The 288,358-nt window shown below is 36.9% G+C and overlaps 1 protein-coding gene and 2 long non-coding RNA genes across 4 annotated transcripts in view; all 3 read left to right on the top strand.

The window, feature by feature from the left end:
• LOC110476341 (uncharacterized) overlaps positions 1–90,538 on the top strand; it is a 108,094-nt gene extending 17,556 nt beyond the window's left edge. The window contains exons 2-5 of one of the 2 annotated variants that reach the window (XR_013342126.1): positions 2,095–2,194; positions 83,930–84,135; positions 86,489–86,570; positions 87,022–90,538. This is a non-coding gene — a long non-coding RNA (uncharacterized LOC110476341). Of the gene's footprint in view, positions 1–2,094; positions 2,195–36,708; positions 36,834–83,929; positions 84,136–86,488; positions 86,571–87,021 lie in introns of those variants that run through there. The other variant, XR_002466394.3, reaches the window with a different exon arrangement.
• Positions 90,539–95,148: 4,610 nt separating this feature from the next.
• Positions 95,149–97,346, top strand: LOC116184082 (uncharacterized). Its single transcript, XR_004148817.2, has 3 exons — positions 95,149–95,500; positions 95,873–95,957; positions 97,113–97,346. It is a non-coding gene; the product is annotated as an uncharacterized LOC116184082 (long non-coding RNA).
• Positions 97,347–116,305: 18,959 nt separating this feature from the next.
• Positions 116,306–254,711, top strand: GBE1 (1,4-alpha-glucan branching enzyme 1). Its single transcript, XM_031505937.2, has 16 exons — positions 116,306–116,430; positions 148,918–149,087; positions 156,619–156,731; positions 172,850–172,975; positions 174,625–174,760; positions 177,363–177,453; positions 178,583–178,792; positions 200,323–200,438; positions 201,181–201,308; positions 205,687–205,785; positions 208,394–208,504; positions 211,379–211,550; positions 235,416–235,600; positions 236,712–236,842; positions 243,229–243,346; positions 252,988–254,711. Exons 1-16 carry the CDS (start codon positions 116,339–116,341, stop codon positions 253,042–253,044), a joined length of 2,055 nt encoding a protein of 684 aa, XP_031361797.1. The 5' UTR covers positions 116,306–116,338; the 3' UTR covers positions 253,045–254,711.
• The last annotated feature ends 33,647 nt before the right edge of the window (positions 254,712–288,358 follow it).

Below are 288,358 nucleotides of genomic sequence, written 5' to 3'. Positions count from 1 at the left end.
TGTAACTCCTTTGCATTGCTTCTTTTCTCTTCCTTTTTGTTCCTTCTTGTCTGTCAGTCTCTGCAGTCACCATTATATCATTCAGTGAGTGGGGAACGATATTGTTTATTTCTTCTTTGCAAAAGTTTCTGGAAAACTTTGCTTGCTCTTCTTCTTTGTCACATATTTTTTCTTTATAACATTTTTTCTTGTTACCTGAGAGCTGTTATAGAGAATAGGTATTTTAATTTGCATTCCTGACACATAAGTTATTCCTCTAAAAGTGTTTGTGCTGCAGAGCATCATAGAATTCCCTGTGATGAGTCTCCCTTCTGGCAGGATCCAAGCTTCCAAATACTCTCACAAAACCAGAAGGCTGCAAGCTGGTCTCTTGGCTGCCATATATCTCAGGATCTTGAAGCCAAGCCTTCAGGTCTTTTTCTGGTGAAGTTACAAGGAGAGACAGAACCATTTTTCTTCTAAAGGTCCTGCTCAGGCTGCGTGCAATGAGTTTCATGCAGTGAGATCCCTGTGTGTGCAGTGAGTGACTGAATTTGGTGAGTTCCTGATAAAACCCAAAGGAGTTAGCCTGGAGAGTTCTTTTTGTGAAGAAATGGCCAGAGACACTTCTCAGTGTAGCATTTTAGCTATGATGGCAATTTATTTAGAAACAGAAGACATCTTAATAATCACTATTTGCCTAGATATTGTAGAAAGAGGCAGGCGATGCTGGTGACTCACAATTTGTTGTAGTTTCTGATTTCTCCAAGTTTCACAAAGGCCACAAAGGCCTCTCTTACCGTTCTTCGTTACCAATCTAAACAAAGTGACAAAAATATAAATTGTATGGTAAAATAAACGGTGGCCTAAAACTTACTAGGATATACATGCCTACTTAATTTTATATGCACCAAGGGTCATTGTAATGATTACTTACAGCATATTAACTTTATCATGTGCATAATTGTTCCCAGGATCAGTGGAGAACAGGTCATCTTTCAGTATACAGGAAGCTTAATGGGAGACAAAAAGTTAAAGTCTTAGATCTGAATTGCTCTAAAATATGGGATTTCAGAATATGTATCTAAGGGTTTGCAGATTACCAATACTATTTTTTCTCTGTAAACTTCAGCAGAAAATTCTAGCTAACCATTTTAATACATTGGCTTACTCAGTGTTACTTTATGCAACAATCTGCTCTACCTAAGCATATTTTACATTAGAGAAGGGAATGACTTTTATAAGGAGAAAAAGTTATTTGGGGACATAAAGTTATCAATTAAACAAGGTTCAGATTCTTGAGTGGGAAGATAGTAGGGAATTAATAGATCTTTATGAAAAGAATATCCTCTGGTTTTCATCTTACATAATTTTTTGTTATTTTTACATCTCAACCCATTTTGAAGGAAAATAAAAGCAAAGACCTAGAAGAACAGCATCAACTTTCTGTCATTTCATGAAAGAAACACCACTTTTCTGTTCATTTCTTTTATAAATTTGACCGAGTATTATTCTTATTCTTTTCAAATCCTGCATTCTATTTCATTTGAAAGAAACTTTTAACAGCATCTGAAAAATCATAGTGAGAAATACCTCTTTACAGAGAACTTTGTAAACACTTTATTTATACCTCTAAGGGGCAAACTGAGCTGATAGTTTCCATGCCTGACATGCCTGTGATGAGATGACTGGCAGCAGCTGTTGAAGTGGGAAAGGGTTTTATCAGAGGCTGCTTCCCTCGGAGCTGCCAGGCTTCATCTGCTTCCTGGCATGCAGGAGGGTCCCGCAGCTCTGGGTGTTCAGAGTGGATTGGCAGCGGGATGGGCCAGGAAACTTGCAAGTGGAAGAAAGGTTGTCTTGGTTTGTTTTCTGGACTTATGCGTAAATGAACTATCCTTTTTTTTTCTTTCCTGATGAATGTATAGGCAATAACTTTGATTTTTTTTTTAAAGGCTTATTAATATAATTCCTATGGAAAATGAGAGTTTGAGGCTTTTCCTTGAATTTTCATGCCTGTGTTTGTTTTTTGTTTTTTTTTTTTTAATTTTTGGTGGTTTTTTGCTTCAAAGGTAAATTACCTGCTCAACTGTTTCCTTTTGACTTTTGTTTTGACAGACTGTTACATCTCTCACTGTTACACCCATTCACTTTTCTCCTGCATTTTGATGGCATATGAGATTTGGAGATTTTGGAGAAGGGGCAGAAGAAGAAAGAGGTGAGAGAGGTCACACCATCATTTTCTAGAAACAAGGTATTTCCATGATAAGGGAATGCTTTAAAACACCTAATTATTTCAGTACAAAAATGGAGTAATAGTCTCATAAAGAAATAAATGGGTAAAATTACTTCTCTAGGGCTTTAGAGAGGTAACTATTGGAACCTGCATTTGAATTCATGAGCACTGAACCAGAAACTATTCCAGCTCTACCTGCCTCTAAAAATGAAGTTTACCTTGCTGAAAGTCAGTGTCCCCCATTGTCCATTGACAAAGGCTATAGTGTTAATTAGTGATTCCATGCAGCTGAGTATGACTCTAGGAAATTCAGAGTTCTCTGAAACCTAGTGGAGGCCTCTGTGCTTATATTTTGATGCAGAGCCATAATATCTGAGGTATGGACATAGCCTACTTTCCCAAAAGAAGTCTCCAGGATTTTAATGCATATGTGCTTAAATATTTTGAACTGAATGCAAATGAATGTAAAAATGCATGTACCAGTACCAAGGCACAACTTTTGACAGAGCTTTAACTAAAGTTAATCATCTGGAGGTTACTGTAACTGGAAAAAAAAAAGAAATAGGAATAAAGAAGCTGCAAAGATGGTGGCAAAGGGGAAAACACTGATAAGGGATTCATTTAGTCAGAAGAAAGTATGGGAGCAAGGAGACTACTTGAGGCAACTATGCTATAAGAGCAAATTGGCAAAGGAACCTCATGTTAGGCAGCTGAATGAGCAAATATGAGAAAGGAGATTATGGTCTTTCCATTTGATTACAAGGTCAGAAGTACCTATGGGAAGGAGTGGCTGGGTTACCGAAAGGATTTAGAAGGAAACTGTCCACAAGGTTGTCCAGGCAAAGAGTGCAGTGGACAACAGGGATATAGCTGGAAGGTTATAATGTATGGTTTTTATTATCATCCTATTATTGATCATGATAGAATATTTCATGGAGATAATTAAACAAACTAAGAAGCATGGGACAGGAATTACTTAAATCTGGGTTTATTTTGTATGGAAAGTGGGTACAGGGGGACATATGTCAATAGCAAAAGTGAGTAAAATGAGGATTAGTGGCAACATGTTTCACAATGATGCTATTGCCAAGTCTCATCAGGGAACTGTTGATGAAATCCATATTCCCAGAAGGATCTAGATCAGTCAAAAATAGGTGAGGCAACTGTAAAAGCAAGGCAGGACTTCATTGTGTCGGGAATACAACCTGAGGTAGCTCTGGGTGGGAGCCTGAGACAAGAGGCTGTGAACTGCACAGCAAAGGGCACAGGGACCTGTGGCACAGCCAGGTGAGGGACACTGAGACATGGCAGGACCTGATGCCTCCAGAGGAAGAGACTTTGGTGCTCTTGGACTGTGAGGGGATAAGAGCCCAGGGGTTCCTTAGCTCAGGGTCCCTCCTTGGAGGCACCAGCTCAGACTGTCTGTGTGTTACTGCACTGTGGATAAATGGCTTTATGGAATGAAACATCTGAGATTCTGCTATGGAAACCCTGGGACTGAGCTGGTGAGGAAACCTGGTCTGACTGTGAGAGGTGTGCAGGGAGTCAGGCAGGGACCTGTCAGGTCACTGGAGCCACCCCTGTGAAGGGATGACAGCCCCAGCAGTGACAGTCTGTGACATTGGGGGTGTGGCTGGTGGAGAGTCTGGTGAATGATCTCTCTGGGAAATTTCCTTAACAATAGGAAAGAGATACCTGGTACTGAGAAACTCTTAGAAAATCCCTGCAGACAATCTAACTGAGATGTTAATTTTCCTTCCAAGAGCCCCAGGCTTGTCATTGCCATTAGGGGAGTGCTGGAGTGCAACGTTCAGGCAGGTTGCTGAGATTATCTGCTTTGCTAGCCAAAATACAAAGAAGCAGAACAACAATTTTGTGTGTGTGTTATCACTACTCATAAGGTTATTACAAAGAAACAAAGGAATGATAGAGAATAGAATGCACACTGTTGCTTAGGAAAAAAAAAATCACATTAATTAAATGTGTGTAAGGAATATGAAACCCGAACTGATATGGCAACTCTTTTAGCTGGGACCTGAAACATGAAACGTGAATATGAAGCTTTCTAAGTGATCACAAATATAAGAGGGGAGGTTTAATTTCTGTGCACTGCAGATATTGACAGACAGCACAGGAGTTCAAATCTCAGGCTTAAAAAGTCACTTTCTCCTAGATGGATGTTACTTGAATTCTGACAGTGCTGGCAATGTTCTCTCTCCTCTTACACACTTATAAGCTCTGTATGGCTTGTCAAGCCAATAAAGTCTCACTGAACTGAGACTGCTTTCTAATTATGGTATATGACAATACCTGTGGAAACTCATTGCCTTCAATAAAATTGCAGAGGTGGAACTGATTGGAAGTTAGTGAGAGATCTGGTAAACAATGCTCAAGAAGGAATAGGATTCAGTGTTCTCACTCTTAGTTCAGTTGTTTGCACAGAGCTAATGAGAACAAAATCTAGTAAAACACTCTGTGTGATATGAATGGCGATGCAATCCTGCTGAATATAAAGATGCCATTGCCACAAAGAGAGCTTTCAGCATAGAAGTACACATTTATACAATCAAGAGAGCCTCAGTGCTTCTCTAAGAATGTTTGTCTTTCTCTCTTCTTTTCAATCTAGCTTTTAATGCTGTCACATCCTCACAACAGGTGAGTCTTCAATCCATGCAATGTGGAAGTCATTACTTATTGCCTCTTTTGCATTTTCATTTGAGTTTGTTTGGGTTTTTTTAAATGTCTTTTGTACTTTTGATTTTACTTTTCTTTTGCTGTGAAGAAGGAGCTTCTCCACATTCATATATCGTTAGTCCCTGATGAACACTTTGCATTTTTTTACTAAAAATGCAGAGTGTTTAATGGCAGATTTTCTGTAAAGAATAACATGTCAGGGTATTGTATAGAGCAATAGATAACAGTGTATCAACAGATTTATTGAGTTTATCTGAATGCATATTTAAAAATGCCAAATGTGCTTTCAACTCACTTCTGGCGTGTCTTTTGAATCTAATTACAATGCAACCTGGAGGGAGTTTGGAATCTGAAGCAGAAGTAATTAGTTCTTTCTTTAAAGGAAATTTGCCCTTGCTAACAAAATATGAGCCAAGGCCATTATGATTCTTGCAGTATTTAGTACATAGAAACTACTGCAATTCTACGTGAAGGTCTCCTGTGTTTGAAAAGGTTCACAATTAATGAGGATTTGCTCCTGATATAACCCTGATACCACAATGAAAACCAAATACTTCTCATTACAAATAAAATAACAGGTACAGTGACTCTTAAGGATTTCCATCCCAAATGTGGCTGGGATGGACTGCTATGATCATGATATGGGCGGTGGAATTAACATAACTCAGAACATATATGATAGCCAAGGATGGAAATTGACAGGTGTTTTCCAAGTTTTTCCCTTATTTCTCTTTTGCTGGTGCAAAACTAATATGTCATTCTTGAGACTTAATATTCATATCAGTTTTGCATACTCATCTGGGGAGCTGGACTTCTTTGTTCATGGTAGCCAACCCCCTTTTTCTTGAGATTCTCATCTAAAAAGATGGTGAACTAACATCTGAAAATAATATGGGATATACTGAGGGCTCCATTCTAAATGGTCATTGCCAAGCAGAAATAAACTAGAAGAAAAGCATCTGTTCCCAAGGACTTTGTGAAACTCTCCAGATCTGCATTTTTGATGGCTCAAGAGAAGTAGCAATTTCTCAGCCCAGCAGTATTAAACAGGATGTCACATAACAGGTGTCAAATGATCCTGGATCTATGGTTTTAAAGCTGGGGAGGGTTTGGCACAACCTGATCTGGTTGTTAATTTAATATTTTACTTGTATCCATTAAAAGAAAGAAAAAAAAATTGGGTTTTTTTTACTGATTTAGCATTCTTCATTGCTATTCTCCCCTCATTTGCTTTAATAGAAGTGCTGTTAATGTTTCCAATTCTTAAATAGGGATGTTTGATCAAACTTGGTGTCTTGTTTTTTTTTAGAAACCTTTTAGAATCATGGGTGTGCATGCCAGGTGAAATGTTTAATATTGACTAAAAGTTCATAAGGCAACATCTGGTGACAAAATAAAGCCAGTTCTGGACCAGTTGAAAATAAACATTCAGATTTTTTTGTTTTGCCCTGCCAGTCTCAGAGTGATGCAATTGATATCTATTTTTCTTTCCCCATGGTTAGTAAGGTTTCTAATGCTTCAGTGAGGTGCATTGTGAAGTCCATGTGAATAAAGCTATTTTACTTTGTTTATACATATAAAAAATTCCCCTTTTTCTTGACTGTTAGTGTACTCTTTTACTATCAGCCTGACATTTCAACTTTTCCCTTTTGAAAAACAGTCTTCTAAATTATAAAGTTTTAAAATTCTAATAAATGCTTAAAAGAGATTTTAAAGTGCTGAATGCAATGGCAATATGCATTTATTATTATTAATGCACACCAGAGGGGAAAAAGTAGTTTCTGCAGTTCTCTGGTTGAACTTTTGCACATCCATCTTGATGGTTGTCCTCATGACACTTTACTGTCACATCCACCAAAACTGCTGCTGTCATTGGAACAGTGAGTAAAGTGATTCTATCAGTGAGTGGTCACAATGGAGCAAGCAGATTATGCAGCTGTAAGACAATCATAGAATCACAGAATGGTTTGGGTTGGAAGGCACATTAAAGATCATCTCGTTTCAATGGGCAGGGACACCTTCTACTAGACCAGGTTGCTCAAAACTCAATCCAGCCTGAACTTGAAAATTTCCAGGAATGGATAATCTACAGTTTCTCTTGGCAGTCTGTTCTAGTGCCTCCTGTTTTACAAATACCTCCATACATCTCATGTCTTACTCTCTTCATTCAGATTGCTTCTTTTTTTCTTCCTTCTGCTCTAACTGCAGTTGTTATTTCCTGCTGGACATTCCTTTTGTAAAAGTCTCGCTCTGAGTAATGTTACTAGAAACCCTTTATCATTCATTGTTGTTGATCTCATAACTTTGTAAATCTAGGATGACTTAAGTGGCATTGTTTGTCTCTCTAAGGTGAATCCTTGTTGGTTAAAGAAATGTTGATATCAACACAATTAACAACATTTCATTCAAGGGAATGTGAGTCACATGCCACTTACAAGTTTTGGGGATTTTTTTCTGGTCAGTCTTTTCCAAAAAGAAACAGTGCCTTCATTCATAATATTTTTATTTATACTAGTGAAATATCATGCTGTCTGATATTTTGCTATGATTGAATTTCATTTAAAAAGTTAAAGGTTAACACCTTGAGATATCATGTTTTTTATGAAGCAGTTTATAGTGGTTTTACAGTGTGTACTAAAGAACTAAAGCAGTCTTGGGCTAGTTCCAAGGGTTTGGAATGTGTGTCCAGAACACACAGAGGAATGTGTGTCAATACCTGCTCTAGCCCAGGAAGTGTAATAACCATGCTAGAATGGCATTTCACCTGACTCAACTCTACTTCTGAGCAGGGCTCAGAATTCCTCTTTCAATTCCAAGAGCTTCTTGGCCATGGAAAATTTCATTTCTGGACTGTGACCTCTCAGATGCGCAGCCTGTGCACTAAGGAGTGGCTGAGCCTTTGGACTGTTGGAGAAAGCTGTTGGAAATGTGCTGCACTGAGGAAGAACATGAGGGTGTGCTGGCAGTCACCACATTATCAGATAAGCTGGTGACAGGAAATTCAGGGAGTGTGATCCTCTTCTGGCAAATCCTGCACAGGCAAATTTCACAGGCAAGTGCAAGGTTCTTTTTGAGATTGTCCTAGCAGGGAGGAAAGAAGTGTGACCCTCCTTTTAGAAGCCCATTTGCCTCCAAATTGTTATCATTCCTGCACAAAGTCATGAGGAAAAATTGCGTTGATAGAAACAAGAGCAGTTGTATAAGCAATGGGAATCTCAGACATCCCATAATCATTGAGTCATGAATGCAAAGCCCATTGAAATTGTCACTGTCCATCTCATTAAGGAGTGCTGTTTCCATATTTTTTTTTGGTATCAGAAACTCTCAGGATTTAAGCATTTTGAAGACTTCTTTTTTCAAATTGTCTGTCAAAACTTTGTGCTACAGTTCCTGCTTTACTGCATTTTGAGTTTTAGATGGGGAATTAGGAAGCTTGTGAAAAAATTCTCAAGGCTGACCTTAATCTTTAAAGCAGTATGAGGAGCAAATGTAGCAGACTCAGTTCAGATATGGCACAGGAAAAGGGAGCAGGTCTGATTCTCTGTTTGCAATGTTGAATGAGGAATAAATGGGTGATACATAGACTAATTAAGTCTAGATGGGAAGGATCTTTGGAGTTGTTCTGGACCACTCCCACACTCAAGCAGACATGGTTTAGATAAATGGTTGACCATGATATATATAATATATCCATTGCAATATATTAATTTTATCCATTATAATTTCTCAGACTGATTGAATCTTCAAGGGGATGGAACAGTACTTAAAATGGATTTATCTCATTGCATTTTGCACCTCCTTTATTGCATTTCAATAAATGGTGTCTTGGGGATTGTGTGCTCGGTGTTGGTTTCTCTGATGAGGATATCTCATCAGATTGGGCTTTTCAAGTCTTGCTATTTAAATATTGGCATAGGGATTTGGGAACAATGGTCTTGAGATGCTGCCTCTACTACTGAATAGGTCTCCTAGTTTGCATTGGCAAACAGATGGTGGGATCTTTCTAGAACTCTAGAACTCTGCTTTTGGTTTCTTAAATTAATTGCACTCTAATTTCTGATTCCCGATTGCTTCCATCTATGCATACAGAGTGCAGGAAACTAATGCTAGCACCAGTCCTCTAATTTCTTAGAACAGGAAAAACATGATAGATAGCAGCCCTTTCTTTCTCATCTCCACTGACTGTGTTGGAGCTACATCTTGTCAAAATGTGACTTTATTTCTGCATACTTTACATGGATAATGTGGTGATTAGCAACAATATTAAACACCTCTGACCTTTATTGAGTCTCTTAAACAAACGTCTCATTCTTTACACTTTTTTTTCTATTATATAGCTTTAAAGTGGCATTGTGTGTTTTAGATATTAAAGCATTACATTAGTATGAAATGTCTCAAATACAGAAATATCAGCTATATAAAACCTGGTTTGCTCTGACTTCTTAGGGAGGTCGTTCTATCTATTAAGTCTAACTTTTGTAGTGTGAAGTACAATTTACTGGAGCAGCTGTTTAAATCCTCTAATGGTATAGTGCATTTAACTTGATATGTTATTTGTCTTGCTCTTAATGAATCTTTGATCAATTTGTACCTAGTTCACTTTTTTTCTGTGCTTTACTGTCCACAGGATAAAAAGAATAGCAGGGGCTTAATTTAGAAAGGTCAAAATGGTAAACAAATTTAAAAGGGTCAATGTACTTCAGAGTGTAAAACCATGTCAGGTTGTGGAAGGATCATTTTGGTCCTAATTCTCTACATCACATAAAGGTGTCGTTCCTTCTTAGAGTTCCCTGATGCTAACAAAGGCAGACAAGAGCTGGCTGGTGAGACTGGACTTTGCTGTTGTTTTAGACTTCTACTTTTTCAGCAGAGTATTTCAGTGTGTCACAGTACACAAATAGCCCTCACAGAGCAGTAGTAGAGTTGCATTACTTGCTACATGCACAGCAGAGCCAATTAATAGTGATGAGTCTATTTGGTGGATTTTATTTGGTAAAATGTGGGGTTTTTTTTGTTTTGTTTCTCACTTCCACACCTGTGGCAGGCACATGTACTCTCCACATGGATGATATAATTCTTAATATTGGAAAAGTACTGTGTGCACTATGAAGTAAACAGTTTGCTTTTAGCAACAATTCTGGGGACCCAAATATATTTTTCAAAGAACTTGATCATGGAAGATGGAAGATAGAAGATAGGAATTTGCTTTTTAAAATAAAAGTTGTTTCTGTGGAGAAAAAGCTCTCAGATCCATGTTTTCAGCTAGCTTTGTAATCAGACGTATTGTTAAAATGTTTTTGGCCAACAAACAAATCCTATGATGATTTCAAGGCAGGGTCAATTAAAATAAACAAATGTTTTTGCTTTCTAGGGAAGCTTTTGTGTCAGTAATGAAACAAATTATGAAGTACTACAAAACAAAAATAAACACAGACTACCAAGAGTTTTCATTTGGGAACAAGTAGCTAATAGAATGGCAGGGAAATGTATGGCTTATGTGCAAATCTTGTATTGCTACTGCTCTAATACCAGCACTAGTAGTCCCATTAGATTAATTACTCTTGAATTCAGAGAATCTGCTTATTTGTAAAAGTCCCCATTAGTGTGAAGCAGGCCTGTAGCAATGAACTCAAACAAGCATTAAGAGCCATAAAAGAGTAGATTGTGGTTGTTTTTTATACTTTTTTTGCAATGGGTACTTTACAGACTGTCTACCAAGTAAGTGACAGATTTTGCAGTGTGATCTTTTTCTGCAATGTGACCGTGTGGTTTAAGCTGGAATCTATTGCTTTATTGGCACAATGGTAAAGAAAGAGTGTTTCTCTTGCAATTCTCTATAGTCATTAATAAAACCACTCAAAACTAGATAAATAAATTTGTTAAACTGTACCTGTCAAGGACATGTATTTGGGGAATCATTGCAGTGATGTGACTTTAAAAAGACAGAAGCCTCCCCATCTGGAGCAGCCTGAAAGACTAAGACCCAGCAGTCATCTCCAGACAATGAACTGTCATTTTTTTTTTTCTTCTATTCCCTTTGTGTGTGTAACCACTGTTATATTTTATGGAACTGTGTCCTTGTCCATGTAGTGGCCCTACATACTGATGTTGCATGTCAGGGATAGCAGTGAATTAAGGGTATTATTTCTGCCTCTTTAACTCATAGCCAGCTTACTAACAGCACTATACCTGATATATATATATATCTATATCTATATCTATATATATAAATATATATATATATATATATCTCAGGAATAACTGCTATCAAAGTGTGCCGGTAAAAGAAAGAGGAGATTGGAGAATGTCTGCTCAGCATCTGGTGGGATAAAGAGGTGGCAACATTGTCAGAATAAATAGAAGGCAACCTTACTGGTAATTACCAGTAGAGCAAAGATGGCAGTGGTAAGAGTGGTATAGGAATAAACACAGGCATAGTGAAAGTTAGTCATTAATGTATGTATACAAAATAGTTCTATCACTTTGTTTTGCAGATATTCTGCAAAAACTGGGTGGGGAGCGGAGTGGCATAGTATTTACAGTTCTTTTTTCTTATTTACAAAGTCTGAGTATAAAATATACCATGACTGTGTGGTTTTTGCCATGTGCTGATACTTTCAAGGCTGTGAGGAGAAAGTTGCTGTTAATCCTGTCTGTGGGTTTTCTTTGTTGTGTTTTTTATTTCCTGAACTGTCTCCATCTCCTGTTTTCCTGACTTTCCTTTGTAACTTCAGTTCTGCAGATTTGTGCCCCTTAGTGTGACCTAATCTAAGGAACAGAAGAGCTCACATGAAGCTCCCAAGCTCCCAGCCCCAGAAGCACAAAGCTTTGCTTGGGTGAAGTCTTGTTTGACAAAAAAAAAATGTTACTAATGTAAAAGGAGAGGAACTGTTCATGTTACCTATGGAATGTAAACTGGAACTGGAGTTCAGAAACATTTGCAAGATTATAACACTATCTTTAACTCAGCCTTTAGAAACATCAGATATATCCAATTGTTTGAAAAATGAAGTTTAGACAGCAGCCCAGCTTGCAATAGCTCAGCTTTGTTTTTTGAGACTAGGATGAGGACCATGAGCACATGATGTGATATGTCACAGGTGTAAAACACACTGAGAAAATTTCTTCAGTTCTCATAGGACAAACTATATTAGATACTGGTTTGTGTACATTTTCTGGTTACTCTGTGGTCCATGTGGACTTTTTACCTGCAGAAGCAAACTAGAATACCAGTTTAGCTGTCTGCATCCACAGCCTTCTGCAAGTTATTCTTGGCTTATAAGCAACTTCAGTGAAAGGTTTGTAAAATATCTAAGCAGGATAGCAGATTATAATATTTCAGTTGTCATAGGTAGTCCTTAGTATGTTACCCTGCCTTGTCTGGTGACAGAATGATACATTCAGCTGATTGTGTATCTGCTCTTGCAGCAGACTTGTCAAATGTAAACTGGTAATTGTCAGGGGAAAGGAAGGGCAGAATTGGTCTGACAAGAATGGATGCTTACTGCAATATTTTTTTACTCTTCTTGCAATATTCACTGCTAGTTTGAATTTCTAGAAAAATTGAATTGGCAGGCTTCCTACCAAATCTACAACTGGCTTTAGAGAACACTGTATTCAAGTGTGAAATGAAATTACTTTATAAAAGAAAACTGAAGATGTCATTTAGAGAGGGGGGGGAAAGAAAATTTAGTTTCATCTATAATTTCTATGCAGGAAAAATTCTATATTTAAAAGAATTGCAGTAAACTCATGATTCTTTGAGAGGTAACTCATAAAGAAGGAAACATTTTGCTGTGCTTTGAAGAGCCCCACAGCAAAGATCCTTGTAATGGTCCATCTCATGTACCAGCTGAACAGAGACCAAATCAGCCAAAGGCAAGAGAAACTTTGGAGGGAGAATAAGACACTAGTTTTCCATGGCATCATCAGTATAATTACATGGATTATGTGGAATGCAGCAGATGTTTAAACATCATGCCTTGCTGTTGCTACTTTTCTCTCAAAAGAGAAGAGGTCATTTAAGGACTTGACCTATGAAGATGTTTCAACCAGCTGTGTACAGGGCTGGTAATTTTGGGACACCCTTTAAAAATAAAATATTCTTGATCCACAAAATATTTTTTGTTGTTAAAATATAATAACTTGTTTATTTATTTACTTAGGAGCAGTGTCTCAGTCAGCAGAATCATTGTACTCAAGTGACTGCTCACTTTGCAGGGCTCTGGAGCAATGCACCATTTTTACATTTTCTTTATGCCAGAGCTCCTCTGGGCATGACATTTAAGTCTCTGGTGCCCCTAGAGTCACTGAGGAAAATGAGGCTTCAGATTAGAAGTGCTTAACTCAAATGCACAAATATTCCCTTCTTTTGCTGTTGCTCTCCTAATACTGTGAGGAACCTGTGTATTTGCTTTTCCTGTTCCTCCTTCTCCTTCTCATCCTGACTGCTATTTGCTTCTTCCTCTTTTCCAGCTGCCATCAGTCTTTTGTTCCCTCTTATCCCTCAGATCTTTTCTTCCTGCCTTTGGCATTTTCCTCATTTTTTTCTTGTCTCAGCAAAATAATTTATCGTCCAACTTGACAGTCTTTTCTTTAGTCAGTAAATGCTTGCAGAGTACTTAGAAAAAGTTTCTTGCCCATAATAGTTGTGCATAACTAATCAATGTAAATGCATAATACGGAATTCAAATTAGTGTTATAATCTGAAAGCAAACAGTGAGGTCTCTATTCCAGCTCAGGTTTTCTGTTACCAGTCAGCATGTTGCTGACTTGGAAATTGCTGGTGTTTTCCAGAGCAGCAAAAACTAAGTTGTGCTAGGTGTTCCAATGCTTTGTGTCTTGCTATTTCTTACAGAAATGTTAACAATATACCATTCTCTTTTGAAAATGCTTTAGAGCTGTTTTGTATAAGATTATCTGGGTAGACAAGGTCAGTAAGAATTGTTGCATTTATTCTTGAAACACCAGACACAGCTATGGCAATGTATGTAAATAGTTAATTGGGCAAGACACATGAATTGTAGAATGATGGTCAGATTATGAACGTTGCTGTATGTGTACAGGTGATGTAATGGAAAGTTTTGTACTTAACAGTTTTCATGTCAGTATGAAAACTCTGATGCTGTTCTGTAATGGATGTTTTTAATAGCACAAGACAAGAAGGTAATCAGATTGAACAGTTCCCATTCTCGCTCATGGATCAGGTTGGTAACCTTATCCTATCCTGAGTGTAAGTGATATACACAACAAGGCTTCAACAGCACACCTTGCTGCCTGAGAATTTAAATCTGGTTTGGTTTGTTTTGTAGAGCCTTTGTTTACACTAGAAATTGTCATGAGTGCCTTTTCCGAAAGTGGTGGCTGAAAAGGAGACAGTGTACCACAATGCCATTTCTGTTTCTATTTCTGCAATTACTGCAGTCACTTGATTCTCATGGACTTCTGCACACCTAACAGAGTATTCAGGTTTCATTGCAGTGTTTGAAGCAAAACTCTAGACAGTTAAGCAGCGAAGGAAAGAAAGCCTGTGGATGCCTTTCTGAAAAATGTCAAGCAAGTTTTCTATCAGGAATTTATATACCAATCTAATGTAAGCTCAGGACATAAATGCATGATGTGCTTTCTCTGAGACTTATCCAGATCACCCAGAAGCTGTGGGTGTCCTCAGATTATATATGAGGATATCAGTAGTGAAAATATTTTCTGAGCCCTCTTACATCAAAAGACCAAAGCAGCAGTGACATTGACTTTCTGTCCTGTGCTAGAAAAGATGAAGGATTCATAAGGTGGGTAAGAGCAATACCTGTCTCCAGATGCAGAAATCCAGAGTGCTGCAATAGAGAAGGTTAGTGATTGCATCTTTGAGTTTTGTTATGCTGAATTTACAGATCTTTCAGCCCGTGGGATATTATATTAGTGCAAAATGAGCAATTGAAACCAATGGTGCCAAGCAGAGCACAAATGCAAAATCAGTGTCTGATCTGATCCCATGGAGTTTCAAGTTAGGTGCCAGAGGAGCAATTAAGAGGCAGGGTGTGTAGGAGCAAAGTAAGCAATGACTTTCATATCTTGATGGTATTTTATGGTTAGATGTTTCTGTGCTTTTTCTGTGTTAGGAAAAGAGGCATTTATTTAAAAGACAAAGGGAGTGTGTGTTAAAATAGAATGCTAAAGTAAAAGATTGACATTTCCATTCTGACTGAAGTAAGGACTTGAGTAATTTTGTATTCTAGAGATACATGGAAAAAACCACCAGACACCATTTTGGGAAATATGTTTATTCCAAAGAGTACCTAAGGCATGGTTTCAGTCTAAGATGCAGGTTATTTATGACTCGGGTGAAGGAGTAAATGTCAAATCAGGACTTCTTTGTTTCTCCATTTAAAACAAAATTGGAGGAAAAAAAAGGTGGTGTTTTTTTTGTTTTATCCCTTGATGTTCAATCTATCCTATAATTTATCTGACATTTTTACTTAAAAATTGCAGTGTAGTATTTAATCCCAGTGTAGTATTTAGCCTTCCTCTAATTCCCTGATGGCTGCAACCATTGCTTCTTGCTCAGTCTTGCTATGCAGCATCTGCTGAAACTGTTATAGGTTCCAGTTCACTGGATGCACTACCAGAGTGCAAAGTAGTTGAAGAGCTGTAGGGACAAAAATGACATCCTTCAGAGACCAAAGCTCTTTAGTGCACTGTTCTGATCATGGCAGAAGGAGCAGACTTTGGGACAGTCTAAGACTCTCTCATGTTGAATTGGGAACGTGAAAACCACAACCTCAGTTACACGTTGTAGATGAATCTCAAAAATCTGTTTTGCTTAGCAGGAAGTAGATTTGGCATCCACATCCATTTCTTTGTCTTCTCTTTTTAAGGATCAGATGCTTGCATTCAAAAGCATAAACTCCTTTAGTTCACCACTTCACTGCATCAAAGCCTTTTGGTAAAAGAAGACAAAAATCTCCAGGCACACCTGTCCCTTCAGTGTGCATCTCCTGAGTGCTACAACACTGCACTTCAGCAGCATTGCCCTCAGGCTTTCCTAAATGGTGCTGGCAGGGTCTGGGTGGGGGATGTTTTAATTAGACACCAATGATGTCTTCTAGCTTGAGCCCTAAATCAGAAAACTTTGTGGGAGACACAAAGGGCTGAAATGTAATGGCTGCAACATGGCAGGTATTTCAGTACATTGAGTCTTCCCAGCTTTTGCTTCAGATGTGCCCTCAAGAATATATTGACTCCTTTTAATAAACAGGAATAATAGAGATTAGGATTCATTAACTGAAGAACAAGCTGCAATTAAGTAAAGTGGTACTTTTTGATGTGATATCTGAAAATTCCCCTACAAATTATGGACTAATGATTTTCTATGTGTAGAAAATACACGTTTGTCTTGACAAGAAAAGGTAGTACACAAATTTATTTTATGTATGCTAAATTTTATGAGAACATTCTGTGAGATCAGTTTAAATTCTGAATTTAGAAAATATGTCCTGGAGTTTATTGCAAGGCTCAAGTAATGCTGTAAAAAATTTGTAGTGAAGAACAGCTTGTTTAAGAAATTGAAAATTATGGCTTAACTATATCAGATGACTTGGATGTCCATCTGGAATTCAAGTGTGGAATTCTCTGTGCATTTTACATAAGAAGACACTGAAATATAAGAACAACTCAAAATTTGATAGGTTTGTGGAATAAGTTACTACCAGGAAAGAGTATTGTGTATCAGAGCATTGTTTTCTCATCAAGTACACACACATACAGCTGTTTCGTGGGGTTCTGTATTCTTTATACTTATCTGGAAGTGCAGCATTCATTACTTTCCTTTAAGCATTATAGCAATGTGGGTATAGAACACAGATTTATGTCTGAACCTGACCCGAGCTGAGGACTTGACTAGAAAATGATGTTTGGAAGCTATGGGCAAATAAACAGTTATGTGAGAGTAAAAGAAGCATCAGCTCAACGCTCACGTAGATGGGAAATTAAATCTTTCCTCTGGAGTTACTCAGCAACTTTTTCTTGTTATTGTTGTTTGAGTTTGTTTGGTTTTGTTTGTGTTTTTTATTTGTTTTCCATCTGTACTTCTTAAATGTTGGACTGCATTCTATATGTTAAGATGTTTGGACTGGTAAGAGAGTAGTTTTTTTTTTCTCTTTGCACTCTGCCTATGAAAAAGATAATGGACAGCTTTGGAGAGAATCATGGAATCATTTAGGTTGGAAAAAGTCTCTAAGATCATCAACCTAACCATGCCCCCAAGAAACACATCTTCACATCTTTCAAACACTGGGCAGCCTGTTCCAAAATCTGACCACCTTTTGGTGAATAGTTTTCTTCTACTGTCCAATCTAACCTTCCCTTGCTGCAATTTGAGGCCATTTCCTCTTGTCCTGTCAGTTGTTACCTGTGAGAAGAACCGATCCTGCCTCACTACAACCTGCTGACAGGGAGTTTAGAGAATTATAAGGTCCCCCCTGAGCTTCCTTTTCTTCAGGCTAAACACCCTCAGCTACTCATCATCAGATGTGTGCTCCAGAACCTTCCCCAGATTCCCCAGATTGCACAAATTATGCTTGTCCCCATCTTCTGGTTGGATTAGAAAAGGCCCTAAAGTATGTTGGAGATTAATTCTGTTTGCTAAAAAGTTGTTTTGTTTTGCTTTGGGGTTTTTTTGGTTTTTTGATTGTTTGTTTGCTTTTGCAATGTGGGTTACACACAAAACTTCTGCTCTTCTACTGTCATACAAAGCATGAAAAAATTAATAGGTGATCCCTGGTACCAAATTGGCTATGCCAATATGACTAAACTGGCTTCTATATCATTCCATATACTTACAGAAATATGTGTTTATTTGTACAAAACACGTGTAGTATCTTCCTTCCTTCTGGATGGAGATAAATTCCTCCATCCTGAAGATGCCCTTCAGTTTTCTAACTTGGAAAAGTTAATTTTGGGCTGGATTTTTCCTTCTTTTCTCCCTACTTGTACTCCTGTGTGCCTATATTTGAAAATACAGTGTAGATATATGGTGCATGACAGGAATCTGAGGCTGGTGGAATGGAGAGTGTTGGGACTGTGTCATTGGCTCACAGTTTCTATCTTGCCATGACCTTATTTTTTTCTCATGAGTTAAGACTTGGAACTGCATGGGATCTTGGATGGGTTTGAACCCTGGCCTAGTCACAGGTGTCCCTGTCCACGGCAGGGAGGTTGGAACAGGGTGAGCTTTAAGGTCCCTTCCAACCCAAGACATTCTATGATATTTAGATTCCAAAATAACACTTGTAACTCCCACAGTTTGAGGCACAAGGTATATATGTGAATATTAGTTGCTTTAAGAACAGCATTTTCCTGGAACGTGTGTTTTTAGCTTAAATGATCCTTAGAGATATATGCCTATATGTGTGTATAATACATATGCATAGATATATTTACAGGTAAAAAATGATAGTAACATAAAAAGCCTGGGATCTGAATCAGATGAATTTGATATTTCCTTCTTTGCAAAGTCTTCTGCAAACCAATTAATCAAATAATTTTTCCCTCATCTGTGAAATGGTGTTCATACTCATCTTTAAGCAATTTTAATCTGTGTTTAAGCATCACTATCTGGAAGCAGTGATATTAATTAGATCAGTGCAAGCTCTTCCTGGGCATAATGACAGCTATATAGGAATAAATGGTTTATCAGGTATTTTTGGCTACATGGAAAATAGAAAACCTTACAGCTTCTTTGAGTTTTGGCAGTGACTTCACAGTCTCAGTAACACTGCAGAACACTCAGGCTTTTCAAACAGTAATCCAAATGGGAAAGCAAACAAAGTGTTTCATCCTCAAATTTAATGCATGAGACAAATGACTGCATCTTGGGACTCACAGTATTGGTAGAGAGAAACTAACTTTTAGGAAGTGTTGGTTATATGTATTTTTAAAAATACTGAAAGACAAAGAGGAACATATAGAAAAGCTTACTTAGAATAATGAATAGTAAAGCTGCTAGTAATATTGTGATAATTGAACAGAAATGGTATCTGGAATTAGACTGAATGAGCAGTTAATACCTGTAGAAGAGCTCTAGAATTAATAGTAAATATTTTGGGATATGTAGGATATTGCTACTGGTTTGATGATAATGCTTTTATCATTATGATAATAAATGTGGCTTTAAATTGTTGGTTTGTTTTTTTTTTTCTGTAAAACTGCCCAGCACTGCTAACATTGATCATGGTGATTACTCATGTCCAGGTGCTTGAAAGTAGATTTAAATGCCAATAATGAACAACTTTAGAGGTTCCACCCACATCTCACCAGATATATGTGGGTTTTTTTTTGTTTGTTTTTTTTTATCTATTATGGGCTCAAACTCAGACTTTTTGGGGTTTTTTTTTTGATCAAGGAATGTAATTTCCTTTGTCTAATATTACTTCCTTTCCCCATGTTTTTGTGGGTCTTTTTTGTGAAATCTTTGGGCTCTTTGTTGAAAAAAAGAGGGGCTTTTTTTTCTACATTATGTCATCTTAGGTAAAATCAGTGCACCTCAGAAGCTTTTATCCTCATTATGCTATAGAGGAAAAGCCTGGGAAATAATAAAACCCTTATTCAGGTGGACAGGAAGATTTTCATCTCATCTTGAGATGTGCCAGAGTACCTCATAATCGGCAAACAGCAGCATTGTCATTTCCTTTAGGTGCAATTTTGTCCTGAGCACTGAGGAGGAGGCTGTGAGAGCATCTCCTTGGGGCTGAGGGCTTGGGTACCTAAAGCAGCAGGGGCAAGGTTTCTTTCAAATGGCAAAACTATATTCTGACCTTCTGATATGCTTGGAATATTGACTTGTTTGGGTTTTAGGACATTAATTTGAAATGAATTTTTTCGAGTCAGAAATATTATAGTGCTTTGTTGTACAAAGAGAATTATTATTTTTCCTTCATCTGATGTTTGCTAACAAATGTGTCAATTGAGGCTATTATTTTGAGATTAAGCAATGTATAATGTGCATAGCACATAATCAGCTATAGATTGGTAAATAAGAGCAGATTAGGGTTCCAAATAGGGAGTATTCTATTTTCTTCCTAAAAACCCTTTTTTTTTTTTCCTGTAATATCAGTTTTGTTTTTGAAGTTAAAACTGCCATTGGTTTACAGGAATTTTGCTAAGTGTACTTCACTTAGGAGTTTTATGAAGTGTGCATCACTTATGGAAATTGGAAAATTTGGAAACAGATCTTCCAATTCAACTTCCAGACTTAAAAAACCAAACTAACCACTCTATCCCTTACAAAAGTGTTGTAATTCTTGTGTTAGGTTAAAACATTCTGAAGTATGGACTGTAGAAAAGTTTCTATGAGAAAGACAGGTATTAGAAAGAAAAAACAACATGCCATTCCAGAGAAAACTTTTATAAAATAATTTGCTTAGCTGTGGTTTCTTCCTTTTTGTATTCACTTTTTGCACATAATCTGCCTTTCAGTTCTTAATATTTGCATGGAGAAAATATTATTACAAAAAAAAAGTTTGCAAAAGAAGATAGATTCTCAATGCTGGGACTGTAGTTTTTGTTTAACTTTAAGCAACAAAAAGTTATATTTGTTTAATCTAACTGCACCTTGTATTGCATTCCTATCTGTGAGAGCAATGATGGTGGAGTGTGGTGGTACTGAGTGTAACTGTTGAGGCCGGGTGGGAATGAGAAGACTCTGACTTAGAAGGTTGTGAGAGTAAAACTCTGGTTTATTCAAAATACACCGCTCTTTTATACAGAGCTTTGTGAGGACCAGCTCCATTGGTCCTGAAGTGAAAACAACTCAAACCATTGGTGCAAAAGTGCTTGATGCACAGTGATAGAACTTAACTATAAACAATGTGAACAACAAGAGAGGTAAAGAATTATTTGCATTCTTCTCCAGCTCTTTCCCAGGCTTCTGCCTGGCTAGAAGCTCTCGGTTTCTCACTTTGACTGAATCTGAGACCCACAACTGAGGTAGAGGCAGTGGCTTTGCACACAATAATGGGGAAGTTGCCCCCTATAGGAATGAGTTTGCCCACATCAATTCCACCTGCATGAAGGCAGAGGCTCCCTGGAGGAGCTGGCATGCACTGAGTCCTCCAAGATGGATAGGATCTTCTTGGGACAGGCAGCATCATGGAAATGCCAGTGGGAGGAAGACCTGGAAACAAAATTGGTACCAATGCCCTTCATTTCAGAGAAGAACAGTGATGGCAACTAGGACTGATCTTTCTGAAACTCTTTAAAGGCTTACTGGTAATACATCATAGAAAAATATGAGCTCAGGTGGCCCAGGGGACAACTGCATCAACAGAAATGGAAAAATTAAGCCACACAATGTCCTCAGCCACCTATTGTAAAACCCCAAGCCTGCTTTCCATCTTCAAGGTAATTTTTCACTTCTGCTTTATCTCTACTTGAAAGTACCTCAATCCTTGCACAAATTCGGCAGCTGTAAAATAAATGCACCCACAGCATTAATTAAGGATAGAGTGTTCCTCATAATGCATTCCTTGCAGATGATACCAATAGACTCTCTGAATGCCTCAACTTAAATCCACTCCAGCTCCAAGGAGGCCTTCACAAGCTGACTCACACAGATGTACCTCTTGTTATTCTCTGGGAGTCAGCAGAGCCACTGAAGAGCTGAGGAGCTCAGAAAGGCAATCAACTTTCTTTTTGTTTGAAGATGGTGGGAAGGCTTTGTCCACAACTGCAGCTGCACCTGGGCTCCAAATTGCCTCTCAGCCAGAGCTCTTTGACAAGGCCAGGCACACCTCACTCCGGTGTGACAGCATCTCCTGTGAGCCACATTTACACAAACAGGACAAGCCTGGTGTCCTCATCCAGAATAAGGTCCTGATCAGCTGGTTTTTTTTCTCTAATTAGCCAGACAAATGTCCACTAACTTTTAAAGTGATTTAAGTAATGAAGTATGTCATTTGGGATTTATACTTATTTTATGAAGCATTTAAGTATTCTTCAGAAGGACACATATATCAGCTACATATAGGACAGCTTGATTCAACAATGAAAAAATAAACAGGGCAATTTTATTCTTTATTGCTCAGTTTTCCCCCTTCATTTTCACTTTGCTGTCTGAAATAAAATTAATAATAATACTATTTCTAGCATGTCTAAATGTCTATTGAAATAATAAATCAAGCTTCCAAGGCACAAGTGTGGCTTTAAAATACATAAACATTAATGATCTTCATTTTTCTCAGCTTTGTCTTTTTGTTTCTTGCTTTGATAGCATATCAAGCTATGCTTAATAAACCAGATACCCGAGTTAAATTGTGTACTGCATGTAGGACAGTTTTTACCATGCAGACACGTAAATGGGCTTGGCAACCACTTTGAAATATAAAGAGATTCATAAGAAAAATATTCACCCCCAAAATCTACAGTTCAAAAAATATCCAATTAGAATTCAGAAAGCAGATGAGTTTTTAAATGCAATCTTAAGCTTGGAAGGAGAATCTATCAGGAGATAATTGATTCCACCAAACAGAAACAATTGTTGAAAGTGTTCTGCCACCAGAGGATCCTAAGGGCTATAGAAATGGTAATAACTCTATACTTTTCCTTATGATATTTCTGACAGATTTCTACAAGTCTTTGTCCCAGCTCACTGAGCAGGCACCCCTTCTTCGTCACGCTACATTGCCCTGCTTTTGTCCTGTTTCTTTCCTGGATGATGAAGGCAGCTGGGTTTTCACCTCCCTTTCTCCTCCAGCAGAGCCAGAGGCGAGCTTCACATCCAGAGGCTTGCAGGGCTGTCCCCCTGCCTCAGCAAAGGTGTCACAGGCCAGAGCAGCATCACCCTGGGCTTCTGGCACTGCTGGCATCGACAAAAGCACGGGGCTGAGGAAAGGAGAGACGGGGCCATCACTCCTCCTAGCCCTTTGCAGCTCCAGTGGTGGAAGGAGCAAATATCCTGACACTTTGAAAGCTTTCTCCCATGTTCTGGCCACCCCCTGCTCTTTCCTTCTAAACCTCCCTTGTTGCAGCATTTCTGAGAGACAGAGGGCATGATTTATGTTTGGAATGAGATTTGAGCTACTCCAGTCTAAGCCTCAGATCTGGGCCTTGCGAGGCATTCCAGCCTCTGACGCAGTTAGAAATTAAGAGTTTGTGGCACAATTAGAAATTAAGAGCTTGTGGCACAGTTAGAAATTGTGTTAAGGTGTGATGGGGAGCACTGGGCTGCCTGGGCGTGAAGTAGTAGAGGTTTATAGTGTAAGGTTTAGGCCACCTTAAGACAAAGACAAACAATGTTAGCTTGCCAGAGTGCCTTTGTAAACTGTAAACTATATAGAAGTGTATACAAACTGCCATCTTCTCTTGAATAAATGGAGAACGTTGCATTAATCATATTGGTTGGATGTGTGTTCTGCCCTGTCCAGCCTTCCCGATTTATGAGGTCCCTGGCTTTGCTCCCTTTCTTCTAGGGAAAAAGCCCTATCCCAAGCCTGGGCTGTGTGCCCTGGCTGTGCTACAATAAAAAATATTTTTTCCTGCCCAAATTAAAAGCCCTGGAGGAGGGACCATTGGTGTATTTATTCCAAACAAATAATTTTGAAGGAAGTTATTCAAAATAAGTTAAAGTATTCAGACTTTGTGCCTTTTCCTTCCTCTCAGAAACAAATTGAGGGGATCTCTGGCTGCTTTAGGTTTGCAGTTTCTAGCCTTCATTATTTCCAAAACTGCAGTGAAAGACAAATATTTTTCCTGATGTATTCAACTTTTGCTAGGTTTATCCAGTGGACAATCTGCCCCTAAACAGGAGTATGATATGTGCTTTGATTTAATATTCTATTTGCCTTTCTGTCTATCTGTACAAAGAATGTGCTTAGGCAAGCCTAAGAGGAGTCTGTGGAATAATTGTTCTGGCCCATATGTAAACAAGTCATATTTTACCTCCTGTTGACACTTGGCAATTTTACTGCTTTTTAGTTTTGCTCTGTCCTCTTTTTCATCAATGATTTAATTCATTTAGAGCATTTTTAATAAAAAAAATGCTTTGTGGGAGAAGATTATTTATTGTTGGGGGCTATGTGCATATGAGTGTGGATATATCAAACTTCTGTTTCTCTTTTAGCAAGATTTTTGTTAATCTAGAGTTGTGCTGACTGCCAGTCTTTCCTGGGAGAATGAGTTCTTGGAGCCATTGTGGTCAGCTCTAGTTAACAGGGTTTAGACTCAGCCTGAGCATGTGAACACACATGCAGATTCTTAGAGTCCTTTAATGACTTTTTGCTTAGAGAGTGACAAATATTGCCATGATTTAGGCATATGGGCTGTGGTCCTAGTCTCACAGACATGAAAGACTGTGATGTTTCAGAGTAAAGGAGCCAACCCAGCAGGGTGGGTGGGTAGGGAGACAGAATTTACAAAAGCAAGAGCAATAGGAGTTGCTGCTAATTTAAGCACCAGAGACCCTCCTGCTTTGAGGTGTAGTAAAGAAAAAAATGCATTTTTCTCTCTTTCTAGTGGGATATATTTGAAACACAACAGTTATTAACTTCCTGTGTGTTGTCTCTCTGTTCTGTTTGCTTTTATCAGTTCTTCTGAGCCCCACAGTTGGGCTAATTTCAATACTAATAATTAAACTCTTTCTGCATTACTCTTCCCCAAAACAAAGCCAAAATATTGATTCCAAATAATCTGGCTCAGTTAAGAGATTCTGGATGATGTATTACATCTTTTTTAAGAGTTAAAAAGCTAAAGTAATAGTAATAAATAGATGTATAAAATCATGACACTGAATCTCGGAAGCACTGCACTCAAGGACAGCAATACAATTGACAAGCAATTTAAGCTGGAGTGTGAAAGGATGAAGAAATAACAAGATTTGCATGAAAAATATTGAGATCATGAGAACATCAAATTTAAACAAAAAACTCGTGTGCCTCATGACTAAATCATGAGAACTGGCATTGCTGTTATAGCATTCAATATGCTTGGCTTTTGAAAATAGTTTTATAATGAGGGTGGAGTGTATCTATCTGTACAGAAAATGAGCATTGTTTGTATCTAGCTAGCTCATTACTATGAGAATCAGGAATGCAAGACTCTCAAATCTTAATACAGGTCAGAAGATCTCAGATGCTTCCAGCTATGGTTGAGTCCACATTGTCAGGAAGATAACCCAGAGCAAAGACAGAAACTGACCCTGCTTTCAAATCAGTCAATCAATCAGTGATTAAACAGTGCCACCAAAGAAGAAAGAAAAAAAAAAAAAAGAAAAAAAAAAAAAAAAAAAAAAAAAAGAGGGGATTTCAATCAGGTAGCTGATTGTCTATTTATTTCATCTTATCAGTGACAATCATTTATCTTGGGACAGAATACAGTTACATCAGTGATGGTGGCAGAAGGGTCATTGCAAAGAGACTCACTCACATCCATCTGGCTTTACTCTTGCATGACTTACAACCACCAAGACAGATTTCTTTTGCTGCTGTTGTGCTTTCTGACACACTGCATGCTCAAGAAAAAGGTAATAGATACTTGTTGTCTAAGGGAAAGTACAGACTTTCTAAATCAGTTTATGCTTTAATTGTATACTCTATCAGTGTAAATGGGAGTGGTACTTCCAGGGATTCTTTGCTTACTTCCATGAGGAGTTGTCATAAATTAAGGTGCTTTAGGGGCATTCATATTTTTTAAATTATTTGCCAAAACTGAAGGGTCAAAAAAAATAATCCTACAAAACCACTTAGCTCTGGAACTTGATGTTCCTTTTTTAATTTTAGAGGTGCTCACTGAGATTTCTTTTAATACCTTACATTTTTAATATTTTAAATAGGCATGTAAGATGCCCACATGGGGATTTTTCCATTTGTTTTTAAAATAGCTATCATCCTCATGATAATGAGGAGCAGCATTTATATAGGCAATCACTTTTTTTTTAAACTGAATATAGAGGAGAGTAATTTCTGCTGTCTGTAAGTTGCTAGGCTCAGCTGCTTCATAGCATTGTACTGAATATGAAATACACCCTGGAAAAGATTCAGACTGCTTCCCTAAAGAAGCAACTGATTTTTTTTTTTTTCATTTTGACTTTACATGTTATGAATTCATGCACACTTCACACCACTTTATTTCTAATTAAAAGCAGTTAAGTCAAACAGGACACTTGGCTCTCTGTTGTAATTCCTAGCAAAATTTTGCCATGTCACTTTTCTCATATATTTCATAGCTGACACTTCGTAACAGGAATACTTTTGTCTTGAAAAATCAAAAATACAATCACGTGTTCCAAAGGTTGCAGAATTTGGATCCACTTAGTCTAGATAAGAACTTCATCCTTGTTATTGGTACAGCAAAACAGAATCATGGGTCCTGCCTCAAAAATATATGATTATTTTATTGGGTTTTGTCTTTCTGAGTCTTCTGAGCTTAAATTAATGGCTGGATTGCATTTGGCATCAACAGGTCTTCAGTGTGGTTTTTAACACAGGCTAGAAATGCTGTGACAGTAATGTGCCCAGTATTACAAGAATTGTGCTAATAAAACTGCAGCGCACTAGCAGTAAAATAAACCATGAGGGAGGAAAGCTGGGTATTGATGGGCAATTTCACACTGTTCACCATGACTCTGGCAATTAGCAGTAAAAATTAGATTATTTTACCTGGAAAAGGAGTCTCTGTCCAAACAGTGCATTTTATTATTCTTGTCTGCATTGCAAGTACTCATGTGTTACCCCAGTAAGAGCAGAGCTTTCTTCTTGCCAGAAATAATTTCTTCCTGTTGGCCATGAGGAAGGGGAGGGAGAAGGAAATTTCTCTTGCATTGTAACCTCCTGCCTCTGCCTGCCTTCCCCTAAAATGTATATTCAATGGAACCTCTTGTCTTTTGGGAAAGAATCCTCTTCCCTGGGCTGCAGAGCACAGCCAGGGCAAGGGAAGGATGGTCTTTAATGAATCTACCCTTGCAAAAAATCTCACCTGGCCAAAATCCCTTTCTGCTGCCTTGGTCAGATCAGTCTCAGATAAGGCAATGCCACTTATCTTCTAGGAATCTGCCTAGTCCAGAAGAGATTGAGTCTGGAATGCTTAAGCCCTGAAAGAGTGAAAATTTGAGCAGTTTTGGGCTCTTTTAAAGAATCAGAAGTGACTAATCTTTGACATGACCTATGCAGCCAGAAGACAGAATTGTTCCACACTAGGGCTGAGCTGGGGAGGACAGCCTTGGAAGGGAAGTTTGGGATGTATCTTTGTGCCCCACAGTGAATTTGTATGTTTCCTGAGGAAGAGATGGACCAGAATACATTCAAATGTAGGTTAAAAGTGAGCTTTGTTGGAAGGCTTCAGCATTAATTATTTTTTATTGACAGGGAAATAATTCTACCCCCATAATACAAATTCCAGGAAAAAAAAAAAAAAGCCTGAAGCTCTACTGGGTACTTTGCCAAACTTTAGTGTAGACCTCAGTGATCATTTTCTGTTTCCATGTTTGTACATTATTTGGAATAGTACATTATAGTAATAGTACTTATTATTTGGAATAAGTACTGTACTTAATATTGTATAGATTTTATTTTTATAATTTTTTATTTATTTATTTATTTATTATTATAATATATTTTTTACACTGTCTGTAACTGTCCAGGATTGAAAAAGGAATGTAAAAATAGTTCTTAGCAAAGATTGATTTATCTCTGGTCTTGTGTCCACTTACAGTGCTGATTATAATTAACAAACTGTAATCTGGGGGAAAATCCTGTTGTGGAGAAAAAACATCTTACCTCAACTTTTCTTCTCCAGAAGAAAAGCAAAAAGGCAATAGAGAAAGACTTGTAAAAGATTTATAGCCTTTTAGTGCTGAAGTTTGTTTAAGGACTAGTAATTTTGGAAATAAACAGGAGAGGTTGTTTTGGTTTTGTAGGTGTTTCTTTAGCTTTTACAGTGTCTTGTGTTAGAATGTCCACTAAAAAAAGCATAACATTTTCAAAGTTATATAATCATTTGTTCGTTGTTAACTGAAGGTTAAAATGCATCATTATTCTTTATTTTTCTTAGAAAATCTATAATTTTACAAACCTTTTCATTTCCACTAGATTTCCATTTTAGAGAAACAGCTGGAAATATCTACCTTGCTCTTTTTACACCACCTCTATTCCTGTACTTTTCTATTGCTGGACTTTACACATCATGTAGTGTGACTATCTGTCAGGTGCTGTCTGTTATCTCATTGTCTCCACAGAAGAAGAAATATGGGCAGTGAAGTGTTATGTTTTGATTGGGACTTAGGTTTTTTTAATTTGCACACGTTGGTCTGTATTTCTTTTAGGATGTTCAAGGTCATAAAAATGTACTTTGTGCTTCAAGGGAAAAATAGTCCTTTCTTCATCCAGGATTTCTTGTCTCAGGGCCTAAGAAAACTGTGTTCACCTCAGCAAGCAAAGCCTGTCAGCCATTGATTTGCACTCTGGAATTGGGGGAGGGCAATTTTTCACACCTTAGGTCATTAAATGTTCAGAGCAATTATACTTTTCATCTCAATTATTTCTTATGCAGAGAGTGGAAGAGAGATTTTACTATGTGTCTTCATTAGCTAGTGGTACTGGGGAGATGAACTGCAGTTCAACAGCAGCAGTCAGAGCTTCCCAGGAGATGATTTTTTTAATAACTAACTAAATAAATAAACAAACCTACCAGCATATTGCTGTAATGTAACCAAAAATTTGCAATGAAACAAAATGGAGGTCAAATATCCATTTTGTTTTGTAGAGTAGCTAATATAGATGACACAGAGAAGTCAGAGAAATCAGAATTCATTCCTGAAGTATGGATAAAACTGAATAAATGTGGCATAGCATTCATAATGTAGGCATATATCCTGCTGAAAGATTTCCATCTGCCAAAAAGTCCTGTTTGTCTTCTGAGACACTTTTAAGCTTAGAACAAGTTTCAACCACTCTGCTGACTTGGTAGAAGGTAAGAGGCTGGAAGTAGAAGATGTTAAAATCTCTTCTAACTCTAAGCATTTTATGGTTCTATGTGTCAGGGAGAATATACCAACCTTTAGATGTTGTGAGCCGTTGTATTGCTGCTGACTGTTTCACTGAGTGGTGTTGAAAATCGATGTTAAATTAGGAATAACCATTAATTTTTAAGTGACAAAGAAAAACTCTTCTTTTTCCAGCAGATTCAATTTATCAGTCAGCACATTTAGCCTGCATTCTCTTAAGAAGGACTCAAAACAGATATTAATCTCAATATTTTAAGGTTTTTTTGCAGTAGAGGCTTGAGGCTTCTTATGCCTGTTTCCAGGCAAGAGAAGTTGAGAAATGTTTGAATGTCTGCCCAAACTGCGACTGATACAACTACTGAATTGAAAAGGCTGTACTCCCAGGACTCAGTGAAGTCACTTTCTTTTGAATTGCTTGAAATATATCAGTTAATTCTGTTAGCTAGTTGCCTTGATTGCCTATTTGGGTGCTAGAGAGAAGCAGACTGTGATTAGTCTGATTTATTTTAGATGCCTGCCCTAAGTCAAGGTCAATCACATACCTTGATCTTGCAATTTCCTTTAAGGAAATTCCAGATGAAGAGCTCAAATGCACATCCCAAAAGGCTAGGGGAAAAGTGAACATTTTATTCATCTGTAGAAAATGATTTTATGTGTTTTTCATTTGCCATAGGCTGTCATTACATTTGTATTAGTCATAATAGAACATATTGTCACTTGATTTAGATTTCTACTGTTCAGAAGATTTCTGCCAGTGTGTAGCTGTAAAGAAACCTGCCTGGTCTGAGAGGCTACCATTGATTTTAAGAAAATGTCAAAGCATCTGTCTGAATTCCTACCTGTGCCCTTAAAAAGAAAAATACTTTTTCTAGCAGCAGTTCTTATTTCTTTGAAAAGCCTTATATCAATTTGAGGTGCAACGAGAACAGGCCTAAACCTTGGGAACTCAATCTTATTCCAGGACTTTTTTGTACTGCATTGATAGACAATTTGATGCTTTTCATTTATATTCTTGCCTAATCTCAGTGCACAAGTTAAAATGCACCATTTCTTTAAGTTTAAGGTCAGGGAATTGTGTCTCCACTGCTCCATGAAATAAGGGCATGGTGGTTCTACTGGTGAATGCACAACTGTTCACCTACAATGGAAACAACCACCAACAGAAAGGCTGAATTATCAAAGTCAGGGAAATGGACCTCTCATAAACTATAGGCATTATAAAGTGGATATTTTTACAACTACAATTAAACCTATTTTTCCTTTCAAAATGAGAAACAGCAATACAGAAGAACAACCCTAGTTTTTTATGAGTATAATTTATAAGCATTTCTATTGGGAATCCTGCCTCTACTGATATTGTTTAAATATGTGACATTGATCTAAATAGAGAATAGATAAAGTAGTAGTAGGTATTATGGAAATTTAATAATGCACATTTCATTGTAGGCATATCTTTGTGATGTCATGCCATAAGATATATATAGTGGGCATTTTATCTTGCAAGGGGTTATCACAGAGACCTCGCTGTCACAAATAGTTATCATCCCTGTTAATGATAAGTAGGGGAAAATCAGGTTTATCATGAAAATGACTTTGAAGATTCCCTAACAGCCCAGCAGAGAGAAGGAAATTTCACAAACCTCTTAGCAGCTATAATGGTGTCAGGTTTTTGTTACAATAAGCCTCGCTATAAGGGACGAAGTTGGAGAAATGAGAATGAAAAGGACAAGTAGCAAACCAAAGACCTCAACTAAATGAATTTCTTGGTTAAGTTGGTATAAACTTACATTCCCACTCTCATTTGAAACAGCAGGGTTTCTATCAGGACAGTTCATGCCCTTACACGTGCCTGTGGGTAGGAAAAGGGCAGCTGTGACAGCTATTTGAGACGACCTTATGTTACACCCTTGTTAAAGCTGATGGCAGTGATTTCAGCAGAGCTGGCATTTTGCTCTCCCTCCGGTGTCCCCTGCTGGTGACACATCACAGGCAGGTGGCATCTGGAAAGGGTCTCAGCCCAAAGTTAGAAAAGAAGGTAATTAAAAAATGCTTGTAGTAAATGTTACATGGTAAAGCAATGTGCAAAAACTATTAGTGATTATTTTTCCAACAGCTCTCATGTTTAATGAGAGAGCCTAGCAACCCAAAAAAATCAGAAGTTCAAAGTCTTTATTTTGAAATAGTTGTTCTTTCTGAAAATGGAAATATGATGTTGGTACAGGAGTTCTGTTCAGGCAGGAGGAAATGGAATCATCAGCTATGCCTGCAGTGAATAAAGTATGATAAATCTGTCATGCTTTCCTAAGCTTGCTTAAAATGGAAAAAAGAAAAGGAAAGGATTGAAGAATATGTTTCCAAAGTTATCCATACAAAAATACCAAGTTCACCATTTAGAATCCCATGGTTATTTTTACACTAGTGAAGCATTTTTGAGTTGCTGATTTCTCTTTTGTTAAGAAAACTATGTTACAGCGTGTCAAGCTACACCTGATGCACCTAAAATGTTTAAGATACTCTGAATTATCCATTGCAAAAAAGTCAGACATGCACTCTCATGCATTCACTGTTCTCCCACTTATCGTATTGACAAGTAGAAAAGACATTAAATAGAGTATAAATGATACAGAGCCTTGTGAAACTTGATGCTCTGCTTAGCTGACAGAAAACCAAATACTTGACAGCAGTCACAGCAGCAAACATGGCTGTTAAAAGTTTTAAAGGATTGCCTAGTAGAAGTAGAAATACACTTTCAAATCTGCTCTGAGGTACACATACAGTGTATGTGAAATATACACCACAATCTGAAAAAGAGCCCTTTAATCTGCCCAAAACTAAATGCTCTCTTTCAGTTCAGTTGTTTTCTGATGTATACAGGAGATGTTGCAAGTCTCAGACTTGTTTGGAAGCAATTTCTCTGTGGCTGTTGAGAAACAAATCCTAAATCATATACTAAAGAGCTGAATGTGCTTCTCAGTGATTATTTTCCCATTTGTGTTACTTTCATGCTTCAAAAAGCATCTTAGAATTCAATGATAATGTTAAATGAATTGATGTCTGGGTGATAGGTTATCACTTATCAAGATATTCTAAAGTAATTATTGCAGATTAATTAGGAAGGAAAAATTTCAGTAGGGAAGACAAGATTACAAACTGCAAGGATTTCCTGAATTTCTACAGAAAGTCAAAGTATTTTTAAAAGAATTAAAATTCATAGATGAATCATGAAGTAAACGTATACTGCCTCAGAGAATACTATGTAGATATTCTCTGTGTTCTGTCTTAAGATTTTTTAATATTTTCTTTTTTTTTAATTTTTTTTTTTTTGCTTACTTCATTTCCTAATGCTATCCTGAGTTGATTTGAGTAATTATGAGGGGTAACTCTACTACTGAGATTATTTTCCTTTTCAGAATTTTTCAGATAATATACCTTGGTTTACCCTTGCTTCTTTCTTTGAATCCACCACAAGGATATTTCCAAAATACCTCTGACTCTTCTCTTATATGGAAGAGGAGTGAATTGAAAAACTGATGGCACAGAGCAAATTGGAGAGGAATGAAAGCTGCTCTTTGATCCCTAATTTTGTAGTGCATTCTTGTTCAGGAAAGACATCCCTAGAGAAGGTTGGTGCATGTGTGGTTTAGCAAAGGAGTAGGGCTGGGTCTCTTCCCAGTCTATACATCCCCAATATAATTTCAAGTCTATAGTATTGTGATTTGAGCAGATGTAGCCTGCTCAGACAGAGCTGTGTGGTGTGCTGTTAGTAGCATCTGAGATCTCTTGTCAAATCTAAAAATACTTCTAGTGGGTTTTTTTATTTTGGTTTTTTTTTTTTTTTTAACTCACTTGTCAGTTCCAGAGACTGCAAGAGAAGCACTCATGAGCTTTAGAGATTGAATCATTTAAGTTTGGTTGTTTTTTTTTTCTGAACCTCTGAAATGATCCAAGGGAGGGTTCTAAAGTCCCAATGCAGAATTGATCCCATCTTTATTTTTTTTAAATTTCTTTTAATCTTGTCAGTCTAACTGATTCTTGAAGGACAGTGATATAAAGATGGGGAAGTTGATGCTAACCTGTGATCTTTAAAAACTTATATAGGGGGAAATTCTGTTCATACTCTATTCCATATTTATTTACTGAGATAATTCCTACCACAAGTGTATTGTTTGTGTTGTAAAGAGTGTAAAGCTCTTAAAGCTCTGTACTGTTTCATATACATTTCTGTGAAAGATGTAGAGTATCAATATGGCAGATCTGGTAGCTCCACACTTCACTGCCCATGAAACAAACTGAGGAAAAAAGAGCCCAAGATTACCTACACATATGCAACACATTGGAAATGTGTTTAATCTCCCAAAATGGGGTATAAGAGATAACACATTCATGTATTTAGACTCATGCAAGGTGAATAATTCTTAGCTAGCAATGAAGTGTGTAGCAGTTGTCATTCCACGTTCAGAGGTTGGGTCATATTATTGAAGGTTCCTTGGTTTTTATCCAGGGCTTTTGCAAAATCATTTGCAACAGCCAAACATGAACTTCCTGCTCTTCTGTTCATTTATTCACACAACTATTTATATTTTAATACTATTTATTTACTGGGCTTTTAATGCTTGTATTGCACTTTGATATCAAAGTTTCAAGTGAAATTTGCTGCATCTTTACATGATACTGATTTGTTTGCATGAACTGACCCTGGAGCACCTGAGTACAACCAAAGAGATGTATCACAAGGGTGAGCAGAATCTAGTCTGAGAGCACTGGTTACTATCTTAATAGAACCAGTGATCTGTAGAAAGCATGAATTAGTCTCATTCTCTACTCAGTTCACAATAACTGGTTTTGATGACACATGGTTATTAAAGTTTTCTGGGATTCAATTGTTCTTGTGGCTCTAAAAATCAGACAAGAGAGTATTTAGTAGTAGCAGGTGTTAGCAAACTATCATTACTAAGCTCCCTCAGAAACAATTTATGGTCTATTTTATAGATCCTACCATGCTCATGAATCTAAGCTTCATTCCTGATGCAATTGATCAAACTAAGCCCTGTAAAGGCAGTAACAAGGCAGAGGGAGGGGATGGTTTTTGAAAGATTCTTTAAGCAAGTGACAAAATGAGAAGAAAGGAACAGGATAACACTATGCTGGTTAGTAAACACAGCTGATCAATAACCTTATTATTAGCAAAGGCTAAAATGTCCCACTCAGGGAGCCTTTTGTACAAACACCATTTTAAGTGGACGAGTATGAAAATGGGAGTTTGTGGGGATGCATAGGGGAAACATACACAGTGTTTGGGATTTCAGGTCATTCATTATTTACAAAATGCTTGTGGCTGGCGGCGTTAATTACTTCACTTCTAAAGAAAGTGGAGGGCTTGTTCTGCTTTTCAGTTGAGAAGAAGCTCTTTACTATGCAGCATTATTTATGTGTTTGCAAGGAAGCAATCTTGTCAGTTGATTTCCTTATTTTATTTTAAAGCTGAAATCATTACAAACTGGTGAAACAACAGTTGAAGTGAATCATGGCTGTTGGGGAGCTGCAGGAAAAAAAAACATTCAAAGCCCCTGCCACAGCCATACTTGCCATTGGAAGGAGCTGAAGGTCCTGCTGATCCCAAGGGAATTCACACCACGGGGCAAGGAGCTGGCTGGGATCAGCCCAATTGCCTCTGCCAGAGCAAGACAAAGAGGGAAGGAGAAAGAACGTGTTGCAGTTGTTTGACAGCCTCTGGTAAATTATGCCTCTTACCTGTAAAGCCTCTAAATCCCCTTTCAGCATCTCACAAAGAACAATAATTGTTTATTGATCAAAACGTTAACAATGTATCGCTTGTTCTTCAATAAGGTCTAAAAATGTAACTCAAGGGCAATAACTGCTTTGGATAAACAACAGACTTGATGGATGTGTGAGGGTTTTTTTTCTTTTTTCTAAACTCTGAGCATACTGCTGAAGCGTTCTGTTGTTATCTTGATGTAATCCTTGTACACACCTGTACCTGTATGGGCTTCAGTCTGTCTTTCAAAGAGGCATTTTTCTTAGCAGTGTTTAATACTTCCCTATAAATGGCTGTTTTAAAGCTCATAAAAATGCAGAATTCTGTTTCAAATAGTTCTTTTTACCTTCCTGCAGCATCTGTGCTTTGTCAGCCGCTCAGATGTTATATAGAAAAATAAAAAGAAAAGTGATATGAGATAAAACACTTGGCAGCATAAACATCAGTGGAGGAATTTTCCACACACTTACCAGCATTGTGTATGCACTAGGTGGGCATACAGGAACTGAATGTATTTCTCAGATAACAACCAGCCAAACTTCTAGAAGAATGTAATAAGATGGAAGTTTGTACTCATGTATATTTAGTGGATTTTTAAATGAGTCTATTCTGCTTCATTTCAAGATAGTGGTTATGTTTAAAATGAAGGTGATTTTATGGCTGCCTAGCAGAACACCTCCTAGCAGGCAGGAGTTCTTCCTGGCCTTTGATAATGACACCGACAGCAGGAGGCTCTAACCAAGTTATCATAGAAAACCCTGTCTCATGCAGAATGAGTACAGAATTTTCAGACGTAGGGCTTTCTCCAACCTGCTAGATCTGGACAGCTGATAAACCCTAGGGTATCTCAGCAACAATTAGATATTTATCTTCAAATCTTGAAAATGGAGGTTTAAAGTTAAGTAGCCACATAAAGCTAAACACATCTGGAACAGGTCTTGGGTCCAAGCTAGGTAGAAATGACAGAAAATCATTGAGAATTGAAAACGCTAAAAGGTCAGAAATAAATTGTGATCCAGCCCTGTTTGACCAGTTTATCAGTTGGTATTTTGGTCTCCTTTTAAGAATAAAACAACATTTTCCCTCCTCTGAAGCTGTTTGTGTTGACATTAAGGATTTACCTACCATCTAAATATGTCATCTTATTTAAATGTGTTTCATACTCAAGAAGGGTCATGCTTTTAGAGGAAACTTTGATTCAGGAAAACTTTTAGTGGAAATATCAGTGATAATGTAAGAAATGAGTGGCAGAGGACTGGGAAGATGTGGCTGCCTGATTTAGTTACATTACAATACATTCTGGAATTTCCTTCTTGCAACCTGATTAGTGAGTGAAATTCTGGCCACATAAGCCAAAAGTGAAACTGTTCTTGATTTCTTTGATATCTCAGATCTTTAGCCTATATAACTTCTTTGCAACTTGGCAGATAAAGTAGATTTCTTCTAGCAAAGACCGTAAATTAAAATATAACTATATTTTATGTCTATACCTTTTAAATCATTCATATGCACACCTTTTAGATTTTGATCTTTCTGGGGAATGTCAAGCACTAAAATATCTCCTCCACCCTTATCTACTATATTTAAAATTTCTCAGAGGCCAATTCTGGAAATGTGGGCTTTTCCTAGAAATTTTGGACCATTCCTATGAATTTGGAAATATGAATTCCCTTTGCTGCTATAGTCCATGAGGTTCTTGGAGCTGCAGTAGTTTTTTGCTAAGTCTTTGGGACCTTGGAATGAGTGCCTAGATATAACAATATTTGTTTTGATATCCACAACGTGGTCTGTGATCTGTGGTTTCCCTTAGCTCCCATTTTCAGATCCCAACAAGGAATTAGTCCCTATGCTTGTTCTGCTTGTTCAGTCATGTTGGTAGCTCAGCATGATGCTCTTCAAGGGCCTCAATAGTCTCTTACAAGATCTTTTCTTTCCTTGTGCCAACATACTCACTGTAGAGAAGCCAAAACTCAGACTTTAGCTGAGATCGAAGTTTTCTCTGCTGCTTGAACTGAAGATAAGTTATTGCTGTCCATTATTTGAAAGGTTCTTACCAGAAAAGCTCAGTCTCCCTTCTCAGGCAAAGCTTTTTTTTCCAGATGCTTCAGTTGCATTAGGTATCTAGGTGGATTTATATGGAGACAGCTTCTAGATATAAAGTAAGGGTAAGATGGATTTTTTTCATCACTATTTCTTCTATTCCAACTATGTGCTGCATTTCATTGTTTATTGTGCCTTTTTTTTTTTTTTTTTTTTTCCTGAGGCTGAAAACTGCTTTTGGCTTCATATCTTGACTCAATTGAGATGGTGTTTCATTCTTCACAACTATAGTAGTTTGAAAAGGGTTCTGACAAGAAACTTCTTTCTATGTGATTTTATTAAATTTCAAGATTATGTTGCCCTGGAAATTCTTGAACTGAAAATGATGTAAAAGAAATGAAAGAAAAGAAAACACAAGGAATGGCTTCATTAAATGTAGTGGAAGTGTCACTGGAAATCCTATGAATGTGTTTCACAGGATACCACCCTTTCTTCTAGGTGAATAATTTCCTAATCTATGCCAGAGAGAATGAAACATTGTGTTTTACTGGCAAAACAATTATTAGGAAAACTAAACTGAAGATGAAAAGAATTGCAAAATAGATAAGAAGATTCAATTGCCTGATTATTTTGTTCTGATTGATTTTAATTACTCTATTCCTGTTTCTTTAAAAATCTTAACCCTGCTTTTTGAATATATGGCTCCTTCCCTAGCGAATTACATTTTATACCTGATGAATTTGGGGGTTGCTTTGGTTGATAGGGAAATGGTTCACATTAAGACATGTGCCATTGTTTCTCCAGATGCTCTGAGCCACCAACAGCCTAAATATTTAATACAGAGCATTACAGAGTTCAGAGGGAAATGCAGGGAGGGAGTTTAGAGGGAAATACTGTTTGGAGCACCCTAAATCTGTTCTCTTTGGTTTTGTGCCATCTGAACTACATGCTGCAGTCTCTATTAAATAATCTCCAGGAAATGTATTGAGACATATTGGCCATGCCACTGTGTGTTGGGTAGAACTGGGAGTGATTTAGAGAGCCAGTTCTACTTTTTGGGTTGAAGCTTGTAATTTAAACTCACCTACAGACAGTTGTGGTAACAGGCACTTTAACTACATTAAAGTTGCTACTTGCTTTTCCTTCAGTCATATGCATTAGAACTTCAGCATGAATCCTGTGGAATATTTGTGCTCAGTATTCTTGTTTTTAAGTCAGCTGGCACTAAAAGTGCAAACTCTTAAACATCCAGCTATAATTCTATCTCATCTCTTTTATTGCCTTCTAATCACAAAGGAAATTAGTGAAATTGTCTTAAAGGGCACAAATACTGCATTTGCTGTGGTTCTTTGTCTCCTTACAGCTTGCCAGTGGGATTGGCTGCCATAATGGAATTCTTTACTAGCTTAGATCCATTAAGAAACTCAGCGCTTGCTGGAACCCAGCGTGGGCCAAAATCTTTGAGTATTTAGGACTGAAAGTTTCTGAAGGGTAATTGTTTTGTAGGTATTCAGAAGAGAATCTGCAAATGCTTTATTAATATTGCTTTTAGGTTTGATTTGGGTTTTTTTTTTTTTGCTACACTTGTTTGTAATCCCTGTATGTTTCTGTGTAGGTAAGTTTCATGTTGACCTGGCAATGCTTGGCAGTTCTATATTTACTGTCTGGATAACTGTCTTACAAACCAGTTGTTGGTGATTCTGCTTTTGTACCTGAAGTCAATATGGGATTCTTTGTTTCCTGTAATGGACCTTACTCTGTAGAGCTTGGTGTGAACTGGCATTCATTCTGATTATCCCAGAATACACTTAAATGCTCAAAGGTGTGAAGTGACTACAGCAAATGGGCAAAAATACCTCTTTAATAACTACAGGTCATTAAAGGACTTTTATCTGCTTACTTCTGGTATAAAAACAGGAAGGAGGACTCTTTTTAAGTTTGCATAATTTTTTTAAGGGATGATGTCTGGGATAAAATGTTTTTCTTTGTTATACTCCAGAAAATGGTTTTATCCTCTCTTCTGTGTTGCCATCATCCCTGTTTTCTCTTCTGAGAGTCTGTAGCAAAGGAGTCATCATATCTAAGAGGATTAATTTCAGGGAATATCTTTGAGCAGTATCTAATGCTGGAGATTATCCAAATTCTAACACAGTGCTACTGTACACATGTGAACTGTGATTCTTGAAGCTGGAAACTTAGCAGAACAGGAGGATATTCTTTCAGAAAACAATTTGAATACTCTCATATCAGGATGAAACATTTGTCAAAATCAGTTTATTTCTTGGAAGAAGCAGAAATATGTTAAGTGACATAGGAAAGAGAAATAAAATAACTGAAAAAAAAAGTTGAGCCTTGGGGCTAAAAAGTCTTCTAACTAGAGTCAGCTAAAGAGAGAGTCCTGTTACAGGAAGTGACTCACAGATTCTACTTCTAGCTGCTGTTGTCAGCTCTGCTTACAATACATGTGATATATGAATGAACATTTAGTTGGTGAAATGAACATTTTATAAGCATCCTTTTTTTTTTTTTTAATCTAAGCATACTTCAAGGATGAAGTGTGCAAAGTAAAAGGAATACTGCAGGCCTGTGTCCTGCAATTCCATTGGCACATGCTTAATTTTATGATAGAAGGTTACAAGCTGAATGAAGTGTATTCTGTCACTGGTTTTGAGTAGTATTAACACGTTCTTGGCTGTAATTTTGGAAAGCTATTCCAAAATTTCTGTCTTTTTCCTCCTGCATTGCTGTGATACTGTTTCTTACATTCAGCTCATCATTTGTGCACAGGAGTTTGTGGTAAAAATAAATTTAATAGTTTGCTACATGTGAAGGAAGTGGAGGAAAAATTAAAGCCAAAGGAAATTCAGAGTACCACACCTGGACAAAAGTAAGCTGAAACACAAATAAGAGGGCTGGCTGGATGAAAATCAGATGGTCAGAAGAGGACCTGGGGTCACTGGTGAACACCAAGCTGACCGTGTCCTGACAGGGCTCTCTTGTAGAAAAGGCCAGCAGGTCCCTGGGCTGCATGAGGCAGAGCATTGCCAGCAGATCAGGAGAGGTGATGCTTTCCCCATGGGGAGCAAATCCCACAAACCATGGGGTAGATGCAGACACCCAGGTCTTTAGCAAAATACCAACAGGTGGCTTTGCAGCACTGCTCACCATAGCTGGATGGATCTGTTGCTCATATTGTTCACCTTGCATAGGTCTGTGTTTGGCTGGAGTCTGTTCTCAAGCAGATGGTAGGCCAAGTTCTCATCATCAAGCACAACAAACTCACTCTAGCATACTTTTGCCAAAGACAGAAGAGTGGAGTCCCACAATCTTTTTATTAACAGAAGGCTTTTATTTCTTATTTTTTCACCTTGTTGGTATGGCAACCGGCTAGTCCCAACCACAGAGAGTAGAGGCATTTTGTTTTGTGCCTCAGTTATGACACCTAACAGTCTTTCTTACAGCAGAAGGTTTTTTTTCAGATGAACTTTTTCTTAGCTGGGAGTGATAAAAAGCATCAGCATTAAATTCATTGAACTTAAGGTATTCAAATAACTAAGCTGAGATTCCAGAAATAAGACAGATGGTTCTTGCCCATCTGACATTCAAGAAGCTGAAATGCAATTCATCAAGCTGTGATGGTCAAGTGATGTAAATCTGTGAAAAGCAGAAAAGCCAAAAGATGTGGGACTGGGGCTGTCTGCATATATTTGGACATGCACCCTAGGGCTGTGAAGCCACAGAGTTTAAAGACATCCTTCCTTTTTACGTCACTTTGTGCTTATGACCAGGCAGCAAGGAGTGCACAGAATGTGAGACTGTGTCCAAAGGTAGAAGTAGGAATAACTTGTATAACTGTATCCACATACAGAGAGACAAGGTTGTTTTTGGGGTTTTTAAAAAGTTTGTATCTTATTCTAATGAATTATGTAGGGTTGGAGAGGTTTTTTTCAATTTTCATAAAAACTACCTATGATATCCTTGCTGATGGTTCTGTTGACGAAAACGTAAGGAAAGAGGAAAGGCAAAACTATGCTGCCAATTATACAGCACTGCTATTTTTTAATTCCACTGCTTTGCTGTGAGATAGCTGTAGAGTTTCTGGCTCACAGATGAAAGTATCGGTTTTTTTGTGTCATCTTTTCATAATAATTCACTCTCCAAATAGTTTTACTTGCACATAACATGTACTTAGAGAGATAATTGCAATGGCAAAAATGGCTTAAGAACATGAAGAATAAATAGAGATTTCACCTGAGATATAATGTTAAAATGGACAAGAAAGCAATGGATTATTGAAGAACAGAGGAAGTAAAAGAGCTGGCCTTATTCCTACTCTTATTTAAGAAGTAGAAGAAACTTGCCAATTTTTATATAAAGGCTGTTAAATATGACACAGATTTGCTGTAGTAAAGATGACAAAATATTTTAGACACCTTTTTCCTCCTGTCTCTGATATATCTTTGCCTAAATAATGAAGAAAGAATTGAGATTGAAGAAATGATTGAGATGGAGATACAGAAACACAGGGCCAAATTCAAGCAAATATTAATCCCCATCTTGAATAATTTATTCCATCTTTCAATAAATTTGAAATTCTGATCAACTAGATCTCTGGTCAAAGTTTTGAAAATAAATTTTTAATTTATATTTTAATGTCAGCTGTGTCTAAAGGTTTGTTAGCTTGCAATTTATTGTTCATCCACTGGCTATCCTTGTAACTTTTCAGATGGTGGTTAATACTAAACAAGGGGAGATTAAGTTGGACTGCACAGGGTGGAGTCTTGATTCTTGGTGGTTTTTGGACCAATTTCTTCTGCCTAAAATAAGCTGTATTCAAAACACCATAACTCTGTACTTGTTCTACAATTTTATTTATTTTTTAATATTTAAAAAAGGACTATTGCAAATGACCAGTCTTTACCTGTGTGGCTGTGTATGTACCTGTATGTAGAGATAGATGTAATAAACAGTATTAATTATAAAGCTATACGGAATATATATTATTTATATATATATTATTATATATTATTATATATATTATTATATCATTATTATATTTTCAATTTTCCTCATGTCATCTTCTTTCTTGCCCTTTCTGGCCGTGACCATATCTGTGAGGTAGCTGCATAAGCAGCACTCGTTATTTGTTTATTCAAGTATTGCAGGATATTTAATTTCAGATTTGTGAACTAAGGAGAGGCAAGATGCCTCCCAGTTCTCCAGGTGATGCTTAAAAGAGCCAGAATTTTATAGTTCACTAGTTGAGATACCTTTCAGAGGTTAAGCTAATGACATTTTTTATACCTTATTAGCTATCTGATGGTGCACTAACAAAAATATATTAAACTTTATTTAAAATAAAAAGATAACTAATGCAATCACATGAAACATCAGTTAATACTGAAAGCCCCAAGCAGTATCACAGAGCTGCACTTTAAGTTTGAATGTAATAGATTACAAAAAAAATAGAATGTTTATGATCCAGTGTTCCTGTAATTTTCTTTATCTCAAAATGATTTTTTTCATTGTCTTTTTCATCTGTTGTATCATGAATGGGTTTAAAAACAGAATATGTATTCCCAGCCATGATTCCTTGTCCTCAGTAAGTAAATCAAATATACATAGGAGGAAAAAATAAAAACCCTCAAAGAATTACATCAGTTAAAAACCAACAGCTATTCTGGGGTTTCTGGAACACCAGGGAGCAACAGGATAAATAATCCAAAATTTTATATTGTGGGATCCATCTCTGTTGAACTGCTTTATTCTGACTGCATCAGTTCCTTTGCACAAGTCCTAAGTGATGCAAATATCCCTTTTCTCTTGGTTAGACATGTCTATTTATCTTGTGTTAGCACCTAAGGGTTCAAGCTTTACTGCTGTGTCATGTTCTATACGATTTTCCTACAAAAACATAAAGCATAAAAGCATTTCTGTTCTGCAGAGCTTCCAATTTAGATATCATGTGAAGTAATTGATATTTCAAAGTAAGGAAGGAAGAGTAAGCTGGGAGTTAATTCTGGAAAAAAAAGGAATTTTAATCTGGGGCAATAGCATGTCATCTGCTTTATATCTTTGAGGTGTTCACAGGTCTAAAAAGGGTGAAAAGGGTGAGAAGCAACACCTGCAGCTCCCTCTTGAATCTGAGAAAATCAGAAGCAGGAACAGTGAAAATGGTTCTATGCATTAAAAAATGGTGCTGCTGTTCCCCTTCATATTATTCAGATAGTCACTTTTACCATCCAGCCTTCAGCACTGATACTGCTGACGATAGTAGCTATAAAATGGCAAACCCATAAAATATCTTAGAAAGGAGATTGCTGAGATAAATGAGGGAGTTGATGCCAGAAATCTATGAGCCAAAACAGTTATTTTGGCAGAAAATTTTGAACTGATAGAAGTGAAGACATATGGCCTTTAAGCCACAGGGGTGGAAACTACAGCAGCTGAGACACACAAGAATGAAGACTTGGATGAGCACTCATTTTTCTTCTCATTCCAGGCAGGTCAAGTGCCTGAAGAACCTTCAAGATCTAGATTATATTGCATGAGATTATATGGATGGATAGCTAAAAAAAGGTGACAAATTGTATAACTCAGTTGGAGAAATTTAAGGTTTTCCTGAATCTGAGCCTAGACAGAAAGACAGATCAGAAAGATATGTGGGGAAGGAAAAGTGAGAGGGCTCTGTTTGAATTGTGCTGAGGTTGGAGGAGAACTGGGCTCTCCAAGAGAGCAAGAAAATATTAGAAAATAAGGCCAAGTTAGGTATAGAGAAAAGAAAGAATTCACCTGAACTTTCCTTTAGAAAATATTGCATTAATAAAATATAAAGTGTGTGTCTACTCCATAGTTTCAAGATTTTCCCAAATGTCCCTGGTTGCCATGGAGATGAGAGCCTAAGGACTGAAAAACAGTTTGTTGAAATTTAAAATTCTACTCTGTAATACTAAACGTGGGTTTTGCCTGAAGTGTGGAGACTCTTTGGGTCAGAAGAAGAGCAGCTTTTGCTTTCAGAAAGAGTTTGACAGTGTCAGGAGAAGTATTGTCACTGCTAGTTACAAACAGCTAAATTCAGTGAATATCTTCTTTCTTCCTGAGAGGAGAAATTCTAAGAAATTAGAGTGGAGTTGGTGCGGTTCACCTCCTTTTCTCAAAATGAAATGCTCTCACATACGGAGCAGTGTCAACTAGGCAGGACAAAACACACTTCAAGCTAATAACTGCAGCAAAAAGCTCCCTCATCCGTGTGGGATCTGTTCCCGCTGCGTGCAAATTACATAATCCCGCGCGTCGCGGGGCTGCGAGCGGCGGAGAAAGAAAGCGGATTGCTGAGTGAGGATAAAACCCTGCCCTCACATTTGTATGACCAGCACAAAGCCAGGAAACCTGTCTCTGAAGCTATGACTATGCATCTTCTGGTATTTTCTAAAAATATGCCCAGAAAGCTGGCTGCTTTGAAAGAAAAGTGCAGTTCAGGAAATTTCAAAAGGGGAAAAATAATACTGTTGCATTTGCTGTTACTCTTCTCTGTTTCCTTCATTTTCTCAATATATTACTGAAAATTGAAAACAAGCTTATGATATGTACATCAAAAGAAAACTTCCCCTGTGATGGATGATAGCAGGACAAGGTCAATAGCAGAAGCAATTTAATGCATTTACTAAGATCTGTTGCATTATTCCACTGCAAAATCTGCAAGGCAAAAATACACTAATAAATATTGAGCTACATTATTATTCTGCTTATGCCTCTCTGTTTGTAAGAAGAAATCTTTCTGGAAATTCCAAATTTGACATTCTTTCCACCACTTCTGTTAGTATGATTTCATGTTTGCGTGAAAGATGTTTAAGAAGTGCTTACAGGTATTTAGGAGTAACCAAACTATTCTGTGAGCTTTGAAAGAGAATAGAATGTAGATTATTAAAGCTCAGAAAAAATTTAAATCATTTGGATTGTATTACCTTAATACTTGTATAAGAAAAATAGTATACATTTTTTCATTGTTTAAAAAAAAATTACTCCCAAGTTGAAGAAAAAGAGTTTACATAAAACAATTGACTGAGCATATTGATAGTAACAATAACAAACACTAGCTAAGCATTCTCCCTTTGGGACAGGATCACTGTCATGAGGAGATACAAAAACATGTAAGAAAGGAAGGGGAAGTGGAAGGAACAAAGAGAAAGATGTAAAATAAAAGCACATTTACACATTGCATAACTATAGCTACCTCTTCAAGTGAAGCAGAGAGAGAGGTGGTACAAACAATATTTTCCTGATGAAATATTATTGCCAGGAAGAGAGTCTTGATGTAGCACAAGCTCCCTATAGTGTACATTTTTTATTCTACAGCCTGTTTACTATAGCACAGTGCTCATCATAATTGCACTAATAGGTTTTGGTTTCCTGGAGTGACCCAACACTTCTTGGCAGGAATCCCACGGGCAAGTGGGTCCAGGCAGCATCATCTGTGACCCTTCCATGTTCCCAGAGCACAGCCCTCCCCTGGTCAGGAGTGGCCATGGGGCATAAATTGTTTGGGTCCATAGGTCTGGACCTATAAGAGTTTATAGGAACCCCTTAAAACTGTTAATTCCCTAGAAATCAAATCTGCCAAGTTAGGAGTTCTTTGCCCTATTGTTTCAGCAATTCAAAAATTATTGCACCACTGTGAAATTCCTTTAATAAAGATTTCATAAATATTTAATGCATATTAGGCCTTAAATAGAAAATATTTATAAGGAATAAATGGTGTTCAATTAAGACACGTAATTTCCAGTAACTCCTCTTTTTTATTAATATTTAGGGAGTTTCTTGTTAGCAGACCATTCTGTTGGGGCTGCTGCTTCAGTGGTGCTTCATTCTTTGCCTTGTCATTTAAGTTCCTCATTTAATTTAAATGTAAAAAATTCTATCAGTTTAATGTTCTAGTTTCTCATTGTTTTAAATTAAAATGAAAAAATCTACCCCTTTGTATACCACTGAATATTTGAGACATTTAAGCAGCTCTGAAGAAATCTTATTACGAAACTTTCTTTTTCTGTGTGCTTCCATCTCATAAAGGGGAAAAGACAAGTAAGATGATAAACTTTCTTGAACTGAATCTTGAATCTCTAAGAAATAGGATGAACAATAATAAAATTTTGCTTTGCCAAGGCATCTCTAGGTTTTGCTTTCCTGTAAATTAACCCAGCCCACCAATTTCAGTAGGTTTTTTTAAACATATCTCTGCTTTCACTATTTATGCCACAGATTGCTCTTGTGAGAAGTTACAGGGTTTAAAAGACCTTTGCTTTTTCACAGTTGTGGCTACTGCTGTTGGGTTATATGAAACTCTCCATGTCTGGCAGTAGGAGCTTTGTATCTCAGCAGTGCCTGCTGCCTCCAAGTGGGAAGCCTTGGTTTAAGTCCAGAAAAAGCAAAGAAAGAGTGGTGTTAAATTCCTGGACACTCAGGTCAGACCCTGTGGAAACACCAAATCTGTTTGACACAGAGTGCTCAGAAAGTCCTGTCAGAGAAGCTGGTTACAGGTTTTAACCTATATCCATTCAGAGCTTTAACAAATCAAGTCTGAAAGGCAGAAACCACCTCCTGTTCAAAGAAGTACTGAAATGATCAACTTCAGTCAAGTAATCTTGTACTAGATCAGAATCCTTCAGGGAAATATTTACATTTTGCCAGTTTACTCAAAGGAACAGCTCTGGGGATCTGGAGATATCCTCTGCATATATATTTTAATTTTGGGGTTTTTTTAACTGCAGGAAACAGTGCTGCCAGAGCTGAAGCTAGTGATTTAATCATAGGATTGCTAGCGGCTGCAGTACCCTATCTGCTCAGAAATCAATATCTGTACTCTCAGTTATATTAGAGAAATGTTTACTTCTTTACCTGACCAAGATATTAATTTCTATATGCTTTGTTTCTGACTTTTTTTTTTTTTTTTTTTTTTGAGTTAATGATTTGTGGGGAAAGTAGCCTAATTTATTTTGAAATCCTTTAATACTGCACAATTTTCCCATTATTGATTGGTTATTTTGTGTGTATATATAGCACCATTCATAAGCACCAAGATGCTCTGCAAAGGATTTGGAATGCTCTGGATGTAGGAAGCGATGCTCTCTGCTAAAACACAGCCAGCAGCAGGGCAGGGTGTAGTAGCAACCTTTGTGTTGCTGGTGCTACTGATTTCAGCTCAGGAGGTGAATAGGAGAACTCAGCTGGTGCATCAGGAGAATTTAAGCAGGTGAAAGGCAATTAGCTGTGTTGGAATATGATCAGGACAGCGGTGCTAAAGCCCAGCCTGATGAAAAGCACTGTGGGATTCTTAATGGCCACGAGTCAGAGAACGTTTTATTTCTCATCCTGAGGACAAAACCTCTATTAGCAGAGTGCCTCCTGCCACTCACTGCAATGTTGGTTTAATATGGGCCCATAGGGAACAGCGTCACCTCCTGTGGCAAGTCCCCATTGCCAATGGGGAGAAGAAAGTGCACAGGTTTGCTGGCTGTCGCTCAGGACACGGGGCTGAGGGGGATGGCAGGGGCTGCCCCGCTGTGATTTTGGTAATGGCTGAACATATTTCCTGGTGGGAGCTGTCCCCAGAGGATTCCCATCCACAGGCTTCGTTTGCTTAATGAGAACAGATGAGATCGCGGCTCAAAGTGCTTGGTTACAAAAAGCACATTAAACATGTCAGGACAGGTGATTCTCCCACTATAAAAATTGACAGTGTGGGATTAGCTGGTGCTGCGTTGGAAATCTATTAACATTTGAAGCAGTTTGAATTAGAAGTCTTGATGGAATTACAATTACTTTCCTTCTCCTCTGTGAATTTTGCTGCTATCTTTGTGTACCTTGTAATGAGAATACTTAGAAACCAAGGAAGATGTTTTCCAAAGTCTCACATGGAGCCATATTTCTCTGTCAGATTTACAAGCCTGACTGGATAAGGGTGTAGGAGAAAATGGACAGAGGGAAGTAAAGCCAGTGGGTTTCTGCTTACCAAGTCTGACAGCACACACCAAAGCATGGAAGCGGGTGAGTGGGGAGGCATAAAGGTCACAGCCCTGGGAACAGGCGGTGGTGGTCAGAATTACCCAGGACATGGGTGAGAGTATCCTGCTTTCTGTACTCTCATTGCAGGGTGATCCAGGTAGAATAATAAGAGAGGGCACCATCTCAGGGAGTTGGATTCATGTAACTTTTTCTGACTGGGATTCTGTTTCCTTTTGTGCTCAGGCTGACAGGAATTAACAATGTGTGCTAGAGCCAGGCTATTGAGGATGTGCAATGATTTCCTCATAACTGCATCTAAAAAGTGAGGAACCTGCAATCTTCTTTGCTCCTCTAGTGACTCCTAGACAGTCTTATAGCAGCAAAGTAAAAAAAAAAAAAAATAAAATTACTAGTGATGATTTTAACTTAATGTGAGTGGAGTGGTGCCAAAATTAGTGCAGCGTGAGAGGAGGTGAAGCCAAGTGAAACCACCTGACTGAGGAGTTTAGGATGGAAACCTGGATAGAGTTTTGAAATACACATTGGCCTGCTGGGCAGCCACAGAAACAAAAAAGAGAGAAAATAATGAGTAACAATGTGGGGGAAAAGAGAGTGGCCTATCAAGAACATAACCCCTGAGAGAAGGAGTTGTCAAAGGAGGTCACGTGGTGATCTGTAGATAAATTGTGAGCAGGAAGAAAACCAGAAGGACCTGAGAACTGATCTCAGGATTTTAATATGGAAACAGTGAAATAAAACGCACATCATGGAAAAATGTTGCCTATTGTATGGACACAGATGTGTTATTGCATATTTTTCCCTGGACCAGTGTTTGCTTTAAATTAATGGGGACAAAAGAGAGGTGACCATCACACATGAGCTGCAGGAAAGAGAAACACTATTAGATGATTATGCATTATTTATAAAAAAAGCATTTGTTTCTCATACTATATTTTGGATCTCTTATAGAAACTCAGAGACATCTTAGATTTCATTATCATCAGTCCTACTGTTTATTATTTTAACTTCAGAATATTTTAGTTCAAAATGTAAAGCTATTGTTTTTGGAACTTGACCTTCATGTGTCTCAGATAACTCACCTTTGGGTTTAATTTATATCTTACACGGGTACAGTACCTATATACTGAAGTACATCTCTCTTTTGAATAATCTCTGTCTTCTGCTGATGGAACATTTCAAAATATTCCAAATTATTTTTGTCTTCTATGTCTCGATCTTCATCTATGGATGTGAAAATATCACTTCACATTATCTACTCACCATAATGTATTTCAGTCCTTCACCTGGCACAGCCATCTTTGAGTCATGCCAGCAAAATAATCATTTTTTTATCTCAGTATACAAACTCATCAGCAGACCTATTTCCATTAGGACTCTTTGTGGCCTCTGGTCAGCTTGTAGACCTTATCTCTGGCAGGCAGCATGACATTTCATTCACTTTTCACCCCTTCTCCAGCAATGTCCAGGTTGCCTGTATTTCCTCTTCTGCTAGATTCTCAAGGTAAACATTTCTGTAAAAAAAGTTCTATCAGGTGCTTCTTTGAGGGTGACCACTGTATATATATCACATCTGAATAAAGTTATTTTGGTTCATATATGCAAAAAATATCTTAATCCCTTTATCTAAGTACCAGTTCATCTGCTGATAATGTCTGCAGTTTTAAAGCTCTTGAAGTTCATTGCTTAAGGGTTATATTTCCTTTAGTTGATTAAGAAGAAAATAATCTATGAGATCAAAATATAGGATTAACTTTTCCTGAATATAGCACAGGTATGACAGAGGAGAACTTTTAAATTTTGGAAGCTAAAATGTATCCTAATTACGAGGGGGAAAAAATCTAATATCATTGTTGATAGTCTATCCAAAGTGCTTAGGGAACGAATATTTACTAATCACTAACAATCTGGGTTTCCAAATATCACAGGTTTTGATTTTTTACATCCATCAATAACTTCACTTTGATATTAGTAAAAATATAGATGGTAATATAGTTCTTTATTTCATTAAAAGCAGTAATTTCATTGTATCACATGGAATTATTAAATTTATGTTGATCTTTTAATATACTTTGGAATTTCTACAAGGAATAAAAAGATTTTTTTATTCATTTAGGCAGTGTATCATTAGAAAATTTTAAAAATGCTGTAGCCCGCCAAAGGTCATATTGTCAAATATCCTGTATTGTGCCTTCTAAAACAAGTAATTAAAAGAGTTCATGAAACAGGAGCAAATCAGATAGAGTCACTTCTTAAAATCTGTAATGGTAGTAAATCCACTGTTAACTCCAATACAGAACATTTGAGGAAAAATGGAAAAGAATTATGCTTTAGTTTATAATAAAATCCAGAGCAGAAAGGAAATGTCAGACAGGTATCACATTTTAAGTAACAACTGAACAAGTCAATATTTGCACTACATAATCAAAATTGACTTAACTACCTTCTATGTACAGGTCTGGGAAAATAAATATCTCAAAATTTGGATCAAAGAAAATATTCCTCCTTCATTTTAATCATGAATGAGCTTGGAAACTGGCTGTACTTACTTAAAGAGATGTTCCTTTCAATGAAACTTTTTTGGTATTAAATTATTTCTAGGATTTTTTTAAATAATTCTTTTAACAGCATAAATAAAAAATAATTACTTAATATTGGGTAAACTAAATAGGTAGAATTTTGAGACACCTCTGTCTCCACTAGAGGTTATAAATAGATTGAATGTTTCCAAGCATGGATGAATGGAGCAAATGATTATCAACTAGATCAATATCACTTGCTGTATGTAAAACCTGCAACATGTGAAAGGAGAACAATATTTTCAGGCAATGGGTTTTTTTTTTCCCTAAGCATTTTTTTTCCCCTGCAGTGCACCTTGCAGGCCTGCAATACTGATATATACCGAAAAGATCCTCTACTTATTCACCTGAGCATCTGTCAGGCAATTTGCAAGCCATTTTCTATTCCTGGATTATCTTGATGCCTGCAATAGAGGGACCCCTGATGATGATGTGGCCCATAGACTCTGCCTTGTGCAGCTCTGTCCATACAGACTGGAAGATGCACCTGGTAAACTCACTTGTAAAAACTGGATAACTCTGGTAAAAATAGAAGAATCAGGGTGCTGAAAATGAATGCACAGGTGATGTTTTGGAGGGTGTGTGGTCACTGCTTTGTTACCTTTTTTGTCTCTTTTGAACTCTTTCATAATGGAATGACTGAGGGTAGTCCAGAGCATCTTACAACTGCTCTTGCTTTTCTCCAATGGCTGAGTCATTTTGTCACCTTTTGGTACCTCTCTGACCTTTATGTTCCTTGATCAGTAAAAAAATCATTCTCCTGGCCAGTCTTCATGTGAGATGGATTGTCAGGAGGCAAAAAGCCCCTTTTTACATTAATGAGGCTGACAAAGACCAAGCAACACAGTCAGAAGAAAAGGAATTTATTTGCTTCCATCCATTGCCTTTACAGCATGACAGCAGGTGTCTGCTGTTTCAGGCTATTGAGACCTTCTCAGTGCAGCTCTTTGGTCAAGTGTCAGGGGGTACTTAAGGAGTATGTGGCTCAAACTTTGACTTCTGTTGCAGTCACTGATTCTGGCCACAGGGAAATTTCATTTGCTAGTTCCTTCCCAGACAACATGAAGACATTTTGACTTTCTTGCCCTGGGAATGTAATCATTTTCACTACATATCATAGTGAGTGAATCCATTTCCCCCAACAATAAGATGGGCTAAGGACACCCTGTGTTACAAAGACTTATACCAGCTTCATCCCATAAGAGGTTTGAGCTGAAGGAACTAAAATTATTTCCCCCTCCCTCCAAAATCTTAAAGAAGGAGACAGAATTCCAGATGGCTGAGGACTTACCTTGTATATAGAGTTTAGGAAGGAGTGGGAAAATAATGAACAGAACTGGCAGAAACTTAATATATAAGAAATACTTTCTTATCCTTGTAGGCTGTGATTGCAGTCTACATATATACATACATACATACATACATATATATATATATATATATACACAGCATGTATAATCTAAGTACATGCACATATAAATATATGATACATATAAAGTAATATACATCTATGTAGATAAGTTGTATGATATGTTGTATAAATATATACTTATGATTACATTAAGAAATAAAGGATAGATGCTTTATAATTAATAACTTGTGCTTATTACTTTTCATGCCAAATATCTTACACAATATCTAAACACAGACAAAGGGTCAAATTCATTTCCTGGCAATTGCATATTCTAGACCAATTGTATATTCTAGCCTAGAGCTAGGGAAATTCTCTTCTTTGCTCCTGTCAATGGCAAAATTCCCACTCCAGTGGGATCAGAGCTTACACCAAAATATTATGTGGTACATGTCACCTACCTGGTGAGACTAAGGAAGGATCTGTAGCACTTCATTCCCTCCCCTGTTTTCATGCAATACAAAAATAACCTCGTGGCATGTCACCTTCAGGCTGAGGGCTTTGCAAGCAAGGAAACATGAAGATTTCAGCCTTTTTTGAGCATGAGGTTGGAGAGTATGTCATGTTCTTTTCCCTCACTTTAAAGCTTGCTAAAGTGAATAACCTCCATGCTTCAAGATCTGCTACCATTGCTGGCAAGGGGAATGTGATGTCTGATAGCTGATGTGCAGTGTGGATATAGCATGATTGCATACCTGGATGTAGGTGAAGAAAATAACCGTGCTCACAAGCCACTTGACATTTTGTTTTGCCTTTTTCTTTATCCTTGTTGAACAAATGTTTGTGTGTTCTTGCTTACCTCCCACCACCTGCTGTTCCTCTTTTAGAGATTAAAATGAGGAATTTTTTGTTCTGGAAATATACTGGTTTTTGAAAGGAAGGTTGTGTATGGAGGGAATTATGTATTCCAGTGTCATTTATGTGGATAATTTGGAACATGTATTGTGAAAAGGTTTGTATTTGCAGGACTTGCATTCTGAAGCTATTGAGAGGTGCCAGGGAGATGCACTTCTCTTCCTCCTGCTCTTACAGAGTCCTTGTGTGATGCTAATCAGAGCAGATTTATAGAGTGCATAGTAAATAAAGCCTGAACAAAGGGATGTATCCTTAGAAGAAGTAAAGAAAGTATTGACTGGTTGTTACTAAGAGTAAAGTGTCTATTGTGTGTTCTGAATGGCACTAGTACTGTAGGGAAAAGGAAAATCACAGGATTAAAGCCAGCCTGTAAGCACAGCCACAGTATACCTTAAAGTTTCCATTTATAGTTCCCAAGCCAATTTCAAAAGGCATTTTTCTAGGTTGGTTTTGGTTTGGTGGGGCTTTTTGCTTTGGAGTTATCTTTTTGGTCTTTTTTTGGGGGTTTTTTTTTGTGTTTGTTTTTTTTGTTGTTGTTGTTGGTTTTGAATTGCTTGTTTTAAATTTTTGATTTTGAAACATTTATAGTCTTTAAAAGGAGAAGTTTTGCTTTTACTCAGTATAATTGTGTCTGTGCTGATTCATAAGTACAATTTCTGACAATAACAGCTAGCCTTACAGATCTTTGAAGAAAACTTTGCAAAGAGACCTAAGGTTAATGCCTAGTATGAAGCTGTTATTCCCAGCCTCACAGTACACACAAAATTACTGACCTGCCTGAATAAGAAAATTGCTATTTTATCATGGGTTGATTTGCTGTCTGGATAGATCTCTTTAGCTTAAGAACTTTCTGTTTAAGTAATCCTGGAGCAATTTGTTTTGTTTCTAGCTAAGCCTGAGCAGTAAATGTGTAGGATAAAAAATTTATGCAGAGAATCAAAACATTTGAAAGTCATAGTGGATCAAAAATGGCTACCTTACTAAATTACCAGAGACTGGGGGTTACTTTGCAAGGTTGCAAAGAGTAAGCAAGAGATACCAAAAAAATGTTTAATTATATATGTTGAAATACTGTATAAATGAAAATTGCACAATGAAGTCGTTTACTACAGCAGTTCAGATTGGTTCACAGCTGGTGTGTAAATGCAATAAAAATGTTTATGCTATTTGGCTATATATATATATATATTAACAAAGAATATAATTGTTTCTCCCTCAATTTATTAGAAGATAAATAATTAAAAAGTGACCTGGGATAGGCAATGTAATCACAAAGGCTGTGGAGACACACTCTGCCTCCTTTGGTTCACTCTTTACTGTGGCAAGGTTGGCTTTCGTGCCCCTGACACGTCCTGTGTCCAGAGTCAGTCCCTGGAAATGTAGGCTAATCATGGTAGAGGAGGACCAGCGAAGGGATAGCTTAAGGAAATGGGAGAAGCATAAACCTATGGGACTGGAAATGGCCAAGGATGATGAGGGAACAATCTGAAGTCATTGCAAGGCTTCTTTCTGACATCTTGGAGAGGCTGTGGCCATTTGAGAATGTCACAAATTATCAGAAAATGGCAAATCAATCTAACTCATTTAAAGCAAGGGTAAATATTCATATAATTACAGGCCAGTCAGTCCACTTTTGGCCTTGAATAAGGCTATGGAGCAAATTCTACTGAATTGCTGTTTGTAGGGATACAAAATACCCACAACATGTTGACTTATTATCTACTTTGCCTTCTCTAAGGGAAAGTTTTGTCTTACAAACCTTTGATTGCCTTTGGAGATGACACGAATGGCTTGGTGGATGAGGAGAGAGCACAGGATGTTGTTTATTCTGATGGCAGCAGAGCTTTGGGCATGGTCTCTCATAGTAGTATTTCTGCAGCCAAAGTGGTAAAAATAGGCTGGACAGATGGAAAACTTGCTAGGCTGCCAAATGTGGTCAGTGGTGTGGAGTCCAACTGGCATGTGATTATTAGTGGCATTCCTCAGCAGCTGATACAGGGGCAAATACTGATTAATGTCTCTATTAATGAGCAGAATGGTGGGAATGATGATAAATCCTCATCAAGTTTACAGATGACACCAGTGCTGGGACCAACAAATAAGTTGGAGAGAAGGACTGTCTTTCAGAGATAATTCAATAACCCCAAGAAATGGGCTGACAGAAATGTCATGGAGCTCAATAGTGGCAGACTGAAGAACATAAGGCTAGAGGAAGATCTAAATGTCACTTTCAACTTCTTTAAAAGGATTTATAGAGAAGATGGAGCTAGACTTCTGTCAGAGTTTCTCAGCAAAAGGGCAAGAGGCAGTGAAGAGAGGCTGCAGGAAGGAAAAATGTAATTTGATCTAAGATAAAAAGAATTCCTTGCTGTGAGGATGGTTGAACACCAGACCTGGTTGTCCAGAGAGTTTTGGATTCTCCATTTCCAGAGATAGCTAAATTTAAATTATCCCTACACTGAGATGGGAGCTGGATACAGACAATTCCCAAAGTCTTTTTAACTTGACTCATTTCATGACAACAGGAGAACTGGTGATCACAGAATTCCAGGACTCAAGTTTATAATCTTAGAAAAGGCCTGTTAGATGGTCACATCTATTATTTCCTAAGGGGAAAAAAGAGATAATTGTTTGATACAGGTAGAAAGAAGATTTTGGACACACTTTCCTGTTTGTGTCAGTGTAGGACAGGAACCACCACAATTACTGCCCTCTACAAAACCTTGTAGAAAGTCTTTAGGTCTCTGAAAGACAAATTGTAGCAAAGCAGCACAGCACACATACAGCTGAGGCTTGTTTACAGTGCAACTGAGAATGGAGCTCAGCCTAATTTGTGTCCTGCTGATATTATGGAGTCTAGTCTTTTGGAAGGACTTGGGTAGGAAGCATTAGCCACTCATTTACTGAAAACTACACAAGTTTATCTGTGACTCCTGTGGTAGAAACTTTTCAAATTTTCCATCCTGGAACACTACCAAGCGTTTCCAAATACTTTCTTTTGAGGGTTGCAGTTATCCCTAGAGATAAAATGGAGAAACTCCTGTTCTGTATAGTAATTAACCAATATGTAGTCCTACTGACTTAGATCAGATAAAACCAGTTTCTTACATTTGACTAACTCTATTTTAGTTTTGACCTTTTCATGCACATTAATCTTCTGGCCAGCTTAATGCTGATCTCCTACATGCTACTCACATCATTAATGCAGGTTTTCTTGTTGCAGACTGGTATAAGAAATTCAGAATTTTAAAATGTGTTTCAGTTGTTAGCAAAACTACAGGCATCCTAAGAGGAAATACTTAATAATTTCAAAGAATTTAGGATGTATTTATAAGTCTTCTGATAATTTTGTTTCATGCTGTGACATACTCCCCGAGGATCATTGTAATTTTGGTTATGGTCATTTGTCCCTCATCATCACTCTTTAAGGTATGTCACAAGACATGAACACCAATGTGCCCTTGCAAAATAAGTTAATTTAAAAGACATTAAATTAATAATTTCTTGTTTATGTCAATAAACAAGAATTATAAGTTAATTTGCATAAAATCATTGGCTGTACATAGCTTGTGCTATAAAATGAAGTTAGATTTAAATATTCCTTTTTTAAAAATCCTTTTTAATTTATTTTCTTCAAGAAGGAAAAATCTATTTCTTTGAATAAGTTTTGAGAAACTCAGCACAAGGTACAAATATCTGCGTCCATTTTCTTGTGACAGTGCAGCCTTAAGCCTAAGGAATTCACAAATTACTTTTTTTGACCTTGATTCCTCTCACTTTGCAGAGATGAAAAAATCATTGGTCTAAAATTTGGGGCTGTTTTTAATTTTGGTTTTGTTCTAAAGGTATGTTTTAGCTGTGATAATCACAAAAATTACCGAAGAAGGAGAATTTATGTTGAAAGTCTCTCTTTAAAAGTCAAGCATGACTGCAGAAATCTTAATTGATCCTTTAGTCTGTGCACGTTAGATGGACATTGAAAAGAGAATCTTAATTTTCTAACATTTTGTTAGGAACATTGAGATCTATTCTTTCCAAGATGGATGCAGGACACTACATGGCTCAGGAAACTGGTGATGCAACATCAAATCCATTATTACCCAATTCACAGCCTCAGATTCAGACATGGTGATGACTGAAAGTCATTACCATCTGACAACTGCTCCATAAATTTACATCAAAGGCAATGATGATTCCAGTCTGGTTTGCTAAGGGCATCTGTCCCCTTAATAAAATCATCTCTTGTATTGGTTTGGACTTCAAAGACTAAACAGGCATAGAAAACAACCATTCAGACAAAAAACCCAGGAGTGCAAAGGGGTTGTGCAGATAAATACACACAGCCTGCACCCCTCCCAGGAGCTTTCTGGAATCCTTAATTGATTCCTAGACCTCAGCCACTCTGGAATGATAAGCAAACTAAAGGCAGTTTGCCTGGCTGTTTTCCTTGAGACAGTCCATGGTATTTCCTCACAAATATAAAGATGTTGCATTCAATCACTGAGGTTGCAATTGGGGATCTGCCTCTCCCAAAAGCAATAATTTTCTGATATAGAATTAAACATTTTCTGAAGCTCATGAAAAAGTTTTTCAGCCCCACGTTCCCACTGTTGCAGTTTAATGTTTATAGGATTGCATCTTTAGTGTGAGGCAGTGATTAGCTGCCTGTTTCAGAGGAATGCAAGACATCTGGCAAGCTGTCAAAGCCATATCTTTTAGTACATGTCCTATGTTCTTTTGTTCTCAAAATAAGCAGCATAAATGTGATGAATGTATGGATGTGAGCATATAAATAACTAGTTCAAGCCTTCTTCCATGCAGCCTTGTTAAAGGTATGAAATTCAGGAATTTGGGCCAGTTTATTTCCATAGTTGGAAAATTATCTTTTTTATTTAGTTTTCTATAAACATCAACAAAAAATAAGCTTTTTTCCTCCTATTTCTCATTGAGTATAGAAATTCATGGGTATTTCATAAAGTAAACTTATTTTTTGCAAAAGACAGGAAGGGGTCTTATTGTAAATATGGGGTTGATTTTTTTTCCTTTTGCACTGCATTTCCAAGGGAGATTAAACCTCTTATAAACTGATTCTATTAAAAAGTAATTTCATGTAGCAGCTACAGGCCAGTGGCTATTCAGCATTTCTTTGAACAGGCCTGACAGGTGTGCAGGTGGTGGTTGCCCTGTTCAGTTTCATCTCCTTAAGTTAGTTTCCCTGCTGGTGTAAATCAGTGTCACTCCATGAAATTCAAAGGATATGTTTTAATTTAGTTACAGCTGCATTATATTGAGTAGCACATTCTGAGTATGTGTTCTGGGTGTATTCAGACCATGTCATCAAATGCTGAGGCAAGACTTAAATAAGAAATCTGGAGTCCAGCATCTTTAGTGGGGAAGAAAAATGGTAAATGTAGAGTTCAAAAACATGTATTATGGGTTTGAGATGTCTGAGTGTAGGAAAAGTAGAATTTTAGATTTCATTTTCCTCGCCCTTCTCCCCTCACATCCCCATTTTCCTGTTGCCATGCAGACAAACATCCTCAGCTATGTCAGGATGTCTGTTTATAGCGCTTGCTTTCAACCCAATCAGGAAATTGATTTGGGCTAATAAAAAAGGCAGTCAGGGAAGGGTTTTTTTTTTATTTTTAAGAGAGAATCCTAATCAGAGCTGTAACACAGAGTAGTAAATGATTGTGTCAGCATAAGAGAAAGCAAAGTGCACCATGAGACGGGGAAGGAATAGTTTAATGTGCCCTTGCCACCAAACACTTTGCGTTTGAAATGATATCTTTAGAGGAGTTCCTACAAACATGTAAGGTGCTAACAGCTGCCCACCAAAAACTCCAACAAGTGTAAAAGGGTTTGCTTATCAGAGATTCAAATTAAGTGGGGAAAACTGAGTTGATAGCAGCTGTATGTCTTTACTTAGAAACTGGCTACATGGTATTTTAGAGATGCTGTTTCTAAGCTTCAGGGTACGAGTCAAGAAATTTGACTCATAACCTGACATGAAATAAAAGGCAAAGCATGTGAGAAAGCAGCAGACCAGAGGGATCAGATTTGCTGGCTGTTACCTTGATACTTTTTTTGGTGGATGATAAAGGTTAAAGGATAAAAGATTTTAAGCAGCCAAGAGGGTGCACAAGAGAAGCGGGGTCAATATCACAGGAGGAAATAAAAGACATGCTCTGCCCCAAAGTCTAACACATAAAATTGAATAAGCTGTCAGCTTTATGTAATATTTACTCTAGGGTGGAAATTAGTAGTTACCTTAGCAACACTAGTATCACCAGAGACATAGCCATGCTGACTCTGATTTACAGAGATGCATTTACTTTGACAATGTATTAAGTAACCTTTCTGAATGTTTGACTGTGCTTTTATGACGAGCATTGCAACCAAGAAAAACGGTTTCTCCAGATTTCAAAACACTACATGCTGGTCAGACCCTTACCTGGCATAAATCTAAGGCTCCATTTGCTAAGGAAATAATGTTGATTTATTGCAGTGGAAGAACCAGCTCATCATTTTGAGCAGCACCATGGTTTATTGCCATTCACTCTTTTAACTTGTCAGCTGTGAGGGAGTTTGATTTTGTAATATCATGGTCATGAAAATGAGAATGGTTAACAACTTTCAGTACTGCCAGATCTACCAGGGCAACTGAAGTGTGACTTTACCTCTAAATTCATGATTGGCTTAGATTTTCTTCTGCCACAGAATACTTAAAATATTAAGAACACAACAAAGAAGTCATTACTGAAAGCACAGCTTTTTATCAGGGAAGTTCTGAATTTGGTCCTATGATACTGCATGGTTCATATTACATGCCAGTTGAATTATTTAATCCAATAAAGTTGCCAGCAGTCTGAGCTTCCTTATACACATACCACACAGCCATCTTCAAAAGATACATTAAAGCATACTGAATCTTATTTTAAGTACTCCAAGCAAGAGCGAGTCTGCTGTCTTCCAGGCTAAATTATTAGCTCTCAATACTTGGAAACTGTTCCTTATTTGGATGCTGAATTTACTAAATTTTTAGTTTCTTCAGCTCATGTATTGTGAATTCTGATACTGCAGATTTTGAGGTTACTTTAAAGTCTAAGTATACTGCATACTCTGGAAAGTTTTATCATTATTTTCTCCATAGTAAACAAACCAGATTGCATTTATGGCATGACTCTCTGAGTTATTTTGGGGAGCTTCTTAGAGCTCTACTAAAATCTGTCCCTGAAGCATGAGCACCAAGTGGTGGTACATGTTATCCTTCTGCCACCTGTAGACACCTTGTCCCCAGAGGCAAAACCACATTCCTAATTTTGTTTCACTTTTTTATACCTCCCAGGTCTACAGCTTATTGGGTGCAAGGAAGCTAGGTATTGATTTTCATTTTGTTTCTCCCGTTATATATTCTCTTTCTACCTGGACATCTTGTCCTGTCAATTTGGAGAACTTGTTCTTTTGGCCAGGTTTTCCAGGCATGTGTCAGCCAATTCTAAATGGAGGGTTCCAGCCTTCATATGGAAGTGGGTCATAAGATGAATGTAGGAAGCCACAACAGCTACCACATGTACAGAAATATGAGGCATTTTCCAGTGGAACACACTGAGCATAATAAAAAAAAAAGATACAGAGGAATCTCATGGCTAAAATCTGAAATCTGTCTGTAGACTACAAATATAAAAGCCCCATTTATAAAACGTGGTGTATAGGCTGTGAGATTTCCAAACATGCATGCACTAGGCAATTCCCAAACAATACATATGTGCTCCAGTTTTCTAGCAAATTCCAAGTTAACCAATAACTATTCCATTTACCTCCATCACTGACACTAGAGCTCAAATTGCTCCCTGCAAAAACTCAGTAGCCTTTCTTTGCTTGATGTTTTCTGGAGCAAACTCTTCTGCCCTGCAAGGTAAAATCTTCAATCCTTATTCAAAGTAAATTTTCTTGTATTTTGCCATATTTATACACAATGTTGCTTCAACAACATCCCCATCAGTAAATTTATACTTTGTGTAGAAGGTCTTTTTATTTTTATTATTGTTACTTACTATTCTGTAACCTTCACACTACCTACAGACATCGCCAGGCGTCACACAGACTGCTGATAAAATGACTAAATAATTTTGGATTATAGATTTATCCTTACTGGATGTTGCTATTCATGTATTTACACTCTATAACCAATTATGGTTTTTAGAGATCTGCTAGTTATTCAACTCTTATTCCATCTATTGTGCCATGTTAATTTTTTGTTAAAAAATCTTGCAAAGATGAAAGTAAAACAAGGTAAACACTTTTAAGGAATGTTGGTATATTCTATTGCCATACAGAATATACCAATATAGGCATCTGGTCATGTCCAGAAAGAGGTAACAGTCCTGTATTTTTTAATAAGACCACATGTCACAGCTACCATTAAATTTTTGGTTTTGATATCACAGAATCTTGAGTGAATTGCTTTTTATTTGTGTGTGAAGTCTGAATCAAAGTAGTATTTGCTTAGTACTCTGAGAAATATCTTTATCAGAAACTTTTTCTAATATCAAAATTTGATTTTGACTTTTAAAATCCTTTAACACTTTCTCAGATTAATTCAGATCCTTGATCCAAGTCAATGTGATAAACTGGGATAGCTGGGATGAACTCTCCAGCTATTTTTTGAATAAAACCATTTCAGCCAGGTTAAAAAATATTTTTAAAAGGTTGTAGATTCTGATATTGAATCACATTCCCTCATTATGTTATTTTTTTTTATTTTTTCCCATGCCTGTATTAAACTTACTGTTCTTGCTATAACATTTTATTTCATGTGGAAATATCCTCTTACATTTTATCAAGTATGATTGCAATTGTCAGTTGTATATTTATTTACCACTGCTTCTGATTTTTCTGTCTATGGTTGATAACAGCCTATTTCATCATCAAATATTTTTTTCTTTTCCTACTATACAACATATATATATTTTTTTCTTTATTTATTTTTGGTTATAAATTTTGTTTCTGATTAGTTTTGGTTCTTTGACCTAGGGTTCTAAACTTTCTTATTGTCTTCTAAAATAAAACACTTAAAATTAACTTTATGTTACCCTGAAAAAAAAAAAAAAAAAAAGTGAAATATATCTTCAAACTAATGGATTAATTTGTAGCCAGCACTTATCAAACAAATTTATTAAATATTAAGTATCTCTATTTTCAGTGGGAATTAGAGAGAGGCTTTAAATAATTAATATTTCAATGGCAATAATCTGCCAAATCTGGGGTGAGAAGTGTGTTAGTAATTTACAAGATTTGGGTATTTTTGGTTTCTACCTGCCTATTATTTTTGATCATAATCTTATCAGTTTATTTTGCATATGGTGCTATCATTTGTGATGAAATCGGTGTTAGCTTAGCTTTTATTTTTTCTTTACATTTCTAATAATTAAGAATAACTGAGTGAGATTCCTGGTCCTGTATGAAATTTCTGTGATTTGTGGATTTTTAATTGGTGCTCAAAAGATTACCAATGGTGCAGCATAACCCCGGAGAAATTGTGAGAACATGTGAGTATCCATTCCCTTGTTTTGCTAAAAAAAAAACAGAAGAAAAGATTATTTAAATGTGCCTGCTTGCTCCTGGAATTAGAGATCTGTCTTGTATTCCTTCCACCATGAGCTATTTGAAGCCTCTGTGTAATGAACAGAGCAGATTGTTTCCTGTACCACTGTGAGATGTGTGTTTGTGGCTCTACTTTAGGTCACTTTTTCTCTTCTGGGTGAGTGTAATAATTCTCCTCACTGCTAATTTCCAGTTCAAATTCATCCTGGCTGGCATTAGTCTTGTACTCTTTGTGCTTTCTACTGCACTCATTTCATCCCCCAAATGAGCAATGCAAGACTTGGTATACTATTGCTTAAACCAGATCTTAATGAAGGCCACCTATTTACTTTCATTTCATTAAATTTAATGTGCAGAAGTCTAAACAGCTGTGCATAGAGCAGTAACTTCCCTTAAGTGAAATGTTTGGGCTGTAGAATCAGTTTTCAAGGTGCACAGCTGAATGCAGTGCTCCTGAGCCATGTGTCCTGGTTTGAAAAGACAGGTGTCTGCTAAGGAAGGCAGGAGCCTCCCTGAAATGGAAAATAAAAACCCCATCCCTCCAAATTATTATAATTTTGAAATTAAGGGGGCTCTCACAGAAAGAGATGGGAGTAGGAATAACAGCTCTTTATTAGGAAAAAAATATGCAGTAATACAAAACAACACCATCAGAGTCAGAATATGACCTGACACCGTGTTGTTCAGGGTGGTGGCAGCAGTCCCATGAAATGGTGGCTGCAGCCCTCCTGCAGTAGCAGCTGTGGTTCTGTGGGAGCAGTGATCCTGTAGAAGGGTGGAGTTTTCCTCTGAAGGTCCAGCGGTGGTGTAGATGGGCCTGGTCTTCCTCTGGGAGTAGAGTGAGGAAGACAGCTGCTCCTCTGGGAATCCAGTGGGAAAAGGCTGCTGTGGTGTTCCAGACCTCAGAGCATATCCAGGTAGGAATGCTTGGCTCCTCCTCCTGGGTGGAGCATTTCCCAATGGGATGATGGAATGATATCAGTGACACTCAAGGGCCTATGAACAGAAAATATCTCCTGGAGGGAGGATTGGCTGTGGAAGCAATAAAGAAAAACTGCCCAATTAACAGAAGGTAACTGTCCCACCTCTAACAAATGGCAACAGAATACACAGCCCCAGCTACATCTTACATTTGCAGCTTTAGACCATGGTTCAGCCTCTTGCAGAACCAAACCTCGCTGCAGAACAGGTGAGTGCAAGACTGGACACTTGGACTGAGGTTTGCGTTTCTTGAGTTACTGAAATATTCTCTTTGCTAGCAAGCTACACTACAAAACAGCACAGGTGTCAGGAGTTAAGAAATCACTTTCTAAATCCACAATGAATATGTAAGTTAAGGGGGGAGAAAAGGGTTCAGTTTAAGTGACAGAATAAATATGTTTTGAATTGCTTTGAGAGCTGCAGAAGTGTCTGGAGAACGGATGGTCCTGTGAATCCTAGTGCATCTAGTCCTGCAGTGTTGCAAGGCACAATACAAGTCCATGAAATAAGGCAGATCATGGGTAAAACAGATGTATAACAGTTCTAGGGAAAAAAAAAAAAATAGAAATATGTTTTCTGACTTGTAAACAAATGGATAACAGTAACAGTGCCACTTCTGAAAATAAAGGTTAAAATCAACTCCTTAGGTGCAAAGAAACAAAAGCAAACATTTTTTGCATGCTCTTCTGGATCCTGTGGATTTCTCCCATAACAGTTCCCTTGGAATTACCTCTTACTTGATAGGGGGAACTAATTTTTATGTATAGGAGCAGTGCCTGAAGAAATCATTAGGGCAATGAATATTTCAGAAAGAGCATGGGGAGCACTTCGGGGAGAAAGGCATATCAGCAGGAAACCTGTTCTGAGGAAGTTTATGGCATTTTAAATCATTTCCTGGCCTCTTTTTTGCACGTTAGAAGATCATTATATTGGCAACATATTCATCACAATTTTGAAAGCTGGGTTTTTATCTGCTACAAGGGGAGAGGGTCAACAATAGCTGTGTAAGAAATGTATTATATTTGTTAACTTATTTGCTGCAGTAGTGTTTGGATTCTGATTTTATTATTTGTTGGCTTTTTTTTTAATAGGAGTTATGAATGACCAAAGATCATAAAAAGTTTGATCATGTCAGTCACAGGTGTGTGGGGTGAGAATATGATATTGAGCACAGCAAGAGGTAGAAGTTTATCTCTTGCTGCTGATCCTGTGCCTGATCCCTTTGCTTTTGGGAAAAAAAAACACACCAACTCCTCCTCTGCCTGAGTTCCCATAGAAGTGAAATGAGCTGCTGTCACCAGAACAAATGTTTTTGTTGTCTCTGTGAAAGGTAGGGGCTCACAGTTCCTGCTGCTCATTCCTTTTGTCCTTGGGAGCAAGCCCAGTTTTTGAAGGTAACCGTGGGATATTATTTTTTCCTTCTGCAAGCCAGCACACCCCAATGACAAGAAGAAATTGTGGCCACAGTGTCCTTTGGAGGCCTTCCCCACCCAGCCTAACACCCAGGCCCATGTAAGCACATTCACCTGCAGCTTCAGGAACTAGTGCTTCTGCGTCCTCCACACTTTTAAGGCTTTTAAGATGGTTAAAGAAAGGAGGAAATAACCAAACTTATTCTAAACTTACTGGAATATCTTGGAGGATTGTGTGTGGAGAAACCATTGTGACTCATGTCTTGTAAAAAGTCATCCCTGGATTTAGCCATTTGGGGAAGAATTGGTGAACCTTCCTCATGCTCAAATGTCTTCACAAGGGGTGATTTGATCTTGGTTGGCTGCCTGGCATACATCAAACTTCTCTCTCACTGTCCCTGCTTAGAAGAACAAGGAGAGAAAACAGAAAGAGAAAAGCTCATACACTTATGTAAAGACAGGGAGATCTCTTGCTAATTACTGATACAGGAAGAACAGTTGTGGCATTACTTAATTAATGAGATTAGTTAATTGTAAAAATTAATTTCTTTCTAATTGAATTAGAATTAAATAGTGAGAAACAAACACAAAAACTAAAGCAACTTTTCTTCACCCCATCCCTTTCTCCCAGGCTCAACCTCACTCCTTCATTCCCCACTCTATCTCTTCCCCCTTCCTAGCATTGTAGGAGGTTGGAGGGTTGTGGTCAATCCATAACAGCTCCTTTCTGCTTTTTCTTTCTCTCAACATCACCTATCCCCTGGTCCAGCATGGACCCTTCCCGTGGGCTGCAGTCTTTAAGGATAAACCTGCTCCAGTGTGAGTTCTTCATGGGCAACAATTTCTTTGGGAACTATCCATCAATCTAGCATGTGGCTGCAGGGTGTATATCTATCTATTCCAGTATGATTTCTCCAAGGGCTGCAAAGGAAGCCCTGCTAAAGCATCTGAAGCACTTCCTCCACCTCTTCTCACATAATTTTTGTTCCCTTTGTCTACTGTGTTCCACCTTTCCTTAACCAAGTTTTCCTTGAGACACCACCAGCTTTCCTGTATCCTGTGGTAAGTCAATTTTGGAGCCACACAGGGCAGTCTCTGACTTGTTCTGCACCTGAGGGTTGCTGTTTTTTACAAAACTGAAACTTGGCTGGATGGGATGGAGTTAATTTTCTCCACAACAGCCACTGTGGTATTTTACTCACAAAACTCTCTTTATCTCAACCTATGGGTTTTTCTTCTTTGATTCTTTCCCCCATCCCACTGGAGGTGTGGGAACAAGTGAGTGAGTGGTTGCAGGCTTAGCTGCTGGCCAGGATCAATGCACCACAAAGTCAGGATTTTGCCCAACAGGTAGCCTCAGGAAGACAGCAGCTCCCAGCTTCTGCTGAGCTGGAAACCTCTGCTTCATGTATAGATAATATACTTGTCACAGCTCAAGGCAACCTGTGTCACAGATCAGGAGCTCCACAGCAGAAGAAACCTCTCATTACAGAGGAAGGGGACAGGAACTGTCTCGAGATGAAACCTCACTAAAAAGGTTTTAAAACAAATTTTAAAAATGAATAGGAATAAATTGCCAGGGCCAGATGTCATTCACCCATGAATATGAAGCTGGTGAACTGCTAACTGTGGTTTGCAATATATTCATTGTATCATCCTTAGTACCTAAGGAAATAAAGTGCTAAGTATGACAGAAACTTCTAAGAAGAACTCCAGAGCTATCCTAGTTAATATAAACAAGTAAATCAGATTTCCATGAGAATAAAATTGTTAGGAGCCGTAAATTAAAGAGAATTAATTAGCAGACCCATGAATAAATATGATGCAGCAAACGAAAGTCAATAGGGTTTTTTGTAAGGGGAAATGATTTCTCCCTCTATGTGACAGACACAGGTGATACAGTCAGTGTCATTTACCTAGTTATGTAAATTAGCCCTGAAACACAGGACTTCCTGAGAAACAGGAAATTATCATTAGGAGGTGTCTTTGTTGGATGATAAATCATTAGGAGGCTAGGCTTTATAATGGAAATTCATTATCGATGAGGCCCCAGGTCCTCTGTTTGGGATTTAGAGCGCTTAATATGCAGGCATATTTTCACCTTGGAGAAAGGGATGAATTGTAAAATTAAACATGGTGATGCCAAGCAGGCTGCAAAGATGTGTGCTGAACAATTAGATAACACGGGGCCAGGCAGTAGATAGTCCCAGTTTTGTGTAGGTCTTTTTAAATAGATGCATAAGTATATGCATTTGCAGCCCTGATGAACTGTAAATAAACTGTCACCATGAGTGACCTGTGCTGCTGTGAAGCTCTCAGTTCTCTGAGGAATCAAAAATCCTCAATTTACTCCAATCTGGGTGTTTCTAGTACAACAAGAGTTGAATGCTGTGATATTGCACTTACCCCACCTCAGAAAAGGAGTGTTGGAGCTCAAAACAGCATGTGGAGAACATGTGGCTTCATATGACAAAAGATTAAAAATACCAGGATTATTTTTCATGGAAAAAAAGTGGCTGAATTAGAGATACGGCATAAAAATTAATTAATGAGGGGAAAGGGTTTAGGTATCAATATCTAATTGATATACAGGAAGAAGGGAACGTCCCTTGAAATTATTGGAAAATAAGATTAAAGCAAGTGAATTTTTTTTTTTTTTTACTAAGCATAAATTGAGGTGAACATTGTCATACATTTCCATGGGCTTTTGCATACAAATGAGTTCAAAAAGGACAAGGACACTGACAAGTGTTAAACTTTGGAGATCTGCATGTATGTGCTATCTTAGTAAATTTGTATGTTTTAGTTTACCAAATCTGACTAAGTAATTCAGCATAAAGATCATAAGGGTAAATCTAATGCTATTTTCCCTAAACATTTCTTCCTAGTCTATAATTTTACAGTCCCTAGCATAATGAAGAAATGTAGCCTTTTCACATTAATTATTTCTTTTCCTTTAACTTCTATTTGTATTATTTTAATGCAAACACACATTTCCAATGTGTGTTTGCATTAAAACGTGAAAATTCATGACCAGCTTTGTGGAGAGTCATAGACAAAGGGAAGCAAATTCCCAGATTAACTAAAAGATCACTTTCCAATGAAACAATACTTCACTTTGAAAACAGGAAAAAAAATCAGTAGTGCAAAAAATTTGGTATTTATGTTAGATCAGCAAGTATTTGTTAATCAGCACCAGGAGAGGTGTTCACAGAGGCTTAATTTGTCCTATTTGTATGTGTTTCCAGATTACTGGTTGGGAAGACTGGGATATGGGCAAGAATATTTTGCAATTTCCTTAAACTGTAAAAATCTCTATGAGAAAAGGAAAGTTTGCCTTGAAACATTCTGCTGCAGTGTGCATGTAATCCTAATGATACCTAATATTAATATTATATATGTGCCATATATTATTTTGCTTTAGCATATGTACGTATTTTAAAAAAGACAATTTGCACCTGTATGTATTTATCTTGGAAGGAAAAGTGGGAAGAGAAAGGATTAATGTTTCCAAGCTAATGTAGAGAAGGACAAGATTTCTCACCTGCAGGAAGGGATAAAGACCAAGGCTTGCTAAAGATGTAACCTAAAGAGGAGGGCCCTAGGCTGTAATTAGTCATCTGTCTGCTTTGCTGTGGTGCAAGGTACCTGCAACAAATCATGTGGAGAAGCTGGTAGCTCATTACACTTCAAGGAAAAAAATTGCCTAAAAATTACTTTTGGTAACCCAGCTTAAAGAATTAATATTCAAGATTCTTAAATGATGCAGCACCCTTTTTATGAATTTTCTATAAATGTTTGTTTATGGTGGTATGTCTCATGATTTTCACTGGGGGAAAATGTTATGGTTTGAATATCTGAAAATTACAAGTGTACTGAAAAATCTCATCTATAAAATTTTTGTGTTATCTTAGAATCACATCTCAACCTTTAAAGGACAAGTGTCGCTGCCTTCTGAAAGTGTACTCCACCCTTGCTCTTCAAAGTTCAGATCAAGTCATGCTGCCAAGACTTGTGCATCTGTGGCAAATAATTCACAGATGCCAACTCATTGGAGAATCCGAGAGCTTTGTCTTATGCCAGGGTAACTTCAGCAGTATTTTCCAGAGCTGTGGATTAAGTTTGCTGAAGCAAAAAAATGACGACGTGTCTGGCGCTGCCAGACGTAAAGATGATTCATCAGTGTTCCCTCTCTAATGGTAACTATCTCCAGCATGCAGTAAAGAATGACCAAACTGACTATCAGATGGCAAGGAGCAGAAGTTGGAACAGCATTTGCCTTGCTCACTTTGTACTTGATTGTGTATCCAGGCGTTCCCATCTAGACTTGCAGGGGTTGCTCGAGCATTTAATTACTTGAATCCCAATGAGCTGAAACTGCTTGGTTCAGGAGATAGCATAATAAAGGCATTCTCCTGAGGTGGCTAGATCATTTCTTTAAGCTTTACTGACAAGCTAGAAATAGTCACAGATTTTAAATGTTGCCAATGATTATATTCAAAAAGCATGGGAAATATGAGCCTACATTTTCTGCTATGCCCATGTTCCTTCAGGAGCAGCAAAAGAAGGGAATGTGGGCTTCATGTGGAACTACCTAATTCTCTGTCTGACTACACACCAGCTTTGGCCACTGTTATGAATTACACCATGTAATGGTCCCAAAAGGGGACAGTCTGGTGCTAAACCCTCTCACTCCTGCATCACTGCGTAACCACATCAAGGAATGGGAGAGCTGACTTCATTTTAGCTCAAGTTTTTCAGTGCTCAAGTTTTTCAGTGCTCAGACTAGAGGTGTCTTACCAATATCAAGGTGGCAAGATGGATCAGACTAGCTAAGAGACTCAGGGAAGAGGGAAGTGTAAAATGTTGCAAACTTGGGATTCTGCATTTTACATATATTTGAGGAAATATGGATGTCTTTCAGGATTGTGTATGAATGGTGTTACTGGAGTATCTGGTATCTAAGCATGCAGCTACCTTGTGTCAGTAATTATAAATGAGACAATTGTCTCAAATTTCTACTCTCAATCTTTGTATTGGGTTTTTCTGTTTTTTTTTTTTTTTTTTTGTTAGTCTTTTTTTTTCTAGTAGCTTTTCCCATAAAGTTTGCACGAGAGAGTGAAGGTTTCCTATGCAGTAGTAGAACAAGTGCATGGACTTGGGATACAATTCCAACTGGAGAAAAACATTACCAAAGAAATCCAGATAGTTAGTGACTCATGGAAAATATAACTTGACATTTGAGCATGCAAGATGATTTGTGGCATGTGGCTTATACAACTCCCAATTTTTTATATCTCTTTATGGGCAACACTGCCAAATCTGGAATAGAATATATGATTTATTTTTATTTCAGGGTAGAAATTGTCTTTTTGATTTTCAGTCTGCAAAAGATGAGCACTTGCCAGTGCACATTTATACACAGCCAAAAAAAAAAGAGAGAGCATGCTTGAGCCAAGCAGGAACAGAATTAGTTACAGACTCTTTTTTTTCTCCACAGCATGACTTATATTGATACATTCATCATGTTAAATGGCATAACTTTGTATTTTTCAGTACTTTAAGGAATAAAAGTTCATACTGTTTTAATCCTTATGGTTCTGACTTAGGTAAGTAAAATAGAAATAAGATGAGTATTCTATTCAGGGTTTCAGTTAATTTTGCTCTATGGACTATATAATTACAGCCTTTTTGCTACCTGGGAGATCACCTGAGCTCCAGTTTAACAAGCTTATATATAGCATGGGGTTTTTTCACTTTAAATGCTGGGTAATGTTTGTTCTTAAAACAAAGCATCTTCTGAACAGGTTTGCATCTGGGAAAGAGGTAATGATAATCAATGCTAGATTTGAAGAATGGCAAAAAAAATAACAACATAAGATCTAAACTTCTCTCAGAATCAGAATGCTTTCATTTCTCCTGGGGGGGTAGGAGAGGGCATTATAGGCTCTTGAAGTAGCAGAGAGAAATAGAGAAAAATTTGTGATAAACCTCATATTCTTGTTATTATTGCCTCTTAGAGTCACTTGGCTGCGATAAAGCTTGTGTGCTGCTTCTTCCTCCAAGCTCTATTTAAATTCCTAGTTTAACCATACGTGCCTTCCCTCTGGTTAACAGTGATTTGACTGTGCCTGTAGCATTATTTTACTATCATAGAAGGATACTTGGAGGTGATAATACTATTCAGTGCAACTTTGCTTTTCGTACTAACCTGTTTCTTTAAAATATTCACTTTCACTTGTAATTCTAATTTGGAAAGACAAATGCCATAATCCATGGATAATTAAGAGTCTAGACTAATTCTGTCATGTCAGTGCTTTCTTAATCTGCCCCTAATCAGATTAAACACCTTAATTCAGACGTTATTGACATTGCAGATTGCAGAATTCCAGGGAAGCTGCTACAGTGTATCATGCAGCTGGAGTTGTTGTAAATGGAATTTACTGGCCATTTATAACCTTTAATATCTTGCAAAGAGTAAAACATGGATTAAGAAATCCAAAAGTTTTTTCTAACAGAAGGAAAAATGAAAGAATGCATCTGTTAAGATTTTAACTCTATTGTCTCACTTATCTTTGCAAAAGAAAGGTCACTAAAAGAAAGTAAAGATGAGGGAATTATTTTCTCAAGAACTTTTTGCAGCTAAGAGCTGCACAGTGAGTTTCACTGTATATATTAGTGTATCAACACAAAATCAGTGTGTTAATTAGAGAAACCATGAGCTGTTTATTATTTCAAAATCAACTGCAATCACAAATATTTTGGTGCAATTGTTTGCAATAGCCAACATGCAGGAAGACTGGTTTAAATCTGGAATTTCTGTTTTGTAGCCAACCCTGACTCACTAACATGGTTTGCACCTATAAAGGATGTACTGTGATCTGTGTTGATTGTGTGTTGCTAATGGGATTTCACTGACTAAAACCACAGATGATACTTCAAGATATATCAGGAAGAGTCTTGTAGTGAAGATGAAGAACTTGTAATTACAAAATTGCATCAGCAATTGTGACCAAGTTTTATTTTTATCTCTGTCTCAAAATATATTTGAATAATTATCATTAGCTTTAAAAGACATTCTTCTTCCATGGTTTTGTTAATTCCCTTCTAACTACTTTTTCTCTTGATCAGAACAATATCTTTTTAAAGCACTTGATTTGAGAGTGTGTACTTGTGATGGTGCCAGTCAGTTCTGAACACAAATTAAATTGTGACCTTGGCTCTGGAAGGTTATGACTGCTTTGTACTTAGTCTTTGCTTACAGCATCAGCAGTTGGCACATCACAGGTAGTGCCCACGTCTTTTGAGTCTGCTTTGGCAAAAGAGGTCATCACAAAGCATCTGTATTCTCACCCAGAATATCCTGTCAAGAGCTGTATTTAATTTTTAAGTTAAAATAATTCTTGTTCTGATCTTAAAACAGAAGGCCAAATTTATCCTGAGTGAAATGCCTACTAAATTTGTTTTACTGTGGGTAAGTTTATTTCCCTGTGTCAGATTTCAGCCTAAAGCAATTGCTTCTGAAAGTTTATTTTGTGATGTCTTATATGTGTTTGCAGAAATGTTTCTCTCTGTAAATAATGCCCAAAAGCTGTTGTACAACACAGTACAATACCATTAAAATGTTGACTCTGTGAATTTGAAATATCAGTGGACAATTTATGATAGAACAATGGAAGTTATTAATTTATCTTAAACAATATTATGCTGTTCTTCATGTCTCTCAGACCCACACAAAGTACTGAATCAGATTTTTTCCATTATTAGTGCTATAAAATTTAACTGATACCTGCACAAAACGTACTTGTATAATATGCATCAATCACTGATGCTGTGATCTGAGAAATAATAGTGCTCACTTGGCTTGGAGAAAAAGGCTGCCATTTGGTAAGTTGTGTTCTTTTATGTTATTTATGTACTCAGGATGTTTTTACCCTTCAGGTTTTGTTCCTAAGCTGCAAATGGGGAAAGGAATGAAAGGGATGGGAGGAAGAAAATATAGAAATTATTGTGCTCATATCAAATGCTAGGCTAAGAAAATCTCTCAGCTAATTGTTTTTAAGATGGACTAGCTACAGGGTTGCAAACTAATTAGGATATAATTAACACCATTTGACAGGATAGTTGCTACAAAAAATTGCATCTAACCTTCATTGCCTAATGCATTCTGCACTACAGATCAAAATTAACATTTAATTTCAGCCTGCTGACTCCCCTGCCAAAAGCCCAATTCGGTTTCCAGAACTTTGCGTATTCTTATTAAAATGAGATTTTTTAATGCTGTAATTTTTCTATTTTTCTTTGTTGCACTTGTGTAATTCTCAGAACTGTTTCTCTTTGCTTTGTGTACCAATTACAGTTCCCCTGCTGGTTTAGATGGGGCACAGATAGAGCCCTGGTATAAATCATCCACTGGTTCTTTACAAATGGCTTTTAACTTGCATGTTGTCCATTCTGGTCTTGTGGGGTTTTTTGTGGTTTTTTTTTGTTTTGGTTTTTTTTTCAAGTTGTGCATTCCTCTTATAGTTTATATATAAGGTAATGAAAGTTGTCCCCCATGCACCTAAGGTCTGAGGATCTTACCCTTATTCACTAGAAGCTGAAACCTGGACCAAGCAAGTGCTGCATATGCTTGTTAGAGCAGGTGACATCCTCAGCAGAGTTGGGACACTGAAAGAAGGTAAGTCAGGAAACCCTTAAAGAAGGCATGAAGCAAGAAGTTTATGATCTTGAGCTAGGAATACTTTCTAGAGTGCTTTCAGGTAGTGCTGTAGTTGAAAATGTGAACCAGGAAAAATAACTTTTAGATTGAAATATGGAGATAATCAAAGGTATTATCCTGGCTCTAACTCTAGTAACAAGGACAGTGATGTTAAGACTGTTAAAGATGTATCTTGACCCAGAGAAGGACCCTAAGCTGCCCAGAAAAGCTGTGGATGCCTCGTTGCTGGCAGTGTTCAAGGCCAGGTTGGATTGGACTCCGAGCAGCCTGGTCTAGTGGAAGGTGTCCCTGCCTATGGCAAGGGAGTTGGAACTGAATTATTTTTCAAGTCTCTTCTAACATAAACCATTCTATGATTCTGTGGTATAGAAGATGAGATGAACCTTCAAAAGGGCCAGAATGGCCTCAGTCTCACTCACACCTTGTGAGTTGCTGTGAGCATGCCTTGAAACCTCTCACAAGATCGGGGTATTCCAAAGGACCAAAAACTTCATTGTCAATGGTCTAGAACTGTGGCATCACTGCCACGTCCAACTCAATTCTGACTCTTCAACCCAAAGATTAGGTAAGCATTAGAATTTGGGTTTGTAGAAATACACCCTAGCAAGATGGCACCTTTAATTGCATAAAATATTAAGAGAATTAATGCTTTCAGTTCTTGTTTTGAGGTCTTTTTGAGAGAGGCCAAAATAGTGAAGAGACTTTTAAATTAAATGAGAATTAAAAAATCCACTTAAAGAGTATACAAATTACCACATCTGTAAAATTATAGTTGCCATGGTAATGTTTGGTTTCCTATTGACTACTTGAGTAAACAGTTTCCCAAATCCTGTTGACAATTGCAGACTGGAAAACAACCATTTTATTCTGCAGTTCTTATTGCATGCATTTAGTAAATATCACCCTTTATTTGTGGTATTAGAAGTGGTTTTTTTTTTTTAAATCTCTGTTCTTATTCATATTATAAGGAGAGATCAACCAAGAGTCAGAAGTAAAAATGTAATTCACACAGCGGTGACCTCTTTTTATCCTGTTGAAAACAAAGCCATGCAGTGCTTCCAAAATGTCTGGTGCTTGCACCTTGTGCTCAGTCAAAACTATACACCACGTGTCACTGCATATTCTGGGCTTGGACTTTTTGATCTTCCTGGTGATGATGAAGGCCTTTTCCTTACTCTTCTGTCTGATTTCAGTCAGTCCCCCTATTAGTTTCCTTTTGGGCTCAAGCTGTTATGGAAGTTGCCATATGACTGTGTTCATGTTTCACCTCTGATGTATTCAGCTTGTCTGCACTCCTTAGACTTCTAGAAAACAGTGTCAATTCTTTTCAATTTACTAGAAGGACCTTTCTGACAAGAGCAGTGCATTCTAGAAAAGTTCCTCACTGTTGTGGTGTTTCAGATTATCTGTAGAGGAGAGAGGACATTGGAAAATGCCACTATTGTGTCAGTGTTGATCATGCTTCTGCAGCCAAAAGTATTTCAAGTTTTTGAAGGACATTTCTTAAGATCACCTTGTGCCTGATGTTGCTAGTACAGCACCTATGATTTTCTAGATAAGTAAAAATATTTGAAGTTTATAAAAAAATATATAGCTGGAATATTTACAGGTGTGAATTATTTTTGCCTTTTTTTTTTTACAAAATCATGTATTTCTGTTACTGATTAATGTCATCAGCAAAATGAAGGTCACTCAGAATGGGTTTTGCCCATTTATGATTACTTTCTCTTGATTCCAACAATAAATAATGCGAAAGTAGCAGAACATAAGAAGTCTTTGTTTTACTCTTTAGCTTCCTCTGCTAATTTTTGGATGCTTGCATTCCCTCTGTTCAATCAGTATGATCACAAAGGACTAGGAGTATTTTGATTACACTGTACTATCACTTCCTAATATTTTTCTTCACAAAACTACTCCTCAAAAGGTGCTTTGGCTAGAAATACCTTCTGTCATAAAGATTCTATTTTAAGGTGCAGTTTATAAAGATTTAATATTTTTCCATTTGGGGGGGTTATTTCTTGAGCTGCAAAACTCAAACTTTTTAGTTGTACTGAACAAAAGTGTATAAATAAATAATTCACATTTATGTGTCAGATAGTTGGTAAGAAAAAATATGGAAACATATAATTATGATATATTTGTAAAATGAAGAAGAGAGACCTCTACAGTAAGTTGAATTATCACCTTGTTAAGTGAATACTGCTTAAAATTTTCCCCAAAAAAATGCACATACACATCTATAATATCTGTTCTCCAGTCTGCTATCACTGCAGTTGTCAGAGTCACAAAATGTGCACGATATCTGCAGCAATGTCATATCTCTGGCCTACATGTGGTACAGTGTTTGACTTTGTTCTCTTCAGGATACCTGTCATCTACAAAGCAGACAGCCTGCAGCTTCCACAATCTGGCCATTTTTAGATCTTGGCAGTGCTCTGAGAGAGCTACTTATTCGCAGGACGTACTTGTCATCATCACCAATTCTTCATTTCTTGTATTTTCAGAGCATCACAGGTAACAACAGAGTGGAGTACCTGATAATCTGAAATAGACCATAAGATACATTTGTTTGGAGGTTTTTCACACGGCTCCTTTAATATTTGTTTGTATCTGGAAAAAAAGGATTCAACTTGCTTCTATCTCTACTTTCCTCTTCATCTCTGCTAGAGTTCCTCTCTTTAAACCTTAGCATCAATTTTTTGCAGCTAGCAGAAAAGATGATACTTTCAAACCCTAAGCGAGTCAAGTCCAATCCAAAAATGCAGGACAATTCTTCAAAGAGCAGGATTTACTAATAAGATTCATAGAAGCCAAGGCTAGTGTCATTTGAACTAAATCCTGCAAACATAGAAATACTGGGGTTTTTGCAGTTTCACAATTAATTTCTACTGTAAGTCTGGTATGATACTATAAAGTATATATGTCTAATGCATGTATTGTAATAATATTATAATACCATTACGTGTAAAGTCAAACAGCTCCAATTATTTTCCCTGTGTGAAACTCATCATGATATCATAATATTACAAAACAACAGGCCAGAATTTGGTTGACTGATCTGGAATGAAAACTATACTTTTCATTATATAAGGTGTATAAATTTATATAGGATGTATAATTTTTTATATAAGGTGTATTTTATATACACACATGTATATGCGATGCACAGGAAAAAAATCATTCTAGTTTTCTGAATATTTATTAAAAAACCAAGATTTTGACTATGGCTTCAGTAATACATATGAGAAATGCTTAGTGGAATGAATATGCCTAATATCAATGTAGGGTTATTTACCTGCCAATGGAAAAATGAGTTTCACTAGTACAAGCTTTGCAATAATTTCACAAGAAAGTCAAGGAGCTTATTAAAAATGCAGGGGATTTGAAAGGCAGAGCTATGGCCAAGTGTGGCTATGAAAACAACTTTATACAGAAACTGCACTGAAACTATTCCGACACATCAAATCAGTGATAGATGTTTGTAGAAATAATTATTCAGATCCCTTTAGGAATTTAAGCATCTAATGATTTTGAGGAACACCAACTGAGATTTTCAAGGATCTTTAGCAATTTAGATAGTTTGCTCCCTTTTACTTAATCTATTTAGTCAGTTTTGGAAGGAAAAAAAAGGAATCTTTTAAAGACTTAACAAAATAAATCTATATACTAGCTATTAATGACTACATTAATGCAGTATTTTTCTAGAAAAGTTTTTTTTCCAGAGTAGGGGTAATCTAAACTGCAACTCATAAAAGATTGAAATATAAGGTTTAAGGACTTAAACCATATATGCACTTTTGTAAACATGCATGTGTTGGATTATTTTAGTAATAAAATATGCAATTTAAAAAAAAGCAATAGAAGAGATCATAAGAGCTGAAGGTGAGTCTGGAATTTGGACTAAATTTTTCTATACGACTGAACAAAGCAAACTGGCCTGAATGTAGTACTTTTATCTATAGCACAGAGGCTTTGAAAGCTAAACTAGTTTATTTCACACAGCAATTTAACTCAGTTCAAAGACATATATTATTTTTTTGCAGAACTCTGGTGCAACTAGGTACTTGCAGATGAAACAAGTCTTTTAACTTTTGTTTTACTACCTGCCGTAGTAGTCAATTATACCTGATCATATAAAAATATATCGTAGTTTTTATCAAAGACCATAATTTAATGTCAAGATGTTAACCTTTCCCCAGTTTATTTTCTTCCTACAGTTTTCTGAGCATATGGCTCTTAAGTCTTCCAGCTAAACTCCTCAAGGTTTAACTGCAGACACCCAGAATAAGCATTTCTCACAAAGATGACATTCATTCTGCCTTTTTGAAAAGCTTCTTGAACTTTAGAACTGCCCTCGGCTTTCTTCAATAGATCATTTTTTTTCACTTATTTTTCTACTTTCCATTTCTAATTTTCAAGGCTGCAATTAAAAATCAGTTTGACATTTTAGCAGTCAGAAGCAAACAGGTAACTCAAAAAAGACATGGAGTCTAATATGTTTAGAAACTGTGCAAAAACCCTGGTATTTTCATTTTGTAGAGGAAACACAGACTTTAATAGACTAGAAGAAAGAATTACCAATACTCTTTTTGTTGTTAAGTTTCACTAGAGAGCTATGAATGTTAAACAGTGTCAAACAGAAGGTGGAAATTTGAGACCAGTTTTCAGCAGGTTTTGTTTAAATTTGTCAAAAATAAGTTCTGCAGAAGGTATTTGGCTTGCATTTGGCAGAGTGAGAATTCAGGCACTACTTTCAGATCATATGGAGGCAATAAAGCTAAAAATGAAGGCAAAATTACATATTATATTAAGATCCAATTTGTAAATATCAAACTATCCATATGGGTTCCTTACTTGTCAGTCCTTTCATCTGTAATTTACTCCTCATTCATACTTCTGGACTATTCTGTAGTTAACACTGTCAATTAGGAAAGCTTTTCAGATTAGCAACTTAAATTAAACTGTTGATTTAACAGTTACTGCAAAGATTTTTGTCAGATCTAAGAAAGCAATTTATTTGACCAAAAGACTCCAACAGTTAACAAAATGCGAACCTGAAAATATTTTACTACTCAGGATACAATTCAATAGTTACCAATATAAAATATAGTCTAGCCTGTTACATAACACTTTTTATATTTTTCTTATACATGTAATCATGAATACTATCAGTGCATAGGCCTCACTGGTGGTGATAATCTAAACAAGGCAAGGTCATTTTTTAAAATCCAAAAAGAATTGTATTTAATATTTTATCTTCCCAAGGCTATTCCTGGAACAGAAATCAGTACATGATCTCAGACAAATTGCATTAAAGCAAATGGGATCTTGAATAAAAAATAATATTATTTAAGTTATAAAATGTTCTACTTGAAAATATTTAATCCAAATGACTTCTTTTTAGTACTGCCAAGAGCAATACACAGATATTTGCAATTTTATTATTGCATTTCTGCTTAAAGCTGAATAAAGGCAAATGTTCTACTGCTTTTATAGAGATTACATTTATATCCATATGTATGCATATACATATCTTTATGGTGTTGTCATTCTGGTGCACAGGAGTCTGTGTAGGGAGGAAGGGTAAGTGGGACTTAGATCAGTATTTAAGAAGGTCAGAATATGCCAGTTGTTTCCAGCAGAAGGTAATAGACTAGCATGGGAATTGGGATTGATCCAGTGATCCATAGGATCTGCAGTACACAGAGCAGCAAATATGCCAGGCACGTATGAAACCCAGAAAGTTTAGTTCTTTAGACTCTGTCATGTAGCAAAACTTATAAGGGCTCCTTTTGATGGGTTAAAATATACATTTATGAATAGCAAAATTTTGCTTAACTGATATATCCTTTAAAATTGGGTAGCCTGCTAAGAAAATGCCAAATTATACACCCCAAATATATACAGAAAATGACTCTTCTTTCTTAGTGTGTGCAGGAAACTTGTTAGAAACCAACAGATTGATCTTAATTTCTTTATGCTGTGACCCTTCAACAATCTGTTAAAGGGAGAGAATATGCATATACATATACATATACATATTCTGTGCTATGTTTTTATGTTTAGCAATAGCTTAGAAAAAAACTTCTTAATTTTTTGTACAGTAAATGTGAACACTCAGCAAACTACCTAATTATGGTATTTTTAATCTGGGAATCCCCCTCTCCCCAATCTGATGTCCATGGGGCTGCCAGCTGTTGTGTGCTCTTGTGTGGCTACTCTCTTTTCTCAGGCTAGAAGAGCCTTGCTTCTCAAGAAGCCCAAGAGTTACTCAAAGCATGAAAACCCACATGAAATTTCTTCCATTTAGCCACTGTGGTAGATTCTATATGGCCTCAGTGCATGCAAGGTATAGAAGAGTTTTGAAGTCAGCTTAAGCCCTTTTCTAAGGGCTAAAATAAATTACAAATAACATCAACTGCAGCAACATATTTTTTCCCTTTAGAAAAAAAAAAGAGAGGGTTCATTTTCCCCTCATATTACTCATGGGATTTTTTTTTTCCAAGATTGTATATAATTTTTTCACTGAGAAAAAACATTTTAGCAATTTAAAGGATTTCCACTACCCAGTAATAAAAGCAAGAGAAATAGCCTAGGTACAGAGAATTTGACAGCTTCTTTATTTGGGTGTTTTTGTTGTTTGATTTTTGATATGTTTGTGTTTTAGTTTTGTTTGGAGGGGTTTTTTTTGGTAGTAAGGCATGTAAAGCAAAAGCACTAAAGCTCTGCTTTTGCCTTGTTGACAGAGATAGACTTTCACTAATGCAAAAGTAGATAGGATTAGGCCAAAGCTGACTATGCAATGAACAGAAGCAGGGCCAGTTCAAGGTTGAAATAGTGTTACCTTACAAGTTTTATCCAAAACCATTTCAAATTGGTGGAATGGTTTTAATGACGTTGTATAAATTAAATATTATTTCAAAAGTGGTCATTATTGAAGATCGGTATAAAAGGAAAGAATAAAATGCAAGAAACTTACAATAGGTTTCTTTAGTATATTGCATATACATATTCTGTGCTCTGTTTTTCTTATATAATCTACTGAAAGTGAATCTGTGCGAAATGTGGCTGTGGCTGTCTTTCCTGGGATTTGGGTCCCCATTTATGTCAAGTTATGTACATCAACATTTTTGCAGCATGTGGCCTTCTAATCTGACAGAATCCTAGTTTACACTTAGTAAATGACTACCCAAATATCTTTTCCTGACCTGCTTCACAGAAAAATTTCAGCATTATTTTTAACTAAATTTTATTTATTTAGCCCAAAATAATTCTGGAAATATATGTTGAGCACTTGAGAGAAGTGGTTTTTAACTGCTAACAATACTAAGGCAATTTCAATAGCTGAAGTGCATCATACATTCACTTCTACATAATTAATTTTAATTTCTTAGCATCAGTCATCTCAGTTTTTTTCAAAAAAGTAATTATTTAGACTACAGAGAATAATAAACTGAGATTACTAAATTTAGATTGTTTAAAGCTTTGTAAAGAATCACAGGAAATGTCTGTAACCTAAATATCTTAATGGTCATAGGTGTTATAATTAAATCACTGTTTTGTTGTTCAGGCATGCTGAAATATCTTTAGGAAATTAAATTTCTTGTATTGGTTCATGATGTGTTGCCTCAGTGCTCCTTTCAATTCTATCACTGAATTTGAGACAAGATTAAAAACAGGTGAGGGGAAAGTGTCTATACATACATTGGTCACTTTGCAATCTGAAATCTACCTCCTTGAAAGAATTATGAGAACAGATATACAAACTTTTCATATTGTTTTCCAGTTCAGAAATTTTATTCAGCACTTAAATTGTCTTGTTTCTACAGGTTGTAGCTTGTTCTAGTAGAGTTTTAATTGATTTACTGCACAAAATGTCCAGGGGTGGTCAAGATTTTTCACTTTAAGCAAGTTAGATGTCACAACACAAGAACAAATTGAGAAACTTTTATATTCCAACCAATTATTTAGGCAGCACAGATTGCTTGTCTGATTATTAATTATTCTCTGACAGGTCAGAGGTCAAAATGGGTATAGTAAAAAAGGGCACCCCAACTCAGGGAAGAAATGATGATGTCTGGCTCTGGATCAGAAGGCTAAAGGATAGATTTATTAAAACTATACTATATAACTTTAATATATTATTTAAAGAGAGATTATCCTATTCTACCTACATACTTCTTACTTACTTAACAACTAACTATTAACTAACAACTCATGACTCTGCTGAGAATCTGAGACACAGCTGGATCCAAACTGGTCATTGAGCTCAAACAACCATCACCAGAATCCAACCCAGCCATCACTTCAGGTAAACAATCTCCATACCACATTTCACATGGAGAAAACAAAGGAGCAGAGACAAAGATTGTTTTCTCTTCCTCTCTCTGTGCTTCTCCTGAGAGACAGAATTATGTCTCTCTGTCCAGAGAATGTGAATGCCACAAATGGGAACAATTTCAGGTGAGGATCTGGATTGTTTATTCAAGACAAATTCAGCAACAACTTTGATATTTTCCTTAAAATTCTGCAAACATGCATTTTTTTAAGCAAAATTCTGAGGAATGTGGCAAGGCTAAGTAAAAATTTTATATGGAAAATAATCATTGTGACTGGCTTGCATTATGTAAACTCATGAAAACACTTGTCAGAAAATTTTATGAGTTTACCTTTCTTTTGCTTTATCAGGTGGCCAATATTTGATGCCTTTGCATTTCCATTAGGAAAATGCAGTATGGATTAGTTGTCTTCTGATATAAATGAGTGTAAATTATAATAATGCAGAGGAAGCTGAACAAAACTCAGCTTTTCTGTTGAATTGCCTGTTTAACTTTGCTGAAGTTATGTTGGTTGTTCATTTCTGCTCTCCTCTGTATTTCTGGTTGCTTCTTACAGTCATTAATGCACTTCCAGCTATCAGGATGCTGCCTTTGGTACTGCAGACTATCCCAAACTAATTCTTTGCTCCCGATTCTTATTTTCTAACAAACCATGCAGCCTCACACAGTAGCCTTCTGTTCCTAAAGTTATTTTCACAACTGTAATTACCTAAGCATACTTAAGCTTTAATGATAGGCCACAGCATTGAATTTAAGTAGATCTGTGATGGAAAAAATATGTACACAGAAGGAAAATCAAGGAGAAAAATCTCAATAGCATGGAAACATTCTTGGAATGAAGTTGTAACTTAGTTTTGTTTCAAAATTTCAGCATTTCAAGCTATTTTAGTAGCTTGTTTTCCATTTCTCAAAATAAATGGTATAATGGTTAAACAACAGAATCCATCATTTGCGAAGTAATGGCAAAATTTAAACTGAATAATAAAACAACTTGCTTTATTGAGTAATTTTGAACATAAAGCAGCAATTAAAAAATTATGCCAAATGCCATATTGTCACTACTTCTGCCTTTTCTACAGTTCCACCAATATCTTTCTCTCAAGAACATCTCCTTTGTCATGTTTTATTATCTCTTTCTCTTGGCAATGAAACTTTGAAACAATTAATGTCTTAGAATCACTTAATTGCCAAAGAGGGATCTTGCCAAATACATTTTGAAAATGCTGAATAGAGAGAAGGCTAATTAAATTACATTTATAATGACTCTAAGAAGTCCTGCCTTTTTTCATGAGCTCCGTTACCTGATCCTATAGATGTCACTCTTTGGATGAATGCTGTATCTGTGCATTTTTCACACTTAGAATTTATGTAGATTTTCCAAGGTTGCGGGATTGGGAATGGAGGTTGTGGCCCCTCCATAATCACTCCTCTCTGCCACTCCTCACAGTTTTCCCCAGGTCCTTCCCACAGGCCCCAGTCCCTGGGGATAAACCTCAAGGAAAAATCCACTTTCTTCAGGTCACAATTGCTCCAAGTCACATCTCTCTGCTCCACCACAGGTCCCTTCATGGCTGCACTGGGATTTTCTGCTCCACAGGCTGCTTCAGCATCTGGAGCAGCTCCTCTTCCTCCTCCTCTTACCTCGGTGCTTACAGGGCTGTTTCTCACACTGGTTTTGGTCCCTTTTCTCCCTGACCAGCATTTTCTCCCTTTCCTGAACTATGTTTTCCCAGCAGTGACACCCGTTTTGTTGATGTCCTGTGGCACATCTATTGTGGCTTTGGCTGTGTTCAGGACAGGGCAGCTCCTGGACCTCTCTCACAGGTGTCACCCCTGCTGACCTCTTGTTGCCAACACCTTGTCACAGACACCCCACACTTCAATACATCCCTCTTTTCTTGAAGCACTTTCAGGATTTCAGCGCTGGCTTCCCCACTTCAAATCTCATATTTACTTGCAATCCATCAATAACCTAATTTAACATTGAATCTTAGTGATTAAGCTGAAATTTTCCTCTTTGAAGCTCGTACTTGTGGGAGGTGTGGGATTTGCTTCATATTTGACAAGTTGTATGAGATGCATAATATCATTTACTATCCCTCACTGGTAGAGGTAATTCCTTATTCTCCTTACTCTGGGGAAAAAAGAAATCTAGGAGCTTATAAGCTTTATTATGTCCTGCAATCATCAATATTATTTTAAGAGCAATGAGGCTTTTTTTAAGTTTGTTTTTTGTTATAAACCAGCAACCTCTGATGAACTCTTATGCTAGACATAAAGGAATCATATTGTCTTTGCAGATGCTGGATGCCATGCCCTGCTTACAGGCTCCCAGAGCAGTGGTCACAGCCCCAAGCCTGCCAGAGCTCAAAAATGTTTGGACAAAGCTCTCGGGCACAAGTTGTGACTCTTGGGGATGGTTCTGAGCAGGGCCAGGAGTTGGACTCAATGATCCTTGTGGGTCCTTTCCAACTCAGCATGTTCTGTGATGCTGTGCTACTATTTAGTAAGTATCTCTTGCTAATAAATATTATTTAGTTCTCCATCCTAATCCATCAGATATTTATCAAACTGGACTGTGTGCTGTGAGACTTAGCTCAGTGATCTTATCTCATTTATTGGAGTAATTCTGCAGTGATGGAGAGTTAACTCTGTGCATCCCTGCTGTAGCTCCTCAGTGAATGCGCAGCTGGGCAGGAGGGAGACACACTAGTATTAAATATATAGAATAGTATAAAATAGTATTCCACTACTGTGCCCCTGGAAATAAAGATCAATGGGAGTTCCAGCAGAGTAATGTCTCACACAGGCTTTGGAGGAAGAACTTTGCCTCAACCGGGGTGAAAGTAGGAGGATTCAGAGGATGCCCCCTCTCTATTAAACATGAGGGAAATGGTGCCTCAGCTTTATGCAGCATATCTATTTTGTATGGAAATGCATAATGAAAACTTCCAGCTCACATGTGGGATTTTGAGTCACAGAGTAAATTATTTGTCCAAAGCCATGTAGCTGAAACAAGGAATTGCAGTTGGAATTTCGAAAATGTGAGCCAAAATCTCTTTCTATGTACTATTTTTCAAAAAATAACCAAATCAAACCAAGAACAAAAATGCCATTGATATTGCAACAGAGTATGAATATTACAAACCCACCAGTTATTGGAATTAACTTCAATGGTTATTAAACTGCACACAGATTTAGACAGTCATTCAAATGTATATTTTTCTCTGTATTCGCGTTTAAGTAGGAAAAAGCTCAATAGTGCTTGTTCCCTGAGGTTTGACCTGGACTTGCTTCTGATTTATGAACCCTAATATTTAGCAATTTAAAGGCTAATGTTGTTTATAGATTTTGAATGCTAATAATTCTTTTATATTGTATAAATATGTATTTACATTGGAAAATCCTTATGAAGCTGAATTAAAGGCAAATGTAAATATCTGGGTTTAATTTTTTGCACATTTTCAAGCACATTCCAGAAGGGAAGAGCAAAATTGGTCATTATGAGTACATAGTGATGAAAAATGGCTAGACACAATAAAGGATAATTTCTTTGGTTTCCACAGCATAATAAAGTATGAATCATATTTAAAATTAATGACTGAGAAGACAGATCATGATTTGAATGTCATCAGTAGCTATTTTACTCCTCCCTAGAGCTGCAACAAGCCTTTTATGAGAGATGAGTTCCTGCAAACAAGACCTTCTAAGCTGTCTGGAAGCTCCTAATTTATAACAGAGCTTTAGAAAATGTTTTATTCTTACTTTTTTCCATGCTTGGGGTAAGAGTAGCAGACTGTGAACATCACCTTACTGTCCAACAAGTAACGTGCTGTTGTTTCTTTGCAAGTAATTTTCTCAAACATAACTTTTTTGAGGGGTGATGTTGGCAGTACATATCCATGCTATTGTTTCCATTTAAGTTAACATTTGAATTCTATTACTGTGTATGTGCGGTAGACATTTAGCAGAGATAATGAGTCAGCAATGAATCTTTTTCAGGAAAAAAGCATCCTGATGATTTTGATAGTGCAAGATATTGAGCAGCAATAAAAGGGGAAAACTGGGATGCTTTTTTTACTTCTACATGTATGTAAAGTGGGGGTATTTTCAGCATCAGCAACAGTCCTGTATTGAAAGTTGAAGTCTGCTATTGGAGATCAAACTTTTACTAGAAGAACACCTGTTTCAAAGGACTGCAGGTTAGACCTCTCCTGACATTCAAACTTTGTGTTTACTGGAGCTGGTGTGTACTTTCAGTTCACAGGTTGTTCTTAAGCTGCTGGAGTTATTACAGTGGTGTATTACCTTACCCACCAAATCTCTCATGGCTCATTTGGCCTGCACAATGATGTTCTGCGAGATTGTTTTCATTTTTCAGTAACTTATATCACAGAGTATCTCAGATTTAGCAATAACTCTATTTTCACTGACAGGTTTCTCTCTCCTCTTCCTTTTGCAGCTGGCTCTTGAGGAGAGCACTCATAAAGTATGGACACTTAGGATCTCAATTTAAAGAACCTGCCAAATTATGCCTTCAAATAGGCATGAAGGCAGGATCACACGTTGAAAGCAGGCAGTAGAATGGTTTATTTTTACAAACAGAGATAGTCCAGGAGGGTTACTTTCATGTATAATACCTAAAATAATAGTAGGACTTCTGGTTTAGTGCATCATTCTTAAATGCTGCACTGTCCTCTTTACAGCCTTGTAATGTCAGAAAAACACTTTCCATTGTATTTAGGTTCTCTTATTTTATGGCAACATGTAGAAAGATACAGAAGCAATTCTGCTAAAGGTAGCTGAAATGTTGTTGAAAAATGTTCCCCTTCACATCATTACAGTATATTGTTTTGCAGGAGCTGGAATGGGTACAGTGAAAGTTGAGAACTCTGGTGATCTGTAGCTTGGCAACTGCAACAGTAGCCTGAGATCTGGAAGGTACAGATATGCTCAATTTATTGCTCTGGTGAAAAAAAAAAATCTGGGTATATATATATATATGTATCTATATATATATACACACACATACATGTGCATGCATACATGAATGTATGTGTTTTATATATGTGTGTTATAAATAATATACATACAGCAATAACAACAACAAAGTAAAATAATCTCCCTGTATGCTACTTTTGTACATATCAGGGCACAGTATCCTGAGTACTACATGGCAGGATTCTGTCATTTTAATAAATACATCCTTAAAAGAAAAAAACAAAGTATTTGAATATACCTCACTCACAATATTTTGTATAATTTTCTTTATAGGCTTGCTTCTTATTTAATTGTGATGAAAAGCTAGGTGTCAAAAATTAGAATTTAAAAAAGAAAAGTGATTGCTGTCTCTTCATAAATTATGACATAATTTTCCATTTTCACTACCAAGGAGGCTCATGAACTCATGGAATAATGCCCTCTGCTCCTGGTGGCTCCTCAGTTAACAAGACACAAGGATTAAAGGAAAGTACTCATCTTTTTCTCATCTTGTAAGGTTTTCTAATGTTGGTAAGTTCATGGGAACATGATTAAATGGAAGTCATCCTCTGCTGTACAAAGACAACCAATGGAAGTTTATAAAACTGCTATTTCTAAAGGTATTTGGAAGTTATAAAGCTTTTACTTCTCCAGGCATTTCTCTGTTGCACTTTTTATTTTGCATGAGCCACACTTGATACCGTATTGTGCCGTGTAGGAGTGATTCTGATGGCTTAGAAAGGCAACCCAAATTATGTATGAGTTCCAATGCTCATAGAAACACATTAGAAAAACATTACACAGGAGCAATAACTTGAGATCCCAAACACGTTTTTTCCCCATTAATGATACTCTAAAATGCAGAAAGCACTTCTGTGAAGCATGAAGGATGGTCAGGGTTAGCTAATGAGGCTGATAGGTACAATTGCTGCACGCTTGATCTGTCTTGGACCCTAATGCTTATTTGGATATGTCTTATTATTGTGTGGGTGTTAAGTCTGTCCAAGCTCATAATCAATAGATATATGGTCATTCACAGTGTTTATGTCTCTGTCTTGGATAGCTGGAACAAAGTGATGAGAATTTAGTTTGCTAGGTTCATACAGAAAATTTCTCATGGACAATCTGAGCAAACTAATTGCTGGCATTAACATGGGAGTCATATGAGCTGTGGTAATGATACAGGTAATGAACCCCCCACCTTTGGCTATCACTTTATTACCTCCAGGGTCAGTAAATAATTTATTCAACCTTCAGTTGCATTATAATTGGCTATTTGTACCTGGGAAGGTTTTGGTATTGTACAGTATCTTCAGATATCCTTTGACTGTAAAAATGCTTTAGGTACATCAGAAAAAAGAATGGTGGGGACCCACTGTCAAAGTCTGTTGGGAAATGGAGAGTTAAAAACCCTGTAATTTTCAGTCACAGATCTTTGATCGTTAAAGGAAACAGTCAGAACTGACAGCTTAGCAATAGCTTAGTAGATCTATAAAAACTGTATATCAACAAAATGGTGATAGCTTGATGTTGCATGAACATCCTGAACCAAGCAGGGCAGTTCTTTGCTAAGTGTAGCTCTGTTTTGTTCATATGACAACTCAATCTCACAGAGAGACAGCAACATTTCTTTGTAAGCTGTACGGAAAGCCTGGGGAGAGAACGATTTTAATTTAAGCTGGTTTTGCAAAGGCTATCGACTTTAGGCATTCTGAGTTCATTATCCCAGGCAAAGAGGCACAGGTGTCTGTCAGTGTCAGGAAGTTAAAACGATGCCCACAGCAAAGAATTCTGGCAGCAGCTCCAGTGTGAGCTGGGACTTGGTGCTTAGGCAGACCCAGGCCCTTTTCCAAGAAGGGCTCCTGTGCGGTGGGCAGGTGCCTCTGAGCTGACAAGGGGTGCTCTTTCCTGCCATTTCACACCCACAGAGGTGCTAGTTCTGTTTTAAAAAGCACCTGTAAAAGGTGGAAAAATGATACCCATAGCCACAAGGTGGCCAGGAACATTTTCCTAAAGTATCTCTTATATTTCACTACTCATTTAAACATGGAGCTGCTAAACAGGACTGGTTCTCATCTGGCAATCAGCCCAAGGAGTTACTGAATTTCCTTTAAGGCATTTCAGTAGTTTTGGTTAGATGTGTTATCTGTAGAAAAATTACTTAGAATTAACCTAAGTCTAAAATGTGATCCCAAATCTCCTGCTTGCTGGCTGCCTACAGTGCTATGGCTTTTATTTGCATATATTTAGGGATCATGGGACTGCTCCTGTTTGAAACAGCTCTGCCAGTAGCTGCAGCTAAAATCAGATCACACGTCCACTAGGGTTAAAAATTCTGGACACTCAGCACACACCCTCAAGATTATGTAGCTGTATCTACCACACTCACAATTTCTCCTGGACAAATGAGAACAAAGACATTTTTATCTTTGGAGAAAGGTTCATAACAAAAGTACACATCAGTTTAGCTAAATAAGAAGTAAATCAAATCATGCTAAGTTATTCCAAGTGTTTTTCTTAACTAAAAAAAAAGAAGAAATCAGATGGAAACCAATTACAAAAAACTAAAAAAAAAGAAGAAATGAGATGGAAACCAATTACAAAAAACCTCAAATTGTCAACAATAGTAAAGAAACTTACAAAGAAATAATGAATTAAAAATTATCTTCATTTAAATTTTACCTTTCTAATTATTTATGGCTCCAAAATTACTCCATGAGTAACATTTAGTGAAGTAGATTCAAGTTTTTCATTTAACTAGTAGAATGAAGTTGTAATATTTTTCCCCCAGGCTTCTTAAACCAGAAATTTTCAATCACTTTTTAGACTTAATAATTGGAAAAACATTCACTTACTCTTTTATTAATCTAGGTAGTAATGAGTTCACTCAAACTACACATTGATTTTATTGTGAAATTCTCAAATCAACTGGAAGTTTTTAAATCAGTCTAAGAATTTGGTATTGTAAGAGTATGATTCTAAAAAATCAAAATGGAATAACTCTACAACTTTTTAGAATTTAGTATCATTTCAAAATATGATATTTGGCAGCAAAGCTTCAAGGCACAAATTGCTGCCACAGCATGGCATAGTAGAGGGATGTCTCTGCTTAGATGAATCTCATCCAAAGTTCTCTACAAACTCTCCTCATTTGGTGGATCTGGGCCATAACTTTGCTAGGACCTTGTCAAACCATACATACTGTGCTTTTTATATTCCTACAGGACATCCCATACACACTGGGGTTTTTCTGGTTTCCCCAGGAGGAGCTGTGCCACTCCACTGTGGTTCTCCTAGGAAAACAGCATCCAGCACCTGGCTGTCCTTGGCAGAGAGCTGCTCCTGCTCACTGCCTCCTCCTGGGCAGATTTTAGGGCAAGGACACAGCATTGCTGTGTTGAAGGATTTGCTGTAAGGTGGAATTGATAATCCCAGGGGCTGGAACAGAAATGTAAACTCAGTGATCAGATGATGTGGAAGAAAAGGAGAAAAAAAAGTTGCTTCACGTCTGCCCTACTGCCTACTTACTGTTGGACCTTGTGGGAGTTTTGGATTAAGTTTGCTGCTTTAATTTTTTGCTAGTAACAGGAGGATACAGTACCAGGCAATTTTACAAGTGTGGCTGCTGCACTGAAATATTAAAAATAATTTTTTTCCTTGTACTTTTGACCTGTGAGACAGGAAACTCCCTGTTCTGAGAATTAAAGCAGCAATGCAGTTTAGGCTTCAGCTGTGAGAAATGGAGAATTCTTGATATGACAATTGGTGGATTAAGTATTTGTTTAAAACCAAAACCAGCATAGGCAGCTAAATTGCACCATCTGGAGCAAGAGGCAGATGTAAGCATTTTTATTTAAGAATCAATTTCTTATTATTTATAAAAGATGCATAGTATTAATTCACTCCTTTTTTTTTTTTTTTTTTTTTTCCCCAGGGAGCATCATTCATAGAAAATAGCTTTGTGTAGACATCTGGAATAGAAATTTCTTAATAATTTTATATAATAAATCTAGAATAAATACTAATTATTAATAGTCAAGATTGCTTAAAGATTTCAGAGTAGCTGACAGCCTGAACAAAGCACAGGCAGATGCTTTAGGCAGACTGTAAGGAAGACTGATAATTATAAGCAAAGCCAGGGAAGTGACCTTTTATTGTGGCAGGAACTGCAAGCATCACCACACTCCCCAGCACCACACTGCACAAATTAGACCCATCCATTGACTACATCTAGAGAACTTTGTTTTCCAGCTGGTGTTCTGCACCTTTCATCTTTAAGCTGGGCATTCAGAAACTAAGGCACGTAAAATCATCTGTCATCTTCCAAATTTTATAGAGAAAGTGATATTTTCATAAGAGTGCAGTCATTTTGTCTTCACAATACTAATTTGTTGTCAATGATTAATGAAATGGTAATCAGTTTTTACAGGGTTTGTCTGGAAAAATGACTTTATTCATTCAGTGTTTACAAAAAAGGAGCATATGAGAAATAATTTATATGGGATCCTCAAAAACTTTTTAAGCTTCATCCAAGTTTGTTCAAAGTGAATAGATAAATATAAAGATAAAATAAGGCAGTAATCTATGTATATTCAGCCAGAAACAGGCTATGATTTAGAGCCTCTTAGGATAAAAAATAATGAATGAAAAAGACTGCTTAATTAAAACTTAACATTAAGTTGTGCTCTTTTATAAAGGTCCATCTAATTCTGTTTTTTCCAGACAGAAGGCATGAAAAAGATAGATTATACTAACAACAAGAAAGAAAAAACTTCAGTGAGACCAAGGCAACCATTAATAAAGCAACTATTAGCACATTTATAGAGCTTTGACAGAAGAAGATGTAGGAAAATGAAGTGTTTAAAAGAAACTGCCACCAAAGAAACATATAAAAGTTTAATTTTGAATATGTGGCTATTTTTTAATCTTAAGGACTCTGATTCAGCTCCAAACATAATTTGTAGTATGTACAATTAAAATGTCAGCCTAAATATAAATGTACATTATATTGCCTATCCAAAGAAAGCTACCAGCTCAATTCTTGTGGTGTAACCTAACATACCAAGAAAGGTCAAAATTATTTGTTCTTCAGTGGATTTTTGTCTTTAGTGAACATGTAGTCAGCATCAGGAAACTGGATTTATCACAGTCGAAAAATTAGGCCCTGGCAATCTGCTTTGTAAAATTTAATTTAGATTTAATTAGTGGTGCACTGTAATCAAGATACATGGTTTCAAGGAGATGTTTTTAATACTGAAGGGGTAAAAGTTGCCTTTGTTTAATTGGAACTCCCACTGACAGTGACCTGAAAAGATTTGCCTTTTGGGTTGGGTGGCTGTAGCCAGCACAGGATCAAACCAGTTCCTGGGGCAGGTGAGTGCTCCTGACAGCAAAGTGACAGACATTTACATTGTCAGCAGTCATTCTGAGTAGCCTGTCCTTCTGCTCTTGTCTCTAAACTTGGTTTGTTACCTAATCCAGTTGCTTTTCACATTAATTTGTCATAATTATCTTCACATGTCTGAGGACAGAACCTGATTAATCTCTATCACCACTAGCTCTTTCATTTATGGTTTATGACTAGTTAAAATTTATGACTAAATAAACTTCCAATTACTAATATATTAGTCCCTTAAAAATATCTATTTTTAAAAACTATCTCTGTGCTTACCCATTGTCAGAAGAGCAACTAAAATTGTTATTGTCACTTGAAAGCAAAAAAATGCAGAAGGAAAACCTATTAACATGTCTAAAAAGTGACTTAATTGTCTCAAACTGCTTTCAGAATATCTTAACTTTAATTTGTGTTTTTGGAAACAGAGATATTCCACATGGTATAACTTTCTTCTGTTGAAAAAAAAAAAAAAAAAAACAAACAAAGTTATAAATTGATCTTCGCCCTACACATTGACACAGGTCTGTCTGGTGGTCTGAGAATCCTGTAATGACACTGGAATGACTGAGGAGCATCTCTAAGCCCAATACTTTTTTCCTGTAAGGCAATGATGTTAGAGGTTTGCTCTTGCAATACTGTTGCTTTCAGTGGTGTGGTAGAATTGGGATATCTGTAGGGTGCTGGTCAACAGTTCATTTCTCAATTGCAATTATACCTTTTTCATTGCATTTAAGAACTTTGCTACAGATGAGTAGCATATGGTATTGGCTAAGGAGATGAGACTTTAATGAGATATAGACTATGCCAACAAAATGCATGTTAAATTGCAATGACATGCTTGTGTTGATAGCATGTCATGTTGTGAAATTAAATTCCTGACAAGACAATGCAAACAAATGCACTTTAGCAAGCCCATAGCCACCCAGCTTGTCCTCAAGTTGGTCCAGGAGACAAGGCAAGGGGGAGGCTGCTGGGAGAGATTGGTTCCTTTCTGCTGTACAATTTCATAAAATAATTTCAACCTTTTGCTCTGATTTTGCCCAAGGATGTAATGAGGCTCAGTATTACTCCCATGAAGTTGTAAGTCTGACTGGTGTTGCAAAAGGATCTTCCAAAAGGTGTTGTATCTGTCTTGGTCACGCAGATTTGAGCAGCTAAACAATAAAAACAATCAGCAATAGACTGTGAGTGATATATGACTTGACATAACCTGGAGCCATGAACACTATTTAATTAGCACAACTGAAATTTTTCCATCTGGGAATACAAAAACCAGTCTTCTCTTCAGCTCAAGCAGTGGCTGTAGAGCCTACAGAAGGAAACAGCAGCACCCCTGAGCATCTCTGACACTTTGGCTTTCGTGCCTGGACTCCCAAATCACCCATTTTTTGTAAGGAAGAGTAAAAGTAATAACAGTAACAATATTGTTGTGAGTAGCTCGCAAGGTTTGGAAGGGTTTGGTAACATCATTACTCTGCCTTGGGAGAGATTAAAGAAATTAGATATTAGATTCCTAGCCAAGGAATACAGATCCAACAGACATAACCTAGGCTAGCATCACTTTATGGGTAAAATTAAGCTATAAGTGTTCCATTAAGATTGCTCCTCTTGGGTCTTTCTAGCACTCTCCAAGCTTCCTCTTGCCCTCCCTCAAATGCAGAGAAATATATGTTAGAAAAGAAAAGCATGTTAGCATCTTGTTTTCCTACCTTGCCTTGGTAAACCAGCCAGTTAATTAAAAATTGCAGCGTTCATCCTCTCAGCCTTCCCAAAGCATCCTGAGTCTCATGGTGCAAATGCATTTGTTAGGAAAAAGAAAATACATTTTATCTCTTTATGAAGAGATAAACATTCATGTTTGTTTCACCTTGACAGAATTTGGAAAGCAAATGTAAGGAAAAATTGTAGTCCTAGTTACTGTCAGGTAGAAGAATTTTCTAGGAAATACCCCTAGATTTGAACTAGAAATAATCTCAAAAACATTCAATCATTTGTGATTTTAAGGAAATCCAGATCTCTTTGAGAACTTCATGGGTTTTTTTATATCTATTGTAGAACTTAAACTAAAATTTTTGATGTAAGCTTACCTTTTAGAACATATCTGAACCACAGAAAACCATTACAATTCCAGTTGTAGTATACTTGAGGACAAAAAAAATCAAAATCTGAAGACACCATCCATAACATACCTCTATGATATGTGACCTGCAGGTGAGTGCAGATGTTTTTAAAATACCTTTAAAGTAGATTACTCTGGCAATTCAGCTTCAGGAGCTGATCATTAGCTAGCTCTGGTTATCACACCAGAGGCCAAAGTGAGTTTTGCACCATACTGACCTTCAGGATGCCTTCAGCTGTCAGACAGCTTCACTCAGCCCATGGTGGCTCTGTACACACTTTTGTGTCTTTTTACTAGTGATGCACTCTGTTAGCTGCTTCTTGAAAGGCAGGAATCTCTATCTTCATGCTACTAGCAGGAAAATCTTCCTTCTGCTTGGCAGAGCAAAAGGACAATGGCAATATCTTCTTACAGCAGTGATGGAGCAAAAGGGAAAATCAGTTTATGTGTGAGTGGAGGATTTCCAGGGTACAGTTTGGTTTGTATGACTCTGCTGAGCTGTGCAGGCTGGATTAACCCACGCTGGGCACCCTCGTCTCCTGAGCCGTGGGCACGTGCTGAGCTGTCTGAGCACCTTTCCCTGCCATGGGAAGGCCAGCTAGGAGCCAAGGCAGGCAATCTGAGCCCCAGGGGCTGTTGAATTGAGATTATCCCCAACCTAGCTGACGTTATCTCCTCATGGAGTGGTGAGGCCCAGAGAACTCCCTTGTTATTTCCTACGTGTAATTCGTTTTTAGAACTCCTTTCAACTGGTGGTGCCTACGGTTTGTGCATTTGCTTTTGGCAGGGAGCTGTTAGGATCAATAAAGATTTGCGGAGACTTGCTGTATCTATGCCAGCTACTTCCTCCAAAATATTATTTTCCCATCTTAGGGCAAAAAAAAAAGTGTCTTTGAAATCATTCAGAGACCAAGGATCTGAGCAGAAGCCTGTGTGGATCTGACAGTGTGGGAAGATGATTGGAGAGGGAGCTGAAATATCCAGCTTGGCAATTTTATCCTTGTACTCCCTATTCACACTTCTCCCTGCTGGCACACCCTTATTTATCTCTTACCTTGAGCCAAAGATATTGTGCTATTCTGAGAGAAATTTTCCAAAGGAGCTGCAGCGTCTCCTTGAGATGATGGATCCTGGTAAAAAGATTCCTTTGTTCACTTGGTTATGCACAAAGCATCATCCGTTTCCTCCTAATAGGTTTTTCTTCTAAGTAAATGTCTTTTAACAATGAGAATTAGAAACAAATTATATTCAGCTATTCAGACCTTGCAAGGAAAGCACAAGGACTGTCAGCCTTATGCCTTTGCCTTTTTCCTGTTTTGATAGGCAAGCTACAGGACAAATGCTGCACTGTGCCCTCTGCTCCCAAGTACATGAATGGTAATTTCATATATATGTGTTAGATGTATTTTTAAAAATAGCTACTGTAATCTGCATAATACATATATTTTGTTTGTAGATGTTCCAGTGATATCAAGACAGTAAAGTATATGGTAACAGGCTTTTTCAGTTCCTTTAGCCATTGCATTGCACGAAAGGAAAGGAAAGATTGTATATCTGGGTGATTTTTTTTTCCCACAGTGAACAGTAGCTCTTTGATTATTTTCTCCCTGTCTTTACTGGGGCTATTTTTATCCTCACAGGTTTTTGCAGGATGGGGATTGTGTATCTATACTATGGGAACATGATAATCCATGACTGTGGTACCTGGACAGCTATGTGCTCAGAAATTAATTCTGCTTTTTATTACAGGGAAGGACAAAGAAGAACAAAACTTTGGGAAAGAGTTTCTTTCCATCATTAAATATTTACCATTTCAGCTCCAGATTCAGGAAAGGTAAGCTCTGAGTCATTACTTTTTATTTTTAGTATCCAATCTACTTGGAAATGAATGGAAGGCAATAACCTTCAAATCTCTTCCGAAGTTGTGAGTTACATGAAATCATTTATTTGAAAAGCACCACGAGATAATGGAGGGTGCATTGGGTTGGCCAGGTTCTGATAGCAGGGAGGGCTACAGGGGTGGCTGCTGTGAGAAGCTGCTGGAAGCTTCCTCGTGTCCAGCAGAGCCAATTCCAGGTGGCTCCAGGATGGACCCACCACTGACCAATGACAGTGATTGTGCCTTGGGGATAACATATTTAAGAAGGGGGAAAAAATGTGTACAGCAACAGCTAGAGAGGAGAGAGAATATGTGAGAGAAGAAACTCTGTAAGCACCGAGGTCAGTGAGGAAGGAGGGGCAGGAGCTGCTCCAGGCACCGGAGCTGAGACCCCCCTGCAGCCCCTGCTGAGCCCAAGGTGAGGCTGCCGTGCCCCTGCAGCCCAGGGAGGGCACAGGGGAGCAGAGATCCACCCACAGCCTGGGGAGGATCCACTCTGGAGCAGGAAGATGCCAGGAGGAAGCTGCAAGCTCCATGGGAGGCCCAAACTGGAGCAGGCTCCTGTCAGGGACCTGTGATGCTGCGGAGAGAGAAGCCCATGCTGGAGTTGGTTTTTTGGCAGGACTCGTGACTCTACAGGGGCCTCATGTTGGGGCAGCAGGTTCCTGAAGGACTGTAGCCCATGGGAAGGACCCACACTGGAACAGTTTGTGAAGAACTGCAGCCCATGGAAAGGACTCACATTGGAGAAGACTATGGAGGACTGTCTCCAATGGAAGGGACCCCACGCTGGAACAGGGAGTGTGAGGATTCCTCCCTCTGAGGAGGATGGTATGGCAGAGATGACATAAACTGATTTCAGACTCCATTTCTTGTCCCCCTGCATTGCTGGAGTGAAGGTGAGCCTGGAAACAAGGAAGGGGTGTGTGGAACATATTTTAAGATTTAGGTTTTCTTTCTCATTATCCTACTTTGCTTTGATTTGCAATAAATCAAACTTGTTTCCCCAAGTCGACTCTGTTTTGCCCATGAGAGTAATCAATTTGTGATTTTTCCCTGTCCTTACCCCAATCCATCAACTTTTAGTTATATTTCCTTTCCCCTGTCCAGGTGAGGAGTGACTTTAGTGTGAAGGAGTGTCCTGGTCTCCAGGCATGGTCAACCCACAACAGAGTTGTTGTCTGGGAAATGTAATGCAACATATTCCTGCACAGACCCATTTTCTGACTCCACTTTCCCCATATTTAAAATTAAAACTCTGGAGAGAAGAATATGAATTGATTTTGTGAAATTGTTTTGTGTTATGTTAATTTAAAATGATCAGCTAGCACAGCAGTAATGATCACAGAGGATTGGTCTTTTGAAACAAAGATAACATATCATTGATCTGATGCTTCAAAATTCATCAGAGACTTTTAAGGCCACCAGGGAGTGTTTTGATCAGCTAGGCCTGACTTCTCACACATGAGGAGCAAAGATAATTTCACTAACAATTCCTGCACAAGTTGTGCTTCTGGACAAACACAATTATTTTGTTTGCAGGGGCTCCTTAAAGTGAAAATAAAGCTTTCTGCCCTAGACTTTATGTTCACCAGATAATTTTAATTCTGCTTTTTATTTTCTGAAAATATATTTTTCTTTTCAAAGCACAGGTGAGTAATTAATTTTATCTCTGACTTGAGGTATTTGTTAAAATAATGAATGGTCTTCTGGAAGTGACTGAAAGACACAAGTTATCTGTGAACCTATGAGTAAGGAAACTGAGCTAAAAAACATAATAAAATGCTGAAGTATCATCAACCCACTGGAGAGGTAAAAAAACTATGCCACAGAAATAAATGCAAAGAAAGAAAAATGGCTAAAGTTGTGCCTGTGACTAAATAATATGAGAAGTTTCACCAAAGGCAATGGAAGTGTTAAAAGTTTCAGAAGACATAGGTATGCCTCTAAGTGCTTTGGTAGATTGAATTTGAAGTGCCTAGTCAAATCATTAATTTCTTTTAGCAAGGAGGTACAACAGAGTTTGAAAGATGCTCAGAAAGAACTATAAAGAAAAGTTGCTTTTCAACAGTCATGTTCATGGTATTAGCTAAGGATCAACTTCCAGTGAGGTTCCCACTTCAGGAATGCACTTCAGGAAGCACTCAGTGCTACTGGCTCTGCAGAACATTCCAGCTGAAGAGACTGCCCATTTTCAAGAAACCTCTCTCTTCTGTTATTTTACTGTTTGCCATCTTATTTCCTCTTGTTATAGTCTTGATTGTATTTTCAATTACGCTGTTTTTCTCCCAATGCTAAAGGCTTAGGTTTGCATTTCTCAGCACCCAGAACCACCCCTGAAGAAAATAGGGGCAGCAGCCCTGCAGGCGAGATGTACCATAATATTTTTTCAAAGACTGAAGTGCTTTATTTTTGAAGAAGCCAAAGTACTTAATTGAACAGAGTTGCCATGATTAAAATGTAATTAAGGTTGTGAAGCCCTTGAGCATCTTAAATTGTGGCATGATACAATATTTATCAGACTTCAGAACACATAATCACATCTTTGGCCATCCAGACATGCTTTGCTTTTTCCCTATGCAAGATTAACCCTCTATCAGATGATGCAGCTAAACTTATCATTTGTGCATATGACACCTTAATAATTCTGAGGTGGAAAAGTAAGGACTAGAATTGCACAGAAAAGCCAGTGAAGTGACAAGAAAACACCCATGTTTAAGCATTCATTTAAAATGATGCGCTTTTTTTTTATTGTTAGTGAATAATGGAGGTAATATAAAATTCTGACAGGCATAAACCTATTGAATAATTCTGATAGTGCAATCCACAGGTGACTCTCAAGCAATAAATTGAATTATGTTAGTTTTATGCAAGAAATAATCTTTTAAAATTCACAAAAAGGCATATGTATAATTCATATGGTTAATATTTGAGGTATTTTGAAGGTAAGTTCACACATTTCTTGTGTCTAGATGCGCATGGTTTAAAATCAAAAAATAAAAGGAAGAAATGCCCTTCAGTTAAAAACTTGGCAACTAGTTCAAATTCTACTTCTAAATTTGACTTGTCATGTCTGCTTATTAAGAATATAATTCATCACCTGGGAGTCTGCTCTGAAATACCAGAATCTATCATAAATGCTCAATAGTTTTTCAGTGTATCAGCTTTCAGACCTTGTCACAGGATCAGCTTCAATGACTGGGTCAAATTCAGGTGTTGGCAGATGACACGGTAGGCTCTAATGTTAGCTCTGTGAATCTGCTGAGGAAATAACTACTGTGGTTCAAAAGATTTACTGTTCATTTCATTTTTTTGTCATGTTTAGAAGCTGATTCAAGAAGATCTTGTGACCTGTACCTAAATCACAACAAAAGATTGCCACCTTTAGACACAGACAGCCTTAATTAGCTGTTAAAAGTGCTGTCCTGTGTGTTTCCCTGTTTTGTTTGTTTTTCCAGGTAGGAAAAAACTTGTTCTGGAGGGGAAACAAATAGACCCACCATATATTTTTCCTTAGAAATAACTGCCTGTAAGGAGAGCAGGTTTTTACGTTTAGACACTTAGTAATGTTTAACAGATTTTTGCATGTTGTGATATTTCTTGATATAGTTTCATGCAGGCAGTAAGGTCTGTACTCATTAGTTAGGTGTGGAACAGACACAGTCTGTTGGTCTAAACCAGACAGCAGAGATCAAATCCAAAACTCCTTCTAAATTCCAAAAAATGGGTTTTAAAATAGAGCAATTTTCCCAATACCTCAGACTGAGGACTAGAGATGCTACTGTGTTTTAGAGCTGAAGACACAGCTTCCAGAGTTACCAGTGTAATTGCCACGATTTCCAAAAGCAACAGCAGTACAAAAGAGAATGGCACCTGTTGTACACAGCCTTAAAATTGAAAATTTGCTTTGTAGGTGAGGTAAAAAATCTCTTAAAATGAGACTGTAAAAGATCATCCTAATTTCTATCTAATCCTGCTCCTGCTGCTTCCTGCTACCATTAGTCATCATCACATTGCCTTTTGGAGAGCAGCATGGGCCCCTTCCCTTCCCTTCCCTTCCCTTCCCTTCCCTTCCCTTCCCTTCCCTTCCCTTCCCTTCCCTTCCCTTCCCTTCCCTTCCCTTCCCTTCCCTTCCCTTCCCTTCCCTTCCCTTCCCTTCCCTTCCCTTCCCTTCCCTTCCCTTCCCTTCCCTTCCCTTCCCTTCCCTTCCCTTCCCTTCCCTTCCCTTCCCTTCCCTTCCCTTCCCTTCCCTTCCCTTCCCTTCCCTTCCCTTCCCTTCCCTTCCCTTCCCTTCCCTTCCCTTCCCTTCCCTTCCCTTCCCTTCCCTTCCCTTCCCGCCTTTGTCAGGGAGCAGCTTGAGGTGGACAAAACCTCATATGGGGTTGTGAGGAGGGTAAATGCTATTTGACTATACAGCTGAAAAATGATTGTTTCTGAAGGGGGGTGGGCTTGATAATACCTATCACTTTTTTCTGTGTCTGCAATGCAGAAGTTTCTCTGTGCTAATCTTGGCACTGACATTGAAATTGATGTGTGGCCTTTAGGTAAGTCACTTAATCAATGTGTTTGTAAAATGAGGATAATAACATGTATTTGCCTGCCTGAAATGGATGTAGTAAGGACAGACTGGTTAGTGCTGTGAAATCCTATTTACTAGTAATTGCAAGTATTATTATGCTGCGGACTTAAACCCCTCCTTGACTGGTAATTGAAATAGCTGAAGAACCAAATAAAGGTCTGAAATGTAAAGGTGACAGTGGTTTCAGCTAAGGTGGGGCTGGTTAACCTGCTTCCTTTTCATGAAGCTAATTATGCTTTAGCTGAGGCAATATACATCATAAATGCTTTGAACATGTACCTGCTCTTACTCGGAAATAGAACAAGAGGAAATATTGTGAGATTCATATTTGAGTCACTGGGTAATGTACCCCTGATAATGAGCCAAGGGACAAGCTGGGTGTAACACAGAAAAATATGTATTCAAGCCTCTGTTCTGGGATGCAGGAGCACTCAGGTGTCCTGAGAGCAGGATGAGCAGTGTAGATAAGACAGAATTAGATGCATCATTACCATTTTCAACCCAATTAACATCTCTGCTCTTCAGGATTAAATAAGGTCTGTAATTTGCCTTTTGGTATGGCAGGCTGAAAAAAAAAAAAAGTCCTAAGGGTAAGAAGAATGAATAATGCTGTAGGAGCAGTATGAAGTAGATTAGGAAATGAATTACAATAAACTGTCTTATCTGTGAGCTGGGCTTTGAGAACTCTCTTGAGACCTCAGATGGGCCCCTTCCTCCCACAGATGTTTCTTTGAGAAGAGAGGAACATAAGATGGCTGCCTGGGGTGGCTAAAGAGCCATGTCCTACAAAAAATTATTTATGCCATCTATAATACTACTAAGAATCATCCTGTTACAAACAATCATGTTTAGTTGATGAAGCAATTAAACCTAGGCTAAGGTTTCTCTAAAAACTTATAAAGGAGTTATTTGATCCTTCCTTATGCTGAGCGAAAGCTAACCAGCAGGGTAAGTGCCTCTGACTTGACTAGAACTTGGAGGAATAATTGCTTCAGGAACGTTACACATATCTCACTTCATCTGCTTAGTATTTTCATGGTGAATTTGCTTGAAATTTATTAAGGAAGCAGGGATTCAGACTGTGATTGGCAATATTTCCAAGAATACATCAAGAGTTATGAAAAAAGTGGTGAAATTGTTAACTGAGGAATGATTTGCTTTGCCTTTCTCCCGTTTACAGCCTTGCTTTCCAGTTTGAAGTTATACAGTCCAAACTCAGGGCAAATTCAGCCATGTGGCTGCATCTCCAGAGCAGCAGTGAAAATCACTGTGGTTGCTGAGTGGGGCACCCGTGGCTCTTGGCAGTGCTGCTTGGCATACTGCTGGCAGGATGGCTTCCTGCATGAACTGGAGTGGATAAACTTTCCACCAAGCTACAGAAGGAGAAACATTTTGCTTTCTTCTCTGTCGGACTCTGTGGTATTGATGATTCCAAGATTGTAGAAAGCCTCTGTCTTTCTGCCCCGCTGCCAAAGCAGAAGCCATAATTGGTCTGTGCTGTTCCAAGGTTGTTTATTCTGTTTATCTCTCACATGTTCTGCTGCCCTGCCCAGCTCTGTCCTGCAGGGCAGCGTGTGGGGCTCTGCCCTCAGTGGGATGTTACAAACATTAAATACCAGAAACTCCCTGGGCTGGATTTACAATAACGTGCCAATATCTGTCACCTATGTTGGACAGTGTGTCCCCAGCCTAAACCAACAGAAAAATGCCAACACTACAGTGAAACATGGAGGGCATGAAGAAGGAGAAAAAGGACAAGGCACACCCAATTTCCTCCATCTTGTGCCCTTTGGACCCCTAATCTAGAATCCTAAAATTTTACTTTTGCACCCGTGCCACACTTATTACTTATATCAAGCACTCAGAGCTTGTAATTCATCCTGTAAGATTGAAAACTCTTTTCCATGGACAGAGATCACAGACAGTGTCTCTGGGGGCTCTGTCCAGGGGGGTTCCTGACCCCTGCCAGGGCAGCCAGAGGGAAACTCTGGATTCCCACACTTCTGTAAAACAGTTCTTGGAGAGATCACAAGTCTCTGCACAGTGGTGTGCTACCCAGAGTGAATTGTCACACAGAGGCAAATCATCCTGTGTTAATAAGGTTAGAAACAGAGAGATGCCTCTTTGGGGCTCATCAAAACTTGCTAGCTGTAGGACACTCAAAGTAGGAAGAATCAGATGTACTGAAAGCCAGACATTAAAGGGATGCACTCATGAGAAGGAGATTTATATTCAGAAATAAAAAATCTGGGATGCTGTAGGCTCCTCAGGTTCAAAGGAGGGTGTCTCAGGGGAGTTCTACTACAGTGGGCAGTGCCCTGTCACTCAGAAAGACTGCAATGAAGAGATTAGGCAGAGGCAAGGTCCAGCAACTGCTCTGATCCCATGGGAGACAGTGCTACTGGATATAAAGGCATTGCTGTCTGACAGCCAGTGAATGCTTAGAAACATTTTTGTTTTAGTCATTTTTTAGTCAAATTGGTAGAAGAACAAGCTCAGTAATTTAATGTTCCTTTTGGGTCTTGATAATCATAGCCTTACAGAAAAATCACTCAAAATGGCATTTGAATAGCCATATCAAAATGTCTAGCAGAGGCAGTGTGCTAAATATCCACAGGTAACAGGAATATCATGCAAATTCAGTTGAAACAAGATAAAGGTACTCAATTTTCCAGATATAAACTCTAGTCCCAGATTATCATGGTCCTATGTTCAATTCAAATCCTCTCTAAAAAGAAACTATATATTTATACATATATTTATATGTATATTTTAGAAAAAAATCTTGCTTCATTTCCCAGGTTTTTATTTCATTGGACCTAGTTTTAACCAACAAGAAACTCAGTTTTCACTGTTACAGCAGCAAGGTATGTCATTCTGCCAGCGAAGACACATTCACTGAGTGTTATGGTAATTAATATGTACACGAGGAGACATTCCACCCACCTTTAATCAGCTATTCTTAACACCAGAAGTATTTCCCAACCCCTGACAGACGGAAATTTAACCTTACCCTGTCAAACTTAAGAGATAGATCAGAAGTGCTACAAGAGGGGGAATTCTAAGTCATCTCAATTATGTGGCACCACATGAAATAATTATATTTGGTTACCCTTCAGAACGGTATGTTCTTGAGGGGTAGCTTTTATGTACTGCTCCTTCAAACATGGCTACACTCCGAGTGTGCTACTTTTGATTTTTAAATAGCTTGCACAGCTATAACCCCTATGTGTTATCTCTAATGATGAATGACAGTATTATATTTACAAGCAGATACCACATTCCGGAAAGTTTTTTTTCCCTTAACTATCCTGGTTTATAATGTAAGACAAAAGAAATTAAAGGCTTTGTTGAATCTTCTCTAATATAATAGAAAGTCATCAAAGATTTTATACTTTTTACTAAGAGATAATACACAATGCAAAAGACTTTTTATAAAAAAAATAAAGTAATAAAAATAACCAAATCTCCTTCAGTTTATATGCAAAGCACTGTGTAAAATATATAAACCTTAAAGGCATAATGCACCTGATTTAAACTCAGAGAAAAACTTGTTTTCATGTTTTAGAGTATTGAATAGGTTATAGAATTAATTTAATTTAGTACAGGAACACAACAGAACCCACCGCAGTTTCTCAGTATTGAAAAAGGTCTTGCTGTTTGTGAAAAACTGAACCCTGACAGAAAAATGAAATCATGTGAACAAGCAGGGCAGACACCAAAAGCTGAAACACTTCAGTTTATTCTAAAAATGAAAAAAACAGGGCAAGCCATTTGACTGTTTTAAATTAAGTTTTCAAAACATTTCTAGATTTAAGAAAAACAGTGACAAGAGGTGACAGTTTGCCTTTTTTTTTAATTAATAGGAATATCTATACTTCATGGAATAGAAAGAAAATTAAGAAAATGGGAAACATATGGCAGTTATTTTTCAATTTTTGTTTTAATCAAGCTTTCCTTTTGCAGAAAAGGAATGGTTCCTTGTGCAGCTCCTTTGAAAACTAAGGAAGTATTTTGATGACATCTACATCTCATATTTCATAATGCTGTCCCTTCATCAGCATGCAATGACATTGTGGGGAAACCATCATGCCTATGTCATCCATCGATATGCTGTTTAATTTTCTTCCGTGTTAATTTTAAATTTCTTAGGGATGCCAATGCCACATGACTTACTGTAAAACAAAGGGAAAAAAATCTGTGTTAAATAAAAAAAGAACTAGACAAAAGAGAGGGAGAAGATAAACATGCTAGCACATAAATCAAGAAAATAAACCTAAAGGAAAAAGTATTACTTTGGGATATTACAAATTTAATAAAGGCAGTTACTAAATTTAATAAAGGCATTTACAAAAACAGCACTAGCATGAAAATTCCTAAAACACAAAAAGAATTATATTGAAGAAGTCAATTGAAAAACTTTATTTTGAGCAATGTAATATAACACATATACAGAGCTCTTCACAAGTCTTCATGCAAATCTTACTCAGAGCTGCAAATAACCCAGCAACTTGGACATAAACATGAAAAAATTCCTAGTATTAATCACTTGTAGTAGTGCTAGAGTGGTTTCAATCTATCAGAACACACATTCCTGGCATGCACAGAGACAAGATGGATGTAAGTCCTTCCATTTAAAGATGCAAAGAATGAGTATGATGTCTTATAATGCTAAGAAAATAATAAGACATAAACAGTTGATCTTGCTTTTTCCTCACTTTTAGGGTGTCTAATACATGTCCTCATTCATCAGCCCTTTTAAATGTTAGGTATGTCACATGACTGAAGTCAGATTTATATTCACAGTGAACATCTTTTAGTGTTCTGACTGGAATAACAATTTGATTGTAGAGGAGGTTATGTTCCTTGAGACTCAAGGGTTCCCAAATGACAGTAAAGTAGGCACAGTTCACAGAAATTACATGTGTGTACTAAAAACAATCCAGTGAAGATGTAAGTCTATTTTGAAATGACAATTAATAAAAGAAAAGGAACTAGAACACAGAAGTAAGAAGATAAATAAGTATTAGGCACTATGCAACACAAATGATAAAAAAAATTTTGGTGGATAAAGCTAAATTATGTGCTTTTCAGTTAGACACACTAGTAATTTAAAGTAAGAGAAGCTAAAAAGCCCATGCAAAATAACACAGTTAATACTTGCCCTTAAGTCCTGCAGAGGAAGGTTTTGTGTTCGGACGTTGTTCCCGATTTAGAGAATGACTCAGCTCCCTTTGCAATGTTCCTTGTGCACGTGTTGAATCAGATGGCAACACAGGAGATGCTGAGGAGACAGCTGCAGGAGTGCTTAGGTCAAGAAGCAACAGATAATTAATTTATTTTAGGAGTAATTCAGTATTTTAACTGTGTGCAGCTGAAACAGCAGGAGGAGGAAATAGAACAAATAATTCTAACTGTGTGGACAATTATCTTATGGATGAAGAAACCTCCTTATTGGCACAAGTTAATTACTTAACCATAGACAGTAAAAGAACCAGAGAATGATAACCAGAAACATGTCAGGAGAGGACTCAGTGTGGTTCATGAGACTAAGCTTTAATGAGGGTAAAGCATGAAACACTTTTGTAAATATTCCTACTTTATAGTCGACTATTCTTAACAGAGAGTACTATTATGGCTACTACTTCACTATTATCAGCCTGACTGACCAAAGGCAGTGAACTGTATCACCAATTAAAAAAATGTTAAATCTATAGAAGGTTGTTATTAAAGCAAAAATACATATCTATAACAAAATACAAATATAATTATCTGTAAAAATGCAAATATATTATCTGTAATGATAATTTTGCCTGGAACACTGTTATGAGTTTCTGTGATAGCACAAAGCAAATGGTGGATGGGTTCCAGAGACTCAGAATAACTACAGGTCCATGTGTTCTCATTTATCCCAACAAAATTACTCATATTTCAAATTCTTTGAGAAAAAAGAACTGGAATAATTTTTTAACAGGACATAGCATTTTGAATACTTATGTATTTCTATAGCATATTTATCAACAGTTGGCTAATGTAAGACTAGTGCACAATAAGCTGATTTACTCGTGGCCCCAAAAGTGATAGATATATAGTTTTTCAAGAGCTGTTGGGATTTTAACATAAATTTGGTAAATACTACAAAAGCAGAATAAATTGGAAGAGATATTTGGCTTAAGATTTTTTATATTTTATATTGAAAAATTACTGAATTGCTGATAGGATGTAAAACAGGCCTTTGAACAGTATGAACAGTCATGATGTCTTCCATTTATAGATGCTTTTCTTGAGAAGCTCAATGACAAATCTGAATTTAACAATACAATGACCTCCAGTTTTATAGAGCTCTGCTGACTGTGCACTTCAGCAAAACTACTGTGATTTTGAAAAATCAACCTGTCTCTAACCTGTCTCCTGGATTCTCCACTAAGGAATTACAGTTTTATATTGCTGAAACTACTGATTTTGGTAAAGTAAATGGTTGAGTGATAGAGGAATAAAATTGCAGAGGATGGTAGAAATCTGAGAGCCCAGGAGTAAAGATATTGTGCAATATCAAACTGGCTGGTAATAGGTAAAAGGGAAGCAGATGTTTCAAGGTTTAAAAATAAAAGCAAACTTAGGCAAAGCTGAGAAATTAGAATCCCCCAACGTAAACATCGCTGTTTTTATTGTGAAGGTCTCAGGAGCTAATGATTTATAAAGCAGATCCCATTTCTTGTCTCCATGAGGAAGACAGCCAAGCTCAAGACTGAAAAGGTCACCTGAAAAGGTGACCAGAACATCAGATAAATGAGGCTTTTCTGCATTAATCAGATAAATCATATTTACTGGGATAACAGTAAATTATTAGCAGTATGTACATGGTGTAGTAAAGAAAATTTTCAGTGTAACAAAGCAGTGGAAAACATGGGCACACCTGTCTGTGAATCCTTGTAGCTGGGTTGCTGAACAACAAAGTCTCTGAAGAAACTTTTGTAGGAGGAAGCCTACAGCCATCACAGATGACTGGGAACAAATGCAGCAGGTGTGCAGTCCTGTTTTCTGGCAATTATCTCATTTAATATAAAATAAAATAATTTTGGGCAACCCAGGTGCTTCAGGATAACTAACAATCCAAGGAAAGCAGAGACACAGTAGTTACATCAATTTATGACCTGGCTGTGACTCACTCCAGCCAAACTTTACTGTGGTAAGTGGCAGGTTTTATGAGGGACAGGGTAGCTTTGTTGAAAATCGGAGAGAAAGAGGAGAAAACAGATGGCAGTCAGGGCAAGCTGAGGATAGGTGGATACTGAATGGAAGCACCAAGTCTGCTTATACTTGCTTTAAAGGCCTCTGATCATAGTCCTGTGTGATCAGAGATCTCTGTCTCTGTCCCTTTGTCATGACCCAGCTGAGCACAGACTGTTTATATTACAGCTTTACCTGTGAAGGACAAAATCATGTACACTGATAGGGGAATCAAGGAAGGAGAAAACCAAATCCAACCTGTTACTACACGTGTCCACTCTGCTCCTAGACATACCTGTCTTCCTCTCCTTTTGTAGAAGAAGGGCTGGGCTGAGGGAATGGCACATTCAGCAGGAACTAAGCCTTGGAGATGCAGGCTGTTGAAATCCAGCTGTTCCTGCAGTAGCAACTGCCTGCTGTGAGTGGATGTGTAACACGGTAGGAGCCTGAAAAAGAGACACAGAATTTGAAAGATTGTATCATCTGGGGATGGATCACAAGCCGAAAGAAAGAACCAGAAAAAGCTGTCAGTCTCTGAAGTTTAAGTGGTAGAGACAGGCACGCCTTGAATTATGACCAAGGTGTATTTAAAGACCTGTAGTGGATGTCCTGGACACAGAAATGTATTTACTTTTAGGGCCTGTACACACTGGAACAGTACAGAAAGAGATGGCAATCTATATGAGGGAAGAAGTGATCTAGGGAAACACTAAATAATAGCAAGCAAGAATAACAAATGAAAAGTCCATCAGACTGCATGACTGAGATGTTATAAAAACTGCTCTTTTTTTTGTCAGCATTCACTCTCTGGTAAAAGTGGCAGAAAAGTAGTCCATGTACATATGCAATGGTAGAAAATAGCATAGTAATGAAATAGTCAGACCTAGAACAAACACACATGGAAACAACATAAGAAAACTGGGGAAGTGATCCTAGAACTAGCAGATCACTAACTGAAGACTGGCATAAAGAAAAAGTCAACTAATTGCTTATGTCCCACCTTTACACACAGCAAGGTGAACCTCCCCAGCTGGGGATGGCCTGTCTTCCTGGTGAAAGTACCGGACAAGCGGAAAACAAAGAGCCTGGGTGCTGCCTGAGAAGACAATATAATGCAGAAAGAAACAAAGAAGCTGCAAATTCAGGCAGGAGAAATCAGAACTGCTGTGAGCAGGGTGACTGCTGGTTGTGATGATGCCCTATTGCAGGGGCTGATGGTACAAGCATAAGGAAATCTGTACCCGGTGGCTGCTTAAACTAAAATGAGACTGGGCACCAATATTAACCCTCTGAGTAGGATTAGGTAATGGAATACAACATCCAGAGAGAATTCTGAGAGATAAACAGAAGGCTCAGAGACATCAGAAAGGAAGGGTGTTTGAAACTGAGGAAAACTGACTGAGGGCCATCAGCACTTCAACTATTCTAATGAAACTGGGACTGCATTAACTTGGAAAACCAAAATTTACCAATATAATACATGACTGTAAATAATATATTCCCAGTGAGGATTGCTATTTGGATTAAAATATAAATATTTAGATGCTTGTTGCAAAAAACTGTTATCTAAAAAAGTTATCTAATAATATGAAAGTAAATTTTCATACTAAGTAGTATTGAAGTAGTTGTTTTATTAGTATGTACTTCAACATAAAGTATTCAGGAAACAGAAATGCAGCTAATAAACCTGTATATCCTCAGAAACTCATACTGAAGGAGGTGCTGGGTGCCTGGTAAGAAACTAAGATAACTATTAATTATATTTGGTCCTTTTATTTCCCACAAGTAACACAGTTTAAGCAATCCCTTCCAAATCTATTCATACTGGAAGCTGTGTATCACTTTGTTTTCTTTACTGCATAATTTTGTTAAGCTGCATACATATATAAAAAGTGAAAGTCATACCACTTTTCTTTTAACTGAAATTTCATGGCTGATTTTAAAAATGAGCATGATATAAACCTTTCCAATAAGAGAAAAAGGATCCAATCTAAAGGATTTATCTCTAAGCAAGGGAAAAAAAACCAAAACTATGTGAAGACAGATTAGTTCTTCATAATCCATGAATATTGGTGTTCTCAGAAATTATATATATTTGTCTTGGATGAAGATTTCTATATTTGTAGAAATGTAGAGTTTTAAAATGTAGAGTCTTTGTTCCAAGAAGAAAAGGTGAATCACCAAGTCATGCAAAATTTCCAACAGAAAATTGTATTGCATAGAGTACAATCACTTATAGCAATGGATTACACACCTGTAAGTGTAGCTCTGTATCATTGGGATTGTGAAGGCTGAAACTTAATTTTTGTACTGTGGATATTCTAAGACAAAAATTACATAATTATACTCTCAGACCCTTCTGTGTGCTAAAGCATTTTCTGTATAACAAGTATGCATTGCATATATGGATGTGTAGATAATTTTTAATGAGGGTGTTTGGTTTAGTTTTTTTCCAAATTTATCCAATATTTTGAAAAATGACAGTGTTAAAATATTCATTGGACTAACAAGGAATTCTTAGCTCCATATTTGGTATTTTCATCTAACTACTGCAAAATTTTGAGTCTATCACTAAGGATCTGCTCCCTGCCCTATCTTTCTCTTCACTCAACACACTGTTGGTCGCACCTGAGAATCAACTGGGTCAAATGCCACCAACTGCCATTAAAAAGTAAACCAGAACTAATGCTGACAAGATCTAAAAGGCTGTCTGTGGAAAACATTTTGGACTTCCAAAAGTTCTGCATTTCACACACAGCTTGCACCAGATCCATCTGCTTTTCCTTCAGTGAACTCGGGAGAGACTTTAATTCATTAATACAACAATACTATTCTGCTTTTTGAAAACTAAAATACTTCTATACATACCAATGAATTTATATTGACAGAGCTGTCAGAACATTGGCAGTATGCATCTCCTCTCTTCTCACCTCACCTGAACTCCTGAAAGATTAGATGTGTTACCCTCTGAACGATTATCTGGCAACCTCACTTTCTTTTCTGATTAAAAGGCCAGGCAGCCTAAATGCTTGTAGTGTTTCAGGACTATGCAACCCCAAGGTAAGATCATTCCTCAGGGGCTTTAGGAAAGACCTGACAATGAACAGCAAGAGAGCAAAATTGGTGCTGATGCTATGGGGGTTCATTCTCAGTTCTAAGTGTATTGGAGATAACCAATACAATATTTGGCAAGCGTTAATAAGTTGTTTGTTTAATAGTAATATATTGCTACAGGAGCTGCTGCAACAACAGCAAGAATGTTCCTCTGGGGCATATATACTAGATACCATACCATATATATACCATATATATACCAGAGAGCTCAAGCTACTTATTTTCTAAGCGTTAGAGATAAACACACATTGGTAAAACAGAGATGACAGCTACAAAGTATTGTGGTATGGCATTAAGGAGAGAGTTCAGAATGTTTTATGTTCTTCCTCTTTCTTCTTTGTATGCATAAACACATATGCAAACACCAGGAAATTGCAGTAAGTTGTAGAAAGTTCTTACTATTGGCAGTAATTACTTTTGAGAAATATAGAAGGCATACAACAGACAAAGTATCTAAAACATCCAAAAATATTATGAAATTCCTGAAGGTTTTATTTGTGTTTTGTTTCTGTGAGCTGTTCTACAAATTCTTACTTGATTTTTTAGCAAGACTCATAGACATTTGCACAACAAATATTGTTCTACATCTGTTCTACATCTGGATGTTTTAAAATTGGTATCACACTTTGAAGTGTCTTGATTAATATGTAAACAACTTAGAAAGATATTTACATTTTTTATAATCAATTATACAAAATAAGGACACCAAAGCATAATCATACTGCAATATTGTGAAAACAAGAAGCTGTCATTATTTAGGACTTTCAGGTTGTTGGAATGTCTTTTTATTTTGCTTTGAATGGCAAGTGAAAATGGCATTCCCATCAACTGTACTTATTGGAATCTTACAACACTGAAACTGGCTCGTTAGTGTTTCAGATTGTGTATTTGTTTTGATCTTTGAAGCTGTGTTGTTATGTAACGCTCCTGAAACCATGACAGGGCAAAGGTGATACCTTAAAAGACAGTTTCAATACCCTACATTTCTAATAAACCCCAAACTTAAAATTCTGAAACCTCTAAATTAATAGACATACCAACAGATACTTGTTTCAATGTGCTTGTTTGCTGCAATTTTCAAGGATATATTCTTTGTTCCTCATATGTGATCAAACAGTTGACTCCTTGCTGTAGCACAGTTCTAAATATGGAACAGTGATGTGTTGTTTGGCAGCAGCTGTGCAACACTGACCATTTCCTTTCTCCTATGTGTCTCACCTTGGTGAACCCAAAGATAGGGATACGTGTCATGGGATCACAGAATAGCTTGTGTTGGAAGGGACCTTTAAAGGTCACCTACAGCAACCACTCTGCAGTGAGTTACAGCTCCATGCCCAGTGTCTGACCTCTCTGGGAAGACTACTGAGATAAAAGATAATTATTTTTTTAAGGGGGGCATTTGCTTTGGATCTGGATGACAACTGTGCCATTAATTTCTTACAGATCCTTGAACAAATAACATGGGGAAGCTTGGCTGGCCAGTGTGGCAAAATAAGCTAATTTTCCTTCAAATTTCGAACTCCACTTTGCATTAGTCACTGAATGTGAAGAAACCAGTCCAAAAGTGGGAGGTTGCAATGGGTTGGTACCAATAACATGCTCAGATATCTGAAATGTCTTTAAAGGATAGGGGAGCCTTCAAGAATCAATTATTTTGGAATACTGAAGCACAAATCTTTTTGAACAGCTGTCTCTGTCCACAGGATACCTTTTCTTGATAAGTTTGTATTATGAGATTCAGTACAGGCACAAGCCACAGGTTGTCAGTTCTTACTCATGGACCACTTCACATCTACAAGTCATGGGTAGGTGCAACGGCAATAAAAGATACATCTCCCCACATGCAACCATACCTAGATGTAAAAAGACTTTCAGGAAAAGGAGTTGGAAGGAGTTCTGCCCAAGCTAAAATGACAAGTCTTTACATAGCCTTTAAGTATTGAACTGAACTGCACAAAGGACATGCCTTGTGACTTCTCACTTTGAGAGATCAGCAAGTCTTCAATGTTCTCAACACAGAGTTAAAAAATATCCTGCTGGCTTTGGTACCTGCCATCTCTTCTCAGGTTAAACTGTGGGATTGGGTCAGCCTCTACATTAGCTGCAGAGCAGACGCCTGTACCCCAGAGACAATTCAGACAGGCCTGGAAGCATCTTGCAGAGCCAGGCCAGGACCAGGGCCCAGGACTGCTCTAAGCCACTTGATTTAGAAGAACCTGGAGCTCCAGAATTTGCTCTGTAAGAGCCAGTCGAGGTCAGAGACCTCACAGATCCATTCTGGCTGAAATATAAAAAGAAAATATTGATAAGGGAGAATCTGAACCAGTGCCTTACTGAAGAAATATTTTTTTCCTGACTTTGTTCCTACAGTTTATCACCTCTGGCATGTTTTACAAAGCAAGTGCAATGTATTAGCGAATCAAAATGGAGGTGTTGCATGACAGGAGTAGACATGTTTCTCTTCAAAATTTAGGTTTATCTTTGAACTTTGCATATTAAAAAAAACATCTAAATCGATTTTATAAATTTAACTATACACTTACTGCTCAGAACCACTCTGCAAAAGTTTAAAGTATATTTAACTTAAGCATGAACATCATTTGAAAGACTACTTTGGAGTAATTTATATACTCCAGCCTCACTGGTAACTGGGTGCCAGACACATGCCTTAGACACCATTCTTATATGATCCACTGCTGTCCCCATAAAAGAGCAGTTATTCCCAACAGTCCTCCTCTTTATGTTTCTACTGGCAGCAGCAGCTGGCAGCTTTGTATCCATCCCTGACAAATGCACAAAGACACATTCAGCTGTTAGGACAATATTCATTGTCTGAACTGCTGGTTTTGCCTCCAGGTAGAGGATTAAATGGTACTGTCCTGAGAGCCAACCTCAGCTCATGGTGGGAACACCAGGATCATGGTGTAATCAGTGATCAAAATAACATATGCCTCAGTATCTTGCAGTTACTTGTGACAAAGCAAGCAGATAAAATCATGCCCAAGTTGTAAAATGAAACATGAGTAGATACAAATGGTATGCTTATCCATATTCTGGTTCACAGAGTGTTAAATATATCACTAGGGCTCTGTTATAAGGACAGGGGCTATCTGCAGAATTTAACTTCCTGAAGTTCAAGGTTGCTTGTATATGAGGCTGCATACTGTGTCCTTTCTACTTAAAATGAATGTTATGAAGGGGTCCCTGTCTCCAGGGAGGTGCAAGTCACAGCTACATTCCTACACAAATTGCTAATGCTCATTTATAGATGTCTCTCTTGTGTTTATGATGAAAAGCTAGTAACAATGCTGGGAATTTGCTTGGGGGGTTCCTGACAATGAATAACACCAAAGAAATGATGCTAAGCCTGAAGCTCCTGTTTCTAATGCCCATGCATTTAGAGGCTGCAGAATTGCTTTTCCCCCTCCACTTCAACCAGCAGTGAAGTGCCCTCTCCAGTACCAAACACCTGGAAGCTCCAAAATAGCAGCACATGTAACATGCAACTATTGTAAAAAACACAATTTCCTGGCTCTTGATAATAAGCTGGAATTTCTCTTCTCCTTTTAGTTGGCCAAGCTATTTGAGTGTGAGAATTTGAGGAGAATTTGCTGAACAATATGATGCACACAGTATGAGGAAAGAAGAAAAAGAAGATGGTAAGAGCTGTTAAACGTTTTAGCAGAGGCACTGAACTCACTGCCACACAGCAAGCTTTGAGAATCCTGGGTAATTTTAAAAACAGTTTTTCAGTCTCCAGTGACTGAAGGAATTGTGGCCATTGTGAAAAAAAAATAAATTGATCTTTCAGAGCAGGATATGATGAGCAGTTCTGCTATAGCATAGATGCTGCTTCTTTCAATAACTCAAACCAAAACTCCTTGTGCTTCCTGTTAGGGCAACTGCTCCAGCAAACAGTATGACTACTGCCCCACAGTCTTAGGACAGAATACTTGTTGCATTCCATAAGGAGAAAAAGAACAAAGGTACCTGAACTTTTGCCTGTGTAGTTAGAAACTGCTACAAGGAAGGAAATAAAGTGTAGTTAAGTGTACATGCATTGTTGATGAAACAAATCAATATAGAAACTTTCACTGGAGCCAGTTTTGGGAGAAGTAATAAATGAACTGTCAGTGTTCATCAGACACGATGCTGTTAAGTCATTTGGCAGACAGGAAGGAGAAACAGCACTTAAATCCATAGGAAGCCAAGATAGGGGGATGAGTCTCAAACTGAGGACAATTTTGGTGATGGCTGTGGGAACGAGTTAAGGTATCTAGAGGCTGAAAAGTTTCTAAACTGTGTCTGAAAGCATTCAAAAGAGGCCTCTAAATAAACTTTCTCACTACATATCAAAACAAAGCAAACTTGCTGGACTGAAATAAAAGTGTTCAATGCTGGCCTGGAGGCATGGTCAGGCTGGTGATTAGTTGCCTTGGATATTTGGTGGCCTATCCAAAAACAAGACATGTTGCTATTAGGTCAAAAACTTCCACAGCAACCTACTTGTGCTATTCAGCATTTCGAGCTGTACTAGATCAGTTGAACCAATTTTACCACGTTTGGAGTTTATGTGTCTGATAAAGCAACATTTTGCAGTGTTCATAAGAACTCGGGGATATCTCCAGTCTTGTTTTGCTGAGCTGTCTATGAGCACATCAGCACCCTATCAAACAGTCCAGAAATTTATTCCAGCACTCACGATGATGCCAAATCTGCTTTGGGGGGGTGTTGATTTTGGCTGGGGTGTGCGGTGGGCTTTATGTGTGTGGGAACACAGAGTTCACGCGGCAGCTGACACGCTGAAAAAGACATCAAAGAGCCACTAAGAAAACAAACCGGGGGGCTGCCGAGCCACGGCAGGCAGACATCCCCATCCTGCCGGGAATGTTTGGTTGTTTTTTAATTGGCGACAATATTTTTTATTTACCCTGCTGTCGCCGCACGCCGTTCGGAGACCGGCGCTTCTCGCACACCGCCCGCGGCAGCGAGCCGGGGCTGCCGGACCGAGCCCATCGCTGAGGGGAGCCGGGCCGGGCACCCCCGGCAGCAGCGGAGCCCCGGGCTGGGCCGAGCCGGGCCGGGCACCCCCGGCAGCAGCGGAGCCCCGGGCCGGGCCGAGCCGGGCCGGGCACCCCCGGCAGCAGCGGAGCCCCGGGCCGGGCCGGGCCGGGCCGGGCACCCCCGGCAGCAGCGGAGCCCCGGGCCGGGCCGGGCCGGGCACCCCCGGCAGCAGCGGAGCCCCGGGCCGGGCCGGGCACCCCCGGCACCCCCCGGCAGCAGCGGAGCCCGGCCCCGGCGCAGCGCGGGCGGGGCGAGGCGGCCGCGGGCGGTGGGCGGGGACAGGCAGGGCACCCGCCCCCCCGGCGGTATTTAGCGGCGCCGCGGATCCCGCGGGGCCCGCGGCGGCGACATGGCCGCCGCCAGCGCGGAGCCGCCGAGGCTGGAGCAGCTGCTGGAGCGGGACCCTTACCTGGCGCCCTTCCGCACGGACTTCCAGCGCAGGTACCGCCGCGCGGGCCGGGCCGTGTCCCCTCCCCTCGGCCGGGGCGGCCCCGCTTCCCTTCCGGCGGAGGCGCCGCCGCGGGCGGAGCCGGGGCTGGCGGGGCCCGGCGGGCCGGGGCGATGCGGGAGGCCGGGAGCCGGGCCCGTGGGGCGCAGCCGGGACAGCTCCACGGAATCACAGAGGGGCTGGGCTTGGAGGGGACCGTAAAGATCATCTGCCCTGGGCAGGGGCACCTTCCGCTTGTTCAGGTGGCTTAGAGCTGCATCCAACCTGGCTCTGAACTCTCCCAGGGATGGGACAACCACAACTTCACTGGCTAGCTTGTTCCAGTTCCTCACCACCCTTACAATAATAAAAAGTTTTTCCTAATATCTAATATGAACCTACTCCTAGCATGAACCTGTTTCCCCTTGATCTGTCACTACCTGTAAGTAGTCTAGCCCCATTTTTCCTGTAAGCTCCCTCCAGGTACTCTAAGGCTGCCATTAGGTCACCCCTAAGCCTTTTCTTTTCACTAGCTGCACAATCCCAGTTCTCTCAGCCTTTCCTCATGGGAGAAATGCTTCATCAGCTTGGTGGCCTCCTCTGGACTTGTTCCAAAAGGTCAGTGCCCCTCTTGGGTTGGGGATCCCAGAGCTGGATGGTGTCAGGATGTGGGGGTGATGCACTGAGCTACTATCGCTAACAAAAGAGTTTAGCTGCAATAATCTGGAAATAAACTGCTCCTGAATCTCGTCTTTCCAGAGAATTTTCCTGCAGGCGCATGTTTTGAGGTGTCCCTGAACCGCCAGCTCAGCTGTTTGGCAGACCTGCAATGCATGAAGTAGCAGAGTGTGCATTAGGTTGGTGCCAGGTTGCTGGTCTGAGCATCCCTTTTTTTGTGCCTCTCGCTGGGAGCTGTGACACCGACCCTCGATTCAGGGCCTGGGTGAGAGCTTGCTAGTAGCAGCCTGGGCAAGAGGAGGCCTGCACCCTGCAGAGCCAGGCTGCTGGCCTGGAAAAGCTGCTGAAACCTCACCCGCTGATTGAACACAGTCATTGGGAGCTTTAATGTTGCGCATTTATGTTGTGTTTCACTTGTGCTCCTCTGGCAATCAAAATAATTGTAGTACTGACCAATACCCTGTGTCCCAGAAGTCTGGAAAAGTCTCTTGTGTGAGGGATGTAAGAAGGAATATAATTTTTTTTTTATTCAGTCTTTGGCTTTTTTTTTTTTTTTTCTTGTTTCCATGTTCTACATGGTTTAACATTACAGGTGTCCTGTTGGATTCTGGTATTGAATAGTGGTAAGTCTAGATCTTGTAAAATAGGATTAAGGATTGAGTAAACTATTAGGCTGACTTGCAGAGCATTTTCTCAAAGTAATCTTTTAATGACAGAACAACTGAGAGCTTTATACAGTGGTTCCTGACAAGCTCCTGGCTATACATGTAGTGCTGTAAAACACCTAATTTTTTTCAGTGGGAAGCCAGGGTGTAGGAATTATAAATGGGCAGATCTGGTTCTTAATAAAAGTATTTGTGAAAACATTTGGGCTCCCCGAATGTGCCTGCCATCAAATCAGTCATATTGTGGATAGTCATGTTTATATTTCTGAGGATAATATGGCTGTACTGAGTACATTGAGTTTGCAAAACTTTTCTGTCCTCTCAGGTTTGTGCATCTGTAGCATAGACTTCAGATGGTCCTGTCTCTATCTTGTCACTTTCTGGTTCCTGAGCCTCCAGTTGGTGACTTGACATAGAATTATTGTGAAAGCATGTATCCTGTTAATTAAATTAGAAGAATAAAGCAAAACTTTTGTAGCCGTCTGTGATGAACGGGATGATTTATTCTGAGCCCAAAGAAGCAGCACACCTGTGGATGGTGGAGAGTGCCAGGGAGGGGAAGTTGTAAGTACAGGGAAATGCCTGTTAGTGTCTGCATGCAATGCTCATTGTGGGTTCTATGAATTGTGATTCAGTCTGTAATGGCTTTGGGTGTGTTTTGTCAAGAGTGCCCAGGAGAAAGGAGTTTTACGCCTAATTGCTGTTTGTGTGAAGAGCCAGTTCTTTGGGGCCTGCAGTATATGGGATTTGCTTACTTTATGTCCAGTTCCTTTTCTGGGGGAGGTGGTGAACAGCCCTGTGCAACTCTGTGTGCTGTGTCAGAAATCCTTAGCAGTGTTGGACTATGTGATCTTTGTTCCAGGCTGAAGGGTCCTGTTGCATTTAACTGGTGGTTGTATGACCCATGACTGTGGTATGGGATTTGTTAAATAACGTGTGTGATGAAGCTGCCAGGAATATGTGCTGTTAAGCAAATCTGTGTGTTAAGAGTTGGTTGTTTGTCAGCTGCTTGCCATGGCCTCATCATAGGTAGGACAGAAGGACTATATTAGCAATTAATTTAGTTTTGTAGAGTAGGAAAACTGAGTAGAAATGATGCTACTCAACTGTTGAGCTGGTGACAATCTGTTCATTATTCCTTCTTTTACTGTTGTCTGACTTTCTCTACCTTTGCTCTGGATATCCCTGCCCACTGACTTTTTTTTTTTTTTTTTTCCCACTTGAATAGTTTAGACAACAGAAGTACATGCAGTCTCTCAGTTCAGATGGTTGAGTTTTTCCTGATAAAGGGGATGGGAGGCAGATTTGGTCCCTGGCACCCTGTAGCACTAGAAGTATCTTATGTGCTTGGCTTAGGAAGCTTTGGGAAAAAATAGAAGTGAAAGAGACTTGATCAATTACAATATACGTGGACTCATTTCCTGTCTGAACCTCTTAGAGTTTGCAATGATATTGACTGTACCTAATGTTAAACCAATTCATGGAGTTATGGAAATTTAACAGCTATTAGTTTACATACTGTGTATTGCCTAAAGAAATAAAAATTGGGGCTTTTGACAGAGGATTAAGGATGCTGGATAAACAAAGCTTTTAAACATTTATTGGTGGACATCCTTATATTATGCCTTGTGCAGTAAGATGTGAGACAGTCCTCCCTTTATCTTGCTCAGTAAAAGTTCTTTTGCAGAAGTGATGGGAAATAAAAAATTAGGCAGTGACATCAGCAAGTTGCTGAGTTGCCCTTTGGGCTTGTGTCTATCTGCTCTCTCACCTGTGGCACTGTATTAGCATGGCCAGGTGATTGTTAGTAAAGAACTTTGTAGCTGTGTATCCGTGGCTGTCAGAGGCTGCACAGCTGGCTTGGTTATTCTCACACTCCAAGACCGACCATTTCTGCTGTTGGATTGGGCTGCACATGTCCTTGTTGGGTTGGGTCTCTGAGAATGTGTTTCCTCAGCCTCCCTGGGCAGCTTCTCCCTGTGTTTGGCTACCCAAATTTCTTTTTCTCAAATTTCTTTTGTGTAAATTTCTTTTTTAATCTGTAACGTAATTTGATACAACATTGTTGCTTCTGGTCTATTTTCCCTGTCCCCCTTGGAGTGCAGCCTGGCTCATTGTTTTCTTCAGGCACTCACAGCTACCTGTACCTCTAGATAGCTTAAAACTGTGAGTGGATATGAGCAGCCCGTGCCTCCTTGAGTTAGCTTTTGTACATCTGTTCTGAGGAAACCCATCTCTCAGGCCCTACCTGTGTGCCATGAGTAGAAGATGGCAGTCCAGGAACAAAAAACTGTCTTCTGGGGAGGCTGTAGTGTGTTCCTGCTCATCTATGCCCTGAGCAAGTGCAGGCCTCTTTTTCTGGGGTTCACATCTGTCTCTCCTGCCCTGTGCTCTGCTCCTTCGCCCACAGGATGGTCACCACAGCAGCGTAGCTAATATTGAGATCTTTGTGCATTCTTCTTGGTTTTGTTTCTGTCAGAGGGAGTAGTTTGCTGAAGGCCAGACAGGCTTTAGTCACATCAGCCTGGATTCTGCAGTGTAATATGATTATCCTGATTCACCTTGGGAATTGCCAGATCCATGATGAAATGAATTGTGATGTTGCCTCAAGTTCTGAAAATTTTCCTCTTGCTTTCAAGGACTGTCTCCTTTAACCTCCTGTCAAGTGTAACTTTGTGTTTTAGACAACTGACTGTTTTCCCTCTCTTGCATAAAGCCTCGAGAAATGCTGAATGAGTGCTTTGATAGGAACAAAGGGTTTCTCTAAAGAAGTAATGCCTAAAATGTGATAGTAGGACCTAGTAATTCCACAAGCATGGAGGATGGACTGACATAATTGAGTGACTAGGAGAAGAAAGCCTTCTGGTCATGTTCCCTTTTCAATACTTTGTCATGCCTGGGCATGTTGCAAATGGTGTTCATGGAGAAAATAGAAAATTGTAATTTTTTCTATTTCGATGAATGCCTGAATTTGATCCTGAGTCAAGGAAGGAGTATCTTCTTTGGGATGAAGGGAAAACAGTGTGTATATAGTGAACTGCTCAGCCTTGACCCAAATATAAATTATTCAGATCTCCAAATAAGAATTTGCTTAAAAAACAAACAAACAAACAAAAAAATTCCCAAGTCATAGTGCTTGTGTAGAGTATCACTGAGCTACATTGTTTGACCATCTGTGATGTGTTTGCCCACAAGTATTTTGTTAAGTCTCAAGTGTTATTTAGACTAAAGACTTTGTATAATTTAGTATGTATTTTTAGTCTTTTACCTCTTAGAGCATAATTGGTTCAATTAAAACCATTAATGCCTGTGGTGTAATTGCATTTTATGGAATTACAAACTGGTGTTAGAAACTGTTACCTATTAGAATTTTCTGCTATAACAATGTGCATGGCTTATATTTTACAAGACTGTGCAGCTGCCTCTGTAACCTACTGATTATGTAGCCTTTGGTGGAAGCTTTTTTTGCATAGTTTGATTTATGGAATAAATAAGAAAAATTATACCAATGCATAGCTTCAGCCTTTGTCTTCAAACACCACTAGTTGGTTGAGCTAGATAAAATGCTGCTGAAAGTGCTTGACCATATGTATGGGTTGAGAGAGAGGGGTTCCATTCCTTCTGAAGTGTTTATGAGCTGGTCAAGATGGGAATGTGTATTCAGTGGCTTTTGTAGCAGTATCAATTACCAAGATGTCCTCTCACTTGGCTCATAGCTTTCTTGTGTTCTGAGATCCCTCCATTCTTACAAATGGGGAATACTTGCCATTCTTCCATTTTTATCTCCCATTTTGTATCTGATTAATGCCAGTTTAATGCTGCTTTATGGTTCTGTCTCTTTTAATCTTTTTTGAAGATTAACAGTGGTGGGTACCTGACTGAGGTATTGAAAATGAAGAGGTGTTGAGTTGGGTGTGACAGGGCTGAGTAGGAAGGCAGCTGTTGGGGTCTAACAAGTTTAGGAATAGCAGTTGAAGGGTAACTAAGCTAGAATCCTATTTTTAGATTGAGATGGAAAGGGTAGAAGGACTGGAGTATGATCTGTCACAATTAACACAACTCTTATGTATCATAATGGAAACTGGATTTTCCTTTTCCATTTTGTCTCCTACAGATTGTTGTATTGGGTGGGCAGAATGAAATATTCATGAAAAACCATGTAATATATGGCTGTATTTTGTTCGTTTTGGTGGCCTCCCATAAGTTCAGGAGACTTCTGTTGATTCTAGAACCCTGCCAATTTAATGGAATATATCCTTCTGCATTATTGCAGTCTTTAGCTCATGTGCATTTGGATTACTAATCTTGACAAGCATAGTTGACCATCTCACTCATAAACTTAATTTTTAAGTGTCTGAGGAAGTACTTACATGGGCCAATGTACATCTAGCATATGTATGCCTGGTGTAGCACTCCTCAAAAGATTCAAGTTGGAATTGTGTTAATAGCTGCCAGGTTTATAAAAAGGCAGGAACAGAGGAGGATGTAGGTATTGCTTTTTGTTAGCAGACTGGTTGCCTCTGTATAAAAATTAAGACTTGGTGTTGTCTGAAAAAATTAATTGAGGCCCCCTCAGCTCTGTTATGTAGTGTTGGCTTATCTGAGTGTGTTGGATCGACTCTGAGAATTTGCCTGGAATTCTATAATAATTCATTACGTGACCAGGAATCTGAGTACTGTTTCACTTTAATAGTGAGGGAAAGCTTTGTCTTGCTGAATACTTTACATTCAGGTATTTATGCATGTTTCTTCACTGCTTCAAAGGTGTAAAGAAGGCATTCTTATGGAGGACTGTCTTAAACTGACATCCTATCTCATGAAGATACTTCTCTCCCCCTGTTCAATTTCAATATTTATGTGTAGACACTTTTCTTTCAGGCTCCCTGTTACCTTTTATTTACTCCCAGTATCTCATCCTAGCTGTTCCTTCATTTTCTGCCACAAAAGATAGCTCCTTTTGGCTTGTTCAACGTCAGAGATCTAAAATCTCTCACTCAGGCTTGCATTTGCTTTGTACTTTCTGAAACTTTGTTTCATACAGTTATTCATCAGGTTAAAAAGAAAATAATGACTTCAGGCAAAGTGTCTAATGCAACACAATCAGGTCTTTGTATTTAAAATGTTAAAAATGTAAGTTTTCTTCTGGAAAAAGAATATTCAGCAAAAAAAAAAGTTTCTACCTAGAATATGGCTGTCTCTTCCCCATGAATCTGACAGTTCGATGTTCTTACAGCACCTCATGTTAAGAAATTGAAGGCCAGTTGTTTGAGATGAGTCCTGTTGATTCTACAAAGAATACACCTCCAAGATGCTGCTCTTGGAAGCACCTAATTAGTGACTATTATCTGGACATTATTTAAAATAAAAATTTAGGCTCTTGGTAAAATAGATATCTGAAGACCTGCCAAAGGACCCAGCTTGATTACTTCTATTATGTGAACATGTTAAAGAAATTGTTCCATGAATCTGGGAATTTCTAAGGCTAAACTTATATTCTCTTGGTATACTTAACAAAAAACCCTTACTGGCAGTTTAAGTCATTCAGCTGTGATTCCATTGACTGGTATTACTTGCAGGTAGAGGTAGCTCTAATGCTTTGTTAGACACACTCCTTTTCTCTTTGAAGCTGTTGCTCAGGCATAGGATACTTTGCTTCCTTTGTATCCTTGCTGTTCTGTTGTTTTGCCTCTGTTAGTGCTTAGTATGTCTGCCCTTGTGCTTAGGGATGAAGAGGGAAAATATTTTGAAATTGGATCATGAAGTTCTGGTAAGGGTGGGCCTACATTCTTCAGAGAAGGAATGCCACTGCTAAAAGGTTATGCCAAGTTTAGAAAAATATAGCCTAGATGTACAAAAGGAGTGATGCTCAGTCACACAAAATTAACTGAGGTGTGCCAGCTTCAAATAGAAAATGTGAGTTTCAGCCCTTGTTGCCTGAACTGGTGTTGTGTTCATTGAGTGAATTTGTTTTTCACAGTCTTTAAAGGGAGGTTCGGATCTGGATTCTTCCACTTATAAGTGGTTTAGGTATGACATGCCAAAGTAAGGACACTGTCTTTTATGTGGGGGAATTCTGCTGAAGTACATTAGAAGAGTAAGGACTTCAAGCTTATCATTATTTCTTCTTTAATTTCTTCCACTCAAAACCAAACCCTAATGTGTCAGTCAAGAAAAGCTTCTGGAAGTGGGGATAAGTTGGCATATGTAAGCAAGCTACATGGATCTTGAATAATGCTTGCTAATCTGTGTGATTGTAAGAGAATTATTTCCCTATTTCTGGGCATTGGTTACAGTCTGAACTTCATTTGCTCTCATCCTTCTTTTCAAGGGGGAGCTGCTAGAAAAGGTTCTTTATGAGACATTGCCTTGGGACAAGTGAAAAATAAACTTACTGCTCATTACAGATGTAGGTAGTTTATGACTGTTAGTTTGAGGACTTTTTTTTTGAGAAAACAGTATATTAGATGGTGTCTAAACTGTGCCAACTGTGTGTGGGTCAGACTTCTGGTTTGAGGGCACTCTTTTTCCTAATATGTCCCTGAGAGGCAGGCTATATTTATGTACCTCCAGGCATTCCCCATAGTCACATGTGAATGCATTGTCATCATCAAATCCAAGTTTTTGGTTGTGTAAGCATTTGATAAGATGATTCAGAAGAAAGGCAGGAGGGCCAGGGGGAATTGTCTGAAAGACTCTTATTAAAATCATGCTGAGTTACTGTGTGTTGTAAATGAAAACATGCTGCACTACTGCAACTGTTTGGAAATTGCCCATCTAGAATGTATTCACTGCATGAACATAAGAGTCAGCAGCTCATTTTAGCAGCTTTAGGCTTTAGGGGGCATCCTGATTGTACCATACCTGCTATCCCAGCAAAAAAAAAAAAAAAAAGCTTAATAAATTCTGCTTTATGTGTCAGGCTTAAGCAAGTTAACATTATTATTTGACACCTGTTAATAGTTAACATTATTTGATATTTACTGGAGGATATATCCCCAGTATAAATGTTCCTGGTATGACAGGAATTGGTAAGCTGTAAGGTCATGGATGCTTTCCAGTTTAAGAAAAAGAATTCAATTTCCATCATAAGAAATTATTACTCTTTGATCACTTTCAGCAACGTTTAATTTGACCTCAATAAACACTTCTTTCTTGAAAATGCTACTCTTTTAAATTTTTGAAGCTTTACAGAAATAAGGAGTTTGGAATACTCCTTTGGTTGCAAGCTTTTTTGAGGAAATTTGGGCAGCATGAAAATAATTGCACAATAGGTTTATGTTGTTACACAAACAGTGGTGATGACTCCTTAGAAGCATTTGTGACACAACAGATGTGATGGTCTGGGAGAGGAGCTGGTACAGGGGCTCTCCAGAGCTGAGAGCTAAAATCTACTTTTTTGAGAAGTAGAAATTAGAGAACTTGGTACATCAATGTAAGACTTAAGGTAAATAAATACTTTGTGTTGATTCTCAAATCCTTTCTCAGCCTGTATTTTGATGGGATTTGTCATCTTGTGTTATTTCCTGTGTCCTACCCTTCTGCAGCTGTCCTTCTCACTCCCTGAAAATCTTTGATATCCCTAAAAGAAATACAGAAGGAATGAGGGAAGAAAAGAAGGAACAAAGTTGGAAAAGCTTTCTTAACTCCTTGGTAAGAAAGGAATGAACAAAGTTGAAAAAAGACAAGTTTTACAAGGTCAGGCTTCTGCATGCTGAATGAGCCAGCTAATTTAAATCTACTGTCTGAACAACCAAATATTGTCTCTCTGTGAACTACCAAGCATTAACTTAATCTTTGAAAAGCTCATGGATCGTCATATATTTCAAGTTGAATAAATGGATATTGTTTTTAATAAAATACTTCACTTCTGGGAAGTAAACAGTGTGTGTCTAGTTCTGCCAATGGTATGGCCTCTCTGAACATATGTGTGAGGTTTTTTCCCAGTGAAAAATAGTCTGTTGGAAAAAGTTTTTCATTTCCCTTTCAGTAGGGCTCAGGTGTCTTCTGTACATTTTTTTATTTTCACTTAAAGAGGAAGCTATTTAGAAAAATACAGCTTAAAAAAAAGGATCATTGGCAGAATATAATTAAATCTTTAATCTTGCAAATAATGTGGTGGCTATACTATCTTCTTCCTTTGGTCCAGCCTTTATGAGTCTTAAATAACTGTACCAATTTGCTCATATTCTTTTTAGTTAGGGTTCTCTTTGTGCTTCTGTTTTTCTTCCTCTCTTGGCTGCTTTCTTGGTGCTGGTTATCAATTGTTTTGAACAACAACAGGCGCTTTTGGGTTACTGCACAACAGTAGCATGACTAGAAGAATAATCTCCTCATTGGCAAGCCCCAAAGTGGTGGGAGAGAGGCTGCAGCAAAGCGTAGCATTTGGGTTACACACTTGAGTCTGTCCATTGTCTAAGCAGCTTTTCCCCTTTCTTGGAGAAAGCAAATCCAAGGAGGTGTTGCTGCCTGCTTTGTCAGGCAGTGAGGGGGAAAGTCTAAGTGATAAACGGATTAAAAAGGTCAGTTGAGGCAGGAGCTTGGTACTGGTAAGAATATCAGAATGGTCTGTGTTTTAACTCTTTCCTCCCTGTCCTGCCTCCATGTGTAACCCCCAAACAGAAACATCTGCCTCTAAAAATGGGGAGGAATTGGATCTCTAAAGATGTTTTTAGTCTGTGCAAAATTCAAAGTAGTTGTAGCTTAGCTTTTAGTGAGGTAAAGCTTATTTTGAATGTGAATGCTAGTTTTTCTTTTGTTTGCTGTACAGCCTTCTATGTATTTTCCCCAAAGACCATAAAAATATCTTTATTAATTGTGCTTTATGTACATAATGCATAAGTATATATAGACACAGCTGTTTTTGAGGAGTTTTAGCTGGTCTATGTGTAAATTCAGCCTTCACTAGAGTTCACTGGGAAGTTTAACTATAGCTTATAGAATTTACTGACTTAATCTATGGTGTATTTGTTACAAAGTTTCTAAGAAGAGTTCCTTAATGCCTAATTTTATAAACATCTGAAAAGTTTTTTCAAAATATTGCTGATTTGTTTTAATCCTGTTTACAACAATTGGAAAGTATTTAAGGGGAAAAAAATCAGACTTGTAATAGTCTTTAAATAGCAGATTACTATTAAAAACTCTGCTTGCTATTGCAGCATAATTTGAATGTGATTACAGTGATTAGTTCTTTCAGAGAAAAATTTATAAATAAGAAGTGTTGCCAAACTTCTTTGCATTTTCTTTGTTTCATCAAAAATTTTGGGCAGAAGAGCTTTTTCTATTTGCTACTTGGCCTAAAATAAATAAGTGTATGAGTTCATGAATCAGATTATTTGCTACTTCACTTGAACACTGTAAATTCATGTAGTTAAAAACACTTCAAAGCTGAAGACTCCCTCTTCATTTCCCTCCTGTGCCCTCAGTTTTAGATGCTGCAGTTGATGTGTATGTAGGCAAATGGAGAACTTTTCTCAAAAACTGAAAACCCTAACAATTGGGTTCTTCTTTTATTTACTCTTATTGGGTCATAATGTCAGTGTCTAATTCGGTTATGTATGAAATGTATGTTATTTTCATGTTGCTGTGGTAGATGATCATTGAAAAGCTGAGGTTTGCAGGAGGCAAGACCTGGGGGAGGTTAGAGAAGTTTGCTGACAGACTTAATGTTACTAATGTTACTATCTGGGCACATTTAGCTTTGCTACTACTTGCATATAAATTCCACCCCTTTATCCTCAGAATTTGCATGCAGTGAATGCTGATTTATAGCAGGAGCTGTCTTTTCACTGACTTGAAGGTATTTTGTTCCAGAGATAGGTGTGAGCATGTTTTAGGACTGAAGATCACACATAAGCTAGTCTAGAATTCACTTTGTCCTCACATTCAGGCAATGACTGCTACTTAGGTGAATCTTCAAGCTGCTCCAAACAAAGCAGGTGTCACCTTGCAGCTCCTTTTCTGCAAGGCTCTCAATACAGTGAGCTTCAACAGATTTCACGCATCTATTGCTTAAACTTAAACAGTTTCTGTTAACTTTTTCAACTGGATACTAAAAATATAAGGTTCTTAAATGACAATGGAAAACAGTCTATAAATCTGGTTCTTCAAAAATATGCTTTTTCTTCTGAGGAAAGCAGTCTGCTGCTTTTCCTGCAAACTGATAATAGGATGAAAAAGTGTTCATAGTACAGAAATGAACCTAGTCCTTTACCCCTTTAATTGGTAGAAAGTGTCTGTGGGTTCCAAATGAGTAACATTAATACACTCAGTTTGTGTTTGGAGATGTGTGTATTTCAGCTACAGCTTGTGAATTCAGGAAGGACAGGAAAAGCTTTACTAAAAAGATTCCGTGACTAAATACAACTAATGATCATTCTCACTTGAAATTTCATTAAATTTGGACTGAAATAGGGCTTGGATGTCAACTATTTTAGCGCAGCCAGTAAAGCAGGAATGTTGTTACCGCACAATAACAATGACTGGATTAAAATGTCTTTGCATCGTGAATAGGATCTCTTTGGACCATGAAGTTGTGGCCTGAGTATTGCAAGATAACAAACAATGTCTTTGAGTGTGACTATCCGGCATTCTGTATTTTGACCAAGTGATTTGACTTTTTGCTTAGCAGTTAGTAGTATAAACAATGATATAAACAGGCTTTCTTCTACAGCAGAAGCAAATACTTCCATCTGAGATGGGGGTCTTTGAGTTGCAGAACAAGAAGTAAGGCATGACCTTCTGTAATATCATAAATAACATATTGCCATCAAAGCAGACATCAGACTGAGCTTTCAGCAGCAGTCAGGGTTGACTTGAGTGATTTCCAGCTCAAAATGGAGGTAGCTCTAAGTGGCAATTATGTCCATTAAGTGTCATTGTAGACCACTTTGACCACAATGATTTCTGACAGAAACAGCTCCCAAGCCTTACAGATGCAGGAAATGCCAAATCTGTCAAGATCTGATTCTTCTCCAGATGTCTCACTGAACAGCTTGTTTGTCCTTATGCAGTGGGGATCAGAATAGTTTCCTGCAAACCCAGTACCTGTTAATTACCGTTATTAAATTTTAAGTGTTTTCTCAAAAATGGATAGTGAGTTCTGGGGTGGAGGTTGAATAAGAATTGCACTCCTTGACAGGGAACAAAAGAGGGAGTTACTGAAGTAGAAAGTCCAGAGAAAGTAGTAAATGTCCACAAAGAGACATCAACAATATAATGTACAACATTGACATACTTTATGGTGTAAGAGCATGCATTTCCTAATACAAATAATTGCTGGGGCCCAGTCCAACCCTGTTTAAAAACTGGCAAGCATTTCTAATGTAGACCTGATTTTAGAACAACAGTTTTCACAGTTGGAGGGGTTAGAGACAGCTCCTGGGTACACTTGCATAATTCCTTTAGATGGTGCTGGGGCTGACTGACATAGGAGGTCTGACACCATGTTTGTGCAACTTGTGGAGTTTACCAAGAGGTAACAGATTGAACTTCAGGTATTTGACTCCAGTGATTACTGTGGGCTATCAGTTTCAAAGGCTGCTCTGGGTATTGTTGACTCTTGTCAGCAGCCTCTGTATGTAATTGCTTGTTTAAATAACTGTAAAAATGCCACTGAGATTTCTCCACAGATAGATTTTTATTAAATGCTTCATGACATTTGTCTAATACAAGTCATGTTTAGTCTGTGCGAAAAAAAGGAATGTGATAGTAGTAAACTGTGGTGGTTTTTGTATTTATTTTTTGAATTTTTTTTTAAGTTAAGGTTTGTCTGTCCAGCTTTTGCTTGTTCAAAAGAACAGATGTGCTAAGTGTGTCAATATTTTTTTTTTTATGTGTGCTGTTCTCTAATTCTGTTTCTTAAGTTTATCTTGCTTCTCTTTGCTAGGCTGCATGGATTGCCTGCCAGAAACTGTAAGAAACTTGGGGATTTATCAGAAGGGAGAATGCTTTTAGCCTCTGGAAACTTTTCTGGCATTCATTCTATCAATATTACTCCATGATAGGTGTCAGACACATGGTGCTTACATTCATGTCTGTTACAATATTGTTACATACAGACAGTGTATGGATATTGTTGAGTTGAACAGGTATAGGTTTTATCCTTTGGTTTTCCATGAGTTGTTATAGTGATGATGATTAATTGAGAAAAGACCAGACATGGCTTGTGCTGTGTCTTGGAGATTTCTTTTTTGGTAGCATTACTCCTGGTATTTTCAGTGAGTGTTGCTAATTAGAGCAAGATAAGGCAAATTTCTATCAGAGAAACAATGGTATTAACTTGCTTGCCTCTTTTTTTTTTTTTTTTTTTTTTTTTTTTTTTTTTTTTTTGCAGTAGTTGGAATTTGACATTTGCTTCTTCCTGGCACAATGAAACATAATTTTGATCTGATGGCTCCAAACCCCTAGCTTTGACGTTTTTGATCATGCAAAAGCATAAGTGATGAATAGGAGAAGAATAAGTTTTGGGGTTTTTTTTGGTTTTTTTTGTTTTTTTCAAGGACCATAATTCTTGTGACAAGGAAACTGTAACAGAAAAGTAGGCATAAACAATAACTTGTGGCTGTTTTTTTTAATGTCTTTCAAACTTTGCGATGATGTATTCCCATAAAATTTTTCAAATGTATGGGCATTTTTATTTTAAACTAGAAGGTTTTTTGTTTTTTTTCAAATATCTATCTGCAGTAAATTAGCTTTCTGAATCTATTTTACTGAAGCTTTTGATTCTCAAATGTCAGTGTAAAGAAAGTATCCATCCTCTACAGCTTGTAAATTACTTTTCTGGCTTTCTAAAGCTTTGTGCAGAATCAGCTGACCAGGACTAAGGTTGCATGAACAGCTCTGTTGGAGAAGATAGGAAGGAGTTGAAAATTGCTGGTTGAGAGTTCTCTGGGTCTTGCTGTGCATCAAGGTGATGTTCCTGCTGTGGTTTGATTTCTCCTTTGGAGGACAAGAGACATTGTAGAAACTTCAAAATTCAGTGGGGTATGAGCTTTTACCTGGTAAAAATCTAATAGCCTGTAAGATATAAAGAGGCATCTAGAAAACAGTCAAGATGGCAGTGCTGTTGTGCATGTCCTTTGGCAATGAATGCATAATTTCCTAGGCTAAAAACTTTGGCTTAAAATTTTCTTTTTTCCTGCTGTTTCTATTCATACTCTTTCATCAGCTGATCCACTTCTGAATTATGAAAGAAACCATGAGGAAATTGAAGCAAAGAGAAAATTGTGGTCTTGACAGATGGACTCAGCAAAGGTTCCTTTGTGATGTGGAATAAAATGGGGAGGTTTTACAGTGATAGATCTTGCCAAATACAGACTACATGTATAACCTTAATTAAATGACAGAGCTATTTATAAACAATACTGGAATTAGCAGACAAGCTAGTGTGTTACAGCTGCAGTGTAGGATATCAGATTGTAAGTTTAGTGTTTCAAAACTCATATTGACTTGGAGCCTGAATAGGTGGTGACATGATGAGGATAAAATATTAGGGTACTGTTGCCCATACTACCATAAGATTCTAATATACTTTGCTGTTTCTACCACTCATGATATAGCCACATTAAATTTGGGACTGGACAAATCTAGTGGAATTTCATACACTCACATGTATGTACACACAAAGTGGCTACTGTAATAGAATTTGAATTCCTGTCTTACCTAATAGCTTCACTCTGCAACTTTTAAAAACATTCATCACCTCAACAAAGATAAAATTAAAGAATGTGGGTGTTTGTGAGAGCCAAGGCAAATCTGGGAGCAGAAGGAAAAGAAAATAGGAAATGCAGATTTGCAGACAAGCTCTAAAGGTTGTCATGAAAGCTTGGGTTACATCTCTTTCAGAAAGTGCCCACACTCTGCTGTGTTCTATTTTCCAGCTATGAAGGGGAAGTGTGTGGTATGGGAGTTGTCTGGGTAGGGTTTTTGAATAATTGTTAGGGTGGTCATAATATGACTGGAGCAAACAGGTTGTAATTGCAACCTGTAGTGTTGCTTTTCATGATGGTTATTGCAGTGACATGGTAATTGCAGATCACATGAAGTCTCAATAACTTCTGTGGTGGATTATTGCTTCTTCCTGCTTGTTCCTTTGTGTTCTGCTGTGATAGCTGACAAGGGAGATAGCCAAATGCAGGGAGCTTAAATAATTGCATCATTGTATCATGTGTCTACATGAGCAAGATGGCTATCAACCTTCAGGTGAAATAATGGCATATTTCATTGTGTGTCTTCACTAATTCTTGGTGCTCTGATATCCTGACTAGATAGTACTAAGAAATTTTTATTAGTAGATAGAACCATGTAAGTGCTTTTTTGTTAAATTTTTAGAAATATGGGTAACTGTCAAATCTTAAAGAAATAGTTTCTGCATTATTCATGATGCAATTTGTATTGGATACGATTGTGTCAGTACTCCAGGGAATGCTGTACATTATGGGAAATGTTGTATCCTACCAAAACGCAGCCAAACAAAAATCATATCATCATACATTACTGACAGTGCACAACCCTTGTGCATATTGCAAAGGTATCTTGAATTCAAGTATTATGAAAGGGTAAAATATGCAGACTTTGTGTTTTCAGGTCTTAGAAAAATATTTACATCATGTCTTCTATGCCTTTTACATTAATTACCTTTCCTGCTTTTGCTTGCCATGAGAACCATTTCCTTGTAAGCCTTTATTGTATTTTTTACACAGGGAGTAAGTATTGTGGGTGTGCAATCCAGCACTTCATGGTCTTTGAGAAGTTTGGAATTGTGAGGCTGATAATATAAATCTTTCTTTTGAAACAATGAAGCAGTTGTGTTGCTTTACAAGGTAGCGGAGAGAATTCACTCCAGAGTATTAATTACAAAAGAAAGAAATATGTTTTAGAAAGATGGAAATTTGATAGTAAAATACCTTAGTACTTGGTAATAACCTAGAACAAGTCTGGTTTTTTTAATTGTTCCGGTGACATCTGTGTTGTAAACATCCAGAATAAAAATACTTGTGGAACAAAATCTCTCTGATTCTGTCATTGTTATACCATATATTTTAATAACACTGAAATATTCAATTGGAACATGCTGCACACTACTGAAAATCTTCATGAAATCTCATGAACACAGGTGATCTCAGGGTTGAGGGAATAGAAGATATTGTGAATTTGTGTGGAGCTGGTGGCATGGGATCATACAGCTCAAAAAGGAGATTACAAGTGCAAACTAAAATTGTAATAGCATTTGTTCTTCACTCTTCAAAATTGTTAATAAAATGGGGTTATTTGGCTACTCAGTGCTGTTCAAGGTGTGTTATTTATGGATTTGATGGGGAGCACTCTATGTGTATCTGTATTTTCTGTGAATTTTTGGGATTGGGGGGTCTTGTGGTTTTGTTTGGTTTTTTTTTCTGAACTGTCCGAAGAGTGAGCATTTTCTGAACTCTAGCAGTAAGCAAAATTTGAAGTTCACTGAATGATCCTAGAATAGCTGTCCTTGATGCAAGTTAAACTTAATACTAAGTTTATTTTTGTTTCTGGGAGAACAAACAAACAAAAAATAGGAAATCAATCATTAATAGGCTGAGATAGTTTCTGTTGCATTCAACCCCATAACTGCTGCTTTTCCATCACCCTCCCACCAAAACCAAACCAAAACCCAACCAACCAACAACAAAAAACCCCAACAAATAAACCCCCCACAAAACCCTTTGCAACTACTTGCTACTTGGAATTTATTCTCAAAGGAAGAGTGGAGGGTGCCTGACACTGAAATTTGGTCTAGAAAGAGCTAGCTGACCAGCAATGAGACAAGATTTAGTTTTTAAGTTTAGGCCTTGCATTCTGTTTGTTTTAGTAGAAGAACTAAATATCATATAGTTATATGATAGTTAAGCATAGTTATAGCATATGTTATATATACATATATGCCATGAACCATATCATGTTCATTGTCACTCATGTTTGCTGGCTTCTGCCTCTGCCAGATTACATACTTTGAAAGTGCTTATCTGTTTTGCCCAGTAATTTCATATGTAAATAATGAGCTAATTAAAGAACAGCTCTTCTATTCAAGATACCTTAAACTTTTAATAGAATGAATTTTGTTTTGGTGTTTTTTTTTGGTGTTTTTTTTTTTTCTTTTTTTTTTGCCTGTGTGTCTTGGCTATGTGTGAACTATTTGAAATGTCAGATTCATATAGTTGTATCATGGACACTTTTACTTGTCTTGGGACCTGTATGGAGAAAATTGACCCTGCTACCTGGGGAGTTCACAGCCTGCCTTTGCTCCAAACTGAGATGAAGGGAAGGAGGAAGGGCTTGCCAAAAGGGAAAGTTGTGGGCAAAGAACAGGTCAGGACTTGGTTGTGGGACCCTGCATTTTGCTTGTCCTAGACTTGGAAAGTGCTGAGAGCCTGAGGAACTAAATGGGAGGGCTGGTGGAGAAGCTGAGTAGGTCCTGTGTGCTCTTAAAGGGTTTAATAGAACAGAGTTGTATCATGCCTGCAAGTTGAGATCTATATAGGAGAACACAGATGGGAGACTCCCCCAAAGGTCAAGTGTTACACATGAGTGCAGTACAGTTCTAGCAACCCTTTAAATACTAGAAAGAGGGATGGATTGCTGGTTTGAGCTCCTTAAGTTGACCAGATCAGTTTTTGTTCAAATTATTCATTATGTATACTGACTATGCCTTCATGAATGTAATTTTTGTGGATTATACCTCAGTAAGCAACCTGAAAATTTATGCTTGATTAGGAGGGGTCTCTTAAGAAGCTGTCTGACAAGTTGAACATTTGTTTTTTTCAGTTGTATTTCCTAAAATCATCAAATGGTTTGGGTTGGAAAGGACCTTGAAAATCATGCAGTTCCAACCCCACTGCCATGCACAGGGGTGCCTTCCAGTGCAGGTAAAGGAAAAAACATTTAAATTCAAGCCCTGCTTATTGTTCTTCTCCTCACGTGATATATACATCTTGTGCTGGAAACCTTAAATGAGCTTTTGCTCCATGGAGGACATAAAATGTGACCACATGGACTGTGTGGTGATTTGGATTTGGGAGAGAGGCTGTGGTTCTGGGTTGTGTTTGCCTCTCTGACCTGTACTAAAGGACTGTGAGGGAGAAAGAAGGGCAGGGCCTTTCTGCAAGTCCCTTATCTGTCTGGTGTGTTGCTGGAAGCTTTCTGTCATAACCAAATGCAAGGGTATTGTGTAATGTGGTGCACTGGGACACCACACAGGGCTTTTGAACAAAGATGTCTGTAAACGTCATCACACAATCACCCATTCTGTGGCTTAACATTTAAAATAAATTACGAGTTTATTTAGGGTGGCTATTCTTAAAGGCACTAAATGCTCAGCTTAAAAAAAAAAACAAACCTGTCAGAATAATTATGAATTTTTCTTAGAGTAAATGAATAACTGTAAGAATTCAGTCTTCCTTCAGATTTAAAAATAAGAGAGGTACTTATTAACAGCTCTTTGCTGTGTAAGAGGCTACATGATGTGTGGCATTACACTAATTCTAGCCATCACACCACAATGAATTAAACTGTCTGACTCCCTCCTTGATGATGTAGAGGTATGTTTTATCCTTTCAAAGGAAGACAGATGCTAATCTACTTTTGAGGTAGTAGCTGGGCTGTTTTTTCCATGGTTTTATGTATTTTAGTCATGTGGAATTCTTGTGTGCCTAGATACAGAAACACAAAGAAAGAAAATTAAAGCAAGCTTAGGGGGAGTGTATGTGATTGCCAGTAATGCAAGATCTATTAGAATACTCTGGCATTTGCAGTGCTTGTAGTTAGTATTTGTTGTGATCTCCATTGTTGGCTTGATATATCTTATGTTCTTTGTGGTGGTTTTAAATTTTATTTTTTTTCAAGCAGAACTGTCTAGCTACAGTAGATGTGAAGTACTAAATGTTCAGAGAACAATTCTTGTTGAAGGGGACCTGTCAAAGCTGTTTGTGTTTCAGCCTCCTGCTTAGGACTGGGTCGATGTTTTATTGGGACTGGATTGTTCAGAATTTTGTTTTCTTGCATGTAAAACCTACAGGAATGGAGCCTTGGCACTAAGAGAATATTTATTTTCTTCTCTCTAGGTGGCACCCCCTGTCAATTTTTGCATGTGTTTTACTTGCAAATCTTTCATCCTTTACCAGTTCAGATGGCAATTGAAAAAGGCTTCTGATTGGCAGTGCACAAACTGTATGTGTTGAGAGGGAAAGAATAGGTGATTATGGTATAGATGGCAATGTATGTGTAGCTTTGTAAATGCTGAATGTGAGTTCAAGATCTCAAAGAGTAGAAGGAAAAGTTTAATTATGGCTTTTTGGGAGAGTTATATGCAGTATAAAAGTTATACATTTATTTCTTGAATAATAAATAGCCAGGCTACTCTGATGCAAAGAATAAAAGGTGATAAGAAAATTAAACACATTAATTCTTTGCATAGCTAACAGTACTGTTTTTCTTCCTTGATGTCTTGGAAGTATTAGTATCATTATTACCAGCTTTATTCTTCATGTGTAGCTCACAAATTAAGACATTAATTTCCTAAAAAAACTCTGAACACTTGAAGTTTTTTGGCTCATGATTTTTCTGCTTTGTTATTCCCTTGTGCTGGTGGATATCAAGTTGACCTCAAATAAGGAGGCTGTGCTGACTGAAGCTTTGGGACTAACCTGCTTGGCTTGGCTCAGTCTGTAGGTTTTCCTTTGGCAGTTCTCCAGGCTGGAAATTGGAGGTGGTAGTGTTTTCTAGGCTTAGTTCCAGTAAAAGACATATTACTTTTATGTTCTGTTGTATGAGTTTCAGGTGGGAGAGGGGATGTAATCAATCAGATTTGCAGATAATCATATACATACTTACGTTTTTCAATCAAGACTATAGTACGCTGCTTTTTCTATTTTGTTCTTTAAAGATAGGTACTTTAAAATACAGCTTTTCAAGCAGGTAATTCAGTGCAAATTGTAGGTTCCTTTATAAAGAGAAAAAAATACTCTAAGAAGTCATAAGAATGTCATAATGCATGGGAAATTACTAAAAAGGAAAATTCTTACCAACGTATAATCAATTACTATGTTGCTCAACATATTTGCTGTTTAAGCTTATCCATCTGTAGTGAGTGCTTAATAATATTAATTCTTTACAAAAAAGGTTTTGTATAAACAAAGCTTATGTCAAAATTTTATATGAAAAATAGCTTTAACTTAAGTAGTTTTAGGAGGTGCATATAGTCTTAAGCAGACAAGATGAATCTGAAATTGCAGAAACCAAATTTTATCTACCCAGTAAATAAATTGTTCATCTTCTATTTCCTAACTCCTAATATTAGATAAGGGTTTATTCCATCATCTCAGAAGTTTTCTCACTAGTATTTCATAGTAAGACTAGTTATACCTGTATCAGTGTATCAGGATGACTAACCTGGTAATACCACACTTTCTAAGTTTGTAGTTCTGCTGTGAATTGCTGCAAGTGGTTTTCTCTGTCTCTAGTTACTTCAGATATTTAAAATTCTGCTGTAAACTTCACTGTCTTGATGTGCCTTGAGTTATTAAGAGATGAGTGTTGCATAGTAATGAAGTACTAGTTGATACTCTCCCCTGTATTTTGTTTGCAATTTTCTTTAGTCATATCAATTCAAAAATTGAATCATACGCTTTCTAATGTTGTGACAGATAAGTCACATTGTAGAAAAGACTCTCATGCTTGGAGGCTGCCAAGTAAATGATGTCTAAAATTATTGGGCCCTCCCTAACATCCAGTACAGCTGCAATCCCATCAGAAGGGGGGTGTTTTGTAAATGTGTCATATGTATTTTGGAGCTTAAATCATGTGGAAGAGGCTATGTGGGATGAATCCAATGTGTTTTTTCTGCATGCTTAACAGTTTTGGGTGATGCAGCAAATCATACAGTTTTAGTCAGATTAGAGATTATGTGAAAGAGATATGGTACCTTAGTGTTTCACAAGTCAGAAGTGTCCTGTTTTTGATAAAGGTTAAAATTTTCAGTATAGCAACTTGGAAAATCTGATGTTTGCTTTTTTTGGATAATACAAACTTGTTAATGGCTAGTATTTCTTACCTCAGCTATTCATTCTAACTGAAGTCTGGAATAAACAGTGTTTAGACTGCACCTTGAAAATGTTGGCCATGAATGTCACAAACTGCTCATAGCAGCCCTTAACAACAGTACTTGCTTTTGGATTACTTGGCTCCTGTGGGAATGGTCTTGATTGCCTGGGACTAGTTACAGACATTTCTCAAGTACACAAGGTCTAATTATACTTCTAGTACATTGATGGTAAATTATGAAGACTTGGCATTGTGGACTGTATAAATGTTTGAGTGCCTGGTTTCCCTTGTTGGTCCTGTCTGCAGTGAAAGCAGTTAAGAATTAAATTTAGAAAAGTTTGTGCTGTGAAGCCACTGTGGTGCCTCTGCTGAGGTGACTGGAGCTGATGTGATAATGGTGTTCACCCCCCACCCCAAATATCCCAGATCTTATTTCCCAATCTCTACAGGTGACTTTTTCTCCCTTAAAATGATCTTCTCAAAAGGCTGCTTTTCCCAGGCATTGCAGGGAGGCCATCAAGCAGAGCAGGCGTGCTGGGGGAGTTGAATGTGTGGTCTGTGTGAACAGCCCCCACAGCTCCTGAGCCTGCAGAGACAACATTCCCTGATCAAATCAGTGATGGCTGATCAAAGCTGGCATGGTGGTCAGTAATAAAAGCAATAGTCCTTCCTTCTCATTCCATGTTTAATACTTGTTTTTTCTAGTTATGATGCTGTGTAAAAATCTCATGCAGGCTTTTCTCTCCTGGAGTACTGTGAAGTTTTGTTTGTTACAATAAAATACAGAGGTAAATAAAAAGTGGATGATGACAAACAAAGGCCAGGAAGAAACATACAATGGCAGGATATTTGTGTGCATGACAGAGGGATTGGCAGTATATGTTTGTGCATGACAAAAAGAAAACAAATCATGTCTTTTAGATGATGTACAAGTACATACACGTTCTAAGACTAATAGAATGTAAGGGGTTATTTAGTTAGGTGGAATACTGTAGGTTTATGGAGAGGAAAATTGTTACAGGGAGAAAGATTTGGAGAGGCAGTAAAGAATCCAGGTGTTGCTGTAGGTACCTTTTATCAAACCATCTTTTTGACAGTTTCTTAAGATGGCTGTCCATTTAAATCTGCTTCAAGTTTGACAAAGAAACAATCCTATAGTAAGGGTAGGTTGTGTTTGTTTGATATTTATAAAGGATAATAATTTTTATTTAACTTTTTACCATATCTTTCAAATAGTGACCTATACAGTAGTTTGAATATACAAGTGGTTGATCTTATCCAGTATATCATGACTTCCTTTTTAAGTTCTGGAGTTTATTTTTAAGAGAGGTGAAATAAGACTTGTGGAAATGAGCAATGAAGCAGTAGCTAGAGCAGCTGGGCAGTTTTCTGTCAGGGAATTCAAATAACAATTCTTACTCCATCCTGTTTCTGCCAAAGTGGGATGAGTGGCAAAGGTAGTGAGGAATATCTGGTGTGTTATTTCAAATAAATCAGGAGTTCTGACTTCTGATTTAAAATATTTTTTTTTATTATTCTGTTTAGTAGACAAAACTTTCAGTTTTAATTTCTTGTGGATTTATTTAGAAAGATAAATGTTGAGATTAATTTATTGCAGTTAATGTTCTTGCAGCTTTTCAATATGGAAGTCAAACTAATGCAGCAGACTTGAAAGCCAAGTTTGAAAAGAAACTCATGTCTTATGTTTGCTGCTGTGGCAAGCTAATAAAAAACCCAAACCCACAATATACAAACCAGCTTTAAAACAGAATTCAAGGGTTATTGAAGTCTATTATTTTGTCACTGTGCAGGGCTTTTACAGCAGTAGGAGGTGTGTGAGCTCGTTCTCACCACACAAGTAAATGTTTTAGAAATGATAACAACTGCTGTTTCCAGGTTACTGAAGTCCTGCAAGAATTAATAGCACTTGACCACCAAGAGAAGAATGTAGTTTTTTTTTTTCAAAAATTCTGTTTTTTCCCTGAAGTCTCTTGCACTGTGACTTTGTTTTGATCCCAGCAGCTTTGTAGTGGTGTAGTAATCCCTGACTCTTTCCTCCAAACTAGACCTTGATTTCTGCTAACACAAAGGGGGTCTGTTAGCAATAGCTAGCAGTGGAATCAAATGGGAATTGATAAGCTGTTGTTTACAGCTTCATTAAAATGAGTTCTGGTAAATAAAACATCTGAATTCTTTCAAGATTAAGGTGCTTTTAAGCATTTATTGATATGATTAGAAACAGTTTTGAATATTCTACTAGTAAATAAATACATGCTTAGAAGAGGAACAATAAGCTGCTTTTAGCATGGGGAGAAAATCTAATCTTTGGTTTCCAGTTAAACAGTACTGAATAACAAGAAGAATTTGTGAATTTATAATAAAAATGTGTTAGTAAACCAGATGAATATTTGACTCAGTTGTGTCCATATTACAAACAAATTAATAATTATATTGTTCCTGTAGGTTATCCGTGAATGTGATTAATGTTCAGCATTACATTTTTTAGTGTGTTTCGGCATCATGGAAACCTGAATGTTTAGCAAGAACACAATTTCAAATTAAAGCAATAAATCAGAGCTAGTGAAGTAAGGTGTTCAGTGTGCCCCACTCCTTGACAGCCACTGAGAGAGAGCAGTGCCTTGTCCCACTACTTCTGGCAGCAAGAGCCTCTTTATCAGCTACTGTCGTTCCAGTCACGCTTGTGTTCACGTCTTTGCTACATGCTCTGCTGATTACCTTGGAAAAGGGCAATGCTGTAACTGTTCAACTGACCTTTCAGTTTATTTTCTCTTGTGTAATATGAAACATGAGCTAACGCAGCCTCAGTCTACCGATTCTGAGAAAATCTGTCGCTGTGTTTCTGTAGCTTTCTGCTCAGATGTGATGAGGTTTCTCTGTAGTTACATTAATTCCAGAAACTCCATCAACTTCAGATACCATCACAACGGTGAAGCAAATTATTATAGCTAAAAGAGGGGCTGTAGTGTACAATTCATGCATTATAAAGACTACTTAGCAGAGGAATAGTGGGACAATGACTATGAAATGAAGAAATCCTATACCTAAATAAATGAAGTATGCTGCTGGTATATTTGTCTCCTTACACATTGAGAAAAAACATATAGAACTCTCATTATTTTGTAATTGCTGTCTTATTTAGACTGTGCCCTCATGATAGAAAATCTGTCTTGACTGCTTTGGCAGATACAGAATATACATAGCTGTACAGGAGGTTGTAGGTTTGGGGATTTGTCTGTGGTTGTTTTTTTTTGTTTGTTTGTTTTTAATTTTTTTTTTTTGCTTACTTTGCTCCTTGAGGAATGTATGCTTTAGTTTTTTCATTTTAAATAATTACTATATACCTTTTATTCTATTAGAGGGTTAAAGTAAATGGCTTTCTTGTAGGAAGTGTTGATATGTGCACAGTTCTTTCTTTTTCTCTCCTGGAATTGATGTCTCTAAGTAGTTTGCTGGGCTTCTGATGGAAAGAAAATGCTTCTTGGTCCTTCTAAACACTAGTAATTTGTTACACTTACCCTGTGAGGTGCATCCGTGTGTTTCTAATAAACTGAAGTAGGTGAGAGATGAACAGGAGTGCATATAAGGGAACCTCTAAATATTGGCCACGGGGAGGTGGTGGGAGGGGGATTGTTTTTAGGATTGGGATTGGTTTAGATAAGGCAGTGGAGCAATTGTTGATAATTGATTGCATTACATTTGCATTTGGTACATCTTGTAATCTCTCCTGCATTTGGTTCTGAATTGAGAGCTGTGTGTGTTCATTCCAATGCTGAAGGCAAAAACATTACAGCTGTCAAATGCTGCCAAAGCCACTAAGTTACCTTAATGGCTAAAGCAGGGAAGCTGCTGCTGGTCAGCAACAAATAATCTTCTTGCTAAAATACTGTGAAATGATATTTATCCATATTACACCTCACAGTTTATAGGTCTTTACATCTTTGCTAGAAATTGCTGGTAGGATGTCAGGAAAATATATAGTTCCCCTTTTTCCATATTTTGTAGTGCTTTTACATACAAGACTTTTTGTTAGGGCTTGACTTGCGTGTCATTGTGCTTCAGATTATTTTGTAAGGAGGTAATGGTGAATCAGATACCTTGTTTTGTGTTGATGGCTTTCAACAGAGCAAGTGATTATGCATTATTTATCCCAAGGAAATCTTTCTTAATTTTTGATGCTGGATTTAGTTTGAGATGTGAACTACATTAGTGTTCTATGCATAGATGCTTTACCTCAGCATTCTGAAATCATGAAGCATCCAAAGAGAATTGGGAATTATTCATTATCTGCCATGTAGAGAAAATTTGGAAAAGTGTTTTTTCAGGCTTTTGCCTTTCTTGCTCACTGTTACAAGTTCTCTTCTGGATGATCTTCTAGTAGCTAGTAAAAAACATTTTTGGTAGGAATTACAACAAAAATTATTTAACTGTGTAAGTTCCTTATTGGAATAACTATATCCTCAATTTGGGTAACTGTTGATTTTGTTAGTCCTGAAAAGACCTTAATGCCATTGGCCAACCTGCAGAAGTCTTAGTTTTCAGCTAAAAGTGTGTTTTAAATTGCCTCTGATGCTGGAGGAGAGGCAAATTGCGTTGTAGTGAACAAGTTTGTGAGTGGAGCAATTAGAACATTTGGGGAATTCAGATTTAGCTATGGGGAAATGTCTTAAGATGGTGATTTAAGAATCATGTAATAACTTCACTTTTAACCTGCAGTAAAACAAAATTAAGTGGTCATCTCCTGGATCTTTATAAACATCATCCATGGCTGTCTTGTGCTTCTAAAGGATCTCTCTCTGACTTGTTCTAATGCTTCAAAGGCCATGTGAGTTACATGTTGTTGATGGTCCCTAATCTAAAAAGATTTCATGAATGGGACACAATTTGCTTGCAGAAAGTGCGAGTCAGTCAACTGCAGCAATAAAATTGGTAAAAGTTAAAAATGCTGTAAATCTGTTGTTCTCAAGTAGTCATACCTACCCAAGATTTACTATGCCTTTACTTCCTATTTTCCTGAAGTGTGGTTACTCTGTGTAATACTCTGAATAGCCAAATGAAAAGTGCATGACAGGGGTGGAGAAAAGAATGAAGTTAAACCCAAAGTTTTGGTATATTTTCACTAGTGACAAATGAAATTGAAGAAACTGCCAGCAGGAATTTACTTGTATTGTGTTATTCTAGTTCAGGGTGGTCTGGTGCCTTTCATTTGCTGGGCTGCAGAAACTTGCTTCAGGAAGACCTTTATCTCTCCTACCTCAGTCTTCCTGCAATCCATTCCTTTCTAACCAGTTGAATGATGAGAGACTGAGGAAATAACTGGCTACAGACTAAAGGGGAAGATGAGAATCGGGGCCTCACTTATCTGAGCAGGGACTCTGCACTGGCTCTGGTGTTAGTGCAAGTCTTTGTAACTACATCTTCAAAGTGATTAGCAATATTAGAAAGAGGTAATTTGAACAACCCCATAAAGCTATGGGCTATGGTCCATGACACTGACATTAATTTAAATGTTTGTACTTGCTGGAAAATTGAGGATTTGGTTACAGAGAGTACCTTACTTTGTGTTTTCTTTCATCTCCTGTTCCCTTTGGTATCTGCAGAATTGGGCTTTCTGTATGGATATCAGATACCATTTTCAAAGTCTGTCCATCTGTCCTACTTGCTTTTATCTTTTGAATAAATTAACATTAATAAGGGACCAATACTGTAGAAATAAACTATGACCAAAAAGCTGATGTGGACATAAAAGATTAATAGCTACTAAAACCAGCATCATAAGCAGAAGAGGGGCTAAAATCACTAATTTTGGTGTTGTCACCACAGGTTTTACTGTAAGCTGACTGTTCTATAACCTGCAATAACAACAGCTTTGTAAAAAAACATGAGTGGACATAAAAATATCTTGAAGTTTTGCAGCCTTCTTGGCATTCAGGACCAGCCTCTTTAAATGACAGTATCTTGTATGCTGCCAAGGCCTTTTTGGTTATATTAGTTTCTGTTTAGATTCGTGTGATTCCTGAGAAACTAAAGCTAATCTGGTTAAATTTAAAAGTTTAAAATACTACAATACCTCTTTGATATTTTATGACGTGGCCAGGAAGGAGTGAGTACCTCTTCTGTTTGGAAGAATAAAGATGTGAAAGGTTTATGTGGAGCTATAACTCAGTGCTTTGACTTACCATCAGACTCTTCAATAATCTGCCAAAAGTCATATTTCAATAAAGCAGTCGACTTTGGGGAGGAAGGAGAAGCTTAGCTTTATTTTTCTTATGCTCCATATTGAGGTTTTTGATAGTCTTTATTCTATTTTAACCACAATTTTAACCTGAGACTTTTAATGAGTTCAATAGTTGAACTAACTTAGTGGTTATAGGAACTGCAGAACCAGGGTGTTTGCATATCAAAATTACAGAATATATAGAACATTATGCTTTTTGGTGTAAGGGTTTATAGTTTAGCATTAAATTGAGAACTCTTTACTTCTACTGCATAAGTTTTAGTTGTATAGGTATCTATAAAACAAAATATTTGAGGGTGTTTCAGTGACAAGTATGAGGAATAAGTGCTTACCTGACATGTCAATTCTTGAAGTGGTTGCTGATGTAATACTGTGTTTACTTGGAAGGCTATTTTTTGGCAGAATATTTGTTTACTGGATAGCCGTTATAGTAATTCATGTTTGATGTTTTAATCCTGCTTCTATGGAAAGTCAGCCAATTCCTACGCTTCTGTTGTAAGGCTTCAAGCAAAGCTGCATATGAAGCATGGGATTTAAAGCAATTCTGTGTTACAAATTATGAATGTAACAATAGGAAAAGACTGTTGTGACCGTGTTTCAGGTGATGTTTACAATTACCAATGTTTCACACTGAACTAATGATGGGGAGGGCAACAATGTTGGTGTAAAAGTATTTGGAAACAGAGTAGTATTTTGTTTCAATCTGGGTAGTCAGTGTTCTTGGGCTAATGTTAAGACTGAAAATCTTTTCAGTAAGTCTGAAGGCAACAATTTCAGTTTTAAGAAGCATTGATATATTAACAGAGGCTAGATGAATGAATATGGGACTTGAAAACTCTGTCGTAAAAGCTCCAGGAGCCAGGAGTTCACCATAAGCAGCCCCACTTCTGCTGCCTGCACTTGTCAGATTTGTGTTGCTGTACCTGTAGTAAAGGACCTAATGTGCTACACCTTTCAGTTCATTCAGATGCTCTGTTCAGAAATTCTGTAGATCTTCTTGTTGCTCAGTTTAGGTTTATTTTGTCCCAAATGTAATGGTTGTACTTTTCAAGTCATAGTTGAGTACAGTGTAATCCTTGTAATCCTCACCAGTTAACACTCCTCACATTAACACTCAGATATTGCAAAATGTTAACAGACTTTGCAGTCTCTGAGAACTTGAAAAGTATGAAGGCAGAAGTCAGTCTTTTGTTGTGACTTACAGCTCTAGATGCTGAGGTTGTTCCCATGTCCAGAATGTTGAGATTCTCACTTACAAAATGCATTCAGAGTTTGTCATAGAAGTATATATATGCATATCTTGCATAGCTGAACCTGACATAACTTTCAATGTTGAAGAAGAAATTACAAAATGTAATATTAATCAATTGTTTATCTCTGGTATTAAGACTTGTATGCTATTAGTGAACAATATAAATATTAGGAATTGGTTGAACAACAACAACAAAAAATTCCTGTCTTTTTCTGTGTGTAATCCTGGGGTGTCACTTTGGAAGATAAAAAACCACTGTTCAACAAGCCGTAGGAATGTAGAAATGAAATACCATGAACACAAAACCCTAAAGTTCCCTAAATCTGGACGTGAGCATGTACTTAATTCAGTGCTTTCCTTCAAAGAAGCAACAGGCTACAGTTGCTGCTTTACAAGACCTTTCTGCTGTTTTACAAAGCCTTCTGTGACAAGTAATGTTGTTCTGTGTCCAGAAGTATTTCATCTCCTGAGATGAGTTTTTGGAATAGTTCATAGTAAAAGTAATTGATCCATTTCAGGAGTTGGTGAATTTTTTGGTGAGCTTTGCGCAAACTGCATAATCTCAGGAGGTGGTTAAAAAGAATAAATTCTTTCTAGATTATAATTTTAAATCAATTACAGAGAACACTAGTTGTTGCAAAAAATCTGTCTGCAATGTGATGCAGCAATTATAACTGAATTAACTTAGTCTATTAAAAACAGCATGCTTCTGAACAAATAGAAGGAGCATTCTTACTCAATGTACATGATGCTGTGTTGCTTGTTCCAAGTCTATCCTGTATAAAAAGCCATTGTAAAAATGTTATACATCCTTGCTCAACAATTCTTCTAATATGTTCCCTTTCTTGCCTCCCCTGCCTCTCCTCCCAAAAATAATTTATTGAGCATGTAATCTTGCTCACCACTCTTTGCAAATTGAGCAAAGAATAGTCTTTTTTTTTACAGTGATACTCATGATAATTTCATATATTAACTGCCATAGTTTATTTGTGTCATGGTTTGCTTAAACTCTGAATTTACTGAAAGGCAAAAATTGAAGCAGTGGGTGTTCTTAGTGCATTTATAACAAAAATCGAGAGTTTACAATGTCTGTATTACTGATTTTTTTCCCAAAGGCACAGAATCACATAAGTGCTTTCTGAAAGTCCATTTTTATCCATCCCACATACAAATCCTGAATTTGCTAGATGATTATTTCTTCTGCATGAGGTGAATGGGTTTGATTCCTAGGAAGGGGTCATGTTGAGGAAGAGGAGTAGGCCAGTGGCATGTATTGCACCTCTAGCTGATGTGAAGTGAATTGTAGCCTTTTTTCTTTTCTGTGCTGAAATTTCAGTCCTTCTTTATGGCCTGATGTTCTTCTCTGGTATAAAGGATTAATTTCCTTCTTCTGCAGCTTTCAAAGGTTTGTGACTGAATTTTGTTTAAAAATTAAGCTCACTTCTCCTTTTACTTTCTGAAATACCACATTCTTAAAGCTGTAACAATGTATTTGTGGCAAAAGGGGGAAGAAGAATAATTTTGGTTAGATTACATATTTCAAAACTCCCTCTTCTATTTTATGTGTGTCAAGCTCATTGCTTCAGTTACGTCTTCTCTGAAGTTACAGCAGCTACCCATAGTAAAACAGATCCTGCTTCAGCCACAGTGGAACAAGGTGGAAGCAATACATGGGACAGGCAGCAATTTTTAAACAGCTTATGTATGGCAGAGAAACATAGATTTGCAGGTAACACTCCAAATAGACTTCTTGTTATATATTTTTTTTCCTTAACCAATTAAATATATGTGCACAGACAAAATATATATCGATATGTATATAACTGTACTTCTTGTATCATACACTATATTAAAGAATGACTTACATTTCAAAGCTGTAGGGGTTGTTTTATTTTTTTCCCTGAGGAGAACCCTTCAAAAATAGAGTAATTTGAATTTACCAGATGATAGATATTGAAATTCTGAGGGTATTTGTGACTTGCTCTGTTTCTGTATTTAAGCTTTATATAAATCTTTGTCATTGCAGCTGTTTAAAATGTAAGTCAATCAACTGAGTTTGTGTGTGTATATATATATATATATATGTATGATACACTTATAGTTGGAAATCTGACAAAATATTTTCCCTCAAGAAATTGATTATCAGAGCAGTAGTAGTTGGTAATGCACTTCTGAGGATTATACCCATGAGCAAATTTTAAAGGAATAATGCAGGTGGATGGGCAAAAATAGTTATGAGTGTATTTGCTACAGTGCATCCTGGAGGCATTTTCAAATCTTTCTCCCTTTCAAGATGACCATCAGTCTAATAATAAAATAATAAAAACTCACTGGAAAGTTAACTGTAATAGTAGTCATAGTACTCCGTATTAATACAGGTAGTGCTGTTTACCTTAACTAGTAATTAGACATTTTATTATTCTACTTTAAAATAATTAAGGGCTAAAAAAGTCAGAACATTGCAATGAATCACAGAGTTCTAAGTCCTGACATTGCAAACAGACTTCTTTTTCTTTAAGCAACAAGGTGCTATTCCATAGTGCTGATTTAGTGTTTCTATTTCCTATTGCAAAATGTAGAAAGTGTAATAAGGCTGACAAGTTTGGTTTTGCTGGGGTTCTTACAGGTTTTTATACACTTCAGAAGACTTGACCATTTATGAAAAAACACATTTCTGATTTACTTCAAGAGTGTCTTACTGAAAACAAACCAAAAAAATTGTACAGGTAGCATTAATTAGATGCTCAACTGAAGCTTTTAGCTGTGCTCTTGCACAAAAAAGCTCATAATTTAGTGGTCAAAGTTGACTATCTTGCTTATATTGGTTCCCCTGATGTTGCCATCAATTCCAGGTAGTGGAGAAAACATAGCAAAATGTGTCAAAAAAAATCTTAAGCTGTTACAGTCAAAGGTTTATGCTAGAGTTTTAGGGCATTTCAGTTCCTATTGGTGTAAGTAGGGTATGGTCCAAATAATTACTTTTATGAAGCTGTAATTTTTTCCAAATCTTTGTGGTGTCAGGGACTGACTGCAAAGTCTTGCTGATATCTCTGTAAAGAGGTTACCTAATGAGCCCCTTTCTGCAAGGAGCAGATGGGTTTGTCCATGCTGACATGCTGTACTGCAAACTTTTCAATGGCCTGAGATTGTCTTGTCTATTAAAACTGGCTGTGAGAGATGTGGCAGGCCTATCCAGCTCTCCCTAGGAGGGTTGTGTCTGATATTAATAAGATGGAAGGAAAAGTGCTAGGCTGTTCAGAGTGTGAAGTTCTCCTGTTGTGTAGTAATAGTGGGATTTCTTGACTGCCAATCAGGAATTGTAGTTTTAGTCTGAAAGTGCAAAATGTTCCTTTAAAGTAGAGAAAGCACTGACAAACACAAAGATTGCAATTTTAGACTGTGTAACAACCATGGAAAAAATTGCATGGTTTGTATTTGATTTTTTTTTTTCTTTCTATTCCAGTAGAAAGCAGTGAATCCTGTGTTAGTGTGTTTCATTTAATTTTTTTTTAGGTTTTTACACTAGTTAATGTAAGATAAACACTTGCTAATCTTTCTGAAACATGTTCTCTGTTTTCATTGCAAGGTATTCTCTGTTTTATAACCACTTGAAGAACATTGAGGAAAGTGAAGGCGGCCTTGATAAATTTACCAAAAGTTACAAAACCTTTGGAGTTAACCAACTTGCGGATGGTGGAATATACTGCAAAGAGTGGGCACCAGGAGCAGAAGCAGTGTTTCTTGCAGGTGACTTCAGTAAGTATTCTTAGGAAAATTTCTTCTCCCCTGCACAATGTTTTACATCAATATTCTCTTCTTTTAAAGACTGTTTTGTCACAATTATGAAATTCTGATAGTAAAATATGTATGCTATGGCTTAAATGGATAATATTTTCCTCTTATTTTATGAAGATGTGTTTCTGTTGCATGGTCAGTGTTAGGCATTTTTTAATACCCCAAAGGCAATGACTCATGTCACACTGGATCACACTGCAACTCGAGGTTGTATCTAAACTTCATGAAGTTCTTTTTAAAGCTTTATAACTAGACTGTTATAAACCTATATGCAGGGATGCAAAAATAATAAGGAAATAATTTGCTTCATCTTCTTATACTGATAAAGCAACAGTGTTGTCTAAGGACTAAGGCCCTTGAGAATTCTCACCCATCCTGAGAATTTAGACACAAGTTCTGCTGGAAAATGGTAGCCTAAAATCAAACTAAATATTACTGATAGAGTAGCTACTCTTTTTTTGAGAGGGCAGAAAAAGAAAGACATTAGCAGAATTTAAGGTGGCAGTGTTACATGGAAGAATTGCTTTGCTTGCTCTGAGAACCAAGAAGACTATTCCCTTTGAATTTGAAAGGAAAATATAAATTTGCTTTTTATTTGAAGGCTAGGTACACTTTAATGTAAATTGTAAAAATTTTAGATGAAAGTGACATTCATCATTGTTCTTCAATCCTGCCATACAATTCCTTGCTCTCCTTTTTGTTTAGGATTTCAGAGAGCTTTGTTCTGTTTTTCCCTTTCACCTCTACTCTCTCTTCAGTTGGGTCTGCCAAAGTACTAGGTCTTGCATTGCTGGTTTTTACTGAACGGGACTTTATCTGTGAAATTATTTTGTTCATTTAATTGTGTTTCAGACGCGTGCAGTTTTATTTATCTGACTTTGATATTGCCAAAATACTCATCTAGGGAGTGTTCAGTGTATTTATATTGCAAAGAAGCAATATGATAAAAAAAGTCCTTTGAAACAGTTAACTGCTTCTGCTCAAACACAAAGCTAAATGTTGGCCATTCTCTACTCCTGTCTGAGGAAACCATCAAAAGGACAATCTCTATTTTAGGCAGGTTTTTACTTAAAAAAGAAAAAATCCTGGTTTTGATGCAGAAGTTGAACAGAAGAGTTAATGCAACCCTGTTTTCAGCCATGATCCTGTTGGATATGACTAACATAGTGAATGATAAAGTAGCTTTTCTTGAAGTGCTGCTTGTCATTTTATTGGAATAGACATTGATAAATAGGTTAGCATAGTTCTTGCATTTTTATATTGCAATCGGATGTGTCCTCTGACACTGAGTAATGAGTCGTGTATAGTTCACCTACTGCTTGATAATAGTGATCTCAGATATCAGTGTAGACTGCAGGGCAGCTAGATCAGGTTATTTTCATAGGTCACTTTTATATGTCTAAACATGCAGAAAATTCTTCTCCTTGTCTCTCCTCTACTTGCTGCAACCCCATCCATTGCTTAAGGTTTTCATGGGATGGGTGCAGGTTAAATGTCTCAACTCAGCTAAAGGCTAGAGTGCACTTGTTTTAAATATGTATTTTAAGAGATGGTGATATTAAAACCAGACTTTTAATACTATGTTTAATATTTTGAAAACATGTTATAACTTGTAAATTGGCTTATCAGGTTGCAGGGGGAAATACATGCATACCAGAACAGGGTGGCTAAACACTAGAATAGTTTTCTAAACTCTACTTCATTTAAAATATTTGACCTAATACATCATATGAAGCAGAAATTTAGGACTAATGTCTTAGAGTAGTTGTATCTAGACACTAATGAATACAGCAATATGAAGAGAAAATAAATTAAAAGAAATTCATTGTGATGTGGAAAAACTGTATTTCTCCTATATGTCATTCAGTCATAGTAAAGTATTCATCCCCTAAGGGGACAATAGTGTATTTGGAAGGCATGGAAGATTGTCATTTAATTCATATGATCTTGAATAATATTCTCATGAGAAATTGGATTGCAAAACCCTAAGATTTAGAGTCAGATTGCTACAGATATGTTTAATTAAAACTGAATCCCTTTAACCTTTCTTTAAGTTTTCAAGCAGGTTAAAGTCTCAGACTAAATTTATGATTATATTGTGTTTAAATTGGATATTGGGATTGCTTTTAATAAGATTTTTTTTTATTAAAACTTTTTTGTAAAAAGAACCATAGTGTAACCACATCAGGGGAAGTTGGAAATCTTAGACAAAGAAATATTGAACTTAGATGACAGAAGCTCTTCAGGTTTTAAACTGAAATATTGTAGTATATAATACAAAAAACTGTCAATTCATGCTTTTTGTTTTGGCCATGAATACCAGTGTTTTCCTTAATAATATGGTATTATCTGAGAATATTTTAATGTTTGATGTAAAGACACAGAGTATTAGTCTCTGGTATTTAATCTTAAGTTTTTTGACGATCAAAAACTAGTAAAAATTAAAAAGGCAAGTATAAGTTGTGTACAGAGACCTTGAACTTTTTTTTCCAAATTTATAATTAAGCTTATAGTTGATACCTTTGTTATCAATAATGTGTAAGATAAACATGAATAATTTACTTCTGTAATTAAATACATGTGAGGCCTCAGTACTATACATGCAAAGTTTTTTTCTGAATGACTTTTATGCCTTATAACAGACAGAAAAATCTTTGCTATTAAGGTATTTTTGCCCAAATTATGGGATTTTTATACCTTATTCTGAGAAACTTGTAATGAATGGGATAGCTCCAATTTTATCACTGTGCATTTTGGGGAAAAAAAAAAAACGAGGAACTAGTAACAGCACACAAATCTGTAAGTGGATTGGAGAATGAAGAATATGTATTCAGAGATTTAAAGAAACAAAAAAAGCTCTGGAAACTCCATAATTGGAGAGAAAAAGTATTGTATCTGTTGGTGTTCTAGTACAAAGCTTTGTATTAGAAATGAGCATCCAAAACCATTAAGATTTGTCAATTAGTACTTTCAGCATCTCAGTAAATCAAGTGTATGAGGCTATTAGTCAGCTGAATTTCCAACAGTAGAGGCTCTATCAACATTATAGCTCCTTCAAAAGCTCTCAGTAATAACCCTGAATATTTCATTTGTGTGCTCTATTGCTGAGGAAGCCAGTGACTACTGACAATTTATTTCTGCTTTAAAAATGACTATTTCAAAATAAGTCACTGAACTGTGAATTTTGAGAGCAACCCACGGAACTTATTTGGGAATTGGAGCATTCATATGGTGATGCAGAGGCTCAGTGGGTTATCTGTAAACAATTCCTTAATTTTAAAAAGAAAGCTACTGGTTTTAAAACACTTGAGAGTAAGTATGCATATATTAATTTGGAAGTCAGCATTTGCTATAATACATTGTTATATTTGTAGTTTCTGTTCTTTTATTTGTCTTCCCTCCCCTCCTTCCCAGCTAACATTAATCTAAAATGTTGCTGGAATGTCTCTTTGGTTTGGTTTCTGCTTCATGTTCCTTGCACTAGTGAGGAAGGCTTCTGCTCTGGTTGGAGGGAGGGTAGGATATTTGGTTCTGGGAGGATATTTGTCTATTATTTAACTTTGACAGGATCCCTTCAGAGTGAAAAAATAATACCTTAAGGCACTGTACTTCATAATTTCGGTTTCTGAGAATTTTGTCAGAATATTTTGGGGTTTTTGTATTCCAGATTTTTACTGAAATGGATTCTAGGTACTGTCATGATATCATGCTGAATTTCTTGCTGCTTCCTTTCAAGATTTTTTATAGAAAAATACCTATATTTGATGAATAAAGTCAGTGTTATATTTCTATGGCTGCAGATGATTGAAAGCAGTAGAATAATATAAGGTGGCATTAATATACAGAGAAACATCCTATCTAAGAAGTAATGACACTTGTTTTTATATCAGTGTTTGAGCTGTTTGCCCAATTTCCAACAGCTCAAGAGCAGGATCATTAATGTAATCTGCTTTAAAAATTATTAGCATGGGGAGAAGAAGACCTAATTGGCCACTGTGTAGAACAGAATAGTGTCTTTGGAGAATTTCTCCAGTTATGTTCTGATTTCATATTTTAATCAAGTGGAATACAGGTGTCTTGTTGGGTTACTGGGATTTTGATGCTCTTTCCCTTGTCTGAACTGCTATTTGTCTGATAGACTTTCTTCAAGGATGCTGCGTGTTTCCTGAACTCTATTCTCTTTAGGTGTCCTTAGTTGATCAGAAAGTGTGTGGAAATAAAATTGCTGTAAGAGATTTGATTTCACTTGAGAATTCAGCCTTAGTTTATAAAGGTTTTTCACTTTTGGAAAAAACAGCTAAGTTCTTATATTGGACAAAGTCCATTATTTGGTTAATATGCAAGAACAACTCTTTTCCTTTGTGAGAAATATTAATTTCTTGTGTGAAACTCCATGTTCAGGCATGAGCCTCAGAGGTGTATGGCTATGTCCTTGTCAATGTGAAAGAAAATTCAGGAGATCGAACAAGAAGTCACTCAAATTGTCATTTAGATGGAAATATGCATTTAAATTGAGTTTTTGTCACAAATAGTAGAACCCAAATCTTTATAGCTGTGAATTCTGTTCTACAATACATTAAGCTCAGTTCGTTGTTCTTTGGCATGCTAAGGGTGTAGTTTTGAGCAAGAACTTCCCTTGTGCCTCCTGTTGCTGAGGTAGGATGTAATGTTTTAATAATTGGCTGGGATTGGAAGATCCAGTCACAGAGATGAGACAAAACAAAGTATAAAGCTATCAAAGATGTCTTCTGTGTTGGATTAAGTGATAGCTGAGGCTTGAACTTTTGTACAGAAGCTTTTGCCTTTGTGTATGATTTGGGGGTATTCTGTGATGGTGTCCTTTTCCCCAGTACATCTTCAAGCTGATTATTTGAACTTCTGGTAATCTCTTCAGCCTTTTCCTGTTTGTAGTTGTTGGCAGAATCTTTGAAGTCTCTGTTCTCAAACTAAGGTATTTCTTTTGATTTTTTTGTTTTTCATCTTCATAATAGTCTACTAATCACTTGTTAGTTAGTTGAGTTTGTTTTTGTCTTTTCTTCCTTCAGGCATTTTGGGCTGTGTTTTGCTGAAAAATCAGAAAAACCAAGCAGTAAAACTGAGAGAAGCATGAGCTACTCTCTCTTTGAAAGGAATATTCAGTTTTCAGGGTGTTCTATGTTCTTTATGCCTCTAGCATTAATACAAAGCAATGCTTTCTGTTATAATCTTTCTGAGTTAGCTCCTCTTCAGGGGTAATTAGTAAGCAGTGGGTTTAAGTAGGACCATCTGGGGCAGATGGGTATTGCTTTGCATTTATTTTTAAATCATGAGCCACAGGCTTGCAGTCATGGGCTGTGGCTGGGAACAGGAGGGATTAACTAGAGCATCTGGCATTGCTGGCAGGTGAACGGGAAAATTCAGGCAATTTTGGTGGAATTATCAAATCTGTCTGTGGAGAGCAGAAATATTTAAATAGGTAGAGAGATGTAACCATTCCCTCTCTGAAGGAGGGAAGAGATGTGGTTTTAGTAGAGGTCATGAGAATCTTATTTTAATATTGTAAGAATGCAGTGATTTTGGTGAACATAATAAACTCCATGCAGGTTCCCCTGGGTGAGTTTTATGAAGACTGGGCCTTAGAATTTTTTGCTTTAACTTTTAATTTTGCTCAATATTCATCACCTGGCATATGTGGTTCAGTTTGTGTTGCATCAAGAGATGTAGCTCCATTGGAAAGAGTTTCATGAGAAGCCATGAAGATGGTGGGATATCTGGGAGGAAGAGAAGACAGAAAGAATTTAGAGTAAGTCCCCCAAGATGGGTCTTGACTATCATAAATCCTAAGCAGTTTTTAAAGCAAATTTTTGCAACTTCTTAATATTTTTACTGCATTTTTCGTCTTCTGTTTTCTCATTTTTGCCTGGAATTTTTGAGACAGTCTAGCTACTTTTAGTTTTAAAAAGCCCCATCTTTTTTAAAGTGCTGTTTTCTACGTATTTTTTAGCATGCTCTAAAAAAAAAAATTATATCTATATTTTACTGTATAAACACTATAGTTTGCAGCATAGACATTTTATTAAGGAGTATGGCTTAATTGCCAAGGTGTTGTTTGTTTGATGTTGGTCCTAATAGATATTAGTAGTATTTGTTTATTTCTTTTTGTTGATTGAAACTTCAGCCAAGGGGGAGGAACCATTTAAATCTTACTAATATATGTTGTTCTGCTGTTAAGCAATATTTTAGTAAATACCTTCCCTCTACTAATATGTGTAATTTGGCTCCACTATGCAAATACTTTAAACATGATAAAACTATAATCTAAATAGAATACTGAATTAATTGCATTTCTGTTTTACTCTCTACTGTAAAAGGGGTAGGTACCAGAATATTTGTCAGGCATAGTTATTTTTGTCACATTGTGTGGCCTTGTTTAATTTATGTCTTTCAGTGTTCTTTAAAGATTGGCAGTTCTTGGGTTTAAACAGCTGTGCAAATGAAACCAGCAACTTTGAAAACAGTCTGGTCTTCCTCTGAAATGCAGCACATCCATACATTGCTAGGGAAGATTATCCTTTTGTTGCAGAGCAGATAGTATTTATGATTACTGATGTTTAGGAAAATACATATGCTGATGGATAGAACTTCCTAATTTCTCTACCTCCCCTCCTGTGATTTCCATAGTGATAAAAGTGATTATCCTGTTTCAGTTTAACTGTCCAGTTTTTTATTTCAGTGCTTTCAACCTGACATATTTAGTAGCAATGTTGTTCCTACAAGTCTGAGTTTATATTCTTATAAGGCTGCTTATTTTTCTTTCAATGGTATATGAGTTTTGGTTTGTTGTTGTGGGTTTTTTTGTTGTTTCTTTTTTTTTTTCTTTAATTACAAGAGGGCATGGCATGCAAATAGATGAGCATGAAGGAAGATTAACGTGTTGCTTTAACATGTTGTAATTCAGTTTTCTGTGTTCACTGGCTCCTATTTAGCTTGAGTCTGTTGCCTTGAACTATGTGAAATAGACATTTCAAGGCAAAAAGAAAAAAGGAAATTTCAAACTTCTCTTTTTACTTCCTTCTAGCCTAGAAATTATTCAAATGCTGTAGTATGTAAGTTCAGAAGTAATATCTTCATTCAGAGGAGTTGACCTTGAATGTGCTTCCAACCACTCCAGACATCCTTGGCAGGTGTCTGTTCAGTTGGACAGGTCACAGTAACCATCCTTGCACATCTCCAGTGCTGAGTAAACCCAAGGAGGATAAATAATCTTGAATTATGGGAGTTCAGCTTGCTTCAGTTAATTTTTTTTTAATGACAAAGGAATATTCCTGAAGACTTAAAACTGTGGCATTTAATTTTACCCCTTTTGAATGTGTGTGCAATATCAGGCATAAAAGTATTTGTACCTACTCTCACTAAAGTTTATTCTAAGAAAGATGGAACTCAGAGTTACATCTTTGAATTTTAATTGGATGCATTTTAAGATGACCACTTAGTATTATTTCTTATATTGCAGATGGCTGGAATCCATCTTCTCATCCGTATAAGAAGTTGGAATATGGGAAGTGGGAGTTGTTCATTCCACCTGAAGACGGCCGTTCTCCTGTGCCCCATGGGTCAAAGCTAAAGGTGTTTGTTCTAGACTAACTCTTGTAGCCCTTCTTACTCATTTACTGTCCATTTTGTTTTCTTCTAAGTAACTTTATCATCTTTGAATTGTTCTAAGAAGCAGAATCAGTTTATCTAGTTGAGCAGTGACCTAGAGGAGTGAAACATTAAACATCATAGAGATTTTGAGAACAGGCATATGTGGCTGAAATGTAGTTGTAAAATATTGCACCCTGTTATAAGAGGAAAACAGTTTACAAATTGATAATCTGAAAAAGAAGAATTAAGTCATATATAGGTAAAATTTTTCTGTATTTGATCCATCTACCTGGTGTTAAGATCCTGTTAAAATCTCAATACTTTGGTAATTTTTGCAATACTTTTAACCATGACTTTTCAGATGATTTGTTTTGTTGCTTTAATGGAGCATGCAGATTTGTAAAAATATTCTTTAGGAATTCAGAGTATTGAGTTGAAAGCTTAAGTAAGTGAAAGTGAACAGTTATATTTCATGAGCATCCATGAGCTTAAAATGCTTTCTTCCAGAAATTAATAGAAAATTTCTTTGAGCTGTCAAATGCCACAGTTGTATGCTTAATGCAAATACACTAATGACAACTAACTCACAGCAGAATTGATGATTTCTAGGTGAATATTGATTTAAATCAGAGATGTGCTTTGTTGCACTCAGAACTTGAGTTTCAGAGATACTGGGTGCTAACAGAGGACAGTAATAAGTAATAAAAGAAAGAAATGTACTGAAATTACCTATAGACTAGAAAAATTGAGATTCTGGGAGCATTTGTATAATACCTACTGCATTTTCAGAGGTCCCATCAACAGAACTAAAATACTGAAAAAAAAAAACTATCATTTTTCTGCTGAAAATCTGCTTAGGCAAACAAGAAATCTGTTAAAACAAAGATATGTGTAAAAATGTTCTGGAAATGCTTACTCAGTGTGTGTGCTTATCTCTATGCTTTTTATTATGGCTTATGAAATAATCCCAGTAATAAATAAGGATTAATTGAAGTTTAGGAATAATCATTCAAGGGCGAGAAAGCTGTTTTTATTTTACAGAGGAGGAAAGAAAATACTTGTCTGCAACTCAGAAATGCAGTGATTATGCAGCAAGGTATGAGAGTGCAGAATGGTTATTTAATATTTTCCATGATTTTGAGATGCAAGTAGGTTAGATTTTTTGATTGTTGCTGAATTTGCCTTCTCTGTTTTATCAACAAAACCCTTGACTCATCTACTGTAGAAAATTCTATGCTTTTTGTAAAACTTAGAGGTGTGAATTATGATGAGTGTTGATAAATTATTAAGACAGTAGCAAAAAAAGCATAGAATCTTAAATGCTTTTGGAGCAATGTAAGATAATTTTTTTTCTCTTAGATAATCACTGGTCATATCGCCTGATTTTGAAGTAAAGTCTTGATAGTATTTTCTTCCTATTTAGCATCTTCTTTGAAATAGAAACTCTATAAAGCAAAGATTGCATTATACATAATTTTTTTAGTACGTGGAATTGCTATGGATTGCAGTTGGTACTGATGTACTTGCAAAATGAATTGCTGTACTTCTGTAGTTACTCTGAGTTTTCTCAAAAACCAAAAGATACCCACTGGCAGAGTAAAATGTGAGTTTTCATTTTTAGGCTTTTTCTACCCTGTTTCCAAGATCAGTTTTAGGCAAAGTTACGTGGCTGTCACTGACACTCAAAATACATTATTGTCCAACAGGCTTTTGAAGCAGGACTGCCTGTGAAACACATTTTCTTTGGAGTATATTCCTTTAAAAAAGTACCAAATATTTAGAAACTTGATTCATGAGTGTATGTAGTCATATTTGATGGCTCCATCCATATGGAGCTATTCTCTGTCTCATCTGTAGCTTTGCTAATAATCTTTCATGACACTTTGTTTTTGTTCCATGGTGCCTTAAGGACTGAATCCAGCACTTCACAGTGTGTACTTGTGTTGTAGTCAGATGATGGGACTAACACAAAAAACCTAAAAGTCTCCAATTAAGGTAGTTCAAAGATGGTTTATCACAAAAGCTTTTGCAGTATTCACATGGTAGGCATGTACCTTATCCTCATGCTACAGCTGATCTTATCCTCTCCCATTCTGCTAATGGGTGCAGAAAGCTTCTGCTTTTCTGTAAGTTCTTCTTGAGCTACATAGTTCAAACATTTATAATTGTTCATAGAATGTGTTTTGTGTGTTAGAGCACAGTTTTGCTGTTCTTTGTTCATGTGGAAGCTGAGAAAATTGATTGTTTTGCAGATAGAAATTGCTATGCAGATTGCAGAGGTAATGTTGAAATACACAGGCACTGGTGTCTGCACTAGACTAGGCAACAGCCATCTTTCTAGTAATTAAAGTATTTCCCATTTTTCTTCACTAAAGAAGCCTGAGGGAATCACAGCTTTAGAAGTTTCTTTTACCAGTATGATAAAGTTAAAATAGTCAACTTCAGACCTTATTATGGTGATTAATCTGTTAGGGAAAGAAATGTCTCCTCCAGAAGGTCCTTTTCTTTTGCTTCTATCTACTCTGTTTTGCTCTTCAGCTCAGCGAATGCCAAGTTCTGAAATGGTAACAAGTTCATTTCTTTTAAATAAGTAATATCTAAGCCAGAATGGGAAATGGATGGAGTGTAGTTGGTGACACTAATTTAGATCAGGTCACAAAATATTTTGTGGGAAAATAAATGAGGAGCAGAGGTCAAACGTTTGCCTGTTTTCATAGTAGCAGGCTGTCTACTGTAGCTCTTTAGGCAGTCTTCTCATAAGTAAATATAAAGATTGCAGAAAATGAGTAATTAAAAAACCTGCTGTAAATCTTCTGACACTTTTCTGTGTGAAGAGATGGATGCTTATGATAGTTGAGTGACTCCCTTGTGAATTTTGACACCCATCTTCAAAATAAGGTTACCTGTTAGAAAAGGGTATCTTTTTTCTTTCTCTGGTGGATCAATTGGGAGCTTAGACTGAGTTAAGAGAACAAATATTATTGCTCTTATGGTAGGGTAGTGCTGGCTTTTAAGCTTCTAGCAGATGTCACAAGTGAGCACAGATTTAAACCCAGAGCCAAACGTTATCCTTTAATAAAAGAAGCCTTTTTACCTCTCATTATCTCTAATGAGGTAGCTTGAAAGATGTTTCCCTTAAACATCAGCATGTTTGCCATTCTACAGTGGTAGCAGGTGGGGTGCAAGTACTTACCTTTGGTGGTGGAAAATGACTGATTTTTTTGCTTCAGTTTTGGATTCTTAATTAACTTTTACAGGACACAGCAAGCTTTTAGAAAATTAGTATGGATAGATTTATATAACAAGTCTCATTGTGTGTGGCCATATTAATGGAGGAGTTTAATCAGTGTTACACTTTGTGCTTTTGCTGTTTATTTATAAATTATTTTTCCAACTCTGTAGATGCACCTGTAAATTAAGGTTTCTTAGTAGTTGGCAAGATCCTAATTTTGAAATAGTGTCAGTGGAGTTTAGGGATAGTATTGGTAAAAACTGAGATTTTTAGTATCTGCACTGGGGAACTTGCTTAATATTATTTACAGGAATGCCAAAGAACAACAAAGAAAATAGAAAACAATTTTAAAAAATAATCCTTTAAGAATTTTAACCTAGTTGAAAATAATTTCCAAATTCATGGTCAAATTCTGAAATACTTTCACACAGCTAAATGAGAGAAATTGGCAAGATCAGTATTTGAAAAATATTGGCAATTATGATATTGCTACCTGCTGCCCTGTAACATTAACTAGGAAAAGAATCTGTATAGCAGAACCACTAAATTTTCTTTTGTGAGCTGGAGGGGACATATTAAAATAGAAGTGATTGTTCAACTTTCTAAAAATGACAACAGATATGTGATTTATGAAATTATTTCCAGAACAGTAATTTTTTAGTCTAATAAACTCATCTGACACTTTAGCTAACAATGTGCTGGGTAGGTGCACAACTCTATATATTCAACTAAATATCACTTGAATATTCATGAAATGCAGTTAATGTATTTTTCCTGGAAAGAACACCTCAGAAAGTGGTGGACTTTTTTTAAAAAACTCTGCATTCTATTATTTGTTAGGTCTGTATCCTTTTCTTCTTCACATGTCTCTGTATGTGTATATATATATATATTCTATGTATTTAAATGGTGGCATTTATAGTTTTTTGAGGGAGTATCTTGTACTGTAATGAGGTGCTTAGATTTGATAACTTGTGCAGTTGTTAACACAATATTTTTCTACTGATACTCTTGCATGTTAGAGTGGTTTCAGTGATTGCTGAACAGGAGTTGTAGGTGCCAAGGCCAGTACAAGATCGAGGCAGGCATGAACAACAGAATTCTTTCATCAGTTTGTACAAAATGCTTTAGAAGTTCACTGTGATTGGTTTTAATAGTTTTCCAGTCCAAATGTGTTACCCTTTTTAATACTGAAGTGTGCCAAGGAAAGAACTACATTGAGTCAGAACATTAACAGTTTATTAATCATTACTGAAAGTATCTAAAGTACATTTGTATTCATGAGGTGCTGGGTAGAGGAAAGCTAGTTGTGAAGAATAGTTTTAAAACTTAATCCTTACAGTTTTACCTATTCCTATTCCACAGCATGCACATCTACTTCCTAGTAGATCTGCATGCTCCGTGTTAAACTCATATACCTTGAAAAGGAATCAAATATGGTGAGCAGATAGGTTAATCTGTGTCAGGGAACCACTGCTAGTAAAATTCAACAAGTGTAATTGCTGTCACCAATGAAATAGATGGTGTTGCAGCTGACCCTACTGATCAGGAGGTGCAGCAGCAGTACCAGACTGGTGTGGAGTTCTGGTCTCATGCACTTCAAGCAGTCTGCAGTGAAAAATGTGTTTGTAATGAGAATGTAAAGTCTTGGTAAATCTATTAATAATGGCAAGCTGGTGGCTAGGATTCTAGGGACAGAAATGTTAAAGATGTGGTGGACTTACAAGGGTTGTAGGATGTAAATAGAAAATCAGAATACCTGGTTGAAAGGGACATCAAGGATCCTCTGGTCCAGTCATTCTTGACAAAAGCATGGCCTGATCATGATGGTCCAGCACCCTCTCTAGCTGGATCTTATGTGTCCATCATTGGAGAATCCAATACCTTCCTAGAGAGATTGTTGCCACTATGAGATAGGTTAAATGCAGTCAGATGGCTTCTACAAAGGGAGTCTTTGGTGCCCTGAGCAGAGGTACTAAACTTGATTTCAGTGGAGACCTTCCTGAAGAAATGTTTGCTATTTTCTTCCATGTACATGTAGAAACACTTGTGATTATTCTGGTTTTACCTTAGCTTGCGGGAAGAGGGAACATCCTTGCTCACTCTGCCAAGTTCTGTATCACTTGAATGTCATGTCTCACATAGTCAGTAGGATGTAAAAAAAACCAAAAACAAACAAAAAATCCAAACAAAAAAAAACCAAACGCAACAATCACCAAGTTTGCAAATTTGAACAACGAATGAAACAAATGTTCTTCAGCATCATGGTACATATCTTTTGGGGAAGAAGAAACAGACTTTGTACTCCTGGAATTTGGAAGTTACTTAGCAGGACTTAAATCATGTACCATATGCATTTGTGGGTGTAAGTCATGCTGATGGGAAGTAGAACATTAATTCTGTGGCAGTACTTTTCATGTTTCACTGTGTGATTGTAAGTCATGACCCTTCAGCAAGTTATTGTAGACTTCTTTGGGTTACAGATGAGGTATGCCAGCAGGAAGAGTTATCTCATTGGGAGGCAAATGGTCTCTTGGTACTGCCTGTTTGGATTTAGTAAACAATGTGCAACTCCTCATGGACTCACAGGAGAGGCTGTAGCACCAATGAGCTGTTGTAGTGCAGTGCACTGAAGTTCTTTGGAGCCTTTGTTGCAGATTGAGTTCAATTCTTTAGAATATTTTCTTGTTCAGTTATTTTGGCAGGTTTTGTTCTCCTGTGACTTGAAAGTTGCACTATTCTCTGGTAGGAGAATTTGAAAATACTCTAAAGATATTTTAGTTTATCCATACAGAAGACTAATTGTTTCAATTACTATTACATGTACATTTAAGCAAAATGTAATTTTTTTTTTACCTTGAGGAAAAGAGGGAGACATCTTAAAGAAGAGGTCTTGAAACAGAATTTGAAAGTCCATATTAAGAATATAGAAGCATGGCTGTGATTCCCATGGGAATTGTTTTTGTTTAGAGGATCACTTTCTAGGGAAAGCTCCTGACATTCTTTGCAGTGTGGCACAGCCACCCAATTGCAAGGTGCATTCTGCAGCAGTTGTCCTTGATACAAATGCTTTGTAGTTGAGGATAAGTAATACTTCATGCTTGTGTGCCCATATTACATACTTCATCAGCTTGTTTTCTACTTGACATGGCTTGAAACAACTGTAAGAAGTTACACTTACTGTATGTGTAATGTGCTTTAGTATTATTGTGGCTTTTCAAACCATGCTGTTGTACCCCAAGCCTCTTAACTAAGAGACTAACAGAATACATACAACAATGCTTCTGTATTATGCATACAAATTTTTATAGTCTTTAAGTTTCATCACTGTTCTTATAGTAACTTGTTTTTGATTAAGTCATAGGGAGGGAAAATATTTTTTTCAACTCTATATTTTAGAGATTCCAGTTTTCCTTTGGTTTATGAATTTTTTTTTGTAAAAAGATTTTCAAGATCCGGATTCCCGACTGAAAGAAAAGTTTTAATGCTTTCCCTCAGCACAGATGTATATTTTCCCTTTGTGAAAATGAACTGGCTGTCCTTCATACCGAATAATGCCGCCCCTGTGTGGGTTACAGCTATAAATCCATGTACTTGGATGATTAAGTGAAGTATTTTCTATACACTTGACTGTTAAAATCAATTTGGAGCATTTCTGTGTGATGTTACTTTCATTTTTAACATCTCTCCAAAGGTTTCCTGGATTTTGACAGGTTGATTTTTCTATGGCATTTTTTTATCTGCATAGATGTTTTACAATTCTAGGCTACTGGCTCTATCTTTTGAATTAATTTTTTATTCAAATAGATAATACAGTATTTTTTGTTACTACTACTTTCTCTTAGTTTTCTACGAGAAGCACAAAAACAGAAAAGGGAGCAAAATAATTTCTTTTTAACCATATCTAGTAAACTAGTTAAAGATATTCAGAAGTTCTGCAATGCAATTGAAATACTTAAAATCACAAATGGAGCTGCATCTCCCTCTTTTGGAAAATCAAGGCATGACTTCATGACTTGGCTTAGAATATAAGCTTTTGCCTCTTTTGTATCTTGATTGTATTTTAATCTTAATTTATTTTCTTTCCTTGAGGGAACAGGGAAGGGGAAAAAGGGGGGAATTGTGAACAAATATTTAATATCCATAAGTTTAGATTTCAATAGCTGATGTGATATATTTACAGAGCAAATAAATCTCTCTCCAATGATTTTTTGAGTGGCACAGAGTTGTCTGCAGAACTTTGTTAAACATGTAAACCACATAAAAAGTACTGTTATGTCTGATAGCTAAGGAATATTTTTTTCAATATTTGATATTAATGCTTGTCTCTTTAGTAGGTTTCTTTTTCAGAAAATAGTTAGGAATAAAAAGAGGAAACTAGACAACTGGTTTGTATCATCTGACCCAGTTTTGATATTAATTATAAATTGATCAGGAAAATAAAAGCTTGGGGGAAGGAAAAATGTGACTCATGTTCTATTACTTTTTCTTTCCAGTGTAACCAATTTGCAATTTAGGAAGGAGAACAGCCTGGAAGAAGCAACATGCTGTCCATTCTTTCCAAAATTTCATTTCAAGGTTTATGATCAATTCACTGTAAGGAAATAACTTCAGTCTACAAGCACCTTGACAGATAGACTCGATTTCTTGGTTATTTGGAGCAGTATGAATAGAGTATGGTAAAGTTTTTCAGGTGAAGTTGAGTTCTAGAAAGATCTCCCATTTTCCATGCTTCTTGCCCCTCCAGTTTGGGTGAAGATTCATTTGGGAAGTTACTCCTGAGTTGGGGAAGCTGAAGTGTTGAAGATCTTCTGATTCATTTATTTCCTTGCTGCCTCTCCTGAGCTTTGTTATAGGGCTGTGAAGTAGCAAGAAGAGCAGAAGCAGTGTTTGCTTCTTCATTTCTTGCCTTCTATATCTGAGGATATTAAAGAGAAAAAGTTATCTGGCCTCTAAAAATCTGTCAGGTAAAGACAATTACGGAATAATGCTCTTTACCATGCTGTTCGATCTCAGATTTCTATCAGGCTTCTGTATTTTTGTCTAAAGCTGCTTTAAAGTGAACTTCCAGACAAGAAACTAGATTCCACTTCTGGGCTCTGCAGCAGGTTGCACTGTGTTATCAGGAAGTGCTCTGCTCTGGTCCTATGCATTACGAACCAAACATAGCAAAGTGCTGCCCCTGGATTCCAGTGCTTCTCTCATAAACCACTGCTGGCCTGTAGGAAGGCAGGAGTTGTTCTCTGGTTTCCTCCACGTTCGTGAGGGGGTGATGTGATTTTCTTTGCTGTTGTAAATGGCCTGTTTACACTGCACACTGACAAAAGATCATCATAACCATGTGTTCTATCCTGGGTGCTAAAGTCAGGATGGATTCTTTTTGAGGATGAATAGGACAGGGGTGCACAGGGAGAGGGACTTTCAGCTGATAGATATATTGTAGCATGGTGGGAGTGGGTCTCTTCTCCCAGGTGACAAGTGACAGGACAAAGAGGAAATTTCCTCCAGTTGTATATATTGAATATTAGGAAAGAGTGATCATGCATTGGAACAGGGAAGTCATAGAGTTGCCATCCTCAGGAGTTTTCAAGAAAACACATGGCTATGGCACTCAGGGACATGGTTCAGTGGTGAGCATGGTGCTGGGCCAGCTGTGGGACTCCATGATCTTTTTCAACCTAAACAACTCTATGATCCTGTTTCTGGAGCAATTAGAGGGTGCTAAGAAAAGGATGTACAGCTTAAGGAAAAAGAGAATAGTAGGATTGGATGGGTTGAATTGTAATAGGATTTGATTGTTTTGAATGCAGGACCTGTCTTTCTAAACTGAACAGTATTTATGAAATAAGATCGAAGACCAGGTTTTCTTACAGCAGCAATGTGTCCAAAGTATATTGAGTCAGATTCTTTTGTATTCTTGTAAATTTGTAGTGCTATTTCTTGGTTACCCTATTTATCTACAGCAAAAGTTAAAAAGTAAACTTGTTTTCTACAGTTCATTTTATACTAAAAAAGTCTTGGTATTCAAGTAGTTGTTTTCCATTTTCATGTACTTTTAGAACAACTGAGGCAGGGAAATACCTTGATGCTAAATTCCTAATGAATTTCATGAAGTAGAAAAACCTTGTTATGTTATCACCACACCTAATATAAACTTCCTAGGGAATCTTTAAGAAGTTATCTTGCCCGTGTTTTATGTTTTGCATTGAACTTGCTTTTAAGTCAGATGCATGTTACTGAGATGATGTTTCCACCTGTATTCCTGTGCCTTTTATATTTGGATAATTTTGTGTCAGAAATGAATAGATCTGAAGCTAATGAAATACTGTAGATTGTAAACTACTGAAATAATAGCTTATTGCCCTTATATAACAAGACACTGCCATTTCCATATTTATATTAAAGCTAGTCCACTCTCTCATTTTATTAGCTATTGTTGGTTTGATGGCAAATTTAATTTCATCATTGAAACCAAGAATCATTTTAAGTGTTTTCAAGCTATTAAAGTAATGAAATAATAATATGGTGTTTCAGAGCAATTTATTGGCTTGCATATACTCATCTGTTATTTAGTTATCATTTCGTTATTTTCATTTCCTCAGCTGGTGTATAAATGATAAAGCACTATATAACAAATTTCTCAAACAGCAGAAATATGTCTAAATTCTTTATATATAAATTTTTAAAGAACTTGTGCAGAAGATTATACTTTTAAATCTAAATAAATATCTGAAAAATAAGGAATGACTGCATGGCTTTTTATTTCTAATGTTGAGCTTGTCTCCTAATTAGTGGAAACAGAGGCAGGCACCTTATGGGAGTACATCATAATTAAATTAAATGCTCAGGTATAGATTATATGCAGGAAATGAAAGCTAAAGGCTTGGTTGCTGAGCAGAGTAGTTGTCTGATCTTCTGCAACTGTCTCTTGAATTATTCTCTCACACTGTTCTGAGTACATCTTTGTGTACACTGGGAGTTGGGGTAGCCAAATGGAGCTGATGTGAAGACAAGATGAAGGTAGGCAAACACAAAAAAAAGGGATATTCATAGACATGTATGAATTTTAAATATGATAGTTTGTGGCCTGTTACTGCAGAGTTTTGTCTGTCATAACAATAGAACAGCCACCTTAAACTCCATTTTTACACATGGATTTACTTTTTATCTGAATTTGTATTTGTGACAAAGCTTTTAAATTTGTTGTGAACCTTTTATCATTATAGATCGTCTAAGAAAAAAATGTGTGGTGTCTGTTCATAAAAAGTCAGCAGATTTCCCTGAGTCACAGTAGGTTGAAAATTGCCTGAATGTGAGCACAGAGTTTTCCTTTAAATGCCCCAAGACATCCAGAAGGAATTGCTGGATGTACTGTGGGTGATAGAAAAGGACTGTGTTATTTTGGAAAGGCAGAATAATGGGATACCCAAGAGTCTCCAATGCCTGAAAAATCAAAGCCTTTCAATCTCACTTGTCCTGCATTGGCAGCATCATTACATTAAATGAGACCTATCTCAGCCTCTGAATTGCTCCTATGTGTTATTGCATTTTCTTTATGATACTGGACTGACCTCAGAGTGATGGTTTCCCCTTAACTGTAATAAACTGCTTTTGAGAGTTTCAAACATCATCAAACAGACTCATAACCCCTATATTTAGTTTTATCCTACAACCTACTCTCCATTCCACGAATTTCCTATCCTCTAGTGGACGGACGTGGAATGCGCTGTCACTTTGGTACTAATGTTATTGTGAAGGTTTAGGTCCTGCTTTGTCTTCCAGCAGTCCAGCATTTGGAAAATTGGAATGAACTTCTGCACACCAGTTTTTACATACTTTCAAAGCCAGCCTTTGTTGGTTTTCTCAGACTACAGCCATACATATGTTTTTATTTACGTCTGAAAGTTTTTCAGAATTAATAACTTGCTAGCACTGATGCTGTAAAACTCAAGTTTAAGGTTGTGCTTATTCTGTGTTGGGTGTACTCATCTGTGAAATCCACAGCACTTATTAGTGTTTTGGGATGCTAAACTTCAAGATGCTATATGCTTTGCACAGAAACTTGGAAAATACACCCAACATCCCTATAATGGAATATGAATACTAAACAGAAATGTTTAACCTTTGCATACAAAAGATGTACACCATAGGTTGGGGTCTTCACTTCTGTTGTTTTGCAGTTGTACTTATATAAATTATGTGTCTGTGTCATGTCCATTTTTAGAGAAAATTGACTTTTTAATATCAAGTTTTGAAGGACATTTTCATTCTGTCTTCCTGACACTTATTTCTGTAAGACCATTTATTTACATGTATTTATATCTCACTTGGAAGCCAGAATCATGTGACATTCAAAGGTCACATCAAGGATTTTGAATGCTTACCACTAGGGGAGGTGGGGAAAAACCCTGAACTATTTAGGTGAGCTATTTTTAAAGTTGATATAGGCAAATTCAGCATGGCTTATCTTTGAATTTTCTACATTCTCGTGTTAGAAGTTTCCAGTGGGAAAGCCATCATAGAGACTCTGGAAATAGAAGAAACCCTTTTTTTAACAGAGTTCTAAACAGGCTTGCTGTTTTAAGATACTTCCCTCTCAGACACAAAAGAAATCTTGATGTTATCCTTGTACTATACAATTTGATAATATATTACTTTATCTCATGTTTCACAGAAAGATGTGGTTAATATAGATGGTGGCACATTCTTTACATCTGTTGTTTTGTATTTGTTTCATTCTGTCTAAATTTGGGCAGTGTAAATGCAACTCTTTTGAGATACTGGTTTCTTCTTAAATAGGTTTTGCTGATTTTTGAGTAATTGAGGAGGATGTACTAGTTTGTGTCAGAAACTTGAATTTCCTTTTTTCCCCTGCACTTGTCCTTCTGTTGGAGTGTTTTCTGTAATAATAGGATCAAAAATACAGGGGCAACTTTTACGTAAGATTTTCTTTCACTGAAGTGTAAATAACTATAAAACAGGTTGCTTGTGAGGAGGGGCTAATATTTTGTCAGTTTGCTTGGTTCACTTGGCATGTGTTTCATGCTATAGTAGTATCCATTTTAAAGGCTTTATTTAGTGGAGGCTGCAGTTTTTATGTCAAATGGTGGGATATGCCTCCTCATATACATTGAAGAATGATCAGGGACATGCCTTGTGAAATCCCAAGGGCAGTTTGAAAAAGCCAAATTTAATGAACATCATGGGTTTATATCTGCTCTTTAGAGAACAATTTTTTGAGTTAATTAGAAAAGGTAAAGTCATCTATAAAGCCTTGATGAACTAAGTAGTAGCTGGTTAGGCTGCAACTCTTATGAATTTGTTTTTACTCATTTCAAACTAATTTGGAGGAAAAGTACAGTATCTGTTAAACTGATTTATAGGTACTTCATCCAAAGTGCTGTGTAATGACTATATTCAGTATTCTTTATGCATGTAAAATCTGTAACAACACATTTAGAATATACACAGCAGCTAATTTTTGTATCTGGACACTCCAGAGAAGGGACCACAAATCATAATTTGGGATGAGTGGAACAAGAGTTTTCACCTGTCTTTGTTTTATGTGTGCTTTATAATTTTACTCCTTTTATTATTATATTATTTTACTTATATGTCATTGTTTCAAGAAATAGCAAAGCAAATATGGGAATTAAAGCTGTCAGACTGTTTGCTTTAGAGTTATTTTTGTCAGTCTCGGACTGAACTGCTATTTGTTTTGTGGTGCCATTCAGTTTTTTTCCAGTTTCCGTGCTCATGCTTCAACTAAGCATGGCGATGTGAGAGTTTTGTCTCAAGAAACTTCAGAAAACATTATTTGGTTTTTTTATTTCTAACTTTATTAATAAAATTTGTACAATATCAGGAGAGAGGAATAAGATGATTGAGTATAGAGCTTGATAATTAAGCCTAGGAGAGACTCTGTAAATGGTACTCACATACAATTAAGAAACGTATTAAACAAGAATAGCTATGAATAAGTGAAATTGCCAGGGATCACTTGATAGATCTGTAAGGACACTGTGTTGGTTATGTTTCAGCAAACCAGAGAAGGAAAAGATTCAACTTTACCAGCTCTGGTAGTGTAATGATTATTTTGCTTGACTCTTCTTTTCTGTGCACAGCCCATGATGCTAAAAAAATTACAGCAACAAATAAGCAAACCTGAGATTTCTACTGTAGGGGTGAGATTAATCTATAGCCATGGCTGGATATATGTGACAATTTTTTCTTAAGACCACCTATACTGTAAAGAAAGCAACAAATAAATGTTATGATTACTTGTTTAAAATAAGTACTTCCCCACTTTTTTGAGATTTTTCTAATATTTGCATGGTTAAATTTCATTACTTCTGTTGTTGGATAAAGGTTTCTTGGGTTGGACTCTATGATCTTAAAGGTCTTTTCCAACCTTGTGATTGTGATAACTTTTTCTTTTGATCATGGGAGTTTTCTTACATGTTTGCATGATAGAACTGAAAGCTGAGTTTTAAAATGAACGAACCCAAAAATTTAGATTGTGAGCCTTAAAATAGAGCAGACTCTAAAGTTTTAAGACTGTTCAAGTGTAAACCCAACCCTTAGAATTGTAGATTTCCATCACTTGTTTATGACTCTACATTATTACTATAATGATATATGACAAATATATGTATGTGTTTCTAGGAAGTTTTAGTATTATCTATTAAAATTCTGACTGTGAAAGTTACTAGAAACTTCTATGACTTCCTGTAAGTCTAAATTCCTGAAAAGTGTAACCACTAATTTTGGCATTGTAGGTGTTTTGAATAAATGCACAACTAGCACTTGAACAAAATGACTTCTAAATAAATGGTAAAACAAATGCACTGGTGTCTCACAAATGATGGAAAATAAGGTCAATTTAAGTGACTACAGAAAAACAGAAGTTCTTATTTTTGTCAGAAGGATGCGATACAGAAATTGGTTGTGCAGTATTACTATAGAAGTATAAGCTGAAAAAGTGAAATAACTGATGGTTGGTCATTTAAATGGTTTTCTGATATTTTTTTTTCTTAACTTTTTCATTGCTTAATGGCTATAATTAAAGACAGTATGTGACTGAATTAATATATCATAATAAAGAAATTTATTTTCCCCCCTCCAGTATAATTTTTGGATTAAACCAGTACTACAGCTAATTAATTTTCTGACTGTAGATTAATTACTTCACATTTCTTCAATGTGCCCACCCTTCTTAAGTCTGTCTAGTATGAATTATGCTAAAATATTAGAAAAAAGGAATGCCAAGATGAGTAGGTTATTATATACAGTAATCATCTTATTTCTGTGATGGGTAAATTAGGACAAAATAATAAAAGAAGCAACAGCACCATCAGAAGTGTGATATTAGAGAGAGGAGATAACTTATTATTTTAAGAATAATTTGCAAATTGTCAATGCTATCAGCAAGGAGGATCTTCACAGTGTTGATAGAATTTGCAGAAATACTCTTTGGGTCAGCTTTGCTAGCGCAGCTAACAGAATAAATTTTCCATGCAGCTTTACACTGTTTGTAATGTCTTTCATCTTTTTTTTTTCTTGTGAGGTTTTTGGTATGAATTACTCCATTTTATAAAGCCTGTTTTGAATTGTTGGAGTTATAATAACGTGTACTAAGGCACAGCAATCATACTTGCCTTATTCTGTCAACTTCCATTAATCATCTGCATATACATATTTTCCTCTTTGTTGGCCTAGATGACCTTTAAAAGGTCCCTTTCAACTAAACATGATTTTGTGATCCTGCCTTCTTCCATGATTCGGTTAAGGATACAGATAATCTATCAAAACAATGAAAAACACTTGCCAAAGGTGAAAAGGCAGTTCTGTGATGATTTCATCTTCCAGACTACCTGTTAGGAATTGAGAGCAAAAACAAGTCACTCTTTTAACAAAAAAACAAAACAACAAAACAAAACAAAAACAAACAAAAAACCCCACACGAAAAAACCCCAAAAAAACACAAGGAGCGGAAAAATACTCAACCCCTTTCCCTTTTATTTGAGGCTTCTTATAATTTCATCGTTTTTCTTACAAAAAAAAAAAAAAAGCCCCGTGAAACCAACAATCAAACTAAAAAGTCTCAGTCATCACTTTCTTAAAAAAAGTGGAATCAAGAATTCTGTGCCTTCACTTGCTTGTACATTTCTAGGTTTTAAATTTGCAAACCATCTGTGTTACTGTTTTAGTGGCAGCCAAGATACCAAGCAAAACCAGAGCAGTGCTGTTCCTTCTGTGCTGAGGAGAGGGGAGGTGGGATGGGATGGGAGGATGTGAGAGAGGTGGAAATTTTTCTTTGCCTTAACCCAAAAATTGTCCTGTGCTTCTTATGTTATCTGTGATTCCAGGCTATGTGACATTGTTTAAGACTCACAGAGCATGGAAAAGAAGATGGAATAATGATATGAAAATTGCCTTACTAGATTGTTTTGTTTGCCAAGTTAAACAAATCACAGTTCTCATTCTAATGGCATTATCCTGCATGTCTATTTAAATTTATAAGAACATGGAAAGGAAATAGCAATGACAGGGGTAATTAGGGAACCTAACAGAAATCCGTTTGGGAAGGCTTCTTCTCCCATTTCTTATATAAAGCTTATGTATATTCTCACCTTTCAGCTCTTGCTGTTGATCATCACTCCTGCCTGACATGTCTGGTTTACTGTCCCTTTGCAAATCATTCCTGCCAGCAGGGTCGTTCTTCCTTCTCTTGACTTGCATTGTGTGTTTGTGTGTTCTTTAAATTAAATTTCTCTGTAGTCTACTATTTCATTCTGTGCAGTGGCTTGCATAGAAGGCGTTCTGTGAGTTATAAGTGACTGCCTGCATATGTTGTGTTATTTTATAGGTGGTGATTCGTGCTCAGAACGGCGCCCTCCTCTATCGTATTTCACCCTGGGCAAGATATGTGGTCCGTGATGAAGACAAAGTGAATTATGATTGGGTTCACTGGAACCCACCACAGTCATATATAGTAAGGCTTCAATATCATTTTCAAGAGGTGTATCATGTTGTCTTTCTATCCCTGTTTGAAAGAAAATAAAAGGAGATTGCAAACTAGTTAAAACAGCTGAGAGATGAAGGGCTTTTATTCATGGCTTTGACAGAAATAAATGACTTTAATGATGGATGTTTTTGAGCTGCTTTTTCAGCCTCCTGTAGAATATATAAAAATAGTTATTAATGTGGTATTTTAAACCTGGTTTTCCACCTGTTAGGCAAAATTGACAGTTATTCTGGGACAAGATGGCTGTTCCTGGAAGGGAGGAAAGCAGGGAATTATCAGTACTGGATTTAAGGATTGATTACCTGCAAATACAATGTTCAGTACTGAACACTAGTTAGTATTCCATGAAGTCAGAAAAAAACTTCAAAAATAAGGAGCCCACACTCTGGTCAAGTCCTGGTTTCTTTGTATCAAGAAAATCCTGTTATTGAGTATAAAGCCCTTTTTCTTCTCGTGTACTGCTGTATGGAGAGAACTCTTTGTATGATACATGAAAAATCCCCTAGGAAAACATGTGGAAACTTCAGACTGTCAGAGTGATGTTGTTTCATAGTAAACTTTTTCACGTTTTCCCTGAAAAATGGTATGCAGTGGTTTATATTAGAGATGCTGTAACCTCTCTTTTGATTTAAATTTTTGTATCCACCTCAAATTATGAAGCTACTGCTTTAGAGAGAAAAGGTTACTGGCATTGAAAATATCTTCTTTAAAAATAGATAACATAATGTACATTAACTGTTGTTAAAGTGTGTAGTCTATCAGTTTAGTGGCCTACTCTGTGTATGATGCTGTGTGACATCTCAATGTCATCAAAAAAAGAAATGGGGGTGAAAAAGAGGCTTGAACTTTTGGGTGCAGACAAGGCCTTACTGGAAAAAAAACAGCAGAGGTGTCCAATGGAAAGAAATCACAGTGAACAAGCCTCAACCAGAAGATTTGTTCTTCACATTGTTCCTTTAATTTCTGTCCACATGTGTGTATTCAACTAGCTTTGTTCTAGCTTTTCAAAATTTCACCTGAATAATAAACTAACAAATAGTTTTGATGGCCTCTGTATTCTTCCAATATTTTCACCCGTCTAGAAATGCTGTGTACTGATCTCCAGACTCGGGATTTTTAAAATTATATTTTAATCCTAAATAATATACAATATAGGTGATTCTGTGCTGTGAAATTGTATTTTTTAGGAATAAAGAATTTTTAAATTTCATTTAAGAGAAGGCAGCAATTTCATGTACCTGCAAAAAGCAGGTACGCTTAAAAATAAATACGTATCTTATTTTCTCCATCTATTTTCAAACAAGCTTCATAGTGATTCAGAAGGACATCAAGAGGAGTGGCTACTATTAGTCTGAACACGGACGTGTAATTTAAAAAGAGTATAAGAAAAGTGTTGAATCATGAATGTCCAGTTTCTTGTTCATAAAGGACATTAATTTTAAACAGACATTTGCTTTAACAGTTTAAAATGGTCAATTGCTTCTGAAATGTTTGGAATTCTCTTAGACAAAAAACAAAATAAACCTTAAATTGTTTTTCACCTTGTGCAAACCATGTGATTATGACAACACTCTTAAGCTGTTCCTAATGACAACTCTGGTTTTTTTTTCTTATAGCATAAGAATCCCTCGCCCAAGAGATTAAAAAGCCTAAGAATCTATGAATCTCATGTGGGAATTGCTTCCCCAGAAGGCAAAGTAGCTTCTTACAAAAACTTCACATACAATGTACTACCTAGAATAAAGGATCTTGGTAAGTAATACCAGAAATGCTTGCAGAGATAAAATTTATGTTCCTGTGCTCATTAGAAAAGACAACTGTCAAGTATCTAGAGGTTTTTTTGAATTTCCCAATTGCACATATTATAAAAATAGATTCTTTGGTGAGCAAAAGTTATAAACAAGTGAAATCTATGGAGAACAAAGAAAGACTGAAATAGGATATGTGAATTAAAGTCCATTCCAGATTTTTAAGTAAAATATGATTATTAAAGCCCGGATAAGTATTGCAAGGTAATTTGCTTTTGGCATTATTTGCTTTCAGCTTGAAAAAGGACCTGTTTTTGTGGCAGTCTTCAGAAAATACTTAATTCTTAATTCATTCTACCAGTAAGTAAAGCTTACTGGTAGAATGAATTAAGTAGTTCTTAGTTCCTTAGAACTAAGCTTTACTTAGGACAAAAGAAATACCTGAATATTCTTTGTTTTACCAGAATAAGCCTGCTAGACTTCTTTTATCCCTGAACATTGGCTCAGAAGTATCAGAACAAGGAAACTTTAAATATGAAAGACCTTCTTCAGGAAAAGATCTTCTAGTATATTGGAGAGCATGTGTGAATGAGCTGGTAACATTATGTCAGGAGCCACAGAAAACTGTTCACCTCAATTTCACTTTAATTATTTTTCCCATGGCGTCTTTCTGCACTGTTTCTGCAATGGACAATGTTAGAAGTTACTGTCTTTTACTGCCTTATGATGAAATATGTATTTTACACTGCTGTAAAATAATCATGACATCTATAGTTGAAACCTCTGTGGATGGTGGCTGTGTTTGTGTTTGATTTTTTAAATTTATTGTATTTATCAGAGTGCCTGAAAAAGATATTTTCTTCTAGATATCATGTTAAGTCAATGTTCTGTGGCTTTCGCCATTTTCGCTCTAAATTTGAGCTTGCAGGTGAGACAAGGGAGTTTTCACTTGTGCAAGGCCTTAATAAAAAGCAGTTTTGGATTTTACATTATATATCTTTGACTCCTTACTGTCAAGGAATTTCACTTGTCTCAGGAAGTTAATAGGATTTACAGAGTTAGGAAGGCATTCTGCTTTGCCTACAATTTTTTCTTTGTGGAGAAATGTCATGAAAAGGCTGATACACCAAATAATAAAAACAGTATCAAATTCAGGGTATACAAAAATTATAACTACTGTTCCTTCCTGCTTATATTAAGTAAACATTGTGGGAATTAAGTATTTTTAAAAAATATTTTTAAGGTCTATTAGATTCAGTTTTGGAATGTCATACTTTTTAGGACAAGCTTAAAGACATCTCTATATGAGAACTCTAATATATTAGTAGTTTGTAGGGATACGTGCATGACAAATATCAAAATAAATAGCAAGCAAATTGGATGAGATTAATTTGATGCAATGTTGCTGTTTATTTATAAAAATGATATAAATAAAAATAAGTACAATGAACCTGAATTATAAACCAGCAATGAATCTGAGAAATTGCTGGGCTCACACCGTCTTCTGGTTTTAAATGTCACAGCTATAAAATAACAAGGAATAATAAAGAATCCTGTAGCATCTTGTTGAAACTAAGGAATGAAGTGACTATTTTCTTCAAGTGGAGAAGTGATGGTGGTATTAATCTTAATAGTCTGTAGAGAAAACCTTATTCTTTAGAGTTTCCTTCATTAAGAATATACTGAACTATCTTAGGGGATACAACACAGGGTGTCCCCCAGCCCTCCTGGACTGCTTTGGTTCTTGGGTGAACTTGGAATAAAAGCATATTACAGTTGTGTTTTTTCTTTTTGGAATACTCTTAAAGAGGGAAGAAATAACTATTAAAGTTGGAAAAAAGTTATTTTGCCAGTATAAAAAAAAAGGTTCAATATGTCATGAAGTTACAGTATTGTGTCTAAGCTGGAGAGATGTGGGTCTGACAGATGGGCCACTTGGTGGTAAGGAATTAGCAGGATGGTCACACTCAGAGTTTCTGTCAATGGCTTGATGTCCAAGTGGACACCAGGGATGGGGTGGCCTCAGATTGAATCAGGGTGTATTTAGGTTGGACATTAGGAAGAAATTCATTACTGTGAGGTTAGTGAGACACTGGAATAGGTTACTCAGAGAAGCTGTGGATACCCCATCCGTGGAAGGGATGTTGAGCAGTCTGGTCCAGTAGAAGGTGTTCCTGCCCATGGCAGAGGAGTGGGAACTAGAGGATGTTTTAAGTTCCCTTACAACCCGAACTATTCTGTATAGTATGTGTAGCCAGTGGCTAACCCTAACTGCAACTGTCAAAAGTTGAAGCAGTTCAGGACATGGAAGTTGGCATAACTAATATTCTGAAGTTAAATAAGGATTACACTTATTTCTGTCTGCATCTAGGAGATTCAGTATGTGTAGATCACTTGACGAATTGCCTGTTTCATTTGTAGTGGAGATCACGCAGGTATAAACTATTAGGTGGAATTGCTTTGTCAAAGTTACTGAGTTCTTAGGTGTTAACCATTAGGGTCAGAGGCAGCTAAAATAAGACAAGACTGGAATGGATATGTTACAGGTATTGAAAACTCTTAAGTATCCTTAAGGCATTTGTTTGTTATATTTTTTTCTATTATAGGCTATAACTGTGTCCAGCTGATGGCCATTATGGAACATGCGTACTATGCAAGTTTCGGTTATCAGGTCACAAGTTTCTTTGCAGCATCAAGGTAGGTTTAGGTGCTCCAGCATCTTCTCTGTCCTTTTCCCTTCCTTCCCATCCACTGTAATCAGTATTGCATACAGGTGTGTGTTTGCAAGAAAGTGTATAATGTGAGAGAGTGGCTTAGGTATTTGCTCTACCTTCCTCTTAAATCTGGAATCAGTTTGGCACAGTGTTTAGCTGCTCTGTGAAACACTTTGGATAGGATACAAACAAAAAGTTTGTAAGTAATTTCAGCTGCCATAGCATATTCCAGGTAATTCACCTTCAGCAGTCTTTATGCATGGGTTTGGGCTTGTGGAATTCTTGGCAGTAACAAACAGGATGTGTAGGGCTTTCTTTTATGACATACAGAACTATACACTCTTCATAATGAACTTGATTAAAATTATGGCTCTGTGTGTTCTGTGTGAACCCTTTCCCTTACAGGTTTGTAACAGACTGTACTTAGATTTTAGTCATAGGGTAAAATTACATGAAAAATGAATTCAGGTAGTTGTTAAGAAAATTATGATAAATGTGGAAGTCATTAATTTTTAAATTTTTTTTTTTAATCTTCAAGCAGCTCAAGTGGCAACCAGGCTAAATTTAGACAGGCAGTTCTTAACTGGCTTAATTAGTTGAAAAAAGATGTGTCAGGCACAGGAGACAAAACCCTCTTTTAAAAATAAGAAAATAGTGTGGTACCTAAACCAAATAACTGAGCAGTAAAACAGCAGATGGTGTGTTTTGTGGACTTTGTGGATGTACATTTACTTTTGTAATCATTCCGTCACTTTATTCCAGCAATATGAATATATTCTTGTCCTTTATGAGCTAAGGAAGTATTCAATATTAAATAGCAGCTTTAAGTTGTACCTGTTATCTTTTATACTGAATTTGATGAATTATTAATAAGGGAAGAATAAAACAATCTATTTCTGCAAAGCATTGTGTGGATGATGGAATTCTTATAATGAAAAATGGTTTCAAGTGTTAGTTTGTAAGCAATAGCTACTGCATAAGAGGCTGAAAAAACCACCTGTGTACATCTGCAGAGTAAGTGATGAAGAACTGCTGACTTTGATGTAGTTTCCATGATGAAGGTTCAGCTTTGCCAGCATGAGTCCTGATTATGCCACATTGTGTTTTCACAGCCGGTACGGAACTCCCGACGACCTGAAGGAAATGATTGACGTTGCTCACTCGATGGGCATCACGGTCCTGCTTGATGTGGTGCACAGCCACGCCTCAAAAAACTCAGAAGATGGTCTCAACCAGTTTGATGGTACAGATTCTTGTTTCTTCCACTCTGGATACAGAGGCAATCACCAGCTCTGGGACAGCAGGCTCTTTGACTATGCAAAGTGAGTATAAAACATCACTTCAGCTGTGCTAGTGATTATTATTTCATAGCAATTCTGTTAAAATTATACTCCTCACCAAACTGGTAAAGTCATTTAGATTGTTTAACAAGTGCAGTATGTGGAATTAAATTCCTCTACTTGCCTAAATCCTTATAATCTGACACTAAATGATAGTATTTCAATTTCATTACTTTCCTATCATCTATGGCTACCTATGTGCATGTTATATACCATGTGCATTGTATGTATTATATAACGGTGTAATTATTTTTATTGAAAAACATATTCCTTTATAAATATCAATTTAAATATATGTTATATAGGAATATATAAATGTGTATTTTATGCATTTTATGCATATTAATATTTTCCTGCTATATATAGTATGTTGCATACATATAATAGATGAGGTTTGTATATAAAAGTAAAATAGTAAGAAAAGCTAATGAAAACTTGTAAACTCTGAAAATTTATTGATATACTGTCAGGTTGTTGAAATGTAAGAAAAGTTTTCTCCCAGGAGAACTAACTCCATTTCAAAGAGCTTCTGGAGGTCAATCAGCAGTTGATATGGAGCAGGGGTCATTTTCAGTAGACATTTCTAGAGACCCAGTTTGGGCAAGCTTAATTAACCAGTATAAATATAGTGTGTGTCAAAACATGTATTAATGCTACATAATTATTAGTAGTTAATATTATTTACTCTGTATTCTCTGAGGTATTGGGGGCAAGGAGATTGATCTTGTATGCTGACTGTTTCAGTGGTTTAAATGGAGAAACAGGCACAAGCAGCCAACTTATTTCAGTCTCCTCTTTGTATTTTTTTTCTGTTTGTTCATCCCTGAACCACCTTGATTCTTCCTTTTCCTTTCCTTTGTTTCTCTAAACATTCCACAATAAGTTTTGTGTAACTTCACAATCTCCTTAAAGTATGTCTTAATAAAATTCTGTATAGAATTAATTGCTTATTCCAGGATAAATTCTCTTATTTTCCTCTTGAGATGCATAATCTGGTGTGACCTTATTATTAAGTACAAAGTTCTGTTTTAACCCTTTCAAAGTTATATTTGATTATTACTGTAGTGGCTCATCACAGAGCAACTGTAGAATTCTGTCTCTTGTTAACCTCTCAGTTGTTAAGGTTTTGTCCTGCAGGTTCAGTTTCCTGTATATTCCTATTTTTCTCTCCTGCTTGCATTGGATTTCAGTGGACTGGGTGGATATGATTATGTTGCACTATTACAGAAGTCATGTTACATAGCATAGGTCAATTGTTTAATGGAACTCAGAGTAAACCAAGTGACCAGTGTGAAAACTGACTTGTGCACTTCAATACTTAGTAGGATGAGCTGTTCTTTATTTACTGGTTATTTGGGACAATTTAACAGGTCATTTCAGGGGGAGTTTCTGATGTGATTTATTGTGATTTCATTATTAATTGGATTTAATTATTATAAGAAATGCATTTTAGTCCTTCCTATTAAGCTTTAAATTAATACTCAAATAAATTGTATTTCAAATAATCTTAAAGCTTTAGTGTCAGTATGATAGTGTTACACATTTTATTTCATTGGGTGCTTATAAGTAACTGACAAGTGTACCAATGTCTCTAGTGAGACAATGAAATGTGGTTATGGACCTTCCTCTGTTCTGGTTCTTCCTGCTGGAAAAGAAAGTGCTGGTATTGAGTGTTTAGGGATATTTATAAAAGAGAGAAGCAACCAGCTCCTTTGTAGGTTGCACTTGACAATGTTAAATATTTCTTCAGAAGTGAAGAACTGCCTCTATGGCTTGGTTGGGTCAGGAATATATACCTGTACTATGGGATTGCTTTTCATGCTATGGCATTAGAAGAGCTTCCAGACTGAATGCTGAAAGAACTATGAGGTGGAGAGATGAGATTAGAGAATAGCAAAGAGCAGAGAACGTGAAGCTCTGCACTGAATGGCTGTGGGTCCCTTGAAGGTCATTTCCCATCCCCTACCCTCTCACGATATGCAACCACAGATCTGGAGTTCTCTTTTCAAACAGTTGTGGAAACCCTTTCTTTCCCTTCAAGCATAGGAAGCTGTGAACTTTTTCTAGTCATTAAGGGATTTATTTGAGATGGGAAATATTCTCTATGTATTTGTATTCAAGTGTTAAGGCTGAAAAGATATAACCTTTGTGGTCATTGTAAGTTTCACAGAACTGATTAAAAAATAGCTTGCAATTTTTCCCCTATTATTTGTGTGTGCAGGTTCCAAGCAAAACTCTGAAAGAATCATACTGACTGATTCATTTTCAAAGAATAATTTCATTGAAAATGTTGGGTTTGGCTGTTTTTTTTTCCCTATTTAGTCTGTATTGGCATTCTGCTAATTTCCATACCAGTGGATGAGCAGCTCTAGTCTGGATGAGGCAAGTATAAAATCTGTGAGAGAGACTCAAGTTGCTGGCAGATGTTGAAAGTTTGCTCAAAATAAATGACAGCAAACACAGTCTGTTGAATGGTCTACAGAAAAAGCTTGCCTGCTGAGTGAAATTTCTTCAGTTAACACAGCCTTCTATCTTGTACAGAGCTTGTACTAAATCCCTTTCCTTCTGTAGTGAGAAGAGCTGTTAAATCTACAGGTACTTAAACATCAAATGCAAAGAATGCTCAATTCACTTTGGAATTGAGAGAAACTAATTCTCTACCATGAAGGAGATTAAGGAACAGTTGGTTTATCAGTTTAGTCTGTCTACATTTTCTTTGAAAGCCAAGATGTAAGTAAGTTTATCTCACAGCATTTGCAAGATTATTTAGTTGTCTGTGAAGGGGACTGTGAATATTTGCTGTAACAATGTGGCAAAAGATCCATATCCATGCTAAAAAAAAAAAAAAAAAAAAAAAAGGATTATCTACTTTGTGTACTTAAATACTATTTTTTAGTAAAATTCATGTAAGTAGAGAGTAATCTAAGAAAAGCAATAGTAAACCTGTTCAATGGACAGCCTGGGTACTGCATCTTTGCACCATACTGCTTCTTAAAAAGATAAATGCATATTTTTAATTTTCAATCCATATTTATACAAGTGTTGTATGAAGCAGGAGCTTTTCTGTAAACTGTGAACAACATTTTAAAATTACACTGTTCGTGGTGTTGTCACAGGAGAATAACAGCTCAATTTCATTGAAATGAGAAATTGCAGATAATATAGCTGGGCAATAGAATACTTTTTGCTTAACTATTTTCAATAAAAGAATGTAAACAGTACTTTAAAAATCAGCCAAAAATATTTTTTTTACTTTAATAAATTTCATAGCTCTTGCACATTCTTGTGAGTTTTTCTAAAATCTAGATCTTAGGGTTTTTTCCCCTCAAATATGTGAATTTGGTGACTCTTCTCTCCATCATTTCCATCCTGTCTGGCTATGTCTGTGTCCATTCTGTTTCCTTCAGCAACCAACCCAAAAACCAGAATCACAAAGCTTCAGTGAGAATTGCAGTTGATTTTAACATTTTCTGTTGAAAACCTAGCTTTTACATAATTTGCTTTTGTTCCTTTTTAATAATGTGACTTTTCTAGCCCTGAATTCATGACAGGGAAATGCTTTAGTATAAAAGGGGTGCTAGAAGCTCTGGACTGGTACTAGTTGGCACTGTACAGTTAATTTTGGAGGAAATTAATGGTCTCTGTTGTGTTCCTGTTAAAGGTAGCTTTCTTGGAATACATGTAAACACCCTCCCATCTTACGTAAGGATTCTACTTGTAATTAATTTTGCACAAGCAAAATGTACGTATTTTTTCCTCCTAAAATCATATTCAAAGGTTATTCAGCTGCCAGGTTCATTAGAAGTGATATTGTAGATCCTGGAGACCAGGTGGGATCACAACTAAAGTGGTTTATTGTGTTTTAATTTAATTTCATTTTTCCAAATAGCAAATGTGTCTAAAATAACAATCAGGCAAAACAATTCAAAAATAATTGAGAACAAGATATGACCTAGTAAAGATTTTTCCACAGCACTGCATTAATAGAATGTGTAAATGATGTTACCCTTCTAGACTTGTTGAGCTCTGAGAGCATTGTTTTGACTTTTAAGGCTTTTTCTGCCTTTTCATCAGACTTTGTTGGATTCTATTCTGTCTTAATCCAATTCTGAATGTCAGTAGGTATAATTACATGAGCCTTTAGGAATAATGGTAAAATTAAAATTACTTTTTTGTTGTTGTTTGTTTGGGTTTTTTTAGGGAAGTTTTAGTTTGATTTATTTTTTAAATTTTTTTAATACTATGAAGCTTTTCACCTGAGCACTTAAGCAAAATTTTAAGTTATTTCAGAGTCTAGGAGAAGCATTTGCTGCAAAGGTCAGTCATAGATTTTACAATATAGTTTTAATTGTAATTAATCCAGGTTTCTTGAATGCAGCAGTATGATCAGTAAGAGATGATATTGGTTGCAAAGATTTGGGGCCAGCAGATGTCCCAGTGTTTCCTTTAGACCTTTTCTGTGGCCTGTTTTCTAGGCTTTTTTAAGACAGGATGTTGTGTCCATTTTTTTGGGGTTAAAAATCATAACTAAGCTACATAATGGAAGAAATCTCCTATTAAGTTTCATGAAGTTTCAAGTGACATCCATGCCAAATGTGCTTTGAAATGCTACAGGTAGGGTTTAGAGTGTATAATAAACACTTTGTCCCATGAGCCACAGCTTTACATCAGGGCAACAGATGACTTGCTAGTCCCCTGCTGCTAGTCCAGATGTTCTCTCCAGCTCAGTCTTCTGAACTGCTGGTGGAACAGCTGATTATAGCTCAGTACCTTTTACTTTTTTGTTTCTTTTTTTTTTAATTCAGTTTTTCTTTATGTGTGTTATAAACTGCCATAGCTCAGAAACTGCTTTTAACCTTGCTGTCAGTGCTGCAGAAACCTGGCAGCTGCCAGGTGTTGAAGCTTGTGTCTTTGTTCTGGTGTAGGTGGCCTCTTCCCCAGCTTGCCCCTCCGGAGTGGGGTGGGTCACCTGAAGCTTTTTTCCCTTGTCCTGTGGTCCAGCCTCGGGCAGGTATCTCAAATGCTCTCTTGCATCTAAAACATCCACCTATGTTTGGATGCTGAGACAGTGGCCTTTTCTGCCACCCAGTGTTTAAATCCTGCATAAACCTTACACTGTATAGTCTGAGGGGAAAAGATCCACTGATTTTGCTTGACTTCAGGATCTGACTGTTTAAAGACATGTTTATCCTCTAACATCTTCAGCAGCCTTGGTGTTTAGCTCTTCCTTAAACAGCTGTTATTCACCCAAATTGTTTTTCTTTCTTCTGACTACTTTGCCAGTCTTTATCTGCCACTGAGGTGATGATTGTAGATGGAATGAATTGGAATACAAATATTTCAGAGTTTAGTGTTTGGTTAGTAAAGGTACCTGTCTGGGCTCAAAATTCTCTAAACATAGCTGCTCAGAATACTTTTGGTTTTGTTTACTTTCAATTCAGTGATGAATTCTTAATATCAGTTCAGGTAAAGACTTGTTGCCTTCTTTGCAAGCATCCCCATGGTTTGCAACAGTTTTCAGGATGAAATAGGTTCTCTGCTACTCTTTATTGCTTACACCATTAGCATTTTAAATAGATTTAAGTTGATGTTCTGTGGAGTACTATGGTATTAGAGATTCTGGTTCCTTGACTAATGCTCCTAAGGAAAATTGTCAGATGAGCATGAGATACCGACTGCAGATAACACATTGTGTATGTTCTTGCCATCCACCTCAGGGGCCCTTTATTGACACACGTTTTAGAGTGCAAAGATTTGACTGCAAGCTTAATGCACACAAAGGATAGATAGGATTTAAAGGCTGCCAGGACACTCATTGCTTGTGAGATGATACCTGAAGAGATTCTGCTGGCCAGGCAGGTGTCAGTCAGCTGTGTGAAAGGAGACTGCTACTACTTGTCACAGACCCTTGATGGGACTGGGTTGGCCTCTTCACTGTTCTGCACCTTGCCATGTTCTTCCTTTTGAATCCTAGTGCTCCTAAAAAAACTGTCTGTACCTTTGCCTTTCTTATCTTGCCTAGTTCTAATGTAAAGACTTCAGTTTCCTCTCAGCTAAGGAATTTTCTTAGAAGCTTAAGCTGTGCAGGTTTTGGGACATAGTTTAGGACAGGAAGAGGAGAGGGAAAAGCAAGCAGGGATGGCTTGAACATAATTAGTGAATCATATCCAGTTGCCTTCCCAGAGTGTAAGAACTGAAGCTTTTTCTTCTGCAGCTTCTGAGGATTTAGCAGGTGCAGGTGGCATTCTCCCAGCTCTTTTTAGGCACTAGTAAGAACATCCATTGCCATGCCATGGTTGTCACAAATATGTTTTCACTGGGGAGATTCTTTGGCCATAATTCCAGCTAGACTAAAGATAATGCAGTGAGAGTTGACAGTGAGAGAGGTTCTCAGTCATGTGATGTCTTTTTGGTGTATTGTTGATTCTAGGGTAATTACAATAGAACAAGGATGTAAGTTATGTTTCATTATGTAAAACATAAAGCTGTGCTGATTTTAATTCATTTCCTGCCAGTCTTCCTCTACCAAATTAGTTTAGGAAAGCTCTGTATTTAAAAATCTGCATAATATGCATTGGAATTTCATTTGGCTGTCAAAGATTATTTCTTAATGACTGTTTTAAGGAAGCACTGCATGCAGCATAATAGTGAGATTTTTATTATTCCCATCACCCCCCATAAATGTAATTATTTTGATTAAATATTGTCTTTAAAACCACTGTCTGCCTATGTTCCTTAACACTCTTCTTCTAGCAGACTGGATTTTGATGGCGACTGTGACAGTATAAAAATACTTTATAAAATTTAAACCTGAAAGTTTAAGACCTTTCATGCCTAAAAATCCTTGTTTCTTTTTCTTTTATCTTTCAATCATCATTGTAAATTCCACTAAGCAAACACTTGCAAGTATGGGGGCATTGCAGTTTATAAATTGCCTTTTTTGAAGGGAATGATTACTGAAAGCATTCACAGAAGATATGATACAAAGGAACTTACTGCAATGTAATCAGAAAAATTGTTAATAGTGCAAAAAATAACAGTTTCAGCCACGATCGTCTGATTTATAGTATATGCAGTCAAGAGCTGCTGTATAATTGCTTTATTTCTTAATTTTTAAAGTTTTTAGTTAAACAAGCTTAATTGTCTTACTGTACTGTATTTGGTATAACAGACTGTGAAGTTCTAAATCCATAGGTGCTTTAAAACTGAGAGCTTCACATAAGAATCCATGTAGCTTTCTTTGAAGTGTCCAGTTTCCCAAATTAACCTCCAACATAGCATTCACAGCTTTGTGTGAAGTTTCTAAAATGTAGCTGCACAGAAAGTGGTACAGTGATAAAGCAAGATATTGAGATGTGAAGACAGGCACACTGGGAAGTTGCAGTCAATTGTTCTAAATTTTGTCAGGTAGCACATTTTGAAATATAGAGGTGACCACTTGTAGCCAATTAAATTCACTCATATCTTGAATAAATGCAGTCACATTTATATGAAGTTATTTATGATATTTCAATAAATATCTAAAATTAGCTAAGATTCCACACATTGCAGAAAATAATTTTGCATCAGTCTAAATGCAATAATGATTTTGCATTTAGTAATCCACACTTGAATTGACAACTTCCACAGCATTCTTAAGTGATTGCTGCAGCAGTTTACATGGACAGCATCTGTTACGAATAGAAGAATGTGCTGGAATAAAAGCTGATGATTTGTATAAATTTGAGAAGAATCCACAAATGAAATGAGGGATGTTGACTTTCTTCTAATAGGGTTCTATCCAAAGAAATTCAAGTCTGGAGGAAAATTAGGCATGGTACAACTCATAGCAGGGAAAGAAGATGGAAACATTAAGACAATTGTTTGGGGTTTTTTGATTCTATTATGTACATGCTGTATAAAGCGCAGATGCACTTGAAATCTATTTTTTGAAAGCTCACTGGAGAGACCATAAAATAAATAACAAGGAAAAAAAAATCAATTAATAGCAATGTCTACAGAGTAGAAAACAATCAAAATGCTGTAAGATTTCCAAAAGTCAGTAGTGTATGTATGGCCAACAGAGCAGAAATAATCTGCAAACAATTATGTTGATCTGATATATTACTTACAGTCTTGAAAGGGATGCCATGTTTTCTTGAAAATGGCAAAAAGACAAAAGTTCCTGTCTCTAGAAGGTGATTGGAAGTGGAGATAGAGAGCAATGCATACAACAGAGCTGGGCAGGCTGCTGCTTCAGGGAGTAGCTGTCTCTGTCCAAACAAATTCTTTCCCACCAGTAGCCATTGACTGAGATTCAGCTTGGGATGGGACTGTACTGGAGATAGCATGCTAAAATTTAGGGATTTTTATAAGGACATACTCAGATGTATATGAATGTTTTCTGTAGGGGTTATTTAAATGCCAGAATGACTTTGAAAATGTTGTTATCGAAATAATTTTTTTTAGAGTTGATACTTAAGAAATTATTGGTGAAATTGTAAAGAAGATTTTAAAAATAGTTCTACTGTTCCCATTATAGGAGTAGTGGATGGACGGGGAGCAGCTTTTGGCTCTATTTTGGCTGATGTAGTTACAAGAACTGAAATAGTGTATCATGTCAAAAGTGTCTTAATAGATAAGGAAGATACTCTATTTATCCCTGGGAACAAAGCAAATTGTTCTATTCCAGGTCAGGAAAAAGAGTGGTTTGTGGTTTTTGGTGTTTTTTAAAAGCATACTGTATATCCTTGGCTACTTTCCCCATGGATTTGCTTTGAGCAGTTTCTTGTAAAAAAAAAATAAAAGTATCTTTATAGAATTCTTGCTAGTTTGCCATGAGAACTGCAATCAAACATCTTTGTCCTGGTTCATCCCTGGGGTGATAAGGGGGCTATCTCTTTACCCAATATTTGTATGTATCTATATTACAGTTCCTTGTCAGCTCTTGAAAATTGGTATAAAGTTATTTGGGGGAAAAAAAAAATTAATTACCCGTGTGATAAATTAATAGATAATTTAGGTAGTTGATGCAAGTTTTTCTAAGTTATTCTACTCCAATTAATGAGTTTATTTCGGGCAGAGGAACGCAAGTGTACAAGTAATACTTTGTAGACCTTACCCCTTGATTTATTTAGTGTTACTGCACAGTAATTAAGTCCTGTCAAGTGTAGTTTTAAGGATAGATACATGTGAACAAATAAACAAGAATGAAAAAGTACATCCATAGTAACTACTATGTGCTCTCATAATTTTTTCTGTAGGAGGCAACTTCATTTGTTCAAACAAAGAGCTGAGTATAAAGTTTTCTGAAGAATTATTAAGTAAGAGTATGGAATTTTTTGTATCTATAATTTAGTCATTGCACAAAAAAGGTTTAACTGAGTGTATTTATCAAAAGGCTTCACAATGAAGAGAAGAATTCTCTTTGTGGTCTTTATTTTTATTCTTTATTCCTTTAAGATATGTGAAGAATATAAAGTAATGACTGTTGTCACTTTCCTGATTAAGTAAACATGTAAGATTGCCTCTTCTTGGCCACAGGGATTTATGTAAACACCACAGAATTTGTCATTTCATTATGTGGAGCGAGGCCATTTTCCATTCTCTTTGTCAAAAAAAAAAAAAAAAAAAAAAGAGTGGACAGCCTTTGCTTTTAGTCCATAAAGCTTCAGAGAAATTGGCAGTGTACCTTAGTTTTTTATTCAGTGCTTCAGAGTCACTTTTTCTCCTCTTGCTGTTTTATTTAGCAACATTTTGATTGCAGTGTAGCACACCTTTGATTAGGGCATGATATTTTAGAATGCATTTTAGCACAGGCTTATTATTAGTAGTATATCTAAATTTTCTAAGACAGTTCTCTAGTAGAGTAATAGAGAAATTGATGTTTTTTGAGGAAAGTATCCATTTGTTATTAAACCACAACTGGAAGTGAAATCCCCCTATGAGTACAGTATTACATTTTCATACTCTGACCTTTTGCAAGCAGGTGGAAGCAGTGCTAAATTCCCTCCCTTGTCTTCCTTCCCTTCCCTTCTTGCCCAAAGGCAGAAAAAAAAAAAAAAAAAAAAAAAAAGAAAGGGTAAAAAACTATTTAAGTTATTGTTTCACTTATTTGACACCAAGTTAGTCAGGCTGGTAAATAATAACAATAATAAATAGAATTTTTCACACAAAGGAAATATATATACTTCACTGGCTTCAAGTGTTAAGTTTGTCTGAATGACATTTTGTGACTGTAAATGTAGTTACAGCTATGAGACAAAAACATTTCTTATTATGAGTTATGTCATAAATATAACAGATTTATTTTAATTTATTTAGTTTTAAATGGACTGAGCTTGAACATTCAGAAACAAGTTCTAAAAGCTGATGTTTAAGGAACCAAATAGCATAATCTTTCAAAACATTGTATATACTTCTGGTTTTAGGAATAATGACTTCTTGAAATTTCCTTTTTCTTTAAGATTTCATAGATAGTTTCTATGTTCAAAGAATCTGTGAATTGGAGTAATTAATCAGCCAAACAGTCGAGAAAAAAAATCCCAAAAATTTTCCATTGCTATTTCTCCCCATTTTCTGATTCAAGTGTTTAGTGTTTATTAGCTGGGATTTTTTAGACTGTTTACTACCCTGAAATCTAAAATTTTATTATTTTTCTTCCCACAAATTAGGGGCTATTCTAGGGTGGATGCTTAAGCCCTGTAGGTGATTAACAAAGTGGAGGAAAAAAGTCAACTATGAAGCACTAAAATTTACATTATCAATGTTTCCAGGCTTCCTTTGCCAACACCTTCTTAGCTAGGGGCATTGGAAAATATGAAAATCTACTTTGACTTTGTTATAAGAAATTTCAAGGTAATTATTTTCTCATTGGATTAATTGGGGAGGAAACTGGAAGTGTGTCAGGAAATGGGAAACAGCTGAAAAGCTCGATGTTCCTTCTAATTCTTATCCAGCTAACAAATTGGGTAAAAAAGGTAGCAACTTACAGAAAGTAGTGCAAAATAGCATTCTTATAAACTCATTAATTGTGTACTGGAAAGGGAAAATGTTTTGTAGGTTGCAACAACAATTGCTCTTAGCACAGAACCATCCTCACCCAAATTTGGAAAACCAGAAACATTTGATTAGAGTCCGAGGCTTGAGCAGCTCATTTGCCAGCAGTGCTCGATTGTCAATATATGCAAGGGCAAACTTGTTTTAAACTATTTCAGAGAGTCTTAGCTTTAGTTTTCTTTGTATTCTGTCCTGGTTTAGACAACAAAACTTGTTTTCTGTAATATTATGAAGTTTCCACATCAGCTATATTTTAATTAAAAGTTGCTATCATTCTGCTGCCACATAAGTTAGGATCAGTAATAGTTGCACTGAAATATTATCTGAAATAAAGGATATCTGTAGTAGGAGTAGTTGATTTCATTTGTGTTAAAAATCAGGGCATTTCAGTAAAAGACCTTAGTGTTAAAAAGAAACACGTTTCCAATGCATGGAATATACTGGTAGATTATGATTTCCAAATGGAGATTAGTAACAAGTGGAGTCTCTAAGGAACTTACTGGGATTAAATTTTGTGGATGGCACCAAACTGTGTGGTGTGGCTGACTGGCTTGAGGGAAGGGATGCAGGACAAGACACAGGTAGGAGGACATGGAGCAATGGTTTTAAACTGGAAAGGTGGATTTAGATCATAAGGAAAGACATAAGAACAGAACTTTTCATGAGGAGAGTGATGAGACAGCAAAGAGGTTGTCCAGACAGGCTGTGGATGCCCCAGTTTGCACAGGACTCCAAGCTGGTGATGTCTCTGCCCATGGCAAGGGGGTGTGTTAGTATACTTATTTTTATCTCACAAACAAAACAAAACTACTAAATTACATACACTTACTTTGCCCAATATTTATTTTTTTTCTATTAACAGTACACCATTATTAAACTTAAATCCTTTTACTATATTACTGAACATTTTTCTGTAATATTCAAGTCTCTCTTAACTAAAACTTGAACTATTATTTATTATCCTTACTATACTATTGTAACTTTATCTACTTTCAAACTTTGTAGTTACAGCTAATTCTCTATTCTTTCTGTTTCTAATACATACTTTCCTAACTTTCTAAAAATCTTCATATCTTTACTATTTCCCACAGGAGTGTTGTGACCAGATAATCCCTAAGGTCCCTTTGGACACAGATCATTCTGTGTTCTGTGATCTTGTACAAGATCTTGTACTCTAACCTGTTATTGTAGAAGAACAGAGGTTGATTTAAAACTATCAAAGCCTTCTATTGCCTTGTTGTGCGAGTTGCCATTCCATTGTTGACTTAAAAATGTAAATACAGTACTCAGAGCTTTTGCAAATGTAGAGGAATGTGTTGTTCGTCAACAACTTTCTAAGTAAGGTTTAGGCAGCTGAATATACTTTTTGTAAATTCTATCTAAGGACACTAATTCTTCTCTCAATATGTTCAAGATACTATCTGAGGTTTCCATTGTCAAAATTTCATTTCGCCGAATTAGTGGGAATATAACTGAATGCATTTTGGCACAATGTCTTTCCGATCTGTCTTTTGTGAAGTTTACAAATTTGGTGCTTAAAGAAGATGGTGGGCATGTTAAAATGTGTTCAGGTCACAAAAGGTTTTAAAATAGGTGCATAATGCTGGAAAAATAGAATAATGGATAAAATAAAGTATAACTGAATCAATGCAAGAATTACATTGTAGGTATTTATTCCAGAGATTATTCAAGTAATAATTCTGCCATGTATTTTACTAAGCAAAGCTACAGTCACAATCTGTCATAAATGTGCTTGTTGTTCTCATATTTATCTTCATGAAATACAAATTATATAGTTGAAATGACAATATGTAGTAAGAAATTGAGATTAAAAACTAGGTGTCTTGGAATACAAACCTGTTTTTCAGGTCTCTTAGATAAAAAAGTATTTATGAAACATACAGAAAGTATATTTGCAAGTTCACAACTCTATTGGCACAGCCCAATCTGAGCTAATCACTTTCTTTAATTACACTTTTGAGGAATGTAACTTCAAAAAGTGCAGCAAAGAGAAATACTGTGCTGTGCTTAAGGAAGGATTTCTATTTGATATGAACCCTGTACTTCTGATCTCCTGTGCTGGTTTTTGGAAATGCAACAGCTTTGCATTCTGTGCTTCCTCAAAGAGAAAGGGGTCTGCTGCATGCCTGGGTCAGCTTTGCCAGGTGACTCATTCCCCTTGCAGATTCCCTGAATCTTGTGCTGGCAATGATCTAAGACAGTCTTCAGGCTCTTCAAGCTTTTCGCTGGAAGTTTTTCTGTGAAGGTAAATTCATTGTACAAACTTTTCTGCCCTCTGTGCCAAAGTCTGTCATGAAACTCAGCAGTCTCATCCCATGGTGCTGAAAAGAACATTTTGGACTCTATCCAGAGCAATTGCTGATGCTGAGGATAAAATCTGGAAGCAAGAGAGGAAGTAATCTAAGCTTTGTATAAGCTAATATAAAGTGTGAACTTCCCTTAGCCCCTGCTTCCCTGGGGTTAGAAATCAGTAGATTACCATTCAAGACATGGAGTCAGTATCTCTGAAGCTTCCTGTGTTGTCTGTACTGGATGATCACTGATAATGAACACTTTCACTCATCTTAAAATTTTATTGTCCTTCTATAGATTTGGAATTGCTACCAACTGCCTGGTTGGGATGAAGGGAAGGATAGACTTTCAGTCAATAAAATATAGACAGGCAACTAAGTCTTCAGGGATTCAGTGTGCTGGTTGCTGAGGCTCTAAAGTAAAAGGATATTCAGTAATATCTTCTGAGGTGATGTCCTAGGTTGGTAAAATGCATAAGTTTGCCCCCTTTTCAGTCTTCTCTGTGATAATAACTCATATTCCTTATGAGGTTGATTTTGCTATGTGAACATAGAAGGCAACTGACATGCTTTTTTACTTGAGGATTAAAGTTTTGATTTGGGAATTTCAAGGTAATTACTTAAAAAAAAATTGCAGTAGAATGTGGATACTGAATGGTAGATTGATATATTATTGTATGAGGTATCGTGGTATAGGTGAACTTGAGCTTCACACCACTGCAGCAACTATGATTTGGCATCATCTGTACAGAGAAAACTTTTCATTCATCAGTGCTCTCTAACTTTTAGGAAAAGCAGATATTTGATGATATGTTTGTATTAATGCTGGAATTTTCTCAAGGGCAGAGGTCTGGTCTTACTTCACTTCTCCCGTGCTTTTATTTGGGATTTTTCAAAATGTTCTCACTTGTGAAGAATTCTGCTTCTTGGCTGCTTAAATACCTGTTGCTAGTCATTAGCATTAGAAAAAAATAATGCACCTGAATTCAAATTAGAATAGTTTGTATTTGCATTTTGAAGGTACAGGCATAATACAAATGCTTTAAAGATTTTTATGTGTGTACCAGACACATTCTCAGTGTCCCTTTGAAGTCACTTATATGAGCATAAATTAGGGAACCAGTATTTTAAAGTAAAAAAATGAAATTAGGTTTATAGAAAGCACTGTTTCAGGCTTTTAATAAGATAGTTTTTAGAAAGTAGAGCTAAAAATGTTAACAATTGGCCAGGTAGTTAATATTTTTGTCACTGCTAATGGAATTAATTGATTTTGAGTGTAATTTTGTTTTCCTATATAGGGAATAAAGAAAGTTGAGGATAATTCTTGTCTATTCTTATACATATATAATAGCATACTATTTCTGGGGAGAAAAAGAACCACAACAACAACAACGTAATTAAATCTCCCTTGACACTTGATTCTTTACCAGTCCCCATCTCAACTCTGGTGCCGTTTACTGGCTGAAGTTCAGGATAGTGGTCTGTTTAAAATCAAGTCACCTGATCTGTAATAGTTTATAGGTATTTGTGCACTACATTTAGACTTACTTTGAAAGCAAATTCAGTGTTTAAACAGAAAACTACTGTTTAATTATGGAAATCATAAATTGCATTAAATTGTTTGCAAATTCTGACAGTACATCTTTAAAGTTGTGATTTAGTTGTATTTTGTAGAACAGCAAATTTTGTTTCCAAATGTGCAGAGTTGATTATATGACCAAACAAACTTAATATTGTCTAAGAAGTTTATTTTGGGGGAATACAATTTTAAATACTCTCAAGGATTTTATTTTATTAGTGTAAAGTTTGCTTGAGTAGAATATAAGTGGGACAAATGCTGATTTATCCAAATCTCAGCTGAAATCCATGTAGGCTTTATCAGCACTTAAGAGTTTTGTAATATTCTTTTGATACTTTATTTTTAAATGCATATGCCTTGCAGGCTCTCTTAAAACTGCAGGTAATTGCTTTCAGACTTACTTGGTTTCTTTTCTATTTACCTCAGGAAGCCCACTGAGCAAAAAACATCAAGAGTATTACATTTCATTACAATAAGTACCTACCTGCTTTGCCTCCAAGGCTGTTCTTATATTCACATTTTGCAGGACATAACCTTTGCTGAGTAGTATTTGAATTATTGCTTCCATTTTATAGGGCAAATAACTGAATGCCTTATTTGATACTAGTTTACTCTTACCAAGTGGGGATAGGACTAGCCAGAAAAATGTAAGCCTAGGATGCTGCTGCTTACTTTCATGTTATTTTAATCCATAGTTCATTTGAGGAGAAAATTTATTTTTGTGCAAATGGCATTTCAGGAAAGTTGTGTGAATATATTCATAAACATGTTTAATTCATTGGCAAAATATGAGAGAGAGGTGATGCAGAATTAACCTGCACAATTAAAATGAAGTGTCTTTTCAGAGCATTGATCAAATGTCTAAGCAGTCAAAAATTGGGAAACTCTTGTTTCATCTTGCTATATGGCATTGCTTTGTACCAAGAGAGGAAGTAGAATTTTGAGGGGAAAAATGTTAAAATACTTCAATGAACACTTCAGAACTACTGGTTCTATGTGAATAAACAATGTGCTTGTTTCCAAGAATTCATTTTGCCAAAGTAATTACTGACTCTGAGTCCATAAGTCTAATAAATGCTTAGTGCTATTATATTGTTTACAGCCTATTGAAAAAAAGTGCTTTCTCCCTACATAGCAGTGGATTTATGGGCATTAGGATTAATGGTTGCAGAAGGCCTGTTGTCTGGTGTGGCACTCTAGAATTCCAAATTTAACTGAAATGGAAAACCCTCTGCATCTTCAAAGCTGCTGCTCTTGTTCGCTCTCAAAACAAACCAAACCAAAGAAAGCTACATTATAAGCAGTGTTCTGCTTATTAGAATTTTTAAGTAGAAAAGGGTAGATATATAAAACATAATGCAGATTATGTATAATATATATTAGTATATATGTATATTTATATACATGCATATACATATACACATATACATATATATATACACATATATAAATATAGAAATATATATATATATAAAGCCAAATTGCTTCTCCTATGAAAAATAGCTGAGGGAACTCAGACTATTTAGTTTGGAGAAAAGGTTCAGGGGAGACCTTACTGGTCTCTACAACTTCCTGCCAGGAGGGTGTAGCGTGGTGGAGAGGGTCTCTTCTCCCAGGCAGCAAGTGGCAGGACAAGAGAGCATGGCCTCAAGATTCTATATCAGGAAGAATATCTTCACTGGAAGAATGAGCGTGTGTGACAGGCTGCCCAGGGGAGTGGTGGAAGAGCCACACCTAGCAGTGTTAAAAATGTATGGATGTGGCACACACAGGGACATGGCTTAGTAGTGAACACTGTGCTGTTAATAGTTGTGCTCAATGGTCTTGGAGGTCTTGTCCAACCTAAACCATTCTATGAGTCTATATAGTACACATATAATATATATATATTTTTTTCTGTGGTTTATGAAGAATTGGGAGTTTTGTCCACCAAAAGGCACAGAAGTAATTGTGCAACCCTGCATCCAGTTAATTTACCACTATTCACTTTTGCCTAAAAGAAGTCAATATGATTTAGTTTGTGAAAGAACTTCCGATCTTTACTTGAACAAATGCTTCGAAATTCGAAAATAGTCCTTTCCCTTTGATTTTTCATGACATTTTCAGAGTACTACTTAAATAATTATGGACTTTTTTCCTGAAGGCTGGCCTTGAAATTTTAATGCAGGGAATGGGATGCTAAGGCTTAAGCAAAGAACACAACTATTGATAAAAGTATCCATTTTTTTTTAACTGTTAGAGAAAACTTTAGTTTCAATAACTTATTTGATATAGTATGTAATTATGTAATATTATTGGCTTTGTAATTATGCTGGCATATCAATAAATCCTCAATTTCTGTGGTTAAGCATAAAACCCTCTTCGTGGATTTAGAAGTTAATTCACTGATTCTGTCTCTTCTGGGGACTGATGTAGGTGAAATGATGTGTCACCACTGACCCCTTCTGCTCCCAGGTAGGCATATGCCTCAAGAGGAACAGCTCTTTGTTGTCTGCACAGTCTGTTTTGGAAACATGGTGCAGTTTGGATTTCTAGACAGAAGTTCTTTGGGTCTGTTAAAGACTTTATCATGTCTGATAGAGCTGGGTATGTTGCCATGGAATGCTGCTCAGAGTAACTGGAGTGTGGGTGTTAAGGGCAGTGTCATGCTGGGAGTCAGTCTTGTCCTTTGGTTTAAACAGGCACTGCCACACTGCTTCAGCTTCTCATCCCCTTATGGCTGAAGAGGACTTGGCATCTTGGCAATGATTTTATGCAGATGACAGAGGGGAATTACTTGTGATAAATTAAGGAGGTTGAAATACAAAGGGCTTTATTGTTGCTGTTGTTATTTTCCAAATAGGATAAGACTGGTTGCTGTTTTGTATAATTTCAGTCAAACAAAGTGCATCAAAGTAACAGGGAAACTGCTCTATGCTCATAAGCAGTGGTGAGAAAAAGAACATCTCTGTATTATATCTAGATGTTTAGGCTATAAAATAACTTGTACCAGATTTCCTGGAAGTTAGCATTGCAGTTAGCAATGTATTTATTAGACTTAATGCCAATTTCTTTGTTTAGCAATCTTCTGATTGAATTTAAGCCAGTCAGCTGTTGAAATGTTTGGGGATAGTTTGAGAAATAATGATTTAGCAGTTCAGTGCTACTATGTCTTAAGTTAATTAAGCACTAAGAACTGAAACAGGAATATCATCATAAAAGTCTAGATTCTTATAAGGTCAGCAGTTCTCCAGTACATATTAATAAATGCAATTCCTGAAGGTCAACATTAATATTGTTCAAGAATTACATCTTCAAACTGTATTAGACACAGCCAATATTATTTTTTGTCCATAGTGACAAAATTAACTGGTTTAAATTCATTGCTTGCATCTAAATATTTCATGTTCATCGTGGACTGGAATTTAAAATGCTTATGGTGAATCATTATTTTGCTTTTTTTTAGTATAGAGGAAAAAAGTAAATAACGAGTGTGTCTTATAAGCAATTTCATAGGTTTTCTGCTGACCTAGTATAGGAAAGTTGTTAAATTTCTCATCACCTCATGAAACCAGGTCATCTAGGTAGATGTGCTCATTTCACTTTTTCAAACAAGAAATCTGTTTTTAATAAATGAGCTATGGGATCTAAGGATGAAGGAAAAAAAATCCAGTATTACTCTTCTGCAAAGACCTTCTTTGTTTTGAGTATCTGAGTGAATTCTGAATTGCTTCATTTTTTTACACTGTAAATCATTCTATTCCTTAATGATGATACAGCATAACCGTCCTGTCTTTGATCATGCATGCAATGAAAGAACTTCATCAATTTTGTAATATGCAGAAATGAGAGATTTTTAGGATATAACTTAAGATATGGCACTTTTCCAGAAGAAATCACATTCCTAATGAAGGCTATCCTGTTTCCATATCTTTCTGAAAAATACAAGAATGTACAGTTTTAGAAATGCTCCTGAATTACTGCCTCTGCAGTGAATGCATCTCAATTATGCCTCTTCAATTTTGGCCTCTGCTGACTTTCTGCAAAGTTATTTGTTCTGTCAACTTCTGTGTCTAATATTGCTGCTCCCATGAACAAATTGACTTGGATGAAAAGAATGAACCTCTGTATGGTTTGTGTGATTTGCATGTCTCAAAAAATCTGTTATTCTGGTTTGTGCTTTGGAGCTGTGTAGTTATCTCTCTAAAAGTCAATATGTTTTTTGTTTCTTTTATCTCTCTAAAAGTCAAGCTGATTTTTTCCAAATTTAGACTAAAATCAGTGATAATATTATTATTTACTTATTTATTATCTTCTCTCCCATGTGCAATCAGATGCTTGGAAAACATCTGCTGCTCCTACTCAGGTTTTCGATCTCATAAATTTTCTTATGAATACTTTGGTGCAACAAATTCATCTTGTTTGTTCTTATTGCTGTCACTTTTTCATCTAAAAGTCATTACAATTTATGTTCATGCTGGTTCTCCATCTTTTCCCAAATATCAATCTTCAATGCCAACAATGGTGGAAAAAATGACATTTGTTATCCATTTTGAGACTTCTGTGCATGTTTTACAAATGTACAAATCTTCTTCACCGTCTTAAGGACTTTAAGGTTACAAAGTCAAGAAGTTTGTAATGAGAAGAAATAACTTTTAAGTTTGGATGGTGCTTGTAGTAATTAATGTACTTTGTGCATGTATTATCCTAATTCTGTGTGAGATGCTATTTTTATTTGCTAAAATGCTGTGGTCTTTTCTTACAGTATTTAGCTTGCAGGAAAAATAGCTTCCTGTGAATTTCATGCTGAGTCAGAAAAAGAGCAAACATTTGCACAAAATTGCTTTTTTGTGACCAGTTTGTCAGTTTGTAGGACTTTTGATACTTTTCTATCCCTTTCAATATCAGAGCAATCTCAGTCTTGTTCATTCTCTGCAAACCGTCTTACCTGAGAACTAATAAATATATGAAAGGTTCTTCAGACGAGCTCCTGAGATCTTCCTAGTGTCTTGTTAACTTGTGAATTGGATGATTTGAAGCAGGGGAGTGTAGCAGCAACAAAAAAAAAAAAAAATCTTGTCATGTAATGCATGCCCAGGAGAGTGTTGAACTGAGGGAATTCACAGTGAGCTGATTAACATTTCCTGAATTTTGAGATTTTGATCTGGTAATATTTCTGTCTTTATATGCACAAATGTGTATCTCTGTGCAGTGTATGCAGAAAGGAGGAGGAATATTAAAATTCTATGGAAGTTAATAAGAATTGAATACTTAGTGAGATCAGGATTTGACTTTATAGTGTGTCCATAGTCTCCCATCTTTTCTTCTAATACCACTTACTCAGAACTTAAAGTGTCCTTCATATGAACAAGTTTTTTGGAGGTAGGAAAGTGGTGACATTTGTTTGTCAAAATGGAATTTTTTCCATGTATCATAATTTCTTCCTGAAATTACTGTTTCTGTTGTCTGTTAAATAAAAGGTAGGAAGGGTCCCCTTCACTACCCTATACCTGCCATGTGCATAGGTGTGATTTGTACAACGTTACCCCTTCGTCTCACCCAGCAGAGACCTTGCCTGCTGCTGGGCTTTTCTCTCAACAGAAGCTAGTTAGGAAGTGGAGTTGTAGCTATGCTGTCTTGGGAAACTGGTTAGAGAGGAATCGTAACATTGGCAAACATGGAAGATGTGGGTAAAACCAGTTTCCCTACATCATGTGTTGGCTGTTTGAGGTGGGTGAGCTCTTTAGAGCTGTGAATTGCAGGAGATGCACATGAGGGTGTCAGAGAAGGCTGTGCCATGGAGGGTGAAAAGAAGGTGGATGTCTTTTGAAGCTACAGAGACCAATGCCTAGGGAGAGAAAGTGATGAATAGTAGGCAAATGCTCATGGAACTATTTTATTCCTTAATATCAAAATCTGTTCATGAATGTTTCCACATGCTTGTTCATTTTGGAACTTCTTTTATATTTTGATTTCATCTCCATGCTTTGTGCATGTGTGTGTGTGTGTGTGTTACGCCACATTCCGGGTGTTCTGAACTTCAAAATATACCTCCTCAGCTTTCCTTTGGTTTACTTTTCAAATGTGTAAATTTGCAACTTAGTAGGTGATTTGGTATTCTGCTGGTGACATGATTTGTTATTAATTGGGAAAGGCAGCTTTTCAATTATGCCTAAAAATTGCTATTAATCCATAAAATCTTGGAGAAAAGTTCTTGCCTATTAAAATTTTAATTCCTTTTCTATAACATCTTTTCCCACAGAGAGTACTCATCTTTAGAGAGGGAAAGGAAAATTACACCAGCAAGTTTGGGTAGTAGAATATAGTATATGCATTCAGACACTACCCTGTTAGATGTCTATGTAGATAGTTGAGAGTTTTTACTAACCTCCTATCTCCAGTCTTATGATTTTGTGCAGTAAAAAGAGAAAGACTTAAAGACAAATCTTTTAGGGAAAGCTTAATGAAAAACGGGGAAGAAGTCATTAAAGTAGTAAAATGTACAATACAAGTGCCACATATGCAAGTGGAGGACATAGTAAAAGGAGCTCTAGTTGATCCCAAGGTTTTTAAGGCTTAACAAACTTATGCTGATGTTATTTCAGCTGGGAAGTCCTGAGATTCCTTCTGTCTAATTTGAGGATGTGGATTGAAGACTATCGCTTCGATGGATTCCGGTTTGACGGTGTAACGTCGATGTTGTACCACCACCACGGCATTGGTGAGCATTTATCAGCTCTGATCTCAGCCCTCCTGTTGCAGCTCTCTTGCTGTGGAAATAGTGCTCTACAGTCCACTGTTTCTCAGGGGGAGAAAAAGGGGTTTAGCACAGGAGCTAGAGGGCCTTATTGGTAGAGCTTGAAACTAGGTGAGAAGGGGAAAGGGACAAAACCAGGCTTGCTAGTGATGAACAGTGGGATGGCACACCCAAAACTTGGTGACAGAAGCACTAGGAAGATCCCTCAATCTGCTCCACAAGGTCTCAGCTATAATAAATGACACTGAAGTGTTTCTGTACCAGCACACACATGAGGAACAAAGATAGAGGAGCTCAAAGCTTTAGCCCAGTCCTAGGGTATTGACATGATTGGCATAAGCAAAACCAGTGGGATGAGTCCTGTGGCTCGAGTGGCCCAGTGGATGGCTGGATGGGAGCACAACACAGCTGGCACAAACAGGTCAGAAGATTCCTAAAACACCTGGATGATACAGGGTGTGATTCTGGAGGATGGTCCTGTGCAAGGCCAGGACTTGGACTCTGATCCTGATGAGTCTCTTCCAGCTCAGGATATTTTGTGAATGATCAAAAAAATCCAGATTTGCTAATTTCCTTGCTTTGTTGCAATGATGATAGATGGAAAATCATTAATGCATTCTGTGTTTATAAAATGAATATTGAGTGAAATACATGTGTTTTCTAAATAAAACTTGACTGTGTCTTTTAAAACTTCTTGTCTTATTAGGCACAGGGTTCAGTGGAGATTACAATGAATATTTTGGCCTGCATGTGGATGAAGATGCTTTGTGTTACCTGATGCTGGCCAATCACATGATTAATACCTTGCACCCAGAATGCATAACCATAGCAGAGGTAAGATCAGTTTGCCATCCTCAGTGACATTAATATTGATTAGTTTGCTTTAGGATGTGAATTTCCTGTTAATTATCGAGTCACGCTTTGGGTACTCAAGTAGGCACATGAGCTGAAAAATATTAATTAGTGGACAGACTTTGCCTGGTGGGAAAAAACAACCTGAATATGCACTCTGGGAATTTTCTCTGCATTAATAGATTATTAATTAATTTGGCAGTTTCTTTTTTTTTTTCTTCATCACCTTGAACTTGTAATGAGAATTGTTTTTATTAGTTTATTGCTTGTGCACGATAGCCATTTGTCAGTAGTGCTCTGTGGTACTAAAGATTAACAGCCCTAATGATGTTTTGCATATTTTGAATTATACTGGTGTAGCTGACAATTACCCTTCAAATTAAATGCAATAAACTTATAGATGTTAAATATATGGAGTAATTTAAATTTATTATTAAGTTTCTCCAGGTTTTTAAAGGAGTAAATAGACTATATTACTTGAGTTGATTGAGATCAATTTTTTGATTGAAAAATGTTTCTGGCACATAGAGCTTCTAAGAGTAAGAAATAGCAGAGCATTCAAAATTCTGATTTGCACTGATATTTTGTCTTTATCCAGAAGAAAATTCATTTAAATATGGAGGATTTTTTTCTGTTATCATGTTTAGATAATTCCTTTTGTTTAAAAGAAAAAGTGGGATATATCTGATACTAGTAGGGACTATATGGATTTCTAATAAAAGGGTTTGTGATGCTTAAGAGTTCTCTATCTTTAGGAAGCAAAATACTGTTTAACTTCATTTCTTATTTATGGTAAAGTCTTCTATCATAGACAACTACTGCTAAGAGCTCAATGATAAGCTACCAAAGCAGCATCTGGGGAGCAATCAGTAGCAAACTGGAGGTGGTTTCATTGAGCTGTAGGCTTATTTGAAATTAAATCAGTTAATTTTCTAGGTAGTCCTAGGTTATAAGTATTCCTAGTAAAGAAATTCTGAGTTTAGTTGTCTTGTAATACCTGAGAATTTTCTTTTTTTATAATAAGATGTGTCTTCAGTTTCTCATGCTTAAGTTGAGAGCTGCTTCTTTTTCAATACATAATTTTCTGCCTCAGGAAGTCGCTACATGAATCATAGAATTGATCAATGTGCTTCATGGTTAAAGGAGAATTTCAGAATGAGAAACTATTGACATAATTGAAAATTACAAAAGGCAGTGAAGAATGTCTGCTTGCCTATAGAATCAGTGTCATGTGAGAAAAATGGTTTTCTCTGGCCATAATTAATTATAATATATTCCCTAATTAATGTAATTAATTGATGATTTTACAGCTTTTTAATATTCTGTATATTCAGTGTCTTAGCAATTGCTAATTTTTTAGGTGTTACTGAGTATATGTATGTTTTTCATTTTGGTCTTCTAAATAAAGCAGTGATTAAAGTTCTTTATAATGGGAAGAAAAATGTTAAGTAAAATTATGTCCTGCCTGAAGTATTATAGACACAAACAGGCAAAGACACAGTATGCTGAGGTTCCTAGTTTTATATGGAGCTCTTTTCAAACCTGATAATAGAATGGCCTGGGTTGAAGAGGAACTTAAAGATCCTCAAGTTCCAAGTCCCTGCCATGAACAGGGATACCTTCCACTAGCTCAGGTTGCTCAGAGCCCCATCCAACCTGGCCTTCAACAGGGATGGGGCAGTCACAGCTTCTCTGAGAAACTTGTGCCAGGGCCTCAACACCCTCACAGTAAAGACTTTCTTCCTAATACCTAATCTAAACCTACTCTCTTCCTATTTGAAGCCACTCCCCCTTGTCCCATCAAAACATATCCCAGCAAAGAGTCCTCTCTGTCATTCTCATGGGTTCCTTTCAGGTACTGGAAAGCCACAATTAGGTCACCACAAAAGCTTTTTTTCTGAGGCTGAACAATCCCAGTTCTCTCAGCCTTTTCTCATAGCAGAGGTGCTCTATCCCTGGTCTTCATGGCCCTCCTCTGGCCTGGCTGCAGCAGGTCCCTGTCCTTGCTGTGCTGGAGCCCAGAGCTGATGCAGCCCTGCAGGTGGGGTCTCAGCAGAGCGGGGCAGAGGGGCAGAATCCCCTCCCTGCCCTGCTGCCCACTTTGGACACAGCCCAGGACAGATTTGGATTTCTGAGGTGCAAGAGCACACTGACAAATCATGTCCAGCCTCTCACCCACCTGCACCCTCAAGTCTTTCTCAGTGGCTGCTCTGGATCTGTTCACACCCAGCCTGGATTGATAACAGGGGTTGCCCCAACCCAGGTTTAGCCCCTAAACCATGTGAGACTCCCATGTGCCCGCTTAAACTGTTTCAAATACAGACATCACTGAGAAATGTGATTCCTGCCTGAAGCCAGCATACACTATCAAACCCCCCAACATTTTGGCAGTGACACCAGCCTGGAGCAATTCATACATTGGTATGAATAGACTCAGTCCATCCATTTCTTTGAACGTTGCTGCCTTCAACTAGAGTTATAGAGGAGAAAAGGGCTACTGCCTCAGCTTCCATTAGCAGTTGTCTCAAGGCCCTGAAGTCCTTTTTGATCCCCTTGGATCACTGTTGTCACTTCATTGCCCCCTCTGTGGAAGATCAGCAATGTGTTGTAGTCTGAGGGCTGTACCAGGTGGGAAGTTTCCTGGTAGAAGCACATACATTTGATGGAAGATCTACTAAATAAACTATTAATGATTATTTGTGTGTGTGTCCATTTAAAAGTTGTAGACATAGATATAAATACTGTTAAATTTGGAATTTTGCTTCCCAAAAATCTGGCTTTCAATATTGTGACTCAAGTAGATGGGAGCTGCTTAAATCTCAGACATGTCCTCCAGACAGGCATCATGGCATCACAGAAAAAGGCTTTTGTTTCATATCGTCATGTCCTGTATAACCTAGAGACTAAGAAAGAGTCTGTGTCTGTCCTTTCTGACTTATTTAGGAGAGTTATTGAAATTTTTATCACATCTAAAAGTCTGTAAAGAATTTTACTTCACTATTTGTTTTTTTTTTACAGCGTGGGGAATGTGGACACAGTTTTCTGTGTGATCCAGTGGCTGCTGACTGAAGGGGGACAATTCCCTCCTTTATCTCCTGGCTGTGCTGTTGACACAGCCTGGGATGTGCTGGCCATCCCTGCTGCCAGCCCAGGCTGCTGGCTGAAGCTCAGCTTGCTGCTGGCCCGCAGCCCCCAGCCCTGCCTCCCCAGCAGAGCTGTTCCCCAACCTGGCTGGCCTTGCCCCTATGGATGCAGGAGTTGGCCCATCCCAGGGTTGGGATTAACTTGGTGACATTCTGGAATTCTGTGTGACATTTCTGCTGATTGATTCCTCCAGCCAGTCCCTCTGGATGGCAGCCCTGCCTTCCACCCCTGGGATGCCATCCATGAGCTTCCTGGTGATCTGGTTGATCTCCTCCCTTATGTCAGTGTCTGTGTATATGTGTATGACTTGCAGCGTAAATATCTTTTTCACTATTCCAGTGCAGCAGTTGAATTGAAAAGTGGATTGAATCCAGCCAATCAGAATGAACTTCCTAATTAAGCCCTGGTTCTAGTCAGTATTAATTCTATAAATTCTCTTGTGTAGATGCAAGAGTGTTTGTTAATCCATAACTGCTGTTAGTGAGAAGCCATTCCTCCACAAAAGTTAATAAAATTGAGTACTGACGGATATTTTGCAATTGTTGCAGACTTGCATTTTCTGTCCAGATAACTTTAGAAAAGAATGCTGCATGATAAAATTGCCTGACAACATGGTGAAATAAATATTTTAAGAACATGGATTTACAAATTTAAGAATAGTCAGCTTCCATCAACACAAACCTGGAAAATTATGCAGTAAGAGCATGTCGCTTTCCAGGACTAGCTGGATCAATAGGTTTGGTTTTGGGAAAAGAATTGAGACTGTATTTTTCTTCCTTAGCATGCTTTATATTTAACCTTTTTTATGCAATTCCTTATGCAAAATATCAATAAACAAAATGAAGGTTTAATTTGTCTTTTGTTGACTACTTTGTACTTTGTATTGATTACTTGGAGCTCAAGAGAGCTAATTATTTCAAACTCTGCATCTGCTGAGGTCTCTTCCTATTTAAATATCTACTGTATTAAAATATTCTGAGGTAGAGTATTTGATGAGAAAAGTCATAATGCTTTTCTCTGTAACTTTTGCATTCAAACAGCACATCTGGGTGTAGTAATACCTGATGTAAATTTACTCTTTTTTCCCCTTAACCAGGTCAATCTTTGAAGCTGTTTACAGAGTGTTTGTATGTCAGTATTACTGTATAGTGGGAAATATTCAGGGATGTTTGCAGTGCTGTGGAAATGATGTTGTGGGGTGTTTTATCTGTTGCAGGATGTTTCTGGAATGCCAGCACTCTGTCGGCCTGTGGCAGAGGGAGGAGGGGGTTTTGATTATCGACTTGCCATGGCCATTCCAGATAAGTGGATCCAGGTGAGAACTTCTTCAAAGTGGGATGTTTCCCTGTCAGTGCATACACAGAAACAGTTCTGAATCCTACTGACAAGTTTTGCTTTCTCCTATGTTAATGTGCTATTGAAATAAATTCTGACAGGCTTGAGCACAGGCATTAGAGGCTGAAATGAGAGCTGTCAGATGTTATGTAGGTTCCAGGTGAGGAAGTTAAGGAGCTGGGATTCACATTCCAGCTGATAATTGTTTTCTTGATACAATACACATAAGCTCAATTTCTTTGACATTACCTATATCTTGCAACAGCTGTAAAATGTGTAATCTATATTGAATGTGAACAGGTAGATAAAAAGTTAACCATATGCATGTAAATATTAAAGAAAAAAACCCCAAACAATGAAAGATCACTCCAAAAACATGCAATAAGCCCTCCTGACACTGGGCATAGAAATTGGCATTGAATATAAATAGACCTGAAAGTTTAAGCAAAATAAACCTAGGTGAATTACACAAACACCTGCAGTTGGTACAGGGGGGGTTGCAAAAGTGAATAATATATATCTGTAAATATTAATAAATTCTGACTACAATAAGGATTTATATCACCTTTTCCTTAATATACAGAATCACAAGAAAAGGCATAAAACACTAGATGATCTGAAAAGGCTTCTAGTAATGTTTTGGAGAACATTTTTCATTTAGACATAATATTGCACCCAAATCCTTTGGGGTGTCATGATGATCTAAAAACAATAAATGTTTTCTATGACCATTAATGCTTCAATAAATATAGTATGTAGCTAAGAATGATAATTTAAAAATTAGCTTACCTTTGGCATCTTTCAGTTTTTTAACTAGGAGGTAGAGAACCAATTGGAAAACAGATTTCAAGCCTCTTTTCAGAAGACAAACTTGACAGCTTTTCCAACAGAGGCATCATCATTAAAACTTGGAATGTGTAATTTAGACATTTAGGTCCCTGAATGCAGTAAGGGCTTAATTTTTTTAACAATAAATACCTAATTGAGGTATGTGTGATATTTTGTGGGTTTCTTGGAGTTTCGTTAGTTTGTTTTTTGTTTTGTTCCTTAACACGCTTTAGGGCAGGCAAGATGAGCAATTTCCAAGGTAAGCAAAATGCAAGTGGCCAAGTTCATGTTACATGGAAAAAAAAAACCAAAAAAACAACAGACCGTAGAATTTTACAAGTGCAAAAATTTGCAAACTAATTTAGCAGTCTCTGATATGGTCTGCTTCATTTAATTTGCAATACTCAGATAGGAAGCATAACTGTGCTACAGTAAATTCTGTTCTTTAACTGGAGAAAATGTTAGTTCTTTCAGCTTAAACATGTACTTGACATGGGACAGCATGGGACACTGATGGGATGTTGAGTGCAAATCAGTTATGATTGGCGTTTTACAAAAACTTAGTGGTGATATAGGCAGGAAGCTTCTTGCCAAAGAAACTGCAAATAAGTGACCAGAGTAGTGATGTGGAGTTAGAGAAAGAGTGATGCCAGAGTTTGTTACCACATTTCATGAAGGAAAAAAAAAAAGCTGAGATGGTTGGAAGGGAGAAGTTCAGCTAAACAGTTTATCAGCTGTTATCAAACTCTCCTAGACTGCTTTCTCTCTCTTTTTTAAGTATGTTTTTAAGAATGTACTGTTAATAGGAAATTTTCTAGGCAACTTGCTAAAGTCAGTTTGAAAACTGAAGAATCTCCCAACAGATTCCATGAACTAATTCTGAGGAATCTGTAAAAGTAAGAAACTGTTTGTCACAGCAGTGGTTGTACTAGTTCAGATTCAAGATAGATGTAGTATGTAATATGATGCTACATAGGGACCTCAATATGTTCAGAGCCAGAATTCATAGACTTAAAAAAAAATCAGCAAAGAAAGAGGGGACAAAAAGATTGTTTGGAATATATGGGCAGTTACAATTATAATGTTAACTTTTACAGTGTGATATTGGCCATCTTGGTGCTATTGCCTTTTTATCACTTCTAATTTTTATGTCTATATATTTATGTGTATGCATTTAGGTTGTAGTGATCAATGGAGGTCTACAAAGTGGTGTAGAAAAAAAAGAACAAACTAACACTGAGATTGAGCGAGACTTATCAGGTGAAGGAAATAATGTGATATGAGACAGAAAATGCCTATTAATAGGATTCAATTTAAATTGCTAAAAATCAGAAGGTAGCACCACACTGCCCAAGCTTTATTTGGAAGCTGCCATATGTCAGGGTTGCATTTCCTGATATTATGAAGCAGGTAGGTCTGTGCCCACATATTTCTTCCTTGGTTTTGGTGCAGTGCTCTCTTGCAGGTCCTATCAATCACATTCTCCACTGTATCAGAGGATTCACGTAGTAAATGGCAAAACCTGTTCTCTGCTTCCCCAGGGAGGTAGAGGAGAAAAAAAAGTATTCTAGGTATTATATTTATGTGGGAAAATTGAAAAGAAAAAAACAACTCTTTGGATTACCAGAGAAAGCTTATCACTTCAAAACTTGGGAGTGTGAGAATACAGTGTACAATCCATTGGACATTTCTGTGTCAAAATAATGTTACATGTTTTTAGTTAAAGCAGTTTTTCAGCGATCTTTCTTTTATTTCTGTAGATAATCAAGGAGCTAAAAGATGAAGACTGGAATATGGGCAATATTGTGCATACATTAACAAACAGACGGTGTGAAGAAAAATACATTGCTTATGCAGAAAGTCACGACCAGGTATTTTCAGCTGTTTGTTCATAACCAAGTAAAAGATCTTGTTTAGAAGTTTGAAGTTTGTTTGTTTTGTTTTTTTAAATGAGAAAGGGTTGAGGAGGATTGCAAGAATTTGAGACAGGTAGATTTGGATTAGTGCTCTTTTTTTTGTACTTGTTTGTTTTGTTTAGGTTTTTGAGGGGGATGTTGGGTTGCGGGTTTTTTTGTTTGCTTTTCTGTGTTTTTATTTTACAATCCTTCATTTTAGTAAAATAATCCTCCCTGGAGTGTATGGGTGATATTAGCTTTCAGTTTTCTTTTGTTTTTAAGAAATGAGTTGTAGTTTCTTGTTTAGCCCACCATATAACAGAGGAAGGTGTATAATCCATGCTTTTGAAAATCCTCTTTCCATTAAGTAAACTGGAAACTACTTATGATAAGCATAAACAATATGCCAATATAAGAAATTTGTTTGTGACTTCTTTTCCGTTTGTGAAAGCCTTTTCTCTCTGGAATGATTGAAAACATCCTCTTTTGAGACCTAAATGAAATATGCTGTAACAGTTTGGTTCAAAGCACAGCAATTATAATAGTTCCGTGTGTGGAAAAAAGAAAAAGTAATGATGAATTTGGATAGCATTCGTCTCCCACAATCTTTTTAACCCTTGTTTCTGAAGAATCAGAAAAAAAACCAAACATGTAATTTAGGAATTGTACAATTAGCATCTTTAAACCTTTTATTAAAAAATGTGTATTTCATTTAAGTAACCTATCTTTCCTTTATATAATAGAGGTTGATATTCCATTTCCTGTGTTTTCTACAATAAATGTCAACAGACATGTCCAAAACAAGTTGTGTATTTTAAAAATAGCATTCTGAGTTTACCACTCATGATATCCATTTTGTGTACCTATTTACACTCTAATCTCGAAGTCTGTTACAGTGTTCATTTAATGCATGATCCTGATAAAGAAATTCAGAAATTACTTGGAAATATATATTATTCTACAATAAGCTGCTTTCATCAAAACTGATGCTTTGCCCTAAAGCAAACAACATATAACATTACTGTTGCTGTTCTTTTATTTCACGGTGATTTTTAGCAATTGAGTTGTTTTCCATATCACTTTGCATTTTCAGTTTAGAATGTCATACTTAGGGGAAAAAAATCTCATTATTTTTAATTAAAAGAAAACTATGATTACAGACATGCATCAGGCTGATATGTGAAAAGTAGACTAGAGAAACAAAAAGTGTGGATAAAATTCAGTCTGAAGATGCCTGAAGTGATGCATGTGAGGGTACAATCCTGGTTTCTTATATGTTGTAATGGGCTATGAGCTGACTGTTGCCAGTCGGAATACAAGGCCATGTGGTTTTAAGAAGAGTGTGAAAATAGCAACTCCAAATCTAATCACTGTCAAAAAAGCAGATGCAGTCCTGGAATTATTATGAATGGAATAGAGAAGAGTACAATCAGCATGCCACTGCAGTCTTTCCTGGTTTGTGTGTATCTTCAGTGTCGGAGACAGGTTTGGTTCTGTATCTTGAAGGATATACAGCATAACTGGAAAAACTGCTGTGGTGAGGAATAGAAGGTGTGGATTGATTTTCATAAGAAAAAAAAACTAAAAAAATAAGATTCTTTGGGGTAGCAAAGAGATCATTGAAGGGGGAAATATATCATTTATAAAATCACAGATGCCACAGAAAATATGAATAAGGAAACACTTAGCTGCTCTTCCAATGGAAAGATTAGGGGATATTAAATAGCACAAACAAATGCCACATTCTGAGCCCAGAAAATGGTTGTTCATTTCAGTCTTCAGTCTTCTCATTGTCACATAGGATGTTTTTTTCCTCTAAATAGAGTATTTTTTACTTAAGGGAATAATCTATATATGCTGTTATATTGTCAGCTGGAAAATGAAAGGATGATGGTGCTTTTCAGCTAGACCTGTTTACAATTCATCTGTATCTCTGGAATTCAGTAAATTTTCATTCAAGAGTGTAAAACAAGAATTGGGCTAATTGAACAAAAATCAGCTATTTAAATATAAATGCTTCAAAATGTTTTCCATTACCTGATTGCTAATATATTAGGAAGTATTTTGTGGCCTTTCTCTAGTTGCAGTGAACACTAGCAAGTTAGTAATTCAGTATTTTCTTTTCTGTGAAATCACAGAAAACCAATCACATTCTTGATTGCATATAAGTGAATGCTTCATACTCGTTCTTCATGTCTCAATCAGAGTTTTGTTTATACCAATTTATTTTTGCATTCCAGGAGCTTTTACTGTAGGTGTTCACTTTCTTATTTTCTGTGTTTCCTATAAAAATTTCCAAATAGTAGGTCAGTTGTGACTTACTGAGTTGATGCTGATATTTCACATTCGATATTTGTAGGTGAAAAAGTTCTTAGAGTAGTTATGCAGTATGATCCCACTGGGTGAAATGTAGGACCAGGGATTAGACAGATGCTAGTCTGTTACCATTATTGACTCAATCCCATCAGCCCAGGAGCCCCACTAACAATGCAGAGGGTTGCAACAGGAAAACAGATAACTGAGGCTGACATCCAGTCCAGGCTCAGCTCATGGACATCCCTGCCTCAGTTTTTGGCAGCAGACCAGTTCTGTATTGCACATCACACAATGCATAGATGCAGTGATCAGAATGTAGGGTCACCATGAACCTGATGATTGTTGACAGTGGCAGGATGTTTTCTTCATCTGGATCATGCACACTGAGCCATGTCCTTGGTTCTTCAGTGATCTTGTAAATCCTCCCACTATGATACAGACCACCTGTTTAAAAAAAAACAAAAACAAAACAAACAAAAAAAAAAAAAAACAACAACCAAAACTTAGAAACACTGTCTTTCTGAACTGTTCTAGGCACTGGTTGGTGATAAGACACTGGCCTTTCGCCTGATGGATGCAGAGATGTACACAAACATGAGTGTGCTCATGCCTCTGACACCAGTTATCGATCGTGGCATACAGCTTCATAAAATGATTCGTCTCATTACTCATGCACTCGGAGGAGAGAGCTATCTGAACTTCATGGGTAAGTAATCTCAGGAAAAAGTCTCTCATTTTCTCATCTACAGAATGCGTGGCAGGGAAATAAAATGATCTGACATAGTCTTATATCCACAGTATTTATCACAGTGCTGAAATTTGGAGCATAAATGCTTTTATAGATTTATTACAAAAGGTAATATGCATTGTTTTTCTGTCTGTAAGATGTATGAGAACACAAGACAATAAAATCATGATGGTTTCTAACTGTAAGAGAAATAACTTTTACAACTCAGATTTGTATTTTAATAGTTGTTCTGCAAGTTTGTCATGTGGCGAGCTGTGGCTCATGCAGCTGGGTTGTATTTTGTCTCTATTCTTTTCCTCTCTTAAATTTTTTAGGGTAACAATGAATTTACTAAAGATAGCTCTGTGCTTATTTCAGTTATTAATTGTCATGAAGTAGTCTGGAATCAGTTGACCTATTTCTTTGCTTCTTAGTGCTTAATGAGGTAGGCAAGGACAAATCACAGACACAGGAGGTACATTCTGCTATCAAAACACAGAAATTGGAAGAGTTAGTGGTACTTTCTTCTGGTCCATCAACTAAAATAAAACTGTTGAGTTACTTCCAAAGCAGAGTTGCTACAAGAAAGTTCAATTGTTAGTTTAATTTAACCAGCAAATTACAGTTTCATGTAGTCATATTAAAAGTTGAAAATTCTTAGCTTTATGGAAAATTCCAAAGGTATTTATGCTGTCTGTTCTTTGCCATATTCATTTGTTTACTTTCCTTGCAAAATAGTTCTTACTTTACAGTAAAAAATTTGTAGTGTGGTTGGACAAGTTTTGTATAGCATTTGTGATAGTCTCATGGGGGGACAAAAGGGCTGAAAGCCTGTTACAAAATCACCATCTCAGTTTTCTGATAATGTAGCACCTGGAAATTATAGAAATTTTAGCTTAGTACTGTCTTGTACTTTTGTGGTTAAATATTTTGTTATATAAAGTTTAAGGGGACTGTTGGATATATATTGCCCTTCTTCCATAATGGTATATTTAACATCATACTTTCTGATTAAAAATCTGGAGAACATAAGACAATGGTGACCCTGGATTTAAGTTTACCTATGCTGATACATACTCTCTTTCTTTGTATTAGGAGTAAACTCAGAAAATACTGTGTTGATTTTCTTAAAAAGAATTGAAGCATTTTTGGTACAGAACAAACTAATTCACCATATGCAATACTAGAAAAATTACTATTTCCAAGAAAATGCAGGTTGTTTGCTTCACTCTTGAGAAAAAAAAAGAGTTAAAAAGTTAATGAAATAAATATTTATGAAGTGTGCAATCAGGCACCAAAATGTTCAAGATATGACGTGTATACTTCCATTCAAACTAGTAATACTATAATAGTTGAGGAAACAGGTGTTTACTAAATACTCCAGCTAAACTGCAGGTGTCTTTAGCCTAGATTGACTTAGTAAGATTAGAAATATAATCAGTAATGCAATGTGGCATGTTAAATCCAGCGTGTCAATGCTGGCTGATTGAGCAATTAATATTTGATATCTCTGAGTACTGCAAATGGTTCAGTAACTACATTATAGTTTGCTATATATGAAAGGTGGAAAGATTGTAATAACTGTTGGAGGAGAAAACATATAAATTCAGAATGCTGGCAGTCCTGTGGACTTAAAATGCATGTTACAACATGCTATCTAATTAGGCAAATACAGTGACAAATGAGTTCTTTAACTTGCAGGTTGGTGTGCATGCCAAAGGTAAGGATGAGAAGCCTCCTGTAGGGTGAGGGAAGGAGTGGAAATCTTCTTTCCCAGCACTTGGATAAGGCATTCCAGCTGCCTTTGTGCTTCCCTAGGTTCTTCCATTAAGAGTCTTGTACTTTCTATCTCTGAAAACCCAGCAAAGAAACACCCTGCTTTCTGAATGCTTTGCTCACCTTAAGGAAAAAGAAACTTAATCTAAAAAATGTTGTGTCAGGAGTGGAAATCTGTATTTTCAAATATATCCTGGAATTTCTCTTGGAAGATCTGGAATAATATTTAATTACGTGTTGGAGCATCATTTGGGCTCTATACATGTGAGAAGATTCCTCCTGACAAAAGTTTGTGCATCAAAAACTGACTGTGGCTTTCTCTCATCTTTCTTACTTTTCACTCTGGATGGTTCTCTGTCCTTCTTACATGTATCTCTAAGAAACTACTGCAAAAGTCCTGGAATTCTTATTTTTCATGTTTCTCGATGTTTAATTTTCTCTGGAGGCTTTTATTTTTCTTCCCACTTATATCCCACTATTGGCAATGAGTCTTGTATGCAAACTTAAATGTGAATAGGAAAGCTCTGTTGTTTCAGTAAATTGGTTCCCTTGTAACAAAAACCTTTGGGAGCATTCTTTCCTCCAGTCTGTGTTTGGTTTTATGTGCAGCTTCCCAGGTGATCTCTTGGGCTTTGTGTGTTCATCTGGCATGGAAGACTTACCCTAGGAAAGGAGAAACTACATATGCTTGGCTGAAAATGAGAATAACAATTATAAATATCCTGCAGCAGTGAATTCGTTCTTTGGAAGGCCAGTTTGTTTAATAGTAATAGCAAAAAAATAGCAATTCTTTTGAAACTTTTGCTGTGTCTAAATTGTCATGTTTTAGAGCAGGTAGAGAGCAGCAATCCCAATGTAGCTGTAGTTTGTGCAACCCAGCTCCTGTTTTAGATTTTAATACTGAGACAGGTTAGTTATTAATCAGAAGTTGACACAGAATTTTATGAAGTCACAAAAATTCCAAGTTCTTCTCACAATGCTTTAGTTGAGAGCACATGTGCTTCTTAAGGGGCTTCTTTCTTTACTAATTTTCTGTGAAGGCCTTGACAGAGACAATGCACATTTGAATGTCTGAACTTTAATGACACTTAAGGCTCAAGCTGTTAGAATGTGTGTATATTAAATAGCTGAAGTAGTCTTTTTAATTGTAAATAAAAACTCTGTCTTCCTACTCAATTGCTTTTGTTTTTAGTTAGTGATACTGAAATGCCATACACATTAATCGACTTAAAGCCAGTAAAGTATATGCAAAAATATTTACAGCCATAGATCTCTGCCCTCTCTAATTTGTTTGAAAGCAAATCCAAAATAAAAACTTGTATCTAACTAAAATTCTTAATTGTCAATTTTAGTCTCCCACAAAATAACAAAAGGGCTTGAGATTGAGCATAATTCCTAAAGTACTAAACAAAGACTAACAGAAGTTGTTATAAGGCTTTTAGGGTATTACAGGAATCTTCTGAGCTCAGCCTGAAAATAAAGGCACCGCTGTTGTTACCCAGCAGTGTTTAACTTCAGTGTAAATAAAGACTCACACAAATTTCTTGAAAATAATATTTGAACTTACCACTGCAAAACTGTTGTCTCTACATCCTTGCATTTTCTTTTTGCTTCATTTTTCATTCTGCCTCTGAAGACAAGCTGTAGACAATGGTAATTGTTTTTCTTTAAATGTTCCTTTTATATTTTTCTTGTTCATTGCATGTGCCTTGCACTTAGGGAAAGCCTGCAGGACATGTAAAAAAGCTGTGCCAGCTCTTCAGTGGACTTGTTTCCATGGTCTCTCCTTATCTTGCAAGATACATCTGTGTGTCTAGATTTAGACAAGAGAGGGTAGTTGTTTTGTTGCCCCAAATATACATACCCAAAGGGCCTTAAATAGCATTTGGGTTCTTGAGATCCTTTATAGCACAAATATGAACTGTTTTATGCCCATATAGTGTCTTGATTTTCATCTTGCAACAATCATTTCCTTGGATTTTTTTTTTTTTTGTTTGAAATTGTCTTAAGCTCCAATCTATTGTTTTAAATGGAGATTAGTTCCTACATGAACCTCTAGCACTATTTTTCATGACTCTCCCATAGTAAAACAACTCTTAATTAAGACTCCAGAGACCAATTTTCACTCCCTGTAAAAACAACTTTTGAGACTATATATATAGTTAGGAAGTTATTTGAAGTAACTAGAGCATTTTTTGCTATCATGAGCATTGACTGATAGTGTCACTGTTTGGGTTGACATTCACCTGTTCCACTACTATCTAATTTGTCTGTTAAATTTCCTCTTTCCTGCTTGTTAGTTCATTTACACATCAGTTTTATCCACCTTCTCCAGTCTTAGGAGTTTTTTGCATGCACCAAAAGAGTTTCTTGTTCTTTAAGACCTTATTCTTTTTTTGCCCTTAAAACTAAAATGCTATGCATCATCTATTCCTTGGAGTATTTTAGGGGGAGAAACTTAAACATTTTTTCATAAATTTATGTTTCTACTAAGGAATTTTGTAACAGCAGGATCTTGAAAAAATATTGACAATCAAGAAGAGGAATGGTACAAAAACTGTATCAGTAGCACTACTATCAGGGTGAGAAAGGTGTGTACCATCTTCTTTAATAATATTAATTAAAAATTTTAAATAAAAATGGTGCAGCATAACTGATAATATAAATAGGAATGTTACTTTAAACAGAATCTGAACTACTATTTTTATTGCTACCTATTCTAGATGAAAAATAAATTGTATCAAGAATAGGATATTTAGCTTAAACCTAAGGGAGTTTGGTTCTCTTTGGCATGTTATATTTTGACACTTTTTTCTGTTGACTTTCTTGTGCGTCTTACATCTGTTCACTGGTTACAGGGTGACTTTTTTGTCCCATCATCTAAAGAGTGGCCTTGGGGAGAGCATGCACTCTTCCAACTCACTCACTTCAGTCAGCTCCTCTGGATAAGCAACCTTGAAGTGCTCACTTGGTACAAGACTGCAGCTTTAGGAGAGGTAGTTTGATGTCATCCTTCTTAATATGCTTGCCTAGGATAGGTGACAAATGTGCTGCCAGTTCCAGCAGGTGCTTTAATTCCATGGCAGCCTGACAGAAAACAATTATGTTCACTATAAAGTAGAAAACAAGGGTGTAATCTGAAATCTCACCTACAGTTTCTCAGAGACTTAGTGATAGACCATCTCCAACTTTGTAGCATAATAACCCATATGCAACCTCACTCACAATTTGGATTGGGCAGTGGCAGTGGGAAGAATCATAATTTATATATTGGGCTTCATAAATCACTTTGACAGTCTCTTCTGCAAGGTCTAGAGGTGAAAACTTTTAATATTTATTCATTTAGAGTTGATTGAAGCAAGCTTCATTTCTACACTTGCTCAAAACACATTAGAGTGACTGGGAGAAAAACAATTAAAGAGAGAGACAGTCTCATAATTCAAAACTAAATCACACACAGACCTGTCTTATGCCACCTCTCTTCACAAATTAACTATGTCCAAACATTAGGAATCTATAGGGGTTAACTGTACATCATCCTTGAAAGTATAAGGAATAAAGCACTATAACATGTGTGTGTGTTATTTAAATACTTAAATGAAATTATTAGGGGCAGCAATCTGTATGTGGTGATGCATCTCCATCCATACTATGACCTCTCAAGGCATAAACCTTGAAACAGAAACGTTCACAGTCAGCAGCATCCTCAGAACTGCTTGAGAAACACTTGCTGCAGCTGTGTTCACGGAGTGAAATCCAGGTAGGATTTTCTAGGTTTTAAGAGGGAATAGCCTTAATGAAGATAGCTGGCAAAAGTGGCACTTTTGTTTTTCTCTCAGAGTAATGCTGATATTTCCTTTGTTTGTACCCACATCTGCTGGGTATTGGCTATGACTGCGTTAGCAGTGGAGTAGATTTGTGGTAAATGAAGGCATTCTGACATTGTGCATCAGTTCCAAGGTGTTGGGTATTTTTTAAGGATGGGACTACTATTTTTTAAATTTTATTTATAATTGTGCTTAGTAGCATCATTTTACCATGGGATAGTGTTGTTGAAACTTCTGCTAGTGTCTCAAACTTTGTTCCTAGGGCTCCATCTGTTGCCTTGTGTATTGTGTGTTTTGTAAAGCTCACAGTTCAGACTTGTGACACCTCCACTATCAATGTGTGAGTGCATGTAGCCTTGTCTGCAAATATAATACTTGATATGATGTGAGGGCTTGCTAAAGAATGATGAACAAAGTTTTAAAATATATCTTTAAGTTATTAGGGTTATAAGAGTTCTGTTTCTCTTTGTATGACAGCCTCCATTTTTCCTTTATTGCTTTATTTGTTGTTGTTTTGAGGAACACAGAAATAGGCCTCTATATATTATAATTTTATATAACTCTACACTATATATTATAAGTGTACTATGTACTATAACTTTCAGCACAGGTTTTTAGGGGAATTTCTCTTTTCAGTTGTTCAAAAATGCTATTTATTACATAAATTATGTAAATTTATTACATAAATTATGACAAACTCATAATTTTGAAAAACTCTTTTTGCACCTGGATTTCTGACTCTTTAGGACATGGCTGTTATTCTCTCCTGTCATAGTTGTTTGTTATTTTTCTCTCCACAGCTATGACATTCAGAATTTCTTTACAATAAATTATAATTAAACTATTTACGCATGACATTGATTAGTTTTATTTAGCTGTCTTTTGTGGAAAAAAAAATAATTAAAGCTAGATCCAAAGACTAAAGTATATTTTTTTTCATTATCTTCACCTTAAGTTCAAATAAGTTTTAAATCAACACATCTACCACAAATTTTGATTTTATTGCTTTCTTAATTCAGAATGTTAGTACCATTGTAAAAACTCTGTCTTAAAAACATGTCTTAAATTTCTGAGAAGTTGTGCATATAAATATACAGTTTTATGCCTAAGAATCTGTTTTGATTATGCATCAGACATTATTCAAAATTAAGATTCGAGTAAAAGACAGAATATTTTTGCCAGGTAGTATGAAACTATGCTAAGTCTTTAAAATTTTATAATATATAGAAACATTTTTATATGTACATATGCAAATTTTTCTATCCACATGTGTGTAAACTTCACTTTGCATATGATTCATTGTTTAAGCAATTAAACACAGCTATCTTACACTTCCTTTGCTGTAGTTAACTTTGATTCAAACAAAATACCTTGTATCTTCTGTTTATATGCACTTCAAGTGCTTTAAATTGTTACATAGTGCAGGGACTTTGAAAATTTCATAGAGCTTGGTTCAATCTATGAACAATTTGTTACTCATTAGTTCTGCTGAAGAGCCTTCACATTGTAAAACATGTAAAATGCCTTTCTGAGTTTATTTTGCTCAGACTTCTGCCTCTAGTGCTCTGTGTCCCTGTTGAAAGACACAATGTAAAACTGAATGAAAATTAAAAATATTTTCAGATTTTCAAGTAAATATTAAGTTGATCTATAGATAAAAGTGGAGTCCAGCATTCAGGTCTGCATTATAATTTATCTTTTTGTGAGAAAATAAACTTTTGAGGGAGGTTCATTCTCTCTGTTATACCTTCTACAATAAGTTAATGTAAAAAGATATCGTTTTCACACAGAACAGATGAGTAAAGTTGATTTCTGAGTTTATTAGTGTCACAAATGAAATGTTTACTACAGGAGGTCATTCATTTCCTGAATATCAGGTGTCTACAGAAGTGGTGTGCCTGTTAAAAACTAAATCTGTGCAAGAACTTTGTGTTCTAAGAACGGGAAAAAAGGGTAAGCATACCCATCAACAGGGGTAAATATGATGTGGATGTTAAAACTTTTGTCTTTTCTCCTACTGCTCACTGTGTTGCATGCAATTTTGATGGTGATGATTTTTCAGTACTTGTTTTAGGTTACTTATTTCTGAAACCCTCAGTGCTGAAAGAAGCAGCAGTAGCCTCTTGCCACACCCAGCTGTTTTACTTCTACCTTTTGCAGTCTGTCTGTACTCAGTAGTCTGAAAAGGGCTGAGAGAAAAATGGAACTATTTTCTCCAAAGCCATCTACCAAAGAGCAAAAAATTTCTTCCTGATTATACTTCCTAGGCTGGCTTTTAAAGAGGTGGAGAAAGGTGGTCCAAATCAAGTAATTTTGCAACATCAGGCTCTAGTGAGCTGGTGTAGGAGCATGCAGAGGGGTCTGTTAATCTCAAGCCTACCTTTGGTGGCACATTGCTCTTTCTCAGACTGGTTTCTCTGGGCAATGCAGAGTCAAATAGAATTAAACCCTATGTGTTACTCAGTAAGGAGTTGTTGGTTTGAGACATGACTGCACAGGACACATTTTGTATTTGGAAAGTCTGACACATTAGATCCTTAGGCATAGATTGCAATTTGGATTTTAATGCATGAAGTTGAGGTAATTTGAAATTATTTCATCTCAGTAGTGTCATTAATTCCCCAAATCAATGTAGCTTAAGCTGAGATAACACTTTGTGATGACATTGGAATAAAAAAAAAAAGCATCTTTATTTGTTCAAGAGTTTATTTTCACAAGATATTATTAGTTTAGAATCTTCTCATTGTTCTAATTTTTTGAGGTCATCAATCCAACACACACAGGAATTAGCTAGACTAAGAATTTGAACAACATTGTAGTTAAATTTGCATTGATTTTCACTTTCAATAGGTATTTTCTATTTTTTGTCTGAAAAGTGGTAAAGTCTGCAGAGCAAAGCATATTAGCACGAGAAAATCTTTTATAAATGTTCTTTCTCAGGTGTCTTTTGAGATCTTCAATTTGAAGTTCTGTAGAATTGTACAATGTTTTATGTTGAAAGGGAAACAACCAAAAGATCATCTTAAATGTCATCAATCCCAACAATCCTGCTGTAGGCTAGGACACTTTCCACTCTAGACCAGGTTGGTCAGAGCCCCATCCAATCTGGCCTTGGACAATTCCAGGGATGGGACATCCACAACTACTCTGGGTGACTTCTCCATTGTCTCACCACCAGCACAGCAAAAAATGTCTTACTACTGTCTGATCTGAATACTAGTGGAATTTATAGTGGAGTAAATTAGAAAGGGAGTTTATGAACACAACAAAATTACTTTTTGCTGAAAGTAAAATGAATTTTGTTGGTGGGGGATTGTTTTTTGGGGTTTTGTTAGATTTTTCTCTTCCTCCCCTAATAATACAGGTACCTTTTGAGTTGAGATGCCTTGTTAAATATAAACCACTACTTCTGTCTTAATGTACTACATAAAAGTGCAGGGCAGGAGGAGTAACAGGACAAGTGACTGTCTCAAGGAGAACAGATTATTCACAAAGCCAAAAGTACTAGTGCAGTCTTTTTACAGGCAGAAGTTTAGAATTTTTCTATAGTTGGTATAAATGTTCAGATCTTTTTGTGCAATTCAGAGCAAGTCTGCAAGCAAGGTATTTTCATAGAATATCTTCTCAAGTGGCATTTCTAGAGAGATTATTTAAAAGCAATCTAGTAATCCACTCACTCTTGATTTAAGAGTCAATCTATAGACTATGAAAAAGCTCCCTTAAGCCTCTCATATTTTTTTTTAATCCAGCTAACTGTTAATACAAAATACTGCAGGAAAGCCTGGATCATCTGGCTGGTTGTATTATAGGTCAGTTCTTTGGCAGCTTAAGCTCACAACCTTTATCTTCATAATGAAGAAATGTATGGTCTTATTTCAAAATATTAATGGGTAAAAAAAAAGTGTATATCCAATGGAAAACATTAACCTGTGTTTACATAGACTGTTGGAATGGCAGCAAACTTTTCCATGATTTATCTTGAGCTCCTAAAAACAAACAAAAAACATGGATCAAGCTGTTCTTGTTTATTTTCATGATTAGTTATTTATTGTAGTTCCTAGTGGCTGCCACCATTTTAGCAAATCATGAATTGTGCGTAATATTGCTCGACAGGAAAAGTGTAGAACTCTGAACATGGGTGGACTTCCATAATTCACATTTTTCTTTCATCTAAGCTAACATAGTCCAAGTATTAGTTATTTATAAATACCAAAATACTATGTGAAATATATATTCTATTTTCCAGAAGTCTTCACTCGTGTTACTATGCTTTTTTCTCCTTGTGTACTATTTAGCTGTACTTAAACAGATTTTATGTATTTCTACTTGAATATGTGAATAGTTAGTTATTTAAAACTGTGTATTTTTCAATACATTTTGTTAGCCTGGAGAAAAGAAGGCTCAGAGATGACCTTATTACTCTCTATAACCACCTGAGAGGAGGCTGTAGCCAGGTGGGGGTTGGTCTCTTCTGCCAGGTAGCAAGGGACAGGTAAGAAGAAATGCTGTCAAGTTATGCCAGTGAAAATTTGGATTGAGCATTAAGAAATTTCTTTACTGCAAGGGTGGTCAGACACAGGAACAGGCTGCCCAGGGAAGTGGTGGAATCGCCATCCCTGGAGGTGTTTATCAGATGTGGCTCTTGGGGACATGGATTAGTGGGGGACTTTGCAGACAACCATAAGGATGCTATGACTATTCAAAGCCCACAGGCTGATAACCATGCCAGAGTATTGACATATTAATTTCAACAGAAATAAAGAAAACTTGCCTTTTTTGTGCAAATTTCATCAGTATGTGAAATTTATTGTTCTGTTTGGTGAGAGGGGAAAAAAAAGAAAACAGAAAGAAAAATCAATATTGCACTAAGCTTGTTACAGTTCTGTCTGTGACTGGCCTTAGAAACATAGTAAACTATTTATTAATATCCTGCTTCCCTACTTTTGGGTTGGAAAGGTGTATCCTAATTAAATATGAAGCAGGGAGTATCTTCATTTAAAATAGTTTTCATTTTGTGGCATTCAGCCTAGACATAATTGAAGTTTTCAGATAAATTGTCCAAATTCCTCCTTGTATTTACTTCCTGTTTTTATATTTGTAGGCCAGAAAGACTGTGTTTTTAGTTTTTTTTCCTACATGGAAGGCTGTTTTGTTTGTACACTGCAAATAAGAATATAGAACTAAATCCATTGCTTGCCTCTGGAAACTGAAATACAGGAAGAGGCTTCCAGAAATGAATAAAATTTATTTTAATAAAGGTGATGTGTACACGTCATATTCTCTCAGTAAGTTTTTGATGTGTGTTTTTTTCATTTCCTAGTTCATAAAGGGATGATGTGATCCATGTCTGAGATACTGTGAAGTTGAGCTCAGGGACATGAGAAGTTTTTACCAGACTCCTGTTAGAGCTCTGTCTCTGCTGTTACCATGATGTAGCAGGTTTTCAAAGGATATGTTGTTTTCTGACAATGAAATGGCCCCATTAAGATCTAAATAAGAAAACAAGTATTGAAATAAGCTACCACCATAATGTAGCCATGTAAAGGAATGAAATGGAACAAAACAAAATGAGTAATGACATTGCCAAATATTTTTTTGCAGATAAAGGTGTAATTTTACTTGTTTCAGAGCATTCTTCTCCCTTTTTATAGGTGATCCATGTAAAGCATTTATCACTTGAGCAAGTTTATTTTTTTAAAAGAAAAAACCCACAAAGGGATGAAAAATCATTACTGAGAAATTTCATATGTCCAATTCAAAATGCCTTTGTGCAAGTAATCTCTAATGGTTTCTTGTCTGTGTTTTCTGTTCTGCTTTTGTCATTTTAAATTTCCGTACTGCATTGCTGGAGGGGGAAAGAAGAAATCGTCTTAGTGTTTGCACATATTTGGCTTTCCTCAAACAGCTGTAACAACACTTTTCAGACATGGAAGCAGGTTGGGGTTTTTTTCCGAGATCAAAGTTTACTTTTTCTCTTGACACAGAAGTTTTGTCTTAAAGGCAGAAAATGCATTATGTGCAGTATATTTTCATCATGGCCCCTAAAAAAAGCTGTATCTCTTCTTTGTGTACAGTGCAATGACAGCATGAAATTTACTACTTTAAATGCATTCATATTTCAGTAAATTGAAACACTCTTTTTGGAAATAATATTTTTACAAAATGAATGTGTGCATACAGAATTAATTCCAGCAGTTACGTGCAACTTTGGGGTAGGAAAAGGAGCAATATTTTTAAAAAATGAATGTGTGCATACAGAATTAATTCCAGCAGTTATGTGAAACTTTGGGGTAGGGAAAGGAGCAATTAATATGAACATATGTTTTTAGTAAAATGTTGATCAAGGAAAAACACAGCGGTGTCTACCTAAATGAAATTGCTTTTATTACTTCATACACTAGTTCAGAGGTACTTATTTCAAAACTGAAAAACAAATTATAATTTTGTCATGATTTAAGCAGCCATAATGTAATCTGGGAATAATTTCTGTTCTGATTCTCATTTATCAATCTAAATTTATTTTCTGTCCATTAACTTGGTGTCACAAGAAAAATTTAAAATTATTAGCTAGTTTTGTCTTGGAAGGCTCATAGCTTTGTTATGCCTTCAGCTGATTCAGGCCTTGATGCTAATTTAAATACGTTTTGAGCATGAGATTAATACTGTCATGTTTGCCTGTGTGTGCATAGCAAATTGTTGAATTTCAAAGCCAGAAGGGTTAGCTGTCCACTGCAAATAAAGCAGCATGAGGTAATGGAATGAACAGAGGGGATGGTTCATGGTGAACCTCTTTTTCTTAGAGGTTAAATCTTAAATGTTCACAGTTCTAGACCATTCTTTTACAACTATTTGCTTGCTTCCTAACTCTTTTGAACAAATAACTGATCTGACTTCACGACTGTTCCTCTTCAGCTGCCACCAGAACACAGCATCCAAAATTCAGCTTTTCCTCCCACCTGCACGATAGGGACAGTCAGGAAGATCACTGGATCACTTTCCACTGATATACCCCATACTAGAGTTCTTAATGTATGGGTTGATATATGTCTGGAGTTACCTACATAATGTGCCCATTGTCAGGAAATGGAGTGTGTTAGTGGGTCTTGGGTTTCCCAGCTATTTGAAAATTTTTCTGCACTAAACCCTGAAAATTGGAAGACCAAATAAAAAATTGGCATAAGCTCTGCCTGATGATACTCTGAGTACCTCTTAAAATCTCTTTGTCAAATGAACTGTTATTAGGGAGCAAATGTCCATAATCTTTTCTGTTGTCTTTCTGGCTGAGGAGGATGATTACCTGAAGGAAGGGGAGTGGAATCATGCCACTTAAATCAGGGCATATTGTGGCTCTTCTGATGTCTCTTAAAGCTGATTTTTCAGGTATGTCCTCTTCAGAAGTACAAGGGAAGGAGAATGTGAAGGAGTAACCAAACATGCAGAAAGGGCTTTTTTGGTCAAAACTTCTTTTTAAAAGTCTGTGGTAACATCAGTTACAGTCTGTTTTCTTTCTGTATTATATTTTAAATTTCAACAAACAACTGTTCTCTCAATATTGTGAAATTTATTTTTTCCTGTCTCCTTACATAACAAAAACAACGACAAAAAAAACCAAAAGATTAACCCCTTCCTGCATAACTGTGCTCAGTTCCTATAGATTTTGGTGGCTATTTTGTAACTGACATGCTGCTTGCAGCAAAGATGCCATCAGTGCTTATTCCTTAACGTCCCTTTTTTATCTTAGTGATGGTTTTGCTTCAGCTTTCAAAACTGTCACCTGCTAATTTTTTTTCATTTTTTACTTTATTTTCTTTTCTTACTTTATTTTCTTTTCTTTTTTTTTTCTTTTTTTTTTTTTTTCCCTTTTTCCCCCTTCTCAGTTGTGCTGACTCTGGTTAACGTTCAGGTGAGTCAAGACTATATTTACATTGTGTATCCAGCCCATTTTGCCATCAGGATACTTGTAAATACCTGTCTGCGCTGTAGTTGCAGTCTCCATGTGCCCACTCATAGTGGAAGACCGGCAATTATTCTGGTATAACTAATTGTAGATTAGTATTAGAAGGTGGTGCTCTTTCAGAGGCTGGTTCTTAATTACAGAATTTCTTTATCCTCTTCTGGGGTTGTGAACAGCTGTAAAAGAATTTTAATAACATATAAGCTTTATATTTCTATGATATTTTAATTTTCCTCTTTTGTTCTGATACTCTGAGATGTGACTAAGGATGACTCAAGGATCAGGTTTAAGATGCTTAAAAAACAAATGTGACACTTCCTTTCATATAAGATGTGCATGCATAATGTTCACTCGAGACAGTTGCAAATCTGTGCAATGTTTTAAAGTCAGATGCAGTGAGCATTCCAAGCCTAAGTATTTCTGTGGAAGCAGCAAATCTTAATGATTCTGAATTAATTCTGATTTTTAACATTCTTCAGGTGTAGTCTGATAGACACATTGTATCTTGCAAAACAGTCAGAATATCTCTTTGAAAACTGCATGAGATTTGGTCCATAGTCTAGTAAGAGGCTGAGAGAAGACCAGGGCAATTACTGCTTCAAACAGGTCAGAATTACACCATCAGAGGTTTCTCTCATTAATCCTCTCCTTCTGTGCACCTTCATTAATAGGTCTCTTTTACAGACAAGGCATTTCAATTGAAACCATTTTCTGTTCAAGAACAGAATATACTTTAGTTTTGTATACTTTAATATACAGATTAATAGTCATAAGCAATTTAGTTGATTATCAGGCAAACGAAACTCTTCTTGAAATCTGCCCTTTTTGTAGTATGACCAAGTATCAGAGACCCTGACTTCTGATCTTTCTGTTCTTTCTGAAAAAAAAAAACCCAAACTTGAAAATTTCAATACCTATTTCTACAAAGAAAAAAACCAAAACAACAAACAGAAACCCAGCCAACAATACAAATAATATTGCCTTAGATGTCCTTGTTTTGATTGACTCTAATGAGCAGAGATCTTGCAACTGATTATGCTGTCACCATAAGAATACTATGCTAGGATTTTTGAAATATGTTAAAACAAATAAACACAACTTAGAAAAATTGCTCTCAAATGTCTGGTTAGAGTCTTTCATAAACCACTTATCTTTCATTTTTTTATGTCTGAGTATCTTAAAAAAAATCCCATACACAACAAAAACAAATAAACGAACAAATCCCCAACCTGTGAAGCTAACAATGAGCAAGTTGAGGAGGGGGAGCAAAAGACTCTAAAACAATGAATGCAAAAATCAATAAATTGATGCAGGACGTTTTTCTGACATACACATAAATTATGTTTATACCAACATAAATATTTGCCATCCACTGCGGATGCTGCTTTTGAAATGCACAGCAAAGCAGCAGTTTTGTTCTTTGGAATATCGGTGTATGTCAAAGCTAATTTTCTTCCCAGATAAGGAGTCAAATTATTATGAGAGGAAAAACCAGGATATTTCCACTTCATAGAGTTTAAACTGGTTAAGGTACTTGATTAATCTGTTTCTTAATAGTAAGCAAAAGGCAAATGAATCATAATGTGAATGTAGTGTTTAATTTGGCATAGGGCTAATGAGAATTTGTAATTCTTGAGGCTTCCTCTTTTCTTCTCAGGTTGCTCAAAATAGTCACACTTTCACAAGGAGGTTTTTGGCAGACTTGTAATTTCCCAGCTTAAGTAGTCAGTTAATTCTAAGTCCAAGTAATGTCATTCTTCTCTAACCATTCTTCTTTAATCTGTCTGAACTCCTGTTAGATGTTTATTGGAGCAGCCCTTGGGTTTTCCCTTCAGTTATTAGTTAAAAATTCCTTCTGAAACCCAGCAATCATATTATGTTGGAGTGGAAATGCCAAAAAAGTAGTGCATGATGCTGTGTTGTGCTGCATTCCATATGGGGTTGGTGGTTTTGGTATGTCTTTAAATAAAGCTAGAAAACACCAAGCCAACATTTATATTGGCTACTAGACATAGCTATCATCACTCTTTCCCAAGGTAATGTCTTATGCAGAGTTATCTTACAGATCATGCTGGGTATTGATTTCACAAAAGGCAAAAAGGTTTAGTATGAGCATTTGACAGTAGCAGGGTAAGAAGATTAGTTTTACCTTTTGCCCACATTCAGAGTTCTTTCTCTACACATTCAGTTCTCTTTGTGACTCTCCTTATAACATTTACTTCAATAACTATATATAGAAAAACGGATTATTTAGCTGATGTGTCTTCTCTCAGGACTGTTTTAAACTATTAACAAAGTGACTCTTGAAATGTGGATTTTTTTTATTTTTATTTTCCCCAGCATGTTTGAGTTTTACAGTTGTCTCATATTTCATTCACCCCTCAGCAGTAGCCCTGAAGCCAAAGGAGTAGTTGGCCAATCTTTTCCAGTGTCAGTCCTTGGTATTTATACTCATCTGTTGTGTAAAGAAACCCAAACCAACACCAAAAAATCCCACAAAAAAGCAAACTGCAAACAAAAACCTGATATGACCTTGACTCATCAGTGCATGATTATTTAGCATCAGTCTCATACATTGTTTTGCTTCAAGGTAGAAGTACAATAAAAATTTGATTGTCTTCCTGTTGAGTAATGAAATTGAAGTAATTGAAGAAAGAAGGTGCACTGGTGAACAGTAGGAAGGCTGGATTTTGCCAGGGCTATGCTTTTTTTATCAGCTCACTAAAGCGAGTCTGTTTCTTGAAACAAATTATTTGAGGACACTCTGTAAGAGAAACCTGACTGTAAAATGCTTGCAGCTCTTCTGATTTTGGAAGATGTTTTGTATTGTGAGACATTGCTGATATACAATTCTGGATCACACTATTTTCCTTTCTCCTTAATGATGGGTTTGGGTGTACTGACCAAGCACTACACACATTATGCTGGAGTGGTGTTGTCAAACTATAATAATTGAACAATTGGAAAATACATCTGTATGTTCCCAATCTTTATTTTCTGAAACATATTTAATTGGAAGATACAATTGTGGTAAAAATTTTTTTGATACATGTTGCCATGATGTTTAATTGCTGAATTGGGAACCTGAAAGGTTTTCAGTGTAAAAGGGTTTTTATCTAATATGAAATGTGGGTAATTTCAGAATCATTCTACTATTTTTTTCATTCTTCAGTGTGGTAAGATTCTCTGCTAATATTAAAGATTTTCTGTGTCAGAATTCTGTAAGTTGATATCAAAATTTGTACTCCTTTTTTTCAATACACTTTTATTTTGAGAGTAGGATATTGAATTTTACTCTTCATGATGGTTTCTGAATATTGGTGTTTCTTTTGGCCAAGGACAACTAATACTTAAGCAAAAATCCTTATATATCTAAAGCATAGCTTCAGTTAGGTGTTAGTTCCACCTAAGCTGTTGTGTAGAAACAAATACACCAATTGATTACTTTTTTTAATATGTTTATTTATATTTGTGTATATACAAGTTCATAGCAGGAGACATTACAGTAACAGGTTTTTCTGAAATGGTGCCGAGTCCTGCAAACAAAACACGGATTGCACCTTCCAAATTCACAGATCACTTATGTAACATTCAGAAAACAAACAACTCCATTTCCTTAGCTGAAATGAAGCATAACTGTTATGGCAACTTAGAAATACCATTGATTGGTTTTCAGCATCAGAGGATTCTTAACATTAGCAGCCACAGCCTTGAGACTGAGCACATCAAAGGTCTCTGCACTCTTGAAGAGCTGTACAGCAGGGCCCAGGTACCACTTCAAGTGCTGTTAAGGGTTTTCCATTTCTGTGAGGGAAAAGTAGTGTAAAAGTATGTAAAAGTATCATACTGTGCCTTTTCAAATACTTTTACAGTAATTACATAATTCTGTTTTTGAAAATACCTTAATAAATGCCCAGGTTCGCTGGAAACAATGGCAGACAAGTTGTTTAAAATTGTGAGGATCTCTTGAGAAGGTTTTTCCTAAAATAAATGTTTTTAAGGAGTTTATAAATACATTTTCAGCACGGCAGGGTTGAACCAGCCTCAGGTGGAGGGCAGGAGGCAGTTGGCAGAAAGAAGCTTTAATTTCAAAGCAGTGATGTGTGAGTCTAGAAAGAATCTTGGGAATATAATCCTTGGAGGTAAGAAGAGGTTTAAAGGTGCAGTCAGAAGTTTACTCTGATGTCTGATTTGTACTGTTTTAAGAAAAGCAGGGCTTCTCACAATGCATCTTCTGTTTTCATTGCTGACATCTATTTTAGAATGCCCTTTTCTCGCCCTACTTTGTTTAAAGTTTATTCCAAATTTTAATTTCAAATTTTCGCATTTTGTGCTGTTAACAAATGCATAGTTATTTAAGTAATTAGATTTGTTCCTGTAATAAGAACAGTATAAAACTGAAATTTCATCTTTTATTTACTTTAACTTTCCTATGCATCAAATACTATGGAAGTGATCTTTTTCTTCTGTTTACAATTTTTTTTTTCCTTAATTCTTCCTATGCTCTTTCAAAATCAGACAATGAAATTCTTGTTGATACCAGCAAGTAAACTGCTATTTGTTGCATATCCTGGGGCAAATGGATTGACACCTTTCTTGGACCTCTTTCTGTTCTGGCCCTGTCCTACATTCACTTTGTAAGCCCATTAACCTGTCAGTTGTGGTACCAGTTAATAATTGGTAGTGCACCAGACTGAAAGATCTAGCTAGAATGTCCCTTACTGCATCTTCTGTTAAAAAGGTTTCTTGATATAGATTTGTACTTTTTTGTTTTATTTGGGGGCTTTTTATCTGTTTTGTTGTGGGGTTTTTTAACCTTTGCAATATTTCTGTTCCTAAGTATTTTAATGAGCCCTTGGAAGTGGTTGACTAAATAATGTATACTGTGCCATGTTCACATAGAGCCGGTGGAAATGTCACTTTGATAAAGTCAGTCTCTTGTTTTTTACCAGGATGCAGCTAATAGGAAACAGCAAAATGGGAACTGTTTCAGTGTAAAAGCAGTTTTCAGTGGAAAGAGTAACAAAGAGTTACTTTGCTAGTAACAAAATAACTAGCAAAGACAAGGAGTTTCATTGCCACTTTATTGTTTTAAATACTGTATGAGGATGTTGAGTAAGTTGTAAGTCAGTCATATATTATTCTACACCGGGAAAGCAGGCTGCCAATGTAAACTTTCAAGTTTGATAGTTTCTAAGAGTAAATTAATAAAATAATTATCGTTTCAAGGTCCCTTATAGCCTATGTAACTTCTTGTGGTACTCTTTTCTTTTTTTTTTTTTTTTTTTTCACCTCATCTGTCAGTGTGAACTGCAGAAACTCTTGCTCTGCTCAGTAAACATTCAAGGGAAAACATTCATCTGCCCCTAGGAACTGAGCACTGTTGTCCGTGGGGCCACTGATATTTTATTGAATACTCCTTTCATAGAACATTGCAAATAAGTAAATTGAAGAATAATTTATTCCACGCTACGAATAAGTAAATGGAAGAATAATTTATTCCAGATAAATTGAGGGTTTTTTTCTGTGTAACTAAATACCAGCATGTGGACATAACCATCATATGATCTACTTCTGTTGTAAAATAAAGTAAATCCTAGTAATCCTGTTTACTGTGCCTGTGCCTGGTTGTTCCTCTGTGTAAGAAACCCTCTCAGCCATCAAGCCCTTCCTAGTAGAGATGCAGAATTGGTGCTTCTTAGGAGAATTCTTTATTTCTTGTTTGGGTTGGTTTGGGTTTTTTTCTGTAATTTATCTGGCAAAAGTCTGGGTGTGAAATACAAGAACTGAACACTTCCATTTAGTATGGTTGGAATTTTTTTTGAGCAATTGGAATATTATCTCCTTTAAGACCCTGGAATTGTTTTATCAGTGTTTATAAAATTGTGTGGTACAATAGATCCCAACTTTTGAAAATCAGTAGGAAATGAGAAAAAGACAAAGCAACCCTTGATGAGAAGTGGGAATGGGAGAGAAACAACAGGAACTGTATCCTTGTACAGAGTATTGTGTCCCTGTGTGATTTAGGGCAAGCATTTTCAGGACTCGGTCCTTTCCCATGTCTTAGATACATTGGAGACATCCTTGTGTATTCTTGTAACTGTATCATCCCAGAGGAGATGCATTCTTTGATCCTTTAATACAGGGAAGGTTAAACTTTCCCTTCTTTCTACCCTAGGAGACATGGAAGATCCAAGTTGCAAAACAAATATGGTGTTTATCCTGATTTTTATCTTTCATAACATGGGAGGAGACAATATCTGGTATTTTCTGAAAATGGGAGAAAATTTTTTTCCCAGAACTGTCTTTCCCTCTCTACCATTACCTTATGCTAGAGATTTCCCCTAGCCTCTGTTTTATGCAGAAGTTAAAATACAATTGTTTGTCTGAATTGATTTTTTTAGTCTTTTCTGACCCAATAGGTCATTAAATACCGATGCTAAAGGATTAAAAAAATGCTAATGTCTTAATGTCATCTAGCCCAGGTGTTTCAGGACCCTATTTAGAATTTCACTTAATTTTATTTTTGCATGGATTTAAATTTTATTTTCAATTTTTATTTTATTAACACTTAATTTTGTTTTTGCATGGCTTGCCTGCATTGAGGCTCATTATCTTTTCATTCAGAAATAGTGTACTGTTTATTGTTTAGGTTTGGTAGTAATGAATGCTAAGAAGAAGATTTGGTACAAATATGAGTAAATACAGAGTATCAGAATTACTTAACACCCAAGAGCTTTACAACTGGAGAGAATGAAGAAACACTCCATTGTTTGAAATGTTTATTGTTTGAAGTAATGATAAATACCATATGTTATCTAGATCTGATTTAAATTGATTCTATTTATAGCCTGGAGATTGTTGCACTGTCATCATTGTTCACAAAGGTAGTGAAGTTAAATTCAAAGCAGTTGCAACTCCTGAATGACTTTATTATCTGACTTCTGTAAATTGGTGTAACTCCACATACTTTGATAGATGTACTTTAAGGTAGAACTGTTGGAATTTTGTCCCAATGTGTCAAGTCTCCAGCTCATCACATTTAAATAGGATCTTTTCATAGTGTTTTGGATAATTTAAAATATTGTTTATCCTTACACATAATTAAACTTCTTACCTTTATTGTGTAAAATAAACAACTTGTTTTAACTGCTTTTAAAATATTTAGTGTCGTACTTAATTCAAAATGCAAACAACTCCTAACAGCATTTCTTGAAACTGCCTGTTCCATCTTTTAAATGTCCCTTCAGTTCTTAGGCTTATTCTTTGAGAAAGAATTGCTACTAAAAATGTCTAAAGAAGAGAGATCAAGGAAACTTTAATGACCTGTGCAGATCAACTTTAAAAGAATTCACAACAGCCTGACTTCTTTGTGGTGCTAATGCATTTCTATCCTCATAAACAAGGGTGACATAAATTTTAATTATGGTAGTAGAAAGTAATTTATTTGTTGGAATTGTGATCTTGAAATCCTGTACATAATAAAGTTGTCCATTGTGCGCAATATACAGGAAATAACAAACTTCAATTAATTCCTAGATAAAATTAGCATGCATTGCACTTCAAGGATTTGTCATTGTTTTGTTTCTCTAATCAAAACTTCAGTTAATTTCAGCTTTGTTCTCTGCCTCCCCCATATTAGTTCCATTGTCTTGATTTACATCATTTGTGGCAGCTGGCTTCTTATCAATCTGTAGTTTAGACTTTTACATCGAACAGTAAATTAATTAGAGGAAAAGAAATCCCAGTTATATTTCTTGATAATTGAGGAATCCTCTAAGCATAGAAGTGAATGTTGCTGATTCTAGTCAGAGATGAGAAGTGTAACGTGGGGAAGGAGGCAGATCATGCTTCACATTCAGTGAACCAATAGTTATCTCTAGCAGTAACTGTTGGTCACTTGTGCCTTTTCTTTCCTAGTCCCTCCTGTCATTTGTTATGAAGCTAAACTAGGAAAAAATAGCAATTAAAAAAGTAGCATTTAGATGTGTTTTTTTTTATAGGATGCCTGGCCTTAATGCATCATAAGATGCACATGCATCCTAAATGTTACTTTTTTTTCCCTATACCACAGTTTTAAAACATAACCAAAACTGCTTGAATTCATTCTGTTACCATTTGTGAAGAATTTTTCTTCCTTTAAAGCAAGTGACCCTTTTACAGTCAAACAACTAGTACAAAAGGCCCAGGAGTACATTCTCCAGAAGGTGTTCATAGACACAGATTGTCAAAGTACATGCAGAATTTAGACCTCAGCTTGTGGTTTTGGGAACAGAAAGTATCTTAATGTTTTGTCGAATTGCTGAACTGTACTAAATTCTCTTTTTTTCTTAATAGTCGTGAGTAATAGTTAGGAAATAAAGACTGCTTTAAATATTTTGCTGCACTTATATTGTTCCTATTAAAAAGCCAAGACAACAGAACAGCACTGGAAACACATTCGTTACTGTGGTGGGAAAATAGGCAAAGCAAGTGGAGGTGAGGGAGTCATTACACATTATAAACCTGAAGGAAGTTTGCTCTACTTAGAGTGAAATAATCTATGGAAATGATGGGCTAGTTCAGTCTAATTTATTTGCTATCTTCTATTGCTTATTTTCTCCATTGTTGTTTCTTTCTTGAACAAATAGGTATGATTTCCTTGCCTATCAATTCAAGATATGTGTCATCTCTGTCTTTCTGATTTTTTTTTGCTGTCTTTAGCTATCTCATGTAGTTCATCTTTTCAATAGTGTGCAGATCACGAAAGAAGGTATTACCTTGCCTAGCTCTTCAGAGAATATTGAATTGGTTAGATACTGTGTCTGTTTTGTAGCAATATCTTTCCTCATTTTCCAAACTGTGTTGTTAGCACAGTTTAAGAGCTCAGTCCAGCATTATTTCAAGGTCATTTTGAAAGTCCTGCTGTGATTCTGATTCTTTTATATTTGTTTCCAGTTTTGAGCTGACTATGAAATTTAGTGGTTTAGCTTTTGAATAGGAAATTTAATTTACAGCTTGTCAGTTCGTTTGCAATGTGGATACCACTCTGAAGGACTCTCCTAAATATATATGAGGCTTTTCTCGTTTGTCCTCTGTTCATTTCTTTGCTCTCATGAAACGTGGAATTACAGAAATCATTTCACAAGTCGAAGTTCATAGTTGTCTCTGCTGCCTGTATCCTCCAGGCCCTCTAGACAGTTTGGGCTGGGTGGGACAGCAGATGGGTGGTGGATGCACATGTAGGGTATCCAGCCAGGAATCTCTTGTCTTTCCTTGGCATCCCTGCCCTTTGTCAGCCCGCAATGCTCCAGTGCATTGACAAAACTTGAGTAACAGTTTGTGGATATGTGAGGATCCTTTTGCTATTCTTTTTTTGTTTGTGTTAGTAGAAAAGCTCTTAAATTTCATTATATTACTTTCCATACATATTTCCAATTATATGTTTTTGTCTCTGTTTTATGGTGAGTGGGTGTTGCGTAATCTCTGAAATGTTTGTCATGAATCAACTGTGGTGGGCTTTGAAACTTGCAAGGTACCTGATGCTCTTTAATCCTGTGTCAAATGAATAGTCCAAAATGTCAGAGAGTCTACAGGACAACAGCTTATACTATGAGTTAGAATTATTAAGTGCATTTGGAGTTGTCTCAATCTGTAATAACAATACATAAACAAAGAAAACTTTGGATACATCAAAGTCACTCAAAATACTGAGTCCCAAATGAGGTCTTGTTTTGAATCTATAGCTTTTGACAGCTGAGATTTGCTTTGGAGATTCTACATAAGAGAAGCTAAACTTTTTCTTGACTAAATGTCAACCTGTTTCCTTCTTTTTGAATGTGATCCAAGTTTGAATAAACCTATTATTTGTCTTCAAGAGAAGTCTGGTCAGTAGTTTTTTGAGCTAGATAATCTGAGTGAGACTGGCAGACTTGTGAAGCTACTGCTATAGAAAACCAAATTGAGATATAATGGCACTTACACACACAGAAAAATTTTTGGGAAATTTTTAAGCATGGCATGATAACATGGAGTTCATAATTCATCACTTTATACTTCCCCTGGAGTCTATGGATATTTTGCTTCTGTAGCTTTAATGGGAAAACAACCTTGCTAACACAATTTGAAGTTCTGAGGGACGTATTGAAAAATGAGAGACATAATAAAATAGCTGGTTTATGTATGGAAGTGGATTCTTTGGAATTTAAAACTTGTAGAAAGGAAATACACATTTATATATTTTGCTTTTGTAGATTTAGTGTATTCTTATAACATGATTTCATGGATCCTTAATATTTTTAAATGCAGGTAATGAATTTGGACATCCAGAATGGCTTGACTTCCCCAGAATAGGGAATAATGAGAGTTACCACTATGCCAGAAGACAATTTAATCTTACTGAGGATGATCTTCTTCGCTATAAATTCCTAAATGCCTTTGATAGAGATATGAATAAATTGGAGGAAAGGTATGGCTGGCTTGCATCTCCCCAGGTAAGCTGTATATACAAAATGATAAGTTTTCGTCACCAGCTGGGTACATGTGTAGTGAAACAACATTTCTAAATTCACATGCTGAAATTTCAAACAGTGCTTTATTATGCGCTGTATAATGCCTCACCATATATTTAAAGTTGTCAAAATATGGCACTGAAATATCTTCCACAGATAATAGAAACCTGAAACAGTCTCCTTTTAGCTTCATAACAAGGTCTCTTCCTATTATTTTCCCTATTTTTATTTAGTAACTGTGGATTGCATAAAGCAGACTATAAAATTGTCCATAATCCAATCCAAGGATTGCTTTGAAAAAGTATAAGTTGTTCTGGCATTACACTTTATAAAAATAATTACTCCATTTCTGAGGAAAAACTTTCAGCAGAGTCTAGTGTAAGTTATTACAACCTCCTAGTCATCAACCTGCTGCTTCTGCATTTATATTTTTTACACTAGTATCACACAGTAACTTATATGAAAGAAGATCACTTGTTATAATTTCTCCGTGTTTAATTATTTCAATCTAGTCCACTTTAAAGAATTATTCACTTTAAATAATTTTTAATTGATGTCTAGTTATTTATTAATGGCTTTAACAAATAAAAGGTGGTATGTGCAGCCATTTATTGTGGCTTATCAAAGCTGTTTCTCACACAGATTGCTAAAAAACAAACAAACAAAAAAACATATTGAGTGCTTCATTTTCTGAATTAATAATACTTTATGTGATGCATATTCCCATAACAAATGAGCTGAATATTTCATTTGACAAAAGGAGTCCATTTTTTACTAAAGGAAAGTGTGATGAAAAGACCATGTTACCAATCTTTGAGCAAGAATTTTTCAAGTGCTCTATGCTGAACAAGCTTCTACCCCTTTAATTTTATGTTTCCTTGTAAAAAGTAAGCAGTTTAGTAATCAAAAACTTTATATGACATTTCATAGATAAACAATTTCAGTGTATATGTTAATGCCTTTAGTTCTGTTCCTTGAATATTTACCTGTATTACTTGAAATGAGCTACAGAAGCAGTGGTTTTTTTCTGAACTTTTTTAATTCATTAAAAGTTAAATATTTCTAAAGTGTTGATTTTTTCTTTTCCCCCTAGGCCTATGTGAGTGAAAAGCATGAATCCAATAAGGTCATAGCATTTGAGAGAGCAGGTCTTATTTTTATTTTCAATTTCCATCCATACCAAAGTTATGTGGACTACAGAGTGGGTATTGAAACTCCAGGAAAATATCCTTTTCTTTACTGTTCTGTTTGTGAGGAAAATTTCAGAAATTGAAAGCTGATTTTATGTCTTTTTTCTTAATATGAATTGAAACTGTAGTTAAAAGGTAAGAAATCAATTATTTATCAGCAATAAAATATTGTTTTCATTCTTTATGTACAGCAATAAAAAAAAAATCTATAAATTTGTCATCTTCATAAGAGATAATTTTGTAGGAAGCAAAAGTAAAAAAAAATGAAATTTAAAGACTTGTGAAGCTGTTTTTTGGAATTCTGTTGAGTAATGAAAGAACAAGTAACTCCCACTTCTTAAATACATGACAGAAAGCCACCACAGTGGGATGATGCTTCATAGAGTCACACAGGAAAGTGCATTAGTGCAAACCTTTATCAGAAGTTTGTATTTGTACATTTGTACTTTAAAACTGTGTGGGCTGAGAATGTGCTCTGAGATCAGATGAGCAGTAAATGATGACTCAGGTAATTGACTGGTTTTGTATTTGTGTCCAAATTCTGGGGGAGTTTTAGTTGCCCAAATTCAGTTTCTTTCAAGTCCTTTTGACAAACACAGCCTAGTGTGTGACTCTGTTTTGTCAGTTTAAAGCTCTGCAATTCCAGTTTTAGCCTACTTTTTATTTATCAGCCATTCAGGATGATTCCATGTTTCAGTTGCTTTAGTTCAATCATGGAATTTCCTGTCCTGAGCATCCCAGAGCTGCACACCTCTGTGGGAGGGGAAGCTCATCAGAGAAGAGTAAGGAGCTACTTAATATGCAGAGGAATTTTCTTATCCATTTCCTTTAAATACTTTGGTGTTGGCTAAGGTTTCTTCCTAACTCTTCTCCTGCAATTAGAACCATGATTTTTATGTACAGTTTTTTAATGGAAACTTCTTACCTAAGACTTCAATAAAGGATGTTCTATTATTAGGACATGTGGTAATGTGATATTAAGTGCTCAGAACAATTTCTCCACTTGAAAAGGAATTATTTAGGATTCCTTTGAAACTTAGATTTGAAGAAGAAGTACCTAAAAGCAAAAATTTGTTGTTAGTCTGTTTGTTTCTTTTAATAAATTGTGGATTTTTAATTTGATACCCTTTGCTGTTATAAACTGGAAGAGACAAATTGCAATAATATATTGATCAAATGGTTTTTAATTAGACATTTTTCTGAATTATATTGGGAATGAAATGGGATGATCCTTTCAAAACTTAGGTTTAAGTTTGTTTTGTGCATTGAACTAGATGAATGAGTGCATCTATCACATCATTGAATTTGTCTTTATTAAATGGATGGCTTTGCTTTGGTCTATCCATGTATTGTAGTGATATATATCTCTAAGCTGTTTTTATATACAGCTTCTCAGATATGTTACCAGGTATGTTGAAAGGTACAGAGTGTCCTGCCTGGCCTGCATTTTTGTAGGCAGTCCTCTGTTCTGAACTCTCTGAAAACATCATTCTTCTTTCAACTGTTCTGCGTTGGCGTAACAACCCCAATTCTACTTTTATAAAAGAAGTTGTAGTCAGTAACATTACAGTCCTGCTGGTCCCACCAGGTTTGGAAAGTTTCTGTGGGCATTCAGCTAGTCAGTGTCTGTATGAAAGGTCACAGTCAGTTTGTGGTCAGTTTTTCCTTCCTCCTTATACTTCACTCTTCTCTCTTGGCTTATATTCTTTGCTATTGGGTTGCTCTGTTCTGGGATTTGTTCTCATGAGATCCTGTACTTTGGTGTGAGGTATTCAAGGAATGAGACCTTAATTTTATATGTGAGCATGGGAGTCTGTAAATGTTGAGCAGTATGAATTGCTGCTAGCTTATCTGTATTTTGACATTTCATGTTGTCATATACTGCTCAAGTAGGAAAAAAGTCATAGGAAAGAGTGCTTTCTTTGTTTTTACATATTGCTATTTCTGCATAGCATGTATCAAAGCATTGTAGTCCCAGAGTGGCTGAATATCACAGTGGCATGAATTTAGGGTTCATAAGGACATTCAGGTGCTCATCTTCTCTCTCTGGTGACGACAGGACCTGAGGGGATGGTATGAAGCTGTGTCTGGTTTAGATCAGATTAGGATTAGATTAGATTAGGATTAGATTACATTAGATTAGGAAAAAGTTTTTTATCCAGAGGGTGGTTGGGCACTGGAACAGGCTCCCCAGGGCAGTGGTCACAGCACCAAATGTGACAGAGATCAGGAGCATTTGGACAGTGCTTTCAGGCACCTATGATTCTTGGGGCTCTCCTGTGCTGGCCCAGGAGTTGGACTTGGATCCTAATGGCTCTCTTCCAGCTCAGGATGTTCTATGATTTTAAGCCAGAGTCATCCATAAGGAAATAGCCTGATTTGACCTGAAGAATCACAAATATTGCCATCAAAATGCTACAAAAGTATACTTTTTTTAAAAATCCCCACATTAATTCAGGCTCTCTGACATTTACAATGTGCATCTAGAGCTTCTAATGAGCAAGTAAGGTCATTTAAATGAGTCACTGGCGTGTGATTGCTGAAGGCAAAGACGCCCCTTTGAAGTGCAGTTGTGTAACTGTCCCTGCCTGGTAGAATTCTGGCAGGCTGAGACAAAGGACTTAATTTAGGATCAGTCAAATGCTAAATTCCATCAAGGTAGTTGATACTTAAGGTTAATAGGTGTGAATAAGAAATACAGCATACTAATGTGGGAATGCCTCTTTGATCTGCATGGGAGAAGAAGCAGGTTTGCAGTGATGTGAGTCCATGTAAGTATCAAGAGTGGCATATCCTATTGCCCAATTTCTGAGTCATTATGTGAAGGAAAAGGAAAAACATTTCTGTGCTTATGCTGGAATTTTACTTCATAAATTATGCTGTTTCAGAAGCCTTTTCATGAGAAAGGCAGCTTGAACTAACAAATTATTTCTGCCTAATTTGCTTCAGTTTGGAGGTAGATGAACAATCAACATCTAGGTCAGCTGTCTCTAGTTTTCTGATTGTAGATAAAACTTTGACTGTTAATGGGGAAACCATTCATAAGTTTCCAATTTTATGTTTTTAGTACTGCCTAGGCCTCCTGTGGAATAGTGCTTGGATTCCAAGGTCAGTCTGAAGTGAAAATTCAGTATGGAAACCTTCTTTCCTCTATAGAAAAGGAACATGGCTGAAAGGATGGAGAAAGAACATGAAAGGGACTTAAAGATTTCAGAAATTACTCCTTTTCCCTCCTTGAGATTCCACACTTGATTTTTCCCATGTTGGAAGTCTCGATAAAGTTAAGCTATATGTGTGCAAATTCCCCACCACCTTTTTTAACAAGGTTTGTTATCTTGGCTCAAAAGTGAATCTGCATTTTTTATTTATAATCACCAACCAATATGGATTGACATATCTGTAAATTTGCATGTGGTTTAAACAAAAATCATATTTGGCAGAAGTAAAAAGGGACAGTACCCCCCTCCCTCTCAGTACTTGTGCATGTGTTGAATGCTTAAATTACTTCACCTGTCATTGAAATATCCTGAACTGAATTTTATCAGGGCAAGGTGTTTAGTTTCATAACAAAATTTAGCCAAATACTCTCCATATGCTTTTTGTCACTCACAGGTTGAATCCTTAGCCTTCAGAATTAGCAGTGTGTGGAGAGGAGCAAAAGTGGTGCCCTTCATCTTGAAATTATGCTAGTTTTTTCATTGAAATTCAAGAATAATGAAAAGCAAAATGACCTAACCACTTAAGACTCTATCACCCCCACAAGCACTACTTGGTTTCTTTCATCATCAGTAAGTGTTGGAACAAAATACAAATTATCCTATTTTATGATTTGCATTTACTTTGCAAATGTGTCACTAAACATGCAGAAAACTAAATTTAGAAACTGTGCTAAAATATGTATTTTGAAACATTATAAAAGCATAATGATTTAGTAAATAATGTGGTAGATAATGTGTCAGTTTTTTTCCATCTTCAGCTCTATCTATACAAGGGTTCATTGCTTTTGCTGCTCTCCTCCCTTATAGTGGGTGGAAAATTTAGCTGGAGCACCAAACTACAGGAATCATGCTTTTCTTTTTTCCAGTGAAAATACAGGCTAGTATTTCAAACACTGTCACAGAAACAAAACAGACCTCACTGCAAAAAAAAAAACATACTTCTACTAAATTGCACATCTGTTGTGTAATGTTTTTGTGAAAGTAATCTTTAGAAAACTAGATGCCTGTAAAATTCTGAAATGTGAAAACTGTCTTTTTTGTGAGGCTTTAAGTTGGAAGGTAAATGCACATGTTTACCAAATATGTTTCTTTTTCCTGACAAATACCTAATCAGTGAAGATTTTAAAATTCTTTTGTGACCCCATTTTTCAGGATCTGGTTAACAGTATTTCCACAAAATGTATTGTATATGTGTGAAGACATAGTGATATAAACTGCAGCAGTACTCTCTGGCAATACAGACATAATTTTATAAATTGTTTTTAAAACACCATAGCCATAACAATGGCATTTGCTGTATATAGTTTTGAGGGATTCATTAAACATGTCAGGGCTTTCAACAACATTGGTAACTTATTAAGTTTAATGTATAGTGCAGATCACTGAAGCAAGGTGTGAAATGTTGGAAGCATTCTCCTGCCATGTTAATAAAATAGATAGTGGAATAATAGCAAATATTGTTGCTGCTGAGACTGAAGAGGGTGACTGGACCTTGTAGTTTGTGGCTTTGCATGTTGTACATGACAACAAATGAATGGTAATTAGATCATGTGAAAGAAAGGAGAAGGAGAGTGTGTGGTGTGCACATGAAAACCTTTGAGGGCTAAAGCTGCAAAGTATAATTTTCCAAACTTTTTTTTTTTTTTTTTTTTTTATGGAAAGACAGCAAACATGAAGATTTTGCTGGAGAATGTGGTGATCTTGAGCACCTGCCCTGTAGAACTCAATAACTAACTTGGCAGTTTAGGACCATTCTCTCATTTTGCTGCAAACACTTGTGGGGAAGGGATTAGTTCCCATTTGTGATTTGGGAGCTAATTGGCAGTTTTCCTGTTTTCGTATGTGCATTTACTTTTCTTCATTGCAGTCTTCTAGGCTGAAGTGTCTCAGAGTAAATCTGTGGTTACTTTTGTGTGATGTCATGCTTCAGCCTTCCTTGTCACCAGACATTTCAGTCAGTAAGGCAGGTGGTTGTGGAATTTCCCACCTCATCTGGTGGAGCTGTGTAAAGAGACTTGAAAACAATTCCGTTTATACCACAATTCTTCAGGTTTTGAGCAGGCCTGTTTTCAAAAGGTTGACCAAAAATAGAAGCCTAAGAAGAGTTGAAGAACCACTGAGTTTCACTCATCCCTAATCCTATTAAATACAAGCTCTAGGAAAGTAAGATTCTTCCACTGCTTAGAATAGAGAAAGCAGGTTGTGGATTATAGAGCATTGTTATTTCCCTCTCTCTTTTGGATGATGGGGAGTGGAGATTGCTTTTTGTTCTAACTTCAGGAGTGAAAAAGATGCTTTAATTTATGTCCAATCAAGAAAATGCAAGGTATTGAAATAAAAAAAAAATTATTTCTCGTTGTTCCAAATAAGAAGAAATTTGCTTTGAGTATGAGTTAGCTCTTTATTTCCCCATTTATTTTCTTATTTTTTCTGACTTTATTGTTTCAGCTTTATTTTGTCTTCCATTTTTTGCTATATCTGTTTGAATCCTTTTAAGTATCTACTTAAAATACTTTAGGTATTCCAACTCATTGCTACGCTTTGTTAAATAATTCACCCCATTTTAACAACTTCAGTCAGAATATTTGTCTCTTAAAAAGCCTTCTCTTACAATATATTCTTTCTTTTGTTCCTTTGTGCTAGAATAATTCCAGCTCTTTTCCAGAAGACTCTCAGAGGAGTTGTGGGGTTTTCTTCTGTAAAATTACCTGCTTTTCTGATTGACACTTGATCAGATTCTGACAGACTGTAAAATATTGCTAAATACCAATTGATTTTGATGGTCACAATTATCTTACTTCTTAAATGCAATTCAAATTTTTTTTTTGTTTGTTTTTTGTTTAGTGGTACATTTTTAGTCTAGTTCATCACCTGAAGTGCTGTGTGTATCTGCTGTAATGCTATAAACTTATCATTTGTGGCAGATTGCAGAAGAGACTGGGAAGTACTTGCTTTAAGAGGAGTCACTATGCTAAAATTAAATTTTCAGGATGAAACTTCGTATGAATTCTATATGTTCTGTATGTTTTTCATCTCTTTTCTTAGATTTTGTTATGGTTTTTGCTGATATGGTTTTATGTTGAATATATCAGCATGCTTCCATTTACTGCATTATTCAGTTACTAATTCTTCTAGATTTTTTCATTTGATTTCTTTTCTGTTTGAGGGGTAATTGGCATAGTTCCTTAACAGTTGCCTTCAAGTATAAAATCCTTCTGGATTCTGATGCTGGAGAATATGGAGGGCATCAAAGGCTGGACCACAATACAGAGTACTTCTCTGAGGAATATCCTCACAATTATCGACCTAATTCAATTATGGTAAGTAAATTGTTTGGGGGTTTGTTTCTTTGTTTAAATTTTACATTCATCTGTGTAAGTTTTGCAATTCTTTGGACAAATATGGAGTCTCTTCTAGTATTTGGGGGAAAGGGGGTATTTTAAATTTATTTTCTGAAATTAACCTTTGTCTAAATACAGTATAAATAATATTTTTATTTGATTGTAACCAATAATATTAACTAATTTTTCTTTTTCAACCTTACATTCATATTTCTATGCACTTTTCAGTATCTGGCGCACAGCCAACGTGCACAAAAATCTGCTAATATGCTTTTGAGCTGCTATCCTTAATATTATAATTTGTTTTATTTTCACTTTTAGAAACTACATCTTCATGCTTGCTTTGTTTAAAGCTCTTCAGAAACTGAGTCTTACTTTGTTGTCTTAAAATCATGTGCCTAACTATACAAACAAGAGTCAGAGTCAATCACGTGTTTGTCAACTGACTTTTTCCTCCTCAGTTTACAGAAAAACTTTGCAAAATGGAACAGAATTTTTCTGTTCACATCAAGAATTTCAAGGATTTCCAGTGCTAAAGTGGTATGAATAATGGATAAAGAATTTCCCACAAATCACCTGAAATGAGCTGGGAGACATATCCTTGCATGCAATTTCTGTTAGCTGAGGTGGTCACTAATAAAATTCTATCTATCTTAATTGCTCTTGAAATCAGAATCTTCACAATTAACAATTTTAAAATGTTATTTTCCCTATTTGTTATGTATGTATATGCGTATATGTGCACATATTTCCCATTCTTTCTATATGCATTCACATATGTGTATATGCTCATAAGCACAAGAAAATAAGATTCAGAAAGGCTGGGAATTAAGAGTTCACTAAAAAATTTCTGAAATCACTTATATTGCTGAGTAGATTTTTATTCCTAAAACATTTAGGTGGGTGAAGGATGTGTTTCTCTATGCACAGCTATATTGGTACATGTGAACACCTGCAAGTAAGTTACATTTGTAACCTTAAAAGCCTGCAAAAAATGGAGCATCTGAACTGATTTTTGTGGGCCACTCCCCTTCCATGGCTGAACAGAACATGAATTTCTAGTGTTACATCTTCACTTTTCTCATTATATGTAAACGCCTGAGAATTTTTCTCACTTCTAACCTCTGTCTCTCTTTCTTTCGTTGTATCCAGAGTATTGGCATTTCATTTGCATGATTTAAAATATTTTCTTTACATGAAAAAATTTTGTGCTTTCGTTGTGCTTGGTGTAAAGGATCTTGGAATGGGTTTTGGGGTTTTTTTTAAGAATCTGCATGTGACAGTGCCTTCATAGTGTGGGTAAGTATTTGTGCTAATTTGAAATGAAAGGTCTAAGGTTTCATTCCTGAAGGTTATGTAGCAAATTATTGCTTCCAGACTTCTTGCTTCGTGAGCCCAATTCAAATACATTGCCTGATTGATTGGAGAGCATCTTAATTATCTATCACTAACTTAACTTTTGCAAGCCAATTAACTGTGATTCGGAATGTATATTTCACATTTAGTCCATTAGATGGTGAGTGCAAGCCTTCCATGCCAGAAACAAACGTGGCAGAATGTGAAGCTGTAGTTTTATTAGGAGTATGTGGAAGATAAGGCATGTGGCAAACACAGCAGCAAATGCACTTTTGCTCCATAAGCTGTGGCATGGCAATGGCACCTTTAGGTCGGAAAGAAACCCAGGTAAACTTTCTCTTGTGTCCTTCTGCCACCCAATTCACAGAGCAGCTCCAGCCAACCCCCCAGAGGATGTAATTTGCACCAAATAAAGGTAAAGTACCAGTGAAAGGACACCGAGTAAAAGTGATCAAGGAAAAAATCTGGAAAACCTAAATTCAGCAAGTAGGTCTTCATGTAAGAGCAAACAGAAGTTACAATAAATGCTACTTGCAGTAGAACAAAGATGTTTTCTTTCAAATAGCAGTTTATATCCAGGTTATTAGGTAATTTGTCCTGCTTATGAGTTTCTTTAGGCTTAATTGCAGTTTCTAAAATCCAACTCAAAAGTCTTCCCATCAAATTTCTTTTCAAATAAAATGCCACCTCAATAAACTCATTAAAGTTCTTTTCCTGTTGTTTAATAATTATTCCTGCTAATAATAATTCATAATACATGAGACTCGAGTTTCTTGTTTCAAAAATTTAATTTCTCCTCCACTACAAACTTCAAAGAAGTAATTTTTTAATGAGAGGTGCACCTCCCTTTCAATGGCTTGAAACAGTCAGTACACTCAGGAAAAATACAGAGAAATTTTAGTTGTGTGGGTAAACATTGTCAGCAAAACATGCCCAGAGGGTTGTGACAAAATAAAATCACATGCAATAATTCTGCTTCTCAAGTCAGGTTTAAATAGCACACAAATGTATTACAAAAATAGAAGATTAAATGTGATGCGATTAATTCTAAAAAATCACCTAATAAAATAAATATTCAAGGTGGCATATCAAAATGAGAAGAAGGGAGATGTGAAATTCCTGGAGCAAAGAATCCTGGAAGAAGATGAAGCTTTGTAAGCACTGCTGAGCATTTCACTGTACAATTTTCAGGCTTGTTTAGTAAAGCTCTTAGAGGGCCAGAATTCGAAATCATCAGACACACCTTGAAAACTCCATAAAAAACGCACAGAAATGCCTTTTGTACTATGACTTATCTAAATAATTGTACTAATTTTTCTATTTCACTGTTTTTTCTCTAATGTATTGTGAACAAATATATGAAATGTACATAACATTCCACGTAATCAAACTTTCTAATAACAAGTTGTGAAACATTTTGTCACTGTAAGAATATTCTTTTTACCACAGCTTCATTTCTGTTTGCAACTCCACTCTGGTATTCTCTATAGTCTTTTTGGAGGTATGTTTTATAAAATCTCTGTGCTTTTTTGGATGCTTTTATAAACCTTTAGTCTTGCTTATGTCTCATCATCTCTTTGCAAGATGTAAGCTAAGTGCTGCACATGAATTTCAATCCCTGCCAGATTTTAGTGCCCCTTTTTGGATTAATTTATTTGTGGGTACCTAACTTGGCTTTTGTGGTTGGATGTGAAACTTGGATTTGGGGCAGGGGGAAGAAAAAATATAATTTTTTAATAGTGCATCACTCAAAATATCTTGTTGGTCTTTTCTAAGGTATCCAACTCAGTTGAATTTTGCTATAGGAAAGAACTAGCTATCAGTAAGTGTCCTAGTAAATTGTACAATGCCAAAAGTTTGGATTTATATGAAAATGGAAGGGTTATACTTTCCTACTTCATGCACCAGCAGAAACTGAGTAATGAGCAGGCTAAGTGGAATATTGCAGAGGATGTTGTGTCACTGGAAAAGTAGTGTATGATTTATTGTGAAACATAATTGCTTAACATACTTCGACTTTTATAGATTTACTTTTTCTGTAGTTCATTCCAATTAGTTAAAAAATAAATAGATGTCAGAGTATTCCTTTTCCCCTGTCCCCTGCGCTGTGTTTTTTCTGTTTCTCTATTTTTGGCATTCAGTGATAAAATCTTTTCACATTAAATTAAAATTAAATTATATAGTTTATTTTAAGAATATCCTTATTACAGGCTTGAGTTTTTACCCTTGACCTTAATGTATATTATTCAGTGTCAAAGTGCAACTCCCTGCTTCCTTAAGTCTGTGGACAAATTAAAATATTCCCATAGATGGAAGTGATCTAAAAGCTTTTAGTGACCTTAGCTTTGAAAATACTAATTTAAATAACTTTCAAGATAAGGATTTATGTATTGAATTTTAAGGGACTGATGTAATCTTTAACTGTTTTCTCCCATGACATGCACAGATACACAGATTAAATGAAAGAATGTTTGTAGTTAGAAACTTAAATGTTCAAACTAGGTGAATCAGTCAGAATTTAAGACCACAAAGGTTTTTTTATCTCTTGATGATTAAGACTTCTAAATTCATTTGTTCATCTTCATTGATTTGTTTGATTTCTTAAAACCCCCAGCAAATGTAATGTAAAGTTACTCTCTTAGTAATTTGTTTCATCCTATCTTTGTCTTCAGTGTACTTTTTTTTTAGAGGGTTTTGCTGGTTTTTTTAAATACTTTTTCTCAACCTAAAAGAGTGCAGAAGATAATAGAGAAATTTTGAGACACACTCTGTGCAGTGTATGGACTTCTTTTTCATAAATGAAGCAAGACAGTCTAAGAAATTATTTTCTGCATATTCATGCTGTATAGCTGTAAATTGAAAAACAAATTGGAAGGCAGAACTTCATACTATTTTAAGCACACCTACTTTGTCATGTGCAAAATCTACCAAAATAAAAACCAAAATGTGTGAGGTTTTGTATAATAAATTATAGTATGAAAGGAAGAGCTATCATCTATTTTATTCTTTGATGGTTAATTATATTCTCAGAATAGGATCCATGTGTGACAATGAGTGGTGATACAGGGATGGGAGATTGTCTAAAGCCCTCATTTTAATTAAAAGTTTGGGATAATGTTGGCACAGGCTCTTGTGACATTGCCTTCTGCATCTACCAGCTGCAATATGTGCTACTGAGTATTTTTCTGCAGTGCCTGATCTAGCTCTGAGTTCTAGTAATTCTCCCATCTGTTACAAAATGACCTTGAAATTATTTTTAGGGCTTGGTGTTTTCCAATCCTGAAAGTCAGAGGAAGAGTAGTTCATTGCAGTTCCAGCCAATTTTGGTTGTGCTTGCACCTGGTACTGAATTAGTCTGACATATCTGAAAGTAAAAGTTGTCATTTGTAGAACCTCTTGCTTGTGGGTTTTTAGGTACTTTTGGAGATTGCTGTATATTTTAATCCTCTCCTGAAATATATAAAGTGATTTCTGCCTATAGCTGCTGCTGTTCACAGGTGCTTCTCACATGTGGTATTCCTGTATTCTTATTACTCTTTAAAAGTTTTCTGGATATTGGTAATAATAAAAAAAAAAAAATGTATAAGGAGTAAGAATTTGGCTGAAAACATCCTGGCCAGTAGTAGTACCAGTTGGTTTTGTCCTGTTTGTGAGATAGCCAGCATGAATAGACTATGATCTTGATAGATAGTTGGTGGGAAAGAGGTTGATTATAAAAAAAATGTCTTTTTTTGTCTTTTTACTAGAGATATGTGTTTTAGTGGCAGAAGCCTTGATCTGTGTGGGACTTGCCTAGTTTCAGACAGTGCAGCTGCCTCACACTGACATGCAGTATAAAAAGGTCAAAAGTGCCAACAAAATCCCATTTTGTATTTGAATTATGAACAAGATTCCCCACCATCCTCTCTGTTAGCACATCTGCCAGTTACTCCATTCCTGCCAAACTGAGAATAAAAAGACTTTCAGAGATATTTTATGAGTAAACACTTGAAAGTTAACTTTGTCGAAAACTGTCTTTGCAGCCGAGTCATCCTGTCTCAAACAGATTGGATGTTTTCCAAACCCCATTTACATTCCCCTGTCAGAAAAGGCCTCATGAGCTTTCCTGTGAGTGTTTTTAGGTGTCTTCTTGATTTCTTAGAATAGTGGAGTTGGTGTGAACCTTAGGAGGCTCGAGGTTGTAAGTTAACAACTGGTATAGAGAGCAGAGGGACAATCCACTGAGCTCCTGAGTAACCTCAGAGCTCACCCTGCTTGGAGTTTGGGTCTCCTGAGGTCCTTCCCAACATGGGTGAGCCTGGAGGGGAGGAAGTGGTGGAAAGGGTGTTCAGGAGTAGCAGAAAGCTTGGAACAGAAGAGAGACTCTGAGGGTGACTTGGTTGATGATAGTCAAGATGTGCATTAGCTATGAATAAATTCTCTTTAGTGTTCTGTTCTTTGGTTTTCACTTCTGTCCATGTTCATCAAGTGAGCCTTGGGAAATGGTGAAGGAAACATGGATGAGATAAAACTTGTGATCAGAAAAAGCATGTTAAAAGAACAGAGATCAGTAGAACTGAAGCTGGTAATTGAAAATGTATAATTCAGCAACAGGATATGAAAGAATAAACTTCTAAGACGCTCTTCCTAGGGTATGGAAAAAGTAAAAAATTACATATCTTTGATAGTGTTTTTCACTGATGAATACCTAGGTTTCCTGTAATGGTTTTAATCAGAAGCCTCTGTTTACTATTTATAGATAGATACATATTTCAGGCTGTATCCTATATGTATGTATAATGAAGAAGGACAAGAAGGTAATTCTGCAAATCTGCTGATAAGACAATAAAAAGGCAAGTTCCTTGACAAAGGGAAGACTCAAAACTTTGATGGATAATATGGACAATACAGGAGTATCAGGAGTATTCAGTGGTTTTTTTTGTTTGTTTTGTTTTGGTTTTTTTTTTTTGTTGTTTTTTTTTTGCTTAGACTCCAAGGGCAAAGTCTGCTTTCAGACCCTTTTTGTGTGATGGTGCACTCTGAAAATAAAGTAGGAGAGCAATAGGTTAAAGAGGCTGTACATAAGTGGGGTACACCCAGAGGCTTGGATGATTTCAGTGATCTGACTGGTGATTATTGTCTGAGAAAAATCATAGTGGTCAGGGGAAATTTCTGACAGCTGAACCAAGGTTGAAGAAGAAGGCTGAGGAGTCTGTAGGGCAATTCCAGAAGATAAGAACCACCTCCTCACCTCCTGTTGGAAATCCGTGTCCAAGCAAGTGGGTTCCATCAGATGGGTCAGTCAGAAAGCCAGCCTGGATTTAGCAAAGTCAGAGCAGGCATGGTCAGCCTGATTGCTTTCTTGATGAAATGACTCAAGCTGTGTGCCAAGGTTGCTCCAGTCAGTTCTGCAAGACTTTCAGCCTTGTCTCCTGCAGCATTCCTGCCTAGGAGCTGAGGAACTACAGGGCTGGATAAGGTTGTTTAGTGGGTTAAAAACTGGCTTGGCCACTGCCATTTCAACAGTCAGAGGCTCTGTGTGCAGCTCTTAACTGGTATCAAGGAGAGTCTTAGGAATTGTGAGGGAGCTGATCCTGTTTGGAGTTTGGAGAAGTGAGCAACATGATGAGACAGAGCACAGCTGTAGATGTCACTGGAGTGAATCACTGATCAATTGAATGTTCAAGGTCCAATCCAGATACATCTAGAGCTAAGGATGATCCATACATTTATATCTTTGAAAGTGTCTGGATTTAAACATACCATAAAATGCTGGCATTTCAGCTTATCCTGGAGCAATGGATTCCTGACTTCTTTAATAAGTCTTCCTTAATGACACATTGAAGCATATGCTTGGAGCACAGTTGACTTGGTGCAATGGCTTGAAACAGTCAGTATACTCAGGAAAAATATAGAAAAAAATAAGTTAAATATAAGTTTGAAATATAAAATTTAAGTTAAGGGGGATATGTTACTATAAGAGTGGTAATTCAGGTGAGATGTGCTAAAAGAAAAGGAATAATACTGGAGTGAAAAGGCTGATGAAATTTTTTGGTCCAGACTGTCAGGAGGAGGAGTGGAGGTGAGAAATCTGGGCTGAAAATCCTGCTGGGATCCTGGGCAGATAATCTTCTAGTTTTCACCTTATCTCAGGAAAGACAAGTGATCTTTCAACCTCACTGGTCACATTTTTTTTCCTCAGTCCATCACAGTGTTCTGAGTTCTGTCTAGTTAAACAAATAATAAAGCTAGAGCACAGAATGCAGTATTTCTGGAAATATTGTTGGGCTGGGGGAAAGGAATAATACCTATATATTTGAAGGAGTAGTATCTAATAGTTGTGTAGTATTTTTCCTTTTAAAAAATTGTACATGAGTGGAATGAATAATTTGTAATCTTATTTGTAATTATTAATATGTTTAATCAATAAGTGATACTTTTTTCATTGTTCATGCCTTAATTGTTGCTTTTTGTAGCAAATAGCCTCAGAGGTGGTTACAAGATGAATGAAATAAGATTAGGCTTCTTGGTAAATCATAGAAAAGTCACATATGGCCACTTATATGCCATATGCGACTTTTCTATGATTTATCAAGAAGCCCACCAAGATAAAAAAAACTCTAAAAAGTGTGTTTAATTTCCCCAGGTAAGGAAAAAACAAGTGACTAAAGTAATAAGCTGGCATATACAGCTCTTCATGGTCAATGGAAAACATATCTGTCATTTGTTTAAATACAATCATCTGCACATATTCTGAAATTCTGCTTAAACCAGTTTTAAAATTCTGGTCATCAGTGAAGTGGTTGTAGTTGGATGATCCCCAGTGCTCTCAGATTCTCAGCTAATGTAAATTGACTTTAAAGGAATTGGGCTAATTTACTCCTCCTAGGATCTGACACATTATTGACCAAAATATAATTGAGAATTGCTGTGTCCTACATTAACATAAATTTTTTTCTTCCCCATAACTGAAGTAGCATTTTACAAATTCTTTCTCAGAAAACTTATTTCTGTTTGTTCCTTCTCCCTTCTCACTTCATCATCCAAACCCAGAGCACTGAATTTCTCAGCACACAACTTCAAAATCTCTCCTTTATCTATGTGTTTTGAGGTAGTTGACTTCATTAAGTATTTCCTCTCCTGCACCAGTTTATAGAAGCTATTTATCACTGAAACCTTAGGGGAAATCATTATGTACACTGCCTTTCAAGAAGCATTGGACACTGCTCTGTCTGATTCAATGAAGTTCAGCTGTTCTTTTCCTTTTTTCTCCTTTTCCTAAAGCTCTTTGCTTTATTGCTTTTTTCTGTTTTGAAAACAATGAAAGCCTTTTGTGCCATCAGGCTCTCGTTAGCAGATAGCACAGATGAAATTGCAGAATATTAGACATTCCACAGGGATGAAGGATAGTCTAAAAGAGGACATTGTCAGAATGAAGCCAATAATCTTCAATCTTGTGTTACCTTTTATAATTGCATTTTTATTGACTTGTTCAGAAAATACATTCATAGACCTGACAATTGATGGAGTACCGTGTATCAAGGTAATTGGTAGATACCACATATCAGTCTTGTTTTCTGATTGTGACTCTGCTCAGCTTGGAAGGAATGTCATGTAGAATACATTGCCACGAGTTCTTTTGTGATATATGAGGAGTCTTTTGATTATATGTGTTTGGGTATTTTTGTGGTATTCAGGGAAAAAAAGGGAAGAAAAATGCCATCATTGAAGTGGTTAATTTTGATTCTGTCCACTTTTGAGAGTGAGTTTTATTGTTCAGCCACTGATGCTCCAGAGGTGCCAAGAGTGTGAAGAATATGCTTCTGTATCATATTGCTAGTATTTACCTGTATGAAATGACATCACAGGCCTTGGGACAACTTTAATTCACAGTAAAAGAGAGTTGCAAAACTTTGTCATTTATCACTGACCAGTCTGTTTACCCAGATGTTCTCACGTTTTTGAAACTGGTCATTGTAAGTCATAGGAGGCCCTCTCCTGGTAGCCACCTAAAATATATCATGATAAGCTGTTAAAAGAAAGATAGAAAAGAGGTTGTAATCAGGCTGCCTTTAAAATTTTTGTGTTGTGTAATTCCAATGCTAGGGACTAAGCAGTCAGAAATTAGTCTTAAAGTATGGTATTTATACCCACAACAGTGCCAAAATGAGAGATTTTTAACAGTTAAAATGCGGGGTGTTTTCCACATGCTGTTATTTAGAAGTTGTGTCCTGTAAGGTTCCTGGATTTTTCAGCTGTTCCTGTTCTTGTCATGTTTTTCCTAGGTGTACATTCCAAGCAGAGTTGCTCTTGTGCTTCACACCACGGACATCCCAAAGTGAAGTTCTCTGTAACCACCACCAAAGAAGGAAGTCACAAAGAAGTGCTGATACACTGTACTAGTACTAAGTATAACAAAACTTGCTCTAAGGAGGCTTTCTGAGGCTGAGTGTAGTAATATTAGGTGTTTAAAATGTAAGGTTAATATTCCATGTAATTGCAGAGCTCTTGACTTGCTAGGCCCTCTTTTGAGGAAGCTTTACAAAGAGGCAGAAAGGAAAACGTTGGGTTTGTAGTTCTAGTAGTACAAAATTACACTTAAGGTGTTGCAAAGCAGCAGGTGTACTCAATTAAATTGTTGTTTACAGAATTTTATCAGGAATGATAAGAGTGATCCTGATCCGAAGTTTGTAATTTCTTATATTGAATTCAAATATTCATTATGTATTAATGCTTCTTACTAAAAGTAAGTAGTTTGCTTAAATAAAACAGAAGTTTTTGGCTAAAAGGCAGCCTTAACGGTTTGTGGGACCTAATTTGAGGCTCCTCTTCTTCAATGAAGTCTAACATGGAATTAGAAATAGTCATCCAAATGGATGAGAAGGTCCTCTGAGAGTCTTGCACTTTGCCATGTTTTATTTAATTACAAATGCACAGAAATGCTGGGCAGCAAAACAAGCAGGCTGATTGAGTGGGGGCCTGCTGATGCTGTTGTGTGTGCTGGTTATCTGCTCCCACCCAATCACTTAGTCTGAACATCTCACTTGCTACAGATGGACAAAAATGACACAGCTGTTTTATTTAGATCACTAAAATGTTCAGTGAGAAGCATGTTTTGATCTTAATGCAATAATACCACACTGGAAGAGGTGCTTAAAGTTCTTGCACAGTTCTTCCCACTGCATTTATTTCACTAACATCAGGACCTTGCAATACTGATTTCACCACTTCCAGAAGCTGCCTTTCAGCTTGGAACATGATGATGTTCTTGCACTTTTATAACTTTTGAAACATTGCTTCTTGTGAAGAAGCAGTCTCAAAATTCAGTGATCAAACTAAGGTGTTTTTTTTTTTTTAATTAAAATTAAGATAGTTAATTATTGGAGTGCTGCTAAGATAATTCAAGTGAGTTCCTTCACAAGCTACAACTTTTTTTGTAAAGAGTAAGATTTTGTATATTTGAAAATGTATTGCAGAGTGTTCTGGAAAATTAATACCAAATTAACGAGACATGCTTTATTTTGTTCCATTTATTTAAAAACATATTTGAATTGGTTCTGAAATGAATGTCTTTTGTACCAATCTGAATTTTCTAACTTTTAAAGTAGCCAAAGAGGAAGATGTCCGTGACCATTTCCAAGTCATAATTTTACCCAATTTCCTTTGTGACCCATTGTGTAAACTACTGAATAGTTGGTGCCAACACTGCCAAGCTATTCACAGTTCTTGGAATGCTTACTTGTGGCTTACTTCTTAAGCAAAATAAGGGATGGAATAATGCAGCATGATGGAAAACAGTCTTTTGCAGAATTCACACTGACAGGGGTTTGTGAACATCCCCAGTCTGATATGTTCTGTGTGGCAGAGAATGTTATATTGCAGTTGAGTACCATAGGATCATGCTTCATTTTCCTCTACAGCAGTTTGATCATTGTTTGGTTGTGGGCTAATAAAAAGCATTCCTGTTACGCTATGACTTTAAATAAAATATACTGAACTGTTTTAGCAACTGGAACTGATTATCTTTTTTTTTTTCCCAGATTGTTTTCATTTTTATGAAATGACTTCTAATACATGTTATATTTACACTGTATTGATCTAATATGTTTTATAGGGTGGTTTTTGGTTTTTTGGGGTTTTTTTTTTTGTTTTTTTGGGGTTTTTTTTTGTGGGTTTTTTTTTTGTTTGTTTTTTTGTTTTTTTTTTACTGGCACCAGTTTCAGGTTTCAAAATGTAATGGCAAGCGTCTGTGTCAAACCTTTTTTCAAGACAAGGAATAAATGTATGATGTGAAGTATAAACTGTAAAATCGCATGCAAAATAAACTCTGAGGAGGAGAAAACAAATGCATATATGGTTTCATTCCTTGCATTGTAAAATGATTTTACAGCAGTCTTAACAGTGAAAGACAGTTTAGATTTTGCTCCATCCTAAAATCAGGGACTTGTCTTGGTCAAAAGCATTCATAATGAGATTGATAGAATATTTGACCTATGCATATTTTCTTTAACATAATGATAGATTAATAAAAGTGAGCAACAAAATTTGCAAAGTGAGCATGTAAACACAGAAAGCATAATAATTAGGGCTTTTGGAGCCCACCTCTGCGTTTTAATGGTTAGCGTTGCTACTTCCTGTCTTGCAAGACTGGGAAATTTTCCCTTTCAACACCCATGGAAAGCCATTTTCTTCCTCCTGCTCTTTGAATATTGATGGATTATGAAGAGAAAAATTCAGCTTTCATCTTCGTTCTAGTAACACTCTGCAACCAAGGTGAGTCCTGTACTGAGGATGCCACCATGGCTGTTTGAAGCCTGGCATGTTCTGAGAAGCAGATGAGCTCCAGAGCTTTTTTGCTTGGCCACACCTGACCACTCCAGCTCTGTCAGGGAAGCAAACAAAGTGGTCTGTGGTGATATAGCCCAGGGCACAAAGCTCTCCACAGATATTCAGACAAAGTGAAGGATAAACTCTTTAAAAATGACCTCTTAGTGTACAGGACTGATAGGGATTTATATTTCAAGGTTTGGAAATGCAGACTTCCCCGTCACCTGGGAATTCTTGCTATCCCTGGCCCCAGAAGTTGTTCCTCCATGGTTTCTCTAACACATCATGAAAACTCAAGTTCACCTTCACCTGCCAATTAATCTAAAAAGTGAGGCTGACCTTCCCTCTGTCTTGCACTGTGTGTGTGATGGGTTCTTTACACTTAATCATTCAAGTTACTCTCCAGACCAGGTGGCTATTGTGATAACAGGCAGGCATCCACTACACTGGTGTGTTCTATGAGCAATGAGTTTTAATTTCCCCGCTGTTTTCTCCTCCTCCCACAACTCAACCTTTACTGTCCTGAAGTTTTTTTTGAAGATGAAGATTGGAATCATTATTTAAAATTGGTGAGTACTTCTGGAAAACAAATCTCATTGGAAAAAAAGTCTTTGAGCTTTCTGGATTTTTTTTTTTTTTTTCCTATGAAGTTTTTCTTGCTCATTTTATTCAATTTAGTAAAGACTTTTCTAACCATGTGCTCTGAAGAACAGGAATGTGGTGCTGGTAATTGCCAAAGGGAGAGCAGTTGTGTGAGCAGTAAGATACCAGATAAGCAATTGTGTGGTACTTGCAGATGCTGCAAGGTGATATTTTTGTGTATTAATTCTGTTTTCAAATTATATTTTAAGTATCTTGAAGCAGTTTTAGATTCCTCATTTTTTTTTCGTGACTCCAGGTTCTTAACAGCCTATTAGTGGTTAAAGGAAGAACTTCCTGTCTATTTGAGTCTCATTTCTCAGATCTTAAAAGCAGCTCAAAAGTTAAGTAGTAAAGAGTGAAGATTAAGTGAATGGACAGCAGAAATTGTTTCCTTTACCTTAAATAAATGTGTACATTCTATTTAGGATATGTTGAGGTGTATGATTTGCCTGTCTTCTTCTTTGTAATTTAATTTTCTAGGAATTTAAGTATTTTATCACTGACTGATGCTTCCAAATGGGGCATATGGACATTGTTGAACTACCTCTACAGAGATGAAGCAGTGCTTTACATATTTTTATGTATTTTACTTTAGCTGGGATCCCAGTTCCATAAGAATCAGCCTATAAGTGGTATCTTCTTAACAATAAATTGGAAGGGTTTTGCCAAGGAGGACTCTGCACATGTGTGTGTTTCCACACCTCATAGTTTATGGTGCAAGTGTTTTGAAAGGGTTGAGAGTAAAATTTGCTGTGATGGAGAGCTGTTGCTTATGCCAGTCTTTAATTCTGTTTGGTTTTCCAGATTATCTAGAGTTGGTTTCAAATTTTAGAGGAGAGAAGCAGTGTCTTTCTGAAAGTTTCACAAGCATTTAAGAAAAAAAAAGGATATCCAAAAGTTTTGGTTATGTTTGCCTTCATATAGAGAGAAAATTTGGGGGTTTTTTTCTTCATGGAATGTTTCCTTTAAGTATGCTTTTTCAGTTTCTGATTTATAAGTGAAAATAAGCTGCAGTAGTAGTGATGGACTGACATATAACTGCTCTTGTTAAAAATAATTATATAAATTGTTGGATAAAAATAACTCCAGTTGAATGCATTAAAAATCTGCTTATGGAAAGGTAGAAACAAAAGCTTATGATGACTCATTAGATGAGACAAATTATATTTTTCATGCCTGTGAGTACAATATGTACCCTGTAAATATAAATAAGTCTTGGCTATTCATGGAAAATTAAAGCCTAAATGACATTAGGACAAAACATAAGAATTTGTAGGTATTGAAGAAATCAGTCTGAGCTTAGCTGATGGTTTTGCATATTTACAAAGCTATTTTGAACACTGGAAAAAATACTAAGTGTTTAATTGAAATAGGTCTGAAAACTGTCTTAGAAAGTTAAGATAAAGACAATAATTTCTCAATATTAGGAGAGTATTAAAATTGATGCAGCACTAATCATCCATGCCATTTGACTCCACGTCAGATTAACTTCAAATTTTCCATATTGTTAAAAGCCAGGAGCAAACTTTCTCGACTTGCTTGTGTCTTCTGACTGTGCCTCACAGATGACAATTTAAATGTATGGAACGAGGGCAGTCTGTAATTGAATATTGAGTGCATTAAATTCACATCATTCTGTCTTTGCTGGTGGTATGACAGAACAGGTAAGAGTGCATTTAGGGAGAGGTGTGTCTGCAAACACTGAAGAATCCAAGCTGCCAGTGCTGCAATGGGTGTCGTGGTTTAATCCCAGGCAGCAGCCAAGCCTGAGGCAGCCACTTGCCCACTGCCCACCAGAGGGATCAGGGACAGAATCAGAAGGGTAAAAGCTGGAAAACTCATGGGTTGAGATATAGGCAGCTTAATAGGCAAACACAAGCAGAGCAAACCAGGGCATTCATTCCCTGCTTCCCATGCTTGGGCAGGTGTTCAGCCATCTCCTGGAGATCAGGACCCCATCACACATAGCAGTGGCCTGGGATGACACATGGCATCACTCCAAACATTCCCCCTTCTACCTTACACAGTGAGCAGGATGTCCTGTGGTCTGGAATGTCCCTTTGGGCTGTTTGTGTCCCCTGTCCTGCCTGTGTATCTTCCCAGCCTCCCAGGCATCCCCAGCTCCCTCACCAGTGTGGCTGGATGAGAAACAGAAAAAGCCTTGGCCCTTTGTAAGGCCTGCTCAGCAATAATAAAAAACATCTCTATATTATCAGCACAAATCCAAAACACAGCCCATACCAGCCACTGTGAAGAAATCTAACTCTACCCCACCAAACCCAGCACAGCAGGACCTGGGGGCAAGCACCCAGCTGTCCTGGGATATTGGGTCTGGTGGGACATGTTCATGCTAAAACAGTATTGATAAATCAGTGTTTTGGCTGTTCCTCAATGGTGCTTGTGCAGTGTCAAGGCCTGTTTCCTACCCTGTCCTCACTCACATCTTCCTAAGGAGTGCCTGGACATCTTCCTGCTCGTGGAAAGTTGGGAATGAATTCCTGTTTCTGCTCTGCTTGCACATGCACCTTTTGCTCTCCCTGCTGAAGTATTCTCACCTTCCTTCTAGTCCCTCTCCATCCTGGAGGAGAGGGGGCTAAGCAAGCACCTTGTGAGGGTGTTTGGCTGTTTGCTGGGATCAACCCACCACCTCCAGCAAAAACTTTGTGAGCTGGCCACCTCAGAAGGAAATTGGCTGACCAGGAGGAAAGCAGGTAAAGTTATTTGACATAAAAGGGAAGAGATAAATCCCAACTTTTCTTAGCTGCCTTTACAAAACACTGAGTGTGTATCTTCTGTCTACTTGGGTTGTATGTAGAGTGAGACAACTGGAGTAGGTTAATTATCCTGCTGTTCAGGTATCACCTGCAAGAGGGAACAGACAGTCTATATATTCACTCCATTTCATGCTAGAAGTTCTCGGACCTGTTCTTTTGCAGTAGTAGCGTGTGATTGTCCCTGTAGAAAAGTGTAAAAATATTTTTCTACTTCAAAATGGAAGTAAGTTCTAATGTAAAAGCTTTCATAAAAATTTATTCATTATTAAAGGGGAGGATGGGATAGGAGCAGCTAGCAGAAGACTACCTTCTGGTTCAGTGAAGATATGGAAAATTAACTGAAACATTAAATGAAAACCAGACCTTTAAAATGCATTGAATTTTAACCATTACTTTTGTATAAAGCTCCTTTCGGGTGTTGACTGCTGCTTCTGGGTTTTTGTTGTTTTCTTTGTTTCTAACAGTGGGTTTAGACCAAAGGCAACACTCTGAGTCTTTCTGTGCTCTGTAACCTTGTCACTGCTACTTATGTATGTTTGAGGCAATCCCAGTTTTCAGTCGGGGTTAGCCTTGCTTTGGGAGTTTCCAGGGTGGGGATAAAAACAGAGACTGAAGATGTTTCCTGGTTTTGTTAAATACCACTTAAATTCCTGCTTTTTCAATGCCACTAATAAATTTAAATCTTTAATTGTGGCATGCCTTTGTCAGAAAACAGCGAGCCCTATGCAGCACCAAAAAAAAGCATGTCTTTAGACTGGCATGAGAAAGCAAATTATGCAAGCACATCATGTCCAAAACAGAAATTAATTTTTCTATCCAGGTTTGTTTATCTGAAGAGACCTAGTGTTGACGACTTCATGAAATGGAGCAGATGAGCTGTATAGCATAGAGAACAGGTTTTTTGTGCAAACCCCCCCCTATTTTCCAAGGCAAAAAAATATTCTGGTATTTGAAATACAGGAGTTTGTTTTGTTGGGGTTTTTTTTAATGAAAAATATTGGATTATGACAAGTGAGCATTTTCATACTAAGAGATTTGTCAAAAACCATTCCAGAACAGTTCTATAAAAATACCATTCAAAATCAATGCTTCTATTATGTGCAAAGCATGGACACTCATAGCTTTAACTCTGTTAGTGTATGCAGCTGCTTAAAGAGGGTTTTCATTAAATTCATTGTATAATTGAATTACTGTGCCATTTTTATGGGGAACAAAATTAAAAATCATATTAAGTAATTGGGCTATTGAGTTGGCTTTTCTTCTAAAATTCCAGTCACTTGTGTCGCTTCTGTCTGGTGCCTTTTGGGGAGCTTGGCAGGCAGTGGTTTGGCCAAGCTGCTGCCCTCAGCATCTTTTTTCCCAGGTGGGCCATGCTGTCCTGGTTGGCGTCCTTGCACAAATGCTGGTGATTCCAAGTGATGCACTGGATTTGGGAACTGATTTTGTGGAAATACAACTCTAGAATGGCATAAGCTGCTGTGATCTGAAGCTCTAGCTGGAAAATTGACTCTTTACAATGGATAGACATCTCAGACTCCCTGCAACCTGTCAGTGAGGGTGAATGCTGCATTCAGTACTTGTGTTTGCTCTAGTTGTGCTATTACACAGAACTAATTCTTCCTTCTGTTTTTCAATAACCTTCTGGATCTACCCGCCCTCGGTCCTCAAGCTTATCAGACAAGTGCAATGCAATTCCTCATACTCATGGATCAACACAGCAGACAGTTCTTTGTGACAATTAACTCCATTTTTAAAATACCCAAGGAATTCTGTAGTGTGACTAAGTATTTAGAAACAAGCTGAATATGATTTGCCCAAATGGGTAGAGCTGGTACAAAACATGAAAGGAGCAAATGTCCTGGAGTTATGCATCTGCTGCTGCTATAGAAGCTCTCACCAGGAAACATTTGCCTTGCACTGCCTGCTTGTTACAGTGGTTGATTGTAATGGTCCCATTTGAGCTTGAGTGGTGATACACACCTTGTTATGTAAAACACTGTGCAAGCTTGTTTAAACATGAGAGATAATTGCTGATTTCTCGCTGGCTGTAGCTCACAGGTACGTATAGTCACAGGTGCATTCCTGTGACTGATGATATATCCTGACCTCTGCTATTAACAGCCTTGATGGGTTTCAGTCTTGATCTTCTGAGCAGTCCTTGTGTCGCTCTCCCTTCCTATTTTTCTGTCTCCCACCTCCCAGGGAGGTGGAGATCTTGGTGTGGAGGTATTCGCGAGGGTTTGGGCCCATCAAAAGATTTATTAAAGACAAACCTCTCAGGAGCTTAAGACACAGGGAACTGCAGCACAAACAAATGTGTTGTCCCATGTTTTACTTCATCCTTAAAGGTCCAGTTTCTACCTCTTAACTTCCCCAGATTTTACAAATTCTTGTCACTCTAGTCTGGGGGCCCTTTCTCAGGCTGTTCCTGGCCTGAGAAGATCAGTAGCAGTGTTGCCCTCACAGCAAGGACTGGAACAGCACAGATGTAAGCTGCAATCAGAAGTGTGCAAATAAGCCACCTTCAGCTTCTTACATTTACTCCTCCATGTCATCTGCTGAGCACTGCTGTATGTTGTAGTTTGGGAATTCTCCCCATGAGGAAAAATGATAAGTCTGAGCACGTCTCTGCATGTATGTCAAAGTTACTTTTGTGTCCCACACGTCTCCACTCTGCAAAGCTGACAAGTGGCAGATGACTTGCCCAGAATTTGAGAGAATCACTCCAAAACTTTCCAGGTACAGCCTATTGTAGTGGGGGAAACAAAGCAAAGTATGAAGCTATGAAGGGTTTGTGATGACACATCACCTGCTGAGGTTGCTCTCATGCCCAGTGTATGAGTGAGAGTGAGTTGATGTGAATCCTCCTACAACTGCTGGATTGGTACAATCAAATTCACCCTCTTCCCATATGTTTTAGGGGATCCAGTCATGTCCATGCCAGTATGCAGGTACTGCCTGTGCTCAGGGATTACAGGTGCAATGTCATGAATTCAGGTGACAGAATGACCAAGGTGAACAAGAATATGAAACCTTGAGTGCACTGCATATAGACACAGAGTTTAGTGTTTCTAACTCCCAGTTCTTACTGGAATTGATCAGCTGCTCACCTCATCTTTCACAGTGACTGCTGCTGGCAAAAGACACAAGAGCCAGCAGCAGGTACCTGTCTGATAATCCTCTTTCTGGGGAAGGCAGGTTTGTTTGGGGATGGAGGGCATGTGATGGGGAATCAATGTGGAGCACAGATACCCAGATATCTCTGCTAGGTGTCTGTAGTGAAGCTGTTTCTCCTGCTTTGAAATCTTCTGTTAATGTATCTCTCTGTCACAGAAACATGAGTAATTTGGCCTTATTTTTGAAGTACACATTCTGTAGTATTTTGTACCCACTTCTTTTCTGCGTCTCTAGGTCGCATCATTAGCAACAGCAACCTACTGTTGCACAATATTTCTGCAAATTATGCTGCTTAATTAACCAAGTGATGTGTAATAATGCTATGTGACATTTTTATAGAAGTGTTACCTAAAAGGCCTGAACCTCTTAAAGTGATAACAGGAAAGTGGTAGTTGAGTTCAGAAAGATAAATGTGCTGCAAATTGTTTGGTAGCCCTGCAAGTCTGTGTCTATAGCAGTGGTTCAGATCAGAGCAGTAATGTGCAGTTTTGAAGTGAGTCCCTGCATGGTCTGCACTTACCACGTGCTAACTCATTTTCCAGAGCTATTTTGGGACAGAAACATGTAGATTCTTTAGAGGTGGAAATAAACAACAACCTCTTCTCCAAAAGCACTCTGGATGTCCCTTGGTGTGCTTTGCTTAGACCTGCAATATTTCCGTGCATGGCCTCTGTCCACTGCGAGGACTTCCCATGTGCATCTAATAAATCTTCCTGCCAGGAAGCCTCAGCACAGGAGGTAAGACTGCCTCTAATCCAGAGCATACTGCCCAAACCATGTGGAACAGCAGTGTGAGGAGCTCAGCTGCCACTTTGATCTCTTCCTAAAATATTTGCTAACACAGATGTAGCGTAATAGGCCAGCAAGTCTTTACTATTGTCAATCCCTATCCCTTGGCTTAAACCCTGTTCTTTATGTATCACTGAAAACCAAATTAAAGTCATAGAAATGTTTCTGGGACTGTTTACACAGAGCTGATGTTGTGAATCTACAATTATTTTTGCAGTTATTTTAATGTAGCTGTTACAGCATAATAACAGCCTTTAGTCATTGTTTTTCTGCCTCCTATGGCAAATAATGTGCCTGTCTAATACAACAGAAACTGCAGTCAGTAGCAAAATCTTTAATATCTAATTTACTAGACCTTATTTTGCACTTTTTCATCTGAAATGCAGATTTATAAATTGAAGCAGTGTGTGTAACATTTCAGTGAATGAAATCATTACCAACAGGATGTTTGGATGGCAACTGTAATTTGGCTTGAGAGGGTTTTGTAGCTGGGACTAATTTGTCTTTGTGTGCCAGAAGATTTTTAAAAGCTAACAAGTTTTATGTGATTTTTTTTGGTTGGTGTTTGGGAGTTTTGGGGGTTTTTTTTGTTTTGTTTTGGGTTTTTTTGTTTTGTTTTTTTAATGTGAGGAGGGTTTTAATTTATATAGCAACACATAGTGAAACACTTGGCTCCCCTCACTCCCTGGAGACTCCCTGGTTCATTCTCAGGCTGCTTTACCTGAGAGTTGCCATTCCCATTGGTACAGCCACAAGCTCAAATTCAGAAGCTGGTTCTCAGTCTTTGAGTTTGGTTCTTCCTCGTGCCACAAACAACACCTGAAGGGAACCCCCAAGAAAGGTGGAGAGGGACTATCAACACAAGCACATAGTGACAGGACAAGGGGGAAAGCAGGTTTGGATTAGATATCAGGAAAAACTATACTGTGAGAATGGTGAGATGCTGGGAGGTGTTGCCCAGGGAGATTGTGGCAGGTTTGATGGGAATTGAGCAACCTGGGATGGTTTCCTGTTCATGGCAGGGGAGGGGTGGAATGGTGAGAGGATCTTTAAAGTCCCTTCCAACCCAAACCATTCTATGATTTCATTATAATATTCACATAAGGAATTATGGGGGGCTGATTTTCATCTTCAACAGAAGCTTAGAAGTAAATATGATCCAGGCCCACTTGACAGATCTGTCACAAAGAGGATGCATTTCAGAATGTTCATTCACTGCTTTCAGAGCTTACTCAATTTCCCTTACTCAATTATTCCTTTATTGCAGTAATTTAAAAAAGCTCACCTATGAGGTGGATGGGATGAACACTGCCCTTGATGCCCTTCACATATTTGATTTTGCTAATTTTCTGCTACATTTTGTCATTGTGCTGCAATGTTGCATTCTGCAGCAAGTTCTGGAGCAAATTCTGGAGGGTGTCATGTTGCATGATAAAGGTACATCAAAGGTATGAAAAGGTATAAATGGCAAGAGTTCTATTTCTGGAGTAGGTAAAGGAGACCTCCAGGTGCTGCCCACCCTTGGTCACCAGAGACAGGCATTGCCCAGGCATCTTTTGATGACAAAAAAAAAAATACTGACTTCAAATAGATTTGTTGCTTATAGAATAATCCCTGTTTATGTTTTCATTTGATATCACAGAAAGCAAGAATTATTTGTAAATAATTCTTAGCTTCCGCAAAAGATTTAAAAAAATAAACTTTTAAGAGGGCTAAACAAAAGTATTGAAGCTGTTGCTCTCATTCCAGTCCTCCAGAAAAAATCATTCCTCAGCTTCCATAAAAATCCAGCAATAACTTTAAGTTAGTTTCTCCTCCTAAGCAGATGTCAGTGTCTCTCTGGGTGATTGTTTTTTGGTTTTTCCAGCACACTGATAATATACAAACATTTAAGAATCATATAAACAGTTCTTATTTTTTGCTGCCAAGATAAAACAATATTCTGTAATGCTTGAAACACTTAATTTGGCCCAATCATAATTTTTTGATATCTTGGTCTTAATGTGCCTGGGGAAGTGAGCAAGGTGGACCTGGACTCCTTGATCCTGAATAGGGAAAAAGCCAGACCAGATCTTTGCCATGACCTTAAGTGGAATGGTACTTTTTGCCTGTAGGAATACCTGGCCCACTGTGACTGTTCTGTTCCTCCTTTTTAAGGCTGTTTTGCATCCATAGAAAGGAGCTGTGTACATTTCTGGATGTGTGGGTGCCCTGTGCATGTGCACACAAAATATATTTCTTATTCTTCTCTTTGAGTGCAAGATTTCATCAATACTTAATTTACCCTGTTTCAGGGTCAGGAACAGCTCCTGTTTGTATGCCTGAACAAACCTAACACAAAAGTTCTGGTTTACGTAGGAAATTCCTAGACATGTATGCATAATCAGTAAACAATGAAAACTTCCTTAACACATCATCTTTGTTTCAAACAAAAGATTGTTCTTTACAGAGATTTTAATTTTTTTAATTATTTTTTTTTTTAGGAACATGATAAAAAGACTGATCTTCCTCTTGTGGAATTCTGCTAATGGGCCTTTTTTTTTATAAGTTCTACATTTATTAAGAAAAATATACAGACAAGCAAATAGACTTATATATTTCTTTCATATTAAGTATTTTATTTAATTATTAAGTGAAACTGTTGCCCTGACAACTTGCTAAAGCAGCCATAGAGTCTGTGTAATCCTGAATGCTCTTGCTAAAGTGGTTTCAGTGCTATTTGTTTGTTCAGTGGATTCTATTGAATCTTTCATTGAACTGGGTTCCCTTAAGGAAGTCAGTTGGGAAAGTTCTGGGATCACACATTCTAGGTTGGTGGGAATTATTATATTTCCTCCTTAAAGCTGTGATTTTGTCTTTGTGACACAGAGATGTAATTACAGGTCTCTGATACCTTAGCATCAGAATTACATGAAGTGGAACACAGGATTCAAGGCTCAGTATACTGAATTTGAAGAAGTGTTTTAATATTGTAAATTTGCCCAAAACTTCTGCCTACCTCTCAGACTGCCTATGAATTATGAAATGGAATTTGGGTTCCTACAGTTCCTGAGATATAGATATAGGTATCTCAGCCAAATAATAATCATATAATATGAGCTGATAATGACTGGGAAACTATTTCATCTTTTTTATTACTTTGCCCTCACCATCAGTACTTTTGCTGCATCCCCATTCTGCTCTGCTGTGATTTACCTTGTTATTTTATTGCAAGCTCTCTCAATGAGTTCCCAGAATCCCTGAAATTGTTGTGCCAGTTACCTCATGATGCTTGCTAACCTCAGCAGCTGATTCCCCAGGGTCAGAATTTGTCTCTGAGGTTCTTGATTTCAGGATTGGCAGTGCCCTTGGATGTTCCTCTAGCACCATGGAGCCTTGGCCTAAGGACCCTTTGGTGCTTTCTCATCTGGTAATTGCTCCATGAGAGAATAGGGATGCACAGGATTGTGCAGGAGTAAGCAAAATGAACATGTTTACAAATGGAATAAGCCACTGCAAAAGGATTCACGTGGTACAGCTGTGTCAGGGAGGGGCTGCCACACCCCACTCCTTCTCTTTGGCCACCCTGAACAGGAACTTAAAAGCTTGCTTGATTGAGGGATGCCAGTGAGATAAAAGCCTTTAAGAGGAAGATATATATATATATGATTTATTAAAAAATATGGATATTGATCTAGTACCGATATCCAACTGTGACGGACAAAAACTCTCTAACAGTTTAAATTTAGAAAGTGTGTGTTTATTGTGTGTGGGATAGCTCCCAAATACACACCACAGCTTCCAGGTGATTACAGAGTCTTTTTATCCATACAAGTATTGAATACCCAAAATACATATACATATTCATAATTTTGGTACATCCCATTCCTCGCTTCATATGCTTTTGTTTGTTTGTTCCTTGAAATGGGTTGGTGTCCCTTTCATGGGGAGGGGTCCCAAAATGAGAAAGTAAATAAAGTCTTTCTCGTTCTGACCTTTCTACCTTTTCAATGCAAAGAGGACAAATGAACTCTTGGTAGAACTCCCATTCCTTGTCTTCAATTGGTTTCAGAACAGAGGAGGCCACAATTGTCTTATGTTCCTAAAGCTCTTTGTCAGTTTCTATATTCTTCATTATAAACCCAGCTAAATAAACATTGTGCTGACAAGCAATCAATTATTAGTTAACTACTAACTCCTAACTTCATCAAGGCCTACTCATTTATTTTAATTAACTCTAGTAAGGCTTATTTCTAACTAAAATCTTAGCTCCTCTAAAATTTCTAAATTCCTTAAAGTTTACGTTTCATATATATATCTTATGCTTTTTATTTTTTGTCCCTTTTCCTTCAGGACTGGGGAGCTCAGTATCACACAGAAATGATGTACAGATATGCAAGGAATCACTCTGCCTGACTGACACCAAATCACACCAGACCTCCTACATCTCATCTTTTGAAAAAAAATCCCTGGAATTACTCTGTAGGAAATGCTGCAAAAGCTCATTTCAGGTCAATGAAAGCAGTCATAGTACTGTCAGAGTTGCCAAATCCAGCCCAGGACATTTATTTTCTGGCTCCTTTTTGCTTACCATTTGCCAATTATAAATGCGTTTTCCCCCTTAATTATTGAAAAGTGCAAACGCTTTTATGCTCTCCTGATTTATATATACTTTTAAATTAAATTTTGAGGGACTGTGGTGCTTATGATGAGAATTAAACATATTTCATATCTTAATAAGCCTATTTTTATATTATGCTGCTTTAACTACAATCATGCTAAGGAATGGAGTGAGGGGAATAAAATTAATGGGTTACTCTTGAAGTAGAAAAAATTATTCATTTTTGATAAAAGATCTTTTTGATAATTTACTCTTGACTTCACTACTTGATTTATCTCATCTTCTCACATTAATTTGTTTTTAATTTTTTCCCTTATGAGGTTTTTTTAGCTCCAGTAGCACCTCTGAGATGGTTGGATTGATGGACTACAAAATTCAGCATTTTTGAACTTAAAAAAGAAAAAGGCTTAAACACTTGAGCTAACAAGCAATATAACTTTAATGCAATAAACTAGAAATTCAGCTTTCCACTGCCTTGATTTAAGATGCTGAAATTTGATTATTTAGTTTTCCTTCTCCATCTAGAGTAGATATGAACTAAAGCTGCTTGGCCTCTTCCTTTTTTTCCCTCAGCTGTGTCGTTTTTTTCCCCAAATGTTCCCAGTACATCTCCCTGAATCCTTGTTAAGATGTTAGCCATGTAACATTATCAATGTTCCTGCATCTCAACATTCTCAGCACACATGTTTTTATCCCATTTGCAGCCTGATGGTGTGCTCTCAGAATGAGCTGGGCTGCTCAGAATTTAGCAGTCCTTGTAGGGCAGCTATGTTATTTAATAGAGATTTCAGATATTACTTTCACTGCTGCAATGATTTTAAGGATCTAACCTACTACTTACAACAAATACAGAAAATAAAGTGAAAGGAAAAACAAAAAAGCAAATTAAATGAGAAAAAGATAGAGTAATTTGGAACACTGAAGTTAACCAGGACAACAAGAGTTTTGGTGAAACTATGGCCTGTACTTGGGACTGTGGGTGAATCAGAAGAAGAAAAGGAGGACACTTTCTGAATTAGTTGACAGAAGGTGACAGGTAATTTATTGAACCTACCTAAATCAAATTATAAAAATATTTTATCATATCCCTTGTCAAAATTTAAAAAACAACCCAAAAACCCCACCCCAAAAAATCCACCAACAAACAAACAAAAAACCATCCCAATCTCTCCTTGACCTGAAAAACCAACAAAAAAAAAAAAAGAAAAAAACCAAAAACCAAAGACCAACCAAAAAAAAAAAAAAAAGAATATAAGAAAAAAACTCAAAACCAAAGCACCTGAAGACAGAAAAGAGAGTTAAATTGACTTTGGCAGATCAGCTGGAGTTGTTAAAAGAGGGAAAATCATAGCTCTGTACCCAGGAGAACTTCCTGCAATTCTCCAATTTTCCCCCAGTGCCTGTTTTGTTCTTCCTTCTCTTGTTTTCTTCCACCTGATTCCCTGACTGTGTCCCAAAACAGCACCTGAGAGGCATCAGAACACCTGCCCAGGCACCAACCTGCCCAGACTGGCCAGGTGATGGTCTAGACCAGATGGCTGCAAAGAGCAGTTTTAGCTGAGATGCACAGTCTGTGCCTTCATGGATGATGGATCACATTTAATCCAGTTATATATAAAATAAGCATTTTCCCCCTTTACTGATCTCCTGTGTTTGTCTGTGTTGGCAGCAATGCAGCACAAATCAATTGAGATTCAATAGGGACACTGTTTCTTTCTTCTTTGCTAAGAAATATTACTTGATGTACAACAGTACTGAATATCCCCTCTCTAGAAACATAAATCTGATAGTTTTTTGTAAATTTATATTGTGCAAGTGTTGAATATAAAAGTCACATTGTCATACTGTAATTTTATTTTTTTAGTGTATTCCATTTCTCTTGCTATCTTTGAACCAATAAGTTATCAAACTGTGTATCAAAAGGTGTTCAAGCTGTAATATTTAAAAGATCCTTATTTTCATCAACCTACAAATTCTTGCTCAACAATTCACATATATGGCATATGTATCTGTAACATATTCTTCTTTGAGCACCATAGATGGTGAATTTTGTTTTTGAATGGCTAATTTTTAACATAAAGCACAACCTAAACTTAAGTTCTTTTGAAGAAACTGATTCCCTAACTCTGTGGTGCTTGCATACAAATATTTTTTAAAGCTTTGCTACTCAGAAAGAGCAATTTTTGTTAGTATTTAGTAATTATCCCTATTTTGTGTGACTTTCCTTCTTATTTAAGATTGTCTAAGAAAGTAAAACTTTTTACCTTCCCCAGGTGCTTGCAGCCCTCAAAAGTTGCATTAACACACACATACCTTTTAGTCAATTCTTGGCCAAATAGCACATTTGCAGTGATTTTTTTGTCCTTCATTGTTAATTAGTAACTGAGCAATCACCGATGATGTTCCAATTTTCTGAGATATTTAGTGGATTGGAGTTATGTATGACATTTAAAGCACCTGCCTTAGATTCTAAGCTCTTCCAGTATATGCTGTGATTGGAATAATGAATACAAATATGAAGGAGGGAAACAAAAAAAGCAGGCTGTTCCATATCATAGCAATTTTAGTCTTGGTTTTTGCCTTTTAAGTCATTTTTCCACTTCCATGAGGGAAAGAGATGAGCTTTGCAGCTTACTCTGGAAGGTCAATGGCCCGAGGCTGCTCTGAGCAATGAGGGAATGAGCCAGCCCTGTGCCAAACCCTGTTCCCGTGCCTCTGGCCACAGCTGGAGCTGAGAGGGGTTTTCAGATCACAACAAATGTCTTAGGTAGGGTATCTTTCCCTGGAAACCTCCAGCCAGTGTATGGAAGAGTGGTAGTGTTTTCTCAGAAAAGCGGAAAAGAGAGCAGGAGGGAGAGAGGAGGAAGGGAGGAAAGAAAAAAAATCCTCTAGTGAGTGCCCTTTTGCATTATTTTCATAATTCAAGTTGATGAGTTGCATTTTTTCAAATTCAGCTTAACATTAAGTGTGTAACACCACCAGAGGCAATCCTTGCCACAGAATCAGCACACATCTTCTGTCCAGCCCAAACACCTGCTGAATTTTTGCTCCCGCTTCCATGTATATCTCTGCCTGAAAACAAGGGTTTGTAGTTGTCTATAACAGTATAGTAGACAGGAATGCCAGGTAAAGTTTGACTCTATGTGGCTGTTATTTTTCAATGAGTTTTGCCAAATGGCCAGGCTTTAAATAACCATCCAGAAGAAATGTAGGTGTAGGCAAATATCAGCTCCCCTGGCTCAGGTGCTGGGTTTTGTCTGCTTGGACAGAACCTTTTGACAGCTCTCTAGAAGCTGCCCTTGTGTTGCTGGCAGGAGCACAGAAGGGTCTGGTTCTATCAGTAAAACTGTCTTAACTCAATCTACATTTGACTGGAGTGTTTGCAGATCTGTAACAACCTTTCCAACCTCATGCAGTCTGTTATGTCCACTCACTTACTGAAATCCATCCTGATCGATGAAAGGGACGCTGCACTTCTTGGGAACAGGTTTTGGCTTGCTGCTTTGACTGCCTGTAAAACTCCACAGGTTCCTGATGGAGACAAGCAGATCCATTGCTCCTTAAACTTCCAGGGAAGGAATCAACACGTTGTCAGGCCCAGGCAATATTGATAGATTGGTAAGTAGAAGCACCTTGTCACTTGAACCAAATAGGGGAGGCATGAAGAATGATCTGGTTTGGAATAGATTGACTTTGTTTTCTGCTTCTCTAGTGCCTTCATTTTCCAGGTGATGCTGTCACTTCACCCAATTGCCACATAGAAAACACTACTGAGTAACCAAAAAAGTCATATTCATCTGCCATTGTTTTGTTTTTCTTTTTTTTTAACTCCTTGTATACCCAAACCTAATGAAAAAGAAGAATGAATTTTCTCCTCTCACAAATTTAGATGACCAAAGCAATTACTGAAAATCTTCCAGTTGTACAGTGTGTTAGTGAGAGCTGTATTTGGCCCTAACATCAGAAGTCTATTTGGAAAAGAGTGAAACAGTAAATAACAAAAGAAAAGCCTCCAATATAAGGTGTGTCAAAAGGGTGTGAACTAGCTGGATTTAGATCTTACAGTTTTAAGTTTTGAAATATAGAATTTTACAAGTGTTGAATTTTGAATTAAATGCATATTGAATTTTACAAATATTTGCCTCATGCATTTTTAATGATAACATGCAGTCAGAGTGCTTAACCTTAATAGATTAAGCACTCTGACAAAGGACATTAATAAATGTCCTGGCTTTAAAACAAGTGACATGTAAGAAATGCCCTATAAATTTATATATGAACATATAAATGAAATGACCATGTGTTTGTAGGTTGTACAGTGGCAGACTCAGTCTTGCCCAGTAAAAACTACAGACAGAAAATGTAACCTTCCTCTCCCCAGTTCACCTTCACCAGTTTTTTAAAAGCAAAGAGAAAGTGACATCTGTTTTCAGAATAGAAAATATTTGCATTGTAAAGACTGCAGCAAATTGTTAAAGCATTAGAATAATCTCTGTCTCTTTTTTTTTCCCTTAATCTTCTTATTCTCTTTTAATATTGCTTATTTTGTAGTTTTATACAGTTTTGCTTTGGGGGAGAATTATTTTAAAAGTTTTGTCTTAAGGTTTGTGTTAGGGTTTTTTGGGGTTTTTTTCTTCTATATGTTTACTGGGTTCCTTCTTTGCTTTTTAAGAGGCAGCAGTGGTTAGAGTTTCTTTTTACCTAATTACTGTGGGGAAAAGTGGCATCTGAAAAATCAAAATAGTGTTTGCTTCCTGTGTGATCATCTGTTCCTGCTGTTTAGCTTCACCTGGATACCTTATCCTTTTAGCAGTGCAGAAGATTATGAAGCTACAGACAAGAGATTATGGCTCCAGGTGAGGGATAAGCAGTTGATCAAATGAATGAAGGAGAAAAAGAGATTGTTTCAAGGCAAATATTCCCTACTAATTAGGGCTAGGGAGAAGAATTGAGAAGAAATGTGATTAATAGTCTCTCTGTCTGTCTCAGTAGGATTTGTTGTTTTTTTGGGTGTTTTTTTTTTTTCCCCAAGGAGTAGTCCTTAAAATTTTCATAAGATATTTAATCAATTCTTCAGGAGATGGGTATTACCTGTACACTCAGTATCACACTCTTGTGTCAGCTTTGTGAGTATTTTCTGTCATTAGTAATATATGTTTGTTTTAAGCTTCCTCTGTAGCAGAATTTCCCAGGGGCAAGAGCCAAGGATAGGGAGGAAGCATCTGTCAAGGGAAAGTGGTCAATGATTTCCACGAATTTGCTTGCAGAAATTTACGTCACCACTGCATTCTGCAGTATATGTCTGGATTTTATTTATCTTGGCAAACACTGAGTGAAATAACAACCCAGCAAAAGTCTTCCTCACTGCAGGATCACTCTTACCAATTTATGAAGATTTTGGAGCCCACAGCAGCAGCCAGTGCAGTCAGGTCTTTAGAACATTTATCATTTTCTCCTTGGTGTAATCTGCACTCTGACTCATCTGTGCTCTGAAGAAAACCTTCCACATCTTGTGTAAAACAAAGAGCAAACTAAGACAATAATTAGCTAAACAACACTACAGCTACTCCTTTCCCCACATCCTATCCCTGAGAGGAGCACTTCAGAACAGAGGCAGTTTTCTGCTGGTTTTAGCTGGGACCTCTGGGTTCTGCTGCAATCCAAATATTTGGATTTCTTCTCAAGCATTTAGTCATGTCTTCCTTTCCCTTTATCTTAGCAGGAAGTCATGACCACAGTTGCAAATCAGTGTTTTTTACTGAAATTAATCCAATTTGCAAATAGAAGCAAACTGGAAAATGCAGGCTTAATTTCATGTTAGCCTAAGTTGGTGTTTGAACTTCTGCAAAGCAGTCATGAGGTATTTTGTTCCCATCTGCAGGTTTTGTTTCTTCAATTCTGTTCTGGTTTGAAAGGAAAACAAGTGAGAGACTCCAAGTCAGAAATACAATTTATTAGGAAAAGGGGAAAAAAAAAAAGTACATGCAATAATACAAAAGAAAAACCACTGACAGAGTCAGAATACCACCTGCCACCCTTTTGGTCAGGGTGCTGGTAACAGTCCAAATTGGAGTGGCTGCAGTCCTCCTAGAGTAGCAGATGTGGTTCTGTTGGAGCAGTAGAAGGGTGTAGTCTTCCTCTGAAGGTCCAGTGGAAAACCCCAGATGTTCCTCTGGGAATCCAGTGGAAAGGCTGAATCTGGTGTCCCAGAAACCCAGATTATATCCAGCTAGGAATGCTTGGCTCCTCCCTCTGGGTGGAGACTCTCCCAATGAGATGCTGCAACTTTTATCAGTCATGCAGTGACATTCAGTAGCCCATTAACAGCAGATGTCTCCTGGAGGGAGGATTGGTTTGTGGGAGAGATAAGGAAAACTGCCCAATTAACAGAAGATAACAGCACCACCTCCAACAGATGGCAAATAGAATACATCCTGCCTTGCAATCTAGGACAAGTTCTCAGAAAACTGCAGCAGAAATGGGAGATACTTGTCTCCACTTCAATGCAAATGCCAAACTGAGGGTGACATGGCTTGTCCAGTCTCCTAATATTTAACTGGTGCAGCTGAGAAGAAAACAGAGCTGTCCTTCTGACCCCAAACCTGCTCCATGCCACATTATTGGGACCAGAAGATTGTTTCCCTGTGCTTTTCATACTCCTTGAAAAGAAAAAAAAAAAACCAACCTGGAATACCAACAAAGCCTGGCTTAAAGACAGCACGTGAGTTAAGTACAGAGAGAAAGAATGATTTATTTTGTGAAATATGTTGTAGACTCAGAAAACCTCATAAATTGTTTCCCAGTGTGTATGTGCAAGTCTCAATTAAATGCAGGTAATTAAAAGCTCTTTCACAGACCTGACAAAAGGACTTCCCCACCTGTGGAGACATTCCTTCTGAAAAGAAATTACCAGTTCCCAAACATGCTTGGAATTAAAACAGAATCTTGCTAAGCATTTTCATGTCTTTAAAAAGGACACTCTTGATTTACTTGTGACAGGCATGCTATTTTACAATCCTTTTATTTAAGCTAAGAAAAAAATTCTGACATGTTTCACAGAAAATAACAGAGAATAGAGAGAAGAAATGCAAACTATTTTTTTATGGATGATTTAAAGTTTTTTCCCCCTAGCACAGCTGTCTGAGTAAGTGCAGTAAGGTGAACTCAACATACAATAGACCACATGATAGCAGAGAAAATAATTTGCAATTAAATTAGGTTGTCCATGCAGTCTAATATATTCATCCTTGAAAAAATATATGGATGCTAACACTTAAGTCAGTATTTAAATCTGAGAGTTGTGCTTTTAATAATCAAATTCATTAAGAAAGGTATCTGCAGTATATCTAATTAATTGACTGTTGCACAATACTAGTCTTTTCCTTTTGAAGCTTTTGAAGTCAGCCAGTATTTATAGCAAAAAATTGCTGCTAGGGACTTTTAAGTTGTCGTTAATAATTGTTATGTCCCATCATTTAAAAGGCTTGTCCCATCAATATGTTTCTTCTGTTTATTGCTTAGGAGTCTGGTAATAATTAAAAGTAAAATAGTGGAAAGCAAATTAAATTCTACATTATAGAGATATTAATGGGGAAAAAATACATCTTGTATAATTAACAACAAAGGATTCAAGTGTTTCTTTAAAAAATAAGGGCCATGCTTCTACTGAAATATGTGAAAGACATAAAATATGGATTTTTAAATCAGAATTGAATCTCTCAAGTTTAGTTATGACAGATTGCAGGTTAAAATAGTTTCCAGGTTCTGTACAGGTGGAAAGACAAAGGGGTGAGAGCGGAAGTGATGTGTTCAAGGTCAGGGCTGGTGGCAGTGCTGCAAACACATGACTGAAATCAGGTAGTTTGAACAAAAAAAAAAAAAAAAGCTTTTTTTTTGCTGTCTCTTATGCAGTGATGCTAACTTCTGGTTCTTCCCTTGTCAAGCACATGTGAGCCAAACTGCTTCTCAAAACCTTATGTCTGGTCACAGCCTCTGCTAGTTCAAAAAGTAAATATTTGAGAAGAGCACCTTTCTTGAGATAACTTCAGATCTATCAGCTCAGCTGCACTGATGTCTTTTTCCCCCAGCTGCTACTTGGGCCCTAAAGCTGTGCATTGAGTGGAAGGTATTTTTCCTGCTCTGAGGCAGAAGTCCAGGCTGTGGGTTCTGCTGATGGCCTTCCTCCATACTTCAAGAAGTATGAGAAGAACCTGTGATTATTTTGTTCAGCTGCACCTCAGCCTGAAGATGGACAGTCCTTTCTTTATTGCTTTTGTATTAAAAAATTGCTCTCCATTTATTTTAATCTAAATTGTCTTTATGCTGTTGCTGTTGGGAGAAAACCAACTTGTTTCAGAGGGTGGAAAATGCTTCACTATTTTCATGTGGTAGCTTCTTCTGGTGAGGTGGTATTTCCTCAGTGATACAGAACAGTTGTTTGCTAATTTCATTTTACCTTTGTCCTTCTAAGCCTTATCTTGTGTGAGTACTGATATTCTAGATGCTAATCTTTCTTCACAAGCTTCTTAATGTTAACTTCATTTGCTGTACCACTGAGGCTGTCAGTCCCCCAGGCAGAGACAAGAAAAGAGCCAACCCTAAGTTCTTTGAGAGAGTTTTCAAGGTTCACCTTATACTATCCTTCTGGATGCCAGAGTATCTGCTCATCAAAGATGAGCTACCAGCTGAGCCATTTTGTTGCCCACAATTTTTTTTTTGCTGTAACATGTTTGTTTGTAGCAACCAAAAAACACAACAAACACATTTTGCTTTACATGTTTGTAACATGTCATTTAATTTCTCTAGCCTCAGGGATGTATCAGTGAGGTATCAGAGCCCTTTGACAAGCAGCCTGAGAAACCAACACCCAGTCCATTTCCTGTTTTTTCCATTATTTTGCTTACTTTAGAGCATGACATGGAGTCCACCATCTTCTGGCAAACAATGCTAGAAACATTTATTGATGATCCCTCTCCACAGTTCTTTTCACTCCATCCCCTGGGTTTCTACATGAGTATGGATAGCTTGCATAGTTTGGCTGAGAAAGTTACTGCCCTCAGCTGCAGAGTGTAAATCAGCAGCTACTTCCATTTACACTGAAGTTCTGCACTGTAAACTATGTGGTTTAAGGTCTGCTTGCTGATCATCTAAAACATCTTCGCTGCGGTGGCAGTGAGAAGAAATTAACTGTGAACTGCCTCAAAATAAAGCATCTTGTTTGTAATTAAAGCCCCCTTTTTATATTCTTTGCTGAGTAAATCTAGATGACTTTTCTCTCCTTAGTGACACATTCATTACAGAATTACTGTGGTGATTTGAGGAGCAGCAGCTGAGATTATTATGAGTTCTTCTGGAATCGGTGGGACACAGGCGGAATACAGCACGAGTTTTCTGTCCAGCAACATTTAGTATCTGGAGGAGGCAGATTGATGCTTCTTGCTGTTGCTGGCTGTCTCATTCTGTATGTGTCTGGCACCTTAGGGCAATTGCTTTGGATTAGGGATGGCACTGAGCACGCAAAGGAAAAATGGCACTTTGTGTATGGCGAGAGAGCGCCTCACTACAGCCCTTTGAACCAGATCATTTGTTCTAGTCCTGGCTGGGAGTCCTGTGACTTTATCTGCTACATGCAGGCATGAAAAAGGGGAAAAAAAGGAAAAAGAAAAAAAAAACAAAGAGCCTACTTATGCTCAAGGTTGTGCAGGTTCGGTCTGTGGGCCAGTTTTTCGACGTGTGGGCTGTGTTATGAACATTTGTTTATCCATTTGTTTATCTGTTCACCTGTGTGCTCCTTCTGGTAACCAGGGATAATGGGCACTCTCTGTCAGAGCCCAGACACGCAAGTGCACAATTGTTTTATTCTTCTGCAGAGTGCTTTATTTTGTTTTGTTTCTCCAAGTGGCCTACTGCACACTGAGTAGCTTAAGCTGCCATTATCTGTGACTAGCAGCAGTTATTTAGATAAATGAAATCATTGTATTTGTCTTATTGGCAGCGTAGTGGGTGGAAAATCTAATGGCCTCGTTTGCTGGAGCATTTTGGCATTCACTTTTAGCTTCATGGGGCCTCTATCATCCATTAGCTTTACTAGTTAATACTCTCAATATTTACTCTGGTTCTTAAATAACTGTTTTACATAAGAATATAAGATAAAGACAACAGGATCATTTTAGTGTTCTGATGATGTTATTATTTACAAGAAGAAAAAACAACCTGATGGCTGAAATTTGCACCTTGCAGCTTGCAGTTAATTAGCAAAATCCCCTCAGCTGGTGGTTTGGGCTGATGGCAAAAAAAGTTGGATGGCTTGTTAAAGGGTGAGAAGGATGGTTTGCTGCTACAGAAGAGACAAAAATTACCTATACATGGTCCACCTAATTTTCTTTCTTGAATAAATAGTAGAGAAAACAACTATGATTATCCATTTTCTTATACAGATGAACATTTTAACATTAGGAAGGAAGCTTTTTTTCCACTTAAGGAATATTTAGACATGTTTCTCTTCTGTACTGACAAAACAACTCCGATATGAGAATTTTCTTATGTGACTTTACCTTTTATCTCTGAACCACTAATAATGAAATAGAAAAATTTACATGAAATGTGGATGTTGTTCATTTTGCAGATTAAAAAAAAAAGCCTTTTCCATCTTTTTAATCCCTCTTCTCTTTGTGCTGTGTTTACCTGAAGATGTTTGTATGAATCTATAACCTCCCCCTTGCAATCCTCTTTGCTACAGGTGTGGTCACTTGTAAACCTGCAAGAAAGGACTGGATAAGAGGTAAGAAGCAATAAGTTACTCTGATATTCCCCCAAAAGTTAAGTCTGATATTCTTCAGACTGTTACAGGGGGAAAAAATGATGTAGAGTATTCATTTTCAAGATTTTTTCCATTTTAAGTACATAGTTTAAAAAATGTTTCTTAGTGATTTTGCTTTTGAAATTTTGCTTTTGAATTATTTGCTTTTGAAATATTCATATTGCACTGGTGCAGAATGACTCTGTTTAGGCCTGTGTTTCATTAGCATCTCTCATGTCAATTTTCCACAACTCCTTCAGCCAGATCCCTTTTGGTTGGGTGTTTCATGGTTGGCTTCAAATCATAAATTGTGTTTTGGGGAATAATGAAAATTTAGTTAGCTTTGGATTCCTCCACATATTTTGAATCAGGAAAGCTGTAAATATGCAATTTAATTGATGATGCAGTAATTGGATTTTAGATCATTAGAAAAAGCAAGGCAGATTTGAATACAGAATATTTTGTAGGTTCGCATTCTGAAGGCATGTGCTTTTTAATTATTCTCTGTAATTAATAGAAATCTAATGTAATTTTTCATATTGTGGGATAGATCAGAAAATGGGCTGGAGAAGTATTTCTCTCACTGCATTTTTAGACTTCTAGTCTCACTTAGACCTCTACATTCAGCTCAGATCAGGCACACTCTGAATAAACCTCCACCTGTGTGCTGTTATAAAAGCCTATTTGACCAGCTGTCACATACCCTGTACATTATAGATTTATTGGTAGGCAGGCAGGTGAATCCTGAGCTGACTTCAGGGAAGTGAAGCTTTGTCAGTGTTCATGAAGAGAAAACTTTGAATTTTAAATCACGTTTAGAAAACTCTTCAGGGAGCACTAATGGCATATATATATATATATATATATATATATATATATATATGCATGTATATGTGTGTGTGTGAGTGTATATATATATAAACACATATATAGCAGAAGAATGGATCTATATTGTTTTTAAGCAAAAATTTAGGTTAGGAAGAAATGTTTTTGGTTACTTTAAATATGATTACTGTGGAAAAAAATCACAAAAAACAGTCCATTTTTTCAGTCAACATGCATATTCTGGTTTTGTTGAATTTATATGGATTTGTGGTTGTGCTTTCTGAGTCCAGACTGGTTTAAAAGTTTGATTACATGAAACTAGTCTCGATTTTTAGAAATCAGACACAAAATAATCAGGAAATGAAAAGAGTACCTGATTATACCTTTGATTAGATATTTTACTGTTGTGTAGGCAGAGGGAAGAAGCTCCCTGCAATAGAATAGCAGAGAGAATCAGGTACTTTCAATGCTATTAAGTCCCTTGGTACTAATCCTTTAAGCACCCTCCAGCAGATTGGGAAGTTGATCTAACCTTTGCTGTCAGTACCTATCAACCTACCTTGCCCTCAGTAAATGAATGAACTGAGCAGGGACAGTGTTGCAAACTTACTGTTTAGTTGATGTTCTTGAAGCAAGTGGTGTCTGATTTCAGATTCACAGTTGTATATTGTTGTTGCAGAATCTGGTTTTAGGTACGTTTTGGAGTTTTTTTTCAGGTTGGGTTTTTTTTGTTTGCTTGTTTTGGGTTTTTTTTTTGTTTGTTTGTTTGTTTTTTTAATTCCACAGTCTTTCCTTTTAAAAAGAAAAAAAAAAAACCTCAAAATTATGTGTGGTTTCTTTTCTTCTTTTCTTTCACTGTTTCAAAAGTTCTTAAAGCTTTTTATTTCAAACCAAGTGTTTGAACTTTTTGCATGATTTGGAGTTGCCAGTACTAAAGGAAATCTGTATCTCTGCTGCTAAAATCTAAGATCTCTTGCATCATGATCCAATAAAAATTTTGTATTGTACCTAAGCTGTTCTAAAATTGGAGGACAGAAAGACTGAAGTAGAGCAATGAGAATTTTGGTAATTGTCCTTGACCTTTTCTGCACAGCCAAAACAAGTGTTCTTTAACCTTTCTGTGATAGAAGAGGCTGCTGGCTTTTTTCACACCCCAGAGTGTGTGTTAGAGGTTATCAGGGGTTTTGTAGCTCCTCCAACTGTGATGATCTTTTCAGACATATACTTTAAAACAATAAACCAGGTAAAATGAGGAACAAGTACAAGAGTGCAGAGCACAGAATAACTGTCTTGATGTTGGAAGGAATGAGAATACAAACCTGTATTATTTAGTGGACTACTCAAGGTGGCTAGAATTCTCTTTTTTTTTTTTTTTTTTTTTTCAATAGTGTAGCTAAGATTTCTGTCTTCATGAACAATTTCTCCAGGCTTGATTTTTAGCTTCCATCTCATGATAAAGGAATCTGGAGGAAGTGTAAAAACTGAGAAGGTTCCCCAGACCTGATACATATCCCTGTATTATGATGTGAAGGTCAAAGCCTTAATTGATTTTCTACCTGAGGAAGGCAGACCCTTGCTGTCCTTTGCCATGAAAGTCTCCTAATTGTGAAGCTGGAGGCTAGGTTGGCCAGCCTTTGAAAAAAAAAGTGAAGGATTGTCTCCTCAGCCCTGTGCACTCCCTGGGCAAAGAGAGGACTGAAGATTGATCCATGCTTCCTGTATCAAGTGCAAAACCCAGTGCAATCCTAATTACTGCACTGCTATGACACATTTATCATCACTCTTCCCTATCCACCATCTCAGCTGAGTGTTTCACAAGACAAGAAGCACGCTGAGAATGCCAGCCCTGTCACTGCATGCCTGGTCTAGAGAGGGACAAAGGCATGGTGATGCTTATTTATTTTGTCCATGAATGAAATGCTCTGCTCTTAGGTTGTTGTGAAAGGAAAAATAGCAGCATAACTTCCACTTCTCTTTCTAGTGGTTTTTTAAAAGCAAAGTGTAAGCTGCCTGCCTGTGTTAAAAGGTTCCCAAGTCCTGCAGGGCTGTGGATCCTGACTGAAGAAAAACAGCTAACACAGATCACAGAGAGACGCCTGAGAAAGATGAAATTTTAAGCACTTCTCTCTTCTGTTGGAACTCAAAATGTCCCTCAGACATTTCTGGAGGTTCCAGGCCATGGTCAGAAGCATTTGAGACCCTGGCAGGCAGCTGGAAACAGCTGTGATTTTGAGTTTGAGACATGGAATGAGTTACCAACTTTGAAGGTGGAACAAGCAGTCACAAAGGGTTAGATAGTATAGTAGAAGTAGTTACAAAGTAGAGGGAAGAATTTTTTAGTATTGTACAAGGGGGTTTTAACACCTGTACATGGGGGTTTTTACTTTGTACATGGGGGTCAGAGGTTTTAAGATGGAGGAAAGTGGGCTGGTCCTGTTCCTCCTCTTTCTTCTTCCTTACCTCCATGTTCTTTATGATCTTGGCACTCACAGATTGGTTTAGAATAGAGCACCATTTATATAGGTAGTAGGTATTGGGGAAAAACTGTAAACATGTATCACATAATGTACCATATAAAAGAGCAGCAGCCCTGGGCAGGGAGAGAAGAAGCAGTCGGGGTCAGAGAGGATGTCAGGGTGTGTGTGTGCCTCTGCCTGAGCTGTGAGCAAACCACAGCAGCTCCAGAAGAAAATCTTTTAGATAACTTGCAATAAACTGCCTTGAGACTGAACAACAAGAGGCTGCAGAGTTTTTCTTTGGAAGCACGGGTTGGAGGAGAGACTTTTCCACCACACAGAACCCCTGAACCTGGCCGGGGTTCCGGCATCTTCCACATTTCCTTCTAGCTAGTTTAGATAATCTTTGAATTATATAGGAACTCACAGCTTAAAATAGGGCTTCTGTAAATTTTGTGGAGGAATGTGAGTGTCAAAAGCCAAGCATCACCATGTTTTAGTCCTGTGTAGTGTTGGACTGCAGTGACAATCCTGGCATTCTCAGCTTGCTTTTCTGTCTTGTGAATTATTTTAGTAGAACCAGTGGATAAGAATGAGTAATTATGGAGGTGTCATAGCAGAACCATAATTAGGATTGCATTGAGCTTTGCAGTTAAATTTTACGCCTAATGCTCCCCTGCTGTTCCCCATCAGTGCACCACATTTGAAGTACAGCTACAATTAAACCATCATAAAACAGAGTACACAACTAGACAAAATGATTAAAAGGAACCTGCATCCACGTGTTCTTAGTCTGGAATGACTTTCTTATGACATTGGGTGTTCTTGCTGTAGGTTGTAGATTTCTAAGCACTTCAGTTTGGTAATTTCTCACTCTGCCCCTCTATTAATATTATAGTATGTCACCTTGGGCCCTATTATTTGTCCAATTGCAACATCCACTATGACAGAATAGAACTATAAATATTCTTGGCTCTGTTTATGCTTGAATAGTTCAACATGCCTCACATGCCTAGGCACAGTTTGTGAGCACAGCTATATAATAATCCATAAGATATAAAGGCAGTTCTCCCTTTGAAATATATATTGGGGTTTGTTTTCTTTAGCTTGGATATTCACATCAGTGTTGTTTTCCAGGAAGCAAGCAGAACATGAATGAGAAAGTCTCACTGTGCTGTTGAAGCTCAGAACACCTGCAAAAAACTGCTGGAGTTTGAAATAACCCCGGGGTATTTTTGGCTTGTTCTTTTTTTATATAGCATTTGTTCGTTTCTTTCTTTCCTGTGGTATTCTGCATAAGGCATGAGGTAGCATCCATCTGATAGAATACAGAGAGAGGTAATACATGGCTCAATTTGGGGGGTTTAAACAGTAAATTAAACACCGATGTACTTATTGAATCAAACTAACTAATGATTCAGGTGTAGGGGTTAGGTTTTCAAGTCTGCTTCAAACATCTACATTCTTTAGCAAAGCATAATGTTATTATCTATTAATAATAATAGATCAATATTAATCTATTATTATTAGATTAATAATCTAATGCCCCAGATTATTATCAGGTAGCTCTGTGTGGGTCAGGAATTCAGAAATCCCTTTGTTTGGGTCCAGTGATCATGTGCTGAATTGGCATGGAAGAGTCCCAGTCCAAATGTGTGTGTTTATGTGTTGTGTGTGCATTGATGCTGAAGATTGCCACCTTATTTGATGGCAGTGACAGTCAGAATCTCTCTGACTTGCCCTTTTCCAGGAACATTGCCTCACTGCTGGGATCTACTTCTGCAAAGTTATTGGGTTCCATGGAGCAGTAGCAGAGAGCCCAAGTTATACAGGAATTTGTGTTTGCTCATCTAATGAGACTGACATTTGTGGGCCTACTACAAATTAATGCAGCATTCTGATGCAAGGCTAAGCAGGGGTCCTAGCAGCAGGTTTTCCTTTTGTTTACAAGTTGTTCTGCTTGTAAAACCATACAGAGCATCCCTACCAGAGAAACTTATTCAAACTCAGTGAAGTTCTCATTTATAAAGACCTTACTTCAGGAGGAAGATGGGTTGCTATAATCTTTGCAGGCATGTGTCCTCTTCCAGAAAATATTTAATTGCTTGCAAATACTTTTGCTTTTCTTTTCTCTAAAGACTGCAATGCACTTCAGACAGAGAAATATATTTTACTCTAGGAACTTTCTCAATAAACAAAATGTTATTTATTCTATTTTTGTTACACTTTGCACTACAAAAGCATGAATATCTTTTAATAACTCATTAAACTGACAGTCATTACAGTAGATTAATTTAAAAACATTAGTGAAAACGCTGTAAATTGCACTGAGGCCAAAATGTGTGCAATCACCAAAGTCTGCTAAAGAATGCCATCTAGAGGGCTTTGACAGTGCAGAAACACTTTAATGTTTTCAGAGAAGCATCACTGTAGTATCTCTGTAGGTATTTTGTCTTAGCTGTATGTAATCTTAGTCAAAATTCAGCTTTCTGCATGAAGCCATGGGCAAGTATGCATGTTTTGACTGGTGACAGGGAATAAGATGAGGTTAGCCTCATCATTTTTCTGATTTGAAAAAGCAATTTAAAACAGAGTGCAGTTTACAGGTTAGAGTTTTTATCTCCTGTGTATGCAGCAAGACTTTCAGTTTTCATTCACTTCATCTTTTTGATGTAGAACATAAAATAGACTTTTCAGATGGTACTGCATAATAAACATTTGCATCATCCTTACAGTAGAGAATAATAGGCAAATGTCCTCTTGTGAATATAGGTGAGTGAAACTGTTGAAAACATGAGGAATAATTTTTCTTTCTACAGCTGCCTGTGTCTTAACACAGTGAAACAGAGCTTTATAATTCTGAAAGCAAAGAAATTTTGCTTGAAAAATTAAAAAAAAAAATAAAAGCAGAGTGGCAATAATATTGTCCATGAGGTTCATTTAGTAGAAAGGAATTCTGTAACAATCCTACAAGGTAACAAAAAACATATTCACATCCATTTTTTTTTTTATTTCCATCAATTGTTCATCAGTTAAATATGTGGGTTTCTTGTCAGGATGGCAATTAGCATTTCATTTATGTGACAGGGCTGTAGTCATATCACTCCCTTAGAACCTGGGCAAATGGGCTTTGGAATGCATTTTGCATGAGTAGATACAGCAAGAGGGCCAAGTAAACATTCATTTTTTAATTTGAATTTAGTAATGTTGGTGGATCCAGGGCTTTCTTATTAAAATGATGATCCTGGCCCTCTTGGTGAGGTGGGGAATTAATACTGTAGTATGTATCCTACTCTGTCTTCCATAAATACCTGCTGGGTTACCCTTCAGATTGCAGTTTTCATATTCTGAGCAAGACTTGACTTTATACCCTGTAGCTCCTGGTGGTTCATTTCTGAAGGCAAAAGGAGGAGAGAGACTGGGAAATGGAAGCAAGTGGCCTCTGGTCTTATTTTGGATGGGCTGAGAACTTAAAGTGGCACAAAAGTGTGTGTGTGACAATTTCCTTTTTATGTTTAAAAGACAGGAAGGAACCAATTTGATCCACTTTCAACTTTATTTTTAGAGTAAAATGAAAGCAAGTAGTCCCAGCAGGAATCTCCCCATGTGGATACAGGGAGGTTATACAGGGATATGGAGAGAGATCTGTCTTGGGCAAATCTGAGCTTTGATTTAAGTTTTAGATGTGTCTATTTTTGAACTGGTTTTACCTTCTCCTGAGGGAATAAATGGAGCAAAGTTTGCCCATGGAAGGATTTTCTTAATTTCCTCTTTTCTTTCTCACTTTGGCTTCACTATAAATGATGTAGTTGAGTGCACCCATTATGGAGAAAGGACCAAATATTACATTCTGTTAATAAGTGTACAGTCGAGTCTGTGATGGAAATCCTTTCTGATATAAAGGAAGATTTCTCAGTGTGTCTTTGTAGAGGGAAAAAAAAAAAAAAAAAAAGCTTTTCCACTTTCCGGAGACTTAGGCAGAAGGGAATAAATTGTGCTGGTTATTTAAGTCCAGATTTTTGTCAGGAGAAAAATCAGTCTGAGACAGTAAAGAATAAGGCAGAGAGACACTCAGGTCTCCAGCATCTCTGTGCTTTCACAGCATGGAAATTGGATTTGGTCCTCCCCAACCAGAGAAAGAAGCCAGTCTGTTTTATTGGTATTTTAAGGAAGCATAAGACTAGATGAGATTCCATGTGTGTACAGGTTTTCTTTTTTATGGACGATTCTTTAATATTTCCCTTCAATTATTACTTCAGCGGATCAGTATTGCAAAAGCTGCTGGTCAGAGGCTCCTGAAAGCAGCTGGCACAGAGGTAATTTCAGAGAGACAGGGAGTGATGTTCAGCCTTGGGTGGAATTGTGCTTATGGATGTGCACATAAAGAGCCTGAGAAAGAGCAGAGCTGCTATCAGCTCCACAACCCAGATAGCAATATTAACAAGTAATTAAAACTTGATTCCCTCCTTCATCTTCCCCTGCACTGTTCCTCACCTACCCTTAAAAATAACCTAAAAACTGGTTATGAATATTAACCTTTCTGCTGCTACCTAGAAACACAACATGTGGTGGTGGATTAATAATTAAAATCAGGAAACTAAGAGCACAAGCACTCGAGGGAGTCAGCAGCAATAACATTATTGAAACATCCAATTTAGGAGTCAGAATTTCTGAAATAATTTAAATGTTAACTTTTAAGATGACCTATAAAAGATCAAACAACATATAAATCATCAGCAACTACACCAACTTTTTGCATAATTGGAAGTTTGTAATTGTCCTGTTTCCCTGTTTCTCTGTGTTAGGAGAAACAGCAAAGCCCCAGAAGCTCAGAGACCTTTTTAGAGGGGATATACACAAACAAATGAGATTTGAGTAGTTCAAGTAATATAAACAGTGCAGCCAGAGGAGAAGAGGTGAGGAAAAAAAAGATAAATTATTAGATGCTGAGTTCTGTGTAGCCAACATTAGGTTTTTGCCTATAATCAGGCCTGCCCTAGTACGAAGGTGATCTGGATGTCTCTGTATTATGATATAGCCACTGCTATACTTGAACAAAAACCAAACCTGTGCTGCAGGTTTTGTAGGTACTCCTGGGAGTTGCTAGCCTTCTCCTAAAGCTGTGGCTTGTTTATTTTTTAAACCAGGAATTTTTTTTTTTCTTTTTTGGTCACATTTCTTCTTTTGCTCGGATTTTCTTTTTGCCTCTTATTTGCTGAGGAGAATATCTTAGTCTAAACCACTGGCATTCTCCCAAAACAATATTTTCTCCAAGCCCTTCCTGGCTTTGCCCTTGGACCAGGCACCCAAAGCCCTTTAGACCTTGGGAAAAATCTCCTGTGAGACAGGGATGTGTCACAGTGGGTTCTAAACAAAGCAAATGAGTCCATACAAAAAGGTTGGTTTAACCTTCCTGTGTGGCCCTGACTTGTACAAAGTAAATGAGAAAATCTGAGCTAAGATTTTCCTCTTTTCTAGCTCTGGGACTGCATCCATGACATTTCCTGGTAACAACTCATAAAGCTGTTGTTTGGTTTCTGTTTCTTCCTCTTTTGTTTTCTTTTTTTATTTTTTTTTAATTTAGGAATGGAGGTCATTGTCAAAATAACATTTTTTTTCCCTCTTTAGTTTTCCAGCTGCTGCCTCTTTGAGTACCTATTTGCACTGAAGGGCCTCTAGATGTGCTTCAGAGGAAGCCTGCTAAAATTTCAGAACCCTGCTGTTTTTCAGTGAGGACAGACCACCTTCTCAGATACTGATCTCAGTAAAAGAGAGTTATTGCCATTAATAGTGACTAACAATAGGAAAAGCATTAAATCTCAGAGATCTAAAATGAAACAGATGAGGAGTAAAAAGCTTTCATGCAGTGAAATTTATTCCATGGATGTTAAACAAGGAATTATTGTATCTTCTGCATTATTCTTCTGAATATATATATATTTCTGTATTATTCTTCTGAATATATCCTTCTGGTTGCATAAGGAAACAAGAAAATAAGGGAGCAAGGGTTTCACAGCAAAGATCTGAAATCTTCATGAATGCTAAAAAAAATGTGGTAATGTTTGCCTCCACTATAAGTGCTAAATATTGCTCATTTTTCTGTTGAAATTTATCTCTTCTGTCTTTTCCCCTGTCCAAATAGTCTTGCTGTTGTCACACTGATTGAAAGTAAGTTACCTTTTTCTTACCTGAGGTAAGTTCCTGTTGTCTGAGAAATGAGGGGCAGCACTGTGCAGCATTTTGTCTGGAGTCTTTCTAATTGGGACTCTGCCTGTGTGCTACAAGTCCTTTTGATTTTCAGAACTCCAGGAGGCAAATTTGATGTAAATCGTAACACTGGAAGTAAAATATGTATGTATGTGGGGAAAGTAGTTTTTTAAGTAGTTTGGGTTATATAAGAATTTATAAAATATATAGAAAAAAAAAAGAAAATAAAAACTTGAAAGTCTGCATTTCTTTTTCCCTCTTAATCATTTGTGTGCTTAGTCCACTGGTAAAAGTATTAAGGGTCCAATTTCTAGTCTTTCTAATTTGAAGCATGCTGCCTTTCCCACAGCCACACCATGCTTGTTAATTCCAAATGTTACTGTAGCATCCAGAAGCCAATGTTATGATGTAAACCTTCTAATTCACTCTGCTATATAGCAAAACAGGAAGATACAGTTTTTCCACTCCCCAAAGTCCCTGTCCTTCCCTATCTTTTGGAGGTAACTTAGAATATTAGCTATTCAGCTGTGTGTGTATCTCACCTCTCATCCACCTATCTCC

This window comes from Lonchura striata, chromosome 2, assembly GCF_046129695.1.
Source record: "Lonchura striata isolate bLonStr1 chromosome 2, bLonStr1.mat, whole genome shotgun sequence".
NCBI lineage: Eukaryota > Metazoa > Chordata > Aves > Passeriformes > Estrildidae > Lonchura > Lonchura striata.
Note: the sequence above shows the minus strand (reverse complement) of the source record. Positions and strands in the feature narration are given on the sequence as shown.

What these genes read in the sequence shown, in the direction of transcription:
- GBE1 (XM_031505937.2), top strand. Translation starts at nt 116,339, where the DNA reads ATGGCCGCCGCCAGCGCGGAGCCGCCGAGGCTGGAGCAGCTGCTGGAG. An exon ending in GTTTCTTGCAGGTGACTTCA is followed by an intron (nt 149,088 to 156,618) that starts GTAAGTATTCTT and finishes CTTATATTGCAG; the next exon opens with ATGGCTGGAATCCATCTTCT. An exon ending in CCCATGGGTCAAAGCTAAAG is followed by an intron (nt 156,732 to 172,849) that starts GTGTTTGTTCTA and finishes GTTATTTTATAG; the next exon opens with GTGGTGATTCGTGCTCAGAA.